At 38.3% G+C, this 255365-nt stretch overlaps 4 protein-coding genes across 5 annotated transcripts; 1 reads left to right on the forward strand and 3 right to left on the reverse strand.

The window, feature by feature from the left end:
- Positions 1-59474: 59474 nt before the first annotated feature.
- On the forward strand, positions 59475-102365 carry LOC124171851 (alpha,alpha-trehalose-phosphate synthase [UDP-forming]-like). Its single transcript, XM_046551209.1, has 6 exons — positions 59475-59754; positions 62764-62875; positions 89641-89797; positions 92059-92184; positions 97181-97454; positions 99661-102365. Exons 1-6 carry the CDS (start codon positions 59610-59612, stop codon positions 101544-101546), a joined length of 2700 nt encoding a protein of 899 aa, XP_046407165.1. The 5' UTR covers positions 59475-59609; the 3' UTR covers positions 101547-102365.
- On the reverse strand, positions 101709-190536 carry LOC124171853 (neprilysin-1-like). Of its 2 annotated transcripts, XM_046551210.1 has the most exons (18): positions 190326-190536; positions 175233-175381; positions 165680-165946; positions 161513-161596; positions 160243-160466; positions 156520-156705; positions 150051-150158; positions 137016-137158; positions 136785-136919; positions 132806-132902; positions 125154-125252; positions 115835-115912; positions 115638-115741; positions 115406-115467; positions 115259-115310; positions 115106-115173; positions 110337-110629; positions 101709-103606 (listed from the first exon to the last, which is right to left on the reverse strand). In XM_046551210.1, the coding sequence occupies exons 1-18, from the start codon at positions 190436-190438 to the stop codon at positions 103430-103432; spliced, it is 2439 nt and encodes an 812-aa protein (XP_046407166.1). In that variant the 5' UTR covers positions 190439-190536; the 3' UTR covers positions 101709-103429. The 2 variants fall into 2 exon arrangements, with proteins under 2 accessions (XP_046407166.1, XP_046407167.1); XM_046551211.1 differs by lacking the exon at positions 125154-125252.
- A 29240-nt stretch (positions 190537-219776) lies between these two features.
- Positions 219777-235810, reverse strand: LOC124171436 (lethal(2)neighbour of tid protein). The gene is made up of 7 exons (XM_046550606.1): positions 235437-235810; positions 235098-235345; positions 231151-231311; positions 226798-226918; positions 224582-224784; positions 221539-221775; positions 219777-220956 (listed from the first exon to the last, which is right to left on the reverse strand). Exons 1-7 carry the CDS (start codon positions 235618-235620, stop codon positions 220818-220820), a joined length of 1293 nt encoding a protein of 430 aa, XP_046406562.1. The 5' UTR covers positions 235621-235810; the 3' UTR covers positions 219777-220817.
- Positions 235811-241807: 5997 nt separating this feature from the next.
- On the reverse strand, positions 241808-250203 carry LOC124170948 (alcohol dehydrogenase class-3). The gene is made up of 9 exons (XM_046550026.1): positions 249884-250203; positions 249557-249800; positions 249067-249164; positions 248864-248986; positions 245739-245955; positions 244632-244762; positions 243355-243490; positions 242944-243082; positions 241808-242656 (listed from the first exon to the last, which is right to left on the reverse strand). Exons 1-9 carry the CDS (start codon positions 249902-249904, stop codon positions 242632-242634), a joined length of 1134 nt encoding a protein of 377 aa, XP_046405982.1. The 5' UTR covers positions 249905-250203; the 3' UTR covers positions 241808-242631.
- Positions 250204-255365: the final 5162 nt, after the last annotated feature.

Consider the following 255365-nt stretch of genomic DNA (forward strand, 5'->3'; position numbering starts at 1 on the left):
TGGCTTTCTGGGCCTCTGAGCACTACTTTTCTACTCCAGTTCCATAATAGGGTAGTTTCCTTCATCAAAGAAAGTGAAAGGCATTCATTGCGACTCGTTACCCACCATTAGTGTATTCATAATATACAAATTATTTGGTTTTAGAAATGCCGGTTTAGATGAATGGCAATGGTCAATTTTTATCCTCATTTGAAAAAGGCCAGATTGGCGCCCATGTGATGCCACTCCACGTGACGTCACAGGGACCTAGTTTCTATACGAATAGATAGGAGTTTTGCATCGTCTGAGATTACCAATGCATGCATGAGGCACAGAGCTTAGGGAAACATGTCTTAATAATCACTTATTAAAACTGGCTAAGGTCGGAAAGTTTTCTTCGTTTGATAAGGTATTAATAAACCTTATTTAAGCCAAGCGCTACCAGCTAGCAGGGTACTCGGCTACCTGCTAGCAGCCTGCGTCGTATCAGTGCGCTAGCCTCGCCTCAAGGTCACCTCACAGGGCGGCAGCGGGAACCAGAAATACGTCACTGGGGCTTTTCTCATCATTCATACTTAGCAGTCGCATTTTCGCGCACTTGAAAATTTTCACTTTTCATTTAATGGCGAAAAATAGATATCGTCATTTAAAAATCAAAAAGCGTGAAATATGTACTCCAGGAGTAATAATCTTTCGATTTAGGCAATAAAAAATAATAGGAAACCACCCTATTAACAAGAGAATTTTGTCAAAGTTCATGGTGCTAGGATTTTAACCCTTGCAGTCCATCCAACATGGCAACCCAAAGGAGGATAGACTTCAAAGAAGCTTCAATGGATGATTAGCATCATTCCAGCACATTTACCACCTAGCACACTTAAAAATGGATCACATCCACTGCAAAAGTGCAGCTTCCTAAAGAGGAAGCCATTTCATGTATCTAGAGTGAATAAACATCCATAAGAGGAAATTATTAGCCTCTATAGACCCCTCTAATAAATACATATCTATGCCTACCAGTGAAAATTCTATCCTCAACTTCTAGCACCTTTGTATCTCCTTCAGTAATGTTATCCCTTGTTAATGGAGGCTTCCACAGAGTGGTGCAGTCCCCACAGCTAGGCTTCCGGATTATCCTTCACATTGATTCATCTTCATGGCAACTGTATTTGCCGGCATTGCAGTACACATCTTCAGGTTTGAAGTGTAAGATGCAAGTTTTTTCCTATCTTATATAGGCCTTGGTCTTGGCCCGGTGCGTCCTGATTACTCAGTTTGTGGAAGAGTCTCTTCCAAGCCTTAGAGAGGGAACAGCTGTCATCCCAGTTGAAATTAGATGTTTTGGCTATTTTGATAGCCTCTCGTATGAGCCGCGGATAATAATGCTTCTCTCTCTAGCTATGATTCTAGTATTTTCAAAATCCACATTTTGTGTTGGTCCTTCCCATGAGTGCTCAGCAATGGCGGATAAGCAAAACTGTCTATTCTCGGTGGCTCTTTGGTTTTCCTTCATTCTGAATTTCACAGCCATTATATTTGGCCAATGTATACTCAAGAGAATTTGACTTTGCTGTATATCCCGCTTTGTATCTCCATGGGCATGCGAATCTTGGCCTTACATTGTAGGTCAGCTGTCTTCGTGACACAGGCCAGGCATGTCACAATGTTGTTTTTTTGCGGGAATTCTCACCACTTTTTCCAATGTCGACTACATAGGGAATTAATGCATAATTAGAGCTTTTCTTCTCTTCTATTCCCCATTCCATTTCCCAAACTGTCCTTTTAAGGGCCAGTTCCTGTGCATCTTCTCTCCCTTCGTTACCATGTTGTCAATACTGGTGAAGGAAAAGTCATTTTTTTTAAGGTGTGGATGATGAGGCATTTCTCCTTCTCAATTGAATCTCCATCGCAAATTGAAAAAGCATGTTATCTTGTCATTCACTATTTAAAGCATTTCCTTGTACATTTTGATCTCCATTTCATATTGTACCTTCCCATCCTTGTCCATGACGGCATTTCGAAATCATTGAGTTTTTTTTTCCCTTATTTCATCCTCAGCATCCACATTTTCATATAATACAATACTATGTTCCGCATCAAGCTCTTCATGAGTCTTGTCTTTAACCTTTATCGTCCTCCTGGTCCCAAAAGGAAAGTTAATCCCCACCTAATGTTTTCGTTTATGGCCTTGCAGTTCCTTTAGGGACCACTGAGACACACTTTGTTTAAAATCGGCTTATAATGAGTTTCGTCACTCAAGAGTTAACTGGATAGCTGCTTATAATTTAAACCTGGGCCATTTAAATGCCTGGCGATGCAGTGATACATCATCTGGGATTTAAAGCCGTCCAAGCCGTCCTCTAAAGGTTAAACTAATACATACTCATCGCTCCCTTCATCCACTCTTTACTGTTGGTAAAAGGCCTAAGCAAAATCTAATCCCTCTGACATTTTCACTGTTGCATTTAATATACATATTTTCCTCTTGTGTTCTGCGCAAACTATTCAATTGTTCACCCTCTCCAATGTGTGGCCAAAAACTCAAATATCTCTGTTTTTAGAAGTGGTGAAACAGAGCCATTCAAAATGGGTATTTGACACTTGGGTTCCTCAAGCCTATCTATTCAAGTTATTTTATGTCCAAAACACTTTTCTCCTGCTTTGCAGCAGATTACATTTCCTAATGACATTGATGTTTCAATAGGAAACTTACCTATAATTTTTGGGTGTGTTCTCACCCCTTCTGATGGTATCCAACAGTTTGCAGCAATAATGAGCCTGAAGTCTGATGTGCATAGACAAATGGTTTCAGATATTCATCAATTATTTTAAAAAATTGTATGTTAAGCTAGTGAAATATAAACTTAGATTGGAGAGCCACCTTAAAAGCTATCATCTTTTTTTATTTTCCAGAAATTACGGGGGCCTCCACCAATCCCCCCATTATTTATCACTTTTCCTCTTGGCAATAACTGCGTTAACTGTAGATTTGTAGGTTTGTTCAGTAAAATTATATTTTGTCCTTTTTTTAATACAATTTAAACATAGAAGTATGAAAAAAATTCATGAGAAAATATACTTGGAGTATGCTTCTTTGTGGAAGCGGGCATGGATAATGCAGCAATGGAGAAATTATGGGTCAAGGCTTTCAAAAATGCAGTGCTACAGAAGAATGATGAGGATCAAATGGATCGACTGAGTTCGTAAATACAAAATCCTAAGAAGAGTAGGAGAGAAGAAAAGCCTGATGAAAACCTTTACAAGAAGATGGAACAACCTCATTGGCCATATCTTGAGACATGAAGACAATCATAGAGGGACAAGCAGATGGCAAGAACAGCAAAGGAAGACGTCAAATGATGTATATATATGGAACAGGTAAAGAAGGATGCAAAGATTAGCTAATGGGAGAATTAAGTGCAGAGCTGCATCAAACCAACCTTAGCAATGTTGCATAGTGATGATGACGGTATTTTGTTAGATTCTCTCCTATTCTCTGCCAGATTTTTGGTCCTCTGTATATGCTTGGTTCCATCTGAGGTATGCATTTAGCCATTGAGCGTTTCCTCTCCCCTAGAAATCTTTCCTACCCCCTTCAAATCCCCACATTGCTGGGTAATGCTGATTCCCCACCCCCTAGACCATCTCAAAAACTTCTGGCTGGTACCTCTTCCTTGAATAAAATCCTACATTTACCCCTGGGCCATCTCATCCTTGAATTCGACCTATCTATTTCTTGCTTTCCCACGATTAACGTAAAACCTTATTCTGTAAGCATTATGGAAACTGCATTCAATTTTTCAGGGAAGGCGGGGATCAGGAAAGACAGGGAACATGAGCTCATCCAATTTATAACTAGCCAAATTAAGTACATTTTTCTACCAGATAATTCCAAAAAATACATGTATGTCTGGACAATGGTGGATTAAGGAGGGGGCAGCTATCTTTCCCTTCTCCTAATTTCTTGAAAAATTGATAGAATGATAATGTCATCCATGTGATATATCTTGTGGCTGTTGTTTTATTGCAAAAGGAAATCAGAATTTTTGATGATAAATCATCTCTCAGCCGAGGCATCAACCTGTCACAACCTCTGCCGTTTTTTTAAATTTAGTAATTTTTAAAAATAATATCATCTTGGTACCCAAATACATAAATGGTATTTTTTATGATTGGAAGATGACCAGTGGTTATTAAATGGACAGAACTAAAAATTGCAGCAATTCCTACCACCTACAAGTCTTCACAGTGCTGTGTACTCCTGATTCCCCACCCCCTAGACCATCTTCAAAACTTCTAGCTGGTACCTCTTCCTTGAATTAAATCCTACACGTATCTGGTGATCTGGTTGGCAATAATCCTCATTCATGATGGGTTTAGCCCAGGAGTGGATTTAGGTGTGGATAGGTCACACGGTTCATGACTCCCAAAAATTTTATCAAAAAATGTTTAAATTTAATTAGTTTCATATTTTTTGTGTCCTTGTAAAGGAGAAAAGGGAGTGTATATGCAAATTCATGGCTACAAGTCCCAAACATGAGAGAAGTTTGAGTTGTATTTATCGTAATGTAGCACCCCCTACTGTGAAAATGCCCATCTCTTCCAGGGTGTATTCCATACTCCCTGCGCCCCCTAAATTCAATGTTGAATCCACCCCTGGTGCGGCCATTTTAGAGCAATATAGGGTAAAGCTGAAGCATTATCCACCTTTTGCATTCAATGTAAAATATGATCTCTCTATTCAACTGGGTATCTCTATTCTCATTTCTCCTTATCTATGAAAGGGTCATAATTGCATTTTTCATTGCAATGGTGACTTTATTCTTTATATTTTGTGCCTCATCAAATATTATTGAAAGTGGAAAAAATTTCAAAGTAGCAACATGAAATGTAGAATTAGCATCCTTGTGAATATCAGCTGCCAAAATGGGCTTGATTCCTCTAGAATTACCTATATAGTGTATAAAACAGAAGCTAATTTAGTTTTACGTTACTTTTACATCCAATTAAAAATATGAGGTCTTCGCTCAAATTCTTTACTATTTATTTACCCTAATTTCTTGCAATTTCCAAATTCCATTCAGCAGAAAAAATGGAGTCCTACGAATTAAAATTGAAATTTTATTTTTATTGATAATTGTAAAGCAAATTGTTTTAATAATTATCAGCCGCAAATAATTGTGTGCCTTCCTGCTGCAGAATATTTTCACCGACTTTTTTTGGTTTAACAACAGTTTTACTTGTTACATTTGCGTTACGTGTTTCATTTCTCAATATTCTGCACTTTATAATACGTAATTAATGTTAATATTTTTATTCAATCTCAAATTTGAAGTTAAAAATGTGAAGGCAAAAGGAATTCTGACGAAAAAATATTAACTATAAATATTTTGAAGGTTAGAATACTTTTTATGAAAAAACACTTTTTTTGATTTTTTTTCTCTGGTTCATCAAAACTTATTTTGGTATAGCTAATTGCAAATATTGGATGCTGATTATGTGAGAGATACAGAGAGGCCCTTCAGACCGCAGGCTTCGCAGCAATGGTCACCGGTCTAATGACCAACTCGAGAACGTAATGCAGGGTGGAATTTCACTCCTCTCATCAGGGGTGGTCTGGGGTGGTTGGGGGCCCTCGGCTGGGGCTCATGATGAGGCCCTCCCAATCGCATGGGGATTCGAGGGTCCTCTCCCAGATAACTTTAGGTAATTAAATGCCCAGAAATGGATTTTAAGGCTTTTATTGGTTTTGACGCTTTTATGGTTTTTAAAAACCAGATAAAAGTTAATATAAAATAGCAATTTCGCAAGAAAAAAAACATGTAAAATGAGAAATTCACAGCTTTTACAATTTGACAAATTACTATGGCTCTATTACCTATTATTTAGTGAATTTTTTTCTTGAAACTGTGCTGATATCTAAATAACCTTTAAATTAACCTTTTTGAACAACTCTTTCAAAAAAGCATCAAGCTCTCTTTTATCTTCCGACACTTTTATTTTATTATTTATAAAATATTTTTGCACGGAGTGTGCATGACTTGTAAAGCAGCTAATGAAAGCATAGAATTTCATAATAAAAAAATTGGTTCAAGTAATCTGAGTCTTTTTTTATTACACCTCTCATTAACACTTCACGATTGACGGGCCCTTAGCTCGGGGCCCTCGGCGACAGTTGCGCAGCGAGGGGGGTTTTGGGGGTTAAAACCCCCTCAGAGCTCAGAGAAATGTTTAAATTTAATCCATTTTACTTAATAGGATTGATATTACTAATATAATAGTGTAAGGATTAATAAAATATCCCTCAGAAAGCCGTAAAACTCACCATTTTGAACCGTTTATTTTAAAATTCCGCAATTAATTAATCTCGCACCTACCGCTTATCCTGGTGGGTATTCCATACCCCCACACACCCCGGTATTAGTTGCACCTAAACCCCCCCCCAGCCTTAATTCCTGGCTGCGCCCCTGCTCGGCGACCGCCGACCAGCCGACTTGGCCAGACCACCGCTGCCTCTCACGGAATCGCTTACCTCAATTCTCAGTTTCAGGAAAAGTTAAAAATGTTTTGAGAACGTCTACTTGTGAAAGGGATTGACATTTCCGGAAAAAAAACTTCCTATTTTTTACAATAAGTAATTAAGTCTCACATTGGTGAAATTTCGATTTCGAAGATAACAATGCTGGCCAGGGGCTTTCTGAGGGATATTTTATTGATCCTTACGCTATTCTATTAGTAATATCAATCCAATTAAGTAAAATGGATTAAACTAAAAAATTCCTCCGAGCTCTGGGGGGGGGGGGGGTTTAACCCCCAAAACCCCCCCTCCTCGTTGTGCCACTGATGCTGTCACATTGGTATTACTCCAGGAACGGGACCGAGATGAAAGATTTCTACTGAAAGATAAATGGGCTAGAATGTTGAGGGAAGGTGCTAGGCTAAATCCCACAACAGCGCCGTGCGCAGTGGTTCCCCTACTCTTGAGTCTGCCTGTCCGCGATTCACTGTGTCGCTCATTATTGACTTAGCAAATGTCAACAACGAAAGGGTTGATCCCCGTTCCCGCCAAGTGTGAGGATCGAGCAGTAATCCGATTTCTCCACGCAAGTAAGATACCGCCCGTGGAGATTCATGGGAAACTGACTGAATTTTATGGTGAAGAGTGCATGTCCGTTCAGCACGTCCGCGAATTGTGCAGGGCTTTTGCTGAGGGCCGCACGGAAGTTCACAATGAAGAACGGAGTGGAAGACCGCCGGTTTCGGATGCGATTGTCCAGAAGATCGACAATGAGCTGCTCAAAGATCGGAGGGTCACTGTCCGTGAACTTGTTGAACACATTCCTGAAGCTTCCAACGGCACAATTGAAAGAGCTTTAACAGAAACGCAGAGTTATCGCAAGATGTGTGCTCGCTGGGTCCCCCGAATGCTGACTGACGGGCACAAGGAGCAACGCCTTGACCGTGTTCGCAAATTTCTTCAACAATGTGAGGGGGGAGGCAACAAGGAGAAGTTGCTGGAGTCTATCGTCACGGAAGATGAAACGTGGGTGTTCCATTACACCCCCGAAACAAAACACTTAGGTGGCAAACGCTTCAAGAGCGACGAGGGAGTCTGAGCAGAGGTCACACGCTTCCTCAACGGGTTGGCGGGAGACTTTTTCACCTTAGGGATACAAAAGCTGGAACACCGTCTTCAAAAGTGTGTAAAAAATGGAGACTTCGTTGAAAAATAGGCAAAAGTGTGAGCTTTTCAACGATGTGAAAATTAATAGCAATTAACAAATTTTTCTATTTGTAAAAAAATTTGGGAACCTTACTTTTGGTACAACCCTTCGATATATCTTTGTAAGAAAATTCAAAGAAAGGTTAGCAACATTTATGAATAAGAACACCTTTTGGAAAGAGTAGTCGGAATCATTGGCTCAAGAAGAACATGGGAATAGAACAACTCAAGCTAAAGAGGGAACTTCGGTGCAGGATGAAATTCGAACGAAGATCCTTGTGGAATAACTCAATACAGAATAAAAACAAATCAATTTATTTCATGCCATCAATAATAACCTCGGTCTTTTTACCTTTTAAGGCACAGAAAAATATGTTTATCACATGTTAATTATTATTACTAGTTTTGTCCTCTATTTCACTTCTTTCAAATTCACAATTTCTACCTAATAGCCTATTCTTCGTCAGTGAAGAAGAGAAAAGTTACTCGTACTTTTGAGGTCTACAGGATCGTATCCAGAAGTAGTAGGACTGTTTTTTTCCGCACGGGCAGAAAGATTGAGGGGGGTCTGCAGGACCGGATGTTGTGGAGGGGAGCCTAGGGAACAGATTTTGATGTGTGGCATTCGCCTGTGTGCATTAGTTGAGTGTGGACTACTGTTTTCGTGACCTCCTGTTTTGACGCCTCGTCGTTGGTTGCGATGGAGCAAAATTTAGAGCAGCGGTACGTCATCAAGTTTTGCTACAAACTCGGCGACTGAAACCAAGAAAATGCTTACGCAGGCCTACACGGAGGATACCATGAGCCGTTCCTCGACATTTGAGTGGCACAAGTTGTTTCGGGAGGGCAGGGAGGTCGTCGAGGAGGACCAACGCGCCGGGCATCCGTCAATCTCGAAATCGAAAGTGAAATCGATGTTGATTGCATTTTTTGACCGTCGTGGAATTGTCCATAAGGAGTTTGTACCTCCTGGACATACTGTGAATGCAAGATTTTACGTGGAAGTGCTCACATGGCTGCAAAATCGGATCACACGCGTGCGACCAGACCTGGTGGAGAATTGGAAGCTCCACCACGACAATGCACCGTGCCACGTCGCGTGGATTGTGAGGGATCTCCTGGCCAAATTCGGCGTTTCCACGTTGCCTCAACCCCCTACATCCCTGATGTAGCACCACAGGACTTCTTTCTGTTCCCCAGGATCAAGAGGCACCTCAAGGGGCATCGTTTTGATGAGGTGGAAGCGGTCCAAGCGGCGACGACGAAGGCGCTGAACAGCATCCCGGAGGACGACTTCCGGAAGGCCTTCACGACCTGGAAGACTCGCTACAATAAGTGTGTGGATGCCCAAGGGGCCTATTTTGAAGAGTATTGAGTCGATGTTTCAAAATGTTCAATAAATACATTTTTTTTAAATCAGTCCTACTACTTTTGGATACTATGTTATGCTTTTGAATGGTGAAAATATGAGTTCCCGGTGTTCAGCTAGGCAAATTTATTTGTTATTACTGATGATTACTCACGTTAACTTTGATTTATAAGTAGGTAGTGAAGACCACTGGGTGTTGACTTGTGTAAGTTTCTGTTCAAAGCGGTTTTAAAATCACAAAGTATTTTACGAATATAATCTCGAAAAACACTTTATACTTGAATTAAAACCTCCAGGATTGCAGCACCTTTATGTGATGAATGTAAACAATCAATAAGGTTATGGTAGCCAAGATAAATATTTCATATGGTTTGGATTTACTCATACAATAGCCATTAAAATGCTGTAATTAGCATAATTTTGTGTTTTTGAATATATGTTTTAGTAAAATAATTAATTCCATTATCATAACGTGAAATTGCTCTGTCATTTCGAACGCGGACGTAGGACGACTACACTAGCAAGGCTTGGTGTGCGCTAATATGTAATTTTTTGTAAAGCTTATACTGATTAACTTCCAAATTAGAAATGAAAACCAATTCTTGCGAGATCACACACCATTAAGGCTCGCGGCGAGCAGCAATATGCGTGCAGATGTAACATATAAGAACACAAAACGAATATAAATTTTCATATCTCTCGAACACATTTAATTCACATTATTCCAAAGGGAGTTAACTTACTTAGTACCTATATACAAAAAGACCCATTCCAAAATATTATTTTAATTAACAAACAGGATGAAATAAAAGTTGATTACTTTAAATCAGCAATTACGCCAAATGTGTCTTGTGCTCGCCGCTACCTAAACTCCATTATGACGATAAACAACTTCCTCTCATGTCTATGCTTGCGGTAATTCAATTTATTGAAATACGTGTCGCCGTATGATCAAAATGATGACTACAAAATATATCGACGTGACGAAGCCCCGATCCCTGGCCCCCTGAGTGACAGCCGATGACGATAAGCACTACACCAACTGACCCATCTGTAGAGTAAGGCACTATTTTGGAATGATATAAGGCTTGTTAAAAGTACCGTATGAAAATTAATTAATTACAGCCAAACTAAGGACCTTTCAATGGAACCAATGCCAGTTCAGAGATGTGTTCGGCATTCCGAATATCATAATGCATTGAAAAAGGCGGAGAGGTCCTCGTGAGTAAAATTCGAAGTCTTCTTCAATGAGAACGAGAACTGCTTTTGCAGATTCCTTTGTCATTTTTGGATGAGGAAAGAAAGGTACGTTACCTAATGTATTAAAATAATCTGCATGCTCATTTATCCCATATGAACATGGTCTCGGATTATACTGTCGATATTCTTCATCGCTGTCATTCGTATTTTCCGAGAGCTGATGAAGCTGCATACGCGTCATGTTACATCTACCCTCATATTAACTCGGAAAATGATCTTTTAACGGAAGAATATCGTCAGTAAAAGTAAAAACTGAGATAACAGCCCAAAACCGAGTCAATGCATCTCGTGAAACGCGATTGTTATAATATCTCGGTTTTTGAAGAATAATATCCGAGTTAATTCAATTATCCTCGTTGGTGAAACTGGCCTTAACTCCTTAACAGTTCTCCTTGATGGTTTTACATTAAGGATGAAATTCCACGCCATGAAAAAAGCATTCGGCTTAGCTGGGATTCGAACCCGCATCTCCAGATTTCCGGTCAGGTATGCTGCCAGTTACCCTTGATGGACCTTATATGATGGTCCTTGATGAACCTTATGAATTCAATAGTCACCGATCACGTTAGCACTGCGACGATACCCCTTCCAACCTGCCATAAAAATAAACAAGGATGCCATGAAAAACAATAGGTCGTGGTTTAAATCTGGTCCAGTCTATTTTTTCCACGGATATTTACGCGAGCTGTGTCTTTTGTTGGGCTGCATAGCAGGTAAATCTCAACCCCTGCCAAACATCGTGAAAGGAGCCACAAGGGCGGCATGCAGGCTGAAGAATTGATTTAAATTTTGTTTCTGGAGACATCAGTACAAGGAAACCAGCTCCGTGACGCCGTCATAATTAGGTATTATTAGTTAATGACGTCTGCATTGATGGCCTGTAAAAACTTGAGCGAGATATATACAGACTTTTTGATTGCTGCTGACACCTGGTGATAACCCTGTGACGCAAGACCCATAAATTTTTTATGGTCCTTAGGAAGATTTAACCGACGCACGGTGGTCTGAGATGCTAGTTTTTCCGGACAAAAGCAGATTTTTTCGAATACGTTCAAATAGTGGACAAATAGCGATATCAATATTACAATTATTTTTTTCCTTTTCTGCCTTTTTCTATGAATGGAATACGGGATGCAATCAGTGGGAGTTGCGGGAGAGTAATTTCACAAGTTTTTGATTTCTTTAAAATATAAACTTAGAAAATATGATCGACTATCACGATTTTTAGGCAACTAATGAAATATCAGAGCAATTATTCTTCTTAATTATCTGTTTATCTTCATTTTTTGTACGCTGACTGCATAGTCTAGCCTTTCTTCCATACGTTTTGTAAGCTTACATACTTTAAAATGCATAGGAAATTAGGTTTATCATGTATTCATACGATTTAATGTGAAGAAAATTCTTTTCTATAAAGTACCGCAAAATATTATCTTCCATGGGCTGCCTTTTTTTCATAATGCAATACGAGACATTATAATCGTCGTCAATCACAGTGGCGCGGCGAGGGGGGGTTTTGGGGGATCAAACCCCCTCCCCTAGAGCTCAGAAACGTTTTTGAGTTTCATCCATTTTGCTTAATTGGATTAGTATTACTTACAGAATAGTGTAAACATTAATAAAATATCCCTCCGAAACCCGTAAAACTCACCATTTTGAACTATTTATCTTTAAATTTTTCTGAAGGAGTGCCCCCGCACCTCCCGCTTACCCTGGCGGGTATCCCACACTCCCAGATACCCCGGTATTAATTGTGCATAAAACCCCCCCCCCCCCCAGCCTTAATTCCTAGCTGCGCCCCTGGTCAATCATGCCGTTGATTTGGAATGTGAAAGCTTTCTGGCAAACGAAATTACTTGGTTCAACAGCAATGTCTGCAGCAAATAAAATTTTAAGGTGCTTGGAGAAAGTGACCGACAGCTGAGGGTATTTGCGACACTACGTAAGGAAGAGATTTGGTATGGTACGGTATATGGAGGAAGGACATCTGAGCTATTAGAGAAGGATAGAGAATAAAGTGTGGAGAGAGAACCGGTATTGGTATTATCCTGGTCTTAACGAACGACGCTAAAGGACCACGGCTTAACATCCCTTTCGACGAAGTGTTGTAATCGAATAGCCCTCCACACATTACTCAAGCAGGGATGTGAATAATCTCTGTCATCAGCGGGTTTTGGACCTGGACCCACGGGATGGTAAGCTAGCACTCTATCCACCACACCTATCTAATGCCAAAAATTAATAATTCTTCTTCCACTAATTGTAACTATGCAGTGGCGTGGCGAGGGGGGGTTTTGGGGGATAAACCCCCCCCCCCCAGAGCTCAGAGTAACTTTTAAGTTTAATCCATTTTACTTCATTTGATTAATATGCTTATAGAAGAGACTTAGGATTAATAAAAATATCCCTCAGAAAGCCATAAAACTCACCATTTTGAACCATTTATCTTAAAAAAATTCTGGGGGAGGGCCACCGCACCTTTCGCTTATATTGGTGGTTAAACCACATACCCCAGGTCTAGTTGCGCCTAACCCCCCCCCCCCCCCCTAGCCTTAATTCCTAGCTGCGCCCCTGTAATTATGAACTACCTCATATAGAACAATCGAGCACATCATCTACAAACACGGTTAATGCCCAGCATATAGTAATAGTATTTATTTCAATAACCTAGTCCTTCGGACTTTAGGTTCAACATCATTAACAGCACACATTTATGTATATATCGATATATGTATCTATGTTGTATTTTCATGGGTCGCATACATGCCAATTTTTGTCGTATAATACATCTGTAATACATGTGTATTACTTACTTCATGTATTTCCTCCATATTCATACATAAGTAAAAGGGAAACGTATGACACGAGAAATATACGTGTATTTCTTATTTTTTAAAATTTGAATACATATGTAAATATGGCCAAAGTATCAAATATATATGTTACAGTTATGACATGAATGCACTCTCTCAGTTTAAAAAAATACAAAGTTACGCTTCAAAACAGTACAGAAGACCATTTCAGGACGAAAAAGTGACATGTATGAGATATCGAGTGAATGGTCGGCCGGGATACAAGAAAAAGAGAAAAACTCCTCGTCACCTACTCCTATCGCACCAACCTCCAACCTAATAAATATTAATTTCTGGGTGTCACCATTAATTTTACTCATTTTGGAGATATTTTGTCGTCCACGTGGTAATGTGCCAGATGTAAAAAATTTCACCATTTCTCATTACTTAACAATTACAAGTACAAATACAAGAGATTCACACATTTTGGAGGTATTTTATGATACAAGTAGTATTATGCTAGATATAAAATATTACTTACACCATTTCTCATCCATTAACAAATATAAGTACACTCGTTCTTTGAATGCTCGGTACGAGTATATTTCCAATAGTATTGATTTCTATATGCAGGTTGCCTTGCCTGTGTGTATAGTAGCTCGGTGTTGTGGTAAGTGCAGATTATCAAGCACAGTATTCAGGACTCCATGTTCAAGTACTAGGACTCCATGAGGCCTGAGGATGCCCGAGCCCCCTCAAAAATTCGTTATGTACGTCAGGAAAAAATGTGTCAGGCTTGTCGATTTTCCATTGAGTGTCCAGATATCGAGATTCGAGTTATCAAGGTTCTAATGTTGGTCATATGACTCTTCTAAAATGCTTAAAAAACATAAAATTTCCCGGGGCAAGATCCCCGGTTTGGGCCCCCCCAATATTTTTTGTAAGTCGGCATCCCTGGTCAAGCATATTGGATGTCATATTGCTTGAGCGAAGCTGTGATCGGATATGGTGCAACTAATTTTGTTTTTATTAAAAAGGCGCACCACACCCGCTTGACCGGGAGTATTTTGTCATTATACCTTGGCGCATTACCCTTTTTAAGTTTGTTCTATCATCTTAAAACTCTTAGGGTCAACAGAGTGGACCCTTTTCTTGTCCCGCTAACGCTGGCCTCTGACCCATATGCTCACCGCTTGACCCACTTACGCTATCATCGTGAAATTTTTCCTCCGGGATTCAAATTACGTATTCGGAGACGTCAAATGACGAGCGGCAGGATTCGTACATCACCCAAGATAATTACCAATCACAAGGCAAAGGGGAACAGATAGATAACACCACTAAATTTTCCATCCTCTTTCCTCAATATTTCTAATATTTTTGAAAAGCTGTGGGTGAAACGTTAAGTCCCTCTTTCCCAATTCGCAAATCCAAGCGAAGTATCTGATACCTATGGGCAATAAAAAATCGGTGCTTCTGAAAGGTTATCGCGTGAATAAAGGCCTCCACACACTACCTGTTTGAGTGCAGAAAGTTTTCGTCATTTTTTATACTGTCCGTGAAGATTGCGATTAACAATATATGTATTTGATGAAATTGAAACATTCTCTCCCATAATTCCCACTGTAAGTTTTTATCGAATCAAGAGCGCGAGCTATGAATTTGAGGCTCAAGATAAAAGAGGTGAGGAAACATTTCAGTAAGTAGAGCAATTCAACAATTTGGGCGGCACATGAGAGGAAAACAGATACAGCGTAAAGAAGGGAATTGCGTTAGCGAAGGTGGTGTTCATGAACAGGAAGAAGATTATGAGGGTATCGTCGTGTAAGAGTTTAAAGAAAAGGTTATTGAAGAGTCAGATCTAAAGTGCAGCGCTCAGTGCAGAAAGTTTTCGTGATTTTTTAAAAACTGTCCGTGAAGATTGCGATTAATAATATATATTATTTAAACTAAATAATATATATATATATTTAATCGCAATAAAAATATATTATTATTAACTTATTTAAAATACTTATGGGGGCGCGGATGGCGCCCCCCCTTGAGGGGCCTCCAGCATTGCCTAAAATCGTTTTTTATATCATAAATTAGCATTGTCTTGTATACGCGTATGATCGGTTTAAATAAAGCTTTCTTAAACTTTGCATGTGGCTTAATTATTTGTCATTACGACAAAAGTAAAGGTTGCTCAAGATATCTTTTGCGCCCCTTTGAGTTTTTTCCGTATCCGCTACTGGCAGCGCTTTATTGATCGGAAACATGGACAGGAAGGAGAACGAGAGAAGACTGGAGGCGTTCGAGACGTGAGTGTGGAGAAGAATGGAGAATGTGAAGTGGACGGAAAGGAGGAGGAACGAAGAAGTGCTGGATAGGCTTGAAGAGAACATTTTACATATCAAAGGTTAAAACAAATTATTGTTCCAATACGCCAATACGAAGGATTTGTGTAGTATATAACAAACATTTCAACAATCTAGACTTGTATCAAAAGAAAGACTGCTTTTTAAAAGATGTTAAGAATATGTTTCGCGACTGTGATAGTATTTAGTCAATATTTTTCAGCATTTGTTATCATGATTGTTACTATTTTTGTGGCTGTGACCAATCTATTTTCAATTTTTTCTGTAGTTACATTTTTGGATTGTTCACCCTATAATTATGCATATGTTGGGCGAACATAAAACATGATAAATAAATAAATATGGTGGTTGAGGAGAGGCAGCTTCAAGATGAGATACAAAGGAGACAGAAGGTATGAATTGAGCAAGTACTGAATGGGGAGAGGATGTTGAAAATAGTGTTACAGGGTAGATAGAATGTTAGGTAAACGAGGGAGAGGAAGGATGGGAATAGGATTTTTAGAATGAAAGTCACGAAATGAATTTATGAATTAAAGAGGTGAGTCCATGAAGGGAAGGGCGAATGCCAGAAAACATCTTAAATAATCCATGCAAACCCACCTTTTCTAATCGGTAGAATACTTAAACCATATTAAAGTTACGTCTAAATAGTATTTGGTGCGCGTGCTCTTCCGGGGACCGTCCGCATTTATCAAAAACATGTTTAGACCTTCCCAAACAAGATTTGTGCGTAATGTTTCTTTAGATGTAACATAAAAGCTGGCATCATTCGTTGACATGATAGTGAATTTAACCTCATGAGGTTTCCTATTGAATTTAAATTCCTGTCTGGAATACATACACGTTGACAGATACCCCTGCAGATGACCTCTGATTTACATAGCACGTGATTTACACTTTGGGACCGATCGTCATCTATAGATGATACGCCGGACTCCGCCTAGATCCGAAAGTCATCGATAGATGACGGCCGACTACGCTACTAAAACCTTTCGGATCTGGGCGAAGTTAAAATTTTTACCTCCGAGCTGAAAGTGCTAATTACTTGATCGGAATTGAACGATCTTAAGCCTTCATTCAAAGGCTTCTGGCTAACACCAATGTATTTTCAATCCCAAAGCCTTTTATTATCGAGATCTCACTAAATTTTAATAAAATAACACCGATCGTCAACACGTGACGCATATAGCCGTTTTCACCCGATAACCGCCGGCGATGGTGCTGCCAAAAATGACCAGAGGATGTGCATAAAGAATAACCTATAATGCATATAATTTCACTTAGTTAGTTCAACCATCCAACGAAAAAATGATGAAGAGAATAAATATGTGCTAACAAGCGAGACAAAAATATCCTATCCTCAGTTTTTGTGCTAACAATAGACCAGCCAATGGGCATACTCTTTTTTGTGGCCAATATTTTTGGCAATTTCATATTTAAAGAGCTGTATGTACGTTTAAGTAATTGTTTTTCTTTAATTCGTATTTTTTCTGGTTCCTAATGGTTTGAAATGCATTAACGCCATCAACATAAATATCCTTAAATACACTCAAAATATTCTGGGCGAACATAGGTTTTTTTACTTCCAACAGCCGTGAGGAGGCATTTTGGATATATTTACAACTACGGTGGAGTGAGTAACAGAATAAGAACTAAACATTTTAAATCCATGGATATGTTTTGTATTCTATCATTTAATAACCTATAATCTAGTGGTGATAGGTAACGATACTATTCTTGAAAGCGTCATAATACTTTAAATATAGGGTAAAATTCAAACAAATGTCTTACGAACGACGTTTTCATGTTGAGCATGGATACAATTTGCACCAAAATAAATATAATAATTTAATATTTGCAACATTTTCTGCAAATTCAATTCAATCAAAAGATTTTATTTCGTTAATTAAGTTATTTTTTGACTGGCAGCTCTGGGATGCGAGGAAGACTGGGTTGTCATCGTATTATGTAAATATCCCCATTGTTTTTCCGTAATAGCCGTGACTTCTCCTATTTTACTAGCTGATACATTTTGTCCACTTTAAACATTGATTTCAGTGAATCATGTCAGTTTAAATAACACCGCCAAGGTTTCAAACTTCTCAACGGTCGAGTGTCATGGCTAAGCAATAATTCCCACGAGATTCAAATCCCATGTTTCTAGGTCATGTTTTGTAACCCATCTGGTAAGATTTTATCCTAAATAGGTCACCTCATGGTATCGACGACCATGACATACTTGAACGTCCTGTAAGAGCATTCTAAGTCCTTGAACGGAATAGTTATAGCTGCTTCTGTTATTTTGCTTCCCACTTACTCTATTTGCTGTAGATTTCGACCATTGTCCTCGCTTAGTTCTCCTTCACAACAATGCTGTCCGCTCTCCTCAACACCGATTGCTAGCGATTCCGAGTCTAGTGGTCCTAGCATTCCCGTCACCCCCTCCCGCATCAGCTGATCACCACTTCTCCTCCTTCATCCAATGATGCCGTCCACCATTAATCGAATCTATCAGGAAACGTCCGCTCTTTTTACGCACTTCACTAATACGTAGAGTGATAGAAATCGTGGTGTAGTGACTCTCCTCAACGATGGAAAAACAATACTCTTTCCTTACTACAGAACAATGACACTTTATCGATTCAGGAAAATAGCTCTCGATAAGTATTATTTCTTTACTCTCAGCTCATAGGTCTGCCATAGATTGAAGAGGAAGAAAGTGAAAGTTATTGGTCAGCTGATAATAAATACAAATTTCTGTTGAAATGCACTAGGTACGGTTGCACTAAAAACAAGCCACGCTAAAAAATCTTGCGATATGTTGCAGGGAGTTGACAAAGGGGAAAGAGAAAAACGATATCTTATTCTAAGTACTTCTTTATATCATTTTTGATACTTCCCTAACTATAATCGAGGAGCTTATTAAATACTTGCCTTCATTACCCGGGCACAACTTGAACCCGTATCTTTTAGTAACCCGTAAACACTAAAAAGCAAAATAACGGGTACGTCACTGTATATTGTTAGATCCTACACATTATCACAGTGTCTATGTCATCGGAAAGTCGTAGCATGCTATTTTTTCACCAGGGATTTTCACTCAAGGCGCTTTTTCCTTGATTTCTCTCTGCTTTCACAAATAAACACGTGTATAATCACGGGATGCAGAGCACACCCTTGCATTACTCCTCTCCTTATTCTAGCTACTTCGCATCCGCGACCAGATTTAATTACAGCCATTTGGTTATTATATACAGTACGGATAATTCTCCGTTAATTATCCAACACCCCAATCACCTCGAGGACTGCGAGCATTGCATTCCAATCCAAATCATTTTCTAAGCCCTAAAACGCGACAAAAGTAGGTTTGTTTTTCACCATTCCTTTCTCTATAAGTCGTGGGGCCAGCATTGATTCCCTTGTGCCCTTAGCTCAAGTGATGAATTTCGAAAATATTTATTGCATTAATTTGTTATACGATGCTTGTTTTATTTTCCTTGCCTTTCATTTTTGCAGAATCTTACGATTTAATCGCATTTGATCATAGATGAGCAAGGAATTGAAGCGGCTCATTTGAAGATAATGCTTAAGCCAAGGTCATTATTCCTTCCCCTCCACCGCTTACCTAACATTCTTCCCTCTAACGCGGATTTAAACATCCCCTCCCCGCTCAGTACTCCTTCCATCTAAGCTCCCTATCTTCTTCGTAGCTCATCAGTAACTACGGATAAAATGAGCAACGATGGACGATGCCAGAAAAATATGGTCATTAGAAGAGCGAAGGCGAAGAGGGCTTTCTACGAAAAGAAGAATATTCTTATAGCTGAGAATACAAGCATAGAAGTGAAGACATAATTCATCAGATGCTGCATACGGTGCATGTTTCTCTATGGAAGCGAGGCTTGGACGTAGACAGAAGCAGAGAAGTCAAGAGTGGAAGCATTCGAAATGTGGTGCCACCGAAGAATGTTGAATATAAATTGGATTACCGAGTAAGCAATGGGGATGTACCTAGACGTGTGGGAGAAAAGAGAAGTCTTCTAAAAACCTTAATTAGAAGACGGGACAAATTAGTTGCCTACATAATGAGACATGATTGCCTGATGATGACATTCGTAGAAGGACAGGTGGAAGGGAAGAAGGGCAAGGGACGGCCCCGAATGAGTTAAGTAGGACAGGTTATAAAGGACGTAAAAGAGAAGAAATACGACGCTATGAAAAGGCTAGCAGATCGGAGAAAGGAATAGAGAGCTGCCTAAAATCAATCTTAGGATTGTTGACTAATGATGATGATGAAAAGGAACAAAATGGAAGAATCTCGGGATAGGAAAAAAACATTCCCGGCATGATATATCAGCGCAGAAAAAGTGTCGTTGTGAAACCATATAAGCCGCACCGCCCGGTTTGGCCGCCGTATGGAAAGAAGGGTTTTAGTTCCATGAGAAGATTCCTCTGTGTTAAAATATGAGCGATAGGATGGTCATCGTTGAAAGCCCCTCGCGAGGCTCACTAACTTGCAAAAAATGGCAAATCACGATTTCCCATTAAATTGCTTAACTTTGGCGATCGTTAATTACAAGTTTCCAGCGAAAAAAAGTATGAATTTGTGTATTTATTGGGAGAGTTAGTGGATTTTAGAGTTGAAGTTGAGGAAAAAATGGTGTATGAGTTATCGATTTTCTCCAGTTTTACAACCCATTTGGAAGCAGTTTAGAACAAAAAATGAAGGTATCACGTGATAATTGGTGTTTTATTGTCCTATCTAAACGATATACATTACTTCAATTTTTTCCGTACAGCTACATTATTTTTATGCTCACAAACTACTGAGATTTTTCACTGATGTCTGATGGACAGTATCGATAATAGTCAACATATATGTCAGTAAATTCTGCATTTCACACATGTAATGTTAAAAGTGAGTTGCATAGATTTGTCGTATAATAAAACGGGGCCAATCGTAGACAATACTTTTCGAGCGTTTCGCTTTCCGTCGATGTAGTATGGCCATATAAATGTGATCCCAAAAACGCATTTTACGTCTCTGTCGGCAGCGCGCCGCTCTGCCAAGGGAGAAGGAAGCATCCTTGTAAACAGCAGAAACGAACCTCCTCCTTTGTGAAATATAATTTACAAAAAAAATAGAAAAATTTAACTCTGTTGCGGGTTGCGAAATTTTTCAAAATATGAATGAAATATTTTCAATGCAAGTACATAAAATATTCTTAACGCCTTTATTACATGCATCTGTCCAAAATTTTACACTTCCGTGGGCATTTATGCCAATTTATTAGTTTAAGTTTCATATTCACATTAATACAACAAATATACTGGTTATCATACACATGCGCGAATAATTCTAATTTTTGTGGTAAACTGGCTAATTTACTAGTGTTTCTGAGCTTGTGCTGGGACCATTATCATCAAAATTTTTCCATTTTATTTCTCATTTTATATTTCGATCCTATTCCTGGCTCGTTTTTTCCTGGCATCCCAGAAGAGGTAGCCTGTGGTAAGGTTTAAGTTTTTCAGGGACGAGATCAGCAGAAATGTACACACACCAATGTCCTATGCAGTGTAAAACCCACTGAGGAGGTACTCGAACCCAGAATACGAGGGTGAGGACTTAAGCCTCCCTTAGCCGGGTCCGAATTCCTAATGATGATATTCATCTACATCTACATATTACTCTGCAAGCCGCCTCATTAGTCGTGTAGCTAGGGGTATTAGGACACCAGCCGCTAATAAATAAAAAGTAATGCGCGTACGAAGCTCCACCTAGCATTTATTAAAGTCCCTTATCGTTCGGGGAAAAACGATATCTAATTCCTATCCGTTCGGTCAAATTTCTCTATTAATTTATCGTTTCTGTCGGACCCAGTTGTGAGGTTCTCATATGATGTTCTCCATGTCGCTCTGAAAGATATCTATTCTTAATTGCTCAATCAGAAAAAGCCTAACGCGTAGCCTCCGAGTATCTAGCGGCCCCCAAGCTAATTCGTTTAAACCCTGTGCAACGCTCTCTGAGCATTCGTAGCGGTTTTTGACGAATCGCGCAGCTTTCCTTTGTATTGAATTAAGTTCGTGGAATTAATTTTCCTCTGTCTGATCCCATACAATCGCTGTATATTCAAGGTGTGGCCTGACGAATGTATGTTACAGTATTGCAGGGAGCTACATCTATTAGCGTGCCATTATGGTAAAATATATAACGAAGAAGCGCGTAGCGAAGTGTATGTTGAGTAAAATCCTGTCTCATTCTCAAACAAATATTTCGGAGGTGGCTTGCAAGGTATCATATATATGTAGAAGACCATTCCGGCTAAAAAAACCGATCCTCACTAACGAGGGAGGCTTTTCATTACTCTCTCCTAGAAGTTTGTGGTAAAATATACGAGGAAGCGTGTAGTGTAGTGTATTTTCGGTAAAAATATCCCGTCTCATACTCAAAAAATTATGTCAGAGGTAGCTAACAAGGTATTATGTAGATGTAGGAGAGAATTCTGGCCAAAAAATAGCGTTGCTGTGCGACCAGAGAGGCTTTGTGTTATTCTGTCCAAGGAGCTTACGGTAACATTTACAACGAAGAAGCGTGTAGCGAAGTGCATGTTGGGTAAAAATCCCGTCTTATGCTCTATCGAATATGTCGTAGGTAGCTTACAAGGTGCAATATAGATGTAGAAGGCCATTCTGGCCAAATAAAACCCAATTCTCACCGATGAGGGAGAAGGATTAGATTCTTTCCCGGCGAATGGTGGCTGTGAATGTCTCTCGGGCTTGCCACCGGGTTAGGCACTCCATTTCTGCCGACGATTCGATGAAATAATTTGTCGTCGTCCTCAGGGCCGGTACCCATTTCTTCGAAAAGATCGAAACTTCATCGAAATTTCATCGATGAAAAAGTATTTGATGGAAACGGCAGATTTGGAGTGCCTAATCCGGTGAGAAGCCCGAAAGATATTCACAGCTGACGAGGGAGACTTTCATTATTTGCGCCAAGGAGATTTCTAGGCAGCCACATAGTGCTCCTTCGAAATGATCGTAAATTAATCGAAATTCTATCGATGAAAAAGTATTCCATCGAAACGTCGGCAGAAATGGAGTGTCAAACCCGGTGGGAAGCCCGAAGGACACTCACAGCTGACGAGAGAGGCTACTCATTACTCGATCCAAGGATTTTTCTACGCATATACCTTGAACGTTCTGTTAATGTTTACTCTTGAGTAGAGAGATTCCTTCCTTGTAAGATGCAGATGAGTGGGTTCGACTCCGTTTCCTAGCACCACGGAAGTGCAGGAGCATCTTCGGCGCGCGGTGCCACCGATAACCGCGTCGCCGGCGTGATCGGGTGACGGGAGACCACGTGCGCGGCGGGTGATCGTCGATAAAGGAGGCGAGGCGCGGCCGCAGACGGCGGCAGATGCAGGCGCGGTCGGTGGTGCAACGGCGCGAGGAATGACGCGGGAGTGCAGTGGGGGATGCCCTGTGTCGCCCTTCAAACGCTGCCGTGAACATCCGAGACGGTAATAAATGGTCAGCGAGGGAGATGTTGGGTGGATGGGAAAGAAAACTGCCCAAATAATGGAGCAATAAAATGTTATTCCTCTGAATATCTTATGTATGCGATCAAATCATTTCATTACACACCTGTAGACACCTGTAAATATTATTGCACAAGTTTTCTACACTTTCTCGGTATTTTAAAAAATGAAATTGTTATTAGAATTCCTAAACATCACGTTTACGATATCTCCTAGCAAGCGCTACTCTTTGTACATTTTTGCAGGTATTCCTTTAAAATGATATTTTGATATCGATGTCGATACTTTCCTTTTTACATTACCATGTATACGTTCGAAGATGCACCCGGTACATTTAGAAAATAACATCGTTACTTGATTTCTGAACGTCACTTTCACGATATCTACTTGTAAGCACTATTTTCAGTGTATTCTGTGCATGTATTCCTTTGAAAATAAGACTGTTGATATCGATATCATCTTTTTGTTTTTGTACTACCATGCACACGTTCAAAGGGGTGCGCAGTACTTTCAGAAAATGACATCGTTATTTGATTCCCGAACATCACATTTACGATATCTCCTAGTAAGCACTACTTCATGCGTATTTTTTTGCAGGTATTCCTTTAAAATGAGAGTTTCGTTATCGGTGTCAGTATTTTTCTTTTTATATTACCATGTATACGTTCGAAGATGCACCCGGTACTTTCAGAAAATAACATCGTTTTTTATTTCTGAACGTCACTTTCACGATATCTCCTTGTAATCACTATTTTCAGTGTATTTTGTGCATTTATTCCTTTGAAAATGAGACTGTTGATATTGATGTTGACTTTTTCTTTTTATGTCACCATGCACACGTTTGAAGTGGTACCCAGTACTTTCAGAAAATGACATTGCTAATTGATTCCCGAACATCACTTTCACGATATCTCCAATTATGCACCACTTTTTTGTGAGTATTTTGTGCAAGTATTCCTTTGAGAAGATACCATTGATATCGATTTCGGTATATTTCATTTTATGTTACCATCTTAATGTTCAAATGGATATCAGAATGTTATCAGATATGTCCGAGAACTTTAATAAAAGTATCAATCCATCCAAAAAGTCCATCAATCTAATAGGACGCATCACTTTGAAACACTTTGAACACTTTGAAACACATCACATTGAAAACTTACGCCATCATTTTGAAATTTTTAGAGTATATATAGTTGACCACTATCAGTATATTTTACTGCTCACCACACTGAACTGCTACCTTCCTGAAGTTATTGCAAGTTCCTGCAGCTAAACTATGGAACTCATTACTGATAAATATAACGAATCAGTGGCGGATCCAGAGAGGGGCTATAGTCCCCTTGGTTATCCAATTCACAGTAAATAAAATAATAATTTTATTCAGAATATATACAGGAGAGGAGAGCCCCCTATCCCCATTTGTCTCTATCCTGGGCCCGCTGCTGTAACGATTTAGCAGTAAGTGTTTATTTAATAAATGAGTTCACGAAATATTGATATGCGTGTGAGTTTTCTTTTGGTGCACTCTAGTATTATTATTGTAGAAGTGTTATCATATTTTCGTATTGCTAATAATATTTTTTAATTCCTGCTAATGATTCCTCATTGCATATTGTTAATGGTATATATTTTCTTAATTTTTATGTGGCTCTGGTCCCCGCAACATTGGCAAATTGGAATGTCTGAAAACTTTATCTGCCTATGCATTTATATTCTAGGAACGTTTCGTGATAAAAATCAAATCACTCAACATTCGCCTGTATCTCGAATTTAAAAATTGTATCTCATTATTCTTCCAAATGTATTTTTATACTTGAGAAAAAGTGAAATGCTGACGGGGTTCCCTTGTATGTCCCCTGCAAAGCATGAAGCGATGGCGTGAGCGAGGAAAAAATTACAAAATACCATCATTAGAGATAGAGAGGATGCGCCCTCTTAAAGGCAATGTTGTAGAACTCCATGCCTGTGAAAAAGGGAATAAATCAAGAATTGTAAGAAAAATTTCATTAAAGCCATTATTGAAGCAATAAAAATGACTACAGCGGAACTTGGATCATTCGAATATCAAAGGACAAGTTAAAAACTTAGAATTATCCATAAATTTGAATTAAAGAAGCCCTTAAAAATTGGTTCAAAACAATAAAATTCATTTTTCCAAATAAAACTCTTTATTAAATTGACATTCTTGAAACGTAAATTCTTTGATTACCGCCTGTTAACAAGATCAAAGTAACCTTAAAACAGGAATATTTATTTCAACAAACTACGATGTAAAATAACTTTTTTATTCTACCCTTAAAATGTTCTCAGGAACATCTGAACTGCTGTGCAGTACCAACTTAACTCGTAATCGTATACATTTAAACAAGGTGACATAGCTTGATACACTGCACCATAATATTTATATAATAATATAATGCAGTATAATAAACAAAGACATTAAAAGAATTGCATACGTGCTTCATTGATTAACAGAATATTAAACCTTAATTTGACACATCAAAAATTCTAATTACCCAAAATGAAATTCGAATTATCCACGATTTTTTAGCATTGTTTGAATACAACATGCTAGGGATTAAGAGAAATATTCGAATTAAAGAATATTTAGAATAGAAAAAGTTTGAATTATCCAGGTTCCACTATAGAAATGTCTATAGCACCGACGAAACCTGTATCAGTACCACTAAATAAATCTATGAAACGGTACTTTGCTGATGTAATCATTTTCACTTCCCAAAAATGTGCAGTCTTGGATTCTGAGTGCAAGAAAAGATCGTCAATAGAAAAAAAGGTTAATTTCAAGAACTTTGTTTGAGGGTACCTTCGGAAACCCCTGAAGAAATCCCCGATGTGCTACGCGGCATGGGGAAAAGCATTAGCCCCCTACCCTGAACGTGAGGAATTCATACGCCTGTGGCTGAGTCCGGTTGAGCTTTACCCACACCCATCCAAACCAACCTTTGGGTTGATACAATGGGTGAGTTAGAGAGAAAACACGAGACGCATCGTAGGTTCTTGTCTGGCGCTAGCGGTTGCTTTGTGCTGAGTTCGATAGCCTCTTCACCAACGAAAGCGAAATTCGATCCTTAGAATACGGCTCTGACCGATTGTCGGGAATAAATTCTAAGTGTCATCCGAGACAGTAATCAATGGAGAGAGACGGGAAAATGAAAAGTCGGATCGATAGGAATAAACATTCATAATGAATGCGCAAACTTGTACTCTGAATACAGGAAAAGATTGTCAACAGAGAAAAGAGCAGAGACATGACATCTGATAGCACCCGATCATGGCTCTCTTTTTGCTTATACACGCTAACTCATCCCCGATAGCTTGTCTGGGGCTAGCGAACGCTTTGCTCCCAGGTCGATGGCCTCTCCAGCGATCAAAACGAAGTTTGATGCTAACAATGCTTAACGATGCTCACAAAAGTTTATGGGAACGTACAGAATTTCTGAGGTACTTGAATTAATGCTTTACAAGTGGAAAAATTCTGGTGCTTTCAAGCATTACGCATGCATGCATGCTTATAAATAAATACAAAAACACCATCAGTAATTAATGTATATGTTGTAAATATCGAGGGATGACAATACTGTACTAAGATGTCTTAAATATTACAGTTTTCGGGTATTTAGAAGAAGAATATTAGTATCATTAGGGTTTCATCAACGATGGCAGCCACGGTTAATGAGGAGTCCAAAGAAGTCGCAATCATTGCGAATGAAGACCGTCCCAGTAAAAGCATCAGAATCGAAATAATTTTCATTGATCCTCGTTCGCGAGTGGGTAAGTCAAGAAAAAAAAATAGACGAGAAAAAATAGCTGTCCTGGGAGCTCAACCACAAGGCACTCCGACAACTAAGTCTGATGCTCACAATACTAAACGATGCTTACCAAAGTTTATGGGAACGCTCAGGATTTCTATGGTACTTGAGTTAATGCTTTGCACTGCACTGTGAAGTCCGACAGGAGACAACATATTCAGGTGAAAAAAAACTGAAATTTATTGGATACGAAATTAAATCGCAGGAAGAAAATCATTCAAGGCCACTTAAACATCTAAGTAGCCTTTAAACACATTATAATACTCCTGTAATTCATTCCAGATGTTGCTGAAATGCTCTTTGCTCAAAGCTATTTTCTCATCACACGGAGTGAATCAGTCGCCATGATGAGAGCCGTCAATTTCCTCTTTAAAGAGGTGCCATTATTTTACACCTCCATCCTCACGGTTAATTTCGCCATTCTAATCACCAAAACTCAGCTCTATTTGATTCAATTCCTAAATTTTAACCTATTAAGCGTTAAATGAAGAGCATTATGCTAAGATATGTCCTCTTATAGAATTGGAATAGATTTGAAGAGCCACCGGCTATATATTCGGAACAGGGGCGCAGCTAGGAACTAAGGCTGGGGGTGGGGGGTTAGGTGCAATTAATTTCGGGGTGTGTGGGGGTATGGAATACCCACCAGGATAAACGGTAGGTGCGAGATTTATAAATTGCGGAATTTTAAGATAAATGGCTCAAAATGGCGAGTTTTACGGCTTTCTGAGGTATAATTTATTAATCCTTACACTATTCTATTAGTAATATCAATCCAATTAAGTATTTGGATTAAACTTAAAATTTCTCTCAGCTCTGGGGGGGGGGTTTATCCCCCAAACCCTCCCCTCGCTGCGACACTGATTCGGAGTACCTCATTCAACATTCAAATTCCTTAAGTGAGATGAGGGTTGTACCTCTGCTCTCAGCTGCCGTATGTGCCTCCAATCCTTCATCTATCCGATAGTAGTAGGGAATGTAGCCACGTAGCCGAGTACAATTACATGAAGACTATTATATAAAATTTTCATTGTAAAAAATAGTGAAATTATTCTGACTCATGTCACTTGAGGTGAAACTGTGCCTTCGTTAACCGTCATACACTTCCCAGCAGTTCCACAAAAGGATACCTAGCAATATTCTTACCTAACAAGGTCCCAACATAGTCGGGGATCGGGTTGGTGTGGTGGCTAGAGTATTGGCTTCCCACCCGTCGGGCCCGGGTTCAAATCCCCGCAGTGGCAGAGGATTTTCAGAGACTGCCCGATCCCTGCTTGAATGTTGTGTGGAGGACATTTCAAGCGCTCCGTCCGTCGGATGGGACGTTAAGCCGTGGTCCCTTGGCGCCTTTCGTTAAGAGCAGGATAATGCCGACGCTTGGTTTCTCTCCACACTTCCTTTCATACCCTTCCCTCATGGCGTAAATGACTTCATCTGTCGGCTGCCTCCTCCAAATACCATTCCAAATGCCAACCTACCCAACATTGTCCACACAATCCCAACAGACTATTAAAAATCCAGAATAAACCATTAAAGTAGGGAAACTGTAATGACGAGGGCACCTGACTTCGTAAACAGTACCTTCAAGAGGCCCCAATTTTTCCGCTCAGCGATAACTTCCATAATTTTTGTTCACTACTTCCCTAATATCAAATCACTTCACTCAATCCCTCTCCGTATTTGGACTATTCCTCTGTACATATTCATCGTGTTATTATAAACTGTGCAACTATCCGCTTACTTCGGTGGACATACAGTGTGCACAAGTTCTACCAGATCCACATTTACCAAAATGGTGCTTTAAATTTTAACGTAAATTCTTCTCAATAATAATGTTTAAATAATCTTTTAGGATATTTAGCGGTTAATTTCAATCACTGAAGATTAGCCATTAATTCCTAAAAGTAATCTCGAATTATTTTAAAATATGTTATTGAGAAATGTTTTAAAAATAATGAATGCTGGAATTATATATTTTCAGCAGAATTAAATCTTCAATACGAGTCTAGCAATACAGATTTAACAGGTTTGTGACGGTTATGATCATGAACGAAAGATAATATACGCTCTTGCAGTGCATGTATTTTGAAGAATAGTCGGGATCCTACGGTGCCATCATATTTTATAATGATATAGATAAATTTCAATGAAGTTGCCAAAATAACATCACAAAATCCAGATGATAGGGATATGAGGCTCCTCAAAAAACTTAATAAGCTGAAACAAGTAGCAATGAAGGAAAAATATTGAAAATAACGAATTCTTACATTTTTCCATGCATCATTTTCCCCAGAACTCAAATTTTTATCCAACTATTCAAATGTTTAACTATGACGAAGTCGTTAAATCGAAACTTGAAGCTTTTACTTGGTGGAAGGGCTCCATATTGATAATGAAGTACACTTTGTTACTTCCACAAAATTCACAGAGTTTCTATTTATCACCGGTTTCGGTTACACCATTTTCAAATACATAATACATGTATTTTCAAATACATAATACATGTATTTTCAAATACATAATACATGTATTTGAAAATGGTGTAAAAGCCGAAACCGGTAATAAATAGAAACTCTGTGAATTTTGTGGAAGTAACAAAGTGTATTTCATTATTAATACGAAGTCGTTACTTATTCTATCACGACTGGCTATAAGCTGCAAATATAAATCTTAGCTATCGATTGCTAGATTTGAGAACCCAACTCCAAGAATTTAAATTCTTTTGGTGTAATACCTTAGGCAGATGCTAACTTCTAGAAGTTATTTTTTATATATTTTTATAATATCAATTTTCCGTCATTTGGATGGCTTTACGTTCCCTAAAAGCATGAGTTAGCTGAAAAAATTTAGATTCGGTTAAATGAAGATACTTTTACGCGGAAACTCCACGCGTTTTATCGTTCTTTGAAGTCACGAATTCTGCTTTCACATGGAAAATTAAACTTGCTTATTACTCAGAATATTGTCTTAAAAACAGAAAATTCTTTTAACCAACAGAATTATATGATTTTTATAAATTAATAAGTTATCTGATACGATTGAAAATGCTTGCTTCCAGAAGTTCTACTCGGTGGAGCATAAACGGCCTTTGAGTTAGCTAGGAAGTAAGTTGCATTTTAGTAAGTGAACTAAAAGAATGAACCATATTTATTGGGTCCCATCGATCCGTAAAACCGAAGTCCTCGAATATGAGAAGAAATCATCTTTCCCTTAAGGTTGGATTAACTGGCACAATGAGAAATATCGCGTTTTTTCACGCTCAACAAGTATACACATTTTATGTGATTAAAAACTTATTGGGGTTAAAGAATGATAAAAAGTACGTGAATAGCAAAATACGTATGAAGAACATTGAATATCGGGGTCCCAAGAGTGTGTAAATATTTATTTCCACCGGCAGATGGTAGCAATGAATTACGGGTGCAGATGGAGAAACGAAGTATCCTTGGCCAGCAAAGTCTTCTTTCTCTAGCTATCTTGGAGACACTGTCCTTGAAATAACTTGATGCTTTCGGCACAAGAGATAAAGATGCCATTTCTTGTAGATGTCTGGGCTAAATATATATAGCTTATTTATCCTTTCACAATTCTTACTACATAGCATTTTCAGAGATAGCAATTTTTTTCTGGCAATATGGCTCGACTCTAAGGCAGTTTTGCATGGAGCTGAGTTTTACTCCCACAGGAAAAATATGAACATCTTCCCGTCAGCAGAACGTAAGCTGGAGAACATAGGTCTGTTATACTTAAGAACACATTATGTAACAAATTGTATTAAACAAATAAATGTATAAGGTAATTTCTAATACTAGGGAGCGTGCAGAAATAGTCTTAAGATCCTTGATGCAAAAAAATCTTACAAATACAAACTTTAAAAATCCATTGATGATCACAACGATGCTCTACGGAGCAATCCTAGGAAAAGATGAAGCCTTATTTTGTTTTACGAACGTAATTCAATCTAAATGGCTATCAACTATTTTATGAAACTAGTGTACTACGGCTTATATTTTGTAGGTATTATTTTTTATTTGCAATCACCAAAATCACGTTTGGCGAGGATATATTGTGATTTTTTCACCTCAGAGAAAAATTAGGATGTAATGTTTGGGTATATAGTGGCCAATATACATTAAAATTCAGGCTCGCATTAGTTATCCAGCGAAATTAAGCAAATTAAGAGTGAGTATGTAATGTTTTAACTTCATATGAGCGTCATTTTCCACCGCCTGCATGCGCCACGCTGCGAGTAAATGCAATAGACACAGTACACAACATATTCAAATTAAGAGTTAGCTTTCATTTTTTAATCACGGGCATTTATATTGATAACACAGTCTCAATGGCCAATTTCAATGGAAGGAAAATGCCTTCATACCATGGAAAGTTGCTCAGATGCAGTTTGTCCGACCAAACTCCTCGAGAACCTGAAGCACGGTGAGTTCATTCACCAAACATGGCCACAATTTTTATTGCTTGCTCAAGATTTATTCGGCAGAAAACCTTTTCAGGAAAGAAAAACTGGTATTGTGGCGGAGGAAATTTCCTATGTTTATGTCAACCAAGCGGTCATATAAAGGGTATCTCTTGAAGGGTGGTCAACGATACTGAGAGCAATGCGGCACCGATCTTATCAGAACCGGCAATTATATGGTGGGGTTATGGGCTAGAGAGCGGTTTGTAAACCTTTGGCCCCTTATGCGTCACACGAGCCAGGCGTCGGACTGAGAATGACCGCGGAGCACAATCTAAGAGAGGTTTGAGTGGCATTGAAAATAAATCTCGAGGTTGCGACACTTCACTCGAATTCACAAAAATAGAGAACAAGAGTGTCAACGTTTTATTGACACCAACTGGACGCAAATTCATAATGATATAAATACATCCATATGACGCTTGTATGATATCGAATAAATCCTCTCTTCTCCCGCCACATCAACTTTGAGTCGTCAAAAAGTCCATGTAAAAAGAGGTAAAAAAACTAGCAAGAAAAGGACTCCGTACAGGACGTCAGTGAGCTATAACTTCATTAACTAAACGCAAGTGCTGAAGAACACAACAATTTTACTTATTTTCAACTTCCCCGTAAACAGCACATAGAGGCCTTGTACAATACTGTCTACCTCTACATAGTCTTTCGACCTTGTTTTTGTTTAAATAAATAAAAGATAGTAGCTACTTTTCCACAAAATGTTCCACTGCGCATAACGCGTTTCGGCTTACTGAGCCATCATCTGGGACAAGACTGGCTCAGTGAGCCGAAACGCGTTGCACGCAGTAAAACATTTGGTGGAAAAGTGCTACGATCTTTTATTTATTTAAATATGTCTAACTTCCACCAATTGAAGCGTGAATCTGTTGAACTTCTTTTTGTTTATGTAAGGGATAAATGAGGTAAAGATCGCGATGACCTTTCTCTCTCGTTACGTTGAATGACAATGTTTTAACGACATGTAAAATTTGCGTCTATAGCTTTACACTTGTCCCAACTGCTACATATGCTTCATTCGTATTGAATGAAAATATTCACGATTTTTATGAATGTGGCATTTTCCATTGGTGAAAAAAGAACTTAGATTTAACATTGCGTTTCAATTCTCACATATCATTTTCGAGTTTAATCTTTCCGTATTGGTTTTGCTTCATTATAATGGCATTTCAAGGAGTGAGGACGTGGTTATATACATCGTTTTCATTCACTTCTACTAATCCCTATCTAAAATGTATAATGTGATTAAATCATGCCCGTGTTAAATCTCAGAGAAAACTATGAATGTCAAGAACGCTCTATAAAAAGCTGATAATTCAATTATTAAATATGCTTTTGAAATTTATTAGACTCTATTTAAATCCCGAAGAAGCCTAAAAATGGTATTTCATTTAATTAGGTAAGCAATTAAACTTTCATCTTCGTCGTTAGAATTATTGCTTTCAATTTTTTGGGGCCGGTGCTACGGCGTATCACAAAAGTTGATGTATTTGTATCACGAAGGTTGGTATCATCTTCCTTGCTTCATACCATCGCGGTCAAAGTGCGTAACTACGGTAACACACTAACATCACCGTCGATTTCATTTATATGATACATTTTCCCGGAGAAATGTGGAATGTGAGAACCAATCGAAATATTTACTACCTTTTCGTGTAGTTCTATACTTTTTTCATATATTCTTTCCATAGTGGCCTGAAGAGTTTTTTTTTTCAAATAAAAATATTCATGCAAATAGGAAGTAAACTGCATATTTCTTGTGGTTCAAGCAGCCCTTCTCAAGTTAGGACTTCAAATGGTGTGAAGCCGAAAAGATGGTCAGGGGAAGTGGGGAGTTGGAGAGAGAGAGAGTCGGGGAGGGGAGTTATCGGTTGATATTCAGGCCAGGAGGATTAAAAGTTTCAAGGTTCAAATGCAAGCTGAATTGAGCTTGATTGGGTGGTCGGTGAGGAGGGGGAAGACAAGAATGGAAGCATTGTAACAATTATTGGAAGATTTATCATCGTGCTCGACAACAAGGGAGAAGGAAACTTTTTCTCTTTCCCTTTACATATATTTTTGTTCCTTCTGAACTTTCCCTTTCTAATTCTCCGTCTTATTATTTTTGAGCACTCTTTGACCGGTATTTCTCCGATGTAAACATTTTGAATTGTTCAAGGGCGTAGCCAGGATCAAAACTGGGGGGGGGGGCAAGCCATGGTTGTTCAAGTTGTAGGTAGGATTTAAGCATGGAAATGGTGAATGAAATCAACATTTTAAGGAAACTGTAACAGCTCTTCATTAGTTTTTAAAATTATTTGCTTGAAAAAATATTATTTTACTTAAAGACATTTGCGATTTTTGTTTCTGGGGCGGACAGCTGCCCCCTCCTGCCCCTCGCTGGGTACGCCCATGGAATTGTTCAAAATTTCATGGTCATATTATAGTAATTATTAACCGTTAGCAAGTTTTGGCTCTATGTGTGAGTATTTGTCAAACAGAGAAGTGGTCTCCCGAGAGTACTTGTGCTGCGGTATTGGGATACATAAAGTGATGCACGCTTCACGAGAACTCACACCACCCGCATGAATGCGAACGTTTTATTTTTCCTACTTTGTTTTTTATGACCTTATTGTGGGCATGTGTGGATGCTGTTGCATGCTGCATGCTGGTGCTTGGTCACCCCCTACCCAACACCCAAGAGATGACTCGCAGTATCATGTAAAGTTTGAAAGGACTTACTTGAAGTGTCACTGATGGGTAAACTGTCACTGGTAAATTGAGGAATGTGAAATACTTACCAATATAAGGATAATCCACCGAGAGTCAAAAGAAACGTCATTTTATTGTAAATTTAAAAAATATGTCGATAAGAAGCTATAGAATAAAATAAAATAACTTTGTTTTATTCCACACTTTATTTTAAATAGCACGACCCGGGTTTCAGCATCTAATGCTATCACCTGATGATAGTATTAGATGCTGAAACCCGGGTGTGTGTGGAATAAAATCAAGTTATTTTATTTATTCTATAATGAAGAAATTCCACAAAGTACCGCCTGAGACCGTGTCTTATATGAGAAGCAAGGCAATTTATGTTACAATTTCTGAAAATTAAAATTGAAAATGTAAATTTTCACATAGGCTCTTATATCAATGCTTATCTAACAAGTGTAAAAATGTTGGTTGTAACAACAAAATAAATATTGCTGTGACAAATATGTGATGAGTTTGCTACACCATATTTAACTGATATGAATTAAACGTGATGAGAATTATTAGTTGGCTCGTAAACAGAAGTTCTAATGGAAATCAAATTCCGTATGTTACATGAACTAGGTTTTAGAATAAAATGTAATTTCAACTTTCCACAATTATTTTTGGCATACGACACTTTTTTGCTCATAGTCAAAATCTAGTACAATACTTGTACTAATACTGTACTAGTACAGAACTGATTCATAGTATTATACAAGTAAAATGTATATTGTACAAGTTTTGAACCACATGATGGCTCTCTGAGCCGAAACGCGTCATGTGTATTAAAATAATTTTGAAAAAGTGCCATTATATTTTATATTAATATGTCGAACTTCCTCTTCATCTCACCAAAACTCGGTTAATTTATGTGTTTGATGTGAACATTGTTCAATATCCCGGCCAATAAGTCTTAGAAAAGTTATAAAAATGTAAGGACTGAAATTTTCATATTTGGTACTCCCTTGTTTGTATTTTAATAACAACGGACATAATATATGAGAGCAAAACTCATTTTATCCTACATTAGTGAAGTAAAATACCGCAGGATAAGTGGAGGCTTCGGTCTCCTGTACCAATATGGAGTATGCATTATTTTACCAACGAAATAACGATTCCCACAATTGGTCATAAATTCAATTAGGGTTAGAAATATACAAACAGCTATTTTCATCACGAAAGTAAATGAATACATGTTTTCTAATCTCAAAATCTTCGAATTAGCTTCGAGGTAAAACGCAATAATTAGGATATCATTTTAAACAAATCCTCAAATCACACCAAAGTAAGGTTTTAGGGAACCAAAAAGGTTCCGCATTTGCATCAAATACCAGACATCATGGACTTCAACTTGTACTTTTTCGTCTTCACTGATGGAAAGATTGAATTACCGCTCTGAGAGACCGGTATTCACCATACTTGTAACTAATATTATTAATTAGTTAGACGAACCATGTTATTCTTTAAAACCTCACCCTTCTCGGTATCCCACACTGCTTTTATTTTTTAATATCGAATGTTTAATCAATGGCATTCACCCATGATTTTATGTGGGGCATAAGAAAATTAAGGCCTCCAATTTTTTCCCTGGATAGTGAGATTTATAGCAAATGTATAATACATGGCTAGAAACCTTGAGCTATTTTTCATTGTAATCGTCCGCGCGCTCAATACTTTCTGCATCCGTCTGACGAACTGTTGTATTCCCTTCTCGAACCAGCTTTCCGTAAAGGCCTGGTCACACGATACTTTAACACGTACGGGTTAATGTCTAATTGTTTGAACACGAGAATGAATGCCAAAATGCACCGTGTAACCACCCAAATCGTGCGAATGCATGCACAGAAAATAGAACCTGTTCTAATTTGGTTCATGCATTCGTACATGTACCGTTCCGGTCCACCAAAATCATTCACGAAAACGTGCATTATATGCCGTGTAAACAGGCCTTAAGAAGGTAAGAACGGCTTCTTGAAATTTGTCGTCGTTGGCGAATTTTCGTCCTCCCACGTCTCTTTTAAGCAGAGATGGCAAATGAAACGAAACGAAAATGTTTCGTGTCGAGTCGGAGGGAAACGAAAATACGAGGCATGGGTTAAGTTTCGCTTCCCGCACGAAATTAAAATCAACAAGGAGTTTAGTTTTGACGCGGGATGAAACTTTACTCCCGGGAACGAAACTCAATTAATCAAAAACTCTGCTGCTCATAGTTACATTTTATCCCAGATGTAGAGTGGAGGGGGAACAAAGGGAATAGTTTCGACCCATTTCATGACAGAATGGAAAATTGCCCCATGTAATCAGAGGCGGTAGGGCAAACCTCTACTCCATTCAACCATACTTCGTACTCGGTGTGTGGGTCAAAACTAAACTGTTCGACAGTGAAGTACGTTGTTCCACCAGTGCGAAACATAATCTGCGTTGCGTTTAGTCACAGAGCTTTAGTTTAGTTTCGACCCAAAGTAGTTTTGAGTCCGATTCCGTTTCCGTCCGGAGATTAGTTTCCCGGGTTCTATTCTTTCTCGTCTCTACATCTCGCTCCCCGGGAACGAAACTATTGAAATTTTACTGGTTTTGACTTTTGTCTAGTTTCGATTGCCGTCCCTACTTTTAAGGCCACAAAGAGATGACAGGCACAGGGGCGATGCCTGGACTGTTTGGTCGGTGATCAATCACCTTGCATCCAAATTACTACATAATAAAAAAAGACATTGTTTTGTGGCTTACATGGGGACGCGCTTTGTCCTGGTCAAATCGAACGCCTTTTGTCAACCTGCCGCGTCGCTTACTCTGGATAGCCTACGAAATTTGCGTAGTCTTGCAGTACCTCTTGGAGTTGATTTTTGTACCTTTAGGCATGAAATCGACCAGCAGTGCACCATTTCTGTCCCAAAAGATGGTAGCCATAATCTTGCTCGCTGATTTTTCTTAAACTTGCTGATTGATTAAACTTTTTTGGTTGCAAGTCCGAATCCTTCCACTGTTTTTACCGTACTTTCATTTTGGGTGAATAATAATGAGCCCATAATTCATCTCCTGTGACTAATGAGTCTAGATATTCATCAAAACTGGCTAGAACCTGCTGGACACACTCGACTCGGTTCTACTTGTGTTCTTCTGTTGGCATTTTTAGGACCCACCTGGCTGACACCTTGTTGTACTGCAGGCTATTGACTAAAATGGAGTGAATGAAGTCTCTGCTACGTACAACTACCAGTTTTTTGGCCAGCTCATTGAGGGTTATCTAGTGGTCCTGCAGCATAAGCTCCTCCACTCTCCGTACAGATTCTTCCGTATGCGACGGCCTGCCGCTGCGCTCCTCATCGTGAACACTCAGGCGGTCAGGAGTAAATTCTCTCCACCACCTCCGCACATGTTTCAGTCCGTGCACTTCGGACCATACACTTCTTCCAATTGGTATGGTATGCTATTTGGAGGATGTGACCGAAAGTTGAGCTCATTTGCGCCAAGAGGGGAGTGTGTGGTAGGAAGGGTGGAGAGAATCCCGGAGTAGGCATTAGCCTGCACTTAACGAAAGGAGCCAAGGGGACTACGGCTTAACGACCCATCGGACGGACGGGATGTTGCGCTTGAAATGTTCTCCACACAACATTTCAAGAAGGGATTGGGCAGTCTCTTATAATTTGTACCCGAGCCCGCCGGGTGGGAAGCCAACCCTCTACCCACCTCACCAACCCGATCGCTCTTCCAATGGGCGATGAATTTTGATCGGATCAACCTTCATGGCATGCATAGATTTAATGACTGACCGCAGTTCGCACTTGGCGGGAACAACAATCGTAAATGGCTGCAGCGCCGATAATTAGCTTGCTGATGAGGTACAGTTTAAGCGGCGGGAAGGGGAAGGACCGACAAACACGACAGAGTAGCCAGATTTCCAGTAGTTCTGCATGCGGCGAAGCGCGGGCATTGGAGACTTTACTTTTAAAATACCTCTCGTATGTTGTACTTAAATCTGCATCAATATGTAATGTCTTTGTTCAAACCCCCTTTTTTTTAATGAAAAACTTAGTATATTTCTCAGTTATCAAATATTGGACGACCGGTCTCGTTGCGGTGCGACATTATCTGGTATTCATCTAAGTCCCCATCTAAGTCGGGGGAAAAACGAATTCCTGTACCTATCTGTTCCGCAAAATATCTCTCTTAATTTATCGCTTCTTTAGGACCTGGAAATAAAGTGGGGCTCTAAGATAATGTTTCACTTGTCGCTCCTAAAGATATCTATTCTCAATCGTTCCAGCAATATAAGCCAAGCGCGCAGCCTCCGAGTCTCTAGGCTTATGAAATAGGAACTTTGAGTGTAGGTAGTGAGCGAACTAAGCAGTAGGTAGCGCTAACGGTTCAGCCAAACTCGCACGTGCAAATTCTTTTCTCCAAACGAAAATACCCGGTCATGGAGAAATAATGTTGTTATAAAACTTATAATATGTGTTTTTAAGCTTATCAAATCTGTACAAGGCACCTGTACAACTGGAAGTTAGTTCAATAATTCTTTTTTTCGTTTCGTGCATGCCAGCCAAAACACAATTCTGGAATTATTCTTTCTGTCACTCAGTTCCTCTACATCTAACACGGTTATTTCAGGGATTTATGAAAAAATAGTATATTTAACCGTGTATAATGCCTCTTTTCCTAAATATAGACCATCATTTTAATCAACGCTGATAAGAAAAATAATACAAAAAAATGAAGAAGTCCAAAAAAGTCAAAAAGGAAGTCAAGAAGTGCTTTCGGCCAATGGGGATTCACTACGTACTACATCTATAAGGGTAAAGTAATTGTAACCATGCAGCCAAACTCTAACAATTTATAAATAAAGCATTAATAAAAATTTGCAAAAGAGTGCAAAATGTTGGGAAAAGAATGAGGGGTTAAAATGACTCTCACTGCCGTTAACGATACGGGAAAAGTCAGCGATTCTGGCGTTAAGCGTGCAGTTCGCATCAATGCACAAGATGATGATGGTCAGAAAACAGTTCGTTCCTTCCATTATAATTATTTAAAAAGAGGAAAAAGGTAAGTTATAAGTTACCACAGCGATGATTTTTTTAATAAAAATAGTAGCCAGTCACTAAAAACTATTCTATTGAAACATAAAAGAAGAGCTGGAACAAGCTATTCTCCTCAGAAATAAGTAAAAGTGCATGGCAGAAGATACAGCTATATCAGCTCTCATTGAAACATAAAAATGAATATTTCCATCGCCTTATTCATTGCATGGGAGCAACAAGTATTTACTGGAACAGTAATTTGGCTCACAGATGTCCCGAACTACCGTTAATCCCCGAAATACTTCAAAAATCCGATCGGGGAATATTTGATTTATGGCTATGAAGCCTGATTACGCCAGCTGGGCCATTACTCTCCCGGAGAAAGATGTTCTTCCCCAAGCAAATCGGTTCTTTCAAAAATGTTCCACCATTGTCGATTAAAACCACACACACTCACTGCTTATTTCAATTTTTAAGGCTGGTTTGGAAAAGTAGGGGATAAAGCACGCCCAGAACATATCCACTGGTGTATCAATATTCCACATCCAGGGTGGGTCGTTTGCTTGGGCCACCCCGCACTTAATAGATTTGATTTGGGGATGTCCGAAGGCTTCACCCGTGTTTGAACCCGGGAACCTTAGGTCAGTAACCAATCGCTCAACCCATTAGAGTACCATAATTAGATGAATTTTTGAAATTCTCATAGGGTTCTGAATCAGGTTATGGGCTTCATTTCCGCCGGCCTTCGGAATACGACTTGCTTACCTTTCTCAGGACGTTTATCTAACCATATCACTATTAGAATTCTTAAATATTATTCAACGGGAAAAACCTAAATTTTAGATTATGATGAAGCTTTAAAAATAAACAGAGCGGTATTTTTCCCTCCTCAAACTGTACCCTACTTCCCCAGCTATCCGCAGGAAAAAAATCGACTGCCCAACGTCAGACGGACGACCCTTTCGCAGAAGAGTTGATGGCGTCACCGCGAGCAGAGTCACCGCGTCTTGCCCACTCCTCTCGTCTTCGCATCGTCATCACACGGTTCTTTTTTGTTTAAACTCTTGCGACCGATTCCTGGCTTCTTTGAGCGGCTCTCTTTGAAGAAACCATTGAGCCCAAATTCTAATGGCGTCATTAACTTATGACGAGAGGGCGGCAACTTTGGCAAATTATGTTTTTATAATCTTGAGGTAAAAGCGGAGTGAGGCATTTATTTCCTCGCATATTATCTTTCCTTTCAATCCAATTCAACCAGATTACTTTATTAAGGGGAATGTCGGGTCTAAGAGTGCGTCTTCACCATCGCAAATAGTTTTTGTACGCTCGTGCACCACCGCGTGTACCAATGGACCACCGGAAGATAACACATCTTTGGACTCGTGAGAAAAATAAACAATATCACATCTAATGACTCGGGACGAAGCAGTCATTTGCGGAGATTTCAATGCCCCATCAGTGACATGGAGGGCAGATGTATCACCAGAGGGAGCGAAGCATATGTCTGCTGAGCAACTTTACGCGGAACTGTTTCAAACACCTAGCTAACTGCACCCAATATATAACAAAATATTCTGGTCTTGTTGGCAGGCGTACCTGATAAAATGACAAATGTGATGACAACGAATGGAATAAACGAATACACGTGACAGTTAAGTCTAGATTTCGTTTGCATGACAATTCGAAATATTTATAAATATGGAAGAAAAATTTATATAGTAAAAAAAATTCGAACAAACGTAGAATCGGGCACAATCCCAAGTCAACAAGAAAGATAATGAGGCCAGAAACGGAATTTAGCGGTCTGAGATCGTAAGTGTCCTAAGCGATTTCAAAAAATCATGTGATGATTGTATGAAATGACAATTTTCCACTTGGATATTGGTATTAGTCAACCAATAACATATTTGTTTTTACCCCTGTTCGAGCCATTTTCCTGCAGACGAATATTGAAGTGGAATTTGAGTATTTCTTTTATCAATTACACAATGCAAAAATTCCCCCATATCCACCATAAAACTTAGTTTTTGATTAGCTTAATAATTATTCAGAGGGCCTTATGGATGGATAGATTTTCGATCACACTCGGCTAAAGTTGATTTGTCTCTTTCCATTATTCACTGCACAAAATTAACTCCATTCACTGCCCATTATGATTTCTTCGCCTATATACTAATAAACTTAGCCCATTAAATTTATGGTTTACAGGGAACCAATTAGTTGTATTTTCCATTACTTTTGTGCATAGTACATACGAGACACTGGTAAATATTTCTGGGTGTGAGTAGAGATATGACCCAATCCAAACAATACTTCGCACTGAGGCACTAAATAAGTGAGAGAAATGGGCAACTACCATAAGAATATGACACTGTCCAGACATTGTTTTAGGTCCGCAGTCCTGCATATGCAACTTCAAACTCCAGCGTCTGTGGGGGTTATTATGCATTTCCATATGAAAATGTCTACATTCGGAGAGCTGTTGGATTTTCAAATGATTCGTTGAAGGAGCCATTCATTGATTGAAGCAACAAGGATTAAACGACCGAAATGAACTGCTCACATGGAAGTGAGCCGTTTTAACAAGGAGGTTAGGTGAAGGAGGATGTGACCTCTTTGTGAACAAGCCAATGAGAAGAAATTCTAATAACGTAATTTACTTATGAAGAGAGGGCGGAAACAATGGCGTTTTCATTTTAAAATTACGAAGGAATCTAGGTTTTTCTTTTATAAATCAAAAAATTTAAAAATTCCAACCATAAAACTTTGTATCACCTGATAATAACTTGTGTGCGCCATTTACTTACGAAAAGAGGGCTGCAAATTTGGCGCTTTCTATTTTTAAATTGCGAAAGAATGGTGGGATTAGGTGTATTTTTTTCGTCGCAGACTATCTTTCCTTCCAATATAACGGATTACTTCACTAAGGGGAATGTCGGGTTTGAATGTACGACCGCATCATCGCAAATTCTTTTTGTTTGCATATACTACCACTGGACCACTAGAAGATATCACATGCACGTATATTTTAACCAAAACCTCGAGACCATTCCATTCCATCCCATAGAAGGTCGATTTCTTTACCCGCTTCGGTCGCGTTTGAATCGGTTCTAAAAATTTCCTCAGCGATGAGTGCAGAGCGATCCACCTTTTTTTCTAATTTTTTTCACTATATCATTTGTAATTGCGAGGAATATCATTCAAAAGTTATGAATTTGATTGATCGCATCAGGAATACAAATGTGTTTCAAATCACTCACTATAGCTTTTTGTGAAACTGGGATCGCTTTGGTCGTCAGCGACCCCAGTGGCGAATTTTGAAAATACGTTTACGTGCGCGATGGGCCCTCCCTCTCTTCATAAGAATATGACTTACATCTAGAGTCTGACTTGAGGATCCTCTATTGTAATATTTGTGCCTTAAAAGTGAGCCGTCATTCGAGCACCGTAGGCGGTTATGTATTGAACTTCAAAGCAACGTCCTAGTTCGGATAAAGCTGTGTCCCAATTCGCCAGTAAATTCCCATGGTTTGGGTAGGACACTACTTTGGAAGGCTGTCCCAATGCGTCAGGTAGTATAAGGGAGCGAATTTAGATACCTTTCTTGGCCGCCAGATTTTTTCTGCAGACTACAGCCTACACAATGCCCTGCGAGCCACCTCTAGGGTGTTTGGCGGGGAGTGATCAATCCTCAGCATGCAGCGTGCAATTGGATTCCCACATGCACACCATACGATACAAAAAAAGCTACGCACACTAAAAAAATATACTACTACATTTATGCAAAATTTGCCAACTACTCATTAAGGTAATCTGCCAATAAATAAATAATACAAACAACATGTTGTTGGAAATAATTTAAAAATTTAGAAACAAGCATTGAGGTATACGTAAGTTAGTAGGCTACCCTACAAGTCATCTAATCTATTTGTTAGTTCTAACGCTGCCGTCATAGTCTCTTAGTAATCGTGGAAAAAACGACATTCTGAACTTATCTCTTCTGTGCATTTTGACAAGCGCATCCCTTTCCCATAATTCAAGGCATTAAAACCTGACCTTCGGAAACAAAATAGAAAGTAAGTTACTAAAAAATTAGGAAATTTAAAATTTGCTCTTAATAAAGGGAACGATGAAATACTATCAACTACATAAAAAGGGATATACGTTGAGCTTTTGCAACAAAATGAGTTAATATCAACAAAAAACGTGAAAAACTAAATATTGAATAAATGTACGTTTATTTATGCTCAAGGTTTCTCCAGAAGAGCAAATACAAAATACAACAATTTTTACATTAAAAAAAAACAAACAAAATTTTTTTAGTATACAAATATAATTGACACCATCTCAATAAATTTACTCGGTACATTACTATTTGAAACAAAAATAAAAAACAATACATGCATCTAAAACAAAAATAACCTCAGGTAAACTATGAGAACAAACAGAATTGAACAAGAGGAAGAGAAATATAAAAAAAATACTTCATGTAACTTGCGATTGCACACCATAAAAATAAATATAATTTACTGACGCAAAATATATGTATTTCAATAAAATAATGACCTAACGGCACGAATAAAAATTACCCTGACTTTATCTACAACAAAACATTGCTCGATGACGTTAATAATGTGGAGTGTGAAGGATTTAATTCATAACTGTTGAATTAATTTCAAATTTCTTTTGTTTTTCATTAGCTTAGTGCCCAGGAGATGGCAAAACTTGTGTTTAGATGTTCCATTTCATGCTTTCTTTTTGGTTGGCCACCCAAAATTTAGCAACCCAAATCCATGCTCCCTAATGCCTAACGAGTTAGGACACAGCTTAAATCCGTCGCCAGCCAAATTTGATCCCAAGTTAGGATATTCAGATTAACTTCACCCTCAGATATGCACATAGATAGACTTATCCCTCTTCAATCCCCTCAAACCCGGGCGTACAGACAGCGTTACCCAAAAGTTAAGCGAATTAGGCTGGGTGCCACAAGAGACTCGGAGGCTGCGCGCTAGGCTTAGATTGCTGGAACAATTGAGAAAAGATATCTCTAGGAGCGACACGGAGAACATCATCTTAGTGCCCCGTTATATTTCCAGGTTCGACAGAAGCGATAAATTAAGAGAGATATTTTGCCGAACGGATAGAAATGGAAATTCGTTTTTCCTCCGAACTATATAGGACTTAAACAAATGCTGGTCGTAATCTTGATCGAATATCTGGTTTTTTACATGTGGACGGTTGGTGTCCTAACACCCCCTGCTACATTCCTTTTTGGGCGGCTTGCGGAGTACATCATCTTAGAGCCTCATATAGGTGAACCTCCCCCTCTCCTAATCCTGCACCACCCTCCCGTCACCCCACCCCCTGGCCACTCCATAATTTGCTCAGTACGTCACTTGGCCACCCACTCCTTCACCCCCGTCTCCTTACTCCTAACATCTCCCTTTCCTGCTTCAAAGCGGCTATATTGGCCGAAAGGTTTCAATTCAATATTTATGTCATGGCATCACCTAGTGCACGAAATGTTGTTGTGCAATAAATTTAGTGCCTTTTCCTTTGGTGACAGTCTTTTGTTCGAATTAAAGTAAACTTGCCTGGCCCAAGTTTTTTTTATGCTTTATCAGGGCATAGGTTCAGCATTAGCACGCATTGAGTCTATGCTAACCTCATTGCACAAAGTAACTTTTTAAAAATTTTTGTAGTTAAATTTTTAGGATAAAGTACCCAGAGTTGAAGGAGTATAGTTTGTATTTCATTATGAAAGCTGCCGTTAAAAAAAATATCTACAAATACGAGTGGTACTAATACACGAACAAAATATGAGTGGTAGTAATAAATAACATAAGCTCAGTACTAACACAAATTGTGTTAAAACTAAGCCTATACCAAATAGGCAATTGTTTTAAATTTTGCCCAAAACCTCAAAAAATATTTTCAAGACTAGTTATGCTCATAATTTAAAATGTGATTCTAATCCACTTTTTCCTTGATAGCTTCGTAGAGAGGCGCCCAAATATCAACACCTTGGACTCAGTATTTGTAAGTATGTACAAATGGAAACGCCCGTGGTTAATAACGAACAGTGCTGGTTTAATTTCATTTGACTATCTTAGCACGACTTCCATTGTGACACAATATCGAGCTGAGATCGGAGCATCTATAAGTAAATTGGTGGTGTATCTACTACTTATGTTAGCATACCTGACAGGAAAATGAGATATTTGAGCTCGCATTGAGGTTGGGATTTGCGTCATGTTAGCATCAAAAACATGGCAGAGTTTCATAGGGTGGTTTCCAATTTTTTTATTGCCTAAATCGAAAGATTATTAATCCTGGAGTACGTATTTTACGCTTCTAGATTTTCAAGAGACGATATCTATTTTTCGCGATTAAATGAAAAGTGAAAAATTTCAAGCGCGCGAAACGCGACGGCTAAGTATGAATGCTGGGAAAAGCCCGTGTGACGTCATTCTAGTTCCAGCTTCCGCCGAGTGAGGCCACCTTGGTGCAAGGCTGTGAGGGCCACTACGATGCAGGCTGATAGCAGGTAGCAGAGTACCCTGCTAGCAGGTAGCGCTTGGCTTAAATAAGGGCTCTTAATACCCTAACGAAGGAAACTTTCCAACCACAGGCAATTTTAATAGGTGATTATTAAGAGATACTTCCCTGAGCTCTGTGTCACATGCATGCATTGGTAATCTCAGACGATGTAAAACTCCTGACTACTCGTATAGCCTCTAGGTCCCTGTGACATCACGTGGAGTGGCATCGCATGGGCGCCAATCTGGCCTTTTTCAAATGAGGTTAAAATTTACCATTATAATTCGTCTAAACTGGGATTTCTAAAACAAAATAATTTGTAATAATTTAAGAAAACACTTATGTTGGGTAATGAATCGCAATCAATGCCTTTCGTTTTTTTATGAAGGAAACTACCGTTCTCTTTTACTTCCGTCAAATCTGATCATATTGGTTCTTTCACTCTACATTTCTCATTCTTATACTATTAGGGGAACGAGAAATTCAGCTATAACTAACCTATTAATTTTCGGTCATTTTTTTGCATAACATTAATAATATTGAATTAGAACTTTTCCCACTTCCACTTTCCACCTTCCACTTATACTCTGTTTATTTCTTAGTTATTCCTCATTAAAATTATATGTATGACATAGGATGTCTCTTTTTCTGTCCGCAATGCATTCCCAAATGACTGCACGGATTGCTACCTAAGTTAGGATGCAGGAGTATCTCATATGTGCTCCCAAATCCCGTAGTAATACCTCTAGTCGCGTACGACGCGTCCTTCGTGTCGTTTCCTCATTACCGCTTGTTACGTCACGTCATACAACTTCTGTGTTTGGACATACTGCGCATTCCTGCTCGCAAAACCCGCAATACTGAAGCTCTACACCAGCCCAATTTCCGTCTGGCAATATCTCATAGATCCCTCTTTTTCCGCCTACCTTCTCTTTTCAATTCAATCTCCAATACTTCTTCCTCTCTTGACATCTTTGCCTCCCGCTCCAATTTAATAACCAAGTGAAAAATCTATCTTTTTGACACTGACCTTTTGTATGTATTGTATACCTTGAAAATGATTGTTATTTATGGTATATTTTTTTACATGTTTATTAATTATATTCATATAATTTATTTTGTTTATAAGCCCAATGTAAAGGCCTTAGTGCTGTTTTTGATGTGATATGAATAAATAAATACTGCCGGGCAGGCACACCTTATCATTTGAGACGCTCAAATGGCAAACATAACTGAAAGGATTCCACACTTAACTATCAATACTCATGGTCCAAACCTTTTTCTGGGGTATGCGTTTACACGACGCTTTTAGTCTGCACACGTACAAACACACATAATAACGCGAGCAACGCCGAGTGGACAGCTAATACTTAACTAATATTTAACAATTGCCGCACTTTCAACTTGTTTTCATTGAATCTAGGGGGTTGGATTAGTTCTATTTTCAATCCAAAGGCAATTGACTCACGTATTTTATTATGCATAACAAATAAGTTCCATACACCCTTCCTCTGCTACAATAATTTCTTTCAGGCTCTGCCCTCTAAGCCAGAAAACTATCTAACTTGTAGATGAATTGCCATGAGAAAAAACTGTCTTGGACAGGGAATCGAACCACGGATCTTTGAATCGCCGTGCCACTGCCCAGACCACGACGCAATTGTGGGGTAGTGGGTGGCGTAGTATTCTGCGCAGTGGTCCAGGAAGCTAAAGGTCGTTGGTTCCATTCCCGGTCCAGGATAATTTTTTCTCATTGCAATACATGTATATTTCACCGCCGTTCACGCGGCAGTTTTCGAAACATTACATCTTTAGCTGGTGTCGATGATTTGAAATAAAAATATGATTTGAGGAAACAGATGATACGATCATCACGCGGTAGATATGTGTAGTCCTTGAAAAAAAAAGACATGGCTGGGCGAAAAGCTAACGGAAGCGGAGTGAATGAATTACGAAATATCCGCGTGGCCGCAGACGGCCCATCCGGAAGTCTCGACTGATTAGCCAATGGCATGACGTCTAGCCCATCTGGAATGCGAGGAGCCCCCTGCATGATAGACCGCGCGGAACCAATGAGGAGTTGCCTTAGACATCCGGGATGGCCTCGACTGTCAAGCCACCTACTGAACGATCGTAAAACTAAGAACGGCCGTAGTTCACGGCATTGGGAAAGCGACAGTGACAGCGTTTATTGGGAAATAACTAAGTGGTTACAGCAGAACGGTCCTGCACGAACGATCCGGAAAGAGCTTGCATACGCAGGAATTACTAACAGGAAAGATTATGGCGAGAATCGAAGACAAATATATATATTTTAACTATTGGTATAGCATGGGCATTCATTTTGAGTCTTATCAAAAATTCCTATCGCATATGAGAATATACGGTGATATATACAGTTTAGATACGTTGTTGCAAAGGAAATCTTCCAATTTTTTTAAAATAAAAATAAAATAAATAAATTATACCAAATTGGATAAGGAAATTTAAGAATTACCTCATGGGCTAGGCCGGGCATCCATTAATTACGTGAGGCGTCTAGGGGGGAGGAATCAAGCCGATTCTCATCCAATATCACGCGGGGCAAGTATCACGCAATTGTTTTTTCCGCAAGAAACAGAGTAAAATTGCGATCTTAGTAATCTTAATTACTAGTCAAAACTAATCATAAATGAAAATAATTAAATTGTTTTTAACAAATCCAACACAATGAAGCAATTGTTTTTCCCTCAAGAAACAGTGTAAAATTGCGATCTTAGTAATCTTAATTACTAGTCAAAACTAATCATAAATGAAAATAATTAAATAAATTGTTTTTAATAAATCCAACACAATGAAGCATAGATTAACGAATGTGCACTTTTAATTCGCATTATGACAATCTTACGTGAGATCAGAGGGAGGTTGACCCAAATCTCACGATAATCCACTTTGGGGGGGCGGAGGGGCCCAAAATTCGCCAAAATCACTTCACGTAATTAACGTACGCCCCTTTACATCTAATCGCGGTTAATACGGAGCAGAGTTTTAAAAATGCCATAAAAATCGAAAAAAGAGGCATTCATATGAACGAAGTCCCACTACAAGTTCTGCATTTTTCTATGATTAGATCATAAAAGCATAAGATGTTGAAATACGTTTAAAATATATGAATATAATAGAAGATATATGACATGCAAACTTTAAAAGTGAAGAGGAAGGTTCAAGCTTATATTTAAGAAAGGTAGTTGAAGTCTTCAACGCTTATAAGTTGGTATTACAGCAATAAAAATTTTCTCCCACTTTTCCGCAAAGAGTTTAATCTAACGATCGGACACAAGGAAAATTTTAACCACTAAATAACCGTGTAGTATGGCAACTACCTTTTATTTCAATATTTCAATTTATGTTACACATTATTTGGCGCACCGCAGGCGCGTTTCAGCTGTTACGGTAAACTAAGTTCACCCTAACCAGCCAGTTAACCATTCATTTAATCTTGTGCGCATTTGTCTATGATGTGAGTGTAGTGTTGTGTTTGTGCTAGTAGAAACTTAAAACTAATAATTTTACAGAAGTTTTGAAAAAAATTATAAAACTGATTTATAACTTTTTTCTTTTTCAGGATTTTTTTTTCATTTCATTTTTAGTCGTTTTTTAAGGCCTGGTTACACGGTACATTAACACGTACAAGTTAATGTACGTTTGTGTGAATGATTTTGGTGGACCCGAACGGAACATGTACGAATGCATGAACCAAATTAGAACTGGTTCTATTTTCTGTGCATGCATTCGCACAAGTTGGGTGGTTACGCGGTACATTTTGGCGTTCATTCTCGCGTTCATACATTTAGACATTAACCCGTACGTGTTCATGTATCGTGTAACCAGGCCTTATTAGCAATTCGCTGTTTTCTTTATTTTATATTTTTTGGCCTTCATGAAATATTGCACATTACATAGCAACATTAAACAATTACTAAATGTTTACGTAAATCTTTTTTACAATTACGTATTAAATAATTAACATACTCATTCTACAAGAAGGTAAGACACAGAAAAGACTCATAGAAGAGTAAGTTGTTGAGGCAACTTGTATGTAGTTGGAATTTCTGAGTCGTAATTCCATTTCAAACAATGAAATTTGTTTCATCTCCAGGAGACGAATCTTCAGGTGACTTCATCCTAAAATTTTCAGAGTGTATTTTAATTAGATTGTGCGTGTTTTAGACAATATCATTTCACCAGATCTGCGCCTTCTCTTTTCTTCTCAAAATACAAAATATATTGAAACCGGTCATGAGATTAAACTGTGGAACATTTACAGGATATTTTTTTTATTTTTTAGATGTTGTAGAATAATTCCACGAGATTAAGCCTGGAAAGGCTCCCTTTGCGATTAGATACTTGAAAGTTTCCATTCCAAAAAGAAGTAACCCAGATGGAAAGAAATGATAAGGGGAATTCGCAAAGCAAAAGAAGCAATAGGGCAATTAAGTTTAGCTACTAAATGTCTTATGTGAAAATTCCCCGAGGCAGTAAAATCCGCGAGATCATTAAAACTGAAAATAATATGCATCGGAAACGGTTTATTCGATTTACAAGACAATCATTTAAAGGGAGAAGAAAAGGTACCGTCTCGTCCACAGCTATGCGAAGCCTTGGCAATTAGCACACGGACTTTTCTACGTGCAATTAATCGAGTGGAAAATTACTTGTGGTTGAATCATCGTGGAAAAGTTGCAGAGAATCTAGAGTACGAAGAATCAAGAATGTCGATTTAAGATTAATGATCCATGTGGAAGGAAAGTCATTGAAGCGATAAAGAATAGAGGATTACAAAATTATGGGCATAAACAAAGAATGAAGGACCAACGGTGGCCTAAAAAGATAATAAGCTGGCAGACACTGGGTAGGAAGAAAAGAGGACATACCACCGGAAGACTGGATGAAACAAGTCACTCAAGACATGATAAAGTGACGAATGGCAATCGGTGACTGAAATGACGAAGAGGCGGAAAGAGGATGCAAGAGACCAGTTTGAGCTGTATAAATCTTGCGATTGAGAAAAGCCAATTGAGCAACAACAAATCAACACATTCTCAAGCATATCTGCGTCGATGAGTTCAATAGATGAAACATCCTCTGATACATGTAATGAAAATGCTCTCCCCAGCATCATTATTGCTGAACAGGAAACATAGTAACATGGATGGAAAACTATTTCAGATATCCTGAGTGACATCATGAAATAATTTCTAGAGTTACTTTTCAAGCAATAGATTCCTACAAAGAGAATAGGATTTTATACTATTCTAAAAACAATCACAAGAAGACGGACGGAAAAAGTGAATATATTGTTAAAAAATGCGAAAGTTAAAAAAGAGGCATATAACGATACTGCACGATCACCGGGTTCTATTAATTATTTATGTTCGAGTATATTTAAGCTGGAAGTTTGATTAGCCACCCTTGAATGAGAAAATTTCATTACCTTTTCTTGACTGTAGTTAAATTTTGCGCGCATGATATATACATGATCTAGGACCCATAACACCTGATAGTTCAATGCCTCTTGACACTCAGCAGTCAAGAAAAATTTATTGAATACAAAGGCTAAAAAATCTGCTGGCCACATTTTCTCTAAAATGTAAGTTTAGTATGCATACGTACGAAATATAAACTAAACGAAATTGCCACCCAAAAACTTGGGTCTCGAATTGAAGTTGATCCCAAACCTCTCGGATTCGGAAGAAAATCGGTACACATTGTGGCCTTCTGTAATAACAATAATAAAATCAAAAAACGGTTGTTTTCAAAATGGAAATGTTTCAGGAACATTAAGTTTACGCCGTCCCATTTTTTGAGAATAAATCAGCGTAAATAGATATCTGAGAACTTACTTTTATATTTGATTCTTTGCCAAATTCAAATATTTAACTAATGTATGGGAGTAACCATTAACAGCTTAAAAAATTCATTGTTAAAAAATAGAATTTAAATGTTGTAATAACTGACATTCTTAATAATTTAGTCTATATTATTTCATTCTATGAAAATGTTGTACAAATATTTGTGAGGTTGATTTTCCATCTCACCGAGTTTTTAATTTTTCGATTTAATACGTTTTTGGTTAAAATATTTCAATCGGAATGAAAGGTGCCTGTAAGCTGCCTATCACAACTACGTTCTCTATGTCCCTTTTGAAATGCATCACCATTACTTTGGAAGGATGTTAATTGACAAAAGTGACGATACTGCCTTTTAAAGATTCAGATTTCAAATATATCATACCAACGGGGTTGTTTTCGCTAAGTTGGAGGACCTTTTCTCAGAAGCAAGGCCCTTTTCAAAGTTGCCTCCTAGCGAACATAGTTCCAGCGCTTCTGATCTGCAACTAGAAAAAATAGAATATGTATGGTTATATGGCTGTGTAAAAGAAGAACTATTAATATTCTAAAGCTCAGATACATAAACAACCTCCCCCTACCGTTGAACTTTCATAGGCTGACACTATCACCTATCGACAACAATTGAGAGACATTGGTGGAGGTAACTACTTAAAAATTTTAGAATTTTTCCCATACAAAGTGAACTTATAAACCAAACGAACAATAACGCCACCAAACAAACTTCTTTCTGCGGCTAAAAAATATTAATTCAATCAACATCATGACTGTTTTGGGATAGTTGAATCCTTAACGACTTCATTTGGCCTTTCGGCAATCGTAAGAGGGTTGACTGGACAACCTACGCTTTTCTTGACCTAAGAAAGGCGTAGGTTGTCCAAATATTCTTCATATCGTGCTTGTTCCCTCTGAGTTTCAAAACTTTTGTCTTCATTCTCGTCGTTAATAATCTCTCCTTGGCATTTAATATTAATTTAAAAATATATTCCCCATGACCGGCTCTTCCAGTTTTTCTTTTAACCCCAATGCTAACGAAATTAGTTGAATTTTACCGAAGAAATCAAAATGGTCGAAACAAGTTTTGAAAGGTACAGTGTGATTGCTTTCTGACACAGAAATGTTGGTATCAAATCGATATGAAGGTCTCTTTAGGGACTGCACGGTGCAAATATGCGGGGACATTTTACACTCTCGTTTAACACTGTAAGGACATGGGTTCGATTTTTTCCTCTTTAATTTAGGTGCCACGATATGTCAGGAACATGGTTGCTATTTATTCTAAGTGTGAGGAAAATAACCCAGTAACTTTTTATTGATTGAGAGATCACAAATTTCCCGCAGCTGAATTCATAAATTCTGTCTTACATATCTGCATAAAGAGATTCCCACTGACTGTCTACTAGTCATCTCGTGCGCCAATAACGATAACGCGTTGAGTACCCCGCGTAACAACAGAAGCAAAGCCAAAACAACGGACATTCTGTGTTAACGGAATCTCGTTGATTCCCGAGGCGTTATGTCGTCTTCCACTTTCCGTTAGCTTTTCGTAAACAGAGACGGGATGAACCAAACGAAAACTATGGAAATGAAGATGAAATACGGAAGCGGCGGAAATCGTCGACAATTTCTTTCAGTAGTGTATATAGAAGATATCTTTGGGGGATGAGGCAAGATCGATGAAAGTTAGGGAACTTTAAATAAGATTTTTTTTTATTTTTATGATAAATCTGGTACAAAAAATTGAGGTAGTGAGATAGTGCTATTCGATGGACCGGGAGGAATACAAAAGCTCTAGGTGAACACCTTAAACACTGAATAATATCTGCGTTTGAAAGGGCTTTCGACATATCGTAACTCTCTCACTTGGCCGAACTAAAGAAGATAAGGAGCACGAATACTACAATAGATGATCCTAAACTTAGCCTCTAGATGTCTTGTCACCCACAGCACATTTAAATGGGATTATAAAAGTCACCACTCGCGTCTATGGCAGGCAAAGCGATTTGGACTTCACGGAGAAATAAGCTATAATCGAGACTGTGAACCTTAATTTACATTCTTGACGATGTGATTTAGGTATAAACGTCGTAGCTTTTCAATACTATTCCTCGCAACTGCAAATAATATTTGAACTTCACGGAGAAATAAGCTATAATTGAGGCTGTGAGCCAAAATTTACATTCTTGACGATGTGATTTAGGTATAAACGCCATAGCTTTTCAATGCTATTCCTCGCAACTGCAAATAATATTTGGACTTCACGGAGAAATAAGCTATAATTGAGGCTATTTACCAAAATTTACATTCTTGAAGATGTGATTTAGGTATAAACGTCATAGCTTTTCAATGCTATTCCTCGTAACTGCAAATAATATACCGCAAAATATTGGAAAAAAGTTGATCGCGGTGAACTCAACGCTACCCTGCGGACATTTTTGAAAGCGATTGAAATCGACCTGTTATGCGATGGAATTGAGCCACTCTCGTGCAGTTACCTTCACATAAAACATTGAATCCATGGCCCTTGAGTATTAAAAGAGAGTGAAAAGAACCCAGCATATATGTATCGTGCGATCCCAAAACAGGCCTTCATTTTGATTAGAAAGCCACATTTCTGGGTCAGGAAGCAATCATACTTTACCCTTCAAAGCTTGTTTCGACCATTTTGATTTCATCAATAGAATACAGATGATGGCGTTAGTATTGGACTTAAGGGAAAAACTGGAAGTGGGGAAAATAATTTTGAATTAGTATTTGTATGCCAAGGAAATAATATTGGCCACGAGAAGTCAACAGCTTTGCAACAAAGGGGGTACAAGCACGAAATGAAGCAAATTTTGTCAACGTACACTTTTCTTAGATGAAGATCAAGCAGAATATAAATAAAATTTTATATTTCTTTTTAAAATACTCTATTTCCAAAAACGATACACAATTCATTTAAAGTAAAAAAATTAGCTTTTAATGACTCGGAGAATAAAGTGTGGGTGCTGAATAGGTTTATTAGAAATGAGCGTAGAAAACCTGATACTTGAGTAAGGATTGGCATGCAATATTAGTATCTAATCTTTATCAGCACCCAAGCTGATAGAAGAGTGATGAAAAGCCTTCTTTTACTTTTTATTTATTTAGCATTTATAACGTTTATACTGTTTTTGGAATAAGCGTGTATTTTAATCTTAATTTTAGTCTTTATTTTATTTTTATTTTCTACTTTTTTATGTCGAATCATGTAACCGTTTAAACCAGAGTTGTTCAATAAATTTATGCAAAATATTATCACTAACGCCATCTATTGAGAAAATTAAAAACTATTTTTCAAGCGAGAGGAGAGAGAGAAAAGTCGTGTGAAAAATAGTGGTGCAATAGGATACGGCATCACAACGTTCGGATTGAAATGAGTCGTGTACTTAATAATTTTTTCTATGGATCCTTCGAAGGACCTAATATTCATGATGGAACACTTTCACCATATATTTTATGAGACCACCAATTTCGCCTTCATGTCATTTAATGTAGTGCATATATTTGATAGAGAATATTCCACAAGGTATCGCTGGAATGTATTAAGGTTATCTGCACTTCAGATTAGGCGCATTCAAAGGCTTCAACGGAATAGGAATCTGAGTCCTTCCGATCGGAGCCCAATCGCAGTGGTGGCTGGTCACGAAAAGAGCGCAAACTGAGGCGAGGGTATCGGCATTTTTTGCTTGGGGCGTACAAAGAGCGCTTTGAACCCGGAACGCTAAGATCAGTGGCTACACGCTCTACTCATGAGGCCGCTACGATCTCTCCACCATCAATAAATGAAGCGAGGGCTATACTAGAAGATCGCTGCAAGCAATCTCTGGACGCGCCCAATCTGAAGTGCAGATATCCTAAATACATTCCAGCGATACCTTGTAGAATATTTATTCTCTATCAAATATATGCACCACATTAAATGACATGAAGGCGAAATTGGTTGTCTCATAAAATATACGGTGGAAGTAGACCCTTCGCAGGATCCACTGAAAAATTATTAACTACACCACTCATTTTGATATGAAATTTGTGATGCCTTCCCCTCTTGTGCCGCTATTTTTTTACACGATTTTCTTCACCGCTTCCTTGAAAATTAATTTTAAATTTTCTCAATAGATGGCGTTTGTTATAATATTTTGCAGAAATATATTTAACAACTCGGGTTTAAACGGTTACTTGATTCAAAATAAACGATTAGAAAAAAAAATAAAGAAAGGTTAAAAAACACTTTTTCCAAAAGGTTTCCGTATTTCTCACCACGGGTGTCCAAAGATGGAACGATAAGGTATGGGAATTCGCTTTTCCCCTAAACAAAAAAGAACATTTATACATGCTAGGCGTAATTTCGTTCGATCTATTTCCTTCTTATTTGTTAACGGCTGGCGTCCAAATATCCCCCACCACACGCCTGTTAACGTAGTTTGCCGGGTAGTAAGTACAGAAGGCCTTTTTTGAACACGGGGTTCGACGATCAGGGGATGAACTTTTTATCTTCTAGGCCACCATGGACTTCCAAAAACTCCAATATTATTAATTAACGCTGCGGAGGGGGATCTGGGAGCAAGAAAAGTGCTAACTACGCCGGGAAGCATCCTCAGTTTAGTTTGGGGATGTCCAGATCCCGGGACCCCAATATCAGTGGTGAAGTTCACCACCCATTAGACCACCACGGTCCCAAGCCGTATTAATTAGCGACGCAGAGAGAGGGATGACACAAGAAGAGGCCTATCAGATGCAAGAGGTATCATCATTTTAATTTGTGATTGGCCAGTGCCAGGGACCACAACGTAACCCCACCCATCAGACCACCACGATCTAGTACGGTATCAATAGGGTAGTTTCCTTCATCAAAGAAAACGAAAGGCATTGGTTGCGATTCATTAACCACCATTATTTTATTCATAATATACAATTTATTTGGTTTTAGTAATCCCAGTTAAGACGAATGTTAATGGTCAATTTTAACCTCATTTGAAAAAGGCCAGATTGGCGCCCATGCGATGCCACTCCACGTGAAGACACAGGGAACTGGATGATATAGGAATAGTCAGGAGTTTTACATCGTCTGAGATTACCAATGCATGCATGAGGCACAGACTTCAGGGAAACATCTCTTAATAATCACCTATTAAAATTGCCTAAGGTCGGAAAGTTTCCTTCGTTTGATAGGGCATTCCCAGCATTCATACTTAGCCGTCGCGTTTTCACGCGCATGAAATTTTTCACTTTTCATTTAATGGCGAAAAATAGATATCGACATTTAAAAATCTAAAAGCGCGAAATACATACTCCAGGAGTAATAATATTTCGACTTAGGCAATAAAAAAATAAAAGGAAACCACCCTATTATCGGCGCGGAGAGAGGGCTGGCACAAGAAGAGGTCTATCAAGCGTGTACGGATCCCCAATTTTGTTTGAGGGCTCCCAAAACCCGGGACCCCGACATCAGTGGCCAAACGCTCCACCTACGAGACCTCCACAGTAAGGGGCAGTCTGGAGGTCTCGTAGGTGGGACGTTCATGTAATCTGAGTGTTGGGGGCCTTCGGTTTGGGATCATGGTGGGGCCCATCTTACGGGGGTATTCGAGGATCATCCTCTGGAAAATTTTTGGAAAAATAATGCCAGAAAATGAATTTAAATGCTATTCTGGCTCTTATAAACTAGATAAAAGCTAATAAAACATAGCATTTTTGTAAGAAAAAAATCTATGAAAAGTAAGAATTCCACAGCTTCCAAAATTTATTAATATATTTTATATATGATATATATATTTATTGAATTTTCTCATTGAAAGTCCACTGAAATCTAAAAAATATCACTAAAATAACCTTCCCTATGACCCTTTCAAAAAAGCATCAGGTTCCCTTATATCTTCTGGCACTAGCATTTTATATATTTATTTATTTACATAATATTTTACGCTAAGTATGCAGTAAGCAAAGCAGCTAATGGACGTATATAATTTCGTAATTGCAACAAGCTTTGGTTCAAGTAATCTGAGTATATTTTTATCACACCTTTCATATACCCTTCACGATAGAGGCTAGCGTTGGGTGGGTCCCCTAAGCGCGGGGCCCTCGGCGATTGCCGACCGGCCGACCTTGCCAGACCGCCCCTGACCACAGTACCGCAATTATCAATTAGCGACGCGGAAAGTGAGCTGGCACAAGAAGAGGCCTATCACACGCAAGGATAGCCGACATTTTGTTCGGGGGCGCCCAGAACCCGGTACCCCTACATCGGTGACCTACTACGCTACGCTGATTTTTCGCTGCTATTATTTGGACTCAAGTTCCCAGCTGTTATGGCTGTCTACTGAGAGTTTCTTGGGTAATAGTAGTTTCAGGCGATTAAAATTCTCGTTGTGATCATGGCATATCTACGGCTTGCTTAAGTGGGGGAGGGAATATGGGAGGGGATAGGGGCAGTTTTGGGGACTTTGTGTTTTGCGTTTTCGGAAGGGGTATAATCCCAAGGGGTTTTCAAAAGTTCGTTCTGCGTCGCTGCGAAAGATTTTTCAAATCGGGGAAGGTGTGATTTTAGAGAGGTGAGAAGAGGAGTTATCTTCAGGTCTTTCCTGATATTTCTATTTGAAACAAACCAAGGTGCCCCAACAATTCTTCTCACAATGACGTTTTCGGCATATTGGATTCGTTTTAGGTGCGTCGCTGCAGCGTGAAGCCAGGCCGGGGATGCGTAAGACAGGAGAGGCTTGATGCAGCTGTTGTATAGGAGCAGTTTCGTTTTGACGGTCAACGGCGAGGTAGATTTTAGAAGAGGTCGTGGTGCAGCGTGTATTCCTTTCGCCTTATTGATTGAAGATTTAATGTGTTCATTCCAGGTAAGCCGTTTGTCCATTTGGACGCCAAGGAATTTCGTGGATTTTTCCCTACATCGGTGACCACACGCCCAGGGGCGCAGCTAGGAATTAAGGCGGGGAGGGATTTTAGGCGCAACCAATACTGGGGTGTCTGTCTCCCGCATACCCGCCAGGGTAAGCGGGAGGTGCGAGGGCCCTCCACAGAAAAATTTTAGGATTAATATTGAGTTTTACAGCTTTCTGAGGGATATTTTATGAATCCTTACACTATTCTATAAGTAATATTAATATAATTAAGTAAAACGAGCGTGATGCGCCCGCTCCCAGCGGGCTTCCCCCGCTCTTTTCAATTCAGGTTCATAGAGGGATAGGCGCATTTCTAATTTTAAAATGTAGAAAAAAGGCAGGGTCTTATGTACAAATTTAATTGGAATGTTCATGTACAAATTGAGGTCAGAGGACCTCTTCAAACACAACATTGGATGTAATTACACTATCCTCTGTTAAACGCACATGATGACTCATACTTACGTATCAACAGGAGACTTGAATGTGGAATCAGCCGCATTTTGATAAAAGTTATTTAAAGAATGCGAGATATTGTTGCAAATGAACAAATGTATCAGTTTGTGCACCGTTAACGTCAGGAATATTTACCGCTTTTTTGTTTTTTTTATTATTTAAAAACCAATTTTAGGAAACAATAGCAATATTTAGGAAATAGGATATGCCGTCCCATGTTCTCTGATAAATTCTGTGCATTTTGGTACCTCATTTGTAGAGTTTGGTTGCGTATAAGTTGAGAAAAAGGTATCTATACATTAGAAATAATATAGAAGAAGGATTTAACTTTTAAAAAATTCTTAGCTCTGGGGGGGGGGTTTATGCCCCAAACCCCCCCCCCCCCCTCGCTGCGCTACTGCACATGATCTCTCCACTAGACCACCGTGATCCCGTACAGCATCAATTAACGACGCGGAGCGGAGAGGAGCACAAGAAGAAGACGCGAGGGCATCCGCGCGACGGGGCAGTGACGCCTTCTGTCACGTGCGCCGGCCGTGGCGATAGCGCGACCGGAGGGGCGGTCGCTATTAAGACGGCCGGGTGCGGCACGACGCAGCCGCAGTGGACCCAGCCACGACCGCGTGCAGAGACAAGAGACTTGATCGGGTGCGGAAGACGGAGTGACCATTCTCAGCGGCGAGTGATATTCGTCAGACGCGCTTTCAGAGGCAGAGGATGAACGGAGTACGACTGGCGGTGGAGGTTCCCAAGGACAGGGTGCAGATCGGGATGAGGGCCACGGAGAGGGCGAGGCCCACACAACGCATCGATGTGGGCAGCGTCCAGAAGACAGGAGGTGCCACTGATCAGGCGTCGAAAGGTTAGTGGCGAGTGCGCGGCGGCATTCAATGTTTTTCCCCCACTTTGCTCTCTTGTTATTGTTTGTCTAAAAATGTGTAGTGTGACCTCTAGACGCGGAACAGTGCTGCAGTTGACTTCATCGAGCTGTTGACGTCTCACCGAAAGTGTCTACCTGCGCCTGAAGGAAAAAAGCTTGTGATTCTGCATCGAGTCTTAAAATTGGATACGGGAATAGCGATTACTTCGAAAATGATGTCTATAAGGATTCAATAATTTAGAAGGATTCAACATTTTTAGTGTGGGAGTGGGAGGGGGTTGTGGTTTCAGTCTGTTTCCCTAATTATTACTCGCATTGAATCCACGAATAAGCCTAATTTTAGCATTAGGGACCCAAAATTTTTCATTTACGCCACACAAAAAGTTATAATACGTCGAAATTGAGACGTGATGCGCAAAAAAAGTTTGGAAATTCCACCCCGTCAGATCTAAGGCCCCAGGTAAGGGGAATGATCCTTTTTCTGTTACATTTTCATAACAGATGCGCAACTTCAGGTGGTTCCGTATAGGATCGACAATGGATGTTTCCAAAAACTGCATATAAAATTTAAAGTATAGTCCAATCATCAATCCAGGATAACATCGTATGAAATGTACGCAGGCTTGATTGCAATGTTCAGGATAAAATTCAAGAAATATAAGGTTCCGCAGAAACCTGACCTGGGTTGTATTCGCCATAACAGTTTGTGCCATTAGAGTTCTACGCACGACCAGCTAAAATCGCATTTAATTGTTTGATAAATAACACGATTGATTAGGCAATTAATTTATAATGTTTGGAAGGAAATTTCTTAGCTTTTCTACAAAAAACACACACTTTATTGCCGACTAGTTTCGGTTACACTTTACCATTTTCAAGACTGCATTTTCAAGACTGAAGTCTTGAAAATGGTACAGTGTAACCGAAACTAGTCGGCAATAAAGTGTGTGTTTTTTGTAGAAAAGCTAAGAAATTTCCTTCCAAACATTAAATATGGAATTCTACAAAGTAAAGGCCTCAACAATTCAGTGCATCAATTAATTTATACATAAAACAAATACCAGAATGAGGAATTGCCATTTAAACAATTTTTTCAGGATGTCACACTCACGTACATTTTTCTTTACTACCATGAATGTAAAAGAAAATAGTCTTTTATACTTATGAATTACCTATTACGAAAAATTACAGATAAAATACTGGCAAAATATACTCAAAGTCACTAGCTACGTTTCGATGTTGCATTAAAATCCTCCTAAAGGAAAGGATTGAATGCTAAGCAACAATTCTCTCTGCCTACAGCATTCATTACGCACACACGCATGCATTTCGTACCCGATGCGTACTTTGCGAAATTTATGCGTACACTATAAAAAGCGACCCGTACGCTTATTTACAGCCGCGTGATTTAAGAATGATCCTTCAGCTAACATGTAGCAGTCAACAGAATTGCAGACCAAATAAAGATTTCATGCTAAAAAGACACGCAGACGAAATCCAATTATCAGTTATATTCGAGTGAATCTACTAGAGCAAACCTCACTTTGTATGACTGAGTCAGCAGTGACCTCCAACCTTTTATTTACAAATAAATCGCGTTATGGATTTTACATGACTGATTCTTCGACGGATCATGCCACTGTGTATGAAGTTTGACGATGAGAGAGAGACAAAACAATGAAACAGACGGCATGGAAGTAACATATTTTGGAGATAAAACAGTTTAGGATCCAACCGTACTAGTTGAGGGCAAATGAATCGATAATTACAACGGAACAGAAATTATACCAACTCTTTACCCCATATTACCATACAAAAATCTACAACAATTATAACTCTCCGATATGTAACAATATTTTTCACTATACTGATAAATGATGATCACTGTCACTATAATAAATGATGTATTACGAATTAAAAGTAACTGATATATAACTATAGGAGGATAGTTGTAATTAGTTATTTTTCGAATAGTTAAGGGTAAATATGAATGAAATGGGTAAATGAATGAATAGGTAAATGTGTTAATGTGCCATATCTATTGCTGTCAAGCAAAACTACTTTGGACATCACTGTCATAGAAATAGTACCTGATGACGATACAATGAAGTTGAAACTATTTGCGCATGGCAACAATAAAAAATAATAGGAATAAGCCTATGGGATTTTGTGTCATCAGAGCTCTTTCTCAGCTTTAGGGAAGAAGGACAAAAACGGTAATTGGATATGTAAAATGGCCCACAGAATATATTTCCGTAGAGTAATGACTTGGTAACACTTCCAATTTTTTTTAAGTTTAAGACAAAAGATGACAAAAATGTTTAGGTTCACTTACGCTTCATTTGAATGCAAGCCTCACACAAACGATGTTTATACCTTCAATTTAAAGTACAAAAATATTCCATTTAATAGATTTTTTGCAGAAACTTGCAAATATGTGATAAATATGTATTAAACGATAGCACTACCTTTTAAAAAAATGTTCACATTTCGCCAAAAATGTTGCTTAGATTAGAAATTGTGATAAGCGTCATTAATTCCGTCGTGGTTTTTTAATTTCATATCGGTACTTAAATTTATTTTTCCATAAGCTATTAACAATTTAATCAGGTACTGTCCTTAATACCTCTCTATTCGCGATTGTTCACTGAACTAATTATGACATACTAACCATTAATGCCATAAATTGAAATTATTAACAGCACTTGATGCCAAATGAAGCTAGAGTTAAGTTCCTTCCCTGCATGGACAGAAAACATATTTTTCACCATTGGTCTCGCTTTGCAAAATAACTGAAAAGGCATACGACTCGACGCTCCATAAAAAATGCGTCTAATTGCATACCTACAATTAGTTCTCGCCCAACTTTTTTGAGGGTGACAATGTGATCTAATTACTATAATAGCAACTCACCAGCAAATTCCATGGCACTGCCACCTTCTTGATCCTTTACGGTTCCTTACGAGTGTTGATGGTGTGTGTTCTCCGCAGGCGATGCGGCCGGCGGCAGCAGCCAGAGCTCAGCGCCTCTCATCGTCGTCTCCAACCGCCTGCCCTTCGTGCTGACGAGGAATGCCCAAGGCAAGCTGGAGAGGAAGCAGAGGTGAGTGCTATGCCCACAACTCACGGTTGCTCACTCTACAAGCACGTAAAGCAATCGCGAACACCATCAGAGAGCTGTAAAACGGGGAGATTAACGTCTTCTACGCGTGAGAACAAGATTCAAATGGTGAAATCCGAGAGCAAACGATTCGTCTGATGGATCTGATTGGCTGGTCGCGCCGACAACGTTGGGTTTCACGTTGTTTGTTTATTATTATTGATTGGAATTTCATTTTCAAAAACATTTAACGCTAACTAAGAGCTCGAAGTGTTAGTACTTTAATAAAATTCATTCATGGCTATGTATTTGGAGGAGGCGACCGACAGCTGAGGTCATTTGCGCCATGAGGGAAGGATGGGTAAGGTAGGGTGGAGAGAAACCCGGCATCGGCATTAGCCTGCTCATAACGAAAAGCGCCAAGGGGACCACGGTTTACATCCCATCCGACGCACGGAGTGTTGCGCTTGAAATGTCCTCCACTTAACATTCAAGCAGGGATGGGGCAGTCTCTGAAAATTCTCTGCCACTGCCGGGATTTGAACCCGAGCCCACGGGATGGGAAGCCAACACTCTAGCCACCACACCAACGCGATCCCCAAATTCATTCATGAGTATTTCGTTTCAGAACGTTTCCCATTCCCCATAATAAAACTGAAGCTAGGGTTTCAACCTTGGCCTATTATCTTTTGGTTACTGGGTAGCCACCTTCAGCGCTGAGTTTATATTTACCCCGAGCGAAGACCTTGACTATGAAGCTCCACTTTCGGGAATCCGTGTATGACTGTTTATTTTGACTGCAGTACCATCTACGCTCCCCTTTAGTTTCGCTTTGACTTGAGCACAGCAGTGATCGAATTCGCGTCAGCGCCCTCGCTAAGTATTTCCATGAGTGCCACCCGATAAGTTCGCACAAATTCTTCGTAAAAATCTTGGAGAAATTCTCATGGAACACGATTTATTCCATGGCATGTTTCCATGCACTTTTCGACAAGGATGTTTCCCTCGATTCGCGGTCCCTTGTGAAAACCTGCAAGCCGTCAATCCACCCACGAATATTACAAAAGAGGATCCTCACGTCTGCCTCTAAATGTGTTGTCAACCACCGCGCCTTTTAATGAGTTTTCAAAAGTCGCCACTCGCGTCGCTGACGGACAAATTGATCCGAGATTCACGGGGAAATTAGATATGATTAGCGGTTTTAACCGAAATTTAAATGCATGATGGTGTCATATACATAAAATTCATAACTTTTCAATGTTATTCCTCGCAATTGCAAAAATTATACTGCAAATATTGGAAAAAAGTGGATCGCATTGCACTCATCACCGCTCTGCGGATATTTTTGAAAGCCGATTAATGAGCTACCGAAGCGGCAACAGAAATCAAGCCTCTGTAGGATGGAATTGGCCCTCCAGTATTCACTCCCCTTGAATCCACCTTTGGAAAAAAAATTCGGTGATGAATACTTCTTGACAGCACTCAAACGCAAAAGTGTGCCAAAATCGAGGTCCTCGACGGCAGTGGCGCAGCGAGGGGGGGTTTTGGGGGATAAACCCCCCCAGATCTCAGAGGAATTTTTAAGTTTAATCCATTTTACTTAATTGGACCAATATTACTTATAGAATAGTGTTAGGATTAATCAAATATCTCTCAGAAAGTCGTAAAACTCGCCATTTCGAACCATTATTCTTAAAAATTTTCTGTAGGAGGGCCCCCGCAACTTCTGCTTACCCTGGCGGGTATGCAATGCCCCCAAACTCCTAAGTATTGGTTGCGCCTAAAACCCCACCTAGCCTTACTTCTTATCTGCGCCCCTGCTCGACGGACATTAGTAGCACCACTAGTAGGCCACCCTGAGGATGGCATATAAAGAGGACATTTTTCATTTGTCGGTACTCAGACCTGATCTGGGAATGTGACCAGCATATGCCATAAAACTTAATCTTGAAAACAACTTGACGCAGCGTAGTCTTCACGGTAGCATCAAGCCCTTTTTAACGCTGGTTCAATCAAGGTTTTACATTCTTGACTTGCATTCAGGGTGAAAAAAATCGGCAACCTTTAGTATAGACGGTGGAGAAATACATAGTACAGGAGGCACAATCAATCATGGTTAAAAGAAAGGAAAAGATGTGTCCACATCATTCGTAGTCGACCACCATCGAATCCAGCAGTTCGCAATTCGCCGGTCGTCGTTGTCACCACGCTCATACAAAAATTCCACTTTTCATGAATCTTACATAAATACTATTTGAAGATTATATGGCATCTCATTCAAGGAGAATAGGGTTGACCTACTTCGGTTAAACTAAATTGCTTCATATAATCTCCTCAACTGTATCTTACTTAAACTCGCATCTGTCCTAAACATTAAGCATAAATTTATATTCCGATTTCATTCCGATCATTAAATAGAAGCAGATATAATGGTAACCAATCACCATTGAAGAATTTTTCTCCGTCATTAAACTTATTTTCATTTTAACTTGACTGAATCAAACAAATCAGCTGAAATGATTTAATTCACTACTGTAAATTTTAATTTATTTTTATATGACTCACTTAGAGTCAAATCTGGTGAAAAATTCAACTTAAATCATCAAATTACAGTCAAATTTCGTCGCAGCCGTTTCAAACAGGGGAAAAGGCGAGTGATTTTCTTTGACATCGAGAACTTCGATGGATGATATTTATTGGAGCCCAATAAGATTAAACGGTGGAAAAACACGGTGGAGTTCACTTTCTTCGACCCATTGCTCTAGACGGAGATTGTCAATAATATGTAACGGACTTGAGAAGCACCGTGATACTCGCAAGACATCCGTGTAAGAGATTATCTCTCGGATACGATGCGTACGATGTTTGCCCCCGAGTCAACAGAGTGCCGACGACTGTTGCCTTCAGCGGTGCTACTTCCACGGTCATACGAGGACTCAGTGTTGAGTCCACACAGCTCTCAGTCAGAGGGCAGACATCCGATCGAAGGACCGAAGATTGAGTTCACCATATCGCCCTTACGTGGAGGATGTGACACCTTCTCTCACGGCTCCCGAAAAATTCGTACTTCTTCACATTATCGAAGGCTTGCAATTTATGTTTCGCGAGATATTTCTCCCCTTAAGCCCCAGTTACACGATGCGTACGAGGTAATGTGTAAATCCATGTGTGTTTTGGTGGACGGGAACGAATATATACAAACCTCAACAATAAACAATAAGTATGTCATCATTATTGCATCACTGCTATCGCCGCAAAAAGGTAGAACACTGAGCTTAAAGCAGTTTTTCGAAATTCTGCCGAAGCTCCACAGCGTTGTGTCATATATCGTTTTACTGATTGTTTGTTTGGCTACAATAATAAATTATTTATCATTATTTAAACGTAAACGTTTAGCTTCTACGGTCGAAGGAGTGAAGAAGAACACGCGAAAAAATATAGACGACTAAACGATCGTCTCGTCACGGGCAAAATATTTTATTGGTTAATTTCATTGTATTTTTTTAAGAGAGAACGACTTCTTCGCATTGCAAATAGCTTTTTAATATTTAATTTTACCCATTCCTTGATTTTTTTAATGGCTGAAATTTAGATTACAATATCCGAGGTTTAGATAAAACACATGAATATTGAAGTTACGTATGCTATATGTAAAGAAATGCATAAACTTTTCATGTAGGGAAATTTGTATATTGTTCCTCTTTACTTAAAATAAACCAAAAAGACGAAAATTGTCGCTTTGGCAGAGTGCATTGCTGCGGGGCGTTTATAGTCGTTTTGGTTTACTTTAAGTAAGAGGAACGATAAAAAAACATGAAACATGAAAAGTTTAGAAATATTTTTTACATATAGCATACGTAACTTCAATATTCATGTATTTTTCCAAACTTTGGATATTTAAAACTACCTTTCAGCCATTTTAAAAATCAAGGAATGGGTAAAATTCAATGTTTAAAGGCTGTTTGTAATGCGAATACGTCGTTGTCTCTCTAAACAATGCGATGAAATTAACCAATTAAATATTTTGCCCGTAACGGGATGAAGGAGACGACCCTTTCGCCGTCTCCATAGTTTTTTGCGTGTTTTTCTTCACTCTTTTGACCGTAGAAGCTAAACTTTTACGTTTAAATAATGTTAAATAATTCATTATTGTAGCCAAACAAACAATCGGTAAAACGATATGTGACACGACCCCTATGGAGCTTCGGCACAATTTCGTACAACTGCTTAATCTCAGCTTTCTACCTTTTTTGCGACGATAGCAGTACTTAGTGAATGCAAAAATGGCAATATATGAACACATCCGTAATAGGAATTCTAAATTTTACATTTATATGCGAAAAGGGCAAATACGTAGAAGTATCACAGACATAAAGCGCAGAATTTGATACAATGTATATCACCTTGTATTATACAAGACAAATACAAATGTATGCCTAAAAGTATGTTCTAGAGGGATGCATGACCCATGTTCTATTTCTGTTCATGCATTTGCACAAGTTTAGCGGTTTCACTGTGCATTTTCGCGTTCATTCTCGCGTCCATGAATGCGCGCATTAACTTGTACGTGTTAATTCATCGAGTAAACTGTCCTTAAGGGATCTAGCTACATCACACTCATGAGATAGCTTATGAGGTGATATTCGCAGTCATCGAAGCTTACATCAATCAGCCTAAATATCTCAGGGAAAATCTGTTAATTTCATTTGGCGATACTGATAAAATCTGATGATTTGATGATGTTTTTTCTCGTCTCCCTTTCCTCCTCTTCCAATCCCAGCCGTTGGATTCGTTGAAGAAAAGTGAACCAAACCTCGCGAAAGACCCATTTTATTTTTGCTATATTTTGGATTTCCCATATAACTGATAGTAAAATATGAAATCTAAGCATTGCCATATCGTTGCCTTCAAAAGTATGAATTTAAATATTTATTTTCTAAACCAAACACCTTTACCCAAATTTAACTTAAAATCGACCTGCCGAACAATTTTGGGAATCAAAGATGTATAATTCATTCCCAAATATTTTTAAGCATGTACAAAGACGTGAATTTCAAATGCTCTAAAGTTATTCAAACCCAAATGAATGATACAACCTCAGGAAGCGTACATTAGAATTCCTCTTCCCTGCTCAGGTGCAAGATTACATGCTCCCGCATGTAACTACTATTATGCAACTATCTACTTTTACTGGCAATTGAGCAAGTGCGCCTCTTCAGAATACCTTTTAATTTAGGCGAAACCTTACATTAATGAAGCCTTCAGCAGCCTAAGCGCGCTTTTTACCACGTCATAACGTGTAAGTGTCAGCACTTTTGTTAACTTAACAATTAATTTTCAGTACTGATGCATCATTATGACAGTAATAAAGCACGGGATACACGCATACAATTATAAATGGAAACTAATGTGCTGAATCCGATTCCGACTATTTTCACTATTTATGTCCTTCACAAGCGATTATGGTGAAAACTGAAGCGATGCAATTTCACGATAGTGGTTCTCGTGGATGTGAATGAGATATGATTTCTGCCATTAACGCATTCCTACGTAAATTCCATTATTACTGAGTTTACGATGGAATTAAGACACATAAACTCAATCAAAATCAAAGAGTTTGGAAGTCGCGAGCATTGAGTTTCACTCCGTCACACATAACGAGCTAAGACTCGTTCGATTCAGCAAGGAAACTATATTTTTTAATTTGCACATTCAATACAGGCATTTTACGAAAGTCTGAACGCTAAAACTCAATTCTTAATCAATAAGTCGCCGATGGAAATTATTGAACATGATTTCAAATCAGCAACGAAAGGCGATTACCGTATCCAGGCGGAATTTGAGTCCTTGTTGCCCCGAGAAAAACTCGCACTTAGCTTCGCAATTGTTTCCCCACTCAGCAGTCATTTCTCACGTATTGCCTCACATCCATAGATCACGCAAAAGAGCACGCCATGGTCACCGCTATCAGCCTCTTTAGTGCCCCAGATAAAGAGGATGAGCGGCTACCGATGAGGCCATAAATTTGCTTAGCACATATCCTCGGTACTATAAGGGTATCATTAAGACTGATACATATATTTTAATACTTTCGCTGATATGCCAACGAACTGATGATTGGAAGAGTGAGGTATAAATAGAGCAAGGACCTCGTAGCTATTTGGCGAGAGCCGATTCAGGATTCCACTCTTAGAAACGAATTTTGATGTCGCTGTCATATCAATGTCTTACTTTTATACGCACAATACTACTTACCTATAACTAATAACTCCATGATACGAAATATTAATATGCTGCATAATTTCTTGCTTCTATAGCTAATAACTTCAGGCTTTACTTTGTGAAACCTCTCCATATTGGAAGTAAGGAAATAAAACTTTGTAAGGTTCACTGTTATTTAATTATGGGCACGACCCGGGTTTCGTAACTTGGTTACATCGTCAGGTGACTGATCTTGCATGCATCATACATTTATATACAAAGTACACAAGTGACTGTGAGGACATACTTGTTGTTGAAAAAGATGTTTAAGGATGCAATGCGAAGTTTGATCAAAAGTTTGAAATACAATTTTGCCTGTTCTGCCGTACTGGCTTCCAAAATATAGCTCTTGCTTCTAATGAAGATAAAGTATTCAATAATCCTACGGTTGAAATTTTGTTCCATTGTGCTCTAATTAATTAACTAAATTTCCCTATGGAAAAATAATTTTAAACAACAGGTGGCTTTAGTTATAATTTTTTTGGCAGAAATATTTTTAACTGCTCCAGTCGAATCGATTACAAGATTTACAAGTAAAAGAAGATAAAGAAGATCTTTCTCCTCATTCAGACTAACGTTAGAAGAATAAATGATAATAAAATAAAAAAGGATATTAAAAAAACACGCGCTTTCCAAAAAAATCATGAGGTGCACTAATGAATTAAAAATAAACTTTTCATCACTTAAGGAATAAAGTGCGGGTGTTGATTGGAACTATTAGGAATGAGTTTAGAAGAGCCTGATTGGTGAGTAAGGATTAACACGCAATATTGATATCAAAACCAAATCAACGCCCACGCTCTACTCTCCGAGCGATCCTTACTTTTTTAATTTTTGCGCCTTTTTTACTGTTTTTGGAAATAGCTTTTTTATCTTCGTTTATCTTTTTTCTATTTCTTACGTTTTAGTGGCGAATCATATAAACGATTAAACCAGAGCTATTCAAGAAATTTCTGCCAAAAAATATAAATAACGCCATCCAATGGGAATATTTAAAACGTTTTTCCTTATGGAAACTCATTTAAATAATTTGGGCACAATGGAACAAAATTTTAAATTTTTGATTGTTAAATATTGCATTTCCATCATAACCAAGATATTGTGCAAAATTTCAAGGCAATCCCACGATGGGAAGTTGGTTAAAATCAGTTACAAGATTCCATTTATGAAACAGAGGAAGCAATTTAAGAAAAAGTATGTAAAAAGGATTATGCTTTTATGCATCAATGTTACACTCAGAGTGTAGAGTGTAGCATATCAAGGATGTTTATCCCCTACCTCTACAGCGTATTTCAGCCGAGTAAAGTCGAATAAAACTGCTCTTAACCCTTTTTAACCCAGGGGTACTTCGGGGAGAAATCAAATTCAAAGTTTTTTTCGTCTTGAAAGCTTGCAAATTTTGCATTCAATCGTGATTAGTATGGGAGCTAAATATTTCGTAATTAAGTTTTACAACACAAAATAATGCGTAGTTAAGATATTTCTGAACTAGAGCAGAAAATTTATACATTTTTGATGTTGCTTAGAAGCTTGGATCATAATGGGTACAGATGTCCACCCTTTTCTCCCCAAAACTTTCTATTTATCACCCAGCTACTTACTATTTATAAAGGTTTCCACTCTTCCTATTCGATTTTTCTCATATTTTTAGCGCTTTGCTATGTAATTTTAACGCCTGCAAACTATGAAAAATTAATGATTTAGTTTGATACATGATGTGTCTTAATGATTTAGTTTGAGGAGTCTCCCCTTAAGTACGGACTTTCTATTCATTTCTAGATTGAGGAAATTTTTGCACCCATGCATATTTCCATTCAACATATTTTTTATTACGCGATAAGGAGCGCTTTTTCTAGTGTTGCAATACGATGATGTAAACCTCTGTAACCAAACGGGACAGTGCATTATATTACGCACCAAGAAATCAACACGAATGCCACCTACTACTAATGCTTAGATTTTCCCCGCACGACAAAAGTTGGGGAAGGATGCTATCAAACGCGAAGAAGCCATGAAGTTAACAGCCAGATAAAATATACAAAGAGCAAAAAAACTATCTTATTTAAAATTGATATTGGTTTTGGATGATGGAGGAGGTCCAAGTAGTTTCAAAGTCTCCCATTTATGGTTTGCTGAAATGCGCTCTGAGAAAGCGATAAGACGAACCTATAAAATTCAAAAGTGTCTGACAAGTACGTGATAATTTCTTTATTAATAGCAAAGAGCGACAACAGAGGATCAAAACGATAGCGAAGTCACATGAAGAAAATAAGTATTCCGCAGAGATTAAATTTATACGACCAAAAATAGGACATAAAAAATCAGCATACTGATAAAATGTAATGTATGTACGTCACGTCACTCGATGTGGTAAGAATAAATTGGCGATCCATCACTGTTCTAATTACTCCTGAAACAGCGGACGTCACAATGGAGGAGAGAAAGTGCGTGCTTCTCAGACGTATCTTTAGAAAGCAGCTAGTCACTGGGCTCTTTTAGCATATGATGAGACGGATTTTGTCTTCACTCATTAGTGGTTCAACCTGAGGGTTGGTTTGGATAGGTGAGGGTAGAACTCACCTCCAAGTACACCAAGGGAGTGTGAATTATACACATTTAAAGGGTTGAAACTAGTGGTATCATGGTGCCAGAACGCGCCGGAACGCCACTTCGGCACTGGAGGACAACGGACATAATAGTCAAATATCACTTTTATCAATGATTAGTTTCCGGATTTATTCCGCGTCGACTCATTTTTGGCGGACGACAGTTTCGGGCGAGTTCAGCTCCCGTCTTCAGGTCCAAATGAAAAAAAACAATAAACATGTAGCATAACAATGGAAAAAAATAAACATGCTATGAGATATAGCTGGGTTTCACCATACCTCCCTTTTCTAAACTCTAAAACTTTTGTAAATAAATTTTACTTATCTTTTTTTTTCATTAGCTATCTTTTAATCATCAATTTAATCACCGCGGAAGCCTCCGTAATATCACTTTTATCAATTTTGTTGCCTCAAAATTTGTAATATATTCATTCTTAACCAAAACAAAAAATAAATACAATATAAATAATAACTTGCAATTAAATAAAACACAGAGTAGTACTTCACTTCCAAAATAGTTAAAGAAAGCACGTTCCTGCAATGCTAATTTTGTCATGACGTCACTGAGTAGGGGTCCATATTAAATTTCCGTTTCGCACCCACCTCATTCCGTCAGTGGGCTTATTTCGACCGGTTTCGAAAATAAACTAAATAGTGGATTAAATTATTGCGAGATTCAACCACATATTTGTGACAGTTCGATGTGAAATCTATCGATACCTCCACTGCAAAAAAGCTCAACAATCGCTCACCGAATCAAATCCGCTCATCTAGAAGAGCAACAATACGAGTCCGCTCAGCTGGCAGTGTCCGGAGCATAAAAGCTCACCTCCAAGCCTTTACAATATTCTTTTGCCGTCTCTGTTGCAAAAGAAAATCTAAAACGAACAAAAAAGAGAATAATTCCATAGTCCAAAAAATAGCATTGTTTTTAATCTTTCCTTTTCTCAGAACAAACATTTACACTGACAACTTTAAACATGCGCCAATTTGTTTAATTATTTTTGTGAACTGGCTGGTTGTGGTGAGTTTGTACTCACCGGTACAGCATAATAAACGCGCCTTCGGCGCGGCCAATTGATGAGATCTCTTGGAGAATAGGAGATGAGCGTTTATGCTCCGGGCACTGCCAGCTGAGCGGACTCGTATTGTTTCGCTACTAGATGAGCGGATTTGATTCGGTGGGCGATTTTTGAGCGTTTTTGCAGTGGAGGTATCGCTATCCGATACTTAAAGTCGGCTAGTTTAGTCCCTGTTTCGGTGGAAGGAACACCATCGATGTCATTATTGTTCGTGGTTGTCCGGTATACACATTGTAATGGAAGACCTGAGTCATTCAGTGATTCAGCCCGAAGGTTGGTTTGGATAGGTGAGGATAGAGCTAACCTCTAACTAAGCCACAAGCGTTTTAATTTCACACACTCAGGGTAGATGGGCTAGTTCCTTACCCTGGACCACCTCGCACTTTGAAGTTTGGGGTTTCACCCGGGATTTGAGCCCGAGGCCCCTCGACCAGCAGCCAAGGGCTCTACTCACTAGGATACATCTACGTAATACCATGCGAGCCGGTTTTCTCGGCCGGTATGTTTTCCCGGCGTATCAGGTGCAGAAAATTTTCTCGGGTATTCCACCGGTTGATGTCGTCCATGTCTATGATTCAAACTTTGATTCACAACTAATCACCCATAAATATCCGTGCCACTCCTCCCTTTAACACTTAGCATCATAGCTACAACATTTCAAAGATAACTATGAGCCTAAATGAGTCTCCAGAATGGGTCCATCAAAGCTCCAAAAGCATTTTCTTAGGTTTTCCCGGCGTATCAGGTGCAGAAACGTTTCTCGGGTTTTCCACCTATGTTTGCCATGTCTCCCGACGTTTCGAGCAGCAACTTGCTCATCATCTTCAGGGGATCTTCCAATTCATTCGGAACATCCCCTGAGGATGATCAGCAAGTTGCTGATCGAAACGTCGGGAGACATGGCAAACATCGAGACATGAACGACATCAACCGGTGGAAAACCCGAGAAAATTTTCTGCACATTTAGGGTATTTGGCAGGGGGTGACCAAACACCAGCATGCAAAACTACCCCCTAGTGCACATTCCATATATTATCATCATTATATCAAATATTACGCACAATAAAAAAATATACGAGCACATTCACGCAAAGGCAAAACTTCCAAACAGTTACTAATTCCTCTAGTAAATCCATGAAAGCTAATAACAATGGAAAAAATAAACATGCTATGAGATTAAGCTTGGTTTCCATACCTTCCTTTTATAAATTCTAAATCTTTTGCTAAAAGATTTTAGCTATCTAAATGGCCCATTATCAAATTAAAATAGTATGTTCCAATATTTTGCAATTAATGGAAGTAAATGTGATAGGCCCATAATTACTAGACTTTTTCCAATCCTACCTTGATCAATGGCTCCCTAGGCCAGGGGTGCAGCTAGGAATTAAGGCTAGGGGGGGTTTAGGCGCAACTAGATCTGAGGTGAGTGGTATACCCGCCAGGATAAGCGGGAGGTGCGGGGGCCCTCCCCCAGAAATTTTTTAAGATAAATGGTTCAAAATGGTGAGTTTTATGGCTTTTTGAGGGATATTTTATTAATCCTTACACTCTTCTAAAAGTAAATTAATCAAATTAAGTAAAATGGATTAAACTTAAAAGTTTCTCTCAGTTCTTGGGGGGGGGTTTTATACCCCAAAACCCCCCTCGCTGCGCCACTGACCTCAGGTACCCTGTCCCCAACCCCGGATTTTGCTTAAAACTGGAATATTTCCCCAAAACTTTGATTCACGGCTACTCATCCATAACTATCCGTGCCACTTCTCCCTTTAATACTTAGCATCATAGCTACAACATTTCAGTGATAACTATGAGCTTAAATGAGTCTCCAGAATGGGTCCATCAAAGCTCCAAAAGCATTATACTCAGAAAACTAACTCCCCCGTTATGGTACCTCTACGAACGGGGTGTTCAGGTAGCCCTTAAAGTTACTCCCAAATGCACTCATTATTCACCCTGGAAATTACATCAACCATCAAAAAACCTTCGCTATAACCTAGTTAACTTTTTAATGCATTAAACTTGATGATTATATTTCGTGTTGAGAGAACCAGTCACAATGAAGGAACCTAGTAACCTGTAAAAAATATTTTCAAGGTGAGGGACAAGATAAATATAAAATTTAGATAACGAAATTTTAAGTAGGGACATGCTATCGTATATTATATTAAAAATTAATGTGAAATTAAAAAATAAGAAAATACGATATTATTACAACTAGATGTATAGGAAGAACTGCGATAGCTCTACTCGGCGGGTGATAGATAGCTAAAAAGGTGTAAAAAATACTAAATTTCCGGGAGGGGGACCCTCTCGGCCCCTCCTATATATACGCCCCCGAGGAGGAATCACCTCTCAAAATGACGGTGGCGTATTTCCCTTAGTCCATGAGCTTATGAGTACGAGTAGATGTTTTTAAAGGAGCGACAAAATTCCTCATACAATTATTATCAATGGTGCAATATACACTATACATCTCCAATTGGGAGGAGATGGGCGTAGTAATAGGCTGAGCGGGTGGCATGTAAAGATGAGGTCAAAAATTTCTACAATATTGCACGAAAAAAATATTTTGCCTGTATATCTTTCATGTCCCATTTTTTCTCAATAGAGCAACTTGCGCCTTATATACTTTTCTATACTCCCTTGTGGGCTGCTTTAACCATGGAGCCAGCCTGAGATTTTTAAGGTTAGCGACAAGCAGCGTACCCTAATGAATAAATAATGTTCGTTATGATCCACAATGGGTCAGTTACAAGTACAATTCATTTCAATGCATGAAAAATTAAGATGCTTTGAGATAATCTGAATACGTTCTCTTCAGAGGAGTACACGTAATGATCAATTCGTGGCAAGAGAAAAGGTATGCCTTCCGGTGTTGACTCCGTGACAGACTATTTAGAGACCCTGTGATAGCCGTCTATCACAGCTCTAACTGAGAATTAGCAACGCAAACACTGCCCCGCAGGGCATCATAAATTCAAGGTTAGTCCAATATTTCCTCTTAATTAATAATCTGATTCATCTTGAGACAGTTAGGTATTTCAAATCGAGATAAATGCATTACCCACGGTCATTTTCAATTGGTGTGCATATTTTCAAGAGCAACAAAAGTACTTTTAATTTCCAGCTTGTTATTTCCATTTCGTAATAAATTAGGCTCTCAATGATAATCTTGGATGCTTAGATGGCGTGTCATTAGGCCTATAAAGCTGCTAAAAAGTTCCGTTAACGGGTTAGGTGTCAGGTCAATCATCCTGCAACTGAATTCGTTCGTGCTATCCGTTAAAGGTAATTAGTATCAAAGGAGCAAGCGTGATGAGAAAAAGCTGCAATAGCCTTCATAGCATCAACATTTAGGAGTTTTATGGTGCACTTTGATTCATGCTTAAATTGAGTGTGTATTAAAAATTTTAAATATTTAAATTGCTCTAAAAATAGAATGCAAAATGTTCTATTTGAATGCAAAATTTATATAGTTCACCTGCCATTTTTGGTTGCTCCGAAACATCAGAAACTCGTTCATCAGTCATGCTTGCATTTTGTGAAGGAAACGTTACATTAGCGCATCCATTTTATTCGGATTTTTGGTATATTTTAGAACAAGTATTGGTAGCAAAAAATGCAGACCAGTAACCTAAAAATAACTGTGGAACTTCGTGGGGGCAGAGAAATAGTGAAATTTTCTCACGGTTTGAATTGCTAATTCCGTCAAAACCATGCGTTTTACAAGATATGTCAGTTTTCAATTACATATTCGTGCCTTCTAATTTACAGGATAAGTAATGTTTATATCAGATCATAAACAATGAGTACTGTATATGGAGTGTTTTCATATTTTTTATCTAGGAGATAGTATCTGTTATCTTGTGCCGATTTTATCGAAAGTAGAGCGCTTATGTCGCTCTATAACTAATTACTAACTGCGGTAATATTCTCATTGCAGAATCAGAGCCATACACTTTACGCAAGAGATCTTCCGTCGAATTACAAAAACAATAGTTCACTGATAGCTCCTCTCTCAATGCTAGAGACCCATTGAGTCTATGCAAAGCATGTTGAGAAGATTATGATCACGTTATCATGAGAAGAGCTCTCGAGAAGACACCAGCGAATAATTATCGCGATGAGTGTCGTTCAATCCGCTCAACTGGCTGGTTTTGGATGAAATACAAACAAATATTTTTCACGAGAATGATGCATCTGATGAATATTTTAATAGAGGTGTTCCTCCATCTTGTAGTGGGTTCAATGAGAATATATTATATTAAATTATTCTGACCCCTTCTAGAAAGAACATACTGTTTTAACACGTTGCGAGAATAATCGTAATTTTTTCCCGAGCGTTGCAAACGAATGACGAAGATTCTCGTCATTTGGTTGCGTTAACTTAAAGAATTTTTAAGAATTATATACACAATGTTTTGGAAAAACGAGATGCACGTAGCACGTCCTATAAATAGTTCAAGGCAATGTCACTAAACATAGAAACAAAAAAAGGAACACTCATACGGGAAAATAAAATCGGGAGCTTTCGAAGTATTGACTTATTCATCAACCTGAGTAAGAATGGGGAGGAAAGGAGTGTGTTGGACAAGGAAAAAGAGGGGAGAGGTGTATGGAGGAGGGTTTAGGAAGAGATGCGACGTTCAACCCCGGAAAGCTATTGGCTTGCAAGTGCCAAATGCACGCCAATTCGAGGGTGTGGAGATTGAGGGCGGAGTAATTGGGAGAGAGGGAGGCAGTGACTGAAACTTTGAAGCATTGATTGAAGACGGAGTCCTGTAACAAACAATGTGTAGGTACTGGTAGAGATGCGTGGGGGATGATGGGCAGCAGGAGGCGCGGTGATTATTAATTCTGAGGTTGAGGGGGTTTGCATTGGCCGACATAGAAAGTGGGGCAGAAATTGCAATGGAGGAGGTAAATGATATTAGTGGATGTACAAGTACTGGAGGGGAAAATCGGTAGGCATTTAAGTTTGGGGAGAAAAGAGGCAGGGGGTGGAGAGAATATCTTGCAGGTTTTACACCTGGGACGATTGCAAGGTGAGGGTGTGGTAATGGTGACTGACTGCGATTTTTGAAGAGGGCGGGTGGCTTTAAATATGGTATTTAAATTAGGTGGTCTCTTAAGTGTGATCCGAGGAGTGGAGGGGAAAATCTGAGTGGTAGATTTGTGCTTAGAAAGCATGGGGTACTAGTCCTTCAATATGTTCAGTAGAACGTGAACATCAGGAAAGTGGGTGGTGAGCAGAGATTGGGAGAAATATTTGTCTGTGCGGGGTCTATTGGAAATATGCTATGTTTTTTCTAATTTTATTTATGAAAAGTTATAAGTAAGCGCCCTTGGCGGCTGAGTCCAGCGAATCAATCCGCCGAGAAGCAGTGTTCACCCTTATGCCTGAATCAAACGGTAATTTTTTTCCGTCCCTTACAATTATAGCTCCAGGGATAGGTTTTCAGATATAAAAAGAGTGATCAGGTAGCGTATCTATGAGGTTATAGCTACAGATAGTAAGAGGGATATCACCACTTAAATTGGTCTCTCGAAGTCACAAAATGTACGCCATTACGAATTCCTGAGAAGATTCCTGACTTATTCCCCTCTGCAGCCGCAGCGATGGAAAATCAGACTCATTCGCCCCAAGCCACAAAAATTAGATCTCAAAGTCACAAAATTTGCATCACTCATAGTTACGGATTGTTGTGAGGGCTGTATAATTTCCACTTATTCCTCAGGGGCCGTAGAGATGTTAAACTCGACTCCTCCGCCGTTACCACAAAAGTAATGTTTCTCGAAGTCACAAAAGCTATTTCATTTCTCAGATTGGAATCGTCACAATACAGATTTTACTCAAAAAACATTTATTACGCCAACATGAAGGAGCTGAAGTCGATGGAGCGACTTTCCACTCAACAGGTTCGGTTAGAATATTCACGGTACTGTACTATTTCTTCACCTTCGTCTTGAAACCCGTACCGCTGGGACTATTTTCGATTCCATTTTTCAAATTTGGAAAATACTTTGCCTAAGAATGCAGTTGCAACAAAGCAGTACAAAAGCCATGCGCCTAGTAAATTTTCCATGGCAAAAAGTCCAGTAAGAATCTTTCCTCAACGCCACCAGATTACGCTGTGTGTAAAAGCGGCCGAAAGAAGCATACCTAATATTATCATAACAAAACTACGCCTTAACTTTGAAAGAACACAAAAAGTAAATATAACGGCAGAGTGTTTATTTATTATATAACTTATTTATTTCAAACAATAACTAAGGAGGAAGTACTATATACGCGATGGAGGTACTCCCGAATACAGAATATCAGTGAAAACGAGTACTATTCATATTACGGAATCTTCTGTGGACTTAATGTAGTGCCAACAGCATGAGCGTGACGTTGTTCCACGCCTGACCCGTGAGCATTGAAAACCCGGACTCACGCTGTATGGGTCGGCAATCTGTACATTGGGTCGGGGCCAACGTCCATCCAGTATCATTCCCTCCTACGCAGGACTCCTCCAAAAAAAATCTAGACCACGGGCGGTTTCCACTCGTGTGATAAACTCGTGGTGAGGACCCATCGGAGAAGGATTGTGTTTGGGTTCGAGACTTTGAGTTTCTCCCGGATGCTTATATCGGACAAATAATGAGAGCAATGCACGAATCACGAGAAATGTGTGTTGTAACCTCGGATTAAATACATACCAAGCTGCTCAAGTCGGCTTTGCAGTAACCTAAGCAAGGGGCCAACATTGAAATCTCCATTTTTTATAATTATTAAGAGGGATTTGATCGTTTCTGGTGAACAACGGCGATGAATTTTTCTCGGGACGCCAACATTGTCAGTCTCTCAATTTCTACCGACGAATCAATGGAAGACTTTTCCATCATGCTCAGTATTGGTTGGGCCGGCTCATAGAAAAATTTACATTCAATATAAATTAGAATTAACGAAAAAATAGCTTCGCAGCTTAATATAAAATAAAAATAAATTTGAAAAGATTTACATACACACCTTTTCCAAAAAACAGTGTAAAATTCACTAAAAGTAAACATTTAAGCTTTCCATCACTCGGATAATAAAGCGAGGGTGCTGATTAGGCTTAATAGAAATTATTGTACAACAGCTTGATTGGTGAGTAAGGATTGGCGCGCAATATTAACATCAAGACATAAAATGCACCCACGCTTTTTTCTCCAAGAGATGAAAAACTTATATTTTTAACTTTTCAGTGCATTTCTAAAACTCATGGCCTTATATTTACTCGCGAAGGATTAGTTATGTGAATATGTAATTTTTGATCGAAATAAAATTCGTAAAAACAAGCACTATCGTTGGATAAGACCCATCATACTAATCATATGATATCGGGTTTAACAATTTCCACGTTGGTCGCCGGCGCAGAGGTCGCAATTACCTCACTCGCGGCATTAGCTAGGTTTTAACTCAAAGCTCTTTAACTCACACAATACTACAATTTTTGGTTTCTACGCATACGAACAGTATAGAAGAACCAGAACTCATGTGACATACTCCCCTACCATTCTGACTTTACGATGACCGCTGATCGCTTGTTTCCGTAGGTAACTTTGCTCCACCAGGGTGGTGAATTTTTTATTTTGAGTGATAACTTTATCTCCTAAACATTAGGGGCTCATGTAAAGGAATAGATACTAGACGAATGAATTAAAATCATCTTTTCAGCCTTAATTTACCAGATTTTGTCCGTTTTTTTAATAAATATAAGCACTATTCAAAAGTTACGTACTTTAACTTCGTTTTCTGTGCAGACAAGGCCAACGCTCTAGTGTATAGATTCGTTCAAGGCCCCCTGATGACGGCGAGAAAGGCATATTAATTGCATATGTGGATATTTTATTCGTGTTTCTTATAAATATCGGCACTATTCAAAAATTAAGTACTCCGTACTCGTCCGTAAATTTTCTGTACAACCAAGGCCAGCGCTCTTGTTCATGGATGCGTTCATGATTCCCTGATGAGGGCAAGAAACTCCCATCAATGACATACCTTTATAGGGCAATATAGAATGTCTAAAATACTTTGCCTCGAAAAGCATCTGAATGATTAGTGCCGGGACAATACAAGCGAAGACATTAAGATGCATCGACCAGCCTCCCAAACTTCCTAAGTAGGTACTTTTCTCACGTCAATTCATATAAATTTCAGCGCCATTCACGCGGCAGGATTAAGTCCGTTTTAAACGGGGCACGTCATTACGCAACCTGGCGTATGTGCGAAGACGCAGAAAAAACTGCGTCGTGAAAAGCGGTGAATTACGAAAACGCATGTATGCGGATGAGCCTCTGCTCTATCAGGCTCACAACATGTTGTGGCTTCATGGAAATCCTTTCTACCTCGCGTAACCATCCCGGGATGGACTGCGAAGTCCTAGCATCTATCACAATTAGCCTCGACGCAAATATCACGGGATATACGGAACCTGAATGGCGGCGTGGTCTACGTAGAGCCCTTGAAAGCTGAAGTTTTTCCCGGTCCAGAGGTATTTTTTCTCATGACAATACATGTAAAGTCTTCTGTTGCAAGCTAATTCTATGATCCACCAAAGCAAGAATGTACCCGCGTTTGCAATCGGTTCGACTAGGCAAGCAAAATGACGATCCGGACGCGACCTCGCAGTCGTGTAAAGCATTCAATTGTTTGCGTGAGTGGCGTGAGTGAACGGGAAGGGCACGAGTAGGAAAACTAATGATTCATACAATCGTGTTTACCAACAAATACGCAGAGAGCCGAGCTGAATGGGAGAGCTCAGCTTGATTTGGCGCGCAGTGCAGAACGCCAGAGTGAAAAGACACTGGACCCAACGAAATAGCTCGATTTGTTTCTCGTCGAAATCCACTTGCCAATAAATTTATTCACTTGTCAATCAATATTTACAGCTCATGAATTTCATTTTGTCACTATTTATTAAATTTACATAATAATTCTTGCACTTTAAATAACATGCCAATGCATATTACACGCTCATAATCTACAATTATAAAAAGCATATTTTCGAACTTTTGATTCCTTAGTTCAGAATACCCAGGTACATTTAGCAATATGATTTAATACACTGTCCTATGATTAGAATATGCACGAAAAATTGTCCAATCAGTCTAAATACATAAATTATCAGAAAACTAAAACTGCTGCAACAAAAAGGTTGATATTAAAAAATAATAAATTTGCTTGTGAAAATGACCTCTAACTACCAGCTATTGCTACACATTACTTCATTTTAATAAATATAACTTAATATAATTTAATAGAGTCATACAACTCTAAGATAAATGATATAATTGAAAAAAATATATATGAGGCTGAAAAATGACCAAATATTCATTTCATATGTTTCAATTGATTATTTTTTTATTTGAACTATGATTTTTAGAGCAAAATAAGTGGAAAATATTGAGTCAGCAAACAGAGAGTTTGTGTTAAACCAAGTGCCCAATCAACATGCAAACCTAAAACATCTGAAATTTCTCTTGATTGTGCATTTACAATCGGGACAATCGGTAAATGAATATCACAACGAAACATCTCTATGCATAAGCTACTCGGTATTCGATGGGTATTATCTAATCCTATCTTTAGATGTTGCAACACATACTTTTTTATTTCAATATAACACGTAATATAATAAAATAATGAAATAAAACTCAACATAATATAAAAATACTATTATATTATATACTATTTAATATACTATTATACAATACTATTATAAATATGTATGGGGCTGAAAAATGACCGACTTTTCATTACTGATGTTTTAATTCAATATTTTTATTAAAAATAAAACTTAAAGAAAAATGGTAAAATATTTGGAAAATATTGGGTCAAAAACACAAATAAAATGAGTTAAATCACGCAAACCTAAAACATCTGGAAGGACACACTGATAGGGCACATGCTCTCGGGACAACCTGTAAATGAACATCACGACGAAATATCACCATGCATAAGTTCTTCGCTATTCGATGGGTATTATCTAAGCCTATCTTGGCACGCAAATTGCTAGACACTGCGTCCTCCTAACCTACGCACCTGTATGTTTATCTTGCGGTGGCCGGTGACGTTCGTAGGCAATCGGCTTGCCTAGGTGTCCTTGGTGTGCACGGAAGCCACACACGAAGCGAAGGGATCATCTGATTCTCTCGAGATATATTCCATGTAGAGCGCAATGAGACCGTTATCTCTTGATTGCTGCCAAGAGCACAATGAACGCAATTGCAGTCGAAGTGCGCGCTAGAGCATGAAGGGCGCAAACAGCAGCGATATAAACCAGGTAAAGGCCGATCGCTTCCGTAATGAGCCCCGTGAAGATACCCTCTGCTGCGTAACGATACGATAAATGTTTCGCACGATCAATTACTATTCTCTTGATCACAAGAGATTTTTAAACCCTTATTTTATTTCTAAGAGACCAGCATTTCTGGATGGAATGAAAGGGAGTAGGCCTTACTCTGAATTGATGATGTTGAAGTTTAAGTGCACTGCACACTAGCGACACCACGGAGTGGTAGTGAACTAATAAGAGTAGCTTTTTTTATGTACTCTTTTGTTTTCGCATGTACCATGTACTATTCTACACAGAGTCAGCCCCAGTCAGTCCTTTTTCGTCTTTGAAGCGATGTACTCGCGTTCAGTACCGAGTCTCGTTTGGGGCATTATTTTGCCTAAACTTTAATAGATGTGGGAAATACATGAAGGAAGGGGAGGCTGCCAGAATTTTTCTTAAGTACTCAATGGAAACCTATGTTAATCGGTAGAATACTTTAATAAATAATATTCTATTTCAACAAAAAGTTTCGTCAGTGACTTTGAAGGTTTCCGTGGTAATGAGATTCTATTTTTTCCATCTTCTGGTTATTACCGTGTCGATTACTTTGTGAGTGTTGCTGGGTCGTTTTTTTATTTTTTATTCATTACTTTATTTATTTAATGCAGTCAAAAACAGCATAGATCCAATTAAAATTACTTATAATAAAAAAGAAAACAGTTACCAGGTAGTGAACCAAACGTAGGCAAGGAATGGGGAAAATTACGACGGAGATGGTGCAAGATACATGAGACGTGAAAATAAGGATCAAAATTGGGAGCACATTCTGAATAGTTGCTAGAAACTTTTGTCGTCGCATAGAAACCGACGGGGTAGTAACCGGAAGATATATAAAGTGTAGTTTCATCAGAATATTTTCACATCATTCCTAACAATTTCAAATTACCTATAGCCTGCCTGGACATTATATTTTTCAAACTAAAGGCCAAAAAAGCGCATCTTTCCAGGTAAAATACATTTCCGGGAATTTCTACTCATATGTGTTCTACATGAAGCTTACTTTGCGTATTTCATATTTGTTGAGTGTTTCAATTACAAAACAGACCTCAATATTTATCTCGTGGAAATTGATGGCGATTCGCCGAATGGATGAACTTAAAAAAGCAGGGAATCGCTAGGTGTCTCAATTCATCAATTCACCGCGAATAAGCCGATTTTTACGTCTTATTACAATACATTAATCAGCTCATTTACTAGGTTTTTTAAGCCCAATGTTAGATGGTCACAATCTAGTTAGTTTCTTGATCTTGAATTCGATTTTCTTCACAGCTTTTGATGAGTATTTTTCCGCTCTCGTGGATTTTTTTGCGTTCACCGCTACAACCTGAAGGTTGATGAGGATAGGCGAGGTTAATGTGTCACCCCAGGCAAAGCCTTAGGATGTAAATTTCACACATTCAGGATATATCGATTCTCTTACGGGGTAATGTGGTTGCCAAAGAGTTAGAGCGTTTGGCTGTTGACCGAAGGGCCATGGATTGAAATACCTTTTCCATCCTTCCTCCACCATAACAAATCCGCACAAAAATTCTCGAAGTGCAAGGTGAGCAAAGGTGCTGGGTCTCCTACACTGAATGTGTTAAATGCACACTTCAAAGAGATCTCCATCCTCGTATGCTCTTTCGGATTGAAGCATTGAGAGAAAGCAAGAAATCCTCAAAGGCTAAAAAACTTTACAATTCATTAAACGTATAATTAAGCAATTTGAGAGATTTATTCACAATATTAGCGCAAATTGTGTTCAAAGTTTTTACTACTAACCCATAGGAACGTGTTGCATAAAAGGAAAATAAGGAGAGGAGTGGGTATTATTAATTTTGCTACAAAGGAAGCCACGGAGGTAATATATTTTAAATATTTATCATATTTGAGACATTATGCGACTTTATTCTAGTGAAGAATTTAGTAAATGTGGTATTAAAATATTTTTCAATGCTTACAGATAAGTAAATTTATTCTCTTTTCTTGGAAATCTTGATAATCAGATCTACTTATTATGTGTATCTTCGACGGTAAGTACTTCGTATAAAATTGAAATATGCAGCAAATAATGCTTCACAAGATAACATGTTAAAATTACACGGAACATCTTTCAAATGAGCCGTTAATTTTCATTATTTCTTCAAGTTTATACAGGGAGATAACAAAATAAAACAAGCGAAAAAGTATCACACAAATCCTTAAATATTTTGACAAAATCCTTCAAGTTTTCGAAAAATTCGTATATCGAATCCATAAGTTTTCGCTCATGGCATATTGACTTTTCACAGAGGCTATTGAGGAGACAACAACACAAATGAAGTTTTTTAATAATTCTGCAAGTAACAAGTGCGTAAGTGCCGTTTTTATACTATTTGTAATTATCACTTCCAAAAAATAAAATATTTTATCTTCTGATTGACTAAAAGAATTCAATCTACGGGTTCTATGCATTTCCTGCTTATTCAGGTAACCCTTTAAATTAATTTTTCAAGGCCTGCAAAATTACGTCTACCTTTCTAGTACATGAGTACTATTCTAATTAATTTTGAAAACCACGAACTTCAAAAAATTCCACACCTCCTTTAAAAAGAATACGTGATAAAAGTGATTGTGAGAGTGAAACTAAGGCAGTTGAATGGGACGGTGACCGATAAAAAGAGTGGAAAAACTTACTGGTCCACTTTCCTAGCATGCATGATTGTCTTCTTACTTTCAAAATATGATAGAGCCTGATATTCACTAGCAAGATTACCAAAACCTCCAGATACTTGCGATAAGTGGAAAATCAATCGATTCAACTGAGTCCATGCTGTAATAACCAGCTAAATTTAAAATTCACCTCAATTTACTCCTAACTTCGGTTTAAACTGTAATACTCCTCTACTTAGACTTTGGCAATTGTTTTATCTTCTGTAGTTGTAAAGCTGAACGATCCCAACAGGTAGTCTCCACCCAGTTTTTAGACTTTTTTGTTTGCTATTAAGGGTAAATTAAACCTTGATTAAAATATTGAGCAGTAAACCAAGTGAAGCACTGCTTGATATTTTCAAATAAAATATCGCACCTCTCTTAACCATAATATTTGAAAAATAGAGAACTAGTGTACTAAAACTGTTAACAAATAAATCTCATAGCCTAATCTTTTATCAAACAAAAAAAAATCCGTTCCTCCCCTCCTCCAGAAATTACATGTGATTGTGTTCCAGCATAGCAACTAGTTGGTATTCCAAAGCCGTTATCACTATGCTCTCATTTTTCAACTCTCCATAGTCATCTATCAGAATATAATGACCACGTTCTCATGAATTACAAGATGGCCAAAAGCAGAGAATGATGAAGGCACACAAATTTTCCTTGGAATATGAGTTGATGACTTGTTGAAATATAATACAATTCAACTCTCCCTCAAATTTTATGCTCAAAATTGCGGAGAATATCAGCTGATTTAGAAGTTATAACTCAATGTGATGAAGCCACATTAGTCTTTGATAATTTATTTCAGCGAGTGCTATTATTCCATCATTTCATATTACATTCCTGTCTCCCAAAACATTAAATTTGCCATGAGGAAACTGCTCGATTTCCTGTAGCCTAGAAAAGTGGGTCAATAAATAATAATAATAAATGATAAAAAATAATAATATATTAATTAAATCCTCTCGGACTTTGATTCGGGTGAATGCATCATTGGGAACCGACCTCTCGAAGATATTGTCTTCCTCTTCAGGGATTCTGTCTTCGATATGTTAGCTCCCATGAGTACCTATCCTTACCCGGATGGGAACTAGAGAGGCGTGCATCATCAGTATTTGGATATTAAACCCACGTATCCATGTTAGAAAAAGCGCTTTTTGGTGGTAATATTAGGTAACATTGACTTACGTAGCATTGGATGGACTCCTGTCAAGTAGAGCTTTCATATTAGCAGCCCGGATGAAACAATTTTGAATTGATTTTTCATCGGCCATCCAGAAATTTATGTAAAAGCAACTTAGCTTGAGTTAAGTTGTGTAGCACTTAAACTAGGTTGGTAACCAACTCTGGGATATCAAAGAAGAACTGAGGTATTATGCAAACATGGAAAAAATCCAGCTGAAACTTGGGAATTCCCACGAGTCACCAAAAAAATCGTGATATCGTAATCCTGTAGTCCCTATACTTATTCAGTCCATTAAACATATATTCTGCTGAAAACCCTGAAACCATACGTACTGTTGTGAATAGCGTCAGAAGTTAGGTTTAAATTTTAATAATGATAACTAATATTAAAATTTTTTATCTATTTGTTTTGAAATAATTCTCAGGTCGTTACTTTAACTATCTCATTTAGTATTTTCAGGAACTGAAATAGATTTTAATGAAATCTAGATCATTACCAAGGTTATACCAATCATATCACCATTTTATTTTTTATATACTACAAAGGCTAAATGAGAATAAACTTTTCTTTGACTCTTTTTTCATGAAAATTCCAAAAAAAACAGACGCTTATGTATAAATCATTCAAACCCGTAATCTTGAAAAGAATTATGAGTTAAATCTATTGGGCGAAAATAAATAGGAGTCATTTTGACTACTGCCGCATGCTAACATGCCACTGCGAAATAGGCAGGAAAAGTTAAAATTACCCGGGAGAAACGGGAAAAACTGAGAATTTTATTTCTCTTTGTGGCCACCTTGGATTGCAGTGAAAGCACCCTATGGACGATGTGAAACATGGAGTGATAAAAGAAACTTAAGGGGATTGAATAGTGCGTCTTCACAATCCCTCTGTATTTGCCGCTCAGACCATCTACAAACACGAGACAAAAGAAAGAGATGAAATAAAATCGAGATCAACTTCAAAGAATTCGAAGGATTTCAGTGATCCGAGGATGAACGTGGGTCCAAGGTTTCCACGAATAGAAAAATCGCGACGATGATAAGTCCCAAGTGTTCAATCTCAAGAAATAATTCCATGCGCTAATGCTGACATAATCAGCAAGAAATTCCAAGGCGTTACTTGACGCACGACCAAGAAGGGGCGATTGTCTCCTTCAAACTTTTCACAGGCTTCCTCTCCCCCAGACCCGCATTACTTACGGTGACCAGTCACGTAGTAGCACAATAAACATATTCTTTTTAATTTTTGCTTCCCACTAAAATTTTTGCCATAACTATTTCATATAGTTTATAAATATAATAGTTATATAAATTCTATTTCATGTATCAATTTCATACAGCTAAATAAATTAAACTGTTTCAGGCGTGATTCAATTGAATTTCGAAATATTTAAAAAAAAAAAAAAAAAAGGTAGCTTGACTTTTCCGCATTAACGTTAATGAGTACAACCCGTACGTGCACATTAAAATTATTGTGGAAAAGTGCAACTATCTTTTATTTGAAATAGTTAAATTTAGGAATTGTTGGCTGTACCTAACTTCACAGTGTGTTTGGGCTATCTTTCCTGTAAAATAGCTGCAATATTAGAATAAATATAGTAAATTTACTTTTTAAAACAATACCTCATTTAGAAAATGTCTCATGATTCAAATTACAAAAAAAATCTGCTTAGGAATATGGAGTGAATGTTCTATTTCGTTATTCCAATGTTTTTTTTCATAAATAGCTTTCCAAACCACCCAATAATTGAAATCATGCTTGATATTTTTGTATTCAAACGAAGGTATTGCCATGAAGTCATCAGCTAGAGGGCAAACCAATGATAGGACGTAGAGTATGGTTCATATATCCGTCGAATGAACTAAATTCTCAGGAAAAATTTTAAAGGTAGATCATTGCTGATGTTCTTGCAAGGCATTCATTGCTTGAGATTCCTAACAGTTGTCATGAATGAATTTCTTTAACATATAGATAAAGAAATGATACTTATCCAGCTGATTAAGAGGTCGGCCGTGAAGGGATATATCCATGCTTTAAGCCCGAGCTTGAGTTATATGAAAATAATTTATGGCGTTCGTATAAAGTCCACTTAGAACAAATAAGCACCATTACTTATATAACAGGAGGGAGTGAAATCATTATAATTTTTTATTCGTTTAGAGCAGCAGTTCCCAACCTTCTTTTCCTCCCGTAACCCTCTATATGTTTATAACTAATATCGTTCCCCAAAAATGTAACGTGCATATTTTATTACATAATTTCACTATGGGTAGGTGACAGTCTCAGTTATAAATTATTGTGTAAATAGAAACTTTGTTTTAAATACCCCATATTATATGTAGTTATGCATATTTCTTGGTTAACAGATACATAGTTCCTGGCGTCCGCCATTACCGATTATTTTCGGCGTACCCCCAAAGGGCTGGTTTAGAGTAATGAACAAATAGATTTTGCAGATTAGTGAGCGCAGCTTATTGTTGCAAGTGTACGAGCGGAGTGGCGAATTTTCTATGAGTCAGGAAATGATATGGTCCACTTTCGCTGATGATTTTTTCTTGCATTGTAAAGCATGTTCTCTTTTTCTCAGTGCCGGAGGCTTGGTGACGGCTGTTGCTCCAGTCGTCATAGACTGCAAAGGATTATGGGTAGGATGGTCTGGCGTACATGACATGAGCCCTTGGGAGCCGATCCCTGAGTCTGATCCAGGTGACAAGGCACCCACAGCCGGACTCTCATCCAGCCAGGTAAGTTCATTTTCTTGGCCTTAACGCCATTCAACAGAAAAATTAGTGATTAATCGTAGGGCTTGGTCCTACGTTTGTTCACATCTGTTCATACTTGGTAAATGTAACTTTATTCACTTTGCATTTTTGATGCATATTAAAAGAATACCACTAAGTATGTCTCTTTCGTTCGAATTTTACTTCATTCAATTTCAAGAGTAACTTAACAATGCACTCCTCAGCAAATATTTAATGTATGACGAAGCGTTGGATAGAAGATGGGACTTTCCAATACCAATATCGCCCATTAAAGACGAATTATTATTATTTTTATTATTATGGAGCACTTAGCGAGATATTGCACTGATTTAAGGTCACTGGCAACGTTTCTAGAAAAGCTTGATCGCTAAATATGTGTTTATTAACAGAAAAATTATCGTAAGGTTTGACGGATTTTAAATTAGCTGTAGATTTCTTCAGTGCCCTTAGCGACAGTGTAAGCGCTTTGGTTTTCTTCCGTGTTTTGTTAAATCAAATCGTGAATAATGAAATAAGGTATTTTGCGATGAGAAATAACATGTGTTTTACAAAGATAAGCCTTATACATGAAATGAAGGCTGCTACGAAGCAAGTCGACTCAATTTTAGCATGGCTCATGCAGCAGCTTGCAATTAGTTACCAGTAGCGTAGCATATGTCGCCAAGTACGCGTTCATTTTTACTATGTACGTCCCAGAGCTTAGAATAATTTTTCGTTTCGTTTTTCATTTTTCGTTTTTCGTGTAAATATAAATTTTATGCTGATTATTTTTCACAAACATGCCTTGAATTTTCAAGTCATTCATTTGATGAGAAATACGGTATTCTTTCGATGACAACCACCTCGCTCCCGTGAATAAAATAGAATGCGAGATTACCCATTTCTTATCACTTTGGAAACATATGAAACTTTGGGTTCTCATGACAGAAGAGCTATATCATCTACGATACGTATTTTCAAAAAAAAAATGAATCATATATTTGCTACCAATGCTACATTGATCACACTTACAAAGGACAGAATTCATTACTATGCTCTCACCAGCGGTCAGTTTTCCACTTTCGCTTTGCAATTTACGTCATGGTGTGACAAGACCTGAAAAGTAACCTTCCAACTATAACATTCCGTGAACAAAAGGATGGACTCACCTAAGTGTTTATCTATTGTTATTTTATGTTTTACATTTTAGGTTTCTCGTCGCATTGATTACAGGAAGATTTATCGGACTTCTCACCAAGTGCTGTATGCAAGCCACTGACGTTTTGAGGTCGCGTGCTTGGACTTCGAAACGTTGATACGCGAAATTCTAATAAATGGAAAATGGATATGCATACGCACTACGGTGTGCAAGTTATACTTTTCGCGCATTTTCTCGTAACACTCGTAACACCCACTCTCTCTTTAACCCTAAGAAAACGTAGCTATTACGTCAATAAGGTGATTGCATACAAGGGAAACAATAACCTATTAATGTTAAACACGTCGAAAACTACATATTGTTACCCATCATTATATAGTGTATGACACAATTATTTTGTAAATAAGGAGTTTGAGAAAGTTGATATTTATTAATGTTGAAGCTAAGATCACTGAATGTTGCTACAGCTTAAATTGTATCCCATCTTCCAACAATCTTCAATTTAAAATAACTTCCAACTGAGCAGTAACATAAATTTTAATAAGCTATAGCAAGCTAGAATTCAATGGTTTAATGCTCAGTGTATCTCCTATTACAGTAGAAGTAAATCGTGAATTTCAATAGAAGTTACACCGAATTTTTAGTAAACTGATCGTTACATGAATCTGATTTCAATCAGCTTAATACTCATGGCAACTTTGATCCCTTTTGATCTCAGTGTTGCTTCTGAGTAACATGAAGAAACGTCATTTAAAAATTTGTACACTGTGAATTCCCAGCTGTATAAAAGATTGATATGAGCTAGTGGTCATTTTATGTTACAAAATGAAATAAAGCTACTATGATAAATGTAACTAGCCTGAAAATGTACACGTGTTCTAAATGACAAATCTTTAGGTTTGATTTTCCAAGAAAGAACGCCGGGTTATAATTGACAGGGGTAGTTCCGAATTTCATTCGATCATAAATCCTAATTGTACATCTTTTCAGAAACGTCAGAGTTGGGAAGTTGAATTTTGATGCCGGCATACCAAATCATATTTTAGTTACGATGGTCCCTGCATCAATGTCCCTACCTGATGATAAAATTGATTTTTTGCTTCAGGTGCTTGCTGTGAACATAGAGAAGGAGAAATTCGATGCATATTACAATGGCTGCTGCAATGGAACATTTTGGCCTCTTTTCCACTCAATGCCAGACAGAGCCACATTCCGTGCTGACAAGTGGCAGGTAAGATAAATCAAATAATAAATAATATGAAAACATAAATTAATTTTTTTCACCCTGAAATGAAATGTCCTCAGTTCAAATTGCATTAATTGAATTACAATAGAAACCAGATATCTTCTATCATAGGTAATCTTTAATTCATATACGATTGAAATAGTCAGTTTTATACGAGTTTTAGTCAAAAAAAGAAAATGTTTCAACAAAAAGTTTTGAAACTTTATTTTAAAACTTTCAAAATCTAAAATTACAAAAAAGGGTAATATGATCAAGGAACTATAATTATGTACACATAGCCGATTAATATTAAATTATAGCATTTGAAAAAGCCTTAAAGGAGCCATAATTATATAATTTATATCAATTAGGAGCAGATATATGAGAAAGAATGCAAATCAAAGCAAACAGGTTTGCAAAACTTAAAATTTAAAATTTTCGTAATCTCCTTAATTATGTTCGACCTTTAAATTAGATTAATCTAATTAATTTGAAAATGTTCCGGGGTTTCATTTCAATGTAATTTTCGATTCATACACCCATTTTTATAAAAATCTGAGACCTGAAGGTATTATCGTTCTTTTACTTGCAATGGAATGATCCATGCATGCAGAATTAGAGGTGGAGGCGACATTGGTATAAAATTGGACGCCCGCTTGGCATGTTGACACCACACTTGAACGCCAGATTAAATGCACTTTCGAACGCCTAAACGGAACCAGGGGCCGTATTCTGTAACTCCAAACCGATCGGTGCGGCACCGATTCGTCGGGTGCGACGTCACACCGACTCCCGGTAAGAAGTCGTGCGATTCTGTACGAACCCGGTCGGTGCGGCACCGACGAGAGGACGAGAGATCGTCGGTAGCCGTACCGACAGCAAAGAGGTGTCGGTACGGCCACCGACTAGTGGGTTTCATGAATTCCCCGGTGCGCATTGTACGTTTTATTTTGTTTTTACCTCATCACCGAGTAAATAATGAGGTTTTCTCCAATGTTATCTTTTTCTGCCCCTTCGAATACGCCTCTATAATTCACTGTGTCATCATCTATATTAATTACCTTGACAGAAATATAAGATAATGGTTAATAAAAATGGGGTTTGCTAACATATAATGACTTTCTCTCATTTATGTTACCGCACTTTCACTCGCTTGTAATAGGCTTTATTTCTCTCTATCATCATTTATTTGCTCCTTTGACATAAAAAAGATATTTTTGATTAAATATGAGTTTTGCCGCAATGTTATCACTTTATATCACTCTGAATAGGCGACTGTTATTTCACTCCATCATCAATTTGGCGTTTCTCTCGGCATAGAAACAAGATCTTTTTATTTAAGTATGAAGTTTGCCACAACGGTATCAGTTTCTTTCATTTGTAACGGGCAACTATATTTCATTTCATCGTCAGCCATTGATTCCCTTGACGATAAAAGAAGATATTTGTTAATAAGTATGAGGTTTACCGCAATATTATCATTTTCTCTCACTTGGAATGCGCAACTTATACATATGTATTTCACCCAATCACAATTTATTTACTTCCTCGTCATTACACTTCTTTTAATTGCACCCAGCTCCATATTTTTATAACAATTTCCTAACTTGTTCCTCTAATATTACATTTGCATTTGAATCCTACGTTCACGTTCCATGGTATGCTATTTTCGTCTGCTACGGTGCCAATGGCATAACCATGGGCATAACCTTCCGTTGATAACATTTATACGGAACTTACTTAATGACAACTATATTACCAAATCATGAATAAATAGCATTATACGGAACCAATATTTAAAAAAATAAACTACGATCTCAAGGATAGTTTCAATAATTCATTCCAGCAACAACAATCTCCATCACATACAAACTTTATTGTGATGTTGTAATATTGTTTCCTTCGATTCTGTAGGTACAGCATTACTACCACACATTATATAAGCATTGTTAACAACTTATCCAATATCGTTTATCTTAATCTAGCAATAAGTCGTAATTTCCGCAAATAAAAAGATTGAGAATGACGACAACAAACTGTGCCAATGAGTCTTCACTTGTTTTTACCCTTATTTCATTGGTGGAGACACGTGAAACTTCGGATATATTCGGATTTTCCCTGTTTGGGAAGGAAGGGGAACCGTACCGACTGGTTTGAAACCGACGACCTTACAGAATCGCTGAAAGTGTCGTCGTCGGTGCGGAATCCGTTGTCGGTACGGTTTGATGTCCAGTCGGTGGGCTTGAAAGGGAAACCGACCGGTGCGGCACCGACGAAATACAGAATACGGCCCCAGGATGGTTTTCTTCCACTCATTATAGAAGATATACCGCACACTCTCCTCAAAGCATAGGCTACTTTGACCCAAACATCATCGATTTCGGCAAATTGAATGATTTCCAGTTACACAAATATAATGATGTACCAGTATATCCGAATGCTAATTGCACATGGAATCATCGCAAATTATCTCCGAGAAATACACATCAAGATGAATGGTAAAATAAATTCTTAGCATTTGTAAAACATTTGTTTAATCAATTTTTCTTTCGCTCTGCCCTCGGTAAGTAGCTTAATTAATAGAATCGAATTGCTGAGTAATCTAAGGGGTCGGTAATCTAAGGATTTCGAGTCGCAAGCGGGCTCCGATGATATCCCATGCAGTCCACATCAATTATTATCTATTATAAAGTTTCTCTCACTCGGTGATCCGACCTGAAGGCTGGTACATATAGTCGATCACTGTGCAAGGGCGTAGGTACCTAGCGGAGGACAGGAGGGAGCATCTTCCCCCCCCCCCTGGAAGAAAAAATTGCAAAAGTCTTTAAGGAAAATCGGGACTGGATTGAAACGAAAACTTGAACAAATTTTCTTAAAACCCACGAAAAATGGTAATAGTGGAAGACACATAGCTAAAAAAATTTTTTCAAGCAAATTATTTTAAAAAGCAATGAAGCGCTGTTATAACTTTCTTAAAATTTTGGTTTCATTTACTATTTCCATGATAAAATGTTACAACTTGAATGACAATTTCCCCCCCTCCCCTAGTTTTGATCATGAGTACGCTTTTGTTACTGTGGACTAATTTACAGGCGTGTAAATTTCACGCATCAGGAGTAAAGGGAGCATCTCCTTTACCAGAGCCACCTCGCACTTCGAGAATTTTCATTTGGGGATTTCCAAAGGCTTTACCTGGGATTGAAATCAGTTGCTACAAAAAAGAATCTTTCCAATCACATTCTCTGCGCTATTACCTCCACATTAACTTGAATAAAAACCCTATCCTCGGAGTCGCTTTGGTAGCTTTGAGAAAAGAAGGTATGCAGTGCCTCTCAGCGATAGTGCGTCAGAGATTTGATATGCGTTGATATTTAGCTTTTATATATTCATCAATAATTTTTAAACCCGGAACAGTTGGATTAGCAGCTAAACACTCTTTCCATCAAGCTACCACGCTTCTTTGAATTAATTTAACCTTACAATACTAAGAAAACTTGCTGAGGGAGTGTAATACCGAAGTCAAGCATGATACCTGTATTAGTAATGAAAACACTTCGTGACTTCCACCATTTATTTATTTAAAACATTACAGAGTATTTTGTAAGTGGTGGTGGTGACACACGTTGCTTAACATTTCTCAGTATTTTTTTAAACAAATAAATTGTGAAAGCAAAAGTCACGCAGTGTTTTCATTGCTAATATGTAGCCCTTCCCCCACGTTCAAGCATCTAGTTTAGATTTAACGATACCTGTCCTTTAACCCATTCGGGTAAATAGACGGCGATTCGCCTGCTTGATACGATTTTCCTTAAGGTAAAGAGCCGGCGAACTGCCGGTAGTGTCATTGTTGTTGTTGCATTTGAAAATTGTTTATTGAATGAATGTTAAGAAAGATCTGAGGTTTTCCCGGCGTATGATGTTGTTGAAGTTTATTCGGGATTGCCACCGGATAAGGTTCTCCATCTCTGCCGACGTTTCGAAACGTCGGCAGAGATGGAGAACCTTATCCGGTGGCAATCCTGAATGAATGTTATCTTAAAACTAAATATCATGTGCAAAAAAAACAACTAAAATTATCCCATAAAAATTCTATGCATCTTGACACAAAATTTCATATTCTATAAAATAATAGGTAAATGAAAACCCTTGGAAAAATATAAAAGGCATTTAGTTAAGAAATTTCCATGAAAAATTAAGAGGCGAATGGGTTAATAAATATATCCCTGGAAACAACTGCAACTAGAAAAGATCTGGAATCTCATCAAAGCCTGTTTTTTTACTACTAAATTTTTTGCCGACTGCAAAGTTTAGTAGTACAAAACAGGTTCTTGTCGTCCAGGGCTGGATTGAGGTCGATTCATTACTTTCCGCTTCGCCTCGGTGGTATTCAACACCTGCAATCGATAAAGCGTCGGAGATCTGATATGCGTTGATAATTGGCTTTAAGATATTAATCAATAATTTTTAAACGTTGATTCTTAAGCTGGTGAAATAAAAACTTTCATTTTAGGAGTCACCTTAAATATTGTTATATTTTCAATTATTCCAAAAATTACGTTGTGAGTGGCAGGCGCTCTTGACTGCGAGCATATAGATTTTAAGCTCGTAGGTTATTACTAAATCCCCCACTAACCGGAAAACATTCGTAGCTGTGGCATATGTTGCTCAGCCAATTGAAAAATAAGTTTCAAGGGTTGCATACCAAAAAAAAAGTGCCAACCCATCTTATTTTAACAGATGCCTAAAATCTGATCTATAAGTACAAATGTGTAGTTATCTCAACAGTTCTAAAGTGGTAATGAATCAATTAATAATTCACAACGAACTGATACCATCACCTCTCTTCCAAGAAAAAAAGAGAGGTACTTATTCCATGCATTTGAGGAGTGAAATCATGGAAATACTAAACATGATTTCTCTATTTCTTGGCTCAATTCGAGAATAGTCTTTAGTAATCACCTCATCTCATGAGATTTATTACATATTGATTCCATTTATCCAGGCTTACTGTGAGGTGAACAAAGAGTTTGCTGAGCGCAGTGTGATGGCCCTGAAGAAGGTTGTGCGTGAGCTGGATGACGCTGGGAAATATGACGTCACTCCAGTGGTCTGGGTTCATGACTACCAGCTTCTCGTGGCTCCAACGCACATAAGACAGAAGGCAGAGGAAGAAGGACTCCGATTCAAGATTGGATTTTTCCTCCATATACCTTTCCCTTCATGGGACATTATGCGGCTTTTTCCATGGGACGATGCCGTTCTTCAAGGAATGCTCGGTAATTACTTAGATTTATCACACAATGGAATCGCTATGAACACATGGAATTCCATAATTGAAACTAATTACTACTCCAAACGGAATAACTTCACTGCTAATGCGCACTTTTTAACATTTATGTCATTGTTGCATCATTATTATTTTCTACAAATTATCTTTCTAATCTGTTCCATTTACATGTTTAGCGCCATTTGCTTCACGTCAATTGGAATAAAAATCCTATCCTCGGGCACGTCGGTATCTTTATGAATGCAATAAGCCTCGGCAAAGCTTTTTCCAATGGATAAGGACTTCCGTCTTTCCAATAATTCAAAAATAAAGGCCAAAAGTTCAGATCGATGTACCATAATAAAATAATTTTAGTACTTTCTCAATGCCCAGGTACTTCTGTATCTTTGTTCTAAGAAGTATGCAAAGAAACTTCGGAAAAGCCTTTTCCATGGTAGTCTTTGGAAATATATTTTACATATGGATGAATGAGGACTAACGACTTCCCAATAATTCAAAAATAAAGCTCAAAAGGTCAGATCGATACACCATTATCAAACATTTTAATTCTCTTATCAATGGCTTGAGCGTAAATTCTCGGGTCACCTCTGTACTCCACTTCGGATATTACCTCCACATAAACTGAAATAAAAATCTTATTCTCAAGCAGTTCTGTATCTTTGTGCAAAGAAGTGTTCAAAGAATCCTCGGCAAAGCCATTTCTGACGTTTTCTTTGGAAATAGGTTTTACATATGAATAAGGATTTATGACTCCCAATGATTCAAAAAAGGTCAAAAGGTCAGATCGATGAACCGCAATCAAATATTTTTAGTCCCTTATCAATGGTTAGAGCGTAAATTTATAGCACGGGTCAGCCATTGTGTGACGAGTACAGAGAGCATTTTGCGATGCAGTATAGTGCCTCATACCTCAACCTTTTTCCAAATTATAGAATTTAGTGTGAAAACCTGATTGGAATCAACTTAGCTTTTGACTTTCTATTAAAAAGGTGACCTCTCGAGTGTCGCAAGATAGATTTAGGCATGTATTATTTGAAACGATAAATTTGACGATAAAACAATCATTTCACTTGTATGCGCACATTTAATATCGGAATCCTAATAAGTATAAATATTAACTGTATCCCAGCTAATATACGCAGAATGCTATTTAACTTTTGCCGAGGAATCATCCCCAAAATAACTCTATAGAATTCTGTTTCTCGGCTGAAATTAACCTTGTAACTAGCGAACTTGTCCGAATTAATGGACAGAAAATGGAACTTAATCTAATTTTGTTCGACAATTCGTATAATTTGCGTTCCATTTCAAGCATTTAATCAAAATTTCTTTCAAATTTTTACTCAAATATTCTTTGAAGACTGCGTAGCCAGGTCATTTAAGAAGCTGACGCTCGTCACTGGACGCCCGACATCGCTGACGTCTCTGAAACTTTCGCGGAATAGTTCCGAGCTCATATTTAGGATTCCGAAGCCCGCAATTTCCTTAAGTACTGTTCAAAGATCTGTGTAGAAACACCCTATAGAAATAAATTATGTGACCATTGGTGTTCGGGCTTTGCCGATGATATCAAAGGCTCCATATCGATATTTTCTGACCGTTTTGTAAAAAGGACGAAAAATGTTGTGATTGGCCTGAGTTGGGATCAATCGGAGATGAGCGCATAAAGAGTTGTGAATCTGCAACTGAGCAATGAATATCATTTAATAAACTGTAATTGACGACATCAACAAGTCATACCATCGCGTTTCAAATAGGTACTTCATTTTTATTGAGTCAGATGAAAAAGGATCACATATGTGCAAAATATTTTGCATTACAATAGGTAGTGTCACATAGCCCAACATTGATTTCAAAAGATTGTACAAAACCTAGTTGAAGGATAAAAATATTATTGACCATATTATTGCTTCTTTATTAATGGAAGTTGTATTCATGACTTAGTTAAATTCATAGTTTTATTTTTGGCGTGTCAACATGGAAATCAAACTTCAAAGGGAAAATTTGATAAAACAATGTAATATAATACGACTAAATTCACTTGATATCATAACAATATTTTCAACAACAAATCTATTCAATTCATTCAATTTGGTATTGATTCAGGATAAAGTTATCGAACAACCTATAAATATAGAGTTATATCTTATTTTCTGTTAGAATCACCCTCTAAATTCACATTATCTTCACGACAGCATGCGACTTGGTTGGATTCCACATTGAAGACTACTGCTTGAACTTCATTGACTGCTGTTCCCGCCGTCTTGGTTGGCGCGTGGATCGTAATCGTCAGCTGATTGAAGTGGCTGGACGCACTGTGCACGTGAAGGCCCTTCCGATCGGTATTCCTTATGACCGGTTTGTGCAACTTGCAGAGACCTCCCCAAAGGTGATCAAAGACGAGACGGAGAAAATCATCTTGGGCGTTGACAGACTGGACTATACCAAAGGACTAGTCCACCGTGTGAAAGCATTTGAGAAGCTTCTCGAAAAGCACCCCGAGTTCATCGAGAAAGTGACTCTCCTTCAGATATCAGTTCCTTCACGAACAGACGTTCGCGAGTACCGGCAGCTCAAAGAGGAGATGGACCAGCTCATAGGGCGCGTGAACGGACGTTTTTCTAAGCCCAACTGGTCACCCATTCGATACATTTACGGCTGCGTGTCTCAAGAGCAGCTCGCTGCCTTCTACCGGGACTCAGCCGTTGCGCTAGTCACACCCCTCAGGGATGGCATGAACCTGGTAGCCAAAGAATACGTCGCGTGCCAGATCCGGGAACCGGGAGTTCTCATCCTCTCGCCATTTGCTGGAGCCGGAGGCTCGATGCACGAAGCCCTGGTTGTCAACCCATACGAGCTCGAGGAGGTGGCCGAGACGATAGCACGTGCTTTGCAGATGCCCCTGGAGGAAAGGGAAGTTCGCATGACGCAGCTTAGGCGGAGGGAACAGCAGACGGACGTCACTCACTGGATGTCTTCGTTCCTAAAGGCGGTAGGCGCATCCGCCGCCGAAGACCCAGAGCAGAGCGACTTCCTCTCCGCTCGCATGCAGCCCTTGTCTCCGGACGACTTTGACCAGTACCTGGAGCACCACGTGGACGGCTCCTGCAAGCTGTCGCTCATCCTCGACTACGACGGCACGCTGGCTCAGTTGGCGGCCCATCCTGATTTGGCCAGCATGCCCTTGGAAACCAAGAGGGTACTGGAGCGGTTGGCTAACATGCCCGATGTGAATATTGCTATAATTTCCGGAAGGAGCCTCGAGAATGTGATCAAAATGGTGGGGATTGATGGTGTCACATACGCTGGGTCGCACGGTTTGGAGATCCTTCACCCTGACGGCACGAAATTTGTGCACCCAGTCCCACAGGAATACGCGGAGAAACTACGCCAACTCCTCCGTGCTTTACAGGATGAAGTGTGCCGGGATGGCGCTTGGGTGGAAAACAAAGGTGTGCTCCTGACGTTCCACTACCGTGAGACGCCACACGCTTTAAGGGAAGACATAATGAAACGAGCAGTGGCCATATTCAAGAAGTTTGGCTTCGAGCCACACCAAGCAAAGCTTGCTATAGAGGCCAAGCCGCCTGTCAAATGGGACCAAGGAAGGGCTTCCATTCACATCCTAAGGACCACATATGGCGTGGACTGGTCAGAGAGGGTCAGGATCGTCTACGCCGGTAACGAGGATGCTATGAGTGCACTGCAAGGTATTGCATGCACTTTCCGAGTTGATTCCTCCCCTGCTGTTAGGTCAGCCGCCAATTTCCGTCTGGCGGGACCTGATGCTGTTCTCACTATGTTGAAGTGGGTGGAGAAGCAGATGAACCGTAGGACAGCAAGAGTGACACCCCGTGCTTCCCCCAGGCCTCCACGCTCCCCTATCTCCCAAAGTCTTGAGAAGGGCTCCCCACCACACCTCAACTGCATCCACTCACAGATGAGCTACGAGGAGGACGACGATGACACAGGCAATGGTGAAGGTGGTGCAAAACTCACATATGCCTTAAGTAAGAGCCCAAAGACAATTGTGAAGACAGTAAAGCGTTCCAAGGATGAAGTACTTAAAAAAGCAGTATGAAACAAGGCACCTGTTTGTTTCGTTGTTTTCTGTCCCTTTTGTGTTGAAATTTCAATCTCACCACCACAGATGGCCTTGCTGAAACTGTGCCCATATGGAGCAAACACTCACAAGGAACTCCTACCATTAAAATTGGTAGTTCACTGATTTTTCATTACCCCAAGTGATTGTTATGCATGATCAGCCCTGACACTGCTGGCTATTTAATTTACGGACTGAATGCTCATCCTTTTGGGTGACGATGAAAACCAGCAAATGACCAATACTCAAGATTATGGCTACCACAACAGTTGCACTATTTTGTAGCACATGGTATTCATGAGGGAGATAGGGTCATCATTAGGATTATTTCACCTTGTATCCATTTCTCGTTCCCCTCTGTTAAATTGGTGAGGTTAATAGAGATAAAGAACTGAGACTTAAGTGAAGGTTTGGACCAACCTCCACTTGCTAAGCTAAGCAAAATGATATTTAAAAGTTATGAGGCACTCATATATGAATACTCTGATTGTGATCTCAAGTACAATAGACATTTTCTTTAAGAAACTTAACAGCCAATGACTTAGTGCCCTGCAAAATATTAAGAGCTATTTGCACATGTAATTTGGTCCTACTTGGTTGTAATAAGAAATATATATATATTATGTAACTTAACAGCAGAATATCATAAATGATATTTAAATGATGCCTTTTCTTTGGAAAAAAATTAAATGGCATTACCAATGGAGGTAAGGTACATATTTTTGATTAATACTGCAATAATAACAGTTAGTTATTTCCACTTGTACATTTTTTGATAAAAATAAAGTTTTAAAAACATTTCTTTTATTTTGAGCAGAGAACCATTAAGAAACTGATCAACAATTGTAATCTATATAAAAATATATACTTCATTATAGACCAAATAAAATACTTCAAGCCATGCTTTTCTTCACTATGAGTTTATGAGGTACCCCCATGATTTCAAATTCCTCCATGAGCAGCTTTTAATATTTTTGATCACGCATATTGTGCATAGATGATATTCACAAATTGAAAACATATGGACTTCAATAAACCCAAACTTACTATAGAAATACTATTCTTGAACATAATTAACAAAAATTGACAGTAAATATTTAGTGCATCAGAAGAAAGCCTCAAGTCCATATAATCCAAATGGATTATTGCTGAAAATATTTCAGAGATATACCTATATTTAAGACACTCCATATTATTGGTTGAAAGTTTTCATCACTTACTTGACATGCTTATGATTGTACAAGATGAAGCCACACACTTTGAAAACTAGTGCGGGCTCCATTAATGATCAACTTGGTACAAAGTCCACCTTGCAATAGGCCATTTTTTGCCAACAAGTCAGGATCCAGTTAAAATATTTGAATCCAATCCTCTAATTGTAGCTGGATCTTACTAATGTGCGACATATTTCCAGCAGGAATTTATACCAAGGCTTCAGCATAGAGAACTACATAAGTGGGTCATTAGTGCATCAAAGGTAAGTTAAGAATTACATTTTTCATATGAAAGGAACTTGGTCGACGTAATTCTGTTTCCTAGTATCTCATTATAAAAAATTAAAGGCTTGCCTTCTCTTTGAAGAAAAGGCATATGTCAATGAACATCTCCCTGACAGGCATGATCACCTAATGACATTCTAAGTTCCATCAATAAACCATAACAATATCTTCTATGGATTCCACAGCCTATCCATTATACCTATCACACACCATCCAAACTACCAGGGACACAATTTATTAAGCACACCACCATCTCAAACGTCCTACAATCTTCCTCATCTATACAATGCTACACCATTGATGAACATTCTCAATTCTTAATTATTCTGAAAAATATTTCTTCGGCGACGATTGGTGGTCACTTCAGCTCCACAGTCGGCACTTGTGGCTTGGGTTCATGGGGCTCTCCAGGGGGCAGTTAAAAACTTCCGCAAAATCATTACTATTTTGCAAAACTCCTAGAGTTCGATATCGTCCAGGGCTGTGCATATCACGGGTATACTGTTCATAACCTTCTTTGTTAAGTACTTCACACCATATCTGAAAAGATGATCAGCAATGATAGTTGAAAAATTATAATTGTGGTACAGTGTAAACAGTGCTGGGTAAAATTGATCTATTTAATGAAACAGTCCATATATATTCCCATTAACCTTTTGCTAACACCTCCTCCTCCTCGTGCCATTCATCCTTTGCCCTATAATAAAAAATCAGGTTCACCTTGCCCACTTCTCACCATTTTCTCCAAGCAAAAAGTAAAATTATGGGCAAACTACCTAAAATACCAGGAAATCAATTTAAGATGGGAACCCTGCTCTGAAAAGAAATACACATTCAAAGCGTCATGGCTCAAGTCCAGGGCGAATAGAAACGATTTTTCCCTAGCGAAAGTTTTTCACTTTGGAGGAATTCCTGGTGACAATGCCTCTTCCTAGTCTAGTGGGTAGGGCTTCAGAAATGCTAAATTCCCCCAAATCCCCATGAGAAATTCCTGCTTTCATAGCTTTCCAGCCAATGACATGGAAGTGGACATTTTACTAAACCCTTTGAGTGTCAATCAATTTTCCAGGTACTATGCTAAAAGCAGGGTTGGCAAGTGAAACGAAACGAAAGTCAAAACCAGTAAAATTTCAATAGTTTAATTCCTGGGAGCGGAATTCAGAGATGAAACCAAATGGAATTTAACCCAGGGAGCTAAACTCAGGGTCGAAATGAAATTGGAGTCAAAACTTCTTTGGATCGAATCTAAACTAAAAGTCTGGGATAAAACAAAACACAGATAATGTTTCGCACCGCAGGGATCACATGCTTCACCTCCGAACAGTTTACTTTCGACCCACAAACTGAGTTTGAGGTATGGTTGAATGAAGTAGAGGTTTGGCCTACCGGCATAAAATGCATGGGGCATTGGGGCACTCATATTTTTACCACTTACAGGAGCAGGGGCGCTGCTAGGAATTAAGGCTGGGAGGGGTTTAGGTGCAACTAATAACGAGGTGTGTGGCGTTGTGGAATACCCAGTAGGATAAGCAGTGTGTGCGAGATTAATAAATTGCAGAATTTTAAGATGAATGGTTCAAAATGGTGAGTTTTACGGCTTTCAAAGGGATATTTTATTAAACATTACACTACTCTATTAGTAATATCAATCCCATTAAGTAAAATGGATTAAACTTAAAAATTTCTCTGAGCTCTGGGGGGGGTTTTATCCCCCAAAAACCCCCCCTCGCTGCACTACTGTACATACAGGAGAATGGTGAACGCATACTCGCTATTCCAATTTTAAGCTCAAGTTAGCTTCTATAAATTAGCATCTATAAGTGGTATTGCAGGAGCAGCACTATCATGCTTTTGGCACTTTTCGCAAGAGGTAGGACTAGCACGATAGCATTCCCTGGCACAGTAAGAGTTAAGGTGATTCTGTGTTGGTGCTAGCAAAAGGTACAATCATTCTATGCTATTGCAAAATGCTGCTATTTACTCATCAACCATGCAGAAATTATTTGGCATGATGAAGCATCTGAAGTTAAAATTTTCAATTGAAAACACTTCTTGGGTCTAGCATCCTTTTCTTCTATCAATACCCAGTAACATCAAACCATGTACATTCTGACAAGGTGAAGCCTTTCCTAAGACATAGATGACAACAAGCATCCATCCAAGATGTACTGTAATCTTTTGAAATAATTTTAGATATTTCCCCATTGCTCGTAAGCATTTGAAGAAGTAGTAGCAAACTGCCGAGGAATCTGCATGTCTCAAGCACAATTGCACTTCTAGAATATCTAAGCCAAACAACTCTCTAATTTACAAGGTCAATAAGTGCCAGTCATTGTATGTGTACTCAGTAAATGGAATCATACCTACATAAATAAAAGAATAAATTTCCTAAATTTTTTATCAAACATTTACTTTTAACCCCAGGGGAAGTGACAGCATCTTTTGAATCCCTACACCCTGCATGAGGACACTGCATAAAAAATTGACTAACAAAAAAGTGCAGTCTCCAGTAAAGGTGAAGTGATATAAAAACCAAAGTCAAAAATTCTTGGTGAAAATATTACATGACATGACCTCAGTTCAAGCTCGTATCTCCACAAATACTATGAGGTACACAACCATTTAGACTTAGTTGCTCACTTAAAAATTAAACTTTCCAAGTATGAATAGTGAATGGAATCCTAAAATTTATGGATATCTGAAATAATTGGCCAGAAGCCAAAAGGGTAAGTTGAAACCCGATGCAATTTTAACATTGATCCTCTGCCAAGGGTGAATTTATAGATGGATTATTGACATCCTCTCATGATTTAAGTTTATCACAACTGAGTTTAAATTTTCATGTCATAGCATAAGTGATAATGACGTTACTGACATCAGATTTTTAGCGCTCCATTTTCACATAACCTTTTTAATTATTTACTCAGTCGCTTTTTGAGTAAACTTGCTCATAAAAACCAATAAATTCTTTGCAAATAATAATAATATGCTGTATAATATACTGTGCTTAGAAACATTCAAAATGGGAGGAGGTCCGTGGGTTACAGATGTATCCAAGCAACCTCGTACGTTGGCAACTTGGCTATCAGTCCCAATATCCCAGTAAAAAGCATCCATCCTCCGATAGAGTCTGAGCAAAAGTAACTCCTAATTGCATTTGTAGAAGCAGGGTATCGATCAGGAAACAGGGTAAGTTGAGATCCAAATTCTGGACAGCTGCACTCCAAGAAATTAAACTGTCCAAATATGAATACTGAATACATTCCTAAAACTAATGGATAGCTGAAATATATGGCCAGAGCCATTGCTTTTCTGAAATCAGCTCTGCCATTCATGAAAACAGAAGGAATATCTGCTCACCCACATTTCTGTACTAGGGAAATCATAATGAGAGAAAGGAATAAAAAAAATTGTGCAGAAAACTATATTTTGACCATGTAACAGATATGTGATTGAGCATTTTCCCAGAAATAATGGTAGAAGACAGTATTATGTCCATTAATAAAGTACACTAAAACAATGGTGCATTGCCAAAGTTAGAGATATTGCAGAGGGACAAATTAATAGATTCAAAAAGAATCAAGATATGGAGTACTACATATCTGTAAGAAGACAATTAGAAACTACAAGGTGTACAAACAGGAGGTTAGGGTTAAAATACAGCTCTAGGAAAATATTTTTACATTCAGGAAATTAAATTTCAAATAAAACACAATATATTTCATGCATTTGTATGATTCAATGGATTCAGATGAAATTTCAAATAAAATATTGAAATTTTATATCTTTGAATGTATAATAAAATCCTTCCGAATGGCATGGTACCCATTCACCAATTATAACTCCTCCACCATTTCCTGAATTAGGCATTTGTACAGCCTAGTCTTCCCAAAAACCTATCATTCTTATCTCTCATCCACACCCACCACCCATCTTTCCCACATGTCTGATTCTTTGATGACTTCATATGACACTGGTTGACTCAGAATTTGTAATGTGCATATAAACATCATTTCTACAATGCATATGGAATCCTTAAAAGGAAATGTTAATTAAAAAGAAACTATGTCATATTGCCTTGCAAATTCACCCTTAAATATCATTATATAAGCATGAAAATGCAAAAACCCTGAGTTACTCTCAAACTAATTCTTGCAATTTCCCAGACTTTATTCTTTTAAATGTTGACATGGCCGTGCCATTCAATTAAAATACAATAGTTCATAGGTTAAATGCTGTGGGCCAAGTGTGGGAAGTCTGGGGGGTCCAGACCCCCCCAACCAAAATATAAAAGCACATTTTCTTTCCTTCATAACAGAAAAAAATATAGAAAAATCATGCATTTACAATAGATTTCTTCGACAAATGAAGTTTTTTCAATTATGAACAGTGTTAAAATTAGTTTCAAACCCTCTACTTAGAACCCTATCATTCAAAAATTTTCCACCCTGGTTATGGATCTCCCCCGCAAAGGACAATTCCTGGCTACCCTACTGTGGCAGGAATTGGATCATAACAGTGAGCATTGGTGGATTTATGGGGAGACACAGGGGCATGTACCCCACCCAGACACTGAAAAGATATTTGATGTGGTTATCATTATGTTCGTTTTATTTTGTGTATTACAGATTCTCGATCATTTAATTCCATAACAATAATTTTCATATTAAAATGAAGACAATAAGTCATATAGTAATTTCCTGGATATAGACAGTTACTTATACCACTTACCTATTTTATAAGAGCACGACCCGGGTTTCAATGAGTAATCATCATCATCAGGCGCTAATTATAATTTTTTTATCTTGTTGTTAATCTTGTTGTTACCTAGTTACTTGATGAATTTAACAACAACTAGGTAACAACAAGATTAACAACAAGATAAACAAATTATAATTAGCGCCTGATGATGATGATTACTCATTGAAACCCGGGTCGCGCTCTTATAAAATAAGTGGTATAAGTAACTGTCTATATCCAGGAAATAATGGAATACCACATAGTTAACCAAGAGTTAGTGAATTTTGTTCATATAGTAATTGTTGTGTACAGCATTTAATCTCAAATATGAGAAGATTGTTTGCCTGTCAGACCATTGTCCCCCCCCTGGTTTCGCCCTTGACAGCGGGTGCTAAATATTTTTCAAGTTTTAATGAAAAATATTCTGGTTTTCATGATTTCGATGGAGTTGAACTAAATATGGTTGTTTATTATGTTTATGGGACAGCTGAGAGAGGAAAATTAACTTATCTTAAAATCATATCCATGAAGAAAAATTTATAACCTGGGGAATTGTTCACTCTAAGATCCTATGGTAAATCCAAATAAAGTTGTTTTCAAGTTTGGGCTCTCGTTGGATTTTAAGTATTGGAAAGAGAGAGAAGAGGTCTCTAGCTCTCAGTTTTAGATAGTATCAATACTGTCTTTTCATTACTTATGGTGAAAAGCTATGATTAAGGGAAAGTATTTTCATAAGACCTGAAATCAAGATGGCAATGTATAATGCTTACTCTATACAGTATACTATTTTGGATTTACCTTTCATCATGTATACATATTATACATAACTATAGTTATATACATACATATGTATACATAACTATAGTTATTAATCTTTACTTATCAAAATACTAGATTCAATTCTTAAACAAATAATGCCAACAAAAATTTTCTAATACACTAAAACATCCTAATGCCATGATGAACTTGGATATAAATATGCTTTCACAGCATCAAAACGTTTGGAAAACATATTTTACATAGCTTAATAATTAATTATATTTAATTTCCTTGATCCTGAGAATGTGAAAGTGCAATAACAAAGCATAGTCATAAATTATAAATTAAGCATTTCAATATTTAGAGGTTTACAAGAAAAATTTCATTTCATTTAAATAATTTTGGCTCTAAATCATCCAAAGACTTATAATAATTGCCAACGTATAGCAATGAGTGCTCCTAATTTTTAATGCCACACTAATCAGTTTTATGGCAATTTTTAAAATTATTATAATCTCTATTACATCCATCCCTCTATTATAACCATCAAAATCCAAAGATAAAAAACTAGGTACTATGTCAGGGGCGAATGCAGGATTTCTTCCTGGGGGGGCCCAAGCAAGACCATATTCAGGATTTTGTTCTGGAGGGGGCACAAAGATACCTTGTAATACAAAACGAATGCAATAATAATGGGACCGTATTAAAAATCTTCCATATTTTTAAGGGTCTGGGGGGGGCACGTGCCCCCGTGCCCCCCTAGTGCACGTGCCCCCCTAGATCCGCCTATGTACTATGTAAGTACTTAACACATTCAATGTGGGCCCGATTTTCATGGAAGTTGTCAGAAGCGGCCGATAAAATAAGAAAGAAAAATAGAGGGAGGTTTCCACACGATAACTTCCGTTCAAATATGGCTTTTTACAAACGGCGCACACCCTATGAAAGAGGGAAGCTTGCTGAAGGCCATACCCATGATCGGAAGACTCGGAAGTGGATTTTAGTAATGTGCGGAGGTGGAGAAAGGGCCCCCAGCCCAACCGGTGGAGCACGTCAATTGACATGCTCCGAGCTGAATGTGTTAATTTATAGCCATTCAGCATCTAATTTGTAAATGGCTATGCTGAGTCATTATATTGGTGTTGGTTATAAGAGAGATAGATAAGAATGGCTCTTGGATCAGTGCTGTTTCATATCATGTTATGGTTTAAGAGCATTACCCCAGAAACGAAGAAGTGATATGGGATACTAGTGCTGAGTACTCATCAGTGACTATATGAGTAACAAAATTGAACAGCAGGAGGAAAGAGATTACAATTGGACAGAAACATGATATCTTGGGGACTTGTCTCTAGGATATCATGTTTTTTATCAGTTAATCTCTATGAAATTTTTATGACCCCTCCAGGCATTGGATTATATTGAGTTTGACATACTAAAATGGTATATGGTCAATGTAAATGGTAAATACGTCCCTCTTTTATCAGCATCTTGATCATTCATCATTGAATGGGGATTAATGTGTTTGGTATCTCCATATTTTCTCATCGAATCACTCTTTACCTAATGGAAAATATCTGGAAAATATGAATGCGTCGCATACATGATATTGTGTAATCTTAAAGAAGTCAAATACCTCAACACTTGGTCTCATAAATCCTCAATATTCACTCATTGACAAGGTATGTCTTTCAGGTTTGGGTGTCTCAATATGTATGCAAGGATATATATTGTAAAGATAAAGCATACTCCTCTGGTTTTTCAGTCTCACCTGGCCATAAGTGATGAAAAATAGTTCATCCACTGTGTAGGGAAGGCCAGGAAGGGGAGGTTCAGGCCCGTGGTCCCGAACCCAGTCTTTATAGGCCAACCAGCTGTGCCTCAGGCCAGCATTGTCACAAATGTTGTCTCCCAGGGTTTCATTGCCATCCACATTTTTGCCAACCATCTCCAAGGGAAACTCAGAGTACTGCTCTGCAAAGCATGTGGCTTTCTCCCGAAATCGGGCCGTCATATCTTCAGACCACCAATTGGTCATGTTGCCACTTTTGTCATACCTCCTCCCTATGCACCCATGTAAAGAGAAAATATTTCATGTGAAGAGCAAAAGAATGGATGAATTGCATAAAAATGCACATGCAATGTAATTCAAAACTCCAGTTTAATGGTTTTGCACTTACTAAATATGGTTATGCACATGCATAGTGAGATTGGAAGCCTCATTGTGAGTGTCTGGGAGAGAGACAGGGGACGAGAGAATGGGGTTTCAAATTTTCCCAAAAATCACACTCAAACAATAGTGGAAATTCATTCAAATGAAACACACCAGATGATTTGTCAGTGCTATTTCAACTTCGGTACCCAACTCCACACTAACTTCCTTTCCATGAACGTTGCAAAATTTTCTGGAGGACGAATAAATAGGTTTATAGAAACCATACTTTTCATAGTCTATTTTTAATTGCAATCAATTTAATTATAACTAACTTCGTTTGATAACTAATGCATATTTCAGCTGTCTTGAATTTTTTCATTGGATACTTTGATGAGATATAAAATATGTCAGCAGTCTCAATTCATACCATTATTAACAAAATTATAATGGCTAAAATATAAACAAAATATAATTTATAATATTCATTTGTTGCTTTGACACGTTTATTACATGAAACTTGCAAGTGCCACGAGCAAATTAAGGGATAATTTTTAAACGAAAAAATAACAGTATTACTTGTGCTGACCCTGGAGAAGGTAGGTAACTGAGACAAGAAAAATGGAATGAGCTTGGCATTAATCTATCCACCACCTTTTCACAGCCTAAGAGTGCGATAGTATAAGAGTGTACCACAAATAAAATCTCTAGTCCTAATCATCCCATGAGATACCTCCTGAAATGGCCGCAAAACCTTTAGCCCAAACAACACAGCTGCACCCAAAAACATTTCGAGACAGTGTTATCCACTGCAAACTTCTCATTCATATTTCAGGCTTAAATTACCTAAGGCAGCTGTACATCAATGAAAACTGAGTTAGATAATTTTCTTTTGATAGAATTGTGTAGTAGGAGGCAATTTTTACCATACCTGCAATGCAAAATACAGGCCACGTATCTTCTGAGAATTTCCTATAAAATGTTTTTAATCAAACAAGTGCATCACTCATCCGCGAATTAAAATTCCAAATAATATATATTTCCATTCACAGAGAGTCATCTCGATGATATTCGTACCGATAGGGCGCAGAAGATACCTCACTCTATAAAAGCGCCTACATCGCGACACCGAGATGACACGAACGATACACGGGTTGCAGATTTCACGGAGTTTCCAGGGGCGAGGTAAGCCGGCCTATGCCAATGCCGAATTTTTGCCGCGACCCACTACGAGAATAATGGTGTAAATCAATTGAATAATGCAATATTTTCCTGTGTTATTTTTACTTCGTGAAAAGCTCTATTTTTAGCTTTCAATTATAGAAGATATATGATGCGTCGAAGAGCGTCGATGATTGCGGGAATTATGACTTCCCTCATTCGGGCGACTCTTGTAAGCGACATTCGGTGTCCTTCCTTCCTTATATGAATAAGTCTTACTTTCTACGCTTCTCTTTATCAATTAACCAAAATGCCTCTATCATAGACTTAAGTATTCCCTCAGCCTGAATTATAACCGACCGGCGCGCCGCAGAACATTCAAAAGCTACTTCAGCCCGTACGCCAAAAATCTGTATATGCCAACCGATTCGCATCCTGTCACTCATAAAACGATAAATGAATTATAACGCTTCTTTCTGGCGAGTTTCATATTATTATGCGCCGCGGCGCATAGCTTAGGATGCTCTAAAACGATACAATGGATATTTTTCTGACTTCTTCCCTACCGACGAGCATGATAATTCCTACCATGAATATCCCTAGTCTTTGGTACATGTTTCACCGGAATAAGGGAAAGATTTTTTCAAACCATTTCATTCATTTGCAGGCCTTTTACTTCAATTGCCTTGTCCAAGTTCATGATCGCAACGTACTAATTCATTACAGGGAATTTAATTGGGGTTGCGTCAACCCACGAAGCTTACTTCTTCTTTAACTTCAAGCACTCGATGCATTCTGCTCATTCTAAATAGCATGTAGACTTATCGTCGCAGCTCTGATGCCCTTTTAAAATTTATCAGCTTTTGCAAAGCACGCCATTATAACCGGTCATTTTTACTTGTAGAAGAACACATTTTAAATTTTTCATTTCTCGTGAAAAGAAAAATACCACTAATGTGGTACTACACACAAATGAATAAGTATTGAAAAACATAATTAACCGAATGAAAATGATTTTGTTTTAATCATAACTTATCTTTCCACCAAGTGTTTTCTTTAAATGAATTGCGATATCGGGTGTGAATGAATGACCACATTTTTAAGAAAAAGCTCCCACTTCACCGATATTTTTTGTGACCTGCTACTAACTTAAAATGATTGATATCATTTAAAAATTTCGTGAGGGTACTAAATAAATCTTTATCAAATTTTTCTTCACTTAAAATTAATAAAATTCGCCTCCGAATTATATCAGGTATAACAGTTTTATCTAAACATAAATTAAAGGAGAATAATGCTGAAGTTTTTGAAAATGATCTACTTTATTTTCAAAATGCTGACATAGGTTCTACACGAGTAATGCCTCATAAAATAAGACAAAATACGACCGGTCCAGAGGCAGTGATGCGTCGTCTTAAAGCAAACGTTTTTTTATTAAAAACGCAATGAAGGATTTAATGAGGCAAATGTCTCCGACCAAGGGATACCAACAGGAGCAGGAAAAACGAAAGTGACCGAAGTTGTCTCTGGACGAAATCGCTCAGGTGAAGAAATCTTTCTTGCCAAATATCTTAGCGCCGGCATACTGGATTCATTACAATAACGAGAAGATATCGCATAAAAAAACAACATTCAAGCCAAAACACAAAATCCGTAGCATTGGAAGCAATGTAAAAGGATATGATTAGCTGTAAACAGATAAGGTCAAAGAAACCGCATGCAAAAGATGCAATTAAGTATGTGCTGATGAGGAAGGCTGTGTCAATGACACAGTGTGTCATGTTAGCCAGGTCTGAACATGAGATGTCTGTCCATTATACGGCAACTACATTTTTACGTAATGAAGTTATTAATCAAGCCCACGATGATCACATTATACATATTCTCGGTTTGTAGGTTCTATTCGTTTATAAACTTTTTCAAAAAGTCTGGTTAAAGAGGAAATAAAACGACCAGTGGTGTCATGGTGCCGCAACGCCCCGGGACACCGTTCCGGCACTGGTTAAGAAAAGACATTGTAGTCAAATAAAACTTCCATCAATTTTGGTGCCGCAAAATTTATAATATTTAGGAACATTCGCAACCAAAACAGTTTTTTTAATATGCAGGCGTAACTTGTTATGAAAACATATATTAATAATCCACTTGTTAAAAAAGTTAAGGAAAATGCCCTTCGGCATTGCTAATTTTTCCATGACTCCTCTGAAAACGACCTCCGATGAATAAACCGAAACGAAGATCAGATGATCAACAATTCATTGTTTCTCGTTTTGAAACCATGGTAATCAGAGGAAAATACTGTAGCTAATCTCATGCTTCACTTACCCTGCGAAATTTCATGCACAAATTTGGGAAATTCGATAAAATAAACCATTATACTCTGAGGGTGTGTAACAGGGATAGAAAAATGTAGATGTGACCATGGTAGACACGCTCCTATCCAAAATTAGTTAACACTATACGTATGAACCACGAAAATGTTTATAGTTGCCTTAAATTTTGAAGTACTTAATGATACTGTCTATGATAATACTGTCTATTCTTAAGGAGACTAAGATGTCGTCAGATTAAATATTGTCACGCGTTATTCCTCCGTTTTTTAGGCATGATAAATGTCAATTTACATCTTGTGGCAGCCAAAATGATTTCGTTCCAAGGTCGTAGCGAGCGAGTGTGACTGGAGGTTCCAATTCCCTCCTTACTCGAAATTTTTGGGATACACGGTCTTAAGTGTGATTCTTGCTGATGATCCTCACCAAAATGTACCGCTTCTGCGCATAAATTCCTCCTCAATAATGAAACATTTTCTGGCTACGGCCTTGTTTAAAGTCTATTCCAATTCCATCACTTTGCGTGCTACGGGCGTAATGTAACGCCATCCATTTTTTGGAAAACCATAGTTCGCCACTTTTTAGCGAAGTGAAACTAACCTCTAAATAAACAAATGAAAAAACAGAAGTAAAATTCATCCTTTAAAATGATACCAAACACATATTTCTCGCATCAAAGATTGGTTCTTTAAGGAATAACAAAAAAGTATTCAAAATGACCAACACAGGGGAAGAGATCTACAGTACGAAGGCCAGCGAGCTAAGTGTTATGATTGAAATCGTCACAATCATAGAATAGCCTAACGATAGCCTGTTTAGTGTAAGCTGAAAATTGAGTCAATATATGCCTATCTCACTGAATTATTTTCAAATGCCATTAGTAGGAGTAAAACATACCATGATTGTCAAATCCATGGGTTATTTCATGACCAATGACTATCCCAATATTGGCAAAGTTAAGGTACCTGAAATAACATAAAAATTCAGTTAATTAAAACTAAGAAAATAATTTATCCATTTTAACGTTTGTATCTCATTCACTTAACTTACATTGGATAGTCAGGGTTGAACATAGGGTGACGAAGAATTCCCAAAGGAAAAACTAAAAGAGATAGAGGAAGAAATTGTATCTAGAAAATCTATCACAACTTGTTTAAGATTTATTGAAGCCATAGAAAATATGGGACAAACACTTACTTATTTCATTCATTGTTGGGTTATGAAATGCATTCACAACAAGAGGCTGAATAAGCCATTCCCTGTAAATAAATAAATTTGATACAATGTACATTTCTCCGAGAGTAAATATCAAGCAAGTTAATTTATTTTGATTAATAAGAATAATTGGTAAACAGCATAATGGATGAAAAATGTTGATTGAAATTTTTATTTGAGCTATTTAGCTTATTAATTGAAATAAGTTATTTACTTGGCCTTATCCACTGGACGAGTTAACTTCCTTAACTCCTTCCAAACCTCATGCTTCTTTAACGTGAGCATATTTTGTAAAAAGTTTCCATCCATTATCATCAACTGTAAAGAACGGAGCGATATCATTATCATGATAACAGATAAAAAACTACACCGATTTTTCAATACCAGCGCTATAACCAATTATCAATTTACCTCATCGTATTCTGCAGCTAGTGCCTCAGGGTCCTCTATATATTTTGGGTAGCCAATTTTGTTCCCCATGGATTCTAGCTACAAAAAAGCCAATGGATAATTTTAATAAGAAAACCTACATGCCAATAACTGATTAGCACAACTAATTCTAGTTCTTGTGCGGTCAAGGCAAGAAGCTGGAGAAAAGTTGGCTCATAAAATAAAAATGTATGCATAGGGTAGTCATTGCTTGCATCTGCTACTCCAATAGTCATAGGAATATTGCAACTATTATTTTGGAGGTATAAAAACGAAAATTTTTAAAAGAATTACAAGGATATACTCGGTTATTGTTTACGTAGTACCTACATCTTCAACATTAACTTTCAAAATCCATCTCTTGCACGAAACTATTGATGTATAGTTTCAGTCATGGAACTCTCTACAAGGAAGGGCATGTGTCAAGAGAAATTTTTTATGAAAAAGCGTCGTCATCGCTCGGAAAAGTTAAGCAATTCGCGGTTCGCCAAATGCACGCGCAGCCGATCCCCTAAATCAGGGGTTCCCAAACTTTTTTGTACCACGCCCCCCCCCCCCCCCCCCCCGCTGCACAGATCAGCTTTCCATTTTGCAATACCCTATTTCCACGGTGCCGTACATACCAACTCCTACTTGTACAAGTACTTGTACTCGTACAAGTATGTGCCTACTTGATACGGTGAGTAGGTAGATTTTTTTTTGTTCACTGTTGAATACAGTAACGCAAAATGGAAAGATTCAATAATTGTACGTATGATGAAAATTAAAACAAGTATTACATGAAAAACGAATATAATTACTGATACAAAATTTAACATTGTAACACAGATACATTTTCAGTTTAAGGAAGGTGAAACAATAGGCCTACCTACTCACAAAAACAAAACATAAAATGTAATTTAGTGAGATGGGTGCGCTTAAATGTTGATAAGTTGACAGATCCTGGGTTGAGTTTCAGACAAAGCACAGCGTAGGTCACTTTCGACATCAAGTTTGTTACGGTACTTGGTTTTGATCGCCACAAGAGTTGAAAACGCTTTTTCGCACATGTACGTTGTTGAAAAAGGCAAGTACATCCGAACAGCTTTCTCTGAAACACTGGGGTAAACTTTTAAGTACTTTAACCTGTACTGTAACCTTCTTTGATAAAGTTTACAACTTTATTGAAACTTTACAAAAACAATTATGAAAACTTAGGAAGACTTTATTTCAAAGATCTGAGGAAATTATTTTTGTAATTTTTTATTTATTTCATTTGGGTGTCACGCCCCCCTGGACTTTCTCCACGCCCCCCCAGGGGGGCGCGCCCCCCAGTTTGGGAACCCCTGCCCTAAATGAATTCCCCGATGAAAATATTTTAAACGCATCTGTAAAATTACCCAAGAAAACTGAAAACGACGTACCTTCGAAATTTGGCCATGTATGAAAGCTTATATAAAGACAACCACGAATTTACATATCAAATTACATTCATATCTTTGATTACAAGCAACTTTTTCGCATTTTTTAATTGTTTCAGATTATTCAATATTTTTGTCCACTTTTTTCGATCTCAGCCCAATGTCCGACGCAAAGATACATAGATGGACGTGGTAGCAATTTTTCGTTAGAAAAAAGCCACTATAATTTGTATCACTGAAGTGAAGTCTTCTTTTCGATGATGAGAATTTTCCCATCATCTCACAAGCAAATCTTGTTTTACGTTTAAGTAAGTCAATTATTGGTGAACCTTGGAGGGGGAAGGTTTGGGGAATCTATCACTCTCATGCAGCGCCGTCTTCCGTTGAAAATTAAGCACCTGTGATTGTGGCTTTTCAAAATAAAAATAAGTTTCTATTGTAGTTAGAAAATGATAACCATATATTCATATTTTTTTCCGTATTAGTAAACCAAAAGATCTTAGCCAGTTCGCTTGGTAGCATTTCCAATCCTTGGGAGATGGATTGGTAAACTTATTGACGCAATAATGGAGTAACATGCGACCTCTTGTATGGAGTAGATAATGCAGCAATCAACTTCCATTCATTATTCAATACAATAGAAATGCATGCGGTTAAAAATAGCATATTTTATTTACTCATGAGCCAAAAATCAACAAAGCCATTTCACTAACCAGGGCCAAATATTTTGACATACATTTACTGATTCAATGCCTCAATTGAAAGATTGTTAACTACATGGACAATCAAAAGCTATCAAAAATATAAGGGTAACTATAAACAATACAAACGATCGAAATAATCTTTCGCACATAAACGTACTAATATTTGCCTAAAAACATTAAATGAAAATAAAAATCCTCACAGAAACAGGCAGAATCGAGAGTAAATAATATTGTATAACGACTAATCAATTATCACATCTACATTTTTATTCTAAATCAATGATAAAAATAGAATACGGAGACAAGTACGGAAAAGTAACGGAGACCGAACAACGACTACATACTCTGAGCTAGGGAAAAAGAATGATGGCCCTGTGGTCAATTTTGATCTAAAAATGAAATGCAGAGTGAACTACTAAGACATGCTCTAATCCATGAAAAATATACATCAGGATTCCAAAAGTAGCGAAGAAAAATAAATAAAAGGATCGGAATTCCTGTCGAACTATTAGCCCGGAAATGCTTGTGAACCTGAGCGAAACTAAAGTCAGAAAGACGCCCGTGCCTATGATGGAGAGGACAAGGTATGAGTGCATCAAGTGATATTGACTGCAAGGTGGAATTCCGAGGAGATTGTGATTGGGACTAAAGATGAATGAAAATATGGGACCCGTAAAGTAGAGACTAAGTCAGAGGAAAGCAAGGGTGGATGCCACATATGAGAACAGCAATGCGGATCCAGACATAAAATAAAAATCCCTCTGCGCACACCATTTTGCCATTCAGAATAGTAATGAGATAGTCCTTCGAAAACGGTTAAAATAAACCTGGCTGCCTGACTTCTATGGAGCACCACTCCTTTTCCAGAGCAAGATGACAGCCGTCCATTTTAATCCAACTTCTCTCACGTGTGGCAACGGATTAAGAACAAATTATGAGGAACAACATTTAATCTACTTTTCTATGGCACCTGAGTTTTGACATGTGAGAATACGCAGAAGGAGGAAGAGGGGGATTAATAGCTCCATCTATCACGGGCAAAAGTTCTTGCCTCTCGAATTCTCCGCCCTCAGTGACTCATAAAAAATCTGGTGTCTGTGCATATTCAGCTATTATGAGAGAAATCATTAAAGGATACGGTAATTTTTCTTCCTTCGTAACCTGTTTTCATAAAATATCCTGATAGAAATTAGCTGGTTTGTAATTCAAATACTGATTGTGAGTTAAATTTTGGACTCATAAAGCATGTCTCCAGCTGGCAAAAACTAACAAACTGCAAGAGAATGAGGATAATAGCCGATAGCTGATCATTCACCAACACTGTAAGCGGCAGTCCCCAATTTGAGAGACATTTGTCATTCTGTCCAATGGTTTTACGCCTTCCATCACCATTTTTAATCCCAAAAGAAGTTATCATTCGCAAAATTATTATCATGCTTTAGTATGCAAATCACGTGATACTTCCCAAACTCAACAATGGCATATAACTTTACATTATTTTTTTTTAATTGAAATAGTTCATCCCTTATTCCATTCTCATTCATTTTCCTCCCTTGACACGTGTGTCAATAATTTTGCAGGTAGGAATCCATCATCAAGAAATATCTCGCCCATTAAATATTGCGCACTAGCACATAGAACAACTATAATGCTCTTTCTAACCCTCTGCCGTCATTCGTTTAGTAGCCTGCAGTGGATTTTTCCTTTTATGTTTTCCAAGTATGAGTCATTGCAGTTAATGAGAACAAAATAGGTCAAATTTCACCACCCGTACGAACCATGTTGAGCCCTCCACTGCATCAGCTATTTTAAAGCGCCAGGAATAAAAACTGCATCGTCTAACAGTCTAAGTACACTGAGTTAAAGATAATGTGCTCCAATGACATTTGCCGGGACTTGCAGCGTTTCTGACATTTGACGGTGATGGCACATATCGAGCTATAAAGAAAACCGCAGGTAGCAAAAAGAGATAAAGAGATCAAAATTAAAAATCTCAGCAAGTAGTGTATCTCTTCTGAAAATTCCTTCGCTCCCAGTGACGACAAGCATTGCAAAAGTGGTTCTATAAGTATAGAATTTTCAATACATCAATTGAAACATTGATTAGTATATTTTATTATTATAAATCTTGAACAACCTACATACTATAATTAAAAAATATAATGTGGAGAGATGTATTGATGAATTTAATTTAAAAAGGCATTGAAAGGCATAAAAATGTTGAGATCTTTTTCCTCAATTTACTTAACTTGCGTTCATATAAGATGGTCTTCTACTGCTTCAAAGGGAGTAAATATATTATCTCCCGATGAATTAATAACTAACGCTGAGGGCTTATATAGGAATCTATCTTAGTCAATGGTCTGTGATAGTTTTTGCAGTCAACGGTTCGTAAGTAAAACTTCCACACCAGTGGAGATTACTCATTTAATGTTGCCAATTATTTTAACACGGCTATTAAACACAATATTTATTTCACGTTTTCAATTATTAATACTTTATATTTCCCTTTTTCTGCACAATATATCCTCTATACTCTAGTAAACAAGGTCGTACGTGATGTTGCTATGTTATTCAAATAGTTGTAAACAAGTTTAATGCTGTCCTTCATTTTTTCTACCGTTAATAAATATTAACAGTGAGATAATCGAGGTTCATGTCCATTGATGAAGGCTTTTGTTTGAGATTGGTCGAGAAATGCACATACCACCACGATTATGTTCGGTAGACTCAACCAGCTTCTTTTAAGACATACATATTTATACTTTATTTTATCGAATTATGTCGAGTGACTATTGAGAGAATACGTACGTAATTTTTAGCAGTTATTCCGTTTTTGAAAGTTTTCTCCAAAAAAGCGCCATTTTCTATAGATTCCATGATCGATGCTCCTTTCACTATTTTTTTACTTTCTAGCAATAGACACAGTGGAAGGTGAGAGAATGATTCCGTAGTCCTGGATCTTGTTTAATTCCGAAATGTGGTGGGGAAACTGATTAGTAATGCTTAAAACAACAGCTCTTATGCATCAAAAGTGTATTTTTGCTGATGTTGTTTCTCGCTTTTAAATATTGGCGTTTGAAATCCGAAAAAGGAATTGTTTGGGAGTATATCTGTTTTCAACATTGCACCTCAAAAGTTATCCACAACTGAGTAGGTGAGTAGGGTGTGTGGGGGTATGGAATACCCACCTGGATAAGCGGTATGTGCGAGATTAGTAAATTGCGGAATTTTAAGATAAATTGTTCAAAATGGTGAGTTTTGCGGCTTTATGAGGGATATTTTATTAATCTTTACACTATTCTATTAGTAATATCAATCCAATTAAGTAAATTGGATTAAACTTAAAAATTTCTCTAGCTTTGGGGGGGGGGTTTATCTCCCAAAATCCCCCTCGCTGCGCCACAGACCGAAGTGACAGCATTAATTAAGCTTCAACGTGATGAACTGAGGCCTCCCCAATGTAGCCTCCTCACGCTGTTATTTCAATCTTATCAGGCGCAAGTTATTCCAAGGTGTTAAATAACTTAGTTCCCTCTCCTCACGCTGGGCGGCGTGTAGTTTTTCGTGCACGAATTCCACATTTTATTCTTCGTTGAGTGCATGCAAAGGGTTCCATTATGACCTCCATATTCCGCTTTCTCACTCTTTTCCATTTTATTATTCTTTTCGATGAAATGTCGCATTTTATAATCAGAAGGCTGTGGCCTGAAGCTATAACTTTCAGCGCGAGATATTGGCACTTGTCTTTAACGAATGAAATCGTTTCAGGCTTGACGTGATGGTAATGTGATACTTAACCATGATAAAATACAAAAAATTGTTATTTCCACATTTTAATGTATAACTCCGCTACCGACCATGGTTTCGGCACTCTTTATGTCATTTTCAAGGTGGTGACAACAAAGTATTATAGACTTGTCTTTAATACCTGCCACACCTCTACTATATCCACGAGGTTGGTGTTATCCAACATATCTTGGAGTATTCACTGAGTTCACACCTTATTCGCCGTGCCCAAAGCGAGTGATTTGGAGGACTTCATCTTTTCCCTTTTCCCTAGAACCTTTTACGACGATCACCACATAGTCTTTCTTTCCTACGCAGCTAGGAATGACACCAGCGGTAACAAGTACACATTAAATTCCTCATCGTAATACCGTTATTGTATTCTATACGAAGGAACACAATTTTCAATTCATAATGTTTATTAAGTCTTCTGAAAGGTGTACACCAGTCCTTAGCCATTGGCCTATTTTCCAATTCCTTTCCTACTACCTCTTACGTACAAATGGACCGACTTGAAGCAACCACTTCTATTATCGCTAATAAATTAATGCAAGTTTCTAGACCACGCAAGCCTTTCCACCACGGCAGGGTTCTGACCATGGAAAATGCAAATTGTAATTGAACTTAAAACTAAGATGCATATATAAGCCTACAAACGTTTGTGGTCTCAATTTACTACTGATGCACCTGAAAATACAACTACAAGCCTTTTACATGCAATGCATGCAAGAAAAATGTCTAGTTCAAGGATTTCCCATTACAACCTCGTGCAATCAATAGTTAAAAATGTTGCTAATAATTAACTAACTAATAACTTGGAGTATTCATAAATCTACAAAATAAGGTCTAAAAAACTGCCATTCACAAAGATAACAAGACAAAAATATCTTGAACTCGATCAAAACATACCATAGCCTGGTTTTAAAATGTTAGCTAAGTCGTAGCTGTTTTCCCTGTTATGTTAGTGGAACTCCCGGATCAAATAACTGCAGCCCTCCTCATCCCCGGCTCATATCTGTCAGCCATAGGGCTTCTTCCCCTGTCAATCTTCTGGCCTACGCTTTTCCAACAACACATTTCCCTTGCTGAATTGGGATATCAAATACTTATGCCTACTTTATTCACAATAATTTTAGGTAGAAATGTATCAATACATAAGTATATTTATACATAGCCTATGGGAAATATAAAATTTTCAATTTATTTCCGATGAACTGGTCCTGCCGCTAAAAATTCCGGGGTTTTCGAAGCCCTTGCTTTCAGAGAATTCAAATTTTGTTATTCGTAATGAGCAATAATTTCCTCCAATTAGCGGACACAGTTTTTACCATTCATTTTAAAAGTAGGTGGCAACCTTGTAGGATCCATTTATTGCTCGCTGACTTGCAGGCATAGGGAGAGTAGGCTCGTTTCTGGGTTATAGAACCAGTAATAGCAATGGTAAGTACTTTTTCTTAGGAATTTAGGAAAAGAAATTAAAATACATCCGTAAAGTTGGTATTCACATTTAGCCGAACATCATAGCCTCTTTTATGAGAGATACAGCCACCGAATTCACCCCTACAACCACTAATTTGTAATTAATATCCCTGGTATGGTACTTGAAGGAGGCGACCGAAAGTTATGGTCATTTGCGCCCTAGGGAAGTGTAGGGAAGGAAGGTTGGAGAGAAACCTGGCGTCGGCATTAATCTGCTCTTTACGGAAGGCGCCAAGGGGACCTCGATTTAACGTCCCATCCGACGGACGGAGTGCTGTACTTGAAGCGCACTTAAGCAGGGATCGGGCAGACTCAGAAATATCTCTGTTACTGCCGGGATTTGAACCTGGTTCCACGGCGTGGGAAGCCGACACCCAACCCCCTTCCCTAAAAACTTCCTCACGAGTCTCATCGAAAAGGCAACATTCTGAAAATTAGCCCGTGGGGCAAAAAATATTATATTTCATGTATATAAATTATCATTATACATTAACAATATACATTTTAATCAATATCAATATTTAACCTTCGTTATGTATTCATATACAAAATATTGCTACCGATAAATCTGTTGGCTCTGGCATAAACCAAGAGGACAGCCATATTAATGGCGTGAAATGATAAGGGAAGGGGAGACAGTACATTTATCCTTGAAATTATTAGAACGAGCGTGCGGGACTGAGCAACTTAAACGCTCCGTTCACCACCGAAACTTCGAGCGAGTTTCAAAAGGGAGCGAAAATGAGTCAACTGCATAAGAGCCGTTTCCATTACTCGGCGATCCGATGGCTTACGGTGCTACATACTCGAAAAATAATTATGAATGTTACCATCAGGTGAATTTTGAGTTCTTATTAGGTTGAAGAGTCTAGCGCATGAGATCTCTATGGAATACACCGAGATATACCGCCACAACAGTGAAAATAATCTTTCACGGGCAGTAAGACTAAGGTTTAAAGGCTTAAAAATATCATATCGAATTCAATTCCAACCACCTGGAACGCAGGGTGGGCAATTATTGAATTTTCATTTTCTGGAACTCTAGGTGAATTAAACGGAATAATACACGATCCCACAACTGTAAAGCACACTTATATCTTTCCTGTTCTACTCTTTCAGCTGATGGTAACGATACGATTTGCTTAACACTCTTAAAAAACGGAATATATGCCGGGGTGTTAAAATTAACTTGATCTTGGAACAGTCGTAAGCTTTCCGATCTGTTAAATCTGTATATTCATTACGATACCGAGTAATAAAACAAAAGAGTGAAAAAAACAGAGCTGAAAACCCTGCCTCTATAGTTTATCCTGGATGCTGCTCTTCGGATAGTTATCATGAGCCTGGAGTGCTTTAAAGACAGTCTCTGATCTCTTGTGACCAAAATTATTTTCAATAAATCCTTTTCTAGTGTGTCTAACCTTCGGAGAAATTTTCTGCAGCATGCTGAGTAAATCCTAAAAACCATCCCCTCCGTGATCGACATAGATATTAATTCCATTTAATTACAGCTAACTATTTACACCTTTTACATCTTTTTTCCTAAAAGTAATCACAACTTAGCCAACCCTCCTGATCAAAACTAGACTAATTTACCACCATAACTATCTCAATCTCAATACTGACTGTTAGCATTCATTAGCTGGAGTAATTGACTTAGCGCACTGTTTAAATACCCCAGAACTTCAAAACCCTATCTCTCATATTCCTCTACATTACCAACTACAATCTTGTAGCCACCAGCGACGCAAGAGTAAATATAATATTCACTTTTGTAATAATTCGGGGAAAATGCTTAACCAGACATTAAAAAACCGGGCTCACATAGCTAGTCAGGAATACTTGGGCAGACTAGTACCTAATTACAAGCTACAAACAAAGAACCTAGAGTATCATTTAATTAACCAAAAAAGAAAACCTTAATTAAACCTTATCGATCACTTCCTTCTTCTTTGCTTCCTCTAGCCAATCCTCTTCTTGAATTACTCTGCGAAAAGCACTTTTAAGGTATTTGACCATTCCTAAAGTCTGGAATGAAATAAAAATTATTACACATTTACTGACAAAAAATTCTACAAAATATTAGGAAAGAAATAACAGATAGATGTTTAAATTAGAATTCGGAAAATTTAAGAAAAAATTGACGCTAATTTGGCAAGAACAAGGACCATGTTAAGAGCTGGACACCGTTGGTAGATTAGATTCTCCTGCAAATCACTCGACAAAAGTATAAACCCGCAGTCATCCACGCCCAATAATAATAAACGTGACGAAAGTTTGGAAAAGTCAGCTATGAAACGTGAGCGATGTGAAAGGTAAGAATTGGAAATAATATTTGGAAAAGCTGCATTGCTGATAAAATAGGGTGGTTTCCTATTATTTTTTTATTGCCTAAATCGAAAGATTATTACTTCTGGAGTACGTATTTCACGCTTTTAGATTTTTAAATGACGATATCTATTTTTCGCGATTAAATGAAAAGTGAAAATTTTCAAGCGCGCGAAAACGCGACGCGTAAGTAGGAATGATGGGAAAAAAGTCCGTGTGACGCATTTCTGGTTCCCCCTCCCGCCTTGTGAGGTGACCTTGGAGAGGCTCTGAGCGCTGATATGACGCAGGATGCTAGCGGGTAGTTGAGTACCATGCTATCTGGTAGCGCTTGGCTTAAAAAAGGTTTATTAATACCTTATCAAACGAAGAAAACTTTCCGACCTTAGGCAGTTTTAATAGGTTATTAATAAGACATGTTCCCCTGAGCTCTGTGCCTCTTGCATGCATTGGTAACCTCAGACGATATATAACTCCTATCCTCTCGTGTAGAAACTAGGTCCCTGTGACGTCACGTGGATTGGCATCGCATGGGCACCAATCTGGCCTTTTTCAAATGAGGATAAAATTTGGCCCTTGCCATTCGTCTAAACCGGTATTTCTAAAACCAAATAATTTGTGTATTATGAATACAGTAATGGTGGGTAACGAATCGCAATCAATGCCTTTCGTTTTCTTCGATGAAGGAAACTACCCTATTATGCACACCCTGTAAAGCCAGAACTAAACGGAGTTCTACCGTATATCTACAGTTTCCCAAACTCAAATTGCAGAATTACACAATATTTGCATTCTCTAATAGGAAACACAAAATGCACTTTCTATCAGAAAAATATTCCACGAATATTATTTAGATACTGATACAAATATTGATAAATAAATTTCAAATCTCGAGATTTCCATTAGTCTTATTGCGTTGGTCTCATCTATTAATGAATTCGCACACTTGGTCACGGTTATGATGTCGTCTCGAAAATGATATGAGATAGCCTCGAAACCCGCGGTGCCAATTGTGCATGTAAGTTAGAGAAACTCACTTTTGGCCCACGAGCAATCAACACCTTGTCCTCGTCTCTATGTGTCTACCCGAGTGGATCTATCATACTTAATCGTTAATCTTAATAGTTAGTTATAACATTATGACATCAATCGAATGAGTTTAGGTTTTCCAGAATTCAAAGGAATGCAGCCACGCGTCTATTGTTGATTTGATTTAATTTTAATTTTAAATAAAAAATGAAAATGTTATCGCTAAATTCTCTGCTACAGCCAATTCTTTACTTCAAGCTATTTTTTTTGTCACCTCATTTATTTATTTAAAAATTTCACTGGTGCACACGAATGACTTGAAATATTAACCGAATAATTTTCTTCTCATTCGAACAAAATGAGAAATGAGAAACCAATGAAGAATGAACACTTAACTCACTAGCACTTGTGATTCACCAATTGATTTTTAGGCTTAACCCGCTTTTGATGAATTATTTTTATTTTCCCACTGGCAATGGACTAAATTTTAAGTTAAGAACCTTTCATTTTGACAAATGAGATATCATTGAACTCCAGCTTCCTTATAATCATTAAACAAGTCAAATAAGGCATGGTATAAGGCGGGATGAGGTTTCTATGTGACAAAGATGGCCTCAGATTTTAAGAATGGGACTAAAATTTGTTGAATGCTTGGATTATTTACCGGGTACCTGGTGCAATGGTAATCTTTTTACTAATGGCGATGCTTTGCTTTGGATGAAGTTTCCTTGAGAATGATTTATTGAGATTCTATTTCGATTTTTATGAGAATTATTTTGGAAAAATATAAAGACGACCCAATAGGAGAAAATTCACTGACTTTCTTGCATGCTGGCTGCATTAATTTATTAAAATGCTATAAATCGCTATAAAATCATAGCAATGCAACGAATTTCTTCTCTTAAAGATAAAAATACACAAAGATTCGTCACGCAACGAAAAACTTGGCGATCTCTTAAGAAATGATGAGGATGCGAAGGCATTGAACTACTTCATGTGTCGCTGAGGTTAATTTGGTACTCTTGGTTTGTTTTCGGGACTTCCACATCTGTCAGCAGAGTATTTAGCGCTGAATAGCCTCACTTAACACAATAGTAAGCCGATATCATTATGTTAACAAACCTTTCCCCGAGAAATAATGTTGAAATGGTGCTATTTTTCATTCTTACAGCACGCTTAGGCTGTTGATAAATAATTGTTGAGCATATTCTCGTAAGAGAAACCTTTTTCTATTAATGCCCATATTTTTAAAGGCATGTTATAGCATTATGACATCAATCGAATGAGTTTAGGTTATCCAGAATTCCGATTCAAAGGATTTGTAAGGATTGTATTTTTTGCATATTTACATCAAGCTAAGCATAGGAAGCACATTTAAACATCGTGAATCGTTGCAAGAGAACTGTGTTTCGGATCCCTATATATCCGATATTTCGAGTACAATCATCTATTGAAATTTTTTGGAATTATTTCTAATGATGAGAGGAGAAAAATTTAAACAATAGTATTTTAATTTTAGGGATGTGCGAGTACTTGAAAATCCGAGTCGAGTCGAGTAGTTGATACTCGACTCGTGTGTTTCGAGTAGCATTACGAATGTCGAATTGAGTCTAGTAGTTTCGGTTACTGAGCTGTACAGGCTAGTAGGTCCAGCAATCTACCAATAGGAGGCGCTATCATGAAACTCATGCAATAATATCGTTTTTAAACTCGATAAGTCCTCTCTAATGCCTTGGCCTGGGGAGTTTCAGCTTGTTGCATACACTACATTTGTCAACGAATACCTTTTCGTCAGCCGCGGTGCGGCGGCCGATCGTCTTCCGACCCAGGGGCGTATTCGGAGTAATCGGAGTGGACCGCTGCATCGCTCATACTTTCCTTTGCGATACTTTTATACTCTACTAAACTCTCTTTACTCAAACGCCGAGATGATACGTAAAAATTGTTATGATTTTTGAGAGAAAGAAAAATGTGTAACTTGAAGGTTTTAGCGGACAATGTTTCCCGGTGTTTGACGTCACAATCTTTCAGCCTTTTTTATTACTGCGCACGTCCGATGTTAATTTCTGTTTATCCCTCTGTTGCGTCTTTACTTCCATGAACTTAAAAAACAAGAGTTGCTAAGGTTGATTAAATGACATGAGAAATACATCATTTTTTTCCACATAGCTTAAGCTAAGTTCCATAGTTCGTTCGCTTCGTCCGCTTATATTTCATGAAGATTCAAGATCCATAAAAATCGTTGATATAATTTTAAATAAGAATTCCCGACGTGCCTGAATGTTGCAATTTTGGCAAAAAAATATGTTCTTGTGCAGCCACGTACGTAAGTAGCGAAAGGCAACTTTCTGCAGGCAGTATTACTTTAAAATGGAGACGTCAAAACCTACTGCCTGAGCTGTAGAACAATTGGTTTTTCTGCATGAGAATTTAAAAGGGTCAAATATTACATGATTCATTTACGAAGTATGTAATTTTTATGATAGCTGTGCTAATGCCTTTACTCAGATGTCTTCCAAGCAGTTTGGAAAAATATATTACTTAAATTGTTGACATATTATAGAGGTTGATTCAATTCAATTGTGCCTATGGAACTGTTTAAGACGCATTAATGTTCATTTATCTCCTAATTCTGACACAATTACCATAAACGTTCCTCGTTATCTTTCCCTTTTTACATCAAGCTCATTTAGAACAGAAAATTCATGATGGGATTGGAAAAATGAGAATATATATTGGAGCATGCATTTTTGTATTTCCTGGTCCAGAAATTACCATACTCGATATAAAAAAGCGTCGTGATCGCTCGGAAAAGTTAAAAAATTCGCAGTTTGCCAACTCACGCGCAGCCGATCCCCTAAATGAATTTCCCGATGAAAATATTTTCAAATACTAAGATCTGTAAGATTATCCAAGAAAACTGAAAACGACGTACCTTCGAAACTCCGTCATGTATGCAAGCTTATATCAAGACTGCCATGAATTTACATAGCAAAAGACATTCATATCTTTGATTACAAACAACTTTTTCGTCTTTTTTAATTTTTTCAGATCATTCAATATTTTTGTCCACTTTTTTCGATCTCAGCCCACTGTCCAACGCTAATATACATAGATATTGGACGCGGGTAGCAACTCTTCGTTAGAAAATAGCCACTATAATTTGGATCACTGAAATGAAGTCTTCCTTTCGATGGTGAGAATTTTTCCATCATCTCGCAATCAAATCTTGTTTTACGCTTGCTGTGACGTAAGTCTAGGAGGGGGAAGGTTTGGGGAATCCGTGTCTCTCATGCAGCGCCGTCTTCCGTTGAAAATTAAGCACTTGTGATTGTGACTTTTTAGAATAGAAAATAGGTTTCTATTGTAGTCAGAAAATGATGAGAATGCATTTTTATATTGCCTGGTCCAGAAATTACCATACTCGACTCGAGATCAAAAAGTGCAATTCGCACATCCCTTAATGACATAAATGGCTGGAGCTTTGAATAGCTGGTACCATATTTTAATTACATTTGCCCAAGTGGCTCTTTTATCTTACTCATTTTGCGAATATTATCGGCTGATTTAAAAAAATATTATTCACTGTTTTCGTTAAATCCAAATTATTTTTACGTTACTCTCATGTGAACCCAAATGGATAAATAGCCTTAATATCCTTGAAGTAAAACAACTTAACTTTTTTCAGATGCTTGTAAAATACTGACAGTACCTATATATTTATCATATTTTTGTCCAGAGCCATATTTTCTTCCAGTTCTCAACAATGCACACCTCAGAACACCATTGATATTTAAGATATATACACCCCAACGAAAAGAGATGACTTCCATGGTTTTAATAAGCTATTGAAAACAATTTAAAGTGACTGATCTAGAAAAAAACAGCTGATTTCAATGTGTTGAATTAGTGCGCCAAAAATGATTATTTTTCAGTCAAAAGACGCGTAGAAGATTACCGGAGAGGTAACGAAAGAAATGCGGAGAGTTTCTTTACTTCGCAATTGCGGCTAAACTCAAGAAATGTACATAAAAATTGAAAATTTACGTAATGGAAAGACATAATGAAGAGGTGAAAAATACGCGACGGTTTCTGGCGAGAGAAAATTCTGACACTACGTATCTCATCGCGTATTGCAGGGCTAAAACATTCTTCTGGTCAAATGTGACCCGTTACTTCCCAAGCGGATGATGGGGGAGATATTTTTTGTCGACAGAATAAAAAAATTCACAACTAACTGGCCAACTGGACTGTCGACCCTATTTCCAATAATTACACGACTCGATGAGAGTCATCAGGACCAATGACTTTTCAATAGAGCTCCTTCATTTGTACAAATAAAAATATTCGCGGCTTCACATGCTTTTCATTTTGAACACAATTCTTAGTCCCGGCTAGGACAAATTTTAATTTTAAACAATTTTTAATCCCGGCTGAGTCAAATATTTTTTCATGTCGAACTTTATCCGTTTATTTAACAATTTTTAGCATTCATGACGTTATTTACGATTTCTTTCAATAGCAGAATTAACCTCATAGAAAGCAAAAAAAATATTTACTTGCGATGAATAATGCAGCATCGAAGACATATCAATTTGTTATCACACAGGCTTCGTATCTGAAAATGAATTAAGAAGAGTTTACTTCATTTCGATTAATGTGAAATTCCAGGAATCTCCCTCACAAAGACAACGGACCAGGGTTAGGATTATCCCTGAACAGTAACAATCATTATACTGCAGCAACAGCGTGGAGCCGTACGTGAAATGGAATGTAAACCAAAACGAGCAGATGCGGTCATTAATGAGTTCCTTAATGGCAAACACATTATGATAGATTCTGCCTGTGCTCGTGACCGAAAATTCTTCCTCAAAAATTTCCTCCAGTATACTGCTATCCGTTCCGTCCCCGTTCAATAACCACTGAAAGGTAAATCCTTTGAATAATCCTAATCAGTCCATTTTTTTAATATAACCATTGACTGAAGGAAATTTTATGCCACATATTTTTATGCCTCACACTATCCTGAAATAGGAAATATACGTACTAAGGTTTTTATAACAACCAAGAGACAATTTTACCATCGAGAAATTTAGTAATAATTCTAATGCACCATGATGTGTTTGAAGGGATATAATTTCGCCACTCCTTTTCCACGCCACGCGTCCACTGGGGTCAGTCCACATATTAAGTGAAAACACACTGTCTGGTGCCGCTAATATCAAACTGTGATTGCTAAAGCGAAAGTACTGTATTTTAAAATCATTATTTGCTCCCGTCAACTTCACCAAAAAATCATGTTTGCTACCCTTTCGCAGAGAACATCCGAAGCAGGAAAATATTGAGATTATATCTAGACCGAGGAATAGAAAAAAATGAACGAAGTACACAAGTACTCTCGGATATGCTTACGATGAAACCGGCTACACCGACCCGCCATTCAATATCTTTCCTAAGCGGTGAGGTGATGATCGCATCACAGAAAAACCATAAGAAGATAACCCTTGTGAAAAAGTAGCCATTTCACTCGAAAGAAAAATATAAACTCCAACGGTTCTCAGGGCATCGATTGCTAATTGATTAGGAAAACTCAGGCATACAGTTAACAGAATCGCCACAAAAATATATAATTCCTATGTCTCGATAAGAGAGACTGCAATAACGCGTGTAAGATAGTTTGTTGATCATAGTTGATCATTGCAGAACCAATGCATCGAGAGTTCTAAAGAGATAGAAGGTTTTGAGAAGATTCAGATGGGGGCTAGTCAACGATCGTAGATACGTCTTTTTGTATCACTCTTACATCTCGCAATGATTTCAAAGTGTCTTTCTTCCCCAAAACTATACTCACTGTACGTACCTCTTGATATTTGAACTCGAGTAAAAAAGATCAAAAGAGAAAGAAATAAAGCTGTACCTATCCCTAGATGATGTGACGCTTGCGACGATATCACATTTTCTAATCGGTAATGATGTGAAGCATTATACAGCTGATTTGCAAGAAGTTGAGCTATATAAGCAATAAATTCTCGGAATTCCAGACATGGCAGTAACCATGTCGATTGACATTATTTTTTCCCTCTGTTACGGAAAAAAGACTACATCTGCAATAGTCTACATAATTATTCATAAATATAAGGGAAACAATAAATTTCAAAACACAATAATTCTCACCAATGTTTCATAAACTAAAAAGCACAGTCAAGGTGAATATAATTGCTTACTCTTTCCTCAACGTCTTGACTATAAGGGCTCTTTATGTACAGGCTTCCAACAGCTAATCCCAGTCCTTCATTAACGATATTGGCACACTGCTTCCACCTATAAAAAAGAAAACGTAAAGTAGTTTCTGAGGTTACATTCAAAAATAAAAATCTTATTCTCTCGTTCACCTCTCTCTTTGATCAACGATTCCTCTGGTTGTCAAGAATGTAAATATATACTTCGGGCAAATAAATTTTCAATGGGATAAAAATAATAAATATTAAAGTTATAACTTTATTGATAAACAAGTACTGAAATAACGTCGCCACGGTACAATATAGGTTGAAATCATTTTAATTAAAATATGATAATTGTGGATTCATACGCAGTCCCTGAAAATCCACGAGAAAAACAAAACTAAAGTTCACAGTACAAAGGCATTTTTGTTTACGCATGCCTTCCTGTGGCTCCGAGCGTAAAACTCTTTGACACATTCTGGGATTGCCAAATTGAAACCACTTCATTATATTCACTATATTACGACCATCCCACAAAATCATTTCCCATAACTTCATGGAGTTTCCAGGATTTGCCAAGGGAAAAATCCTTCTGGACCGGAATCCAATTACGGCCTTTTGGCTTTACCAGCCACAAAATTGTCCCGGATGCTTGAGCCCTATGGCAAATTCCCCTTAACCAAGATTTTCAGCAGAGTTGAAATATACTTCATCTACCACCAACCGTGGACTTGGCGCTGGTATGTGGTTCATTACAGATATTGGCTTCCTTGAAGCTCATAATCCCTTGTGTTGCCATCCTTGATGGATCGTAAGGTCTTGACAATTAGGACCACGAACCAAAGGAATCAAGGTATCTGGATAGCGTAGTTGACTGTTTATTTTTTTATCTCAATTACCCCCAAAGACAGCACAATGAGGCCATTGCATCGGGGGTTTCAACAATAAACAATAGACGATCACACACAACTTTCCCTGGATTGGGGCAGCCTACCCAGGCGGGACTCGAATCCGCGACCTTCGGTACGGTAGATAAGGACTAATCCCCTCCGCCATCGAGGCCAACAAGTAGCCAAATTAGAGCAAAGGTCCGTGGTTCGATTCTCGGTCCGGGGAGTTTTTTCTCTTTGCAAATACTACGAATTTCCACACCTATCACGCTAGAACTGAAATAGCCTCATTAGGGTGGTTTCCTATTATTCTTTATTGCCTAAATCGAAATAATTACTCCTAAGTATATATTTCACGCTTTTAGACTTTTAAATGACGATATCTATTTTCCGTGATTAAATGAAAAGTGAAATTTTTCAAGAGCGCGAAAACGCGACGGCTAAGTGTGAATGCTGGGAAAAGCCCGTGTGGCGTCTGCCTGCCGCTGTGTGAAGCCACCTGGGATCGCGGCTATGAACGCTGCCACGATGAAGGCTGCTTGCTGCCGAGCATGGCGGTAGCGTAGAGTACCCTGCAAGCAGGCAGCGCTTGGCTTAAATAATGATTATTAATACCTTATCAAACGAAGGAAACTTTCCGACCATAGGCAATTTTAATAGGTGATTATTAAGAAATGTATCCCTGAGCTCAGTGCCTCATGAATGCATTGGTAATCTCAGACGATGTAAAACTCCTATATACTCGTATAGAATCTAGATCCCTGTGACGTCACGTGGAGTGGCATCGCATGGGCGCCAATCTGGCCTCATTCAAATGAGGTTTAAATTGACCATTAATATTCGTCTAAACAAGGATTTATAAAACCAAATAATGTGTTTATTATGAATACACTAATAGTGGTTAACGAAACGCATCAATGCCTTTGTTACTCTTTGATGGAGGAAACTACCCTATTCATTTCTTTCATCAGACGATAAAACACACGATTTTTCTCTTCGTTCCGTATCCCGGAAAGTAGCAGCTGGACGCGGTCAGATTTCATACACCCGCTGGTTCGAGAGAACCCTTGGGACCTCATTAGTGAGGACGAACGGAGGAAAGGGATCAGGAAGGGAGAGTGGGTGGCAAGGAACTGACCGTTGGGAGGCCCACCCCACACATTTGACACGAACCAAAATAAATGCAGCAATAACGCGTGAAATCCAGCTCGTTTCCCAGATATTTTATCGTTAGTGGCTCAGATGGCATGGATGCTTCGGGAGCTCGAAGTGCAAAATGCTGTAAGAACCGTAAACGAGCCGCGTTCATTACGCTGGACCGCTGAGGTAGGCATGCGAATATTTCAGTCTGGCGGAAACACATTCGAAGCGGTTCTAGGCACTTTCAATAGATCAAAAATAACGACATTTTTCGAGTGAATGAACCGAAAATGATGTAAAAGCTACAAGGATATTTAAATTACATGGAAAAGTAATGGATTACTGGAATACTAAATTGCATAAATTATATGACGGTGGTAACAGTGCGAGTAGGAAAACAGCGACCTATTTCTTGGAATACATACTTCGCAAGAACTCAAAAACACCACCCCTAATAGATAGAAAATACTAAGAAAGCCTAGGGATCAAAATATTTCTCTCTGCCTTCCTTTTTGGAGTATTTTCTTTATATCATTTCATTCCTTCCAAATTCAGCTGAATCATAACGAATATAATTAGCTATTAGTAATACATTAGGTCAACGGCAAAGCATGTGATAAATTGATCTCAAAGTATCATTCATGGCACATTTATTTTTTTACACTGCGATAGAGGTTATTTTTGTTTCCGAACTTTCTATCTCAATGCCTTTTCATAAGATTTGTGAGTGAATAAGAGTGTTCAGTTTTTACCTCCTTCAATTTCATTTTACTCTAAAGTATTTAGATGCACCTCCACTGTACCTCAATCAGCCAAGTTTGGCGCACGTGTGGATAGCAATACTTAAATGTGTATTTCTCATGCACAATAAACAGCTCTGTTACCATGAATTTATGACAGTTTCATGGAAAAAGGGAGGAATTATTTTCAATCAGGCTCAATATCGCCCTGTTCCGGATGCGAAAAGACTCAAGGTTTCAAAACTCGAATTCACCCAGATGTCTCCTGATCGCACATACTGGACGATATCACAAAAGTGAAAAGAGTGATTAAAGGTAAACAGATAAAAACTTGTTGCTGAAAAATCTGATTATTCCTCTCTATGGTTATTCCTATACCTATTTTGAGCATGGTCGAGCTCTGAAGAGGACTTCTACCTCTGGAGAGTCGGATATCGGAAGGAAAGGGGCACACATCAATTTTCAGCGTCGTGGATTTGAGAATAAATTGATTAGGCTTTTCGTCCATTCAAAATGTAGACTCATTAATTTACATAAGCTATCCTAAAACCTCAAATATTCTTACGAAATGCGTAAACATTCCAAAACACTATTTCCATACCACTAAGTATCAGAGCATGAACCATTGAAAATAAAATAGGCTTCCCAAATGTTTAGTAGAAGGTAGTTTATCAGATAGGAATTCATCGCATGCAAAAATCTAAGGGTATTATCATCTTTAAAGTACAAAAAAAACATTAACAGGCCTCAATATGTATAAAAATAAATAGCAATATACCAAAGTCAACTTATAGAGAAGTACTCGAAAATATGACGATAATTCCTATTTCATGCCATACTCTCATCCACTTTTTACATTTACAGTAAAAAAATAGATGAGAGTAATGAGAGAAGATTCTTAATTATACAAACGAATAATCTTCCGGCATTTAAGACACTTACGAAAAATAATTAAATCAGTGGCGTAGTCAGGAATTTAGTTCGGGGCTCCAAAACCAGGGGGAAAATAAAACCACAGGGTTTAAACTAATTTTAACACTTTTCATAATAGAAAAACTTCATTCGTTAAATAAATATTTTGTAAATTCGTAATTTTTCAATATTTTGTTTTCTTTTATGAAGGAAAATAATTGTGTTTTTATATTTCGGGGGGGAGGGTCCAGACCACCCGTGGATACGCCACATAATGACACCTTAATCACCAATACTAACCTTGAAAGATAAAGTTTATCCTCATTCATGTCAGGAACATCCTTCCTGAATTCCATCCATATCTGTAGAAATTTATTCCCAAGATAAGGCATATACTTAAAGAGGAACCGCCATATGAGGTAGTTTGAAACTGTCCTGAAAGAAATTTCATTTTTCAATGCATTCGTGATAGGCATGACGCGGGTTGCTATCGGCTATTTTCCCTGAAATGATTTTTGCAAAAATTTATACCTTGGATCAGCAGATTCCAGCAGTCGAGCTAGTTCAGGAAGGAATCCGCGACATCGGAAGCTTATTGTCATATCAGGTAATGGCACCGGAAGTTCCACTTCAAGTTTATACAAAGTATGATTTAACATTCCCAGCCAATCGAGCTGAAAAAAAGGAGATTCTTTTTTAAAAAATTAGCCCAAAATACACTACATGAAAAAAGATTAGAAACTTTATTATGATATTCTTATATTATTTACATCATAAAGTAATCAAGACAATGCTTATACCATATAAACCATATCGGAACTGAGGAAAACTTCAGCTCTTTCAAATGCTAAGATAATTAGTAAGTTTTTCATAACCAATAGTTTTAAAGAAAAATGAATGCGTACATATTTTCCATAGACAAATATTTACAACGTTCTTTCCCATTCCTGTGTTACTCAGAGCTTCAATCCGAGGTTTTAGTCGAGCAGGCCAGGATGGAGATCACCGCGAACTAAACCTCAGGCTTGTGAACTTCACACGTTCAGGGAAGGGGGAACCACTTTTCTCGCCAGTCCCCGGACCGGAAAAGTTCCTTGCAACATCGGACTGCGTAGATTTTTATTCTGGGTATTCGAAGGGGTTCTAACCCGGAGATTTTGTAACCAAATTTTAGCCCAACAAACAATTCATTATACCAAAACGCCCCAATTAGAGGCACGAAGATATACTGTATTAGGATACACTTGCGAATAGTAAAGAATTCTACCATTTTTAATTTTTCTGGTGCTTTATAGAGAAAAACACATCTAGAATATAATCTCGAGCATCACCCTCTATTCCGTCCAGTATATTCGCCAACATTCCTATCAAATGTGGTGTTTTGTCCAGACACTCTTTCGGACAACGTAACAGCATTTATACACGTGATATGCAGTCAGCAAATAGCGTCGGTAAATAATAATCTCCATTTATAATATCTTAATTTTGTTCTTCTATAAATAAATTTTTCCCGCGTTGACTCATTTTTGTGGACGGCAGTTTCGGGAACATAACATCTCCCGTCTCTCCGTCCTGAAGAATATTTCAGCTTCCGTCTTCCCGTCTTGAAGACGGGAGCTGGAATACGCCCGAAACTGTCGTCCACCAAAATGAATCAATGCGGCCTTCAACCCGGAAAACATTTATCCATTTAACACATTATAACCCAATTTTACTTCGAAGCAACATCAAATATGTTTACATTTTCAGTTCTACTCAGGAAAGATTTAACCCTTTCGCGCGGGGTTCCTTCACGGAAAGTTGGTTTTGGCTGTACGAAGGCTTTGAGCATTCCTTTTTCTCCCTGTACGGAGTTGTTTCTCGATAGTCGCTTCCTCCACTTAATGACCTTGCCTAGCGGGTTGCCGGACCCTTTCCTCGGCAACTGGGCAAATATAAGATCCTTTTCCCATCACGGCGTACTTTTGCGGTCAGTTTATTGTTGCTAGTGCGATTTTAATTTTTTTAATTGTTACTATTGCAACAAATGTCAGTTCATCAATTCATTTTGCAATGCCGCTACAATTTTTAAACGAAGTTCTGCGGTTATTTTTAGGGTTTTCAGCAAAAGGGCATTATATCATAAACCAACAAATACTTTAAGCTACGTGTTCTCTTGTGCTGTATAGTTTAATGGCCAAATATGAAGCTACCACAATAATCATGATGGAATAGAAAATTTTCAAAACTTTAAAGTGAGAAGTCTTGAAATTTAATTTCTCCCAGAAGCACCCCTGGGTTAGAAAGGAATAATCACGGTGGAAGCCTACGAAACAATTTTTGATCTTCAACGGTTGAAAGTTTTCGTCTTCAATCAGGAACTGAAAATCAATTTACCAATTTAAAGGTTCAACGAGAGTCAGTATTATCAAGAACCATCATCAGTTCCTCTGCCGATAGAAATATTCCATCCAGCGCCATATCATCATCGTCTTCTCCAGTTATCATCATCCAGCAACTTCATCATTTATTTATTTATTAGATATTACTATAAGTAGGCTATTGCCTGGTGGCAGCATAAGGTTTAAACAAATGAATTACAAGTCTGATAACAAAATATATATACATAAAATACACCTATAGCATAAAAAATACATTAATTCTAATATAATAAAACTAAAAAACGAATATTGACCCAAATAACCCAATTTCAAACTCTCCATAATAAACCACAATGTCATCAACCAAGAATTGATGGACACTTATGCTTATAAATTTTAGTATTTGCGGAAAAAAACTTTAAAAAATCTTCAGGTAGGTCGTTCAGCCCTTTTATTCCTCTTTGCAGGTATGATTTTATCAAAATGCCTCTTTTCTGCTTCCTGAACTTAATTTTGAATTAATGATCATTCCTTCCTATGTAGCAGGGTGAGTCCAGCTTTTGACCTATTTCCTTTCAACGCCGCTCTTTTGTAAAGGTTTTGTAGACCCCACATAACCTATTTATGGTTCTTCTCACTTTTAGAGGTTTCCATCCCAAACACCCTAGCATAGCTATGGCACTGTACAGCTTCTCTGCTTCCCTAGAGTATACCTGGCTGCCTTTCTTTGATCAACCAGCTCCAGTTTTCGACTCCCTCCTCTACCCCACCTGACGTTCCTCCTGACGTTCGAAAATTCCATTTCCTCCATCTGTATACCTTACCCAATTTTCTTTCATGCTATTAACGCCACCCATAGCGTACCTCTCCTTCTCAACCATTTCAGATCGTCTTCATTCCTCTCTCTTTCCATCCATCGCGAATTTTCTCCAACACTCCATCCAAATTCCCAGTTGGCGTACTAACGATGCCTGTTTTTTTCGGCTATACATTCGTGTATTTGAAATTTAAAAAACTGGAGCAGCTTCGACTCCTCGGGATACAAGGGAAAGGGACGTCCCCGAATGGGTAACGTAGATCAGGTTATAAAAGATGTAAAAGAGAAGAAATTATTATGAAAAGGCTAGCGGATAGGAGAGAGGACTGGAGAGCTGCGTAAAACCAATCTTAGGATTGTTGATTTATGATGATGATATCCTTATATCATATTCTCATACTTCCATTACTAACGATATTTCTACTACTCTCTCGGCGGTCGGGTACTTATTTACTGCCTGCATAATTATCTTTGCTCATACACTCCTTGCTCTTGGTGTGGCCCCCCGCCTAGTAGAGCACCGCGTTGCACCAACCCTCCCCCGCATAATGAGGTCAGTCACCACCGGGAAGTAAATAAATAGTCCCGTGATATCGATAGTAATGGAAGCCTCCTGTCACTATTCTTGTTGCTTGGAGTGTTACAATATGATCCGTAAATATGATGCAGTTCACCTTCCATCTTCCAGTATATACCACCTCTTCGTCGACGAAAATGTTATTTAGCATGCCTATGATACAGATAAAAGGGGAAAAAATACGTCAATGTGAAAATATATGCGTCACTTAGGGATGAAAAATAGAAGAAATAGGTCACTAAATAAGTACTATACTAGTGCGTCATTATTAGCAAGTGGATAGGAGAGCGGAATGGAGAGCTGCGCCAAACCAATCTTATTTGACTTATGATGATATCCTTATATCATACTATATTACCCTTTTTCATTCTTCTCCTCTTACTAAGGAAGTTCTTTGGAGTGTTACAGTATGATCCGTAAATATGATGCAGTTCAGCTTTCATCCTCCAGAACATAACCTCTCTTCATCAACGAAAATGTTATTTAGCATGCCTTTGATACAGATGTTGAGCAGAGTTGATGAATAGAATAAGCTTTGACTTTCTCTCCTCTTAATCCAGTCTGCTCAAGTTTTATATATTTTTTTGCTTTTTTCATTTTTATTTTCGCTTCCACCGCTGTTTTGTCGAGCTCTCTCGGTTAATTGGCAGATTCGTTTGATACAGACGTTGGGCAGCATTGGAGAGGGAATGCTCTTGCCTGATGCCATGGCGCTTTCTAACCAGTCTCTTTCTTATTTATCCATTATTTATGTAGATCAGTGGTCTACAACCTTCTTTTAATGCAAGAGCCAAATTCGATTTCACATTGTCCGAGGGGCCACAATGCTCCACGTCATTTCATCACCACATCAATAAAATTTAAAATAATATAATTTCGAAGTGCAGTACACTTTATTGGTTAAAAAGTTCGATCAAGCGATGCGATTTTTGACATTGTTTATTTTTGAAGAGTGTGTCGATATTTGTTTTTATCTTCGTAGTAGCAAATATTTTCTTTAGCCTCTAGGGGCCGCGTGAAATAAGCCGGCGGGCCGCATGCGGCCCGCGAGCCGCGAGTTGAATGCCCTTAATTTAGATAGTCCTTATTATTTCTACTCTTACTTACACCGCTGTTCCCCGAACTCGCATGGTAATTTTCAACTATGAAAATACCTCTTCTTCTCTTTTTCATCTTTTATAACCTGTCCTACGCAATTCATTCGGGGCTGTCACTTCCATTTCTATCCCGAGCAAGGATGCCGACTTACAAAAAATATTGGGGGTGCCCAAACCGGGGATATTGCCCCGGGAAATTTTATAAGTAGTGAGTTTTAAGTCCTTTAAGGATTTTAGAAGAGTCATATGATCAAAATTAGAACCCTGATAACTCGAATCTCGATATCTGGTCACTCCGGGGAAAATCGACAAGCCTGACACATTTTTTTCCTCACACCCATAACGACTTTGTGAGGGGCCTCTGGCCCCCTCAGGCCCCATGGAGTCGGCGCCACTGATACCGAGGAGTCGAAGCTACTCCAATTTTTAAAATTTTAAACACGAGGCAATACAACCGGGAAATGCAGATATCATCATCATAAGTCACAAGATTGGTTTGACGCAGCTCTCCATTTCGCTCTGCCATCCACTAGCCATTTCATAGCGACGTATTCCTTCTCTTTTTACCGGGAGAAACGAGACGTTACAACTATGAGATCAGCCTTTAACCACTTCCACTTTAATTTATTTGCTGAATATTGTGCTCCTATCCTCTCTTTATATATTCTGTGGTCCTTTTTAAATGGAAAGGCAGGTAATTAAATGATATTTTGTAGTTCATAATCAACGTAGAGGAGTGAAATAAAAAGTGATAACTATTTCATATAGTAAAGTATATAATTATTTAAATAAATCGAGAACACAGCTATTGCTACTCGTATTAAATAATTTAATCCTTCCAACGCATCATATTTCATGAAATATGAGTTCTATATGCACATTATTATGATTTTCTAATTGTTTGAATTTCAAAATATTCATATTGATCCCCTAAATATTGATAAAATTATAAATATCTGATGACGTAGTCGACTCGTCATTGCGCGATTCGGAAGTCCATGACGAGATAGACTCGTCACTTAAGCGCAAGGGGGTTAATGCAGTGTAAAGCCCTGCTGCGCGCCACTACCGAAGCCCACGGTGCATTGGACGCGGAAATGATGATTTCACACGCAGGCAGGGCTCGGTTCGCAAACGGACCCTGCGGCATCGCGCCTCGTCCTTCATTCGGAAGTTCCCCTTCAACTTCTTCTTGTTGCATTTGCCCTCCCGCACGCCACCCCTCCAATCAATACACAGCCCGCCCTTCATATTTGCCCCCCACCCCGCTCCGCTGTCGCCGTGAGCGCCGCTTGCTCATGGTGTGGACCCCCCGCCTAGTAGAGCACCGCGGTGCACCAACCCTTCCCCCCCATCCCCGTAATGGGGTCAGTCACCACCGGGAAGTAAATAAATAGTCCCGTGAGAGGGGTAAGAAAATTATCCGGCGAAGCTAGCGAAAGTTTGCCATTAAGTTGCGAGCCCACGAATGTATAAGCAAGGATAATTATGCGGGAGTTAACTAAATATTCCCACCGCCGGCAGAGTCGTAGAAAATTATCCGGCATAGCTATCGAAAGTTAGTAAATCCAGCCATGAGTGTATGAGCAAAGATAACTGTGCAGGCAGTAAATAAATATTCGACCGCCGAGAGAGTAGTAGAAATTTATCCGGTGAAGCTGGAGGAAGTTTGTAACGCCAATAAGTTACGAGCCCACGAGAGAGAATAAGCAAGGAAAATTATGCAGGAGGGAACTAAATAATTCGAACAAGCGAAGGTTTTTTTAAGCCGGCATAGCTTAAAGTTAAAGCCAATGAATCCATAAGCTAAGATAATTGTGAGGGAGGTAAATAAATAGTCCGACCACTTTAACAGGCATAGACATTTATCTTGCATTACTAGCGAAAGTTTTTAAAACTAATAAGTTACGTGCCCACGAATGTATGAGCAAAAATAATTACGCAGGAGGTAAATAAATAGCCCGACCGCCGTGAGAGCCGTAGAAATGTATCTGGCGATACTAGCGAAAGTTCGTAATAGCAATAAGTTACGAACTCATGAATGTATGAGTAACGATAATTATGCATAATTTAGGCGAAAAATAATTGCATTAATATATGTTTACGGATGCATTATGGGTTCGGTTAACCTAATGAATACACGAATGAGAAAAATAGTTAGGGCACTGAGTATGACTATATTTTTCATTCTAAATAGTCAGCAAAAGTACAAGAAGCCAATGAATGAGTTGCGAGACCACGATAACCAAACGTTCCCACGGATGCATGTAGTGGTAAGAAGTTATGGGACACATAAAAGCTTCCACGCTGTATAAGCCTTGAAAGCTTCCCGCGACATCATTAGGAGAAGTTCATAAGCCCACAGAGTTGCGAGCCCATGAATGTAAATTCAAGCATCCCCATCGAGGCATAATTAAGTCCATGACAATCACGAGCTTTATACTTCTACCACAGTAGAAGACATCTAAGTTGTGTTACGCATAGTCAGCGTGAGCTTATATAATGGGTAAGGCGACTATGAATGCATAGACAAATATCCTCTAGGAAGCGTAATGAGATAGGTCACCACAGAGAGATAAATAGTTCAAACTCCGTAGAAGACAAAGATTTATTCTGCATAATTAGCAAATGTACACAAAAATCAATGCGTTGCGAGCCCATTATAGAGTTCGATAATTACGAAAAAAAGGAAAAATTATCGCGAAGAATAACAAAAAAACGTCGATGGATTCTCTCGCCAAAGCGAGCGTATTGATATTTTCGATTTTTCCTTCCTGGCGCTAAATTCCTTTTTTTTTCAGGATATTGCTTTCACGCATTTCAAGTAAGTTTATGATCTTCGGCACTTCATTGGGGCTGCTTCATTAAGACTTCCCACCATCCATGAGAAGAAACAGCTCTTTTATGTTAAAAATACCGCCATCAATTGCTCAGGGTGAGTACTTAAGGTTGTCCATGATAGTGGAGAAGTGAATCGCTAGACTTATCAAGATTCTCCGAGTCAAAATGTACTTTCTCGACTTTATGTCACAGTTTCTTTTTCCATTTAAAGACTTTGATCACTCCATATTGGAAGGTATTATTATTACTATTACTAAGATCTTAAAATCCGGAAAAATAACTATGGTAAGATATTGGCAAAACACGTCGAAATGGAATAAAGATTGGAAGCGTTTGGAATACATACGTTAAATATAATATTTACGATAGCAACAAGATAGTTGTTTTATTACACAGAGATAAACGGTAAAATTTCTGAATGTCGAACAGCATCGTTAGCAACTGATTATTGAAGACCTCATTGACTGTACGTCTAGCACAACATTAATTCAATGACAAATATTTCTACAGCTTAGGAACTAAATTTTTCCGGGGTGGACCAATAAGTTGGATAAAATGAATAGTAGCCATTGGAATGACATTTCCTCCCACATAAAGAAAACTTTCAGGCAGGTATTTACTTATTATTCTAATCCGTTTATTCCAATTATCCGCTTATTCTAATCTGTTACCTTTACTTTTTCGATTCATTATGCTCGTAAGTACGGTATAATTCCAATGATGCCAGTTTTTACGTCTTTATAAGTAGTAAGCACCTACTTCAAATGGAATTGATATGATCGTACTCTTGGCTACCAATTTTACACCGCTTGATGGTTGTTGGCAGCACTGTACAGACCTGAATGAACATAACGCATACATTTTATTCCTGCTTTATTTCATGCAACCAATTGTCTCGACAAGTGTAATCCAACTAAAAACACGAAATGGATGATAAGGAAACGGAAATTGTGCTTCGTGTAGGCGATAGAGCTGAAATGTAACAGTAGCTACTTATTTAAGTAAATGAAAACTTAGATTAATTATTTACACACCTTTGATGAATCTGCAATTCTATGTTAATTTCGCTTCATATGTGAGGAAGGATAACACCTTTAATGGAGCACAACCACCCGTCAGAATCAATATGTCTCGACAGCAGCGTATGCCTCACATGATTACCTCTCTTTGAAGATGATAACTGCGTATGTCCGTGTGCAATTCGTTTACTGCACTGCGTCCGCAGTTTAAAATTTTTTCACACAGATAATCGGGGCTGCACATCAGAAAACCTGATCGTTTATTAAAAACGGCAATCAATATCATGATTTCAATGATAAGGACAAGCAGGAAGCATAATATTATTACTGCACGTACACACACGTCTTGATATTCGATGTCTACGGGATATTTTATCATTCCAATACATATAACGATAACCATAAAAAACTATAAAGTAAGGTGGTAAATATCCTCAAATAAAAAAATATACCTCTTGAGGTTTGCGCTATTCTACTGGGCATATACTTCCAGGTGCTCGATTGGGATATGTTGTAACATAACAAAGTTCTCCACAATTATTATTTGACGGTGAACGTTCCCAATATCAATAACTTCTTACAGAAACTTATGTCATACGTACTTTGTTTTCAATACAACGCTGATCAAATATATTTTATTTATAATCCATCTGAGATTACAAACGTTAAACTGAGTTATTATTTCAAGGAATACGGGATTTCGTGAAAAAACGAAAAACAATAAATTGTCTTAGAAGTGAAAATCACTCAGATCCTTTTAAATGTTACTTAACGGTATAGACTAGGTCATGTCTGCCTCCAGATTTGCAGACCAACTCTTTCCATTGATTGCAGAATAAAATGTATAAATGATTTAATCTGACGGTCGGAGCCGTGATTGGATTATAGTTGACACCACTACCGCCCGCAAGCTCGATGGTAAATAAATTTAACACAGGTGTTCAGTGTGCACACTGAAATTATTCGGCCAACAGCTTAAGTTCCATAGTCAACATATAAAACCTTAGTTAAAAGATGGAAATAATAGAAAACGACTTCATCACAGATTTGCGACTTACTGGTTGCCACATGGAACGAACTGACTAGATTATTAATCCAATTATTTACCAACCATTTTGGCTTTCTGTGAGAGTGCATTACTGTCTTGTGCTCGGGTTGCATCGAGCGATGTACGCTTGGTGGAAGCTCAAGCCACCTGAATTAATGCGCCATTTTTATGCCATTGTGTTTGTTTTAATTACATGTAACGTCCATGTGGGGATTCCGCATAATGATACATGCTGGTTATTGGTTACCCCCTGCCAGGGGCGCAGCTAAGAATTAAGGCTAGGGGGGGGGTTTAGGCGCAGCTAATACTTTGGGGGTGGGGGTATTGCATACCCACCAGGGTAATTGGGAGTTGCGGGGGCCCTACCCTAGAAAATTTTTAAGATAAATAGTTCAAAATGGTGAATTTTACGGCTTTCTGAGGGATATTTTATTGATCCTAACACTATTCTGTAAGTAATACTAATCCATTAAGTAAAATGGATTAAACTTAATAATTTCTATGAGCCCTGGGGGGTTTTAACCCCCCCAAATCCCCCCCTCCTCGCCGCGCCACAGCCCCCTACCAAACACCCCAGAATTGCTCGCACGATATTGTGTAGGTAGATGTAGAACCATGACGTTACACCAAACCTGCAGCCAGATAACGTAAAGAACGTAAAAGAGCAAAGTGTAAGGGGGACTGGAGGCAAATTGTGGAGAAGACCAAGTTCAACCAAGAGCTGTAACGTCACGAAGAGGGAAACTTTACGGCTGTTATTTTTATAGTAGTATACCGATTAAGGCAGGTTTCCATAAAGTACTAAAGAAGAATTCTGGGAGCCTCCCTTACTTATGCGCTTCTCTCTTCAATTCACGATAATACCTTATCCTTTTCATTCTATCTGAAAATCCTATTCTATTCCCTCCCCTCCCTAGTTAACCTAACATTCTTCCCTCTAACACTGTTTTCAAAACCCCCTCCCCGCTATGTACTACCTCCATCCATACCTTCTGTCTCCTCCGTATCTCATCTAAAAGCTGCTTCTCTTTACCCACCACGTCCAGCACTTCGTCGTTCCTCCTACTCTCCGTCCATTTCACCTTCTCCATTTTTCCCTACGCCCACATCTCGAATGCCTCCAGTCTTCTCTCCTCGTCCTTTCTCAGTGTCCACGTTTCCGCATCATTAAATCCCTACACTTCAGATCAGACTCTTCACTAACCTTTTCTTTTTTACTTATACAAAACGATCCTCTCATAAGCTCCTTCCTGTTCAGGAACACCTCCTTTGCTAATAAAATTCTCTTCCTGGTGTCCTTACTACTGTACCTGTATTCATCTAACGTGCTGCATAACGCTGTATATTTTTAAATGACGCTCTATCGTTTAAACGGGTATGTCATTACTTCATTTTCACTCGCTGGGGAGAGTGGCTATGTGACTCGTAACTCCCAGTACGATTGTAATATTCCAAAAATTTGAGCCTGAAGCCATTGAAATAATACTCCCTTGAACGCAGCCCCCGATATCCCCATGCACTGGCCTTAAGATAAAGCATCCTTCCCGCTTAATCGGTCGTTTTGGGTGACAGATTTCAAAGGTGATAATTTCACTTTTGAAAACTCTAAATAATTTTCCAAAACACGGCACGAGTAAGCAACTCTGTACGCAGTCACATGCACGGGGGAAAATTTATTAGTAACAATAATATTAATAAATATATTTCTCCAAATTCCTTAAATTTACGACTAAAGTAGTAAAAAATGAAGTAGCTTTAGGTAGCGTCAGTGGTTAAAACACCAGCGTCGAAATTACCATCTTTTAATTTTATACAATGACAGTCACACCAAAAATTAATTTTCATGCATAAAAAAATATAAATCATTAGATATGACCCGTGGCAGTGAAGGCATAACATGTGAATAAATGTAGAAACGAGAATAGATAAATGAGAGCACGAAAGATTAGTTTGTTACATGTTCGTTTCAGGAACTGAAAAATAGCCAAAAGTTTTAACTTTTAGACAAAAAATATAACTACTTTTCTTTGTCCAAAAATGAGATAGGAAACCAAGCACATCAAAAAGAACACCAGGGATGAAATTTGCGATGAAAAAATCCCGGCTGAGCCGGGTGATTTTTTCATGGCAAATTTCATCACCGGTGTATGTTGTTTAAATTATTTTCTCAGCAGTTATTTTTAATTTTGTTAATATAGTCAAATACTGAACACAGTCAAATCGGCTTTTCCTGAACATTGCTTTACGCAATTGATCCGTCACCAAAAAAGATCGATCGAGAAAGAGGCATGCCTTTTCTTAAATTTGACATTCCATGATAAAACATAATCTATAAATAGTATTTTCTACACTTCAACATAAAACTTCACTACCGACCATGATTTCGACATTCTATGTCATTTTCAAGGTCTCACTGCCACCTATTTTTATTAAAGTGTGGAAATTAGTATTTGTAGTTTATATTTGAGCGGGTTGGAAGCCAAGGGATACAAGCGATGTCTCTTTTCTATACAGAGTTAGGTAGAGAAATTAGGTACAGAAAACAAACGAGATCAATTAGGTGTTTAGTAGTGCATTTGATTTTCCACTCGAAGGAGATAAAAAACACCTCTGACTGCAGAGATTTCCAAATTTCCCTAAATAAAGCTTCCCTGTGGTGTGACACTTGGAAATTAAAGCTCAACCCTAAAAAATGCAGCATCATGACTATTGCGTTAAAAACACAACCCATCACTTTCAACTACACCATAAATTCATCTCCCTTGACCAGAGTTACGACGATGAAAGATTTGGGCGTTATAACCGACCCCAAACTAAACTACTCCGACCAAATTCAGACTGTAAAAAATAAAGCCATGTCTCTGTTAGGCCTTCTTTACCGCTTCACGGAAATTAAGGATCCCATTGCACTTTACTCCTATAGTTTTGTATTGCTCTCCAATTTGGTCCATGTCAGCCCCGACTAACCTAAAATCCCTCGATTGCATCCCCCACTTCTTTGCCAAAATAGTTAGGCATAGAATCCCTCACCCACGCAATATGTCCTCTGATGCTGTATTGTCTTCTCTTCCCTTGTCTAATCTGCAGAATCTCAGACTTAAAACGGACTTCAACTTTCTACACAGCATATTGAACTCGACTTTTGACTGCCCTGAACTCCTCTCTCAGTTGAATTTTAGAATACCGACTCGTTCCACCCGCTCGCTCTCCCTACTCCACCTACCGATTCCCAGAATCTCCCTGACCAAGCGCTCACCTTTATATCGCCTCTTATCTTATCGCCTTTATATCCTCCCTTCTAAATTCGCTCCCTCCTTCCATAGATCCTTTTTACCTGTCACGCAAAAAATTCACCGCACAAGCTTTGACCCATATGTCTGCTAATTGAATGTTATACTTCCCTACTGGTTAATTTCTTTGTTTGTTTTTATATTGTTATTGTATTGTGTCTAATTCATGTATGTCATTGTTAAAAGTTTCACTGTAAATTGGCGCCACGGCTGTATGTGAAATTTACTTAAATAAAATAAAAAAATAAAAATGTCAGCACAGAACTGAGTCTCACTCGTATCCCTTGGCAAGCAGATTTTTGTGTATTTATTCTAACAATTAACTTTACCTAACTCTGTTGAGAAAAAAATCTCTTGTACCCCTTGGCTTCCAAACCACTCATTCATCATGGATATATTGCATTGACATTCCAGCTTTCGTGCGTTGATTTGTAGTAGAACTTTCAAGTAATGACATTTAAAAAGCCCATTTCTGAGCTATGATAGTGTTTCCGGGCTCAAAAACTTTCTTGCTTACCTCTGGCGCGAACTCCTGCAGCTCCTCCATCGTCATTCTTCCGCTGTCGTCGACGTTTTCTTCCGTGCCATTGAACGAAGGTGTGTAGCACTTGCTGTTCTCTGTCACCTGAGACGAGAAGAGAACAAAAGAAACCCACAATCCTCGATTAGCACCCAAAATGACGAAATATTTTTGTCTTTCCTGGTGGGTGTTATGCAAAAATTCTTCTCGGGTTGTCAACCGGGTTAATACATCCATTTTCAAACAATTCGGCCGCTCGCTCTGCTACTGACCCTGGAATCTTTACCTCTTAAAGAGATAAAAATTCAGGCGTCTAAACGTTGGAAATTGAGTCAATCACGTGGTTGACAACAAGAGAAGAATTTTATCAGTCTGCGGTGAAGGGCGGCCCTGTTTTCTTCACCCCTAAATACGGTAGCAGAGTGAGCCGTCGAAAAGTTGAAAATTGAGACAATCACTCGATTGACAACACGAGATGAATTTCTGCAGTCTCCAAAATCTTCTCGAGGTGGATTTATGGGGAGCTGAGTGGTTACCAATACTTCATTACACCAACGTCAGAATTGTTTGAATCATTGAGAACAAATTTGAAGGTATATCTTAAAAGGATCACGCAATCTTTCTATTATTTTGAATTGAAACTTTCGATCATGAGAGCAGTGCATGCGTTCCTAGAAAGATAGAGGTATCAAAACTTATAGATAGCATCAAAACTTTACGAGGGAGTTATGAGAAGTTACGTCAGACATCACTCTTCGTGCAAATTACGTGGTATCATCACATGATCGTCGCAAACAAAAGCCCATTTGGGAGAACGAGGCAAACATGAACCATGTGTTGACCATGAGGTTATCCGGCAACACCACTTCTAGTTCACTTCCACTTTCCTCCGTTTCGCAATCACTTTCGTGGAACAAAAGTTTCCACTTAGTGGACTCTATTTCATTTATAAAATTAATGATAAAATTCCTATTTCCTATAAAATCATCGTTTTAACAATAACGCTGTCCCGGTGAACCCAGCAGCACAATACTGCCTGCCAGTTAACAAAATCAATTTTGCGCAATTTGTTGCCGGTGTTTAGCGAGGTTTATGAGAAAAATAAAAGTTAATTCTAGCAACTTTGACGTTCGAATAGCGATAAAATAAAGCGATAAAATTGCCGGAACATTAAAAATGGCAACTTCTAAATTTTTTTAATATTTCATTATTATTTTTCTTTTCGATATCAAAATATCTTTTAATACCAAAATAGTACTTTTGATTTTATTTTTTTTGTTATTTTTTGTTTTCAATTGAATTCACAAAAGCCGAAATCAAGATATCACACAGTTTTTCTATCTGTATGCTATCGTTAACTAATATTCTCTAACCCAAGGTTAGAAAAAGGTTTAGACTTCGGATAGACTCATAGAGAAGTGGTTTGTTGAGGCAGTGTGTATGTAGCTTGGAAACTTGGATCGTAATCCCAAATATCAGAAAGAAGTGTGTAATTAGTGTCCATCAGTCTGGAATTGAAATTAATTACTAGATGGGATATGAATATTTATATAATAGGGAGATTTTTTTGCAATTATGACATCTGATGAGTTGATAAATTTACTGAGAAGGAAGAATGAATGGATAGATTTATTTGGGATGATTCTAGCTTTTTGCGTACAATTCTATTGATGGCGTGGATTTCGCATGCCTGCAGTAAGCAGCACCGTGCGAATGATACGTTTGTTCAATCGAATCTTTGAACTGCGGGAGTGCGCAGTGGTGCAGGAGGAGAGAGGAGATATTGCTTGACGGATTGCTCTTACCTTACAGAGACTATAATTAAAATGCGGATTGAAAGACAATTTGCTGTCGAGAATTACGACGAGGAATTTCTTCGTGGTTCTCTCGATATCTTTTGCTTTTTAATTAGTGGTAAGTATTTTTTGGTTGTGAAAAGAGTAAATGTGCGCTTTTAGAAGCGTTAACTTCAATTTTTTAAATATTTTTGTCCAAGAGTGTAAATGCATTAAATAAGTGTGGAGTGTTGCTATGTTAGTGTTCCCCTTTCGTGTTGCAGTACGATTGCTGCATCAGCGTCATTGCTGTATACAAGAGTCAGCATTCATATGTAGTTTTGTGTGCGATGTACTGGGCATGCCGTTTAAAAAAAGTGTAAACAATATCGGGCTTAGCTGAGAGCCCTGTAGAACACCTGCTTCCGTGGGACAAAGAGAGGATAGCGAAATTTTCCAAGAGAAAATAATAGGGTGGTTTCATATTATTTATTATTGCCTAAATCGAATGATTAATACTCCTGGAGCACATGTTTCACGCTTTTAGATTTTTAAATGACGATACCTATTTTTTGCGTTCAAAAGACAAGTGAAAATTTTCAAGAGCGCGAAAACGCGACGGCTAAGTACGAATGGTGGGAAAAACCCGTGTGACGTATTTCTGGTTCCCGCTGCCACCGTGTGAGGTGACCTTGGGGCGAGGCTTTGAGCGCCGCTGCGATCCAGGCTGCTAGCAGGTAGCGCTTGACTTAAATAAGGATTATTATTACCCTATCATACGAAGGAAACTTTCCGGCCTAAGTCAATTTTAATAGGCGATTATTAAGAAATGTTTCCCTGAGCTCTGTGCCTCATGCATGCATTGGTAATCTCAGACGATGTAAAAGTCCTATCTACTCGTATAGAAACTAGGTCCCTGTGACGTCACCTGGGGTGGCATCGCATGGGCGCCAATCTGGTCTTTTTCAAATGAGGTTAAAATTGACCATTGACATTCGTCTAAACTGGGATTTCTAAAACCAAATGATTTGTATATTATGAATACACTAATGGTAGGTAACGAATCGCAATCGATGCATTTCGTTTTCTCTGATGAAGGAAATTACCCTATTGCATTGGTCGAATGCATTAGCCAGTTTATTTATTACGTGAGGCGACTGGGGGGAGGGGGTGAATCCAAATCTCACGCAATCACACGTGGGGGATAAAGGAGGTCCTGGCAAATATCACATAATTTTTTTACCGTAAGAAACAGCATAAAATTATGACCTTTTTAATGTTGAATATTAGTCTTTACTAATAATAATAAAAATGTTTTGTCACGTGACACTTACAATTGTTGTGGCTTTAGCCACAGTAAGTTGGTGACTCGTCACAAAGGTAATAAAATTTTTATATACAGTTTATATAAGGCCCATAAGTTTTAAAAACAAAAGGACAATAGACAATATAAGTGTAGGTATTCTCATAAACAATGTGGAATATATTTACATATTCGCTGAAATAGTATCATCTAGATATTCTTGTATTGATCAATATGTGTTTTCTAGCAGAATTTGCTTAATTTTATTCTTGAAAGCATCGAAATTCATGGAAACCTTTTTTAAGTCATTAGGCAATTTATTGTAAACCTTAATACCCGTGTAGTAAGGACACTATTTGTACATCTGTAACCTATGTTGAGGGATGTATATTATTAGGTTAATCTAAAATGAAAATTATAAAGCAAACAAAAACAAATCCAACGCAATGAAGCATAAATTAACGTATTTACACTGAAAATACACATTTCAACTATATCACGTGAGATAAAGCGACGGGGAAATGGGCCGAGCCCATTTTCACGATAACTAAACAAGAGGGGATGGGGGGGTCGCCCAAAAATCGCCCAAATCACCTCACCTAATTAATGGACGCCTCCTTAAACAACCAAAACATCATTCCCTCTGTGTCTCTCCAGATCATCTTATTTGGTACAATCCACAAATTTTCACGGAGAGGAATGACGCTTCGGTTGCGCAACTGGCTAAAGCACTCCATCGAATATCCCAGTCAAGGCGACTGATACTTTCTCTGTGGGATAACGCACATTTCGTGCATCGTGGGTGACTACGTAAATTATCACCGTGGCTAGTCCCGGTGATAACTTTACGGATTCCACTGATATTCTTAAGTAGTCAAGAGAAGATAGCGTTGCTCCTTCGGCAATTCGGAAATGTCAGTTTTGAAGGTAGTTCAAGAGGAAGTGGATGACGGAGAGAAATAAATTCAGTTGGTGCAATTGAAGATTAGTGCCTCATGCCACATAGATTGAGTGAAAAAGTACGAAAGAGTGAAAGACAGACCGAAATCTTCTACGTCGCACGAACATTGAGCGTAATGAGTTGGTTGCTGCGGTGATAGGATAGGAAATAGTTTATTGCGAATATAGGAATGAAGAATGTTGCCATCGTCGTTTTTTCCTATTCAAGGGGACTGCATAAAGGATGCCCAATTTCATCCAACAAAAGGTTGATTTCTGTTGCCACTTCGGTCGCATTTTAATCGTTTTTTTAAATTTCCGCGGCGTGCTGATGAGTGAATTGCGATCCACATTTTTTCCATTGTTATGCATTATCACATTTGTAATTTCGAGGAATACCATAATAAAGTTATGAATTTGATAGATTAGATCATCATGTATATGAATTTGGGCTAACACTTCTAATTACACCTTATTTCCCCGTGAAACTCGGATCAATTTGTCCGTCAGCCACGCGAGTGGCGACTTTTGTAAACCCATTGAAATGCGCGGTGGTTGACAACACATTTAGAGGTCGACTTGAGGATCCTCTATTGTAACATTCGTGGTTCTATTTCTGTACCAACTGGGATATTTAACTATTCCAATCGCCGAAGACGAGGCCGTTTATGTGGAAAACAGGCGCTCCTGACTCAACGGTAAGCCGCTTCCTGGGAACGTGATAGACAGTAAAAATGTTTAGGGTACGGCTTTTTTATGATGCTTGCGATACCAAGAGCTTCCAATACTTAAAGAGGTGGGGAATCAATAAGTGAGTGGGGAAGATTTTTGTGAAACATGACTCCTACTCCGCAACTTGCGATGCGGTCCAGTCTGTGAACGTGGAAGTGTGGTGAGTATAAACATTGTTTTGGATTTAATTGTGGTATGGTATTTAGAGGAGGCGACCGACAGCTACGGTCATTTGCGTCATAGTGGAGGGTGTGGAAGGAAGGGTTGAGAGAAACCCGGCGTTGTCATCAGCATGCTCTCAACGATAGGCACCGAAGGGACCACGGCTTAACATCCCATTCGACGGACGGAGAGTTGTACTTGAAGTGCCCCCCACAAGGTACTCAAAAAGGGATCTGGCAATCTCTGATAAATATCTACCGCCGACGGGATGTGAATCCGCTCCCAATAGGTGGGAGGACAAAACTCTAGAAACTTCGCCCACTCGAACTCCATTTTATAGTGTTATAAAATGTATGTAAGAGTGTATGTATGTATGTAAGAAAATGTATTTATATTTGGCCGTTCGCCCTGATGACGATGGTAGAATAGGGAATCGAAACATTGACAGCAATGGCCCCGGCTGATTTCCCGAGAAGACTTCAACAACTGTATTTATACCCTGAATTGGTACCAGTTGTAATCGTCTTCGACTTCACCCAATCAGAGGAAACCTGAATAAAAAAATACCACCATTATCAGCACTTCGGCGCATATATAAAGGCCAATTTTGCATGAAACTGCTCTACCGACGTGAAGATCATGGCGGCGACATGGCGAAACTGTCGTCACCAGGCATCAAACAACGCGATGGACGCCCGAAAGCAATTAATCGAGCCTCCGAAAGAAAAATATATTAAGGCCATATGCATAAATTACTTATGGACTGGGAATCGAACCACGGACCTTCGGCTTTCCGGGCCGCTGCGCAGACCACTACGCTATCCAGTATACTACGTAAATTCCCATGGCAATTGTGCCGAGGCTCACGGTACTAATTGTTTGGCGATAGATAGTAATTTTTTTCGCATATCAATTCATGCACGTTTCACCATTGTTCACGCGGAAGGATTTAAATTATTACGCATACCGCTATGTACAGCCTTAGCGCAGGTTTGAGGCTCTCAACCGATTGTGGCTTCTTGGAAGTCCTTTCTCCCTCGCGTTGCCATCCTTGATGAACCGCGAGGGCCTAACAATTAGTACCAACTCGGTACAATTGCCATTGTAACCTGCCATTGGAACCTGGATAGCATTCTGGTCACAGTGGCCCGGTAACCCAAAGGTCCGCAGTTCGATTCCCGGTCCAGGTGAATTTTTCTCATAGCAATCACGTATATTTCACCGCCGTTCACGCGGCAAGATTTGAAATATTACATATACATATATTATGGTCATTTTATAAGGGGCACGTAATTGCGCAGGTTAGAAATGCATTTATTTCTCTTCATGGCCTGCTATTACACGTATGCATGAATGAAATTAAATCAGGGGCTATTTTGCCATCTCACGTCCATGCATTTTCCCATGCGTTCTAGCAATTCGCAGCTCTATACGACGCAATTTTGACCGCGCCTTCGTACACACTTCAGATTGTGCAATTACGTATCCCGAGGATCCTTACAACCAGTGGGAAAGCACCGAGTTCTACGTCACAACATAACGTTCGTGCACTCACATTGGCGAACTGCGCCTCGAACTGCAGCATCTCCTCTGAGTCGTGCAGGGAGTCCTGGTTGCCCTGCGTGAGCAAAAGCACGGCCTCTCGAAGCAGTCGGCGGTATGAGCGGAGGTACCGCACGTAATCCGGGTGGCTTGCGTTCAAGTAGTAGGCCGTCTCGATGGCCGGCTGGCCTTTGTAGAACTGTGGAAGAGGAAAGGCGCCATTAAACACACAACCGAAATGTCTTGATGAAACATGATCTTTAAAAAAAATTATGTATGATTCTCTAACGTTCTGAGGCTGGTCTTCATTTCTCTCATTCAGTCAAGATTCGACCTGAGGACGACTCCTGATTCACCTTTGACCTGAAGGTGCTGGCAGGATAGCCAGCTAAACTCTTGTCCACTGACGCGGAAGAAAACCCGGGAAAATTTATACATCAAATCTTTCTAACATTCAACCCGAAGGTTGGCTCTAGGTGAGAGTAGAGCTCATCTATCCCCGGGGGATATCGTCTCGATCCGGTCACCTCGATGGGCATTATCCGGACCATGCCCTTTAGCGTAACAGTATGGGTGGATGGTAAGGACGCAGTAGCTCTGAACGAAACACGGCATCCTTAAAGCTAACACAAATAATGCGATAGAGGATTTGGGATTGGCTAAAAATACAAAGAGCGAAATGAAAGTAATCCTTCACAAATACTGCTTTTAGCCATCCATGTTTCCCTTTTTCTCACATGAATGGCTAACTGCAGAAAGGCATCGTGTCCAAGTTGGACGATTTTTCCTTTTTTATTCTTTAAGTTGTTGTTTGGTATAACACTCAACGTTTCCTACTAAAAGGAAAATTTCCGCTCCGTGTTATTAGCATGACATGTTTCCTTTTAGTAGGAAAAGTTTAGTCTTGCACCTAGCAACAACTAAAAAAAAAGAAAAATCAAGAGCAAGAGAGAAGAGAAATCTTTCGAAAACCTTGGGAACAGTGGCGGTCTGAGCTGATCGGGGGCCCGCGGCTGCAATGCTATAAAAAGCATGCGAAATAAAATTTATTTCTAAGCTGGAACTTTTACACTCCTTACCACTCATTCGTGGGTCCTACCCCGGAAAATTTTAGGAAATTGCTCGCTATTCTGGATATTAAATACTAGATAAAATTAATAATAAATAGCAATTTCGTACAAGTAAACACTGTGAAAAAGTGGAAATTTCACAGGTTATAAAATTTAATAATGTGTTATGGCGCTATTATTTATTCAGGGAATTTGATCCTGGAAACTGAACTGAAATCTAAAAAATCTCTAAAATAACCTTACCGAATAACCCTTTCAAAAAAATCAGTTTATCAATATTCTTCTGACACCTTTGTTTCATTTATTAATTTATGTGATCTTTTTACTCTATGTAAATAAAGCAACTAATGAAAATTTTTAATTGCAAAAATAGCTTTGATCAAGAGTAATCTAAGTCTTTTTCATTACACGTATGATATACGTTTCACGATAGACACGAACGCTGTGGAGGCCCGCTAAGCTCATTGTCAGGGCCCTCGGCGATCGGAGACCAGCCGACCTAGTCATATTGTGCCTGCTTCGGATGAAGTTTCGATGATATTTATTGAGAAGGTGATGAAGGACGTAAAGTAGGAGAATAAATTCGGTATTAAAAAGATTAATTGACAGGAGAACTGCGTCGACTTCAACATTATGCGCCAGTTGACGCAGCCAGCAATCACCATTCCAGAACCTTCGAGACGCCGGACACTTGGGTCGACCCTGAATATATATACTCGAATTATGTGAGAACAGAGACTAATTATTAATGAAATTTACAGAATTCCCAAACGATATCGTAAAGCATTTGGACGAAGTAGATGTGGGAGTTTGGTCGCATCAGGATTGGCCGATGGCCGAAAAAAATGGTACCGCTGACCGTAGAAGGGTATGGTCGCGGACTTGGAATTGCGTCGATGGGAAATATACTCGATATCAGGGACAAGTTGCCGCTTAGAGAGGAGAACTATGCCGAGGCGATTAAGGTCTCGGGGCAGAACGTTTAATAAAAGTTGATGCTAGAGTAACCGTTCCAATATATGTGTATGTCAGATTTGAGGATTTCGATTAACCAAATAGCCGTGTTCAAAGAAAGCTACGTGATACACAACGAACTTGCCTAATGGCAATTTCTGGAAGTTACAGTATCGTTTGCAGTGAAGCTCGCATGGTAACAACAGGGAAATCTTGAAGAGAATGTTAATAATATAATAATTAAATAGAGATTAAAAGCACAGGAAGAGATCACTGTAGGATAAATGACTATCAACCCAGAGGAGATATAATGGATGACTAGAATAAATATCAGATCATACTATGAGCAGGAATGGGGAAGTGAATGGGTTTTTCCTGGATATACACGATTACTTATACCACTTATTTTATAAGTGTAAGCAATTATGTATATCCAGGAATAACTTATAATTGAATACCACAAGATTAACCAAGAATTAGTGAATTTTGAAGTGAATGGGAATTAATGGAAAATGGAAAGTTCACAAAGATGTTATTCTCAGACTTGAAATCCAGCCTCAGGACAAAACTTAAAATTAGGTAGAGTGAACAATACCCTTAAGATGTCACGGCAATCTTAAGGACTACTTGAGGAAAATTGGCAAAGCTTCGGATACAGATTTTGAATGTTAATTTAAACACGATTCAATTCAACAGTGAACTATCTTTAATTCAGAAAGAATAAAATTGGAAGCTTAAATAGGCATCGAATTCAATACCACCCCTATTGGCCAAAATCAAGGAAATACGGCGGTAGGAAATGCACCGAAAAAATCAAATTAACCTAGTTTATTTATTGTTACAACAGTATATTGGTACTTATTAGATTTTGTTCGCATGGGATGTAATATAAAGAGACAGCTCAAATCTTTATGTAAAATTTAAGTAAAGACACACCTGCCCTACTCTCAGGATAGAGAATATGAACTCTCAGGACAGAGAACAGGGGATATGATTGAAAAGCGTCGTGAAATGCTGAGCCACGGATCTAGGGGCGGTACAAATTATAAAATTCGAGGGGATAATGCACAGGGAAGTGTAGAATACCCCCAGGGAGAGAGGGGCGTTTTTACGGTAGGGAGTGCAACGCTCTACGATAAATACAACTCAAACTTCTCTCACGTTTTGTACTTGTAGTCATGTATTTGCATATACAGTCCCTTCGCACCTTTAAAAGGATACGAAAAAAAATAAACTAGCAAAAATTAATGATTTTTGATAAAATATGGGAAGTCAGGACCCCTGTGACCCCCCCCTAAATCCGCCCCTGCGCGGATCTATCAAAGGAGAGCCCCTTCGTCCACCAGCTTTCCAATCTTCACCTTTCTATGGAGGCGAAACTGAAAAAAGATATTGCAACCAGTGCGGCGTAAACCCGGAAGATAGAGACATCCACGAATTCAGAACACTGTGGAAAACTACGAGCCAATTTCAAAACTACTAATCAACTGATTTGGGCATTACTTGGTGGAACGATGAAATGTTCATGGTGAAACAAAACCCAGTACTATTCCACAAACTTTTATTTTAATTGTCAACTAGTTTCGACGTTTACACCGTCATTATCAAGACTCTTCTTGTTCTAAATTTAACATAAAAGTTTGTGGAATAGTAGTGGGTTTCGTTTCACCATGAATAGGTATCTAGTTTACCAGAATGTGAACGATGTGTACCTGAAGCGTGTACTGGGATGCATTCTTCTCGTCCGGGGTCACGTATACCTCGAACAACGTGTGCACCTGGTAGATGGCCAGCTCGCCCAGCAGCTTGTGCAGGCTGAAGTTGGAGGCGTCCCAGTGGGCGCGGCGGAGCAGAGGCCACGGACCCAGCTCGCCGTCCGACAGCAGCGAGAACACGGGTAGGTCCTCGTATTGCTTATAGTGGGAAGTCCGGAAGTCTTCATTTCATGAAAGCAAATGAGACGATTTCAAAGTAGAGAGAAAACCAGATGACAGTTATGCCAAAGAAGAAGGTTAAGCTCTTAACACAAAGTAGGAAAGTTAATATGGCATATCGCATTGTGTATTGCTTTCGAAATGGAAGCCATGAATTACATATAACGATCGGTTTGGTATTGTGGCTAGAGCACTGGCCTCCCATCCTGTAATTCCGGGTTCAAATCCCGGTAGTGGCGGTGATATTTTAGATACTATCCGATCCCTGCCTGAGATTATTGTGGAGGTCACGTAAATAGCAGCACTCCGTCCGTCGGATGGGACGTTATACCGAGGTCCCTTGACGCCATTCCTTAAGAGCAGAGTTTCCCTCCACCTTTCCTACCTATACTTACCTCATGGCGCAAATTACCTTAGCTGTTGGTCGCCTCCTCCAAATGCCATTCCATGAATTTCGACAGAGCACAACTTATTCCACAGAACTTTAATTCAAACCACTTTCCCAATACATCTTTAAAGCTAGCAAAAATCATAAATTCGCCTTTTCCTAATTTATAGATATTTAAATATATATATTAATCAATAATTGATGGAGCAACAATTCTAGTAACCCTCTCAAGTAGATCTCTCCTGGGATATGCATTGTATAATATTTCCAAACTTCCCTACATCTTGCCTGCTTTTTATTTATTTGTAGGTTTATTTCCAACTATGTTTCCGTATTACTTGCAATTACCTCACGCTACTAGATATTATCCAAGCTAGTAGGTGATCATGCTTCATGAATTCCCAGGCCAGGTGGTCTTCTTTCTTTTTTCTTCATCAAGATTGTTGGACAACCTATCACTGCAGGCGTTCTCGGGCTGAAAACCTGTCCTGAGGACGCATACCGTGTAATAGAAGAATCTACGCAACACTGCGAACGCCACCGTTACCAATAATAATTATTTTGTAGCAATAGGAGAATTTACAAACCAAACAATACATGAACCTTTTAAACATAACTTGAATGAGAAGCATTACATGAGAGAATGGAATTTTTACTCACTTCGGTCCATACATGAGGCGTAGAGTTTTCTTGCTTTCCTAATCGCTTCATTTTCATCATCTGACGGCGGTTGGTCGATCAATTCTGGAATTAAAGTGCAACAGAGAAATGCATGGTAAATGGGTTTATTTTTCAAGATAAATGACAGCGACTGATCAGAACATAAATACATGAAACATCATTTGGAATCAATAAAGAAAATCTGCCGTGCGAACGTTGGTGAAATTTCCGTATAATGCAATAGGAAAATTTTTCTTTTTCCAGGAAAGCCACAGGCTCGTGAATCGATTTATGGCAGTGGGGAATTTCTTCCTGTAACGATAAATATAAGTATCTTGATGTGTTTTACTCAGTTTGTAATGGTACAGGGTTGCCATTCTCATGGAAAACGTGGAAACAGATAATTTAATCGATGAGATAGGCCTTCTGCTATGAGGCGAGCCAGCGGTGGATAGATGAGTATAGACGCCAGAGATGTTGCTAAGTAATTTATCATTATTTGAAATGTAAAATTTTATCTTATATTCCGAAATGAAAAGACGACTTTTTAACCGAGGAATATCTCCTAATAATTGGAAGGGGTCTTCTTATACGCTGGGTCTGGTCATTGGGCCGATTTTCCAACTTTCCTGGAGGACTACAGAATCCATGGTCGCCGCATAGGGAGGCCGCAAAAACTGTCGCATCAGCATCTTCACCGCATGCAATAACTATAGGAAAACAGTAAGGGCAGCGCTGCTCAAATTGTCATTATTTAAAAGTGGTACACTAAGGCCAAAGTCTATATTTTAACTGAAATATATGATTTTGTTCTTTCTCGGCATATGATACGGGTGAAATCTTCTCGGGTTTTCAACCGGCTGAGTTGCATGTTGGCCGATGCTTTGATGGCTTCTTCGAGGCAGCCATCGAAACGTCGGCCTACAAGTAACTCACCCGGAAGAAATCCCGAGAAGATTTCACCATTCACTGTAAAATTTGGGGGTCGTCTTATACGCCGGAATATGTGGTACTTAAATATCTCATGACCCTCAGAAGCAATCTGCAAGCTGAAATCGCATATTATTGTCGCCTGATTTTTTTGTTTTCGGGTCAAAATTTTTCAAGCTGGTCGTATTTTGATTTGCTGCAACTCAACGCGCAAATCTTGTACCAACCTATTTTCCCTGGGGTCAACTACATCACACCTTATTCGTGAGGTCAATCGGGCAAGCATGACATGGCGACTTTCTTGCCCTCGTAGCTTCCGAATATTCGGTAGTTGATAATTACAAATTTAATGATGACAATGAAGACATATATAGCCCAGTGTACATAGTTACTGTTGGCAGGGTCGGAATTGACTAGGTTAAAACGCATTGCCATCAAAACTAGGAAACTAAACAAAATTTATCAATCAGGGGCGCAGCTGGGAATTAAGGCTAGGGGGGGTTTTAGGCGCAACTAATACTTAAGGGTGTTGGGGTATTGCATACCTACCAGTGTAAGCAGGAGTTGCGGGGGCCCTCCTTCAGAAACATTTGAAGAATAATGGTTCAAAATGGCGAGTTTTACGGCTTTCTGAGGGATATTTGATAAATCCTATCTTTATTCTATAAGTAATACTGATCTAAATAAGTAAAATGGATTAAACTTAAAAATTTCTCTGAGCTCTGGGGGGGTTTTATCCCCCAAAACCCCCCCTCGCTGCGCCACTGTTGTCAATCACCTTCAGTCTATCTTCGCATTAAATGATGATAACCTTAATTGATGTCAATATAATATATTTTCCCTTTTATTGAGGTCCAGAACCGCCGAAATACTTAACTTTATTCCGAATGGGATAATAATACCGGAGGAAATTATGAGGGTGTTATTTAGAGAGAATGCATATTTTTAGCCTTCTAAAGATTGAAATGGTAAAAAAATCCGAGGACTCCAAGCAGGCAAAAATCTCTGCCATAGAAAACCAGATTTTGACTTTTGATCGTTGAGGTCGATTTTGGTTCTGTATTTATCATTGTAATACTGTCACTAGGGATGGACGGATCCAGGATTTTTTTCGGACCCGGATCCGGATAGGATCCTTGATTTTCGGAGCCGGATCTTCGGATATTTTCGGATCCTATTACATTTTCAACTGTCTGCTATAAACGAAGCAATTATTCAAGTTTCTTCTGAGTAAATACAATCAAAGAAATGCTATTTAGATTTACATACACGTCCAAAGATTTTACTGCTTAAAAATCGTTTATATAAGCTTTCAAATTATTTTTTTAAATACGATAAAATCTTTACACGCTCAGGATGTAAACTGTTACGCTTGCGTTTGGAAATGAAAATAGGTTTCCATCTTCGGATAAACCATTGACTGATTTTTGATATTCCTCACATTAGTTTCCCCAGAATTTTATCACTTTCTCATCGCATACTGACTTGTGTTTCACCTGCAAATGCTTCAGTTGGGGTAAGGTGGATTTTCCACTTCCTCGCGATAGTTTCACCTCACAGCCCACGTATATGATTTCAATGTCCCTTTATGTCAATAAAAATGTTTACCTTACTTAAAAAACCAATGAGTAGGCCAAGCATCGCAGTGCAACGGCGCATACGAAGGTAGAATCGAAAATATTTCCACTCCCTCGGATGGGACGCTGTATTCACTGAATCATAAATTTAAAATTTCGGATCCAGATCCGATATCGTCAGCGAATTTGGATCCGGAGTATCCGATGAAGGGCAATATCCGCGGATATTTGGATCGGAAGTATCCGATCCGACCATCCCTAACTGTCACTTTAGGACCAGAGTTGCTGCAATGGCGATGGATTTCATTTTGCAAAATAAATGCTCGTTATACTTAAGCAGATATTCCTACTAATTTGTCTATAGATATACATCATCGCTTATTCAGTAATAATCACTCATGAAATTTGAGTATCGTATACGCAAATGGCTGTAAAAATAGTGATTATGATATTTATTGCCATGCATGATAGTGCATCGTGTAAAATTTATGACTCGCGTAAACTTGTCGCGCATCCACGCGCGTCCGCGCATCGCGCAGATCTCCAGCCGCTATTTACACCCAATTTAGTTCTTGCCTCTTTCAATGCTTCATTTGTATTCCGATGCGAGTTCTGAGTGCTCACACTGATGACATAAGCGTGATAAATTACTATTTCCCCGGGTATTATTATTAATACACATTTGCTTTATTTACGTAAATTTCACCGAAATTTGCGCGGGAGATTAGCATTACATCTTAATTCAAAGCATATTTTCTTTTCTTCGCTACGATTTCTACGTTCCACTAATTAAATTCAATGACCACTGGAGATATGGAAAGCAGAGGGCCATTTCATCGATTAAATTCTCTGATTTTCCGGGTTTTCAGAAGATTTGGATTAAAAATTGAATGAACCGCATCCTGTTACTCACATTTATTGCAACAAGGAAAAAATGCCCAGTGCCATAAATCGAATCGCGGGCCCATTGCTTTCTGGGCCGAAGGAATTTTTCCAATAGGATTTCGTCCCAGGGAAATATTTCACACGGCAATTTACGTGAATTTTACCAACGTTCGCGCGACAAGTGTCAATTATATCTCTATTCAAAGCATATTTTCTATTTGCTGCCTCGTAGTCTTCCGAGGAGTTATGGATTCGTGTACCTCTCCATCTCCCGCGTTTTCGCTGCGTTGGATGTCAGAGGTTGACAACAGCTCCGCCGGGTTTCCACAAGGTGTCTTCAGATCAAAGTGCCGATATCGACATTTTGACTGCGTTTATATAGAGGGCAGCACATATTTTAGCCATTGTTGTGTGAATGCACGATAGTTCCAACGATTGCTGGAAGAATCGTATTCGGTACGAGGCATAACACCTCCAGGGTGAGGGTTGGAAGGGTGGCGCTACAACAAGAAAAACAATACATAAATGTTTCAATGGAAAGGAAAGATTTTTCTATTTCCTTGCTGCTGCACTGTGATTGGTCGGTTTCTGGAGCACTCTTTTTGAAACTTTCGTCAACCTCTGACAACCAACGCGGGGAAAATCCAGAAGATCCAGAGAGATCAGCCAATATTTTCCATTTCTTCACTATGATTTCTACGTTCCATAAATTCGACTCAATGACCACTGAGGATACTCACAGCAGAGGGCCCATATATCGATGGAATGAACTCACTTTTGATGACGGCCAAGATCTCCTCTTGCATTTCCTGCAACATGGAGCGGTGGAAGCTGTCGTCGGGCACTTCCTGGCTTCGCAAGTAGTTGCCGCAGCTGAACTGGTAGAAGTCGGAGCAGGGGTCTGCGGTGGGGTCGAGCCTCTGCAGAAGGCGTGCGCTCGCCAGGACGCACGCGGGCCGCTCGCACGGGCTGAGGCGCGACCCCCCCGCATCCGGCACCGCGCCTGCACCACCCTCGCGCCGCACCTCCGCACGCTTCTCCACTGCAAAGGACACGAGGGACATGAGCCTCTCCAATCACACATAAAATGGCCATTATGATGGAATGAGGACCCAGGGTGACTTGACTTGTGGTTTATTTAACATGGCCCGGATGAGGCCACAATCCGGCCCCCTCTTCCCCTGAGCCAGGGATCTTTTACATGGATAAAGGTTCATATGTATTCCATTTTAAAAGCCCAGTTAATGCAGAGATATGATACGTAAGGTAATGACGTAATGTCTTCGAATAGATGACGGTTGAGCACGTCAAGTCAAAGGTCCAGGTTATCCTCCACATGTGGGTCCGCAGAAGTATATGTACAACCACAGGGGCCGGGAACCAAGTAACTCAACTTATTCGCCCAGTCATCCCGGGGAGGGTTTTTGTGGGGAAGGAACAAAAGGAAAGAAGCCCCGCCGCGAAAGGGTGCCCGCTGATGAAGGGAGTATACACCAGCCACCAGCTAAACATTGGCTGCGGTAATCTGATGTTAAACGAAAATAGTTAAAGCTATGCCATCAGCAAAGGTGTAAATATATATTATCTTTAGGTTTTTATGATTGATGATACGCCTTCGATCTGTTTTATACCATGGCATTTTATTTCGCCTACCGAGTAACTAAAAATGTAAACTTTCATCCCGTTGAAAGAGAGGAAGCCCCCTTCAGATTACGATTGTCCGAGTGATCATCCTAACGATAGTTGGCCGAACTAGCAGTGTGAATGCATTTCCTGACAATAGTTCACGTAGTTACAAACCTTGCCACTTTACCACGGTTAGGCGCTGGGAGACGAGAAGAGGAAGCGACAAGAGAAGGACGAAAAGTTCGTGAAGCTCCCTTTGCTCTATTTTTTTCATTGATTTGTCCAAGCAAGGAAGAATATGGGCGGAAGAAAAATTATTCGTTAAATACACGCTGAACACAGTATTATCTTCACCCTGCATACCTCAACAGCTTTACTAACCGACAATTTCTCGTTCACTTTAGGTGTCAGCACTAGAGGGCAGCACAGATTTTAGCCATCGTTGTGTGAATGCACGATAGTTCCAATGATTGCTGGAAGAATCGTATTCGGTACGAGGCATAACACCTCCAGGGTGAGGGTACGAAGGGTGGCGCTACAACAAGAAAAACAATACCTAAATGTTTCAATGGAAAGGAAAGATTTTTCTATTTACTAAGGAGAAGAAAACCCCTACGATTTTCCGTAGATAATTGGTGTGGACAGTGACACTACGGATCACAAACTAGGACGCTGGTTAAAACTAATCAGAATGAAAATAAAATAGAGGAAGATTTAAAAAACACTTTTTCTAACAGTATAAAATGCACTAATGAGTAAAAATAAGCTTTTCATATCTCGGAGAATAAAGCGTGGTTGCTGATTGATTATTTGAAATGAATGTACAAGAAACTGATAAGTGACTAAATATTGGTACGTAATATTAATGCAACGCTTAACTCTCCAAATGATGAAAAGCTTATTTATTACTTTCAATTGCATTTATGCTGTTTTTTGAAAAAGCACGTTTATTAATCTTTTTTATTTTTTCTACTTATTAGCGGTGAATCATGTAATCCGTTAAACCAAACGTTAAAGAAAAACGATGTTAAAGAAATTTCTGCGAAAAGCTTATAACTAACGCCACCAATTGAGACTATTTAAAACTATTTTTCTGTATGGAAATTGTATTTATCAATTATGGCACAATGGAACAAAATTTCAAATGTCTGACTATTGAATATTAAATTGTCTCCAGAAGCAAGCCAAAATGTGCAAAACTTCAAGCCGATCCGACAGCGGATGAGGGACTAGGATGGGCCCTTACAAGAATACAACCACCGGGGTAGGGACCCAGTACAACAACTGAAACGCCTGGTTATACCGGGGAGGGGTCTGTAGAGGAAGGAACAAAGTGAAAGAAGCGCCACCGCGATAAGGAGCCAGTCGACGCCTCCGGAGTAAAGATAGGATTGGAAGGGAGGGGATAGGGAAATCCCAACGACGCGGCGTCATTTGGGCGCCGTGGGCCACTACTAGCGAAACAATAATTTGATGTTCCTACAGAAAAGAAATATTTTCCTATGTAAAGGAATAACCCAAAGCTTTTCCGTATATAAAATTCGTGTGAACAGTGACACTATACGGATCACAAACTTGGGCATTGGAAAAAACTAATCAAAATAGTAATAAAATAAAAAAAGATTAAATAAATATGCTTTTTACAAATAACAGCATAAAATGAACAAAAATGTAAAAAAATACGATTGTGACTGTAGCTGTAGATTGGGCTGCTGTACACAAACCCAATGAATGTCAGAAAAAGAGAATTGGTGCTTTCCAGGCAGATAACACAAAGAGATGTTTCGCGAGTGTTGATTCTGATTAAATAATTTTTAAAAGGCTCATGATCCAAGGTTATTTATTCAATATCACTCGATTTCCGTATTTTGACGTTTAACCCCCACTCGCAGAGCCTCATTTTCATAAATATTTTTTTTTAATCCGAAAGAAGAGGGAAGGCAATGATTGGTCCATAAACAACATTGATCATCACCTCTTTCTCTAAATCGTTTGATTTCTCGTAACAATCAATCGGCCGTTTTGAATATATCTGGGACCGGTAAGCTTTTCAAACCAGCGGCTATCATTCCCAAATTGGCAAGGTTATGTGAAATGATATTATTCCGAGATTTTGTTAGTAGTTGTTATTTTTGAGATTTTTTTACTCCCCTAAAGTGCGCAGGATGACAACACTAACTCACGTAATAACTAATATATAATTACTGATTTGTTATTGTTGTGTCTGTGGCGATGTGGCGGCTATTTTCGGGTTTTATACCATCCTAGAGTGAATTCTGGGCCTTTTTCACTCCCGTACCAGTGTAATCCTCACAATTACCCGAAGAAACGAAAGTCTAAAAGGGTTCCAAATGCGTATTTATTGTAATTTTTTGATTTTTTAAACCTACGGAGATATTTGATGGACTTGAACACGGAAACTAGCTATAGCCTTCTGGATGTCGGGCATGTATTTAAACGGAATTATGAAAACGGTCGACGAGTTAACTTTTCGGAAATTCATCGTAACAGATAAAAAGACAACAAAGGTAATTTTTCTCTCTTTTTAATTATTTTCTCCGCCAGTTTCATGCGTTATTCTCAATAGACAGTTCTTGAAAATGCTATGATGATGCTCACCTGATGTAGAATAATTATTTGCTCAGAAAAGACGACAGTCAAACTCATTCAACTCACTTCCACGAAAGCGGCTTGAGGTGACAGATTTAGAAGTGATTTCCTCAACGGAAGACAGCCAACTAATCGTTCTCATTTACGTTCCCATTAGCGATCTGTTATTAGCACAACGCGCGTGCTTCGATACGTCCGCTCATGCCTTTTCGCGGAGAACGAACGCGTCACTGACCAAAAACGAGGCTCTTCACAAAACCGTCCTACAAGTCGCCTTATCATAATTTATACCATAAAATATGCATGTGCTTGTAAAACAGACACTATACACATGCTCCCATGACGATGTTGGCTTAGGCACAAGTAAATGTTTAGAATAAAATATTAAGTTTAGTATAATACGAATAAAAACGCCGTTGTCTATAAAACGGTTGTAAAATTCATTACACCATAAATAAAATATAATGTTCGGACGTCAACTTAACGATTTTTGAGTTTTTGGCACATGAATAGTGGGATTATAGGCAAACCATGTTATTTACATAAACATGACATTAAACCGTAGATAACATATTAATAAGAGCGCTCAAAGCGGTTAGCAAAAGCCGAGAACAACACTGAAATCACGAATTCAGTATTATTATGGGAAATGGAAAAGTTGGCGAACGAAATATTTATGAAAAGATTTTATTAAAATCCTAATTAGTTTATAACAGAGTTATTTCAGGCTTTCCTCGCGGAATTCCAACACATTCATAAATTAAAATTTACAAACAATTTTCCTCATATACTTTCTTTCACGACCAAATTTTGCATTATCTTCGTACTAAATCATCCTATATACAACTAAAAATTTATTGAAACACGTCAATCTTGAGTTATTAAAGGTCAGTGACTTGTAAGAAATGATATTACTTCTCCGTGAGCAATTTAATGGAAATGAAAGTCCAATCGAAATAAAGTGCACGAAAACAAACGCAAATGCCGTTGGCAACCAATCAAAGTCATCACGTGATCTCGGTTTCTGACGTTTGAATCTTGGCTCTGTACGCAGTAGCCAAAAATCGCTCTTGAATATGTTAACTCTAGGCAAAAGAATTGAAAATCATAATTATAGAAATTTCCGTTTTGAATGCTCCACAATATGAGCATCCTTGTTTTCCTTTGCTCCACATTCTACCAATAGTCCGCATTCTTTATACACTTATTTTCCTTTCAGCATTAATGGATGCTATGCGAGCAAAACCTTTATTTAGCAATAATGGAGGAAATTATTTATTTTAGTCGTTCAAGTTTGAGTGAACCCTTCTGACACCCCAAATTGAAAAATCCTCGAAGTGAGAGGAGGCCCAAGGAAAGGACCTGCCCCCCTTACCATGAATGTGCAAACTTCACACGCCTGTGGCCTCGTCCGGGGTGAGCTCTACCCTCGGCTAACAAAAATCAACCTTCAAATTGAATAACTGAGAAGGGACACCTCTGACCTCGAACAGATCATAACAACAAGCAGTCAAAAATAAGACAGTGGTATGCGTCATTTCCATGCAAAACGTAGCATTCCACCTCAAGTAACATTTTAATAGGGAGAGACAAAGTAACAAGATATCAATGCCATTTAAAGGAATTATATCTAATTACATGCGTGGGATTAATTCTCTTCATGATATCACTGTACTTAACAGCCACCCTACAATGAATGTGCGAACTTCACACGCCTGTGGCCTCGTCCGGGATGAGCTCTACCCTCGGCTAACAAAAATCAACCTTCAAATTGAATAACTGAGAAGAGACACCTCTGACCTCGAACAGCTCAGAACAACAAGCAGACACAAACAACACAGTGGTATGTGTCATGTCCATGCGAAACGTAGATTCCACCTCAAGTAACATTTTCATAGGAGAGAAAAAGTAACAAGATATCAATGCCATATAAAGGAAATTATATCTAAATACATGCGTGGGATTAATTCTCTTCATGATACAACTGCACTGTACACAGTTTACACAGTGACTCGCTAGTGAACACTCCTAGAGACAAATACGTACTGTAGCTAGTAACAATCTCTCTGTGACGATGGGAGTAAAACAATGGAGACGATCAATAATGAACAACAAATCTTGTTGACGATGCGGAACGAATAATACGGGAGTATTGTAGTGAAAATAGTGGCGTTTGGGTGTACGCGTCGTCGCTCCCGATGTTTTCGCCGAAGAACTTATAAAAACTACCTTCGGACCTGAAGAAGCAAGCTGCAACGTTTGCGAAACATGTCGCATGAGATGAACAGACACGGGAGAAAACCTGAAAGCATCCAATCATCGACACCACTCCGCGGAAGCCTTCTTTCCAACATTATAAATAGTATTTGCAATTTGTATAAACTAGAATTGTGATGTTACGAAGTAAATAAAAACGTTATAAGCTATACCACTCGCACAACTGGAGCAGTGGTTAGTTCAGCTACACTACGCCACCGTCTAATGGCGCTAGCAGACAAGTGCGGAGTTTTGCGTGGAGATGATTTATACCTATGACAGTGGCGTAGCCAGGGGCGGGCGAGGGTGTCCGGACCCTACCCGGAAATTGAAAAACACAATTATTTTCCTTCGTAAAAGAAAACAAAATAATGAAAGATCATGAATTTACAAAATATTTCTTTAACAAATTAAGTTTTTTCGATTATGGAAAATGTTAAAATTAGTTTTAAACCAATTAATTAGTGCCCTGTTTTTCAAAAATTTGCCCCCGCCGAGTGAAATTCCAGTCTAAGCCACTGACTCACACCGCTGCTTTCTTTATGACTTCTTGCTGTTCCGAGCGCGGTTTCGTGCGGTTCCGAGGGTGCGAGGTCAGAGGAGTCCCTAGTGAGTGAATGAGTTTCGTTGTTCATACTGGAATGGAATGAATATCCTTAGCCTCCATAGATGGAATATCCTTAAGCTCCAACTACCCTAGTAAGCAGATGCGCAAACGAATCACACAATGAGTCGCAATGAAATATTTAACTAATACAAGGAAATATTGTCAGTAATTCGACCGCTATAGGCTCTCTATGGGGCCTATTACGTAACTTTGACTCGGAGCTAGAGCTATCTGTAACTCCGCCCGGATTTGTTTTGATTTTTAGCTCCAACCCTATTACATACCGGCTGGAGTTACGAGGTCTCCGAAAGAATGCGGAGCTACAGTGGCTATGAAAAATTCGGAAAGCAAATCTCTAGAAATGAATCAACCAATAGGAGCTTAGGTATCCGGTAGTCAATTTTTCTGAGCAGGCGGATTTAACGTGAATTTCGGAATGGAGTCCCAAACTTGTATTTCGTAATTTAACGTAAAATAATTAATATAAACTACATTATTGAAATGTTTATACTTTAAAGCTTATTCATATACAGTTATATATCATCCATTGTATACAGTCATTCCTTTATCGTCGAATTCAAACCTATTTTCTGCCCATGTTGCTATTATGGCAATGAATACGATTTTAGATCCCGGCAAAGGTCGGAGAAAATGAGCAGGAAGCAGAGCGTGGTGCTCACTAATTTTATGAGTGAGCACAGAAGCTTTGCCCTTGGCGTATTCCAAGGAATAAATGGGAAGTCAAAAATTAATAAAATGTGGGGTGAAGTTACAAACCTTAACATTTTATCGACAATAAAAAAATGTGCAAGTGAGATTGACAGATGCCAGCACATTCGCAAATGAGGCAATCATGCAAACAGAACGAAGATATTTGAACACACGCCGACACATATATTTAATACCAATAATGAAAACAAAAATGTCCAATATAATATGAAACGTTGAATTTCCTTCTCTTCCGTTAGCATGGAAGATTCAACATTACACACGTCCATAGTGTTAAGGCCTGGTTAAACGGTACATTAACACGTACAAGTTAATGTACGTTTGCGTGAATGAATTCGCACAAGTTGGGTGGTTATACGGTGCATTTTGGCGTTCATTCTCGCGTTCATACATTTAGTCATTAACCCGTACGTGTTAATGTATCGTGTAACCAGGCCTTTATAATGAAAAATCTTTAATAATATTTATCTGTTTTTCCACCCTTGGTCCAGATATTCTGCGTTTCCCTAATGTGGGTCCCAGAGACCGGCAGAGATACTGAAAAATGTCTTTCGACACTCTGAAAAACATTCGAAAATGGTCTTCATTTAATTCGATCGGATTGTGGGAATCCCTTATTCTCCTCCTTTCTAGTGTCAGATGCCTCCTTCTTCTTACATACCCCGCAAACACCCTCATCATCCTTCCCCAATATGTTTATTGGTCGATCCATTGCCAAATCCTTCAGATTCCGACGGCAGGCATCAACAAATGACAGTTGAGAAGCGAAGGAAATCGGGCTGGAGTTATCATAAGGACGGGTCTGAAGCCTGCGTTATTCCAGCAATGCATGCACAGAAAATAGAACCTGTTCTAATTTAGTTCATGCATTCGCTCATGTTCCGTTCCGGTCCACCAAAATCATCACGCAAATGTATATTAACTTGTACGTGTTAAATTACCGTCTAACCAGGCCTTTAGAATTGATGACCGTTGATGATGATAATTATCGTTTAACGCTAGCTATTATAAAACGCTGGCCAAAAGTCAAGTGGGTGGTTACACGGTGCATTTTGGCGTTTATTCTCGCGTTCATACATTTAGATACTAACCCGTACGTTTTAATGTACCGTGTAAACAGGCCTTTATATCAGAAAATTATTTTAAAAACATGTGTATCATATATGATACACTGCAACTGAAGAGGCTACTGATAAAGAAGAGGGTAAGGGACCCCCACCTAAGAGACCCCTTCCCCTCCTAAGACCCTAAAAAAACGACCCTTTCAGCCACAACCATCGATATTCCTACTTTCCAACACCATACTCCCATTCTTCCTCTCACCCCTCTTCTTTAGCAGTAGAACATATCTAAGGAAGAACTCGGCTATGCATGAAGCACTTGAAAATGTTGTTGTAACCACGAATCGCGTCGCACGAAAATAAATTCAGTGCTCACTCTTCTTAGGACTTCCCCATTACCAACTAGGTCGATCCATTTGATCATCTACATTCTTCTTTGGTACCACTTTTCGAAGGTCTTTACCCTTGATTTCTCCACTGCTGTCATTTTCCATGCCTCACTTCCGTAGAGAAGCATACTCCAAATGTAAGATCTGATAAATTGTTTCCTTACTTCTATTTTTAAACTTCCCTCTCCAAGTAGATCTTTCTTTTGGTGGAATGCTATCTTCACATGGGCTATTCAGCTGATAATTTCTTTCTTGCTTTTCTCATCGCAAGTTATTCTGCTTACCAAATAACAGAATTCTTTGACTCTTCCAATTTTTGTTTCCCTATTTTAATGTTAGATTTGTTTTTCTCTCCTCTGCTACATGCTAATGCCTTGGTTTAAGAATATGATACAAACTTATATCTTGGATAACATCCTCATATACACAATAATAATAACGAACAAAGCAAAGTTTCTATAGAATTACTGACAGATATTTGTAACACTTTGAAGAATGTGTGAAAATAGTTGGCCTCAAAGTCTGGTTATACTGCTTCCCAAAGAATAGAATCCATCTAGCACTAACAGTTATTGTTTCGCTAACTCGATTTATCCATTTGATCCTCATTAATCAATAGCACCGCACTTACTCAACTAATATTCATTGTTGAAAGTCATAAATTGGCCAGTGTTTTTCGATTCGGGACTATGGTGCAGCAGGGGCGTAACTAAGAATTAAGGCTAGGGGTGTTTTAGGCGCAACTAGTACTTACGGCTGTGGTGGTATTGCATACTCACCAGGGTTGGCGGGAGTGGCGGGGGCCCTCCTCCAGAAAAGTTTTAAGAATAATGGCTCAAAATGACGAGTTTTACGGATCTCTGAGGGATATTTGATTTATACTAACACAATTATTAAAGGAATACTGATCCAAACAAGTAAAATGGATTAAACTTTAAAAAATTTATGAGCTCTGGGGGGGGGGGTTTATCCCCCAAAACCCCCCCTCGCTGCGCCTATGTTGTGCAGCGCTTTTCCACGGGACATTTGAAAATCGTTTGGAGTGCTCACCAAACGCGACGAGGAAGAAGAGTGCGAGGAGGAGCAGGCAGAGTAGCGCAGTGGTGCAGACGAGGCCGTGTGCCGGCGGGTGCGGGGTGGCCGGATGCAGGGCCGCAGGCGCGCCGTCGAGGAGCGGGGGAGCAGCCCACGGGTCAGCCCTGCAAAGAATAGCATTCGATAATAAAAATAACGGGAAGAATATTACGCGGTAAGGAAACCATGGTCGGACAAATAAATCACCAAGTGGAAATGGCAAAGTTTTTATTTCTTCAACTCTTGCGATGAAGGATTTCCACCAAGTCACGCTCGCTACTACAACTTATATTATTACGCTTATAAAATAATAACAACATTTATTACTATAACATATTATTACTTACAAAATAATAACAATGTAAATAATTCCAACCCGAAAGTGTGCTTGAAAACGGTTTATATCAACTCTTTTACGATTTGTCGATCCAAACAAATAAAACCATTGTAGACAATAGGCCAGACGTTATTTTGATTGATAAGAAAAATATAGCTCGTCGTATAGTTGATATTGCAGTATCACTCTCACATAACATCGAAAAGACAATAGAAGGACAAATAAAGAAGACCAAGAACTAGCAATAGCTATAGAAAGAATATGGAACTGATAGAGGGTAACGAATCGCAATCAATCCTTTCTTTTTCTTTGATGAAGGAAACTACCCTATTCGCTTTGGTCATTTCGTAATTGTCACAGCGTACCAGTTATTCTCTCGTTTCTCATCACAGCCCACACGCTCTTTCTTAATCGCCTACGAGTCGCTCAAATTTGGATCTTTGCCTATCCATACACATTAACTGTATTAAAAAGGCAATTTGGAGGAGTTTCTCAGGATAAAAGAGTTGGTGAAGTTGATGGTGTGACATGGAAGTGACGTAATTTCAAATGCGGATACCGCGAGTAGATGTACGGTTACGGACTCCGTAATACAGAGGGCGTCCCAAAAGTTAAATTGTGTGGTGGTTCATGTGTTTTTTTCAAATAGATTTAGAAATTCATGGAAGAACTATACAAAAAATTGATGGCCAATGGATACGAGTGAGTCTCTGTTCTATGCTGACATGGAGTGGAAAATCAAATGCACTACTAAATATCTAGTTGATTTCGTTTGTTCTCTTTTCCTAATTTATGTGCCCAGCTCTGTTTAGAAAAACGATGACTTCTACCCCTTGGCGTGACAACACGCAATACGCAGCTGTACCCCAAGGTGCGTATAATAGGAGGTGGTCTCAGCTGAAACTGCCGTGCGGGCGTGACGTCACGGAGTTCCTAACGTAGACGTATTCCAGGGAATAACAAGCAGGAACCGGGTCGTTATATCGCCGCCGAAGCGTGCAAATCAAAGTGAATTATAGCCACACATTAATGACCTTAGTCACTACATTGGTAACAATCTTTGTGGACTACTTATACATATTCATATATTCATATTCCTCACGGACACATTCAAATAGGTATAATATGAATCAGGATGAAGTTATAAGTATTTCTGTAAAAGAAAGGAATTGTCATAAAGGATCCTCATAAGGGCAGTGAAGTTATCTTTAACAAAACAATACTTACTACCTGTCTAAAGAAATATTCTCAATTATTATGAATTGCTTCAACCTCATATTCCAGTTCCCCAAAGATTTCCAGTCAAAGTACATGGTAGCCTCAAACTGCTGAGCCACGATGCTAGGAACTCTGAGGAACCGAAAGGCAATGTGGAACTTCGTGACGTCACGCACTTCCTCCCCCACTTTCAGCTGAGACCACCTCCAACTGTACGCAAATTGGCTGTACCCGAAAGACGTCGACATCAAAATAGATACGTATCCGACCAAGGGCGGATACAGTGTTTATTTCAAGACGTCACAAGGGTCTTCCAGCCAAACGGTCTCATATTTGGGATTAAGAACAACATAAAACTATTACTGTATGAAATATACTTTTTATTTTAATATAAAAGTTATTAATACGAAAATATTAATAACTTTCAAATATAATAACGACAGTTTTCTTTTATGTTTCCTTTAGACAGCGTATATTTTTTTATTGTTAGCTCGCGATCAATAGCGAATAAATCAGCGAGGATTATTTTCATCTTTGCATGGCTAGCTCTCTTTCGCCTTAATGATTTCCCAGCTTTCGCGTCATATCATCTCGGTTCGCTAACTTCTTTTTTATTATTCTAGGGATATAAATTTCTGCGCCTGAATTAGCGAGCGAAAGAAAAGCATTTCATGTATCCTATACATTTAACTCTATCACTCATTACACAAAACGAAGGTAATGACAACTGGACCGTGTTAAAAATCATGCCTATTTTTTAAGAGTCTGGGGGTGGCTCGTGCCCCCGATTTTTATTCGAAATGAAAAGCTCGATTTTTCAACAAAAATCGAAATCTTAACTGAAATATCTATTAATCGAAAAAATCGACGGTTCTTTTTTTGATACGGTTTGAACAAAAACAAGTATATCATGCATTCGAAAAAAAAGCCATAATACACATTTTAGGTGTAGAAAAAAATCCCAAAACCTACTTAGAATACATGCGTGAAATTTTATCAATAAAAATTTACAAATGCACGCGCATTAAAGTTTTTGATCGCCGCTTGGGACCATTCGGCTTCACTAAATTTTTAGAAAGATCAACTGATTGCAATGTTTTCTTGATGAACGAGGGCCGATTCTTCGCTGGAGACTCGGAGGCTGCGCGCTGGGCTTAGATTGCTGGAACAATTGAGAATAGACATCTTTAAGAGCGAAACAGAGAACATAATATTAGATCCCCACTACATTTCCAGGTGCGACAGAAGCGATAAATTAAAAGAGATATTTAGCCGAATGGATAGATATGGGAATTCATTTTCCCCCGAACCATTAAGAACTTAAATAAATGCTAATCGTAAGTTCGCATTTCCTTTTTTGTGTAAACGGCTGGTATCCTAACATCCCCTGCCATACACCACTCAGGCGGCTTGCGGGGTTGTATGTAGATATAAATGTTACCGGCCTTTGATAAAAATGTTACACGCGGGACGGATGGCGTTATCGTGGGCCGATGGTGGCACTGCTGAGATCAAACGAAATGGTCAAACTCAAAGTCGAAAAATCGTTTTTTCATCAAAACTCGAAGATTAATGATCGACATCGTATTCCTCCATCTTCGAATGTTAAAACTCGATTTTCGATTTTATTCGTAATCGATTTTTCCATCAGTGCCCCCCTTAATCCGCCTATGCATCTCGCTAAGTCCGGACGTCTGGTCTCAGAGCCGCACTTGAAGGTCCACTGCAGCGTAACAAGGACAATTCATTTCTCAATGTCGAAGTGGTGCGTTGAGGCGTTGAATACTTGATCAGGCATCGCGTTGCTCCAAGGAGCAGCTGCAACTGCCGCGGCGAGCCTGCATTCTATTACTATCATAGTAGGCAGAAGATGTTCAATGTGTTAAAGGTATAATTTAATTGACACAAAACTTATTGGTTTTTTATTAATTCACTGGAAGGTATGGTACTGCTTTATCTTTAAAAATCTTACGCTTATGCCTTGAATGATAGGATTTGGAAATTTTCTTCTAGTTGTGTGACTAAGACATACTATTTGGAATTCACATGAATATTTCTACTGTAATATCTGAATATGCGTTACTTTTGTAAGTTATGTTTAAGTTTTTCTTGCAGAACACACCACAGCGGAAATCGAAACTGCGACCTCTAGAGTGCACCGTAAATTTTACCCTAAGCGCAACCGAGCCCGATGGATAGGAATTTTCTAAATGTGACGCCATTTCTTCTAAAACGGAATTTGCTGACGTATTGAGGAATTTTAGGGAAACCGATTAAATTTCATGAATGCCAAGCACAAAATCACGATGACCGACCGCGCACAAAATAATGCACGTTTAATAATGATGAATAGCAAAGCAGAAAAGGATATTAAAACAATGAATTAAGGGCGTGAAACGCCAAGGGGTGGAAGTTATTGTTTTAATAAACGGAGCTGGGTACAGAAATTATGTAAAGAAAACGTACGCAATCAACTAGATATTTGGTAGTGCATTGGATTTTCCACTCCATGTCGGCATAGAACAGAGACTCACTCGTATCCCTTGGCCATCAAGTTTAAGTGTGTATCGTCTATAAATTTCTAAAACAAACTCTATTTTTTTTAATCACTTGTGCCAGTTGTCTTATCACCCCCTCAATTCTGAGAAAATTTCACGTCTAGGACGCCCTCCGTATCCCTATTTCTACTCGCGGTATTTGCATTTGAAATTACGTCACTTCCATGTCACACCATCAACTTCACCAATTCTTTTATCCTGAGAAACTCATCCGAATTGCCTGTTTAATACAGTTTGTGTGTATGGATAGGCATAGATTCAAATTTAATGTACTCGTAGGAGATTAAGAAAGAGCGTGTTGGCTGTGATGGGAAACGAGACAATAACTCGAACGCTGTGACAATTACGAAATGACCACAGCGAATAGGGTAGTTTCCTTCATCAAAGAAAACGAAAGGATTGATTGCGATTCGTTACCCACCATTAGTGTATTCATAATACGCAAATTATTTGGTTTTAGAAATACAAGTTGAGACGATTGGCGGCCATGCGATTCCACTACACGCTTTTCATTTAATCGCGAAAAATCGACATCGTCATTTAAAAATCTAAAACCGTGAAATACGTACTCCAGGAGTAATATATTTTGATTTAGGCAATAAAAAAAATTATCGGAAACCACCCTATTGTCATCAACGGATCAGGCAAATTGGGAAGTTTCACTCAATGATAATTCATGCGCGAGTATATATTTGGATAAGGATTTACCGCTACTATATATATTTTTCATATTTTTACGACTACGATGCCATTAATGGTATTGTATCTCGCATTAGCAAACATTACACTTCGTGACTTCCTCAATTTAGTAAAAAAATAACGGCCGGTTTCGGCTGTCAAGCAGGGATGGCAAGTGAAACGAAACGAAAATGTTTCGTTTCGACCCGAAGGGAATCGAAGCGAAATCTAAATTAATCGAATCCCCGCTGCTCATAGTTAAGTTTTATCCCAGAAGTTGATTGGAGGGAGAAAAGAGGGAATAGTTTCGACCCATTTCATGACAGATTGGAAAAGTGCCCCATGCATCTAGACGCGGTAGGACGAACCTCTACTACATTCAACCATACTTCGTTCTCGGTGTGTGACTCGAAACTAAAAGGTTCGTAGGTGAAGCACGTGGTCCCTCCGGTGCGAAACAGAATCTGGGTTTCGTTTCGTCCAAGAGGTTTAGTTTAGTTTCGACCCGAAGTAGTTTCGACTCCAATTTCGTTTCGACCCTGAGTTTTGCTCCCCGGGTTTTATTCACATTCGTTTCGTTTCTATATTTCACTCCTGGGAACGAAACTATCGAAATTTTACTGGTTTTCACTTTCGTTTAGTTTCAATTGCCATCCCCGATATCAAGTCATTATCAATTACATAACCAACAATGAAAAAATATGGTGGGGACAGGTTCATGTATGTAATGGGGGTTTGTTAGATTATCAGCCGAATGACAAAGTTTGTTACTCCACCCTATACCCCTCCGTGCTTAACCAATCCCAGCTCCGAACCCCACTTTAATAAACCGTCATTACATATGTAAACCTGTCCCCGCCACAGTTTTTCTTTGTTGTTCATGCACTTGATAATGGCTTAATCGCCGAAACCGGTCGTAATAAATGCCAGAAAGCACGAATTGTTGTCAATGCTAATATTGAGCCCTTCCATCGCGTTAAATCTTCTAGCTTCGATTTGGTATATCTCGTAGTTGTCGCATAATACTGATTCTCAGATCCTTCAAACGTTAGCATTAATTAAACATTTAAGATACTTAAAGATTTATTAATACAAGATCCTTTTTAATTTTATTTCATAATAAAATATAAATGCTTAAAATTTGAAAAATACTTTTCCCAAAATTTCGATCTCATGAACCCCAAATATATTTCGTCGTATATAAATTTCCAGCTAGCGGCTTCAAAAATAATATTGAGGCAGCTAATAAACACTTTGTTTACATTTAAACGTAAACATTTTCTCGCAGCATGGCACGTCACATCTTGGGCTTAAAAAGCTTCTCAAAATTCATGCCTTCAATGTTTGTGTCTCTAGAGCTTGAACATATCATATTATCATGCTCTTGAAGTTTCAAGTCAATGCCACAACTTCGTAGCTTTCCGTTCTTGCCATACACTCGTCCCTCGACGATTGTCATCATCAGGCCATAAAGTCTTGAGATATGGCCTACAAGGTTGTTCCATCTTCTTATTAAGGTTTTCATGAGGCTTCTCTTCTCTCCTACTCTTCTTAGGACTTCCTCATTACTAACTCTGTCGATCCATTAGATCCTAAAATGTCATATTGACTGATTTATGTCATAAACAAAATATTTTCCCGAGTCACGCTTGGATCATTACCTTCTTACTTTCTATTTGTAAGCCTTCGGACTTACGTTTGATTCTTGTTGATAACTTGTGTATTTGAAGCCCAACGAGTCAATAAAGTGAGGTTTGAGGAAAATTCTTAAACATTTCTTCAATTTTTAATGCATTCGAAATTTTATAATCGATTAGAAAGTCGAATAAGTATCGGCTGCGAGTGGGAACGATAACTTGGGAGCCATTTATCCCTTAAATACGCTCATATGCTCTGCGAACGCTCAGTAGCGTAACTGGGATTATGCTTTAGGGGGGATTGAGGGGCATGGGACCCTCCCCCAATGCAACGAGGGTTCTGGGAAAATTTTTGAAAAATGACATGCCTGGAAATAAAATTTAGAGCATTTTGACACTTCAAATTTAACTTTAAGAAGATAAAGTTACTATATGTGAAAAATAGACAATAGTTTTAAATATTTTTTTTATTTGTCTGAGGTTTTTGGGGGGATCTATCCCCTCATCATCTCCCCATAGTTACGCCACTGCAGACGCTTATTACTTCTACCTTGAAAGCAAAATCTTTCTCAAATATTCACTGAAAAATAACGAGATTTTTTTTAAAGTTACAGCGAATGATTAGTTTAGGAAACCACACTATTCTTTAAGAATAATAAAAACCTATTGTACCCTCGAGTACCTATGCTCTTGGGCATGCAAATATTTTTACGCATGAGAAGGGGTTACAAACTAATCCCCGGCGTATTTCACTGCCTGCTTAGAAGGATAATCATTGCATCTAGGGAAGAGATTATGATACTCTTTTATGTACCATTTTACTGAGGCATGAAAATTCTTGAACAGGACGGAGATGAGGAAAAATGTTCTTGTCGATAGTGTATCCGTGACAAAAAAACGAATCATTTATTCGCGAACGGGTCAATAAGATTTTTAAAAAAATATTTCAGCGGAATATAAACAGATATTTCGCTTTTCGGAGGTGATGATCGGATAGCTATGAAAATTCGTGCAATAATCGCAGGATGGGAATAGAATATACTCGATTAATTCAAAGCGGAAAAATTAGAGGTGGACGAGTCAGGTGTTAACGGGATGATAATTTAGGCAATAGACTTGGCCAAATTTTGTACATGGCCGTAAATTTTACATTTAAACTTTCGAATCGAGTGCGAAGCAATAGAATTTCCGGCACATGTTAGCTGAAAAGTTTCGGCGCTAAACGGTTGCTCATCTTCGTTTGGCTAATGTCATCCGCAGCGGAGCTGGGGCAAGATGGAGTAAGATTCAATTATATGAAATCGCGATGGAGAGGAATTTACTTTGGAGGAAGGTGGACTTCATGGGTTTATAAATACCTTCCGTTCCTTTTAGTTGCTGTTTTCACGTTTTTTTAAACTTTATTGGGAAATTTGGAAAAAAAGGGTTCATTTAAAAATTTGATCATCATCACTGGTCAGCAATCATAAGATAGGTTTGAAGCAGCTTTACCCTCAACTCTCCCATCAGTTAATCTTTTCACACGGACGTATTTCTTCTCTTTCACATCCTTCCTTACTTGTTCCATATATTTCATTCGAGGTCTTCCTTTTACGATCTTGCCATCCACTTGTCCCTTGATGACTGTCTTCATCATGTCTCAAGAGATTACCGATAAGGTTGTTCCGGCTTCTTGCCAAGGTTTTCATGGGGCTTCTCTTCTCTCCTACTATTCTAAGGACTTCCTCATTACTAACTCGGTCGATCCTTTTCATCCTCATCATTCTTCTGTAGCACCACATTTCGAAAGCCTCTACCTTTGATTTCTTCGCTGCTGTCATTTTCCATGTCTCACTTCCGTGGAGAAGCATACTTCAAATGTAAGACCTCATTGTTTTCTTACTTCTACGTTTAAATTACCCGCGGTAGGTAGATCTTTCTGTTGGTGAAATGCTCTCTCCGCATGGGCAATTGTGCAAATACTTTCTTTCTTGCTTCTCCCATCGCTAGTTATTCTGCTAGCCAAATAACAGAATTCATCTACCTCCAATAGTTTTTGTTTCTCTATTTCAATGCTAATTAAAATGTATAATCACTACCAGAAGAAGAAATTATATTAAATATAAATCACGATAATTTACTTTTATAAGTGCCGATTTACAATTAATACTAAGAAAATAATTATGTTTGCCTTCATATGGCCTTAATAGCCACGTGAATACATGTGGCGGCGCAATCTAAACCGGGAGATATAAAATAAGATCGTTTTCATGGTGAAATAAAAACACAGTACTATTCCACAACCTTATATTTTTGCAGTCTACTAGTTTCAACGTTTACACAGTCATTATCAAGAGTCTTTATCAAGAGTAGTTCACACAGTTCAACGTTTACACAGTCATTATCAAGAGTCTTTATCAAGAGTCGTTTACGTTGTAAACGTTGAAACTAGTAGACTGCAAAAATATAAGGTTGTGGAATAGTACTGTGTTTTTATTTCACCATGAATATCTCATCGTTCCACCAAGTAACGCCTAAATCTGTTGATTTTATTCGCAACGCTAAGATCGTTTTCGGTCAACGTAATCGATCTCTCCTGATCGTGAAAAAAGTCTTCAAATAAAAAATTTCGATTCCATCTAGCATGCCCCTGCATTACTGGCCTATTATGCAAGCTCCAGTTCGTTACCCTAAATTTTGAATTTTGGTCAGCTTTTTTCGATATTAGCTCACTGTTCATCAGTTTCCGCTATACAAGTACGATATATCCTCATCTCAAGATACGTGTACGCATAGCTTTTTTCTAGAAATGATATATGTTTGATCATTTAATTGAGAAAAGACGAATTAACGATTGTTGAACGAACTTCAGTTGGACTTAAAAGTAAAGCTATCCAGCAGATTGAAAATTTGCCGGATTCGTGTGGCATCAGGTTGGTGTGGTGGCTAGAGTGTTGGCTTCCCACCCCGTGGGCTCAGGTTCAAATCCCGGAGGTGGCAGAGAATTTTCAGAGACTGAACTAACCCTGCTTGAATGTTCTGTGGAGGACATTTCAGAGACAACACTCCGTCCGTCGGATGGGGCGTTAAGCCGTGGTTCCCCTGGCACCTTTCGCTAAGAGCAGACTAATGCCGACGCCGGGTTTCTCTCCACCCTTCCTTCCACCTACCCTTCCCTCATGGCGCAAATGGTCTAAGCTGTTGGTCGCCTCCTTCAAAATACCATAACATACCGAGTTCGTTAGATTTTAAACTCAGCGACTCAATTTTATTGAATTAAATGTTTTTTGATATCCTCCGCCTTTGAGGGCAAGAGCAGAAATTTATTTACTTACTCAAAAGTGATTAGTAACGGTGTAGTCATACCGAGTAATGTAATATTTGGTAATTCTTTAACTAAAGGATTACCATTACTTATGGAAAAACTCTTGGGAAAACGTTAATATTCAGGATTAAGGAATAGAATAGCAGAGGGGCACATTTTTTACCTTGGTCTTCTCAGTTTTCATTTTGTTTATTAATTTAGGTACCACTGTGTAAATGATGAAGACAACCAGCTTAACTTTACATCCTCAGGCCCATGTAAGACTACTCGCTTGCGAGAGAAAAATTATAATTTATACTTTCTTGATTCCTCAAGAGCACCCATAAATAACCCCTCTGTACTCGATATAAGGAATGAAATAGCACCTCGCTAAACTCAAGGTTATTTACGATCTGAGTTATTTCATATGTTTATTCTTTCAAAGCTGGGATTGGATTCGGGGAAAGAAATTCTTTTCCTCCTCCAAAAAATCTTTTCTTTTTTCTCTGGATAGTTCTATTTATAAGAAAACGTTACCGAATTCTCCTTTATTCGTCTTACAGTTCATATGTTTTATTGATATTTTTAAATAACTATGGCTAACTGTTGCTTTACCGGTCTTATTTTCGGATTTATTTAAATTTAAAATTCATAAATATGTTTTTGCATCATTCCATATCGGTTTGTATGATTCAAAAACGTGGTAGTGATCAATTATTTGCATTGATGCGTTCTAACGTTAAAACTTGAAGACTCTGTAGAAGAAGAAGAATCGGGATGTTTCCCCATGGATGTTTTCTGGCATTTGCGAAATAAAAGTCGCTCCAAATTGCGGATCATCCTCTCAAGTTGGTTAAGCACTTAAAATCGTCACTCTCCGAGATGAATACTAATCACGATTGAATGAGAATGCCAGCAAGACAAGCAGTCCAATTACTAAGATCATCCGCAGCATACTACGCAGCATAGTAACCTAAGCATACTGCGCAGCAAATTAGGGCTCCCAAAAGCGCTCGCCGACTATTCGAAACTATGTATAGTAACGGTGCACTAGTCGTGGTACGAAGTATTTAGCTATTGATTGACTAACAGGAACAGATCTTTCAGCATATTATCACTAATGTACTCTAAGATGCAGAACATGTCTCCAATTTGTGATACTAAGGGAATTCAACACATAGGATCAAATTCCAGGTACTAAAAGGTATTGCTAGACAAAAGATTAAGGTGAGAAAAGGCAATTAAATGATTTCTGTACCACCTTACACTCAAACGTATAGCTGTTCAGTACATTGAAAATGTAACAAGTTCATGTAATTATTCACTCACCTACTTAAGAATGATGAATTAAATTTTTACGGTACCCCTTTACCCGGAGAAAAGGACAGAAATACTATTTATCTCGAAGCGATACATGACTGTACAGATGTAACTAATTACTTTTATTAATATAAGAGCAGTAAAACGTACTCTTACGAAGACGCATACTTATAAAATTCAACATTAGGGGATCCAATGACTGGCCAAAATTAAAAGAAGTAATGCTCTCCAATCATTCAAAGCTGATTAGTATGATGACACGCTCCGCAACCAAATCAACTGCTTATTAATGAAAAATCACCAACGTCATCTCCTTATATGAGAAGAAATTACTCAATCGAAACACAAAAAACTACTGAATATATAGCACAAATAACACCCATTGTTAGAGTTTTCACGATTCTTGCTTTTTCCTGTTTATTTTATATTAGAAAAAAATTGGGACATTTCTCCCGAATGTAAACCGGGAAATTTGAATCGCATAATGCTTTCGGCGCTTTCGCCCAAGTCAGACTTGAGCGAAAATCTTGAACTTCGAGAATTAGAATCAATGTTGCTTAAAAACGCGCTTTTAGAAGATTCGCCTCGGAATGTTTTAATTTTTAACAAACATAGTGTTACATGCTTTTCATTTTCTTTAGAATTAAAGCATTTTTTCACAAAATAACTGAACCAAAAAAACAAAAAAATCGCCAGAGTAAGGAAAAACCAAATAAGGAACTCAACTGATGCTCTGGAGTAACTCATGAATTTAATCTTCCATTGAAGTCATAATTTAAAAATGCCAAAGGAGAATCCGAAAGAGAATCAATTTTGAGCAAGAGTCAAGAGTTGATACACAGGAATTGGACGAGATTAGCAAACCCTGGGACTCCGACGAATTATAGAAAATAGCACAAAGGAAAATCCCTTGAAGCTGATTAGCATGATGATAGGCTCCGCTGACCCAATTAACTGCTCGTTAATTAGGAAACACCAACGTCATCTCCCTATACTTGAAAACCCGGTAAATCATAAAGGGATTCATATTGTGAAAGACAACAATGAAAAGGACTCTTCTAGCAGTATTAATTAGGGAAATTTTAGAGAAAAAATTGCTAATCCATTACAAAAACACAGCTTCTGAGAGGTTTTGTTACGTCCTGTTACATAATACGTACACTGACGCAAGACATTCTGCATTTTTCAATTGTCCACATTTACGTTTCAAGGCAAAAATATTACTTTTGAGCTCACATCTAAGGAAATTTCAGTCAAGCATGCAGAATGGAAACAAAATTGGCACAAATTGAAATCCAGACTGAAAAGCTTAAACCCGCTGGTGGAAAAGATCGGTGAATTTCATAGCTCGAAAAGAAAAAGTTGGGAAACATAAAGATGAGGGTCACTTCTGTTATTCACCAGGGTATTTCGTATTATTTAGAGAGATTCTGATAAGAAATTCCGTAAGCTTTGAGGCTGTTGTGGCTATCAGGATAATCTAATAGCTCTAATGTAACGACGAAACGCGTAGAGTATTAATAAAACTCAGTGGAAATATTGCAATGTCTTATTTTAATAGTATTAAGAACTTCCACCATATCGTGCCCAACATCATGCAAGATATTCAGTTTATTAATTTCGAAATCCGAGGTATATTGCAAAACATAATGCGTGGTTACCCGAAGTAATTAATCAAATAAGATAAATTCAATTTGATTTTTACAGTTATTTACAGTGTACTAGAATATTATTTTCATAAACTTAGAGCATGTAAAACTAGTCATATTTATTCCTGATTCCCTAACGCATGGCTTGTTTAAAACTAAACCATTCATCTTAAAATGTTCTGGGGGTACACAACGAGCCCGTATCGAGAATCTCTTTTAGCTCAGGTATAAAAAGTTCACCCCAACACCGGACCTAAATTAAAATTTTCCTACTTAAGATTAACAGGCGATAATGGACAAGTGCTGGCAAGGGTACAATTCTATCACCCTGATAATTTTAAGAATTTAGTGGAAGTTTGAAAGCGAGAAACACATCATCAAATGAAGACCTATTAAGTTGCTTCCTCTTAAAATAACGCATTGATCGAGAAAACATGCTCGAAATCGGAAAAAAAATGAATCTGCGTAATCCTAGTAGTGGTAGGATATTTCTCACTAAAATGATTCGATTTCAATGATGACCATTTCTCCAAGCAAAGTGGACTGAAGAGGCGCATCATTCCTGTTCATCCAGCTGTGTTTAATCTTGACTTTTCGACGAATTTCTGGTTTGAAACTTACGCCATCGTCTTTAAATTTTCTACATATATCAAGTGCACCCTTTTCAATAAACACCTATACCATAAACAGCGGCGTAGCTAGGAATTTTCGGGGGGGTCCAAAAGCATTTTTGAAAAACAGGGTACTAGATAATAATAACATTTAACTAATTTAAACACTTCTAATAGTCGAAAAAGCTTCATTTGTTTAAAATATATTTTGTTAATTCATGATTTTTTTAATATTTTGTTTTCTTTTACGAAGGAAAATAATTGTGTTTACATATTTGGGGGGGGGGGGTCCGGACCCCCTCCCCTATCTACGCCACTGACCATAAATATGAAATTTCCACCTCAGCACTTTATCGTCATATTTTATACTCGGGTGATTCTAGACTAGGGTCGACTGCGTAAATCATTAAAATTTCTAGATTATTACGTTAAGACTTAAACTAGTGATTCGCCGGGAAATCAAAACAAAACACGACCAGGAGAGCGGGAATGATGCACTCTCTCAACCCCTTCCACTTCAATTTATTTTCTGAATATCGTGCTCTTATCCTCAATTTATTTTTCCTGTGGTTCTTTTCAAATCGAATTGTAGGTATTGAAATGATATTTTGCTGTTTATAATCAATGTAAACACTGAAATTAAATGTATTCACTATTTCCTATTGTTCATGAACGAACCTTCTACCCGTAGGAACATCGAAAACTAAGCTATCGCTATTCTTAAAAAATAATTTTATTCCTTCAAATGCATCATATTTCATAAGATATGAGTTCTTGATGAACATTATGGATGTTTTAAACCTGATAAACTTTCAAAATATTTGCATTGTTCCCCTAAATAGCGCAAAAGTTATGAAAATCTGATGACGAGCTACTCTTGTCGTTGCGAGATTTGGCATCGGAGGTACAATAATCACAGTTACAAACTCGTCATTTCAGCGCAAGGGGATTAAATAATGCAGTCATCGACAATACCAAATGCAAATGGGTAAATCGAGCAATAAGTATATCTCTGTAGCCCTATCGGTGATCACTTCGCACTGACATAGCAAAAATTAATTAATCTGCATAACCCTAATAGTGGTAGGATATTTCTCACTAAAATGATTCAATTTCAATGATGCCCGTTTCTACAAGCAAAGATCAGTGGACTGCAGGGGCCCATCACTTCCGTTCATCCAGTTGTATTTTGTCCTGTCTTTCCTAGGAATTTCTGGTTTAAAACTAAAGTCATCGTCTTTAAATTCTCAAGATACATAAAGTACACGCTTGTAAATAAACACCTATACCATAAATATGAAAATTTCACTTCAGCAAGTTATCATTATATTTTGTAGTCAGGTGATTCTAGACTGTGATGGACCTTGCAAACCATTAAAAGTTCTAGCTGATTGAGTTTAGTTTTAAGCGAGTATTTTGCGTTGAAATCAAGACAAAACTCTAGCACAAACGCGTGATTCTATTCCAGGGTCGACTTACCATAAAAATTTCTTGATGTTTGCTTTCAGTTTTAAACCAGTGATTCGCGAGAAAATCAAGACAAAACACGGTCAGTAGTGCGGGACTGATGCATCCTCATAAAATAATGAAGTCGTCGAGAATACCTAATCTAAATAGGTAAAGCAAACAATAAGTAAATCTGCGTAGTCGTAGCGGTGAACACTTCCCACTGTCACAACACGACTCGAGCGTGAACACTCCATTAAAGATGCCCACTTCGTACAACTCCGGCGACCGGGTGGACGCGGGCTCGAAAATCTCGGCCGATCGACTCTCACCTCGCGGGTGCGGATGCCCTCTGCAGCAGCTCGAGGCGGGAGTTGCGTGCCGGCGGGCCGGCAGCGGCGGCGGCGCGGCGCAGCGGCACCCACTTGCGGGACGCGGCTTCCATGGCCGCGGGCTGCACCCGTCCCTCCGAAGGCGATCAACAGGTCGGAGCGGCGGTACATCGACCGCACCCAGGCAGCCGCGCTCCCCTGCATCCGGCGATTGACGCGAGCGGGCGCACACTGCTCGCGGGACGGCCGGAGCGGCGCGCAAGCGCACCCGACGTCTGCTCCCGCTAACGGGTGCGGGGGTGCGGGAAGCAGCGGAGGCTGAGTCGACGGCTAGGATCAATGGAGGCGGTCGAATTGCTTCGCAGGCTCCCGGCGAGGCGTCCTCAAATCACACCGCTCGCGCGACGAGTAATCAACCGGAGCGGACTAAGGTTTATGCACCGCGGAGTGAGAAGAGGACCACATCAACGGCGCAGCCTGGGGAGAAGTGGGATCGAAGACTATCCCAAGCCGAAGTTGGATCTAGGAATCTTTCAGAGAGACACGAAGAACATCAACTTAGAATCTCACCGCATTATAATTCAATAACTCATTTTTAACCGTGTGGTATTCCATTACAGCAAGGGTCTTCAGCCCGTGGACCGTCGGCTGATTTCCTCGGCTCCTAGAGGCATGAGAAAATATTGTATCGTGCCACACTATATAAAATATACATCGAAACACTCGTCAAAATAAACAACGTCAAAAATCGCATTGATTGATTGAACTTTTTAATCAATAATGATTATACTGCGCTTTGACATTATGTTTATTTGTTAGAGCGTAGGTTTCCGCGGCGATGGTCTGATCTCTGCATTTCTCCAGGGTTTTCTTCCGCGTCAGGTTGTTGGTTGATTGACAACAGTTTCGCTGGCTGTCCTGCCAGCGTCTTCAGGTCGAAGGTGTCGGCTGTTGGTTTCTGCCTCGCTTATATACTGTAGGCTGGATGGGAGCTGCACTGTGATTGGCTGTCTGACTGGGTGCTTCTCTCTGATTGGCTCTCTCTTTGATGACTCTTTTCCATGCGCTGTGAAGGAAGTATCCGTCTTCTCTATTGAAATTCAAAGGTGTTTTTTGAATTTCTATCGCTTCCCTGATTTGTCTAGGGAAGTATCGGCACTCCTTAACTAAAAGTTTCTTCTCCTCAAATTTTATGTCGTGGCCAGGTTCCGACCATGCATGTTCGGCGATGGCAGAGAGCTGAAACTGCTTGTTATTGGTCGCCCTTTGATGTTCTTTAATCCTCACATGCATGGAGCGGCAAGTTTCCCCTATGTAGGATTTTCCGCAGGAGCAGGGCACCTTGTATACCCCCTCATACAGTTCTTGGGGAATGATATCCTTGGGCCCGGGGAGGAAGTATCTTATCTTGGTCACACAGTTGTATCTGGTGACCACGTCAAATTAAAAAAGCATGACGTGGTCACCAGATACAACTGTGTGACCAAGATAAGATACTTCCTCCCCGGGCCCAAGGATATCATTCCCCAAGAACTGTATGAGGAGGTATACAGGGTGCCCTGCTCCTGCGGAAAATCCTACATAGGGGAAACTTGCCGCTCCATGCATGTGAGGATTAAAGAACATCAAAGGGCGACCAATAACAAGCAGTTTCAGCTCTCTGCCATCGCCGAACATGCATGGTCGGAACCTGGCCACGTCATAAAATTTGAGGAGAAGAAACTTTTAGTTAAGGAGTGCCGATACTTCCCTAGACAAATCAGGGAAGCGATAGAAATTCAAAAAACACCTTTGAATTTCAATAGAGAAGACGGATACTTCCTTCACAGCGCATGGAAAAGAGTCATCAAAGAGAGAGCCAATCAGAGAGAAGCACCCAGTCAGACAGCCAATCACAGTGCAGCTCCCATCCAGCCTACAGTATATAAGCGAGGCAGAAACCAACAGCCGACACCTTCGACCTGAAGACGCTGGCAGGACAGCCAGCGAAACTGTTGTCAATCAACTAACAACCTGACGCGGAAGAAAACCCTGGAGAAATGCAGAGATCATTATGTTTATTTTTTTACTTTTATTGATTTGGTGGTAAAGTGACGTGGAGCATTGTGGCCCTCCGGATAAACATCAACTTAGAATCTCACTACATTATAATTCACTAACTCATTTTTAACCGTGTGGTATTCCATTACAGCAAGGGTCTTCAACCCGTGGCCCATCGGCCAATTTCCTCGGCTCCTACAGGCATAAGAAAATATTTTATCACGCCACACAATACAAAATATACATCGAAACACTCGTCAAAATAAACAATGTCAAAAATCGCATTGATTGATTGAACTTTTTAACCAACAAAGATTATTGTTCACTTTGACATTTTGTTTTTTTACTTTTATTGATGTGGTGGTAAAGTGTCAAGGAGCATTGTGGACGATGTGAAATCGATTTTTAGCCCTTGCATTAAAAAAGAATGAAGACAACTGACTTAGAACCTCACCATATTAAAATTCATTACATCATTTTTAATTCTGTCGTAATCCATTGCAGTATACCTTGGTTATATTTTCATTTAAGGACCACAACATTATTGACGCCATATCAGAGTGACACTATTAAAAGGGTTATTTAAATAATTGATCTATAACACAGGAGAAATAAAAAGTTACGATTTTTCATTAAATGCACCCTTTTGTGGGGTTACTGGGGTATATTCAACTAACTTTATGAGTAATAGTGTTATATTAATAAAAATTCAAAACTTACTAGCACGTTTAAATGAAGTCCTACTGCTGATAGATATCTGTAATTTTCTTTTCGATAGTACTTTGCTGTTTGGTGCAGGATTTTGTTTACGTTATACACGAGGGTTTGGAATCTTTTGACGATAAATCAGAGGTTTTTTCAATGGCGACACTCTTAAGTTTGGCGGGACTTAAGAACGAATGATCCGTTATATCCGTGTTGACGTTACGGCCAACGCCGTAATTAAGGTTTTTTTGATAGATAACATTTACCTGTAGCACTTCTTTTTCTACATAAAGCGACCCGGTTTTCGATGAATAAGCATCATAATTAGCCGTAAATTATAACATATGATGATTATTCATAGAAATGCTCTGATAATCATCATCGAATCAGTGAATCATCAAACCCGGGTCGCTTTACGTAAAAAAAACGTGTTACAATTTATCGAACCAAGAAACCTTACTAAATTTCTTGGTCCGCAGGGATGATGAATTAAAGAAACATTTTTCCGAGCGGATGGGAAGAGAAAATCGCTATTCTCCCGCAAAATAAAGACTTTAATCAATGCTCGGTGGAACTCGGTACGCGCAGCTCCTTATCTGGTGTGCTGACAATCCCCACCACACGCATACTGAGGCGTCTTACGGGGTATAACAAGTAAATCTTAACTAAATTCAATTGAAAAATTGTTCTACCCGGTAGGGTAATAAAATCAAAACGAAATAGTACCTATCAAGTCTATTTTTCTGGTGCATTTGGTTTATGCTCATTATGGTTCTCACTTTATTAATCATAGTAAAATAATTTTGAAACCATTAATATAAGTTAAAATTCAAACTTCTGTTTTTAACTTCCCTTCATTTGCGTGGCACTGTAAAAGTATACACCCATGCTTATAGTTGTGAGTCCCTTGAAGATGGCACTGAAGTGTAATATTTCTGGTCCTGCCGCGTGAACGGCGGTGAAATATACAAGAATTGCCATGAGAAAAATTCCCCTGGACCGGGAATCGAACCACAGACCTTTGGCTTTCCGGGCCACTGCGCAGACCACTACGTTATCCAGGTTCTTCAATTCCCATGGCAATCAGCCCGAGGTCCGTGGTTCGATTCCCGGTCGAGGGGAATTTTTTCTCATGGCAATTCTTGTATATTTCACCGCCGTTCACACGGTAGGACCAGAAATATTACAAATACAAATTTGCGCGGCTTTAGCGTAGGTTTGATACTCTTAACCGGTTGTGGCTTCTTGGAAGTCCTTTCTCCCTCGCGTTGCCGTCCTTGATGGACCACGAAGGCCTAACAACTAGTACCAACTGACTCGGTGCAATTGCCATTGTAATTAAGGAACCTGGATAGCGTGCTGGTCTATGCAGTGGACCGGTAACCCAAAGGTTCGTGGTTCCATTCCCGGTCCAGGGGAATTTTTTCTCATGGCAATTCTTGTATGGCACTAAAGTGTTGTACCCGGCAGGGTAATAAAATCAAAATGAAATAGTACCTACCAAGTCTATTTTTCTAGCGCATTTGATTTTTTCAAAGTGACGGCCGAAGTTCCTAACACTATTAATATCACTTCATTCATCATACATACCCTGTACTTTTCAACAAATTTAGACCAAATTATACTTATTTGAAGAAAATTAAAAAGTTCGTTAAATCAATACAAGATACGAAATGAAGTCAAACCTGGTAGGATAAATTAATTTAGCGTTGGTTATCATTTCAAAAATTATTAATTTTTGCAAAAAAGTTACTTATGAAGTGCAGTTATCATCAGAGAAACGTATTCTATTCATCTGGGAACCACCCGAATCGTATTGTGGCTGCGTTATGCCCGCTTACAGAGTCATTTTCAAAATATTGGCAAAGGCACTACATGGGGGGCTTTTCAAAATAATTTCCACTGATGAAATGTGAACGATGCAGGATTGCTGAGGTCGAGATTTTGAAGCGATGAATGGAAGCAGTTCCTTCGTCCTCATAGATTGACTTTTTCTCGCCTGGCATGACTTCGAGCGTTTAAAGCGAAATCTAACGATTGATTACTGTGTTTAATTCGTCCTTCTATTCCGGGACACTAGAAACGCTTACGTCCAATGCTTAGACTTACTAATATCTTGAAAATTGTTCTTAAGCACTGAAACAGATTAGAAATAAATTCATTGAGGTATAGTAGAAAGTCTATTTCTTCCAGTGCCATTGCATTTTGCCGTCCAGTTGAATTTTGACTCGTCATTGCAACGGATTTCTGGTTTAAAATCTACTCTTTCGTATCGAAATTTCCATAATATATGCGGTACACCATTTTCCATAAAAATATAAATCTTAACCATGAAAATTTAACCTCAGCACGTTCTCGCGTTAAATTTTTGATATTTTCTACCGGCTGTTCTGGTCAAGGACTTTAACCAGGCCAAAAACTGCTGAAGGTATTATCACAAGTACGTTTAGACGGTAAGCGAGGGCAATTACGTTTTTGCCTGAGCTCTAACATTAATTATTGCCTATTCACAAAATTTTGGTGGTAAATTTGGCTTATTACTGCTGACAACAGCGACTTTGGCTATATATGAATCCATCGTCCAAAATGAGGCACTGAGAATACAGAATAAGATGCAACCGATCAAGGTGCTGGCAGCCATTCTTCGGATTGACTAACAGAGGATAAGGAGGAGCATAAAATGTCAGAATATTTATATCTCAGGTCAACTACCTACATTGACTTTTACTCCGTACAAACACAAATTCAAGAAATAAACAAGTAATTTTGACTTCTACAAAAAACATGCCCTAAAATATATTTCACTCACTCTGTGACCCAACCCGAAGGTTGGTTTGGATAGGTGAGGGTAGAGTTCACCCCGAATTTAGCCACAGGAGTGTGTATTTCACACACCCAGTGAATCGGAACTCAATTCTGTGATAGTGATTTGACATTCAGTGAAATCTTTTCGGATTCCCGACCGCGTTATGTTCTTCATACCTGCTGACGTTTCGAGGGAACACTCGCCCGTCTTCCTCAGGGCTGGTTGGGAGTATTCTATCGAAACGTCGGTAAACAAAGAAAGCCTAACGCTCTCATGATACTGAGAATATTTCATTGCATTAACTCACAGGGAAAGTATCGACTCGCTGTGTGATTCATTCACGCATCTACCCACTAGAAGGAGCTTAGGATATTCCATCCAGATTGAGCAATGAAACTCTTTCACTCATTGTGAGTGATTCGATCCGAAGGTTGGTTTTCGTAAGGTGTGGGTAGAGCACACCCCGAATTAAGTTACAGCGAGTCAAGTTCCCATTTAGGATAGGAGAGCTATTTCCTTTCCCTGGGCCGACTCGCACTTCGAGAATTTTGATTTGGTGGTGTCTGAAGGCTTCACCAGGGATTTGAATTCAGGACCTCCGAATGGGCAGCCAAGCACTACCACCTAGGCTACCACACTCCCCGCATATTTAGCCCCCATGTAATCCCATAAATTTAGAGTTCCCTTCTGGTTCACATCTCTGAGAAGTAGTGATTCCCACGGGGAGTATTTTACTTATTGTTAGACGCACCCAGGGGTATCACTTGGACGCGTATCCTGGAAGGCCCAGTCAATTTTCATACGCTCTTCACGACAGCTGTGCGTGTAATCTATATTTGCAGGCTAAAACTTCATTGTTCGTGAAAAAAATCGATTCCTCAGTTACCTTTAGAGTAAACCCCTGAAGTGCCATCCGATTTTCTAGGTACTCAGCAAAAATTGCCGAGGCATTTTTGCAGATTTTGCAGTAGTTCAGGAAAAAATATGTCTGAAATACAAGTGAGGGTATATATTCAAAATCTCAACGAATACTTTATATTATGTGGTTTCACCATTTCGATTTATTATTTGACGATTTTGTGCCAAATATGAGTTCAGCAATACTTTTAAAAAATTTTATAAAGTTAAATAAAGATGAATATCGACTTTTAAGAGTAGCGCTAGCGCGCTTCTGGCGCTTTTCGCGAGAGACAGCACGAGCGTGATAGCGCTTCACGGCATTCAGTGATTCAACACAAGGATCGATTTGTATAGATGAGGATAGAGTTTCTTCGTTGAAGTTTTCAGCGATTGTTAGGGTAGGAAAAATCTGTCCTCATGTCAAGTTAGGATTTGTATGTCATGGTAAGAAATATTCTCCGCAAATATGACATAAAAACTGTTTTTAAGCCACACATAAAACTTAGAAATTGCCTGAGGAGTGTAAAGTATACAACACCGTTTCAAGTAGGAGTGTAGGAAATACGCTACAAAGATTGCTCGAAGAAATACCGAGGCGAAACTGGACGCTTCCTAAAAACCAGAATAGAAGAACAAAAGCGCGTCATTCGATTTGGAAAACCATTGAAGTCTGCGGTGGCGGAACATGCAGCCTCAGGACACGCGATAAGCTTCCAAGATTCTTAAGTAATCGCGGAGGTGAAAAACTTCAAACCCTGGCTAATCCGAAAGGCGTTGCAAATTAGGCAATTCGACCAGAGTTTCAATATGGACTGTGGCGTCAAAATCAGCCGCACGTTGGATCCTGCTCTGAAGTTGTATAAAAATAAAATATCAACTCCTTCACCCCCTCTCCTTTCAACCTCCTCCCCTCCATGAACCCTTCCTTATGAATACCCTCCGCGGAAAAACTATCCTAATTCCCCCAGAAAAAGTGACCTGCAACGGCCACGAAACGTCGGGCGACAAACCAAACTCGAAGCACACCCGAAATAGCATCATCAAGAGAGTAGAGTATAAAAGATAGTAGAGGGTGTGACTTGGTGGAAATCCTTTATCGCAGGAGTTGAAGGAATAAAAGGGTGTCCAGCCAATCAAAGCAGAGACATTTATGCATAATTACCTGTTTTCGAGGGAAATTTTACAAAATTCCAGATTAATCTTAGGTGGTCACTGCGATTGATAAGAATTTCAAAGCACCCAAAATCTTGGAACGCTACTCGGGAATTCCACCGGATCAGGTTCTCCAACTCCATCTCGGCCGACGCACAGTGGGCGGAAATCGGAAAAAGCCGGACAAGATTACAAAATGGCTTTTTTTTAGTTAAAAATTTGAAATTTCAGACTTGAAAATAATTAAAATTTAAGGAAATGTACCTGATTTGACACGATCCTTATCCTTTACTGAGATACAGAGGCTCAAACATGAGCAAATTTCCATAAATATGACTCAGGAAATTATCAATGACAGTGACCCCTCCACTGTCATATCAGTGTGGACCTTCTCACTTATCCTCCACTTGGAAAGAACTCTCTTAGCCTGATTAGGGGTCGTCGTTGATATTTCTTTATCTAGCTGTGCTGTTTAAGTATATCCCTTCCCTCTAAGACTCACCGATGCCGCTAGAGCAAGCTCAGCAGAAGAAAAAGAAGTTTTTTAAGTTTAATTTTTTTCTACGCGATCTAACACTTGAGGTGCGGAATTATTTTTCTGCCCACCCGGGAGTGTCTGAAAAGTTATAAATGAATTTTGTAATATAAGTTAAAGTTAGGATAGTATTCAATCAATCAATCTGAAAATAACACAATTTTTAAAAATACAAACTGGCTCCTGTAGAATTACCGGGATTGTGCTGAATGATAGATTCCGGAAATTTGAAAGATTCTACGAGCCCATTTTTGTAGTGATAAAAAAATTGTTCATTGTTTCGGGAACTCTCTGCCGATTTGTTAAGGTATGGCCATAAGATAAGTTTTGTCAGGATATCTCTAAGTGAGTTCAGAGCCTCAGGATGTCTCTTAAATTCAGCCTCCGCGATAAATAATCAAGCAATTTTTTCTGGTTGAATGATTTTTCCCCGATTTCAATATTATATGCACATCTAGTCGTGTGACCAAGTGAGGAGGCGTTTTCTTTAGAATGACTGAAGGAGTCTATATAAGATTCAAAAATCGACTCCAAATTGTTGGACATAAAATATCCAGTTGAAAACCGCCAAAGCATCCAGGGGGTCATAAAACTACCGTTTTAGCGTTAGAATCCTGGGGGTTAGGGATCGGAGGGTAGAGAAGGTACACAGATCCCAGCTGGTCTTTGTATATGAGTCTCACGAAAACTACTCACTTTTTCGAAATTAGAACGCTTTCACTAAAAGGCATACTTATTTCAAAGTTAATTGCATATACGACTCAAGAATTCTCCAAATAATGCTCTCATATAAGTTACTTCGCGTGACTTTGCCGAAAATCCATTTCAAACTCTTAGGTACTAAATGTACCTAACATTTTATCGAAAAAGTGTCCTCCATTTTGTAACTGCATGGCAAGAATTTATCGAAGATATTCGTTAAGATTACAGAAATCAAAAGAAAAAATACCATAATAACAGACTACATAGTTTTTTCTTCCATAAGAATCCAACTTGAGCCTGTTTGAGCCTCTCTATCCTAGTAACGGGTAAAAATCGTATCAAAATTAGGTACATTTCTATAAATTTCAATTATTTCCGCGTTAACATGCGAAATTTGAAATTTCCAATTCAAAAAAGCCATTTTGTAATTTCGTCGGGCTTTTTCCGATTTCCGCCCACTGCGCGACGCGTCGGAGTCCGTTGTCATCAGGGTATAGACAACTCGTACACCAAAACGTCGGCCGAGACGGAGTTGGAGAACCTGACACGGTGGAATTCCCGAGTAACCTTCCACGATTCTGTACGCCGGGAAAGCCTGCGATCAAAATTACTTCAATACTTTTAAATAATACTGTATTTATGTATTTAAAAGGACAAGGAATAGTCAGCACACATTGTATACAAAATTTACTCAATGCAAGCCAAGAGGCTGCTTCGACCCCATGAATAGATGTTGACGTCACCTGGGCATTCAATTCTTCGTGTTTTTGAATCTTACTTGAGTCAAGAGGGCTAGAAATCTTGATTCTGTTGTCTTGTTTGACATTCCACGTTTAGATGCGGCTATAAAAATTCTACTATATACTGCCCTTAAAATTACGATAAACACATTTTACACCAGAAAATGGGTGTTGAAATGGCAAAATAGTGTGTGAAATAAATTTGAAATGAAAGATTTTGAAATTCATGATTGGAAAAAAATTTCATGAATAATTCATGCATAATTCCTGGGACTAAAAATTCAAGCAGAATTCCCGATTTTCACGGTCGCTGGACACTGAATAAGGAAACTTTTTATTCCTTCAACTCCTACAAGAGAGTAGAGCTCACTACCGACTAAGTCTCAGGCTTACGACATTGGCACATCCTGTCCTATGGTGGCCAGTCCCTTCCCTCTGCTAACACGCACTCGAACTTATTGTTTATGGATGTCCGAGGGCTTCGCCCGCGATTAGAACCTCGGATTCTTCCATTAGCAGCCAAGCACTCTACCCTCTAGATTACCAAATTAAAAATTCCCCCTTCTACGAAAAGGAACGTAATACCTCCGTCAGAACGGGGCTTTTTTTCAGGGATGGTGATTGAAACCTATAGCTACGCTGCTGACCTCTAGGCAGCATCACCTAACTTCAGAAGAATGTTCATAAAAACTTGACCTTTCACGAAAATGGAATGTAAAAATAGTACAAGAATTGAGGAACCAATTGAAAGCAGTAGTTATGGACAAGGGCGTACCTAGGATCAAAACTAGGAGGGGGGCAAGCCATGGTTGTTCAAGTTATATGTAAGATTTAAGCATGGAAAAGGTGAATGAAAGCAACATTTTAAGGAAAATGTAACAGCTCTTTACAAGTTTCTAAAATTATTTGCTGGAAAAAATATTATTTTCCTTAAAGACATTTGCGATTTTCGCTTCTAGGGGGGGGCAGCTATCCCCTCCAGCCCCTCGCTGGGTACGACCATGGTTATGGACCAAGACATAATAGATCATGAATGTCTCATGGATAATCATATTCTCCTACTTGGATCTGCCAGAAAGTTTCAGCGTTTTCCACAGATATTTATCGATTATGAAACAATAGACGGCCATTTTTTATTTCTTCGCACATTAAGATCATCTGTGCCATAGTCAAGTAACTTTCCAGACTCTAAAACTTCAATTATTCATGGCCATGACTTTTACAGCAGTGAAAGGAAAAAAATCCTTCGCCGAATTGTCTTCAGGAATTGTAGGAAACATAAATTTGGTGCAAGTTGCACGTTATGAACAAAGATGATATCGGCGGGCACCATAATATTCATCTTATCTGCGAAATAAAAGGATGACCGAAAAACAAATTCATTTTTGTTTGAGCACCTATTCCCATGATAAAGAGATATCGATTCCTGCAAACTTCACACTTACTTACGACTTGTTCAGACAGAGAAAATTAGTTTTGGCAATTTATTTAGGTGTTTTAGACAACATTGCGAAATCAAAACGCAAAAAAGGTAATAATTGAATGAAAAACAGATATCAGTAGAAACCGTATGAGCTGACTGAAGTTCCCAAAGAAATATCCATTGACTATTTATATTCACAAAATAAAAAAAAACTGCTATTTATAAAATTTATTCCGAATTTTTATCCCCATGCATCTGCAGTCTACAATGCTTCAAAAACAGCTCTTCTCTACGCAATTGTATTTTGAATACCAGAATTAAGACACTACTAGTAACTTCTCGGTACCCTGCAGATAGGAACGGCGAATAAATGGTGGTTCAAAGATCTACGCAGATCTAAGGTAGAACTCGCTCTAAGAATGTCCTCCGCGAGCTAAAGGAATGATTCCGCGTGGAAATGCGAATTTCATATATAATACCCAAATATACATATAACGAGTGGAATAAAAAAATAATTCAAAAATGTTTATCATTTAATATTTCTCTTCATTTACGAGAATTTTTTCTCATCCTAATTAACTATGTTTCGAGCTTACAATTTCAACAAAATTACCATACCGCTTTCATCTTTCAGTGCAGATGCATCGTTAAAATTCGTAAAATATATTCCATGGAACTTTGATTCTATTGCAATCAACATTTCCATTTCTCGCCAATCGGACATTTGCAAAAGTAAGGAGTAAGGAAATAGAGTAATTCAACGATTACTCCGTATAAATAATAAATAAATAAAGTCTTTCCCATATTTCAATTATTAATCCTGGTAGCAATGCAGACCCATTTCAATGAAAATAGCGATTGCATGGAAGGCATTTAACCACCATCTTTTGAAAGCAGAGATGACCTGAGATAATCAGCAACTAAAAGATGAAGGCGGAATCTATAATTTATACATGAATTAAATTATCATAGATGTAAATAGTTGTGATTAAGGTCTTTTTAAAGGAAAATTAACTCCACAAAAAGCATGCACCAGCCTTCGTTGATCCACAAGCAGTGCACAAACAGTACCACAGGTTTCCAAGCATCGATATGCATGATGCCTTCTGCAGATTTGCTGGTGATTTATCACCCCCTGCCAAACACCCTAGAGGTGTCTCGCGGGGTATTATATAGATCTAGATGCATGAGAGTGTATCAGTGATATAAATTCATCTGGTGACATGATCCAAAGTTCAAATTTCCCCCCAAAAAAAAAGTACAGCCCATCAAGCGCATAGTTCAAACATCCCAACTTAAGATGTGCGCTCTCGATTCAAAATCCAAATTCGAACTTTGGCTGATGTCACCAGATGAATTAATAACACTGAATGACTCTCATAAATTTCCTAATAGCTTGTGCTGCATGCGTCTGTTGGAGCAAGTACAGCTCGAAAATTAATAGCAGCAAGAGCACAGCGTTTAAGCCACCCGCTAATTCGGTAATTCTTTGATTCGAAGTGCAACTCCCTTCTTTCATCCTCAGGCGAAAAACTTTCTTCACTACGTACATCATTTTTACTCCTTAGAGTTTTCCACTGTACGGTTCATAACACTTTCTATGGGAGAGGAAGGAAGAGAATAGACTTTTTAAAGTGGGCATTGAATTGAAGAGAGGTATCCATGAAGGACAGGGAGATAACCAGAATACTTCGTAAATACTCCATGCAAACCTACCTAAAACGGCAGTATACTTAAGTAATAATCACTTTCTACAGAGGTTAGCTAGCAGTGGTCGAATTGATGATGCTGACACCAAATCATCTGGTTCAACTCGACTCAAAACGCTACTGACTCAAAAATTGAATTAATTCAATTTGACTCAAAATTTGAAAGGCACATGGTAGGGAAAGCATCCTGTCGCAGATAAGGACCATTAGCAGAGCTTGATCTTCCGAGCAACACGGCAACAAGTAAAAAATCAATGACACGAGGGTAGAAAACTGAGGGGCGGCCAGATCAAATGACGTAAGGTTGTTATGAAAATCGTCAGAAACGGGATAGCCTAGCTGTTTAGATGCTATTTTTGGTACAGCACCAGTGGCGGATACAGATGGGAGAGCGCGGGCGGGAGCGTACCCCTCCCTTGCGAGTCCGCCCGTATTGCCAAACATTGCAGAACCACAATTGTAACTTTTTTATACCATAAGATGACATTGTCTCTTATATGTATCTAGCGATTTGATCGTTGGATTATTCTTCCTCATAGAACAATCCTCTAAAATCGCTGGCACAGAAATGGTGTTCCATGTTTTGCTGATGGTGGGACCCGCCCGCCTTTGTGACGGTGCGGGATTCCTCGTCCCATCCCTTCCTTCCCTATCCCGTCCCAGGAGGCGTCGTCGGCCTCCTATCGCGGCGGCGCCTCCTTGCTTTCTCCTTCCTGTCCTCCCCCTTCAGCGGTGTAGAGGTGATATGCTAACGCTTCAGACCTCGGCCCAGGAGTGTAACCAGCGAGCTTGCCCTAGGGTTTCGTACCCACTGTCTCTTATATGTGTACAATCACTTTAATTAAAATTTTCTTTTACTCTGACTGTGACTTGATTATATTTTATTGCGATAAAAGTAAAAGTAACTCAAGGTGTCTTTTGCGCCCCCCCCCCCTCCTCGAGTGTTTTCTGTATCCGCTACTGTACAGCACTGAACAAAAAAAACCTCGTCATTACTTTTTTATCTCAATACAGAATCAGTGATGCCCTTAGTGTACAAAACAGGTTTCCAAGATAAACCGACACAGTTAATCAATAGAATATAACAATATAATCAGATATTTTACTTGAAAAACTCTTCATACACTACAAACTAATAATCTAGTGCTCAGAAGCAATCTCAATATAGCTATTTTTCTTATATTTTAAAACAGATATTTTAATTAATCGTGCCATCGTTCGCTAAATTGCAATTTGAGGGTTATTTCAATCAATATTAATGGGTTATAGATCTTTATTCCATTTTTCTTATCAGGTTACCAACAGGAACGTATCCAGGGGGCCTTCTACTTTTTTCCCATTTCCCTAAACTATGCCCCTGTAGCGACTTCTTTCGAATTATTTGCTTGGATATTCGGAAACCTCAAGGTAAAATTGAATTGCCAAGGGTCTATAAACGTGGTGACTAGTTACATACCTGGTGGTATATGTAGATGGTGGTATATGTAGATATGGCTGGTGTATGTATGGCATAGGTATATGACTGATGGTATATGTAGATAGTCAAGGGCGGATCCAGGATTTTCTTCTGGGGGGGGGACAAGGGTTTGATAAGTAAACGATCTTCTCATATTTGAGATTAAAAACTAAATATAACAATTATTGTGGGAAATATTCTCTTTATTTTAATATGAAAAGACTAATAAATTACGTATATAATTTGGGCGGTGCTTTTTTCGAGCGCTAACTAGCGAATGACCTATGACCGGCAGGCACGTGCTGGAATCTTCTTAGGGCGGTGTACGGCCACGGCCTGAGGGCGCCAGCAGTATGCAGGGGTAGGACTACCGGAAAGCCTGGGGGTGTAGAATATAATAAATACATTTTGAAATTTAAAGCTTTACCCTCTTGCGACTGAACTGAATCTTACCAGATTGAAATATGTTAATTTAAATTATTAATTTTTTCACTCAAGACGGAGTTAATTATGCTGTTAAATGAGACGAAATTGCAATCAAGTTAACTGCTCAAAGTTGGTATTCTGACAGTAAAATTTGTCAGTTTCGGCACAGGAGGGCGCCAAAGACTTCCAAGCTGGAGGGCGCAACGGGATACGTTCCGGTGTCCCAGCAAGGGCCTGATGACCGGCAAATCTATCTTCTTGACTTGGTCTCAAGGATTAAATTACCGAGACCCGGCCTACTTAAAAACAAAAAGAACGTAATAATAACCGTATTGAGAATCTTGTGTACGTTTTTAAGCGTCTGGAAGGGTACGTGCCGCCTTCTAAATCCGCCTGTGCAAATGGTTCGTTACTATAACTTACAATAAGATTTGTACGTATCAAGAGCCTGAATCACACGATCATTTTTTCCATCCATTTCGAGGGACAGCTCCAGCGATCGCTTAAATGATGGCAGAAAAAAACGACTGTTTAATGCGATCATTTCCCGCGGTGGCTCGAAGGATGAAAATCCCATCCCTTTCTCCGTCCCTCAGGGCGTCCCTTTTTCCGTCGCTGGCACCGTCTTTCAGCCAATAAGAACGCGATTGTAACGCCACACTTGGCATTTAAGTGATAAAAGTTGTAAAAACGGAAAGTGATCACTCTTTCGGTCCCTGAAAACCTATCGCTGGAGCTATCATTCTGAGAGACGGAGAAAATTATCGCATGTGATTCAGGATTGGAGTGTGATACAGGCTTTACCTCAGCTCTGGAGCCGGGAAAAATTAAGTGCTTCATAGCAAGGTAAGCAATGAGGTTAACTATTGAGAAAAAAGAAGAATGAGCATAATGCCGTAAAATACCAAGCGCTAGAATTGAAGATAAAGATTTTTAAAATTTCGACTGCAATAGGCTATGTTCTGTATACGTGCCTTGGTCTAACGATGACGAAGGTATTAGATGATATCTACATCTACATAATACCCCGCGAGCCGCCTAAAAGGCGTGTGGCAGGGGGTGTTAGGTCACCAGCCGCTTACAACTAAAAAAAAATGAAGTGCTCTAACAAGGTTGGGACTAGAGTTTATTAAAGTCCTTTATGGTTCGGGGGAAAAACGAATTCACATATCTATCCGTTCGGCAAAAAATCTCTCTTAATTTATCGCTTCTATCGGACCTGGAAATATAGAGTGGTTCTAATGATGTATGTTCACTGTGTCGCTCTCAGATATATCCATTCTCAATAGTTCAAACAATTTAAGCCTAGCGCGCAGCCTCCGAGTCTCCAACGGCTCCCAGCCTAATTCGTTTAACATCTGGGTAACACTGTTGTACGCCCGTAGCAGTTTTTGACGAAACGCGCAGCCTTCCTTTGTATTTTATTCAGTTCGCGGATTAAGTCTTTCTGCACCGGATCCCATACGCTCGCTGCATATTCAAGGTGCGGTCGGACGAGAGCGAAATAGCACCTTTCTTTTACTTTCCCGAAAATCTTCCCACAATACGCTTGAGATATATGTTCGTATGCAAACAATTTTCTCGCAAAGAATTGCGCACGGTTGGGTAACGTAGCCGGATGGAAATTTTCGAAGGAGCTTTGGCCCCGAAGAAAGAGAGGGAGAAGATTAGGAGTCTAGGAGAAGAAAGCACAGCACCCGGTAAGTTGGACAGAGCGGTTGGGTGACCAAAACTAAGTCAGAAAAATGAAGCCATTAGTTTTTTAACAATGTGGCACTAGTAGGAAGTTTGGAAAGCCAAAAGTAATTACAGCGATAGCGTAACGGGGTCGTTCACTCAGAGAGAAAATCCCAATGCATTCAAAGAATTCGGTAAATGGAAGAGAAAGGCCAAAACCAAATCACTCCCATTGAATTCAATAAACGTAAGAGGCAGTCTGTTCCATCACCTTGAAAGTGGCATTGCGTCGAAACCATGGTCGGTGGTGCAGTTATATATTAAAGTGCAGACATTACCATGTGTCGCTTATATTTTATCATGGATATCACCCCAATTAATTCGATCGTTTTACAAAAAAATTCTTAAAAAAACTCTTCTCCATTCAGCCATTTTCTTGTAATTTTAAAATATGAAAACGCGCACTTTTCACGAGTAGATGACATCATTAGGTCCATTTACTGGCTAGGGGGAAATACTTCATTGAGAAAAATAATCCCTCGCAAGAGTGTTGGCAACAACAAATCAAGAGAGGCTCATGCGCGAGGTCGAGGAGTTGCGGCGACGTGCTCGGTGCGAGTTCGTGACGTCATCAACTTACCTGATAAAGGGTTAAGGCTGTCGATTTTTCGTCGCGAATACCTCGAGGAGTAGGCGAAGGATCAAAAACGTAAAATACGGTTCTCCATCTATCTAATTCTATTACACTCGACAATATTTAAAATTTTTAGGAAATTGCTGATGTTTCTGAAAGAAATTTAGTTATCGTATGTGTTAGTTTGCTATGAATGTATAATAACTAGATTCTTAAATCTGAATGCACAAACGACAATAAAATAAAAAGAATCACTGAATTGAATTACAGAAAATTTGTATCGTTAATTGATAGCACCCGTTCTCTTGGAACAATGCTTAATGCTATACAAAACAGGTTTATACAGGGTAGGTACCTATATATTCCACTGTTTTGTAAAGGGTATTCTGTAATTGTGCATGGGTGGAATAAAGTTATATTTCTATTATTAAATTAGTGAACAAGCAGAACATTGCAGAACCACAATTTTAACTTTTTTATATCATAAGATGGCATCATCATGAACTAGCAGGCCACCCAGCATTGCTCGGGTATGTTCGTACCTGGAGAATGGGAAACTTGTAACTTAGATTTCATGATCACATAGAGGTTTAGTTCTTTCTGTGAGCGTGTCAAGAGGTGTGCCTATCCGTCAGGATGTCCAACCGCTGAGATTGTATGACGTGACGGAACAAACGGTAATGAGAAAACGATGCAAAGGACATCGGATCCGACCTAAAGTAGTACTACGGAGTTCTGGAGCATGAGATGCACCTATGTACCACCTTTGGCCGCAATCCATGCAGCCGTATGGAAACGCATAGCGAACAAACAAACAGACATCCTCTTTAAATATATAGAGAATCAGTTTAAATAAAGCTTTCTTAAGCTTTGCATGTGACTTGATTATTAATTATTATTATAAAAATAGAGGTAGCTGAAGATATTTTTTGCGCCCTTTGAATTTTTCCAATATCCGCCATTAGGTGGGACCCCCCATAAATGAGGAAAATTTGCGGTGTCTGCCGCCCGCCGCTTAGAGCTATCGTAGTTTTTCGCATCCATCCATTAGATTTACAATCGAACTTACTCATTTTTTTAAATTTAACATTTCGAATAAATGCCGCGGAGTGTCCTTATTTAAAATTACTAAACCTGACCTTTTTTGATCTTGTCTCTCCCGTATCCCCGAACATATGATCTGTATTCGCAACTGATTCCGACACAGTAGCAATGGAAACGTACTCCGCAGCTTTACTACATGACAGTTAAAACCAGGAATTAGGGATGTGCGAGTACACAAAAATTCGAGTCGAGTAGTTGGTACTCGACTCGAATGTTGCGAGTTGCGAGTCGAGTCGTTTCGGTTTCAGAGCTGTCGAGGCCAGTATGTTCCAAATTTTGCCGACAGGAAGCGCAATCATGAAAATCATGTAATGATAATGTTTTTAACACGAATATTACAAAAGAGGATTCTCCGTACGGCCCCTAAATACATCGTCACCCACCGCGCATTTAAATGGGTTTACCACAGTCGCCACTAGTGTCGCTGAGGGACAAATTGATCCGAATTTCACGGGAAAATAAGGTATAAATAGGGATGCAAACCGAAATTTATACACATTTTGACGTGATCTATCACATGCATTACTTTTTAATGCTATACCTCGCAATGACAGACATTATACCGCAAAATATCGGAAAAAAGTGGATCACATTGCACTCATCACCGCGCCGCGGACATTTTTGAAAACATTTAAATGTGACCGAAGTGGCAACAGAAATCAGCCTTCTACGGGATGGAAACGGGCTTCCTCTCTACAGTCCCCTTGGTTTTTAAAGTCGACACGTCGTTCTAATGCCATAGCCAGGGAATTTCAGCTTTCTGTATACGTAGCAGTCAACCACTATATTCGTCGACGTGGTGCCGAATATCTTTTCTTCAGCCGCGGCGGCCCACCGTCATCCGAGTCAGCGGCGTATTTGGAGTAACCCGAGAGGGCCGCTGCATCGCCCATACATTCTCATACGATACTTTTGTACCCAACCCTACTTTCTCTATTCAAACGCCGAAAGAATAGGAAAAAACTGTCAAGATTTCGGAAAGACAAAAAAATATGTAACCTCAAGGCTTTGGCGGACAATGCCGGTTTTTCCCGATTTTTACAAAATTACCATCAACGTCCGTCATGATAATTTCCTTTCTACGTCAGGCTGAGGACTTAGAATCGAAAATTAACGAGGGCATTGGAGAAATGAGAATATGATGGAGGTTGCAATGTTGAATTACTTGGTCCAGAAATTACCTTGCTCGACTCGATACTCGCGAGCAGCTTTCAACTCAACTCGAAATCAAAAAGCGCTACTCGCACATATCTGCCAGGAATATTGAACAAAACCGAAATAGCTGATTAGTCTCGCACCGGAGCGGAACAAAATGCTTTCATTTTTATATAGTGTCGATTTGAAACGAACTTGTTTGCGAGCAAGAATATTTACCGTGAATGAAATTTATCCTTCCGGGACCGTCTCAACCATGGAATTAAGGAACGAAGGAGTTTGGAATTTTCGTTCCCTTTGAAATGCAATAAATTTCAAATTCTTTTGGACGAGATTCTTACGAACAAGACGGTGTCTCCTCTCTTCTGCCGCAGACTTGTATCAAAATTTTCTCTTCATTGGAAATCAGCACAAAGATAACTAAGATATTCGCATACAGCACATGAGAGGAGACCAAGATCAAAGCTCAAAAGAATATACTAATAGCTGAGCAGTGGCGTAACTATAGGGGGGATGAGGGGGATAGATCCCCCCCCCCCCCAAAGCCTCAGAGAAATAAAGATAATATTCTAAGCTGTTGTCTAGTTTTGATTTATAGTAAATTTTAACGTAACCTTTTAACGAAACCCAAATTTTAAGTGCTAAAATTATGCAAAGTATATTTGCAGGGATGTCATTTTCCCAAAATTTGCGTAAAAGGTGGGGTGGGAGGGAGATCCCCCTTCCCCATCCCCTCTCAACCACCCCCCCCCCCAAGCATATTCCTAGTGACGCCACTGTAGCTGAGAAACCAGGTGTAGACGTGAGGAAACAATTCATCAGATGCTACATATGGAGCATATTTCACTATGGGAGCAAGGCTTGGACGTTGACAGAAACAGAGAAGTCAAGAGTGGAAGCATTCGAAATGCGGTGCTATAGAAAAATAATGAAGATAAATGGAATCGACCGAGTAGGCAATGAGCACGTCCTTAGAAGTGGGAAAAAGAAAAACCACCCAAACATCCTAGAAGACTAAATAGGCCATCGCGACGCTGAAAACAATCGTCGAAGGACAGGTGGATGGGAAGCAAGGTAAAGGAAAGCCCAGAATGAATTACAGAGGACAGATTATTACGGACGTAAAAGAGAATAGCTACGTCGATACGAAAAATTTACGAGACAGGACAGATGTGTCAATATATATATGTGTCAACCCTCTGGGTTGCAAGCTTCTGACGATGATGAACGAGAGTGCGATCCTACGGCCTTCGCAAGTACTTAAGGCCATTCATGTGAATGGAGTAGAGAGGGTGATATTCGCAGGAGGGGTAAGGAAAGGTATGGAGAGGAAATAAGGATCATGGCAGGCAGAATAGCCTACATAGCATCCTTGCGTATCAATGTCATTCCGAACCGTAATGGACAAATCAACTCTTCCAAGAATATCGCGCATCGTCATCCCTCCGTAAGGGATTAAAAGGGGCGGGGGCGGCACCTCTGCCCCCTTTAATTTCCGGCAAAATTGACAAGATGGTAATAGGGTAGTTTCCTTCCTATGGCAAGCAGATCTGTTGTCACAAATTTCTCTAATAGGGTAGTTTCCTTCATCAAAGAAAACGAAAGGCATTGATTGCGATTCGTTACCCACCATTAGTGCATTCATAATACACAAATTATTTGGTTTTTGAAATACCGGTTTAGACGAATAGCAATGGTCAATTTTAACCGCATTTGAAAAAGGCCAGATTGGCGCCCATGCGATGCCACTCCACGTGACGCCACAAGGACCTAGTTTCTATGTCTACGAGTAGATAGGAGTTTTACATCGTCTGAGATTACCAATACATGCATGAGGCACAGAGCTCAGGGAAACATGTCTCAACAATCACCTATTAAAACTGGCTAAGGTAGGAAAGTTTCCTTCGTTTGATAAGGTAGTTATAATCCATATTTAAGCCAAGCGCTACCTGCTAGCATGGTACTCGGCTACCTGCTAGCAGCCTGCGTCGTATCAGCGCTCAAGCTTCGCCTCAAGGTCACCTCACAGGGCGGCAGCGGGAACCAGAAATACGTCACACGGACTTTTCCCAGCATTCATTCTTAGCCGTCGCGTTTTCGCGCGCTTGAAATTTTTCACTTTTCGTTTAATTGCGAAAAATAGATATCGTCGTTTAAAAATCTAAAAACGTGAAATACGAACTCCAGGGGTAATAATCTTTCGATTTAGGAAATAAAAAAATTATAGGAAACCACCCTACTACGAGGCGGCCCTCCAAAGTAAATTTTCATTTCACCACCTACACAAACAATGTTTAAAAATAATTGATTAATATATAGAAGATACTTATAAATGCAAACCAGAACGCCACCGAGTTACAAAATAGAACGATAATATACGCCTTTCCGCACAATAGTTATCTTGACAGTCCAGGCTCGTTTAAAAGGGACGGTTTAAAAATTGGAAATCATGCTTTCGATTCACCATTAAAAATAACTATTCAGAGGGAATCCGCCCCTAGGGAAGGGACGTCTACATAACACCCCGCAAGCCGCAAAAGGCGTGTGGCTGGGGGTGTTAGGTCACCAGCCGCTTACAACTAAAAAAAATGAAGTGCTCTAACAAGGTTGGGACTAGAGTTTATTAAAGTCCTTAATGGTTCGGGGGAAAAACGAATTCACATATCTATCCGTTCGGCAAAAAATCTCTCTTAATCTATCGCTTCTATCGGACCTGGAAAAATAGTGTGGCTCTAATATTATGTTCTCCGTGTCCCTCTTAAAGATATCCATTCTCAATTGTTTAGCAATCTAAGCCTAGCGCGAAGCCTCCGAGTCTCCAGGGGCTCCCAGGCTAATTCGCTTAACATCTGGGTAACGCTGTCTGTACGCCCGTAGCGGTTTTTGACGAACCGCGCAGCCTTCCTTTGTATTTTATTCAGTTCGCGGATTAAGTCTTTCTGCATCGGATCCCATACGCTCGCTGCATATTCAAGTTGCGGTCGGACGAGTGCGAAATAGCACCTCACTTTTACTTTCCCATCCGAATATGTTCCCACAATACGCTTGACGAATCCTAATTTCTTCAGGGCTATGCCGCAAATACTCCTTAGATGTGTTCCCCACGAGAGGTTCGAGGTTATCGTAACTCCAAGGTACTTCACTTCGTCTGTTGCCTTTATGTTAATTCCATCCACAGCATAAACATGGTTATAGTTGGACGAATTCCGCAAGAAATGCATTTCCTCAGATTGAGTTCGAGTCCCCACTCTTGGCTCCACAAATGAACGGACATGGCCCACTATGGCGAATTACTGGGGGCATTCACCACTTAAGTTCAGCATAGGCAAAGTTGCAACTTGACCTGGAAATAAGTAAACTTTGCCCGTTAGTGCAACCCTAACAATAGCTACAACAACAAGACTCTTAAATAGGCTATCCATTAATCTTGGTGACTTATTGTCTTTCATAACACAACTCCGGGTATCTCCTCATTAACGCAACCAAAATTACATTCCGTTGATCTTCTCATTAATGTGTTAACAGAAAAGGAACATGAATAACAGGGAACTGGTGACTTCCTTTGGATAACACATGAGTAGCAGAATGATAATATATGCCTTTCCACACAATAATTATCTTAGCATCCCCAGCCAAGGACCGTTTAAAAAAATTGAAATCATGTTATTGATTCACCATTAAATCCGTAAAATCGTGCCATTCAACCTGCACATTGTACGTACGTCTTCCATTCCACCCTATAATTTGATTGGTTACACTATTACACAAAACTAAATTTATAAAACAAATAGGTACAACTTTGCTAATGGCTAATTCATCACACATTATAAATTATTATTTCTAATTGGTGTTTATAAATTTCATTTTATTCATGGAAAATATCAAAAAACCAGCCTCTGGTATTTCTACCCTCTGTAATTCATTTTAAGCAAACCATTTTGATGGTGATTTATCCATATCAAAATACTCTAATCTTTTTTAAATACTTATGTATTCAAACATAAAATACCATGATGTGTCCTTGTTTAATATGAGTAAACCTTACTCACCCCCCTGTACTACTTATCCATCATTTTAAGCCATTGATAAGCAGGGTAAATCTGAGAGACATGAGACACAGGGAGGCAAACCCGAAGTGCAGAATTCATCTATGTACATGAATTAAACAAACATTCCCAAAATGCCCACATAGGTTCATTAGAGCTGAATGTGAGACCTCAAAAGCCTTTCATTAACAAGGTTACACTGTGTTGTTGATAATTTGGGGCCACATCTATGCATAGAGTTGCTAATGCTAGTCCCCTCAGGGGCAGCCTCCAACCTCGGGCTCCAGGCTATCATTAACTAGTCCACCTGCCGTGCAATTTATTTGGTATTAAACATTGCGCATATCTCGCATTTATTTCCCTTTAATGATGTTATTATAAAAATACTGCGGGAGGTGGGAATGTTGTTCAAATTTCCCTCCCACTAGTACAATAGAAAATACCGAAACTTGATTTCCAAACTGCGGCGAAAGTGGCCGCTCCATTTGTTGCAATACTTTTTAATTCGACTATACATTGCATATAAATATTGTAAACTAATAGTTTGATAAATTACAGCAAAACAGGTATCTCAACAAAAGATTTTGGCCAGGGACCATATTTTATTTGAAAGCTATAACGTTAATCAAATGCTCCAATTTTCTATCATACTTCTGAAACAACCTAAGGACTCATAATTACAAAATTTTTAGACCATGAGCTGTCCAAAGTACAAACCAACTTCAACAAATCAGTACTGTCGTATATGAAAGAATCGTGGAATATTTATTAGGTTTTAGTGTACCTAAAGATAGAATATAACTATTAACTTTTATTAACTCATATAATTACAAAAACCAATCGGTAAAAAGTCAACCATAAAATAAGGAAAAACAATAGCTCTCAGCTACAAATTCAAAGAAAACTATGATGACTCATTTCAAAAAGTACACACCAACAAACAAATGCCACAAGAAATCTTTGTCACTGAAACCCAGTAGAGTCAAATACACAAAGTAATGTATCACTTAATGACTATTAAAATAACAATAAACCTATTTTTACAATATGAGCAATAAAATAGTGTACCCATGAAGGCTGGAAACAAAACATAGTCATGAGTAAACCATTTAACCTTTCACATAGTACACAGCTCCCTTCTTATTGTCAGTCATCAAATTGACACCTCATTAATGCAATGAAAATTTTTCGATAGTTATAAAAAACTATTCTTGTAGAGGCCAACAAATATATTTTTATCCATGCAGTACGCATTTAAACAATGTATGCAATTTTAACCATGTGGAAATGATTGACAAAATCACATGCAGTGTTGATATGCCAAAATTTCTTTTGGTTATAATGTAGAAAACCTAATGTACAGCATAACATATGAAAACAAAGTAATTTACCAGAAACTGGAAATACAAATTAAATGTACGCAGATAATTCACATTTGAGTTTGAAGTAGTGCAGTTAACACTCTGGCCTAGGATACTTCAAAAGAGATTGTGTAGATGCCATTGCAATTGAGCTGACTGCCCTCTCGACGCATCTATGTTCATCCCTGTGGTGGCACAGATTTTTCAGAGTGTCCCATCCCTACTTGAATGCTTTGGGGATGGCACATCAGGTATAGCAAATCATCTACTTAATTCAACGATAGCCTGTGGCCCTCTCAGTGACTCTGTACCTTCCCTACCATTCCCAATGGCACAAATACCAAATATTTAGAAATCCCAGTTCTAATCCACGATTATGATGGTGCATTTCCACCCTCTATAAGCTATATGAGCCATCTAAAATGAAGTACTGACAAGAGCATAATGGGAAATCTGGGAAAAGGTAATATGGTGATAATTCAGTAGAATGGTCTACGCTTTCCAGGGATCATTGTTGGAGTAACAGAAGAATGAGTTTCAGAGAACAAAAGAAGATTTCTACAATTAAAAACTTTAAAAAATCAAATTTATCAAGGTAATTGCCAGTATATATCCCATCATATATTGCTCACGCCCTCAGAAAAAAGATTTGACACAGAGGTTTGAGATATAAAAATGAAAAAGTATTCATTAAAATACTTTTTAATAACTTGCAGTAATAATTAGGAATCTCCTGCATCAGTAGTTTACATAAAATATTATGAGCTCAATTCAGGTATTTCCTAAGGCAGTCACTTAATATTCTAAGAAAGATGAATAGCAAACCACTGAGAGAGTTAGTAAAACTCAATCAGTTGTCACCTCTCCATACATCTTAAGTTTTTGTCACTTCTCATTGACTTTTGTGATATTTGTTCCATATAAAATACATCCCAAAGGACAGCAAAAAATGCACCCATAACACTGACCTGTAGATTCTCATTAGGATGTGAACTACACTATTGAAAATGCAAGAATAAATGGTGTCAGTAGAGTAACTGCCCTTCATTAAAACTTGATTCATAAACACACATTTGATTTCAAACCAGGGTTATTGTAACACATCTGACAGGACTAATTATTAGAGACAGCTTTTAAAGGCATTTAAATATTTCCTATTTTGGCATCAAAAAACTTTCATTGGTAGCAGGTACACTAGAAACATTAGCCAATTGCTGTCATAGCTAATGTAACGACAAAAAATGCCAGAAAAAGATCAACAAAGAGATACTTAATACCCAGCAACCTACAGTCAATAGGGCAACTAAAAGGACCTAAAATAGTTATCATGAATGAAACATTGATGACGCTAATCAAAATTACTCATTTTGACTACCCACAATTACCTCATTGTCCAGGATAAATTTTTAACCTCCTCCTAATGCCATTTCCAGGTGAATCAATGACCATTCCAGCTTTAGCACAACACTTCCAGACAAAAAATGGGCTCACTTCATGGTAGTACCCGCACTTTTCTAACATTATCCCATAAGTTCATAGATAACCCGCACAGGAGTCTAAAAATACATTTCATCAATAGTGGACACTCATGTGAAATAACACATTTTTATACAACAGAGCAACAACAATCCTGCCAATACACACACTCAACACTACTCCCTTGACCAAACTATAACTGAGAGCATACACTGAGATCAATATAAAGGAGAAACCAAGGAACTAAATAGGAAGATAACAGCAGAAATGACAAAGAACACTTTCTACCACTTCACTTAAGGCACAAACATAATTAAAAATGCTTCAATTCAAGAAAGATTACTTCAACCCACAACATGTAGTACATATTGACAATTGACATCAGTCATCAGTTGCTTACTGGAAATTCAAAAAATGTAAAAAAAAATTCACTACCTTCAATTTCCTCATGAACATATTAGAAGGCAGATATATGTATTAGGGCATTCTCTCAAATATCTAACTAAAATTCCATTCTTCCTGACTTATGAGATAACTTTCACAGTTTCTCAGACTGAATAATTAAATTTCATTCGTCATCCACATAGAGGAAAACATGGTACACATTAAGTAATGCTAAAGATTAAATCTAGAGCAAATTAGGCACAGGAATGGTAAAAAATTAATTTTAAAGTTGTCAATCATCATCCGAATGATCTTTTGGGAATGGGACATTTAAGTATTAATGATGAACTAATGCAAAAAAGAGAACAACGTTCAAATAGATACAGCACTAAGCAACTGAAGATTCATACATAAAAAATTAATTAAAATGGTAATGAAAACAATTTAATTCCCACAATTCTTTGTAAACACACTGACTGCAATTACAAGCCAAACAGCATGATGCAGAATAACTAAAAAATTCAAAAAGTTGTACTTATTTCAAGTTATTAAAAGAGAATTCAAATACAGTGGAACCTCGTTAAAGCGAGTACGGGCTATAGCGACACCCCCGCTATTACGAGGGATAGCCGATGCACCGTCAATTGACCCTATAATAAGCGTGTTAAAAAATTCGTTTTTACGAGACCCTTTCGGTGTTGGCTCTCGCCATAGCGAGGGTTTCACCGCCGGAAGACTTTCATCAAGACTCTTTAACCTCTGTAATTGCTAGCGATCTGTTAGAAATGAAGTTAATGGAGTGCTCAGTCTCAAATTTATGTGGTAAACTGTCGTTCGATAAATATAATGATTGACGAAACAATGCTTTGCATGATTTTTATTCAGTGCGGTGCTTATAAATTGTTTGAATAGTTAGTCGCTATTTGAGTAAGGAAATTTAGTGATGCAAAAAAACATCGCCTTTCGTCTGGATTTATGCTTACGTTTATCGGATAGATGTTTATCTGTCGCCGCACCACTCCTGTTCCTGTATATCTGTTCGCAACAGGTATATTGGCTATTATTTGCTCCACCTCCGGTAAAGCGACAATTCGCTATAGCGAGTGTTTATTAGTGCACCGTGGGGTGTCGTTATATCGAGGTTGCACTGTAGAATAGTGTTCATTTTGAGTAAAAAAAACTGAAAGTTTCATTATTTTGAAATTCATTTGAGATAGTAAAATTAAGCCAACAAAATTTCACCATAGAGGTAAAATGCATTTTTAAGAACCAGAAGATACTGATGTTAGTTTTAAGCCATAATCTTTTTATACACCCTTTTCCTTATCTTACTTGGTCTATTTCTCTGTTTCATCGACGCAATCTTGCTACTGAAATAGGACCCACTTTCCATTACCTCCTCGGATAGACATTTTGCACACTAGCTTGCTTCTAATGACAATACAATACTTAATAATTAGGCATTTGAAATTATGCTCCATTGTGCTCTAATGAATTAACTAAAATATTCAACTGAAAACATAGAATAGAAGAAATAGAGTAAATTTTGCCCATTCAAACAAGTCGTCCACTTGACTGAGAGGTCTAAGGCACTTGATTAAGGCATCAGCATACTCGAGGGAGAGGGTTCAAATCGCACCACATATTTTATCTTCTGTCACATCCAGGTATTTCACTACCATTTTACTGGTTCCACTCGAAAATTAGTCACCTGATAATATTGTTTATTTAAATTCTTTTTCTTAACTTGCATTGTATGTTTGTCTATTTCATGGATGGAATCTAGTACAGCATATCCATGGCTAAGTTCTAACTACACGTATCTCAAATTCGGCCAGTTTGACACAGGTATCTTAAACAAGTGTAATAACAGTAAAAAATAAAAAAAGCAAAGAACAACTCTTTATTTGCAAATGAATGCTTCTTTTTCAGTTTTATGAGCTTTTGGTTTTTAATTTCAGTGTGCAAGTAAAAGACATTAATCGTTATTTTGCTCCCTTGAAAAGTTTCTATTTTTGATGTATGTGTTGTTAGAACAGCCATCAATATTCCCATTTATCTGGGCTAATGATGGGGGGAGGCGGCACGAATAATCGGAAAACACAAATAATCCAATCTTTCACTTTAATTTCATGTAATTCTCATAATTCACGTAAATCAAACAATTTACTAAAATTTATGCACATTGTCTGTTATTTTAGGTTGCTTTTTCGAATCATTCACAGCTATCTTTTTCGCGATCTGTTTATCAGTGATAATGTCATTGTACTCGTAATCCTACTTCCTTGTAATACCTGGTTTCCAAAACCCACTCACCTATGTCCGCGAGATCATGGATTTCGAAAATCGGTTTTCACGAATGCTTCAAAACCGAATGATGTTGGAAACTACAATGTCAGGCACCACACTGCGTAGTTGTATCTCGCGCAAGTTGCCCGGGATGCAACTGCTCCAGGACGCAGTTCCATGATCAATGAACGTGATCGCATGTCATTATGTTTAGGTAAGATGAACACGGAGCTTCCATAAAGTTAATGGGTGCACGATCACCCCATCGCACAGTAGCAGTTGGAAACCAGGCCTTTTGGCAATTTGTCTACAGAGGTGAGTGCCTGGCTATGAATCATGCTATCTCTACTTCTACTTCCCCTGCTGCCTTCACTTCTACTATTCCCTTCCTCTCCAGTTTGACCTTGACATAAATATGCCTAGTCACGGCATAAACATGTCTGAGTGCGGACAAAATCTATGGTTCCTTTGGGCCATATTCAACCGAATGTGAGGCCACGGCAATAATTGCGCATTTGTGATAAGAAATATACAATAATAGATCGTAGACAAGATTTCCCTTGATTTGCGATTACTTGACCATTGAAGAATCTTCTAAATTTAATCAAGAGTTTTTTTTCCCGCCGCTGATCGTCATCTGCATGCCATAGCAGAGGTCCAAGTAAACTTGAAACATTCGTTGTCAAAAGGTAAATAAAATATTCCCTTTTACAAAGATCATTCTAATGGAAATAATAAGCCCGGTGTAGCCTTGCGTTAAAATGCAAATATCCTGGTGCTTTTGAATCCAATTAATTTTTTATAAAGACATCGAAGAAGTGTAAAACTCGTGCACAGATAAGCCGCAAAATGGATCAACCACAGCCATATAATCATAAGTCCACTGTAATTGATTTTTAACCCTATTCCCAATCTCAGATCAGCGTAAAATTTTGCAAACTCTCTTGCTTCTGATGATTATACAATATACTCAGGCATTTAAATTTTCTTCTATTGTACACTAATTGTACTTCATTTAACTAACGATATTTCGATATGGACAAATAGTTTTAATTTCCACAATAGATGGCGTAAGTTATAAATTTCTTTAACAGCTCTTGTTAAATCAATTACATGATTCACCTCTAAAAAGTCAAAGTATAACAATGAAATAAATAATGGCTTAAAAACATACTTATTACAAAAAAAGTATAAAATGCACTAAAAAGTAAAAAACAAGCTTCCATCACTCAGAGAATAAAGCGTGGGTGCTGATTAGGTTTGGATATAAATATTGCATGCCAATGCTTACTCACCAGTCAGGCCCTTCTTTACACATTTCTAATACACAAGATCAGCACCCATGCTTTATTCTCAAGGCTATGAAAAGCTAAATTTTTAATTACCTATTAGTGCATTTTATACTATTTTTCAAAAAAGACAGTTTTTGAAAATCATCTTTTATTTTCTTTAAATAGAATCGTATTCATTAGAGTTCTGAGGAGATAATTTCATGGCATGCCTATTTTTTCAACCCACGAATAAAACCAAATTATTTCAATAATGCATACGCTTCAACTATAGGAATTGCATACCACGAGAATTTCCAGGAAGCAACTGGCTGATGAGAGATATGTAGTAGCATGATAAATGTCGGGAGACCCAAAAGGAGGGTAACAACAACAGGAAAAAAATTCCAGCAAACTATACAATAAAATTGAACATTCCGCCTCAATTTTTAAAAAAAGGCCAGGGAAAAGAACAATCTTTCATGGCATTAAAGGAGATTGACTTCACTTTTTAGTCGGCATTTCCCTATTTATATACAAACCATATAGAATAACTAAGTGACAAATATGAAGGGATATACTACTGATACTCGTTGATGGGAATACATTCCAGCAAAGTTCAATAATGCCAAGAAGACACAGCCTGCAAAGAAAAGGTCAATTTAAAATTCTTCAGTTTTACAACAAGGGATACAGCCAAAGACTCGAGAAGAGTAATGACAATTGAATTTAAGTTCAAGATTTACCTTCCATAAAGCAAATATTTAGACATAAATATTTAAGTTTAGACCAGTCTAGTACTACTTGGATTAATAATGATTAAGTGTTGTATAGCAATTACCAATCCATTCATAAGTTGTTAGAGAGAAAAATAGCATGAAACTTTAAAAACTATGAAAAATTTATACTCAGATTACATACAACTTCAAATTGCTACCATTAAATTTATGACTAAACAAAAGTCAAATTTTATACTGAGAAGTGTATTGATTACACATCACAGTCACAACAATTAAGTTCTAAAAGAGCAGAGATTTTAAAAGAGTTTTTACTTTCCCATTTTCTTCACTGGCTTAAAATATAGCTGATGGATCTACTGGTCAGGAGACTCATTAGCACAAAATTAAATACAATTTCTCAAAAAATTAAAAGTGCAAATTTCACATGTTCCAAGCAACATTGCAGCAGATTATGAGTATTATCTAAACAATTTCATTTCGCTCACCTGAATTTGTTACTATATGGTGCAGACCAAAGAAGATAAGGCAGTGAATGGGAATACCACACATAAAACTGGTAGTGAAGAGAGCGGCTGCAAGCAATACCCAGAAAATTGGCCGTGAAGAGAGGCAGCAGGAGAAGACGCGACGTCACACTCATGTCTATTTTATGCTTTGATTTCTTCATTTTACTTTCAAGATCTATCTCAACACATTTCATCCTAGCATAGCTCTGAAGGCATCTGAAAAAAGAAATCAATCTTCAAAACCATATCATTCTAATGAGAAAGTAGAAGCATTGCTCCATGGATGACTCAGAAGAATGACATTGCTAAAGCATTATGACTTCCATATAGGAGAAATAATTAGAAACACGCAAATTGCAATTGCCCACAATTCGACCACATAGTAGGCCTTTCCATCACTGGATGGCATTAAAAGTGACTACATACATCAAACATTGCTAAGACAGCAAGCATATTTTGCCATATACATAAGAACTCTGCAAGAATCTTTGAAACTTCTCTGATTATACGCAAGATTATTTTGTCTATGTTGGCCTAGTGTACAAGATTTCAATACGCCAATCATTTACATTAATAATCATTCATTCAAAGATCAAACCATTTAGAGTTCAATATACACACCATTTACATATCAACCTCAAAGCAGATGTGAATTTCTTGAGGTAGTAATCAGCACACACAAAAGGGCAAGTCAGGCAAAGGTTTCAAGAAGAGAGGTTTGGGTACCACCCTCAGGTTTTGCACATTCAAATTCCTAAGCACCCATTTCCATTTGGTTTAGGGTCCGTACCAACTTTCCATTTTCAAGATCCCTAATTTCCAGTTTGATTCTCTATATTTTACCTTCAATAAATATGTAGACCTTTTACAAATGGCAAAGCAGTCGTATATTGGGATTTTATGAAAAAATGGTGCAAGGTACGTAAGAAAACAAAGTCAAGTGGCGACAAGTGCCCCATTCAACCCAGCCAAGACAGCAGCAAAACAGCTACCTAAGCAGTCATTTGCAGCAATGTTTGGTGTGTGTTCCATCATTATTTTCTTATTTTTGCAACATCTCATCAGTTTTTCTCCGACTTAATCTTAGTTCCCAGATATTTCCCAAACTGGTATGAACTCTGTGGTACTATGGTGATACAGTACATAGTTAATACGAACATGGTTATTACGAAGTTCTCTTTTTTTACAAAGTACATAATTCCTTGGTCCCAACAAAAAGGCTAATCCAATCTATAGTAAAAAAAAAAAAGGTTCTTACAAAGTTTTTGTTATAAAAAAAATTACAAACCCCAGTCCCAGTCCCTGCGGATATAAAATGAACTTTACTACGAAGTTCCACGGGTAAGCAACAGCATTTAGGTGGATACACACTATGCCACTGCATAATCATTAAGCTACGATTAAGTTGTCCTTGTGCACTGCACCCAAAAATGCTGAATATGGTTCTTTCTTCAGTAGGAGATAGAAGTATACACACAACATCATATATTAATATGAGTCAATGCGGAATGAACCCGAAAAACAATCACCAATCAACTCACCGCGGAAGCCTGTAATAATCATATATTAAGCTTCATTCCTGTGGAATCATGGCGATCCACTCATTACCGATCATAAATTGGCCATATGATAAGTTCTCTTCTGACAAACATTCAACTTAAAGAGATATGAACATCCAAAAAATTCAAGCGTGCCCAAAAGTTCAAATTTGGCTCCTGTGGAGTTGACCAATGCAATGCAAAGAGGATCTCACTCTTTGCGCACAGTCTGAAAAATATCAATTAGGTAATCCACTGTGAAGTCAGGAACTGTTCAGTGTTTCACCCATTCTTCCTTCCCGCTGACAGCGAATTTTTTTTTGTTCCAGCCACGTCACATGCACAGCTAATCAGTTTGTCACAATCAAAGAGTTTAAGCAAAATTGTTAACAGTGTTGCATTCTGCATAACTACACTTTTTGATTCCTTGCATAAGTTTATAAACTTATAAACAAGGTGTCGGAATGCATGTTGTTCGTATATCAAGGATTTACACTATTTTTTCATAATTAATCAAGCATAACATGACGCTGAAGCTACCATATTTGTTCGTGTAAGCCGTGCCCTCATGTATCTCACGCACCCCCATATTTGGGCCATCTTGTACGGAAAAAAAACTTCCTAACCCTTATTGGGTGCGGTCTAATATAGGAACTCGTGATTCATTGCTAAATCGATAAATTTACGTTTCCATAATTAATAAGGTTAAATAATCTTAAAAATGTAATTCCTGCAAAGGCTTCCTAGTTTCCATGCTAAACTCTGGAGAAATAAACGATAAGAATTCGAGGGAAATTGGAATGTGGCTTACATTAAAATTTGGAGGATTCGTGTAAGCTGCACACCCCCATTATTTCACTGGCATTTCCAGAAAAAAGGTGTGTGGCTTCTACGGGTAAATACGGTATTCCACAGTGCAACTGTAAGTACGGGAGATTGAATAGACAAGGAATTTTGGGAAGGTATTTTTTTTGCGATGATTCCTTAAAGTCCCATATAAAGTTCATTATTACTAACCTCCGGTTTTTCAGTCCCGCGAACATCGCAATACCTAGAGTTAACTGCATCTTGAGTTAAAGTTTATTTTCCTTCAATTTTTAAATAAATGGGACATCAACAAATTAGATGCAGTGATTTAAAAAAGTCTGTGGGAAGTCTCCAGAACACCTCTGCTTGCCAAGTTAAAATTTCTGTAAAGTTCACCTGGTTGCCCAAGAGTTGAAAGGTATGTGGTTGGTACGGAAATTTTATTCATTTGAAAGTATCAAAGGAAAAAATGGACTGCAGGGTATGACTCAACAGGAGGTGTGAACACAGGTATATAACAGAGTGAGGGTAGAAAAGTCAATTTATAAAATTCTTGGATCAATCTCAGGTAAATATATTGTACAAAAGCAACTGCAAACACGATAAAAAAAGTATGGAATTGAAGCATGTGTTCAAAATCATGTCACTCAAAAATATAGTTATTGTCAAGTACTTACACCTTCCAGTAGGAGTAGAAAGCAAGAAGAAGAGCAGCATGGATCGCCAGCAGTAAGACATGGAACTTCCAATCGACAAACAACCACTCTGGGATAAATCTCCAATTAACAGTCCATTCAAACAGGAAAACTCGTCCAAAATCAAATGCACGCATTACATAAGCCACAGGATTTGCCAACAGGAATGGCAGAGCAAGAACCACCTGAAAAAATTGTTTGTAGAACTTTAGTGCACAAAGTCTTCAATTTTTGAAGAATATCAATAAAAAATATGAAACAATTGAGTTTTATTCTCGATCACATGCAATGGAAAGCTGTATGTACAGTGGCATGTAAACGATCCCAAAAGAGATATCTCACACACAACTTCCTGGGACCTCACCGGAGTGGGATATAAAGTCAAACCTTTGCACAGCAAAACACCTCTGTTCAGCAAAAAATTATGATCCCTTCACACATGATGCACACTTCGTTAGAAGAAAATATGCATTAGGATTTAGGAACTGTAATTCCCAATTTGGCCATGTTTCCTATACACTGCATGGTGCAAATTTCCTTCGAGGGGCTAACAAAATAATTTGCTTCATTGTTGAGATTTGATTGTTTAAACACCTTAAAAATTGCAGATTCTGGGGATAATGCATTTGAATTTGGACAATTTTTAAGGGGATTATCACAAAAACTGCTTGCCATTGTCGGTGGTCGTTGTGATATTAACTTATTGCTCCACCCATATCTGCCCAGGATATGTCATCTTGTGCCATAGCATGGCATAAGATCACAGGAAAAGAGGGCTCTACTGATGTCAAGTAAAAATTTATGATTTTTCTGCAGAGATCAAAATTTATCTTCTCGATTAGAGTAACAACATCTACTGAAGGACAAGCAAAATATTCATCGTGCATTCAGCTAAGAGTTTTAATTGCATTAGAACTTGTTAACCTCAAGACAACCAACACTTCCATACAGCAAAATATTTTCAGTCCCGAGAAGTTTGTTATAAAGAGGTATGACTGAGCAGGGATATCCACTGAAATCTGAGCAGAGCCAATGATGGTATTTACACAATAATTATGAGTCTAATTGGGAAGCAGGATATGGGACAGAAGTAATAAATTCAATTTATGGAGAGAAAACTAATGATCAACCACTCTAAATAGGAAGAAGAGAGGGAAAACTGGGAGTACACACATCACAAAACAAAGCAATAGCAGATACTAATGGTAGTGCAGTGGAGCTGTAGAGGACAGGCACACATTCAAGACCAGAGAGCAAAAGCAAAAATGCCATAATTCCAGCATTCTGATGCACTGCTTGTGAAAAGAAGACAAGACATACAAGTTTGAAGTGATGCATCTCGGTAACTACTGCATTGATTGCTATTAACCGAAAATGGAAGGCAATTTATTCCTGAATATTCTAAATACCAGTACATATGTAGCTAGTTACAATATCGCAATGGGGTTTGAGGTGTTACTTGATGGGACACCTTCGTGGCTGTCAGGAAAGAATAAAACTTAGCTAGTTCCACAATAATTTATTCACTTGCAAACGGTTTCCATACAGGGTATCATCTTCTGGCACAGTTTACAAAATTCATAGACGTTAAATATGAGTACGCACAAGGAAAAAAGAGGAGAGAGGGTACGATAGGTGGGGGAGGAGAAGGAGAGGATGAGAAGAATTGGTGGGGAAGGTAGAATGCTGGCCAGTAGGTGCATGAATCATGGGGGGGGGGGGGGTGAAGGAAGGCCTGGGTGTCAGTGCATCAGAGTACCCAGACCACGGCAAGGGGTGTAGGGATAATCGGTAAGGTGATGGAGGGGTTGGAAAAGTAAGTCAAGGAAGGGGGAATTCCACGTGTGCAAATAGTCGTTGACTAAGTTGATTGATTGACTAAGTTGATAAGGGTTGGTTTGGCCTTGAAGGATATCAAATTGCTCCAAGGCATCAAATTTGGGTCATTTCCTCTCTCCGTGAAGAATTATTGGTTTAAAGTCACTTGCATGGCCACACTCAAAGAGATGTTTAGCAAAGTGGGAGGCATCATTGCTGTTTTTCTAACCGGTCACAAGTGAATAAATAATTGTGGAACTAGCTATTTTTTTCCAGACAGTTACAATATACATATACGCAACAGCACAGGCAATCAAGGTCAGGCAGTCGAAAATACTTTAAAAAGAAGGTAGCATCATAAAAAGGAAGAGATAATATACCTGCACCGCAGCACAGACTGCTAACTGAATAATAGTTCCTTGGATTCCTAGGGATGTTAAATATGCCATCAGGAGAGCAGGTGCAAAAAGCAGGATATTCATTTTGATGGACACAGCACAACTGAAAGAGAGATTCATCACCATGGTGATAAATTTACTTAAACATCGATCTTAATTAACTTAAAATTGATTTAAAAGGGTCTAGCAGGTTAAGATGGCGTAAAGCACCCCCAGATATTTTGAAAAATAAAAATATACACTTAAAGTGCATCCAAAATTGTGTGTTTCCCCAAAGTTTCAGGCCTTAACAATTGATAATAACCCCAAAAAAATTGAAACACGATTTTTAGTGTGTTAACCATATTTACAGTTTTTATTTTTGTAAAATCATTTTCTTGATTGTAAAATGTAAATAACATTATGCTCTACCATCATGATTTTTTTCAAAAACTTTAAACGGAAAACTAAACTTTTACATAAGTTAGAAATTTTCAAAATTAAATTAACAATTTTAGGAAACAATAGACACGTCAAAAAAAATACGTTGTTACCCCTACCTTAAGGTATAATCCTAATTTTTTTCAGGTTTTTAAATTGGTGAACACAGTCAAAAACCTGAATAACTGCTTCGCGCCATTTGCATCAATGTATTCCAGGAGGATATTTGATTTGATTGTTGAGAGCAACTACTGCTGATCATTTCATAATATTATTGATTAAGAATAAATATTAACATAAACAATGCCTATCATAATTAGATTAATTGTAATTATTGTTTATTGTAACCATACTATTAAGATTTAATTTCCTAATTACTGCACAAATATGACAGAAGCGGTGATGCTTGGTATTTCAAAGTCAGTTTTGAAAAAGTGGTGTTCAAGAGGAGTTGAGTTTTTCTATTAGAATTTACTCTAATTTCAAATTACTCACACCCCCAAGAATTGATACAGCAAAAAGAACAATTGAACACAAATTATTATTTCATCCTTTTAGTGCCAAAAATCAGTTCAGTCCTTTTAGGCAAAAAAGAATTACTCAAGATAAACTTCCTAATTTAGGAATGCAAATTATGGACCAAAATATTAAATACTTCAATTCAAAAAGGCTAACTAATGTAAATAAATTAACATTTTAAGATGATTAAAAAGAGATTATGTACATTTTCAGCTAAATTGCTGATGTTGGTTGAAGAAAACAACTAAACATTACTAACCCAACTTTGCACCATCGGAGTTACGGCCCACAAAACCATGACCTGTCATACCTTTCTTATCTTTAAAGGTTCAATTTTAAATTGTGAAGAGACATATCCTCTGGTGCCGATCTTCATAAAATCACTGTTGACACACTTACAAAATAAATACAAACAGCAACATCAAGAAGGGGCACAGCTAGGAATTAAGGCTAGGGGGGGTTTTCGGCACAAATAATACTGAGGGGTTAGGGGATATGGGGGAAGTTAGGGGGACTGGGGGGTAAACCAGAGGTGTGGGGGGTAAACCAGAGGTGTGGGGGCCCTCCCCCAGAAATTTTTTTAAAGATAAATGGTTCAAAATGGTGAGTTTTATGGCTTTCTGAGGGATATTTTATTAATCCTTACACTATTCTATAAGTCATATTAATCCAAACATGTAAAATGGATTAAACTTAAAATTTTCTCTGAGCTCTGGGGGGAGGGGAGGGGTTTATCCCCCAACCCCCCCTCACTGCATCACTAATATCAAAGGAACATCACAATCATAGATGCGGAATTACAAAACAAGCACTGAAAGGAAAGGAATGAGGGCTATAGAGGGAAGAAAGGCAATGGATAGATAAGGAATTAAATAATCCAAATTATCAGAAGCAAAATTAATACCACATATAAGGACAAGTAAAAAAGGTATTTAATCATTTGATTGGGATTCAGGGAAACAGGAAAGCACTACATATCCTTGGCCAAAAAATTACACTAATTACAAGAGCACAGTAGTAAACTACACAAAGTACACAAAAGTAAGGTCTAAGACCAACTGAATGAGCCCATGGCATTGTGGTTGGAGCCTGCTTATTCTAGTCAGATTACCGCACAAAACTAAACCCTTCCTTTACCCCCACTAACTTAAAGTCTGGCTGTCAGTGCTCATGGTTTTTTCATCCACTCCAGAAATAAAAGATCCCTACACTAGTTTGTCGACTTGTATTATTTTAATAGTGATATTTTCCATACTTATTCTTGGTGCCTCATTACTGAGTTATCTTCATAGATATATTTTTCCTACTTTTCACTACAGGAGAAATGTTTCACAGCAAAATTTGCATAAAACACATAGGCCAAAGCACAAAATTGGTTTTCTATTGAAGGCATGCTATTCCTATAGGCCAACTGATGATGAGGGCAATTTAAAAATAGAATCAATATAATAAATTTTCCTTAAGTCATTATTATTCAATTTTTTATTAATATACACATGGTTAGCCTTATAAAATGAAATGAGCCTCAAAATTTTGTCCATTCACAAAACTTGATGACATTGAATAGAATTAATATTCCTGAGAGAGTGCAAAAATAGCCAGAAAATAGCCAGCCAATGTGAATAAATATTCTATACTAATATGCACCATTGTATACTATGACAAGCATTTTCATTTCATGTGTAAATAATATAACTAATCTTTAAGAAATATCATCACCCAGTCTTTCATCTTTCTTAAAAATGAGCAAATACCTACTCGTTCTGCCAAATAGAATTCAAAATACATACAAAGTTTTATCAAACAAACCTGTTTCTACAATGATGCTTGCTTGAGATTCTTCATCAGATAAACGGCCCACACTTAATTCCTTCACCTTAACCCCAAGGACCAGGTCTTTTGTCAAGAATTTCTTTCCTTATATTAATTTATTCCACCATTATTTGGTCAGCTTTATGTCTATTTCAACCTCCCTCATCCAAACTCTTGGTCCATAGCCAGCAACTCCTTGATGAATATATTAGTTTTCTATGATAGACCAAGAGACAGAGCTATATTACCATTTAGCAAAGCAGGCAGTTACTCATGAGCTCAAAGACATTCAGGACCTCAGAGGGGCCCAAGGAGTCAAAAGTCAACTATCTTGTGCCACATTTTCTCAAAATAAGGCCAAAAAATGAGAACGGGTAAAAAACAGTGTGCTGGGAAAACCAGTAATCATGTCACAACAACACATACTTTACCCAGTCATCAGTAACTTTCCAGCTGCATTCTCAAAATAAGCTAAACAGTTCAACAAAGCACATTTGTAGGTAAAGCACGATTTAAAGTGTCCCTTCTGCCAGCTTCCCCAAAAAAGTGGTAGTAGACCACTAGTCAAAAGGATTGGTCATGGAATCCACTGTTTACACAGAACTAGAGTAAAATAAAAACTCAGGCCTTCTGGATTTATGGGATCTGCACGATAGCCATAGATGCTTAACCTCCACAACCCATAAAATAAGCAGCTGGAGGATTAAAACTATTCATGTTTATTATTTTCTCTAACATATCACTTCAACTATTCTACTTAAAAGCAATCATCAAAAATGACTACTAAATCATCAAAAGTACTAGAGCTGATCACTTCGATGGCTTGCAATGAAACATAATGAAACTATTTGCACCATGGACAATAGAAATGAAGCTGCTATGTCATCCTCTCTTCAGCCTCTTTTAGAATAGACACTTCAATAAAAACTTTGGTACAGCAAATTGAAAAGGAATTCCATGAAGGCACTGTTTTACATTCTAGGCGGGTCAAAGTACCTAGTCATTTATGCATCACATTGAAGGATATGGATCATTGTCATGAAATTAGTGGGGATGGGATTGCACTGTTAAAGGAGATGCTCTGTTAATGACAGCTAATATGAGCAACTACATTCTTGGTGACAAAAGGAGGCTTGAATATAACATACCAGTTGTAAGTCAGAAGAGGCAGAAACATAGACGCAAAGAATGGCAGATGAGAATACAGGGCCTTCGGGAATTTGAGATGAGGTTGAGGACGAGAATGGGGAAGAATTGAGCAATACAGAGGAGAACTACAAAGGAAGTACTAAACATAAATGTCACCGCGAGAAAATTATTGATAAATATTATGATGTGGCAGATGAAGTGGTTAAAAGGACATGATAGGGTACAGGAAAAATTACATTGGATGGCAGAGGAGGACATTGGGTATATGAGGAAAGTTGGATGAAGATGAGGAAAGGAAGGACATTTTCCAAGATGAAGAAATCATGTCGGAGTCTTTCACTCCCTATATGATCTCAATGGGTAAATATTCACTCACAGATAGCTAAAAAAAACTCACATCAAATAATACAATGTGAACATCCTCTCCTCTCTCACCTGTAAAAGAAACTGCCAGCAGTCCAACGTGAATCAAGAAAAAGGTTCAAAGCAGCATATAAAAACATCATGGCGACAGGATCATTGAACATCCTCAGGACAAACACAGAATGAATTCTGTATGAGGTACAGCAAAGAAACGCCAGGACATACGGAGGAACCTGAGAAGCAAAGTTAGCCTCAAGTCAAAACATGTATTTGAAAGACACAATCAGCACTACAGACATCATAAATTTTTGGAATGCCACATTTATTTATGGATTAAGAATTATTTAATCATAGCCTACAAATAACAGAACTATTCAAAGATGCTAACTATGAATGGGCATAGGTAACAATAGAAATGGAGATCAGATAAATCTACGTTCAACTCAGACATTACCTCGACTGTTATGAAAGTTAACCAACTTTCGCAACGGTATCATATTAAGAAATCATATTATCACTTTCCAACTGTCATCCATAGCCAAGCAGAGCCTGTCACTTCACTAAAATACTTTCTCCTATCCCAAAGCAACCACAAGCTAATATTTATACTGAATGATATACTAAGTGTGTAGTTCATTTTTAACATAGCAAAATATTTTTGGAATAAAAGTAATGATAAAAAGGTTGTATGTACTTTCACTGAAAATGAAACTAATTAAAGCAACTTTTGAAATGCAAAAAATACGGTCATTTCAATATAGGCCATTATATATTATAGGCAATATATTTTCATTGACAGGTGGCATGCATAATGAGAGTCAGCTGACAACATCCACATACCTTCTCTGAGCCCAAACTTTAACCAACACAAATCTACCCTCCTTGTAACAGGTGGGAGGGTCTCATTTCCAGCTGAGCAACTTTACAGATTTTCATGTTCATATTTATAGCTGATTTGTGCAAAAAGAATATTTGAAGGTGAAATCATAATCCATGATTGACACCAACTTATAATACATAGAATTAGATAATTATTGAACCCACTTTTTAATTTAACATATGGAAATTATTTGATTACCCAAATAAATTTCTGAAGAACGAACTATGTTATTGAAGGTTAAAGACTGATATTATGAGAATGTCACATGAGGAACAACCTTTTCAATTCTGTACCACTGGCATGTAAATATTGCCAGCAGGAACAAAGTCTTTGCCAAGGGAGGAGAGGGGGTGGAGGGGAAGTCTCTAGTAAGTGGTGCGGGCCGTACCTCAGCGGCACCGAGGTGCAGGGTAGCGCCCTGGGGGGGTGGATTGCATTACGACGGACGATATCTTGTAAACGCTTAGAGATAGGTCAAAACAAACAGAAAATCAGCCCTAGAGACCTTTACCTTTGCGTTTTACATAGAAATGGCACTTTTTCGGCCCCAAAAATCTCAATTGAGGGTCCTCAGTACTTAGGGCCCTTGGGGCACGGGTTGCCGTAATTTTAAAGTAGCCAAATTTTAACACGTGAATATGAACCTCATTTGGATCATTTTGAGACTAGGAAAACATAACTTTTCTCAATTCTGAAAAATAAGGGCCGGCCTAGTGTACACACAACTAATCAGTTGTACTGAAAAAGATGAAAGCCATAAAATGCTAACACTGTAGGACTCTGACCCTAATATCGCACGCAGTAGTAGTGATACACTGGAATTTAAATATACCAACGAAGATAAGGGCAAATCATTAGTTAGCAGAGGATCAGTTTGGTTTCAGGAAACTCAATCGATGATGAGACAGAGTTAATGAGGACTCAAGTGGAGAAGAACCTGGAATCGAACCAGGACATGTATGCTTACTTTGACGATTTTGAGAAAGCATTTCATAAAGGGGACTAGGCGAAAATGTCTGATTGCTGAAGTGAGGGTAGCAAAGAGCTGGGGTGGGCAAGCATCAGTCAAGGTGTGAGGCAGAGCTGTCCAATGTTCTCTCAGCTTCTTAACCTACATGCAGAGGAAAAGGTGCGGGAGGCATAGGATGAGCTAGATGCAGCAGTTAAAGTTAACGATAGATGTTTAAACGATTGAGGTTACCAAATGATTAGGCATTGAATAGCAAGTCAGACAAAGGGCTGCAGGCACTGGTGGATGGGTAAGAAAAATGGATGCAATGAATATGGCATGAAGATTAATCATGAGGAGACCAAGGTTATGTGGTTTTGTAAAGCATCACAAACTCAGAATATGAGACTTAAGTAAAAGTAGGTCGGCATTTACTTGTGAAGGTATATCAGTTAACCTATGGGGAACACACTAGAGGAAAAATGACACAATGGTAAAATTATCAGAAAGAGAATTGCATCAGCAAATGAGGCACATGTGAATAAGACCGAGGTGATAAGAGGATCATCATATAATAATGTGGTGGTTTCCCCTTTCTTCTAAATTGCAGTGCTACAGCCATGAAAGCAAATGTTACCATGCCTGTGGTGAAATGAGGGTCACTGTACTGACCACTGTGGCCTCCACCTTCAGTCATATAGAGAAGAGTTCCTGCTCTCTCCTGCAGATGATGGGAAGTATAATTTCTGGTGGTCTTCCTCCACTAAGTCACAGCATATTCAAAGGCTTTAAGTATCATTTAGGTAGCCTATCATACCCGGAGATAGACTCATACCACCCCAGAATGCCATCGCTTTTTATCCACGACTGCTTATTCAATGAGAAAACTAACGAATAACTAATATCACTAAGCTGACTTCTATATTTAGAGGTCACCTCACCATCCACAACCTGCACTAGATGGCTGTAAGTTCAACCACGAGCTGTAGCACTTTATGGTGCAGAAATGTGGGCATTGAGGAAAGAGGACGAGAAGAGCCTAGAAGTGTTTTAAATGTGGGTCTGCAGGAGAATGGAGATGGTGAGGTGGACAGAGCAGAAGAGGAATGATGACGTGCTAGACACATTGGGTGAGGAGAGAAAGCCACTAGATTAGATAAGAGGTGACAAAGGATTTGGATAGAATGAGTACTGAGCGGGGAGGGGATGCTAAAAAATGTGCTATGGGGTAGAATGATTGGTAATTGGGAGAGGGGGTCACAGAGAATAGGAGTTGTAGACAGAATGAAAGGGAGTAGGTCTTCTGGTGAATTGAAGAGGGAGGTCCATAGTGAGAGGGGAAATTTCCGATTAAATGCGTGAATATTTCATGCAAGCCTACCAAAACCAGTAGAATACTTACATGTATGTAAATGCTTTCTTAAAATCAATAAATAAGGTATCCAATTGTCTTATCAATTTACCTTATATGAAAATGTTGGTCAGCTACAGCAAATACCGGGAGGCATTTAAGAATTGCGAAGAACTGGGGGGGGGGGGAATCAATTTATTACTGTAGATATATACGCACCATTTTAGATGCAGGTGAGGGAGGATGAGAACAGGCTTCAGGGGTTAGAGATGGAGATAGTGGAGAATCAAGTAAGTTGGATGGAAAGAAAGTAAAATGAAAAAGGAAGTTGCCAACATAGCAGGTGGGAATAGTAAGCTGCTAGAAGAGGAATAAGATGAGGACAGGTTGACACAAAAGGAAAACTGAAAACTGCAGAGGGAAGTTGGTTAGGCAAAAGAGGGGAATGAAGACAAGGTCCGTGAATAAAATGCAGATTAATAGTGTTAGAGTTATCAATAGTCCTTAGTGCTATCATCACCATGTAAATCGTCACCTAATACTTTATTCAAAATTGCAGTCATTCTAATCCCTATGAAGATATTAACACATGAAGTTTTCCATTTCTCCTAAATATAGTAGTGTATCGGACAACACATAATTGACTGTAGGCTACAGATTGCAAGTAAATTGTTAATGGTCAACAAAGCGCCAAAACAAAAATGATATACCAGACATTTCAGCCATATTTACGATACAACACGATAAAAACTGTTAATAATAATGAATTAATTACTTCACAGGCACAAATATGGTTCATTACAAAAAGGTGAATCAGAAAAATGTATCTTATTGGGTACCTTTTTCGTTTTCGTGTATATCCTGAACACCAGTAGCAGCACAATTATATAGAAGCCGGCAAATATATATTGAGCTATTTTTATGTTTTTCCCGTACTCCGTCAGGTAATAAAGTATTGTAAAAACGTAAACAAATCCAGCAGGATATACTAATGGCCCAGTATCACCTTTTAGTTGATAATAGTCGTAGGTACCATTCACAACACCTTCCACCTCCTGCATGTATGCTTTCCAGTCAATTTCCGTATCTAAAAACCAAGCAAGTGTTTGATAATTCTTATGAAGCATTGTAACATTACAAACTTTATTCGGGGATCTTATGCAGACGTAAATACTCACAATTGACGAAGTTGACTATGGCCACATTAAGCACTATTTCGCAAAGCAAAAGAATACCGGCCATGATCCCTAAGCAGCTATTATCAAATAGCAAACGTTTCACACTGATTCTTTTCACATTCGCCGAAAAACGCTGCATAGTCTTTCTTAAAGACTGATACGTTGGGAACTGCACTCCAGCCATACTAATGTCTTTTAGTTCAACGAGATGATATTATAAAAGGCACTTGAAAATAAACTGGTCTAGGTAATACACCAATACTTCCTCAAATCGCAGGCCTACAACAGATGTTCATTACTTTCAAGGCATTAATATTCCTCGGCCACCCACGTTTCCCTTGACCACGTCTACGACCATCACAACTGAAGTTGGCACATGCACTTGTCTCCGACTATCGAAGCTATCGCTATCGAAGTCGAGAGGATATCGATATGGATCTCCAGTTTTCCCGGTGTATTTAAATTCATTGCGTGCTGAGAATGTGGAACAATATGGATATCCGTGTTTTCCCTCAGTTGTTGATTTTTAGATATTTGAACTTGATAATGCATAACTATTCTCTTCTCTAATAAAGAAAATCGTTATCAAATGCAAATATATACTAAGAGAAAATTGAAAATCATGGACTTAAAGAAAACTTACGTATGATGGGTAAGCATAAAAAATGTACTGAAGATTTATTATTAATGATTTTAAGTCACTCTACATTAATTCATGCATTACATACATTCCATGCAGCTAACAAAGCCTCTGCCTGAGGGTCCCCTTTTCAGGCCGGTGCTGAGCTGGCCATGTTTCCTTACTCAGGCAGTAAGCTATATTACACGCTCTGATTTAAAAAGTGTATTCCTAATTTTATGAAAATGCCTCCCACAACTTGAAATAGATAGGAATCAAGAATTAACAGTTTAAGGGTCCTTCCACTTCAATTTAACATACGTATGTCTTGATCTTGATGAAATTTCTTGTATGGGTCTACATATACATATATGGTTATATCCACCTCAAATTAAATACTCAAACATTGTTTTTCGAAAAAAACTCCCGCGCATTTTCATTTTCTTGCAAAAAAGTGGCTTCAATCGCATAACTTAATCTCTTTCACCAGCAAATTGTCATAGAGGCTTTGGCTTTTATTTGGGTGTAAGGCTTATTTTAAAGCAAAGACTTATCATAAGCCACAAAGCGGGAATGTGTCATTAAATCCACTTTCCTAATGTCGTTATATTTAATTAACGAGTCAAGATTGGCTAATGGGCTAGTTGTTCACCAAACATTTGGAAGGAGATGACAACCCAGCCAGCACAGATTTGAACTTATCCTTGGAGAAATCAGATATTGTGGGGATAAGCTTATCCTCCATGTGTAATATCCCTTTTTTCCACGATTTCAAGCGTTTGGGGTGGGGATGTCATGGTACCATATTGCCAAAATTGGCCGCATAGTAGCGCTGAAGTCCTCCATTACCGTTAAAGCCATTATAGTGGCTTCGTGTTTACATTTTTGGTGTTGTGTATAGTGGTGTTTGTGAGTAAAAATCGTTGATTATTTTGTGTATACAATGATAGTTAAAGTGATAATGCGACCTAAGCATCGTTTTTGTGTGCCTGAGTTCGATGTGGGCTACGCCGGTACGTACAGTTGTGGCGACACATCAAAACATCCCGGATTGTCGTGGATATTAATGAAGGAATCATCGACAGTGCTGTGATTTGTTAACAAATGCGAGGTATTAGTGATTGCAATTGCCAAATTCTAGGGTATAACTGTAATGGATTTTGAATTTGTGCGTTTAGAAACCATACGTAAGGTAATTCACCAGTCTCCTCTATAATTTGATGTAAGGAATTGAACAGTAAGATTTATGGTTTACCGATGAAGGTATAAAGACTGCTCCGTGTTCTAGTGTATTGTATATCGTTTCAAGATGAACCATTCATTAAATATATCGTTTTTAGAGCAATAATTTTGTTTATTTTCCACCTTCTTCTAACGGATTTTTTGGGATGTTCCTAAACTTGCGTGAATGTGTAACATAGTGAAAAAAAACCTCATTGTGGAGACTAGTGCGGTATTGGCTTTCGATGGTGAATGATTCAGTGCATTATATTTCATCATGTATGTTATTATACAGTATTGTATTGCAGTATCCCATGTAGCATCAAATATCTCAGAGGCATCTCACGAGATATGATCTCATAGGCATACAGACCTCATAGACAGAGTGGTCATATATGCCTCGTGAGATGTCTCTGGCATATTTGATGCTATATGGGATACCATAATATAATAAAATACAATGATGAAAAATAATGCATTGAATCTTTCCTCATCGAAAGGCAATTTATGTTATTACGGTTATTACATTATTTTCACGTAGTTCTCATGAATCTCGCGTGGCAGCGCAGCGATCGTACGCGAAACAGGTGCCACCTAGCGGCAATTATACGGCGTAAGGATAGGCATATCTCAAAAAATGCGGAAGTGCATCTCCGATTTATCCCAAAAAACGGCGTGGATTATTCATACTTTATCTCTGCTTTCAGATAGGTTTCGTCACGGCATATATGTATAATATCCTCGTATTTAGGGATAAGGCAGAATCTGTGCTAGTTGGGAATCTGACCCCAGGTGAAACCCAGTAAATTCTCAATAGAAAAAGGTAGGTTACTTATTGTAAAGCAGTGGAGCACAGCAGGGAAAAAGACAGTACTGCCTCATGAAAGGGAAACTTTGACATGCTTTTGTGTTCATTAAAAGGGGAAGATTCAGGAACGACTTAATTGATGTAATGTGATATGGGACTTTACATTGAACCATGCTAAATGCTACGATACTACCATTATTAAGTTTTGGACTTGGAAATTAAGAATGGTGTATTATGGCGCAGCAATAGCCATAAAATTATGCTAAAATAATAGCTTCTACTAAATTTGTAGTCTTCTATATTTTCAGAAGCCATTAAGGCAATTTTTGAACGTAATTAAACTTTAACTACAGTTTTATAGAATTTAAATATATATCAAATTAAATTTAGCCCTTTCCTGATAATGGTGCCTACAATAGGAAAACTTTTTCTCTGCTACGAGTAGCAGAAGAATATTTTAAACCTCTCTGTGTGGAGCTCTTGCTTGGGGTGGAGTTATCCTGGTATTTTCGTCCCTAAGATTTGGGACCCAACTCAACCCCGATCCTTACCCCAGCCACTGGACTAACCCTATCTTACCACGGATCCACGGTCAACGTATTGCGCTACCAGTCAAGGGTGTACCGCGGATCAAAACTTGGGGGGGGGGGAAAGCCATGGTTGTTCAAGTTGTAACATTTAAGCATGGAAAAGGTGAATGAAAGCAACATTATAAGAAAATTATGAGTGCTTTATTAGCTTCTAAAATAGGGTGGTTTCTTATTATTTTTTTTTGCCTAAATCAAAAGATTATTAACCCTGGAGTACGTATTTCATGCTATTAGATTTTTAAGTGACCATATCTATTTTTCGCGATAAAATAAAAAGTGAGAATTTTCAAGCATGCGAAAACACAACAGCTAAGTATGAATGCTGGGAAAAGTCCGGCTGACGTATTTCTGGTTCCCGCTGCCGCCCTGTGAGGTGACCTTGAGCGCTGATACGACACAGGCTGCTAGCAGAGTACCATGCTAGCAGGTAGTGCTTGGCTTAAATATGGATTATTACTACCTTATCAAACGAAGGAAACTTTCCTACCTTAGCCAGTTTTAATAGGTGATTATTGAGACATGTTTCCCTGAGCTCTGTGCCTCATGCATGCCTTGGTAATCTCAGACGATGTAAAACTCCTATCTACTCGTATAGAAACTAGGTCCCTGTGACGTCACGTGGAGTGGAATCGCAATGGCGCCAATATGGCCTTTTTCAAATGAGGTTAAAATTGACCATTGCCATTCGTCTAAACTGGGATTTCTAAAACCAAATAATTTGTATATTATGTATGCATACACTATAATGGTGGGTAAGGAATCACAATCAATGCATTTCGTTTTCTTTGAGGAAGGAAACTATACCCTATTATTTGCCAGGAAAAAAATATTTAATTACATGTCTTATACGATTATCATTTTTCGTGGGTTTAACGAAAATTTGTTGAAAACCTTCATTTCCATCCAGTCCCGATTTTCCATAAAATATTTTTGTGATTTTTACCTCTGGTGGGGGGCAGCTACCTCCTCCTGCCCCTCCCTGGCTATGCCCATGTTACCAGTGTTTCTTTCAACCAAATATGACATTTGATTTTGAATAATCATTCTTCTAAAAGAATTGCTAAAATTTTTTAAGCTTTGTGTAATTGTAAAGGGATTTCTGGTGTTGATAACAGCAAAGACTATAAGTCCAGGAGTATGTAATTTTTTACGCTGAAATTTCGTTTAAAAATTACTCGAGCACAGAAGAAAATAAAGAATTCATTTCAAAGCATAACAAAAATGGCAAGGATGATCACAAATGAGTGACAGGGTTGGGCTTAATTGCAGGAGGAGTGGCCCTAAAGGCCTGTTTACACGATGCATTAACACGTACAAGTTAATGTCTGTTTGCATGAATGATTTTTGTGGACCAGAACAGAAAATGTACGAATGCATGAACCAAATTAGAACAGGTTCTATTTTCTGTGCATGCATTTGCACAAGTTGGGTGGTTACACGGTGCATTTTGGCGTTCATTCTCGCATTCATACATTTAGACATAAACCCGTACGTGTTAATGCACCATGTAAACAGGCCTTAAGGTCTCTCTAAGCTGGTTCTCAGGCTGGGACTGAATGCATCCAACAATTGCTAACTCAGCAATCACTTCATGTCTTTGGTTGCCCTGTTTTTTTTCCACTAATGAAAAGGAAAATACAGAGTTAAGTGAAAAGAATTTTTTGGGTGAAGCCAATAGAAGCAGTTCTAACCCCTCAACGCTGTTGATACATTTTATTCCAAATGTGCAGTAAAAAGCCAGATGATGCCGCATCATGCCTTTTCCCAGACGGAAACAAACTAATATCTACGCAAATGCTACTGATACAAAATCACTATAAACTGCTAGTGTAATTACTACAGTATACAGAGGTTAGATATGGGTGCTAATCAGGGGCGCAGCTAAGAATTAAGGGGGTTTTAGGCACAACTAATACTTTGGGGTGTGGGGTATTGCATACCCACAAGGGTAAGTGGGAGTTGCGGGGGCCCTCCTCCAGAAAAATTTTAAGATTAGTGGTTCAAAATGGCAAGTTTTACGGCTTTCTGAGGGATATTTGATTAATCCTAACACCATTCTATAAGTAATACTAATCCATTAAGTAAAATGAATCAAACTTAAAAATTTATCTGAGCCCTGGGGGGGTTTTATCCCCCAAAATCCTCCCCTCGCTGCACCACTGGAGCTAATCCCTATTGACGATGTCACATTCCCTTCCAAAATCAATAATTTGATAAAGCATTGAACCACGACTCATTAGGATGTGGAATACAAGGGAAATCGTGTATCATGGAATTAGCACAGACATTTCCATTATTTATGCATCTATGAAGCAAGATTTGTAAAATCCCCCAAAATTTTTTCTCACTTTCATAACTTTAGTCATAGCCCTTCACGTGCAGCACATACTGGAAATCATTATAGGAAGATAAAATTGGTGTGGACCATTTTCACTTCATGACAGATTTTCAACCCGGAGTTTAGAAGAATAGAGTTAAGTATTTGGGTCTTTGTAAATTATCATCAATAGAAAATAACTTATTCCAGAAAAGGCATCAGAATGGCCTCAAAGTGGCTTACATGGAGCCATGTGGATGCTGAGTTACATACCATGCTATATTTTCATCGCCTGTGACGTATCTACATTTGGTCCAACCAATTGTTAATGAAAATGAAGAATGCAGATGAATTCAAAACCACTAAGAAAGCCAATCTTAAATGGAAGTTCTTTTGATTGATTAAAAACTCACTTTAACCTAAATGCATGTGGCTCACAATATTAACTGTCTCAGTTTTTTTTGTTCATGATAATTCAATGGCTACCTTTGCTTCCTTACACCAGCCAATAACAACATGTAAAAAATTATTACTCACAAAGTTCCATCTGCCCCTGAGTCTAACAAAATGATTTGGATTTTTTGTATTTGTATTATTAAAATGACAGATTGGTTACTGAGCCAATTAGTTCTGCAAAGAAAAAAATCCAACAATCCAAAATTCGGGAAAATTCAATGGAGTAACATTTGTAATGCCACCCTCAGTAATATACTTCTCCAGGGACCACAGCCTTGATCGGCATTCTCATGGTACACTCATTGTCCCCTGCATTCAGGGAAATATGGCATCTAAAAAAAGTAATTGCTGAAGATAAAATGTGTGTCACACTAGCTTTATTGGAATTATTTCCAACATAAGAAACAGTTTCTCACAGAACAGGGAAAAAACACCAAAATTAAGAAATCTATGACACATTCCATAACATGATGTAATGAACATGCATAAAATGTGGAGCAATATTATTGTTTTCAATCACACTTGCAACACCTAAATTAAACTTTTGACGAGAGGCCCTTAGAGAGACTAATTTATCCCTATCAAAATTACATCCAACATGAAATTAAACAATGAATTGTCTACACATTAAGGACTAGCTTACAGAGCATATTTTGACCTTAATTGACAAAGAGTGTACCAGGTATGCTAAAATAAATGCACCTTTATTCTTAAGAAAACAATATTCAATAAACTTGTAAAACAGTTCCATTAGAAATAAAGCACATAACATACATGTTGTTATCTCTTCAATGAAAGCATATTATAAGTCATAATTCCACATAAAAAACTCCAATCATTCAGCAACATACTAAGAACAAAATAAACACCCTCAAATAGGAATAAGAGTATCTGCTGTATTATTCAAAATATTTAGGATTAGCATGGCATGGGCTAAATTACAACTTTATCAGATAGCTATTTCTCAGGCAACTTTATACATGACAGTAATGTAGATAGCCAATATTACAATCAGTTAAAAATGATGTCCAGGGATATATTACATGACAGAGAATATTTTTCAGCCAGTGCTTAGGTTACAAGGTATAAATCTGAAAAAAAGAGTATCCAAATAAGGCACTTAACAAATCACAATGATGTACCCAAGATTGGAGCGATTTCCTGAGTCCCACAGGAGGGGTGATCTAAAACTGAACAACTGATCGGATACTGAAAAAAATTGTGAAAATATCATCATTATTCAAATCTTTTGTAGCCTTAAAATAAAGGCTGACAGCATAATCCATTCATAACAATGTAAACAACCGAGATTTTGTGAGCATTAGCAATGGACCTTTACCTCAATCAATCATTCACTACTTCCCATCAAGAATTTACATTCCACAAATATTGGTCGCTCAAACAAATAACTGACCAAATGAAAATAAAAGGAATGAGAAGATCAAAGGATTCATCCTTAACTATAAGCACCAAACACTAAATAATGCAAGACTCACCTCTTTCCAGCATGCATTAGGTCAAACGCTTCATTAATCTTCCCAATAGGTAGATTTTGAGTCACAAATTCATCAACCATAATTTCTCCAGCCAAGTACTTCTCCACTAATTTAGGCACACTGTCTCTGCTCTTCCAGCCTAAAGATAAGATAGAGAAAGAATCATCAGCTTTGGCATTAATACATAAGCAATCTTTTCATACATGCATATGCACCCCTTAACGCTACACCATATATCTTCCTAGATTGTGCGAGTCTATCAAATAATCACTGTGATGTTACTGAAGTGCATTCCCACATAGGGAGCCAGAAAATAGCTTTTGAAGTACTAATTTTGTCATAAAAAGGTAAAATACTCAGTACAATTTCCTTACCCTTCTACAGGTTTTGTTAGGAAAGTGTTGAACTTACCACCAAAAGCAGATCCTTTCCACACCCTGCCAGTGACAAGCTGGAAAGGTCTAGTGGATATCTCCTGACCAGAGGCAGCCACTCCAATTATTACGGAAGTACCCCAACCTTTATGGCAAGATTCCAAGGCCGCTCTCTGAATAAAAATTAAATTATGCAAATTAAAAATTTTCCTCAAATGTTAAAATACACCCTCATAATAACAATGTATGACACTCTGATCCACATATTTATACTGAGAACAGGAAATTTTTGTCTCACAAATTAATGTTGATTATTTCCATGCCTATTATATCCTCATGATCTAGGAATTTGGAGGCTTTTGGAGGAGGAAGTTTAGTGTATTCATTTGAAAAAGGCTATGTTTAAAAACACACTTGAAAAATTAAGCATCATTCCACCAAATTAGTTCAACCCTAAGGGTAAATTTCCAGGTATTCTATATTTTTTCACAGAGCCAATCTGGTACTCAGTTTTTACACAAAAATTCTAATCTGTGGTGGAATCTAGTGGTAGGAAAAAATTTCCACACACGTATTTGCCATTCGGGTTGCACACATGCATTGGATGTTTGAATGGCCTGTCTAAGTTCAGGTTCGAAGACTTGTTTCTCTAGATTTCCAAGGTTAACAAAGCACATTACATACAGAACTACTTATCCCCAATCCAAATACATAATTGACATTGGTTAAGTTCTAGCAAAAAATGGAATTGTGCCTTTTTGAATTTTTTTCAAGGGTAAGAACTGAAAGTTGGGATTCCTGAAAATTTCATCCAATTCACTTTCAGTACCTCAACTCCACGAAAAATGTCAGCTCTGCAGCTTTTATGGAAGTGGTGAGGAGGTCATGAAGAAAAGAAAAAGCTCTCTTGACAGAAGAAATGTCATTTCAACATTTTACTGAGAGCTATCCAAGACTTTAAAATGCAATGAAACAAGTGATTACTTAATAAGAGTAAAGCAAAAAAATTGGACAATGCCTCTGATCAAAAGGTACTTTTACCTAATAAAACTTATGAAATAGGATGGAATGCAATAAATTTGAACCAACAACAATACATGACCATTGAATAATGAGACTCAGAAAAACTTACAATATTTAATGACAACTATTTACATATCAATTAATTTCACAACTCGCCCCCAGCTATCTCAAATGACACCAATATTTTCAAGTTAAGTACCGAGAACACCTATAAGGAGCATACACATTAATGCAACTCTCACAGAAAATGATTGCATCACAAGTCAAAATTTGTGATCAGCAGAAACTTACCATTAGTTTTACGTTCCCCACACACTCAAATGTATAATCCAAGCCTCCATCAGTCATTTCCACAAGCACTTGCTGAATTGGACGATCATGGTCGTTGGGATTGATAAATTCAGTACATCCAAAAAGCTTGCCTGAAACGGCAAAATAGAAGCATCATAATCTTGCAAAACTTAGCTCCCAACAACTGTAAAGTGTCTTTGCCGAGCAGTGCAAAATTTTTATACCTAAGACCTTTTTTGTTATAACTATGAAGCTATCAATTCTTTATAAATTATTGAGTTATTGAAAATTATATTATCGAAATTTTATTTTCATCCAGAGATTTTCCCTAATTGGAGCCACGGCAGACACATGGTGAATTTGTTCTTTGTGCAACAAAATACATAACACTACTTTGTGCTACGCCAATAAATGTTTACCAGAAAATTGGCTGTTTTGCCTTTCTCCAAACAATTGTCTTCATTCAAAATCCAAACTTTTTCTGAGTAATCTCAACTTTCTTAATAACTTATTTCAGCAAATGAGTGTTAAAATATTATGATATTAAATGCTACCATCTTTGTTGTAAGTGATGCAACTTGTGATTAAGATTGGTTTAAAAAGAAATGATGATATGTCGAAGTTAACTGGATTAAATTACATATTCCATTTTAAAATTAATAGTAGCCAAAAACCCACTAAAATGCATCACAGACAGATATCCTTTTCTGATAAAATCAGGAGCATCAACATATGAGCAATTCATGCTATAGTATTACTTTTTCAGGAATTCTCAATCAGACCTATTCAATGACAACAAAATTACCTATTGTCCAGTTATTTGCAGCTAATTTATCAACCACCACCTTTATTAATTGGAGTTCTGAAAACTTATTGGATAAAAGTTATCTTTTTCTTCTACTCAGCTTGAATTTAGTAGCTTGAACATCCCAAGCAGAAGAAGCTTTAGACAAATAAGTTTCATTCTCCTATACAAAGAATATTATCCTCATCACAAGATGGCTTTGCAAAAAATATTAATGAAAATTATCACAGTGTTTTAACCTAGGGCAGGTTAATTGGAAAGCATGAAGAATAAAGTAGAAATTATTCTAAACTCTGCCTCACCTATCTCAAACTTTTGTGGATTGATGTCAACACCTATGATTCGCTTAGCTCCAGCAGACTTGCATCCCATCGCTACTGCTAATCCAACAGCACCCAAGCCCCAAATGGCAACATTAGATCCAGGTTCTACGCCAGCAGTATTCACTGCAGCACCATAACCAGTAGATATTCCACACCCTAAAAGGCAAACTCGATTCAGAGGCGCAGTTGGATTGACCTAATGAGAAAATAGAAAATTGATATTATGGACATGCTGCATTGCTTCTATCGTAAGTTTCATGCAGTGAAGGACGCTGACTGATATGCAAACTAATCCAGTAAATTAGCATTCTAAGTGATCAAATATAGCAGACTCCCGATTATCTGGGTGCACCTTATCGGTGTTGCAGATTATCCATGCACGAGTCCATACTCCTTCGATGAATTCCGCGATCTTTGCAAAAAAATAAAATCGGATGCAAAAGCAGCTGGACATGTGCATTTTAATGCATGGCTACACCCATTTTTTCCATTAGATTTCCTGTCAGAAATGGATTTTATTTACTTGCTGACAAGGAATGTTTCAAGTTTAGTTGGACGCATGATCTTGCATTGCAGACGACAATCAGCGATGGGAAAAAACTCTAAGAGTAATTTTCAAAGATTCTTGAATTGTAAACGCATCGTAATTGAGAAAAAATGTTATCTACGGTCATTATACATATGTATATTTCATATCACAAAAGCACAATTATTGCCCTGAACTGGCATACAGTTGAATACGGCTCAAGGGAACTGGAGATTTCGTTGCACTCAGGCATGTTTAAACCGTGACTATTCAAGGTTAATCTGGTGAGGAAGGGAATAGTAGAAGTGAAGGCAGCAAGGGAAGTGGAAGTAGAGATAGCATGAGTCATAGCCAGGCACTTGCCTGCGTAGACAGTTTGCCTTAAGCCCTGGTTTCTTATAACCACATCTGGGTGATGGTGTGCTGGTGCAGCAGTTGTCATCACGGGAGTTTTGTTCCTGTTTTCCAAGCATTGCGGTGCACGATCGCACTTAGTGATCACGGATCTGTGTCCTGGGCAACTTGTGCAAGACGCAGCTTGGTGCCTGACGTTGTAATTTCCAACATCGCGCAGTGCTTTTGAAGCATTCGCGCAAACCACGTTTCTGAAGCCGTGTTCTCGCAGCCACGGGTTCGCAGTTTTTGGAAACTTGGTACATATTATGTGGAGCAGTTAGAATACGAGTGCAATCACGTTATCGCCGCTAAAAAGATCGATTCGGGAAAATAAAGCTGCTAATTATTCTGGAAAGCAATCTGAAATAACAAAAAAGGTGTGTAGATAATAATAGATAGATTGATTTACGAATATGATGAAAACGACAAGAAATTGATGTGAAAGTTTGGATTATTTGTGTTTTCCGATTACATATTCGTGCCGCCTCTCCCCATCATTAGCCCAGATAGTCGGGGATATGCTGTACTGCAAGGGCAGAATTACAGAGAAAAAGTAAAAAAATGTACTCTATTTTCACTTGAACAGAATTTTTACCATCAGAATTTACTGCTATGCCCCAAGGAGCAACCGAGAATATTTTATAGATCCAATTCCAGCAATGAAGAAATTAATAAATACCAATAACAAAAGAAAGATGATGCTAGGAAACTATTGGACACTTAGGGAGTAGTCGTGAGCATAGGAGAGAGGATGGAGGAGTGGATAAAAGAGAATGAGCAAGATGTGGCATGCAGAAGGAGTGCTTCTCTCAAGCATGCAAGCTTTCCCAGTTGAAAAACAAATGACTAGGTCCAGGACAAATTTGTCCCTCATGGCATAGTGGCAGGAAAGGTATGAAAGCATTGATTTCCTAATGATGATTGCCTAACCAAAATATATTAAAGTAAATGGACCATCAGTAATGGGGAAGCCCATACTATTTGCTAGAAAATTACGAGATCAAGATTTCATTGATTGTAATGACTGGCTTGAATAAATTTATGTGGGGCATTCTGACACCATCCGTGGAATTTTGGTTGAATGTAGTGGAGTGATGAAGTGTGTAATGATTGGTGGCTGAGAATACCTTTGATAATAAATTCCCAATAAAAATGGGAGATTTTGAAAATGAATGAAAAATTCCACTCAGCATTGATGGAGAAAAAATATTTCTACTGGTGGTATGGAAGTGTCTTCGGTCGAGATGCATCGAGAGCTTAGATGCAACAGTATGCATGTTACAAGACTGGGATTTCTTCTCAAATTTTCGGACATTGGCTTTAGAGCTTTAGCAGAAAGATGAGAAAGCAAAATTGTGACATAGTATTCCCATTTCTCGACTACTCGGCATCAAATCAAGCTGACCAATATATCCAATTATATTTTCCCACCATAAACTACATGAAAGCGAAAAAAAATCAACCAAAGCATTATTTAGAATTGTAATATTAAATGAAGAAAGCTTAAGATTTGACTGCATAAAAAAGTTTTCATGAATTGTGAGCTCATTAATTTTCTCCATTTTTTTTCAATCTACACACCCAGTTATTTGAAATATCATACACATGTCAAGAAACAACCTATCCAAACCTCTCCACCCATGCCTAACAACCAAACCTCACAAAACATTTTTCAGTCTAACCATTGGTGGTATCTTAATGCACCCTTCACTGAATTAGTTTCTGTGGTTTGCAAGCATGGAAATCCTACATAAAATACATCTCCATACAAGCTGTGTAAAATCAACACCATTTCTGAATTAATTCTCAGTAAGCAGTACATGACGTGCCTGAAGGTCATTCGTCAACCTTCCAACCCATTCTAATTCACCAGCAGACCAAAGGAAAGATGTTAGATGGCCAGGAGCAGTTATTGATGCTAACCTGTGCTCTGAGATGGGATACATCAACAACCAATATAACAAAAAACCATATTTTCACCATCCCGCGGGATAGCAAACTATCACATCTTTTACACACTTGCAGTAGATTTATGCTCAGAAAAGCCAAGGTAGAATTGAGATAGAGCCAAATTAACATATGACAGACATACATCTCAAAGAGAGGAATTTGTAGTGCATATTATTTGGAACTGCACATTTATAATAAGCTTTTCATGTTAAGATCTTGTCTCAGGTAATACCTTGCACAGCGATATCTCCGCAACAACAGTATATTCACTGAATGTTGAACAGCCCATGAAATGGAATAATTTTTTCCCTTTGCAACTGAAGCGGGTAGTCCCATCAGGCATTAAGCCTTGCCCCTGAAAATAAATATGATGCATTGGTAAAATAATCCACATTAAATTGAAACATGCTAGCTTTTGATCAGATGTATCAGTACCTGGGTGACCCTTATTTTACTGCACAGATTAGTTTTAGGAGAGTTGCAAAACTTGCAATCTCCGCATTGAGGAATATACAAGGGAATGACGTGATCTCCTGCAATAGACAAGAAATATTAGGAGAATCTTCAGCACGTAATATTCTGAAACTTATCTTGGCATGATTATACAACATAAATTGCAAGGCTTTATCTTATGTAAATCTTTTAGATATTAAACCAACATAACTTGCGCAATAAATATACTTAGAAGTGAAGTTCGGACATTCAGCAAAAATGCAATGCCCATTTAAAATGACCCACGAAAGAGTCTAACATAATACCCGAATTTTCATATCATTAATGAATACTTCTAGTCATAACTGAGGAAGTCATTGAGCTTGCTATGACAACATATTCAGCGACGAGTGGTGCATTGACATGAATGACGTTCTTCCAGTTTACCTTATCTCCTAGAATCTAACAATAATAAATCACAACCAGTACTGACCCGGTGCCACGGAAGTCACACCTTCTCCAACACTTTCCACAATTCCTCCTCCTTCATGACCAAGAACACACGGAAATACACCTTCAGGATCATGCCCATCAAGGGTATAGGCATCAGTGTGACAAACACCTGTTGCCAGGATTTTTATTCTTACTTCGCCGGTCATTGGTGGCTCAACTTCAATCGTTTCTAATGACAGCGGCTTCTTTGGTTCCCATGCCACAGCGGCTTGGCATGTTATTGTCTAATGTTATAAGAAAATAATCAATTAGCATAGAACACTCCATCTTAATCAAAAACATAAACCTTACCACTAATCGTACTTACTTTTCCGACAGTATCCGACATGATGACCCAAGAATCGGTGTAACGAAAAAACAATACTACTAATTATCAGGATGAAAATAAGGAACTACACCATATACTCTAACCACCCTCCTGTCGTTGGCTGACCTCAGATAAGACGCTACTCAAGGAGTAACAGAGCTTAACAAGGGTTATCTACAACGCTGAGTCTTAATTGGTGCGCGAATGAACCTTCTGAACCAAACCCGCCGGAAAACAAATAAAAATTAAAATTGTTCGATGGTTAGCATAGATCATAGATAGTCAGAATTGGTCAGAATCAGTCCCAGCCGGCATTGCAAGCATCTGAAGTTCAACGATACCGCTGTAGATGGAAGCACCAACGTGAAATACATGCGATGAGCGGTAGTACGGACTTATTTGAATGGCTTGATGGACGCATCGCCGATAGCCTGAGTGTTTTTGCGGCTCCAGATTTTTAAAAAATCCGAAAATTGCCCAAAATATAAACCATGGAAGACAAGGAGGTTGATAAACACCATAGTATCCTTCTATCTTGAGAAAAATATGCTTTAAAGGTGGGCAATGAAGGGAGGAGGTGGTGAATCCACAGGGACCACATTTAAATGTACTCCATAATAGTCAAGTAGAATTCTCATCAATACGCCCGTATTGACACAACTAAAATAAATCCTGCAGATATATTTTCATAGATGATTACATAAACTATCCCTAATACTTTTCGCCAACCAATATTTTATTGCATACAACTTGGAACTGGTAATAATATTATCGTTATCTATATCAAGCATTTCTGCTGTGCATAAGTTTCCCACCTAATTTAACTGCTTATGATCATCTCCTAGCATGGCTTAAATTTACATCTCATACTTTTTATTCCCACAAAATCGATTTTACATGCATAGGTAATGGATGTTTTACTCCTTTCCATTGAACTATACCTTGGTGCAGTGGAATGTCTGGCCATATTTGCAACCCATTAAGTTGTGCAGGCAAGAGTAATATACATAATTGACTTCCAGTAGGGCAACCTAAACCTGATAATTCAAAGTACAAATTTGGAAGTTTACTAATTGATTTTCCAAGTCAAAATTTGTGGAATTTAACAATTGTCTGCATTTTTTTCTTTTTAATACTAGAACTCAAATCCATGCTTTTCGTTACAATGTTATCATGAGCATTTAGTAGGTGCACATACGTTTCCCCAACAGACAATGCTCCTGATCTTACACTAGGTTATTCATCAGAGTTGTTGTATTTCCCTGCTCCAACTCATCTACAATCATAAGGAGACAGCAATGACACCGGCTTCAGCCATTAGGCATAGTTACATGAAACCTTAGCTAGGACTATCTTCCAACATCCCTTGACAATCTCTTACTGGAAACTGTCCTTATGTGAGGGAACTAGTCCCCACCGACTGCCAATCTCAAGCTTAGCACCAACAAAATACCACCCTGGGACTGCAACTAATACCCAGCCAAGGTGGCATCAAGAGGCAGGACAGTCCATGAGAGATTGTCAGCCCAATTGTCTTCAGAGGGGACCCACCTTCACATTGCTACCCACAACTTATCATTTAATAAATTAGTATTCATTTCTTCTAAGTCTAGATTGTCTAACATAATTCCTTCAACAGGCACATAACATATGCATTTCCAAAATACACTTGAAAAGTCATTCTAGGCAGGGGTGAGTAAGTAGATGTAGGTTGCTGCCTTAGTAGCAGCATAAGTTTCTCCATTGTATTAGGTATGATCTCCTCCTAGAGCCAGAGCACCATCAAATTTAAGTCATCAACCACCCACACCACTTGGCACAGCATGGAATCGCAATACCTACACAGTAGCAGACCTCATTCATTGTCTAATGATGCGACCTGCCATAGCCGTGAAAGCTCGCGTGACAAAGCGCAATACGCAGCTGCTATCGAAAGCCGTTGACAACAATGCATCTCGCTGCAAAAGCCTACGTTCCAAGTAACAGACCCCTCAAAGTTACAAAATCTTGGTAAAACAAATACATGTACTCATGTAATAAAACAAGGCGGCGTGGATAAGTCCTCCCCTGCCAAACCAAAGGTATACTAAAGGAAATAGTTGTGTGTGATAATCCTTGTTTCATGTTATTTCCCCCTATGTAAAAGGCCTTAAATGAGCTGTTTTCGGGGCAATGAAAATAAATAAATTAATTAACCAATACATAAGTCTTAGAAAAATGTCCTCATAAGTAAATAAAAAAGCTTTAGCATGTAATAGCTTTTATAGCCAGCTGCCTCACTTAGATCTTTTTGATGGATTGAAATAAAAGGTAGTTGCACTTTTCCACAAGTATTGAATGCGTATGTGTTTTGGCTCACAAGTCTCGTACCTGATGATAGCTCTGTGAGTCGAAATGCATTGTACGCTTCAAATACTTGTGGAAAAGTGCAACTACCTTTTATTACAATACACACATCAAACTTCCACTACATCATTCATGTATTGGTTGAACTTTTCCATGGAATATTGGAAGCACAGTCAGTGCTGAATAAACCTCTACAAGGGTGTGCAGTGCAGTATGGATTGTTTGCTCGGAGTGTCGATTGGCATGCCCACATCCTTAATTCTATAAGTAGGTATGTATTAAAGAATATAAATTTACACACAGGCAAGTTCCTCAATCGACAGTCAAGAATATCACTTGATATCATCTAAAACATATCTCTCTAGTTTACTTAAAGAGAAATGCCCCTGCTGGTATGAGAAACAGCTTTCCAGCATCTTTGAGTGTGCACCTAAACTTTCAGGCTGAGAAACAAGTGAAAGGCATATATTAGCACTTGGGTTGCAACAGGTGAGGCATTCTTGCGGGTGGGAAGTTGACCCTCTCGCTTTAATTTATATATGTAGATGTTAAGTAAATATATGCATAAGGGCTGTTCGGGAAGTAACCTGTTTGCTCACTACATGAAAAGTGGGGGTAGTGCCACCATTGCTGTGAATGCACACACGGTAGGTCAGTCGGCATACAGTCATGGTAGAGTGAAGGTCGTCTGAGTGCTAGTTGTTTTTTGGTAGCTTGTCAAAATGTGTGCCACAATAGAAAATTCCACCTAGTGTGAAGTGTATGCTGATATTCGATAGTTCACAGCTAAACATGGGTTCATGCATATGAAGAAATGGCTTGCCTACCGGTGATTTAAAGATGCTTAAGAGCTCAAAGACGAGCTCACCAGATGGCTTAAGCCACAGGTGGTAGATTTTTTTGCAGAAGGTATTTCAAAGATAGTTTATAGGTATGATAAGTGCCTAAATTTTCATAGAAATTAGGTTGCAAGTAAAGGAAAGTCATATTATGTATTATGATGTACATATATAATAAATTTTGTAAATCTGCTCTAGCATTTTCTTTACAAAAAAGGTTACTTCCAAACATCCCTCATGTATTGGATGCATTTTATAATGTTGAAGAGTATTATATTGATATGGGGAGGTAATGCTGATTATAACTCTACTAATAATGTATTTCCACAAAGTCCCAATCTTGATAAGCTCCCATTCTAAAAAATGGTTAGAGCACTTTTTCTGTGAAAGATATATGTATGTTTGAATATCACAGAATTCCTGTCAAAGACATGCAATTAATGAGTCGTCACTTGGGTTGCATTGGCATGACTTTCTTCTAGATTACGCATCATCATAGGTGATTGCATTCCCTGGCACTTCTTCCTTAGGTCAAATTCATTAAATAGAAATACACCAAAAATGTAATGTGTACAACAATGGACAGGACCCTGAAACAACTAACAGGGCTCTGTTACAATTATGTACATTCCTAAAAAAATTATTCATTGTATAGAGATTACACTGGATTACTTACTTTAACCTTGAATTGCAAAAAGAAACTTTCCATTTTATTTTTGACACTTCTGTTACCTAATTTTAATGACTGTCCCCTTTATTTAGTCAATATGCAGCCAAAAATGTCCAAACCCAATTTAATTATCTGCAATTGTAAAATTTTTTACATTAAATTTTCATTTTGTTGGTGATCTCATTAATACGTACACATAAGAAGTAGGAAAGGATGATGAAGTTCCTTCAAGACAATTAGAGATTGTTAAAAAGGAAAAGCATTCGCTAACACCTTACTCCAGCTTTAGTAGAGAAGACCTAACATCACCATTTCAATCCATTCAAAACCCAATTCCATCAAGTCGGAGCACGATTATGGCACGGTGCTCCAAAGGATGTGAAAGATTTTTTGTCTGTATTCAAGCAAAGATTTTTTCAATATACACAAACCCTTGAAAGTGTATATGTAACTTCTTTTGATACTACTTATAATCTTTAGTCATTTTTCACTGTAATGTAGGTATCCATCTATGCCTATATTTTCTAATTATAAAATATTTTGTGTCTTATGAGCTCTTTCGTATGTTATAACCACGATATGTTCTGAATGGACAATGTCCAAGAACAATGAATCATTTAATTATTATGTACTTTCATGAGAAATCCTTCGTACACCCAGGACATCAAACCTCAAATTAATGAACACTATATAGCAAACTACATTCTTAATGAAAATGTTTTCTTAAATGTAAATTCATAACTTTAATGTAGACCAAAGGGAGAAAAGAGAAGTTGATAAAAAAATTACCCTGGAAAAAGAGAAGATTTCAGTAATAACCCCAAAAGTAGCCATAACTGAATATTCATTCACAGCCTATAACTGACTCAAATAGTAATACATTATAATTTTATATGTGTTCATCTCTATATAAGACCTGCAACCTGACCTACTGATAGGTGTACAAGCTCAAGAGCATCCAAAAATTGCTGGGCCTGAAGGGAGGGAAACAAAATATAGAAATCAGCTTATGTGAAGTCTGATAAGCATTATTTAAATCTACATCATGCTAACCTTCGAACACAATTTAAATGCAAGATAAAAATTCATTTTTACATCTAGCATCGTGTAATAGCTATAAATCCATTATTGAAGTCTGAGACATCCTGGAATGGGCATACTAAGATAGCAGATATATCTTTCCCAGGGCATAATGATGCTGTTATTCACAAATGAAGAAAGTAATCTTCAAATCTTTTGCATATATTGAGCGGCCATATCTAATTTGCAAGACTCATTGAGTGCCTAGATGAAAATGACAAGGACCTAATTGTATTGTCTTGCATTTAATTTATGCACGTGAGGAAATATTAGAGTGATTAAATCACTTTAATAAATTATGATGCAATTTGCTATAAAAATTCAGCTTCAATGGGATAGAAATTTTCCATTACTTTCTCTCAACATATCAAGCTTGAAAGATCTTAGGCTACAGCTAATTTGTTTGACAGCAGATGCATTTGTAAATCTGTGATCATATAATGCAAGGCAAATGCCACAATATGCTGAATCAATGATTGCTACTTAGGCCTGATAAGCTGTTGCCTACAGCACAAAAGCTCAGTAGGGTCCTCCAGAGTATTTTCCC

This window comes from Ischnura elegans, chromosome X (genome assembly GCF_921293095.1).
Source record: "Ischnura elegans chromosome X, ioIscEleg1.1, whole genome shotgun sequence".
NCBI classification, from domain to species: domain Eukaryota; kingdom Metazoa; phylum Arthropoda; class Insecta; order Odonata; family Coenagrionidae; genus Ischnura; species Ischnura elegans.

What these genes read in the sequence shown, in the direction of transcription:
- LOC124171851 (XM_046551209.1), top strand. Translation starts at nt 59,610, where the DNA reads ATGAACGGAGTACGACTGGCGGTGGAGGTTCCCAAGGACAGGGTGCAG. An exon ending in CACTGATCAGGCGTCGAAAG is followed by an intron (nt 59,755 to 62,763) that starts GTTAGTGGCGAG and finishes TGTTCTCCGCAG; the next exon opens with GCGATGCGGCCGGCGGCAGC. An exon ending in AAGCTGGAGAGGAAGCAGAG is followed by an intron (nt 62,876 to 89,640) that starts GTGAGTGCTATG and finishes TCTTTTTCTCAG; the next exon opens with TGCCGGAGGCTTGGTGACGG.
- LOC124171853 (XM_046551210.1), bottom strand. Translation starts at nt 190,438, where the DNA reads ATGGAAGCCGCGTCCCGCAAGTGGGTGCCGCTGCGCCGCGCCGCCGCC. An exon ending in GATCTTGGCCGTCATCAAAA is followed by an intron (nt 161,597 to 165,679) that starts GTGAGTTCATTC and finishes CTTTAATTCCAG; the next exon opens with AATTGATCGACCAACCGCCG. An exon ending in AGAAGGAAGTGATCGATAAG is followed by an intron (nt 115,913 to 125,153) that starts GTTTAATTAAGG and finishes GCTTTTTTGTAG; the next exon opens with CTAGAATCCATGGGGAACAA.
- LOC124171436 (XM_046550606.1), bottom strand. Translation starts at nt 235,620, where the DNA reads ATGGCTGGAGTGCAGTTCCCAACGTATCAGTCTTTAAGAAAGACTATG. An exon ending in TATACACGAAAACGAAAAAG is followed by an intron (nt 231,312 to 235,097) that starts GTACCCAATAAG and finishes TTTGCTTCTCAG; the next exon opens with GTTCCTCCGTATGTCCTGGC. An exon ending in CAGTCTGTGCTGCGGTGCAG is followed by an intron (nt 224,785 to 226,797) that starts GTATATTATCTC and finishes CAATTTTTTCAG; the next exon opens with GTGGTTCTTGCTCTGCCATT.
- LOC124170948 (XM_046550026.1), bottom strand. Translation starts at nt 249,904, where the DNA reads ATGTCGGATACTGTCGGAAAA. An exon ending in TCCACAAAAGTTTGAGATAG is followed by an intron (nt 244,763 to 245,738) that starts GTGAGGCAGAGT and finishes TTGCCGTTTCAG; the next exon opens with GCAAGCTTTTTGGATGTACT. An exon ending in CTAATGCATGCTGGAAAGAG is followed by an intron (nt 242,657 to 242,943) that starts GTGAGTCTTGCA and finishes AATTTTTTTCAG; the next exon opens with TATCCGATCAGTTGTTCAGT.